This window comes from Barbus barbus (genome assembly GCF_936440315.1).
Source record: "Barbus barbus genome assembly, chromosome: 30".
In the NCBI taxonomy this organism is placed as follows: Eukaryota; Metazoa; Chordata; class Actinopteri; order Cypriniformes; family Cyprinidae; genus Barbus; species Barbus barbus.
The window spans coordinates 12,154,313-12,442,670 of record NC_136758.1 but is presented as its reverse complement, the minus strand read 5'-3'; the positions used below and the strand labels follow the sequence as shown (position 1 = coordinate 12,442,670).

The 288,358-nt window shown below is 37.8% G+C and overlaps 7 protein-coding genes across 16 annotated transcripts in view; 4 read left to right on the top strand and 3 right to left on the bottom strand.

Annotated features, from left to right (window-relative positions):
- Window positions 1-7,638, bottom strand: part of LOC306850318 (tubulin epsilon and delta complex protein 1-like) — a 13,866-nt gene extending 6,228 nt beyond the window's left edge. Inside the window, exons 1-6 of one of the 4 annotated variants that reach the window (XM_079385888.1) lie at window positions 7,384-7,638; window positions 7,152-7,242; window positions 6,861-7,072; window positions 4,688-4,864; window positions 4,111-4,200; window positions 1,569-1,655 (exon numbers count right to left, since the gene is read on the bottom strand). In XM_079385888.1, the coding sequence (XP_079242014.1) occupies window positions 1,569-1,655; window positions 4,111-4,200; window positions 4,688-4,864; window positions 6,861-7,072; window positions 7,152-7,242; window positions 7,384-7,515 (789 nt within the window). In that variant the 5' untranslated portion in view covers window positions 7,516-7,638. Of the gene's footprint in view, window positions 1-1,568; window positions 1,656-4,110; window positions 4,201-4,687; window positions 4,865-6,860; window positions 7,073-7,151; window positions 7,243-7,350 lie in introns of all 4 variants that reach the window. The other 3 variants (XM_079385886.1, XM_079385887.1, XM_079385889.1) reach the window with 3 other exon arrangements.
- Window positions 7,639-8,333: 695 nt separating this feature from the next.
- Window positions 8,334-11,408, bottom strand: LOC306849987 (dynein axonemal light chain 1). Of its 2 annotated transcripts, XM_079385391.1 has the most exons (8): window positions 11,338-11,371; window positions 10,846-10,884; window positions 10,603-10,712; window positions 10,215-10,270; window positions 10,079-10,134; window positions 9,870-9,996; window positions 9,636-9,776; window positions 8,334-9,514 (listed from the first exon to the last, which is right to left on the bottom strand). In XM_079385391.1, the coding sequence occupies exons 1-8, from the start codon at window positions 11,338-11,340 to the stop codon at window positions 9,465-9,467; spliced, it is 582 nt and encodes a 193-aa protein (XP_079241517.1). In that variant the 5' UTR covers window positions 11,341-11,371; the 3' UTR covers window positions 8,334-9,464. The 2 variants fall into 2 exon arrangements, with proteins under 2 accessions (XP_079241517.1, XP_079241518.1); XM_079385392.1 differs by lacking the exon at window positions 10,846-10,884 and having other exon boundaries at window positions 11,338-11,408.
- A 2,264-nt stretch (window positions 11,409-13,672) lies between these two features.
- LOC306850613 (alpha-(1,6)-fucosyltransferase-like) lies at window positions 13,673-99,901 on the top strand. 2 transcript variants are annotated; one of them, XM_079386329.1, is made up of 11 exons: window positions 13,673-13,829; window positions 40,477-40,524; window positions 65,816-66,323; window positions 81,275-81,393; window positions 84,705-84,867; window positions 86,125-86,239; window positions 89,526-89,763; window positions 94,307-94,553; window positions 96,318-96,494; window positions 97,384-97,534; window positions 98,536-99,901. In XM_079386329.1, exons 3-11 carry the CDS (start codon window positions 66,121-66,123, stop codon window positions 98,866-98,868), a joined length of 1,746 nt encoding a protein of 581 aa, XP_079242455.1. In that variant the 5' UTR covers window positions 13,673-13,829; window positions 40,477-40,524; window positions 65,816-66,120; the 3' UTR covers window positions 98,869-99,901. The 2 variants fall into 2 exon arrangements, with proteins under 2 accessions (XP_079242455.1, XP_079242454.1); XM_079386328.1 differs by lacking the exon at window positions 40,477-40,524 and having other exon boundaries at window positions 13,679-13,829.
- Window positions 30,600-35,160, bottom strand: LOC306850049 (E3 SUMO-protein ligase ZBED1-like; the record flags this gene model as incomplete). Its single annotated transcript, XM_079385456.1, has 5 exons — window positions 30,600-30,680; window positions 31,806-31,920; window positions 33,146-33,309; window positions 33,398-34,017; window positions 34,290-35,160. 5 exons carry the CDS (start codon window positions 35,158-35,160, stop codon window positions 30,600-30,602), a joined length of 1,851 nt encoding a protein of 616 aa, XP_079241582.1.
- A 37,243-nt stretch (window positions 99,902-137,144) lies between the features above and the next one.
- On the top strand, window positions 137,145-223,277 carry LOC306850227 (gephyrin). Of its 3 annotated transcripts, XM_079385739.1 has the most exons (25): window positions 137,145-137,247; window positions 168,544-168,622; window positions 177,062-177,119; window positions 177,774-177,866; window positions 179,846-179,940; window positions 180,072-180,138; window positions 185,544-185,816; window positions 186,052-186,168; window positions 188,607-188,738; window positions 197,941-197,982; window positions 200,685-200,759; window positions 205,784-205,826; window positions 205,912-206,049; window positions 211,066-211,158; window positions 211,498-211,553; window positions 212,545-212,664; window positions 213,192-213,250; window positions 213,384-213,537; window positions 213,631-213,752; window positions 216,273-216,360; window positions 216,817-216,890; window positions 218,038-218,102; window positions 220,210-220,313; window positions 221,840-221,936; window positions 222,056-223,277. In XM_079385739.1, the coding sequence occupies exons 1-25, from the start codon at window positions 137,184-137,186 to the stop codon at window positions 222,187-222,189; spliced, it is 2,442 nt and encodes an 813-aa protein (XP_079241865.1). In that variant the 5' UTR covers window positions 137,145-137,183; the 3' UTR covers window positions 222,190-223,277. The 3 variants fall into 3 exon arrangements, with proteins under 3 accessions (XP_079241865.1, XP_079241863.1, XP_079241864.1); XM_079385737.1 differs by lacking the exons at window positions 197,941-197,982; window positions 200,685-200,759 and having other exon boundaries at window positions 137,148-137,247; XM_079385738.1 differs by lacking the exons at window positions 137,145-137,247; window positions 168,544-168,622; window positions 197,941-197,982; window positions 200,685-200,759 and adding an exon at window positions 174,326-174,395.
- Window positions 223,278-224,013: 736 nt separating this feature from the next.
- LOC306850801 (protein PALS1) lies at window positions 224,014-247,274 on the top strand. 2 transcript variants are annotated; one of them, XM_079386676.1, is made up of 15 exons: window positions 224,014-224,152; window positions 232,055-232,171; window positions 235,421-235,946; window positions 237,610-237,818; window positions 241,820-241,897; window positions 242,110-242,259; window positions 242,357-242,518; window positions 242,659-242,736; window positions 242,837-243,020; window positions 243,128-243,199; window positions 243,285-243,356; window positions 244,055-244,222; window positions 244,301-244,503; window positions 244,754-244,864; window positions 245,372-247,274. In XM_079386676.1, the coding sequence occupies exons 3-15, from the start codon at window positions 235,487-235,489 to the stop codon at window positions 245,546-245,548; spliced, it is 2,124 nt and encodes a 707-aa protein (XP_079242802.1). In that variant the 5' UTR covers window positions 224,014-224,152; window positions 232,055-232,171; window positions 235,421-235,486; the 3' UTR covers window positions 245,549-247,274. The 2 variants fall into 2 exon arrangements, with proteins under 2 accessions (XP_079242802.1, XP_079242803.1); XM_079386677.1 differs by lacking the exon at window positions 232,055-232,171 and having other exon boundaries at window positions 224,020-224,152.
- Window positions 247,275-247,847: 573 nt separating this feature from the next.
- On the top strand, window positions 247,848-252,215 carry LOC306850133 (eukaryotic translation initiation factor 2 subunit 1-like). 2 transcript variants are annotated; one of them, XM_079385588.1, is made up of 7 exons: window positions 247,848-248,016; window positions 248,249-248,515; window positions 248,598-248,677; window positions 249,365-249,516; window positions 249,618-249,822; window positions 251,414-251,557; window positions 251,684-252,215. In XM_079385588.1, the coding sequence occupies exons 2-7, from the start codon at window positions 248,275-248,277 to the stop codon at window positions 251,807-251,809; spliced, it is 948 nt and encodes a 315-aa protein (XP_079241714.1). In that variant the 5' UTR covers window positions 247,848-248,016; window positions 248,249-248,274; the 3' UTR covers window positions 251,810-252,215. The 2 variants fall into 2 exon arrangements, with proteins under 2 accessions (XP_079241714.1, XP_079241713.1); XM_079385587.1 differs by having other exon boundaries at window positions 248,229-248,515.
- Window positions 252,216-288,358: the final 36,143 nt, after the last annotated feature.

Here is a 288,358-nt window from a genome sequence, read left to right as displayed (position 1 = left end):
GTCTGGTATAAAGAATGCTTTTGCTCAGGTGCCCGAATTGTCCGCCCAATAGAGAAAAGTTTTGCTGAGCAAGAAAACTAATTAGAGGGAACATTGCTCCCACGGGTCCTTAAATTTGATATAATTAAATTGAAGAGTTTTTAAGGCCTTAGACAGTTTTAAATACGTTAAATGGTATAAGAAATAATTTTTCAAATTGCCTTAAATAGATTTTTAAGAATTCTGCAGATACATTGTAAATAGTAAAATAAAACTCCTTCCTTGATATTCATTGATATTTGATTTGTGTATTGAAAAATGTTTTTGATTGACATTTATGGTTTTTATTTCATTTGGGCTAGTTAAATAAATTTTCGGGCTACCAAAATCTGAAGAGTACCAGGGATTTAGAAATTTTGCGAGCCCTGAATAACCCTACATATGAGCAATAATAACAGCAAGCACCACTGACTGTTTTCTTGTTAAAACAGTTCTGCTACAAAATGTCACAAATAACTCTGTAAAAGTGTTTTGGGTAGATGATCCAGTTTGCTCAAAGTCAGACTTTGTGCGAGCACCCACAAAGAAAATCAATTCTTTAAGAACCTGTGCTAATCAACAGCGCCTCAACCAATAGCTGAAGCTTAAGAGCCACTTCCATCACTCTTGTGTGGACAGTGACAAAACAATCCACTCCATCCACAAAATGTTTGGCTTTCATCAAGGACTATAGATTTCCCATTGATGCGGTGGGCATGCCATTTGATTTCCATTCCCCTTCTTCCTGTTCTTTGGACCGGGGAACTTTTGTCTGCATTTCAAAAGTCTAGATTGAATTTCTCACTAAAAGGCCCCAAAAATTGAATTAACAGGGTTTAAAGTATTTCCACAACTCAATTTGATGGAGCTTAGTGCTATTCTTTGAAACCTCACAATGCGCTTTATTCTGATTGTGCGTCTTATATCGACTTATATCGAGGCTCAACATAAAAGAAACATAAGAAAAAGTAATCATTTCAATAGTATGATGTGCTGGAAGTGGGAAAACGAAAAGCCCTCCTCCATTTGTCCAACTCAAAGACACCCATGAGCTCACCACTCTAACTGAATAGCAGTTAAAACATCCCTTTTTACTTCAAAATGCACACTGTGAGTGAAAAATGAAACCCCTGCCAAGTGCTCAGGACCCACTTCTGCTAGCCAGGGACTTCTTTACAACTTCATTTCAAATTGGAGAGGTGCCAGTGTGAGTGAAGGCTCTTGTCTGCCAGATTCAGAGTCCTGGAGCGCCAGTGCATCACTGTGAGTGACAACTCATAGCTGGGCAAGGTTACTGCAGGCAGACTGGCAGTCTGGCTCTCAAACAAAAGTAGGGTAATATACATATTAGATTTAGCGTCATTGGTAACTTTTCAGAGTAAACTAATTCAGTCGTGCTGAAAATCTCACACATCTGTCTTTATGAACCGGCCATGCATAAATACCTGGGGCTGAACAGTGATGTGACAACGTGAACAAACAGAATATTTGATAAAGGAGCGTGAGTTTGAATCTCAAATTCATTCCTGCGTGGAACACAGCAGACGTACCATCCAGCACCAGAATAAAGGTTCGTGGAGTTTCCAATCCAGATACGCCTCCAGAATTCCATTCAATGCTTGTATCCGCTCCAGCTCCTGAAATAAAAATGACCAAAAAATCCTGATTACACGCGAAGAAGCTCTGTTGTTTTTAAAACAATAAAATCCCCAGTGGCCCTGCAGTGCAAGTACAGTTTTGTGCACGCTTGGCAGCCGATTTGATCTGTACTCATGGGCAATTTTTTCCCTGTAGGATCTCAGCTAATACTTCACATCTTTGCAGTTAGACAGAAGTGCTCCAGGGACTTAGGCTGATAACTCTTCTCAGCATCCCACACAGACTGAAGGGCAATGGGGAGGGAGAGAGATCCTTGAGCTGCCCACTGTAACTTACACGGCTTGAGAGGAGAGATCTATTAGCCTGTGTCTTAACACATCCCACACTGTATACTTCTCACAGTCAGGTCTGACAGACCAAGGTCTGGAGAAAGCTATTAGTTAAGAAGCAGGACACCCCTGATGCATACGATTTCAAATCTGCAATCTTCCCTCATGGGCGCTCGGCCCTGCTGCCAGGTTGTTTTGAGCCAATTACCTGAGCCATACATTTCTAATTACTGTGAAAAAAATGATATCATGACAACACAGATTGGCTGATGACACCATAAGAATGTACACAGCCCCAAACCCTTCACTAGCGACTACAATGAGCAATGAGCCCTACAAAAAGAACTTGACATTGGTTATGTACCTAATATAATATAGTGAAGTCATTAAGTTACCAGATGATGTGTTAGCTGGCCAATTTCATGCCCGCTGCATGTGTTACTATTCATCATGAGTGTGGGAATAAAATGGCATGAGATTTAATCAACTACACAAACCAGTTCTTATAACCATTCCCATTAATCAATTAAAATGCTGATTCAACATGTCGTCTGCATAATCATTTTTTGTTAAATGAGTTTAATTTAAAACTAATTTTTATTAATACACATATAAACTTGGCATTTAACTATTTTAATTGATAAAAATACACTACCATTCAAAGGTTTGGGGTTGGTAGGACTGCATGTATTTGCACAAAACATATGGTAAAACCAGTAATATCAAGAAATATTCTTACATTTTAAAATACCTGGTTTCTAGTTTAATATATTAAAATACAACATTTTCAGCAGCCATCTCCCCTCTACAGTGTACAGTGATTAGGTGCTCAAGAAACATTTATTGTTATTAATGTCAAAAACAATGTTAATTTTTTATTTTTTTTATTCTTAGATGAATATAAAGTTTAAAAGAACAGCATTTATCTGAAATAGAAATTTATTTGAATTATAAATGTTATACATATATTCTTTTTATAATGTTATAAATCTATTGTCATTTTAGATCAATGCAATGCATCCTTGCTGTATTCCTCCTGTTTATGTAGCAAATCACTGGAAAACACCATGACTGGGTTTACTAGATTAGAAGTAGGTATTTTACTTCTTGCATTAAACATTTTGAATGTGAAAGTGAAAGTAACGTGAAAGTGACGTGACATACGGCCAAGTATGGTGACCCATACTCGGAATTCGTGCTCTGCATTTATCCCATCCAACACACACAGCAGTGAACACACACCCGGAGCAGTGGGCAGCCATTTTATGCTGCGGCGCCTGGGGAGCAGTTGGGGGTCAGGTGCCTTGCTCAAGGGCACCTCAGTCGTGGTATTGAGGGTGGAGAGAGCGCTGGACATTCACTCACCCCACCTACAATCCCTGCCGGCCTGAGACTCGAACCCGCAACCTTTGGATTACGAGTACGAATCTCTAACGATTAGGCCACGACTTCTCCCTTTCATGTGCTGACAACTACAACTGTTCGAAATAGTTTCTTTGATGGGAAAAAAGAATCCAGGACTAGGACATAAAAAGCACTCATAATATCTCTTTTTCACTATCTTTCATCCACTTTTTCTATATACCACTTGTTCTTTTTCACACTTTTTTATACACTCATAAAACAGCCCCATCGTTAGATGTCAGGAGGGAGACTTAAAATACTCTTACAAAGCCTCTAAAGAGCAAGGGAAAGAGGAAGGGAACAGGAGAGCATGGGCCTTTTGACTTAAAAGTTTAAGATCCACACTCTTCAAACAAGCAGGATTTCCCACCTTGTCAATCTGTCACACCAAAGCACGAGGCGGCAGGTACATAGAGGTGGATGCTTCATTACAATCTTCTCCAGAATAAGCCAGGGGATGAAAAACACATTGACAGCTGCGTGTAATCATTCACCGATTGAAATTAGCTTGTTACCTAGCTTACGGCAGTTATTATCGAGCGCTGATCACCATATGCTCTGATGACGGATAGAAGCACTTATCATACACTAAAGGAATACAAATCTCTGGAGAGAATGTAAATTAGTAAAGGCCTCACTTGTCATGTAATAACAATGATCAGGGGCTAAACTCATAACACTTGTTTAATGCAGAAATCCTACAGACCTACATGATCTCATGCCAATATTTCATTAAAATGTTCAAGTATTTTCATGTCACCTTGTCAAGAGTAGTTGACGTCGTGTTGCTGTGATGGGAACCAGTGGCATGAGGCTGACAGACAGCAGGGGGGCTGATATTGGAGATAACCTAGAGAAAGAAAACACAGGATATAAATCTGGAGTTTTTATCATTATTTTAGATTATTTGTGACCACAAAACCAGGGTCAATTTTAAGTGTCAATTTTTCAAAATTGAGATTTATATATCATCTGAAAGTTGAATAAATAAGTTTTCCATTGATGTATAGTTTGTTATGATAGGACAATATTTGGCTGAGATACAACTATTTGAAAATCTGGAATCTGAGGGTGCAAAAAAAAAAATCCAAATATTGAGAAAATCCCCTTTAAAGTTGTCCAAATTAAGTTCTTAGTAATGCATATTACTAATCAAAAATTAAGTTTTGATATCTTCATGGAACATGATCTCTACTTAATATCCTAATGATTTTTGGCATAAAAGAAAAATGGATAATTTTGACCCATACAATGTATTTTTGGCTATTGCTACAAATATACACCACTGACATAAGACTGGTTTTGTGGTCCAGGGTCATATATTTTTAGTGACTTGCCCTATGGGTGATTTTGGACCTCTCTTCCTGGGCTGAGAGTAAGCTCTTCCACTGGAGCCTCAGTTTTCCATATTGCCACTGCAGTGCCTGTAGAACCTGGTCCTTCTTCACTGTGGTATCCACTCCTGGTCGATGTGCCGCTATGGCAAGCTGTCCTAGTGTTAGACCCTGGGCGATCTTATATGTTGACAAATGTGACATGAAAAAATCATTACAGTAGCCATCAAGCATCATTCTATTAACACTGAAACAACATCTGGAGGGAAATAGCAAGAATCCTACAATACAAAAGTAAAGATAAAGAAATTCTTCAGTCGATTAAGGTTTTATAATTTAACCCCTGGGGATGCATGAACTCCAAGCTGGTTCCAGGGGAGATTTTGATTTTGCTTTGTTAAACCCCTAAAACAGGAATTGCTACTTAGGACTGTTGCCTTGAACAAATAATAATGTTTTGATCTTTTTTGCATTTAACAGCTTAACACATCATTAATTTATCTATTTAGGGAAAAAGTTTTTTTAAAAATGTTAATTGTTCAGATTGTTTGGATGGTAATCATAGCAGTATATTAAATTACCTTTCAAAAGTTTAGGGTCAGTCAGATTTTTTCATTGTTTTTGATAGAAGTTTCTTATGCTCACCAAGGCTACATTTATTTGATCAACAATACAGATTTTTTTTTACTTTGTAAAATATTATTATAATTACTTTTTTGTTTTCTGTTTTACTATGTAGGCTAATTTATTTCTGTAATGGCAAAGCTGAATTTTCAGCAGTGTCAAATGATCCTTCAGAAATTATTCTAATATACTGAATTGGCGCTCAAGAAACATTGATGCATGGGTTTCCCTGATGAAAAGAAACTTCAAAAGATGAGCATTTATTTGAAATGTCAATTTAATGCATCCTTGCTACATAAACAACGCAATACTCTGTCCTATTAAAAATGTCTAAATGCATGTATTAAACAACAGATTCTGTATTAAACAACCTACTTCAGAGTTTGCTTCTTTTTGTTATAATCTGTGGCCAGTAAGGAGTTTATTAACACTAAAGATAAATATAATAGTATTACTAGAGTCAGAGGCGCCGTGGGCGGGGTGGGGGGTGGGGGTATGTTAGGACGATTTAGTGATTTAGCCCCCCTGCCCAATCCACAATCCCCCCCCCCCTTTAATAAAATCCTTATTAACACTAATGATACTGATATATAGTCTAGAAGGAACACACTTCTTTAATGATAGGTTATGATGGCACATAACACAAAAATATATACATCAAATACATAAGATGAACAGAAGAAGAAACAAGAAATTAAAGTGAGTAGTGCTTGCCAAACCCACCCACACAATGATTGCCAGGATGTTGCTTTTTCATTGCTGTGGTGTTTTATAGCATACTTGCTCCAAACAAAAGAGCCCACCTTGAAGTCTCTGATATTCTGGTTTCTAGATATGACTTGGGTCAGTCCATTAAAGTATGCCTATGGGTATTTTTTTCCCCCCATTCTTTTATCATCAACCAGGCGCAAATTCTAAATTACAATGCTTCAAATCATACTAGCACACTTCTCCTCAACACAAAGCACTTGGGATATTACTCACGACTGTAGCACAAACAGTGTAGGATGAGTTACATGCTGATCTACTGTATATTATAATTATTAATCCTAGGTATGAGTAACAGTGATGCTTGTCTTAGCAAGCACCACTACTGAAACAGATGAAACTGACACTTCGAAAGCCTCCATTAGATTAAAGTTTAAGGATTTATCCAATTAGACTTTCAAAAAGAGTGAAACAGCATTAAAATTGATCCTAAAAGCAAACAGGATTTTACTTATTGTGTTTTGTTCATGATTGCTTTTTATTAGAAAGTCAATTAGATTAGTCAGCCAAGAGCAAACGGAACAATAAGTTAACCATTTCGTATCTAGTGTAATGTTCGCGAGAGGCTGCTGATTGTTTCTTTGTTTTTTGTTTTCTAATAAGAATAGTCCTAAGTAGTAAGAAGTCAATGTTCTGACTGCATAACTGTACAATAAAATAAAATAAAGTTATCCTGCTCTCTGCTGGCCTTGTATAGAATAACACTTGACATCAACAGAGGAAAGCAAGTAATAAAATTAATAATCTGTTCCTTGCTTGGATCACCAAAAACTCAAGGTCTCACCATCGGTGCAGATGAGAGAGTGTCTAATTGATGAACCTTCTCAGCAAGCAGGAAGTCCAGTAGATTCCCTGATGACAGCACCCAGCCGAATGCCAAGAGCAGATCTCGGCTCCCCACCTCTTCTATGTGACCGGGGGGCCGGGGCCCCAAGACCCAAGGGGCCCCGTAGCCACAGTGACAAAGAGCACTCCTCACAAACAGCAGCTGCACATCTGCAAGCACAACACTATGGGTTGTACAAACAATAATGTATTACACATGGACTGCAGTTATGTGCAATGATCAGTTTACCAAAGTCTTGGTCTTTAGAGTTGCAGCACGCACAATCCAGAGCAAAAGCTCTCTGAAGAAGCCTACTTAACAAACTCCACACGTCCACTGCCTGAAAGCAAAACATATTTTGAGCACACCAAGCAGGGTTAATCTAGCTCATGATGACTTATCTATCAAACTAGAGAGGGAGAGAGGGAGGGAGAAGTGGTAACGTTACCATGATTGTAGTAAGATACATTGATCATCTTACCGCATCTTTTCTGTTGAATTTGGCTCTCCTGAATGTCTCAGCTGTCGGTATCGACTCGACGCTTAACGCAGATAGTAACTTACAAAGAGAAGTAATAACTTCTTTAACTTTAACACTCTTTTCGCCCGACATTTTACATGTAGTATGTTTACACTGTCAATGGTCGTTAGGCAACAGAGAACAGACACTTCCTAGTTGAGTGTCATTTGCGCCGTTTTGATTAGTTGTTATTTTGGCGCGCTACATGATTGACGTAAATCCTGACCAATAGGAATTATAGACAGCCCACCTCGATACGTCATACCGACTGGACTTGATTTATTTTGCATATTTTATTTTTGATCTATTTTGTGTATTTAATTTTATTTGTGTTGTATATTTCTCTCCATGATGTTGTTGTTATATATTTAAAATTAAGAAATACATTCACAAATCTCATATTTTGTCAGTATGTACCGTTTATGATAGCCGAATAATGCACTGAAAAATGAATATGCAATAATAATTATGATACGTCATTCACTGCTGGAGGTAAAAAGAAAGGAAGTTTGTGTAGTTTCACTTTGTAAAGAACTTTACTGCCCTCTACTGTTTCCGACTCGTCGCTCACCTCCCCAATTAAAGACACATTTCGTTTACACTTTACAATAGCATTTCTTAACATTTAGCATGAACCAACTATGGACAGTTTGTTAATTTTGGTTAATTTTAATTTCAACATCTACTAATACATTTTTAAGATTAAAAGTTGTATCCGTTAACATTAACCAACGCACTCTGAACATTAACATTAACAAAGGTTAAGCCTAATAATTGTTTTAAAAATATTGGTCATTCTTAGTCCATGTTAGTTAATGCATTAACTAATGTTAACAAATGAGACCTTATTGTTAAGTGTTACCACAAATTCAAAGCAATGGTAATAATAATAATCAATGACAACATAACTTGAGCAGCGGACAAAATAGTTTATTTTTTCTTCTGAAACACAGTAAACAAAAAAATGTAGACGGATCTAAAACAATAAAACATGCTTAAAACCGTAAATATAAAATTTATATCAAACTTAAAAAAACTGGAAACTAATCCAGACAACTTTTTAATTACAGTATTAATTATGGTGCCTTTATTTGGCCACAGTACACTTAAGTTACTTTATGGAGACATGCTACAAAGTGTTAAATTGCTCTCATTGTGCAACTTGTTTTAAGTACCACACACCCAATGTAATGTGTTAAAAATACACTTAGTGAAGAAACTGTAACAATAACTGCAAATAGATTATTATTTTTGCTCATGTCCAAACAAATGTATTACAAAAAGTATGCCATTTACAAAAGGAATTTAATAAAAAATGTAAATCTTGCAGTTATTTAATCAACTTCAGATAATTTTTAAAGTAGCCTCCTAATAGAGACATACTAAAGCATAGCACCACCAATTGAAATAGTTTTAAGGCTATGTCACACACTTGATCAATCATTCCAGTTTTGTAGTTGCTTCAATGTCACTGGCTTATATTTACGGATATAATCTAACATGTTATTGATCTCCCTGAAAAGTTTTTGTTATTAACTTTCTTAACTTTTAATATGTCCTTCATGTGGTAACATGGAAATTTAGTGGTTATTGTAGTCAAATATATTATTTTTACTGAATTTACCTGAAAGTTATGTTAAATTATTAAATATTATTGTGGTGTACATATTAATTCTTCATAGTTATTTTAAGCACAGGTTAGATTAAGTAGAAATAGTTCTTTAAGGTAACAATGGCATTCTTCAAATTTTTTTTTACAGTGTAAGTAATGAGTATCATCCAATCTGTTCTTCTGCATGACCTTTACATTATGATTGTATAGCTCCACTTGTGCTAAGGCTAACAAAATACATCAGATGTGTGCTTTTCAAATCTATTCAAATAGTGTTAAAGCTCAAGAAAATGGATTTAGCTTTTTAGGTTCATTCCATATAAATAAACCTAATTAAAAAATGCAAATATTGCACAGACTTCTAATAGTTACAATGCTGGTGTTTGAAAAATAAAAATGCACCAACTTCAGAATATTTAAAGAAATTGCATTAGCTCTCCCCTTCACCTTCCTCCTCTTCTCGTTTGATAACGGGGTTTCCTAAAAATGAAAATTATGAGGAATCATCAAAGGTAATTTTTGCAACCATGGTCTCATAAACATGCAAACGTTTTTTCATGCTTACCTAATTGTCCAGTTAGTGGAAAATTATGGTACCTACCATCTATCTTTTTAAGCTTGGGAAGCCTCTTAGTAGCTTCCTCTATCCAGTTGCCATCTGCAGAATACTTTTCTTCCAATGGGTTCCCCACAAAGACGAGGTCCACCAATGCTGGAAGATCTGCCAGCTTCTGAAACTCCCCTAAAGGAACAAACAGCCTCATAAAATGCTCATTCTTGACGTACCATGACTAAGCTGCTACTGGTCTCTCAGTAACCTATCTTCCATGCTCACCCCACTCCTTGACCAAGTTGTTAGACATGTACAAGACTTTGAGTTTCTTCATAACGTGAATTCCCTTCAGTTTTTCTATGAGGTTATAAGAGATCCACAGCTCCTCCAGAGTATCACCTACTGCCTCCTGTGGGGGACAGAAGAGGAGTAAGAAAAAAGCAGATGTCCACTTCTTAAAGTTATAATTATTGTTCTGTTTCTTTACTTACAAGTCCATTAAGGTTTTTGATGCTATTCCGCCCCAAGGACAATATCTTAAGGTTTTCTAGGAGAAAAATGTAAATAAACTGTTCAGCAATCATGACAAATGCACTTGACAGGAATGCATTTAAGGAGCGTACTTACTCAGACCATTCAAGTTGGCAATTTTTTCAATACAGTTCGTGGACAAGGATAATCTCCTAGGCAGGACAGAACATAAAATGAAGATATATTAGAGAATTATTATATCTGGCACACACTGATGTTGGTTTATAAGAAAATACAGTAACACTTTATTTTAAGGTGTCCTTGTTACACTTTACATGTACTTACTATTATAATAACAATAAATTGTGCATAATTACATGCAAGTAATCCTAAACCAAACCCCAATCCTAACCATATAGCAAGTACATGTAGTTACTTAATATTACTCAGTACTTAAATGTATAATTACACTGTGACAAGGGCACCTTAAAATAAAGTGTAACCGAAAATGCACTAAAAATTGGATCTGTGTATTTAGACTCACTCGCAGTTGACAAGATTAGAGAGAGATGCGTCCATTTTTTCAATGGGAGGAATTTGACTATAAAGCTTTACTGCTGTTGCCTCGTTCGCTTTTTCGCCTGTTTTCTCCTCCTTAGACAACCAAATGAAATCAATTAAGACAATTTGACTGACAGAGAGCAGAGCTTACATATTTAGCTACAAGGAAATGGGTTAAAACTCGGAAAGGTTAATCGACAAACTAATTTAACAACAAATGTTTTACCCATTTCACCAGGGCCTCTTTAATAGTTGTTGCTTTTGCCTGAAAACACACATAATACACTCGTGATGACGCACAGAAAGGTAAGGTGATGTTTGTATGTATAATAAAATGTATTTTTCTCTATTTCTCTACGAATATGCTACTGTATGTTAGTAAAATCACCCGTTAACTAATAATAGAGTTGCTAAGCTCGCTCTCCTCTTGACATTACGTTGACATCTTCTGTAGTCTCTTTAATACGTAATAGACCTCTGTACATTTAAAACCTAATTTGCTAATGTTTAACAGCTAGCCAGTGGCTAAATGTTTATCTGCTGCAAACTGCCTGACACAAGAGATGAACACCGATGCAGCTTCTATTTCCAGCCAGCGTGATAGCCTCGTTTTATTATAAAACAAACAACTTATTTCCTGATTTTGAACAATGCATTTTTAACTCAATAACACAACATGGTAATGTGCATTAAAAGCAGAAGTAGGATGGGAACTCACCATGTTGTTCTTTACGGTTGCTATGGAACTGCCCAGAAGCAAAGCGCATGCGCAAAGTTCGGATGCTTCCGAGTGCCACGAGCTGCGTATCCGCGTGACCACACAAACATCACGCTGAATGTTTTTTTTTTTTTTCATTGAATGCTTGAAAAAAAACAAAAAAACAATAACAATTGTCATCGTCAAAACATAACAGTACAACAACCGTTCAGGGACGTTCAGTCTTTCAGTCCAAAGGAAGTGCCAAGTCCTTCAACAAAGTCATTGTTCTTATTGCTTTTATGTTCGTAGCACAGGGAAACGATAGATAGATAGATAGATAGATAGATAGATAGATAGATAGATAGATAGATAGATAGATAGATAGATAGATAGATAGATAGATAGATAGATAGATAGATAGATAGATTTTATGTTCTTATTGTTTTGAGAGTATTATAATATTCTCAGTAATTTTGTTACTATTCCACTTAAACTAAACAATATTACATAATATCACAAATATATTTGACTTTATTTATTTTATTATTTTAATTTATTTTTACAGTTGTCTACCTTTGAAGGATACTAAAATCTCTTTAACAAAACCATATCTCACAATGCTATTTTCACTTTTTTATAAGATAAGGGCCTTTATATCTGATACAAAAGTCATTCCGTATTATTTTAAACTTCCGTTTTAATACTTGATGCTAGTGTTTTCTATATGCACTGGTTTAGATTTATAAAACCCAGTGAGACGTTCATGGTGTGATTCCACAGTCAGACCACTGGGTGGGAGTGATGTAACAATGATTACAGTCAAACTGCCCTCGATTTAGTGTGTGTGTGTGTGTGTGTGTGTGTGTGTGTGTGCATGCTTATGTTGTTTATGAGGACACAAATTTGTATAATGACATGGGTATGACAGAGGTATTACAATATGACGGTGGTTTATAAGGACACTGCCTATCTCCCCGTAATTCAAAAGGCTTAAAAAACATACTAAATGGTGTTTTTTTGAAAATCTAAAAATGCACAAAGTCTCCTGTGAGGGCTAAGTTTAGGTGTAGGGTTGGTGTAGGGCAATAGCACACACAGTTTGTTCAGTATAAAAACATTACGCCTATGGAGAGTCCCCATAAACCACAAAAACCAACATGTGTGTGTGTGTGTGTGTGAAAGAGAGAAAGAGGGAGAGAGAGAGACAGACAGACAGAGAGAGAACAAAACAGAGCGTATGACAAATGACTAAAATAAAGTAATAAAATAAAGAATCCTAAACATCAGCTTTCTTCTACATGCCTTTAATGACAGTCCAGTATGGAACCCATATGACCAGAAAAAAAATCATGCTTTAGTAAATTATAATATAATACCCTTTACAAACAAAAAATAAATAAATAAACGTGGTTTTACTTCACTAGCCATAGCATGAACATGGTGTTTTTAGTAAAACTGTGGTCATAGAAAACCATGGTTACTACACTTTTACTGTAATAAAATTGTTCATTTTTGTACGGGGCAAAAAGTCCTAATTAATATTAGAGAAAATTATGAGATAATTGTGACAAAAAAGCAACCTTTTAACTCATAATTATCTTATTACCTCACACTTTCAACCTTTATCTCACAACTGTGACTTTGCATCTCATGACTGCTACGTTTTGTCTCATAATTATGACTTTGTGTCTTATAGATTTTTATGCCATACAGTAATGATGATTTTCAAAGCATGAATGTTTTTTCTTATGTGCTAGAAGTGGGCTTCCATCGAGCAAAGAGGTCTATAACACTGGCCTGCCAGGCTCTAAAACTTTAACTTTTATTTTATATGTTAAAACAATAGTATTCTGCATCAAACGTACAATTGCTATGAAGATCAAAAAACAAGAGTTACAATAAAATATTGAGAGCAAAACACAAATGCAAACATGTATGTGTGTAAAAGTAGGCTATAAAAATGTTATATTCTGCAAACAGGAATTCAGTGCCCAGGAGAATACCTTTAGAATGGAAACACTGAACATTAGATTTTCGAGCCTGATGTTCGACTGGACGTTTATTCGAAATGTAATATGTATTAATATGAACTACCCCGAGAGTATGTTACATTTGCATAATAGTGGATTTTTTTTTTTTTTTTTTTTTTTTAATACAATCCCACAAGATCGGTCGCTTTAAATTGCTTTGTCTGCGGTCTCATTAGTAAAACGACTATTTGTCACATTTGTACGGAGAAAATCAGTCGCATTATGCCGGCAAAACCATGAATAATGAGATCCAAGAAACTGTATTCAGTGCCGAGGAGCACTTGTATCGTGGTGATCTGACACACGCATGCGCAGTGCAGCCCAGTGACAGCCGAGCAGCCTCCTCAAGAGCCCAGCAGAGAGAATTCAGACAGCAGCAGTCAGTCTCCCCAGTTCCTGTTTCCGCCACGACTCGCCAAGCATCCCTTTCGTTAAAACATACGCGCTGTGGAGATACAAGTACGCCAGTGCCAAATCAAGGTAAGTGTGTCGCCCGCCGTTACATACGACCGCATTGTGTTAAGGAAAACGACGTTTTTCTCCCCGGAGAGTTCGCTCCATCCCGGCCTGTTGCTAGCTGCCTCGACCGCTGAACGGGAAAAATAACGGTCAGCTTTGCAGCTCGAGCGCATTGTGTTTTCGTGCCGTGATAGCGAAGTATGCTCTGGTCAGACAGTCATTATGTGGCTATCACGATCACGGCACACTGTGTAATGTGTTTATGTACTAGAAAGAGATGAAGGCGATTGCGAATGAGAATAGCATTGCCAAATATAGGAAGCCTACTTAAAGCGAATCCACACCATATAGCGCAAACGAATCTGTTAACAAATACACCAGACGATATTATTAATAAATGGTTTGTATCAGGACTGTTGAAGTGGTGCAGCGTAAATGCCCTGAATGTTAGTCAGACATTTAGCAGGAATATCAACAGCAGTAGCGTGTCCATGTTTATGTATGTTACTAGAAAGGAGAAAGGCAAGTTAACATGAAGCCGCTGCAGAAATCGGAGTGTTTACTTTTAGACCCTTGTGAAGAAGAAAACTGCGAAATGATGTTTAAAGAAGCAGTTCACCCAAAATAAAATTCAGTTAACTTCATGTTATTGTTGTAAACCTGACAAAAACAGAAATTTCGAACAATGTAGTTTCCATCAAATGACTGAATGGGGATTGAAAATGTCAAGCCTGTGAACTGTAATAAATGTGTCATAAAAGTAGTCTTCAATGTTGGCAGATGGCAATTTTTTGAGGAACAAAATGGAATTTGAGTTATTTACAGAAAATCTTGACACCCGCCTTAGCTCACCATGAGAAATGATTTGTAAATCAGCAATTTGTTTGAGTCATATCTCTTCAATGAATCTGTTGATCCAAACATAACAAATCTGTTTCTCTTAAAAAGCAATTGTATGACTTGAGAATCCTTGGAATATAGTGCAATAAATCAAGTAGACTACTTTTACGGTGTGTTTACATCCCTTTTTAATCACCATTCATTGTAATTAGATGTAAACAAACAGATTCCTTAAAATTTGTCTTTCTGGTTCAGAACAGCATTTTAATTTTGTGGTGAACTATCCCTTTAAAAATGATGAAGGCATGGGAGCCAAAAGCCTTGTGGGCAGTGTGCCAACTTATAGCGATGTTGCGCTTCGGGCTTCTCAAGTTCAAGTCCTGGGCTCGCAGACCTTTCCCGATCCTGTCCCCCTCTCTCTCCCACTTCACTTCCTGTCTACATACTGTCCTATCCTAATAAAGGCAAAAAACGCCAAAACAAAAATCATTTAAAAAATGGTGAAGGCAATAAAGCCTGTTATTGCTGCAATACAAGTCATTATTATGACGATGACTGTTTTTCTAAATGCAGTTCCCACAAGCCTTTTCGCTAGTCTTCTAACTGTCAAAGGTTATGTTTCTCAACTGCACTGGGATCAGTTTGATTTCTTATTAGCTAAAGTGAGTTGCCTACCTAGAAGGCATATATGTGGAAAACACAGCACAGGGATTATTTGTCTCCGCCAGTGCTTTTCCTTACTTAATCCACTACTATCACACCCATTAGATACACTTCAGGATGGGCACCATTAATTATCATCGTATAACAATTTGGCTTCACTCTTTCAAGGCTACTTTGTGGTTTTATCTCCCGTCATGTCATCTACTCTTTTAATCGATGCACTGAAAACATTTGCCTCTCTTAAGAGCCTTGTAAAATCAATGTCTTCTACAGATGTTCGGCCATAATGCCCAGTCCCTGCTCTTCCAAGTGTACACCGATAACGAGCTTTTATAGTCAAGTGTGTTATTACATCTACTTGGACTTGTGTGCTTCTCTCAACATTCATACATCTTTAATAGTGCTTTTTGCATCGAAGCAGCTTATCTCGCTTGACTTGGAATTAATGATATAATTAAATCTGCCGTGATAATTGATACCTCCACAAGCTTAGGTTTCGGGATAGAGATGAGATGTTATTCCTCTAAATTCGGATGGTCATCATCAAAAAATTAAACTGAATCGGTCCCGGGTCAGTTGATTTGCATTGCATTTGGCCTTAGAGCAGCAAAAAATGCAACAATATGAACATTTTATTTCACACCTCTTTGTAAATGCTGTATATTAGCATATACTATAAATGCCAGGTTTCAGACTAGCACTTTTTAGTTGTACACTGGACAATATGTTTGTCAAGTACCTGAAACGTGGTAAACAAATATTGACTGAATCAGCCTGACTATATTAGATTAGACCAACAAAATTCATTTTCATGGGTCAGGTAAAAGTCACTCCTTCACGTTTCATGTTTTAAAGTGTAGTCAGACAAACTGAGAGGATGAATTTGACACTCCTCTGCTCTGTTTACTTGCCAGGGTCCTTAGAGCTGTCTTAGCCATTGGCAGTGCCTGTAACTTCCCTAAGGGGCGGTTCATTTAGCTGGAGGCCTTTTCCTGGGAGTCACTCTAAAACAAATCCACAAATAGAGTTTTAAACATGTTTTGTCAGGTAACATCTGAATTAATTTAATACGACAGAATCAAGTGCATTATGTAACCTAAAATAAAGGTCTGCACTAAGTTACACCAACTTAAGCCATTTTTAAGGGTTGGATCAGGCACAAACAGTGAAGGTGGCCATTTCTGTATATACTTTTTACCTTTTTCAGTGCAGTATCAAATTTCATGCTGATCTCTGAATAGATACCATTTTAAAGAGAGCTGTGAATACATCTGTTCAAGTTTTCATATTTAGACGAAGGAAATTGGTTACAAAGTTCATATGTCAGCCTGGGTGTGATGTGGCCTTATCTTGCTAAAGTTAACCATAAGTGAAGTTTATCTTTACTCCAGTATTTTATTAGCATTTACATTGATGACATTTTTTGATGTTGTATAATCATCTCTTTTGTTGAAAGTTTGCTTTTAATCTCAGTTCTGTTCGGTCAATCAAAACTCTCACAAATGAACCATAAATATGCATTAATTTGTCATAGGCCCCTGGAGTCTCATTGCAGCTCCGTGTTATGCACCGACTCACTCTGCTCACACAATTATGGTTGTGAAACATTAACTTGAAAACTTAATGTGTGGTTATGGGATTTCCATAATGTGTAGCTTCACGTTCCCACGTGATCCAATGCTACCTTTGCTCATAAAGGTTTTGTTTTGTGTTATTTAAATTAATGACACTGATGCGGTGACTGCACATGTTGCCATAGTCACATGATCATGTAACAGCACACTTTGCCTAGTGGAAATCCATTGTAGGCATGTCTGTCTTGTCACATTTGTCATATTTGAGTAATGAACTGAGAAATCTAATAATGCCCTCGATAGATAATTGTCTCCTGGGGTGAATTATGAAGAAGTATTATTAATCCAGGAAAAGACGTGCTGGTTTATGCTCATTTTATTGAGATTGAATGGAGGAGTAACAGAGTGCAGGGCTTTGCTACTTTCTTAACATATATTCGCCCCATGCTGTGAAGTGAAGGTCAGGACGGGGGCTGTAATAAAGCTCAAAATCATGGATCAGACTGGAGCGAAGGGAATCTCATTCCCCTCCCCCGCTCCCTGTGCTCATCTCTTCTATTCTGCCAATATCAGGTGACTACTCTTAGCTGAGTTTCCATAGCAATGTGGGCAGTGGGCGGGGATAAAGAGGTTCTGATCAGTTTTAATGATAGTGTAGTTTGCCTATCTGAGCAGGAGATGGAAAGTCTCTCCCAATAGGTTTTGATTGGAACGGCAGAGAGGTGTGGGATTGGGCAGCAGGGACTAGCGTGTACAAGTGCAGGTGTGTATGTGTGTTTGCATGAGATGGATGATGAAGCGAGTAGCTGCGGTGGGGTGGGATAATCACATGGATTAAATCTCTGGCAGGGATCCTAATGGCAGACCATGTAGCTTTCCACATGATGAACATTTGCACTCACTCTTTGCCCATTCTAGTTCTGCGGCAGTGGGCAGCAAGAAAGAATGACCCAGCCATTGTCTTTACTAACTCTCTCTTTCCCAGGACAAGGAAGACCGTGAGTCATTCTTCAGAGCCCTTTGGAGATTGTAAAATCTGTATGTGTGTGTGCATGCTTCTGTGTTTTGCTAGTAGGTTCTAGGCTGACTGCTTTTGCACCCATCAGACTTGACAGTGGCCAACGACAGGGAGCTGTTTCATCGGCTATAAATACCACAATGCAATGTGGAGCATCGCTCTGGCAGCTGCAGGGGAACTGCTCCACCATCGCCCACACACAAGGAGAGGAAGGGTCAGGATTACACCAAACACAGACCTTGTTTGACCCCTGCAGAAAAATGACACTTTTTTTGCACAAACATATGGTCTGAATGATTAAATGGGAATATTTGCCCTGGAAGCCGTGCATTTGCTTCCACCATAGTCAATGATTACCTACCGCAGGGCTTCATTTAAACCAGGGTAAATTTGTTGCACATGACACTGCTTTTCTCCCAGAGTTCCCCATGCCCTTGCCGTAGCAGACAGATAAACGTGAGCGATTGTGCCAAATGCACATCTGCAAATGAAGTTGGTAGACTCTCACAGAACGTAGGGTAAATAGTCCTCAACAAACTGAACTGAGACCCTTGTTTAGAGTTGAGAACCCAGAGGCATGCAATTTGCACAATAATTGTGTCCTCTGTTTGAGCTACATGCAGACAATAAGGTCAAGGTTACTTTAATTCAGAAGAAGGGGAAAAACTAGCAACAGAAATAGACCGTAACCGCCTCGCATAGTAGCCAGGTACTTTTCCACCAGGTCCTCGCTCTGTGACTGTCCGAATTACAAGAGAGTCTGATGTGTTTGGTTCTTTCTAAACTCCATGATTTACCTTGCTTCGTCATCAGTGCCAGAAAACAAACCTTTCCCGAACAGAGTTGAATTCGACACACCCTCTGGCACATGCATCAGCTCAAGGGAGACAAGGTGTGAAAAACACAGAACAGTAAATCAGAGGTTCAGTAAATAGCTGTTTTTGATGGGATTCATTTTACCAAATCCCAATGATGTTTGAGTTTTCTTGCTCAAAAAAGAAAAATCCATAATGAAGCTGCAGTTGATATTGGAGTGAGAAATTTAGCTTTACTTCAAAGTAAGTGAGGAGAGTCGTTGTGATTGATATGCCACAATCACAGACATTCCTGTATATGTGGCATAAGTTTTCTTAGAGGACCACAAAGTTTGTAGTAAAACATTAGATAATTTGCAAGACAAGTTTTACTTTGGCTGTGTGTGTGTGTGTGGGGGGGTTATAGATAATACATCTGCGAAACACAAATTTACCTGACCTTTTCAGGGAAAACTAGTCCCTTCCAAATAGGCTTTAGGCTGAATACCCAGGGGACTCATGTCTGAGGCAAAGATGATGGAAGCATTTTTGAGGCATCTAGTCCTGTAGTCTGCATTGCTCAGCACTGACCTGAGTGAGACTGCTGTCTCAGCTGTACTGGAGCATGCTCAATAGCATATCTAATGCCTTGTGGATTGCTAACGGCTTCTCTGGGACAATTAAGCATCTTTGCGGTGCTCACAACGATGGATGGAGATCTGCATAATGAGCAACAGAGGTAGGATCAGAGGGCAGACAACATGTCTGTTGGAATGTTATTAAACAAACCCGAATTGCAGGGTTAGGGCATCTCATCCACTAAGTGCCAGCCTTCAGGAGTCTTCAGGTTGAGGTAGGTCAAGCTCAAACAACACTATGGTCTGTACTGGACTGGAGGTGGGGGATTGTCATACTAAGAGGATTCAGGGGGATTTCATGATTGGATTTCAAATTGTGCTGATTGATATCTTCAACCGTTTCAAGCATATAGATTCTCGGAGTGCATGATACAGCCTATCAGTTGCAGAAGGCACACTGGGTAATGCACTTTACTTAGCTTGTAGTAGCAGCATCTGCTTCCATTCCATCATTTGGTTTATGCCATCCCCACTCAACAATCACTTGTCCTTTCTGTCTCCTGCCCTTCGGGTGTGAAGAAAAAAGATGGTCCAAACCTCACGGAACACAGACATATTGAGTGTGCTTTTGTAAGTCCCAATTTGCCCCCACTCTCTTGCTATCTGTTTGCCTCTTTATTGCTTCCCCACTCCTCAGTTGTGAAACCAAAGTGTACTATGGAATATTAGAGGGAATGCTTGATGAGTCCCTACCAGACCTTCCTGTTTGAACCTTAGCACTCGGAGCACTAGTAAAATATTTGCCTCCCTCCATTACTGTTTGCATAAGCTGAATTGAACACTTTAAGTTGTTGCTCGTTGTTGGTTTTGTGTGAAAATCTCAGCTATACCCTTTGGCTAGAAGCCCAGCTGCCCCTCACCCACTGAGTAGAGTTGTTGGCCCGGGGGTTCGGCTCAGGTGGGCTCTGCTGCCTACACAGAACAAAAACTGCAGCAAACCACAACTGGGTTTAAGCCAGACAACTTAACTCAGGTTGTCATCGCAATCGTCCCATTGAACGTTTTCATACTGCTATACTTCACATGAGTCAGTTTGCATGTCAGCATGCTACTTGCAGTTTTGTACATCAGTTATTCCTTAAAAACTATTGCAGGGCAAGGCCAAGAAACCGCTGGCCATTTGAAGTTTAAATCTGTACACTCAGAAGCGCTATGATCACAGTGTTTATCTGCTGCCGGTGGTTTTCAGTAGTGCAGCACAGGGCAGAGGATGAGTCGAATGCTAATTTGGTACAGAGCCAGAGGAGCAAACCTCATGTGACACTGATGACAGAAAGACAGGGTGCTGTGTGGAGATATGTCATATTCTGGGTTCTGTCCTTTTCTTCAGTCTTTTTGAGCAGTGCAGAAAAAGTACAGCCTGGTAAACGGTAAAAGGGTTGAGCAAGTACCCTTTTCCCTTACCGCGCAGGTGACGAATTGTTTGGTAAAAGTGCCCTTTCTTTAACCTCCCTTTCACTCTTTTCATCTCTCTGTTGCAGTGTCTATTTCCTTCTTCCGTCCTTCTTCTTTCATTCACTTTGAAATCGACTGCTTGCAGAGCAGTATCTTTGAGCCAAGATATCGACTACAGTTTAGACACCATGGAGTAGCATTAGCCTGTGCCAACGAGAGGCGTGTAAGGCAGAGAAGATCCTGTTCGGAGAGATAATCTGATCAGTGGATTTGTCGACTTAATTTTTCGCTAATCCTCATAGTGTTGTGGCAAGCCCTTTTGTGTTGAAAAGTCACAGGTTGTCTTAATTGGGATCAAGAGTTGGATTGCTGATCATGCCAACTACAACATGCTGTGGTTTCACAAGCGGAATATGTTATAAGATTTAGTGGACATTGATTTTACTGTATTGTTCAGCAGGACTCTTTATTTCATTAAAGTGTACACTGATAAATGGTTATGTGAAGTTGTATTGCTGGTTATACGCCCTTAATGCATTTGATTGGTATATTCACTTTCCTGGCTAGTCACGAGATTTGTGTAACTGGCCAGAGGAGTACTGACAACAAAACTGGTTAATCCATCTAGATTACAAACACATTAATGATCCAGGCTCAGTAATGCCAGTAGTTCAGCTTTGTCCTCACAAATTTTTTTTTGTTTTCTTTTTTAAAACCCATACAGACTTTGATTTGGCAGACAGTGTTTTGCAAGTGTTTTATATTATTTTAACAGCTACATTATATTTGTAAAACTGTTGTGTGGTTAGCCCACACTGATTTTGATTTGGCAAACAGTGTTGTTAATAATATAATACATAATTAATTCAATATACAAATTTAAATAAATAATTAAAAATGCCAAACTATTTGCCAAAAAAAAAAAAATCCCCAAGAATTTTAGCCTTTGTGACTTTTTCTTATGTACAATCTCCAGACACTTATACCATTTGGCCATTTTTTTTATTTAAGCCCCCCAAAATATTAGACTTCAGTAATTTAATTTTCACTTATAAATATGCTAAATTCAAATTTTAACCAAACATCTTGATGTTGATTTAAGTGGTAAAACAGTACAGTAAAACAGTACAGTAAAGTACTACATTCTGTCAACTACCCAATATCCTTAACAAAACAAATGTTTTTCATGTGCAACAGTAGAGTCAAATTATTCAGCTAGCTATAATTTAACCCCATGACCACTATAAATTCATAAACACATTTACTGGGAAAAAAATTGCATACTGTGATGGGTTGATAATTATAGTTATCAACCCATTCTAACTGATTCTTTCAAGATTCACAGAAATAACAGAAAACCAAACATTTCCATTTTCGAGGCATGAAAACACATGTACATGATCAGCGGTACCTGCCAAAACTTTATTGGTCAACCCTGGACACCCTGACGAGGTGTGTGAGGACTTTGGTCACTGTTCAGTCTTATGACCATGAGATTGTAATACACGAGAACAGAAGAAGGAAGTGGGATCAGGCATAATAATTTTTTGAACTTTGTGAATGTGAGTATGAATGCCTGAACATAAATGATGCAGATAGCAGTACTGTATGTGGTCTGTTTAGCTGAGGACCTGGCACTGGATGAGCTGCCCTCTTTAGTGCTTCACTGACATCCATGCTAATCCGTGTGCCAACTGACAGACTCTGCGTTGCTGCACGCTCGAGTTTGGTGCAAATGGATGTTTCGGTGCTTTAGTGATTTGCACGGTTTATTGGTGTGGTCAGAGTGTCTTTTGTGAGCATTAACAGTCGCGCATAAACAGGCTTTTCGGCATTGGGAAATAGAATTTCAGGGCAGTTGAGATGCCCTTGGGAAGCAATCACAGTGGTGCTCCGCAAAAGCTTCTGAATGCCTGTGGCCTACCGCGTGGCACTACAACATTTATTTGAAATCACTCAACATTATTCATTAGCAGCTTCCTTGGTGTGGTTCATGTGTTGCATTCATACGCTAATGTTTTACCTTGCAAGCTAGCTGGAAACCTGGCATGACATATATGCCGTTCTAGCAGGAGGCAGCTTGTTAGAGAGGTATCATTTGTCTGAATGAATCACCTCATCTCCTTCTCTCGTGCCGCACACCCAGTGATTTTTACAGCACGGTGTAATTGGCCACTCTGTTTTCCATCTGTTGCTTGCTTGCATTCCTTGTCATATTTCCTCTGCTGTCCTGCCCACCCTCGGCACCAGCGGCACAAGGGAGTTGTGTGTTTTTGCCAACAAATGACGACAGAAGCAAGATCAAATAGAATTCATAAACGTCGATAAACATCCGCCTGCCGTTTCATTATCTCTCTGTCTCCTCTCCGTGAGCTGGAGGTGTGGGTGCCATTTATTTCCTCAAACGAAGGCCTCTCCATTCCTGATGAGAACTTTTCCATTTCACATTCTTGCCCTGGGCAATGGATCAGACTGTCAGAGTTACTTGCGTCTCTGAACTCCTCCACGATTCATCACTCCGTTTTTTGTTTGTCTTTTTTTCCTCCAGACAAAGAGTTGTGGCCTGTTACATATGTGCCTTGGAGAATTTTTTTCCCCTTTAGTTCCAATACAGAACCAAAGTTTTTTTGGTTTCTTTTGATTTAGTCAAGGTTAGACTTTAGAATACAGCTCTGTGGCTGAGGGTGTGAAATTAACACCAATCAAATGCAAGTGCTTTCTGTGCAGCGGTGGGTAATTGTGCTCATCTATCAGCCATTGTAGCGGATGACCTGTAAGACACGACAGACTGACATTTGACAAGAAATGCCGTTGCTTAGATGCATAGGCACACGCTTGAAGAAACACATCTTATTATCTTGATAAACAGACAAAACATAAGTCGTCAGTATGCCTGATATGCTGTTTTTGGGTGCTCTGTCACTCATGTCTATCTGTAAGGTAGTAACATTTTATAGAATATAAATGGAATGTAAGTTTAAGTGTCTAACGTTTTAAAAAATATATATATTCCTGTGATGGTAGCTGAATATTCAGCAGCCATTTTTCCAGTCTTCAGTGTCTCATGATCTTTTAGAAATCACTAAATGTTGTGCTACTTGATATTTTTCTGGAAACCATAAATTTGTTCAGGATTCTTTGATGAATAGAGTTCAAACGAACAGCATTTATTTTAAATAGAAATATTTTGTAACATTGTAAATATCTTATACGTCAAAGTATTGATTTTTTTTATATAAAAAAACAATCATATGGACCCCAAAACTTTGAACTGTTTAGTATATTAGTTAATAATAAAACATCAGTTAATTGTTTTCCCGCTTCGTCTGCTGTAGTCTCCTAGTTTGCCGTGTTGTTTTAGGCGTTTTTTTGCAGTGCCAATTTGAGCACGGCACAAGCCAAGACAAAAGCCTATTGTTTTTGGTCTCTGATTAATTGTCTTACCGGGGTTTATGAGTGTCCTAGGGAGGCCTCCTACACACACTAGAGCACAGAGGACTCATTCACTGTATTCTCAGTGTACAGTCATGTTAAATGACTGAGTGTTGGTTTGATATTTAACCTCTTCAATTTAAACTTACTTTTCAAGCTATGGTCTTAGAAAATGCAAACATATTTTTGCATTCTCCTCCCTCTATATAAAGATGTCAAGTGCCATCTTTTCTCTGAAAGCCTCAGCGGGGTGATGTTGACTAGTGGATGCATAATAAAATTGCAGATGACAGGTTTGTTTATCCCGTGCAGTCAGGAAAACAATGTGAAAGATGCCTTCATCTAAAGGGCTGGAAATTGTTGATACCTTTTAAAATGGCATGTTTTTTTTGTTGTTTTTTAAAGGGTTTGAAAAGTAGATTGGGTCAGTTATTCAGTTTGATGTGGTTGTATAACTGTGTTGCATATATATGGCGTGCAACCATGTAGTTTGTATATTTTTGACATTAATACATTTTGTACTGTTGATATTATTATGTACTGTGCCAGTCACGCACGTAGTTTATGAGGCGCTTTTATTGCCCCAGCAATGACATTCTCTTATATCTGCCAAGCGTTTGAGTTTCCAACCACTTGTTTCTTGGTCTGTTACTCTGCTGGAGAGTGATATATCACTACAAATCAATACATTACTTGTATAAGGCTCTAGACTCTAGTTGGACTTAAGTTCCAAAAAAATTTGACTTGATTTTAGGTCTATAAGGTGACATATTTGCTTACCATACAAATTAATCAGTTTTTTTTTTCATTTGACTGTGTCTTTTTATTGCCAAAGTTAATAGAAAAAAAATGTAGAGAGTCTGCAATTAAATCTAAAGTCTTTTGATTCAAGTGAAAACTAACATACTTTCTTAATGACTACATAATTGGCTTGGGCATTGTGGCAGAGATTTGTGAACATGTCTGAATGAATTGCTGACTCATGTGATTGTTTATTTAACCACTTTTTTAATGTAGTAGTCCAGCACTGCCTTATTTAGCTAAAGATATCCTGAGAGACGACTGCCTTATGCCCGGATGAACCTAGAGACCAGTAGTGCTCCTTCAAGGCCAATCTGCCAGTATAGCTCAGTCCAACCAGCCTCGGCCAACAGCCTTCAGATCAATATGACATCTCAAAATCACTTTGAGCCCCAGCCCAGAACCTAGTGGCAACCATCTGTCAGACAGATTCTCCCAAACACACAGGAACACACCCTCAAATCTGTCTCCGTACATTACCAATTGCTGGTTCGCTTCAGTCTTCCTTGATCACTGAATATGCCTAGTTCTCCGCCAGCTAAATTACATTTCAACACACACAGTAATATGGTGCAGAATTGTGAGGGCTTAATGATGCTGAAACTCATCACCCTCATGAAGAAAAGTCGGGAGTGCAGAAGGGAGTGTGAGGATTTGCAAGAACCATCAGGCCTGGCATTGTGAACTTCTGCGGGTCAGATCTGCCATGTTACGCCTTTGCTTGTTAAGGCTAATATTTTAGACCATCCTAAAAATCTGTTAGGTAGGAGGAGGGTTTCCAAACCATAGATTTTCACTTAAGAATATCTGTAAGGATTTTACTGCTTTGTTTTGTGCGGCAATTCATTTTTTTTATTATTTTTTTTAAGGAAGCAGCTTTGTCAAGGTTTAACCAGGCCAGTGTTTTCAGGATTTGCTTCTGTCATCAAATAGGATTTTATGCTAATTGTTTTGTCTGTGGGGTTGAAAGCTGTTTGGGTCTGTGCCAGTGATGTCATTTAATAAATAGGCCATTGGTCTCTTTATTCAAAAACTAGATTATCTCATTATATGAATGATGTTGCTTCTATCAGATAACTGGTGTGTGTATTTTGTTGTTATGGTGGCCTCATGTTTGCAATATAGGCTATACATGTATGTTGTTTTTGGTTGCCCTTCTCTTAGCAAATGAGTAGTTTTGATTTTCCTGCCTTCTCTTGTTTCTCCAGCATTTGAATTGCCTTCTTGTGTGTTATATGCTTAGAGGCCTAATGTTGCTGTCATTTGTCAAACAGGACACTATCGATCTAGTCATTCTATGCTAGAATCCGATGTAACCTGAGGTTAAACACTTTGCTCAAGGGCGCGATAATGATAGAACTGGGATTAAGCCTGCAACATTCGTGTTGACCACGTGTTGTTTACTTTACTGCCACCGCCAAGATAGGTTTACTCCTTATGATCCATAATCAAACAAGAAATCTGATCCTAAAGGCAATTGCACACTTTTCCAAACTTTTTGCACGTTACAAAAAAAAATACAACCTCACGTTGTGTCAATCACGTTTACACACTGCCTCCGAAACTTTCGTCCGTCATAAAAAAATTTGGATCAGTTTCGATTTTCTGCGTCTTCGCATCCTTAGCATGCATTTTGATAGGAAAGGATGACGAATACGGAAAAACGCATGCGAAAATTTCGGACTCAGTGTGCAATGACCTTAAGTGTGATTTTTGACAGAAAGTTCATGAACATTTTCTCAGCAGTGTATAATATAAAATGCTTTATATATAATTTCTTAAAATCTATTTATATTTATATATAATTATGAAGCATTCCAAGCAGTTGCTCTTGTATAGCACCCAGAAACAAACTGCAGTTAGTGTGAACGTCAACCCTATTAGTTACAAGGCCATTGAGAGGGATTTTCCATTTTTTATTAGTTTTTTTTTATTCTTAATGTACCAGTATTAACACTGACCATGCATTATCTGCATCAAACCACAGTCTGCAAGTTCTTTGACAACACAGATGCCGAATCCCCAACAAAAGCAGTTTACCAGCCAGCCCTAACACAAGATGAATATGGAACAAATTGGCGGACATGGCCTGAGGAGAAACCACATTTAGCCGAGTTTATTCTTTAATACTCTTCTCCACAGGTTGCTCTCTTCTGTCACCCTGCATTTTCGCCCTTGGGGCAACTAACAGCACTGTTTTTTGGACGAAACACTCATAAACATATCATTAAAACTGACTGCACAGCCCTAATTCAAGCACGAACATCACTTACTACATAATGTTCACATACCCTACTAGCTATGCGTCCATGAACCGGAGAATAGACATTTGAACATGTGCGTGTGAGTTTATGTGTGTTTCATGCATAAATATTCTGATGCTCCAAATTTACACAGAAGCTTTATTTAGCATGAAGTTAGTCTCATAATTAAAGAAGTGATGTGTAAGGGTACATGTGTGCCCATGCATGTTGTATGTGGTTTTGTGCACTTGCTTAGCTTGGGGCTCCATGCTGTTCTCCTTCCCGTAATTTTTATATTCAAAACCGACAATCTCACTGGCTTCTTGCTTATCCGTATTATCATCCACTATGCAAAAGACCCCCACCTCCATGTTTTAACTCCTGATCTGCACTGCCTGCGGGGCTCTAGGGGATGGAACAGCACCTCTCACACATTGCACTCTAGTTTGAGAGGAAATTTATGCTCTGATTAAAATATTGCACACTTGCTCTATTCAGCATTTGGTTCACAGCCATTAAACATTCATTTGCAAGTCTTAAGATTTTCCTATTTTAAAACCCCATTAAATCGTATTTTATTTTCTGTATTGATGTATTTCCTATTGCAACAGGAAGCTTGTTTTTTTGTTTTGTTTTTGTTTTATAGGTAGCAGGCTTTAATTATGTCAAAAATGATCTATTGGTGCATTCAAGTCCTCCTGGGAAGTTTGTATTTACGATTTAGGATGCCGTAATTAATATTAAATTATAAATAAACAATGCTTTGTTTAAGGATGATGTAAATTGAATCGTCATATATTTTATTGTAATACTGTCATATTTTGTAAATGCATCTAGTTTTAATGTTAATGGGAAACAAATAATAATTTCATTCATTTCAACAAATTTACCATCAGTACAGCCACTGCTTCTGTTGTGTCCCCCATATTTTTTCACTGATGCCTGTAACTCAGAAATAATAGTTTCCCACTCATAATTCTGGCATTGCTGTGGTGTTTAAATATGAACTTTCCAAATTACCATGCAAATCTAATCACAAACAACAGCACAGTAGTGGAGTAGTTGAGAACATTTCTCTGTATTTAAAATGAGAATCATTGAACACAAAGTATTGTACACAAGGTCTTATTCATGTAAAATAAATGCTCGAGGGTTTAGCAACTGTAAAATAATGTGTGAAAATGAATTAGGACAGACATATATAACTATTAGGGTTTGTTTTTCAGTTTTACTACTTGTCTTTTTTAACCACAACATTAATAATGATAATAATTAGCTTGTTTTATTTTAAATGGGAAACTTTTAGGTAACACTTTAGTATAGGGACCAGTTCTTACTATTAACTAGTTGCTTATTAGCATGCCTGTTATTAACATATTGGCTGTTTATTATCACTTATAAAGCACATATTCTGCATGACCACATTCTTATTAACTATTAATAAGAAGCAAATTAGTTTATTGAGGAAAAGTCGTAGTTAATGGTTTGTTAATAGCAAGAATTGGACCTTAAAATAAAATGTGACCATAATAATTTAATTGATTTTGACAAATGTACTATCAATGCAGACCATTGCATCTCTCTGTACATCAGTGGTGTCTCCCCATATTTTCTCACTGACACTCCCAATGTGGAATCTGAAAATTAAAAAAAAAAGAATTTAAGATTTTCCGACTTTTAATTACATGTTCCAGTGTTTCCAATATCATTCAAACACACCATATGATTTGCAGGTGGTTTATAGAGTATTTGATTGGACAAAATTTTGTTTAGTGCAGGAGTCATTAATTTTTTTCCCGGAAGAGAAAGACTGTGACATTTAGACATATGTGTGCTAAAGATTAATTTATCAATTATATCCTAGTGTAGGAGTGGCACATAGTGTCAGTCCACTGTCGTGTGTCATGTGTTCCCGCCTCTTGTTTCCATATTTGGTTTGTTTCTTGTCCTTGTTTAATGTGTTTATTAGTTAATACTGTCCAGCTGTGTTTGTCTAATTATCCTGTATATTTATAGTCCTGTCTATTCAGTTTGATACTCGTTACTCTCCGGTGTTCCTGTCTGTTTCAGCCTTGCCTTGTCTTGTCCTGCCTTGATGTCTTCATTAAAGATTGTTATTTTAAGTTTCATCCTCGTCTTCGTGTTCCTTGCTCCTCCCCGTTGTGTGTCCCCCGTGACAGAAGACCAGACCCAAAACAGTAAGCGGCGCCCACTCACCTCGCTCTTTGTTCATTTTTTGAGAAGGTTTTTTTTTTTGTTCCTGTTTTGTCCCCCACGGCAAGGAAGTCGCTGCTCATCATCCCGCCATAGCTCACGGCAAGTTGGCGTGGGAGTTCGGTGGGATCGCCGCGAGTCCACTGGCTGCGAGCCCTCAAGCCTGCCGATCGCGGGAGATATCCGCCGCCGTCCGCGGCTCCCTCCAGTCCACCATCCGCGGGGAAAGCCAACCCGCCGTCCACGGCTCCCTCCAGTCTGGCGTCCTCGGGGAAAGCCAACCTGCCGTCTGCGGCTCAACCAAGCCCGCTGGTCACGGGAGATCGACGCCGCTGTCCGCGGCTCTCCCTAGCCCGCTTGCAGGTCTTGTGGCAGGCCCGCCGCTGACTCAAGCCCGCCGGCCCACCACTAACTCGGTCTCGTGGATCCAGTCCACATCACTCCTCTTGTTGTGGCCTCCTTGTCACGGAAGTGGAGGCGGTTGCTGAGGGACCCTGTGAGGGCCCCTGACTCCTTGTCATGCCCAGAAGAAGCCTCAGCTTCCGAGCTAGCCCAGGAGGGCTTCCTGTTCCTGTGTGTTTAGCCCTGTGTGGGCTGTCCTGTCATGTCCTGTCCTGTCTGTCTAGCCCCGGAGGGCTCCTGATACCCCCTTGCTTGCCCATGGAAATTTTGTGTGTGTGTGTGGGGGGGGGGGGGGGGGGGGGGGGGGGGGGTTTGCACGGCCACGAATACCACCTGCTATGTCCTCCTGATTTCCCTGCACCGCCATGGCCTCCTGAGCTCCCTGCACCGCCATGGCCTTCAGAGCTCCCAGCTCCGCCATGGCCTCCGTTCTGTCTATTCCTCTCTGGAGGTCCCCGTCCTGTGTTCCTGTCCGTGTGTGTCCTGAGAGGCCTCCAGAGCACCCACCCCCCCTCCCCGGTGGAACTGTTAAGGTGCGGGACGTTATGTCAGTCCTCTGTCATGTGTTCCCGCCTCTTGTTTCCTGTCCTTGTTTAATGTGTTTATTAGTTTATACTGTCCAGCTGTGTTTGTCTAATTATCTAATTATTTATAGTCTTGTCTATTCAGTTTGATTTCGTCTGGTCTACTCGTTACTCCCCGGTGTTCCTGTCTGTGTCAGCCTTGCCTTGTCTTGCCCTGCCTTGATGTCTTCAATAAAGACTGTTATTTTTAGTTTCATCCTCGTCTTCGTGTTCCTTGCTCCTCCCCGTTGTGTGCACTGTGACTCATAGATGGCTTCAAACTAATAGACACTGACTAAAAGAGAAAAGAGAGAAAGAGAGCAGCATTTGGAGAAATGAGACCAAACAAAGATTTGTTTCAGACTATTTCAGTCTACCCTGCGTTTTTCTTTCTCTCTCCACTTCCTTTTTCTTTGGACTCACCAGTTCTTCTGTGAGGGACCTCAGACACACACACACATATGGAAATGCACTCAGGAACTTAGTTCATCTTGAGGCGGGTGTACACTGTTGGAACACTGCCAAGATGTCGCTATCTTAGACAACATCCGCAGATCGTAAAAGATTTCTTTTGTCAGAAAGTCTTTGTTTGCTTGTGTGACTTCCTCACATATTAATTGTCTTTGTGGTGAAGCTTCTGATGCTGCTCAGGCAGTGTCAGAAATGCTGAGCCTTATGCAGCTGGGCCTTATGACCTTAGAGATTTTGGGTTTTCATATGGTTTTGCTTCAAGTCTGCGGAGCAGGTTGGTTATTATGTGCATTGTTAAGCTTATAGTTTCACTTTGTTTTCATATTTGTGTATTTAGTGTATTTTTGGCCTTTTGAGTTTACACTGCTTACACTGTGATATGAAAAAAACTTAATTTATTTCGCAGGAAAATTAGTAATTGCAGCTATATTAAACAGTATTGTATTTATTTTGTTTATTTTAAGATTATTCTTGTGTGATTAACATTAACACTAGAAAATGCTATGAATTAATAAACAGAAATATTTTACCACTGGCATTTTGAAGGTTTTTCCACATGATGTTACAGTGGTCAGGTGGTATAAGTTGTATTTATGAGTTCTACAAGGACAAAAAAAAAATGTACAAGTCAGAATCTTGTAGTAATGGCAATTCTGACATGGCATGAACGCACCTTATGTGTCACCCCGTATAAATGTGCATTGTGAAGTGTGACATAAAAGAATGCTGAGGTCTCACAGTCTGTCAAAGGTCTCTTTGAGGTCACATCATAGCATTATACAATCTGACAAGCAGCTGTCATTAAGGACAGCAAAAATCACACAGCATACAGCCTTGACTAGCTGTCTAAGACTGCAGATCTCTTGTCATTTTCACATACACTTTTCAGTGACAGCATATGTTTGAGAAAGTGTGAGTGTTTTGTGAGGTGCTGGTTTAGCAGCATTACAGGCCTGCCAACACCTCCCCCTGCTTTTGACCCCTCCAGGAGACGCAGCCATCCAGAAATGCCCATCTGTGCTTCTACCTCCTCCAGTGAGATATGTGTGTATATGCGCTTATACCTGGCGCAGATCCACACGCATTTACAGTGTGGATACACTGCAGGACAGTTTGTGGTTTGCTGTTGCTGCCTCATCCCCGCGTGCTTGTAGAGACATTGCTAGCCCGCAGCTGTTGCCCAGCATGAATAGAAACGTTACAGCGGTGCCCATCACATGCCAACTGACACGTCACCTTTCATTCCACCTTTAATCTCGAAGACTGCTGACTTACAGCAAAAGCTCGAGTAAGTCAGTGTTAGTAATGAGCTTGATGACATATACTTTGTTTTGTGCACATGCAGCATGATTCTAAATCTTAATGGACTGAAAGGATACAGAGTAGTACAAAAGTACTAGTGCTTTGGGAGTAAGTCTTTTGGGACAAAGTACAATCACAAACATGTTTGATTTTTGGCATTGTGATTAGGGCTGCACGATATTGGAAAAATATGCGATATGCGATATTGTTGTTGAATATTGCGATGACGATATTTCTTGCGATATAACATTTCCCTAGAGAAATGCTATTTTTATTAGCTTTTTTTTTAATCATTTATATATGTAATGATCATACTAAAATAAACAGGATATTCTTCAGATCTAATTAAATCTAATTCAGGCTAAAAAAAAAAAAACTGTCAAGGAAGGTGCAAACATTTAGACTTTAAAACACTATGAATGACTGAAAACCTGGGCAGATATTCTGATTTCTGGTTTTGTGTTACCATAGACCTGCAAACAAAAATCGCATTACTCTCAAACATTACTTTTTATTCACATGTAACCATGCAATCATCAAGAGCATCTTAAAACAAGAGCATCTTTTAAACAAAATATTTCCTTGCCTTGACTGTTTTTTTAAATAAAAATAAATATTAAACAAATTAAATAAAAAATAAGTGTGAAGGGCTTAAATAAATTGGTATGTAGTGGAAAGACTAACATCTTGTCAACATCCACATGCATAAAATAATTATTAACATGCAAGCATTATTAACATGTAAACATTATTAACATGTAAACATTGTTATAACATGTAAACAATGCAATGCCAAATGTTTATTCCAGGTTTTTTGCCAGGAAAACTAGCATATTGACTTTGGTAGGTTTTAAACATGTGCGTTGGCACGTCACAACATTTCCTGATGTACTAAAAAGTCTCTCTGAAGGTGAACTACTTGCTGGTATACAGAGATACTTCCTGGCTACTTTACTCAGGTTTTGAAAGTCGACCTGATGGACTTGCCACCAAGTAAGAGGGTCCATCTCACTGTCTATGGTGGGAGACATCATGTAGTTGTTTAATTCAACTTCCACAGTGTGCGATGGTTCCATAGATGACGGAGATGGGGATGTCTTGACATCTGATGGACCCATGCCCTGGTGATCTTGATTACTTAGGAACTGCTCCTAAAATAGAGTAATAAAGTAAATATTGTAAACAAATCTAGTTATAGTGCATTACTTTGTCACTTACTACTGTCATATTAACATTTACCTGTGGCACAGTTGCTTCAATTTCAGACATCACCCTGGCTCTGATGTCTGACACCTTGTCAGAGCTAATGTAGTTGGCTTTGAATCTGGGGTCCATAAAGCAGGTCATGTCCAGAAGTTCTTGAGTTGCAGGGATGTCATACTTGGTGTTCATGTACTCTAGAATCTTCCTCTTTATGGACTTTGTTAAGTCACTGTCTTCTTCTTTTGCAGCAAGAATTGAGGTCTTCATCAAGTGAAGTACAGGTTTCACATATGAAACACTTACGTAACTTTCACCTGATAGAGCATCTGTAAATTCTTGCAGAGGCTGCAATGCCTGGTTTATGGACTCAAGTACATCAAGGTCCTGCCAAGTAGGAACTAAATGTCTTGACTTTTTGTCTGCTGACAGAACGTCGCTTATGGCCCGCTGCTGCTCTAGAACTCTCTGAATCATTCTCTGCCTCGAACCCCACCTTGTAGGGCATTCTGTGATGAGGGAGTGCTCCGGGAGGTTGTGCTCTTTTTGTGCTTTTTTCAGTGCCATCTTCCCCTTCCAGGTGTGGGAGAAATGTCCCACTATTTTTTTGCAGAGACCAACAGCTCGAGTAATGCGCTCATCACCTTTAACAGCATTTTCTGAAGAGTTAAGAACAAAACAAGGACATACAGGGTGAAATAACACTGCAATATTATAATTACAATTTTATATAACAGCATTTGAGATAGAAAACTGTCAGCTACAATTTACTAGCCTCTGTGGAATATATTTAATATAATAATGTAAATAAACACATTATCTTAAATATTACAATATCCAAAATCATGTCTAGTCTACATGCAACTATACAAACAAAACAACTGAACATTTTTTTCAGTTATTATTGCAAATATAAACATTCAACACTCACCGATGGCCAGATGCAAGCGGTGTCCAAAGCATTGTAGCCTGACCCAATTATTAAGTTCGGTAGCCTTCACCACATTGGCGCCGTTGTCCGTTGTAATGGACACTTGATTTTCCTCTTTTAATTTCCAGCTGGCTAAAACGTCCCGCAGTCCGTGGGCTATGTTTTCACTGGTGTGGGATTCAGGGAAATACACAACACCCAGACAGCGTGTTTTTAATTCAAAGTCTTGAGTAAGAAAGTGAACGGTATAGCTCATGTAAGGCTCAGTCGTACGACTCGACCACAGGTCAGTGGTGCTAGCGTAGAAGTCCACTTGGTGGAGCTCGGAGCTCACTGTCTTCACACAAGTGTCATACATCTGTGGAATTGCGACGTGAGAAAAAAAAATTCTCGATGGCAGCTGATATCTTCGGTCCAATTTGTTAATTAGACCCACAAAGCCTTCTTTGCTCACAGTGTTAACAGGCATCATGTCTTTAGCTAAAAAGCGTGTGATAGCATCTGTTATTTCCTTGTGGCGTTTCAACGTTTTTCCGTAAGGCGTTGCATTTGTAAAACTTTGATCAATGGTTGTCTGTACGACTCCCTTATTGTTACTTGGCTTTTCGTTAGCCGTTTTGGTAGATTTGGCCTTACATTTTCGGAAGTCTTCATATAGCTCCCTGTGGTTGTGTTCCAGATGACTGTGGAGATTCGTTGTATTTCCTCTCGACGTGACCACAGTTTTTCGGCACGACTTACACAGTACCTGCATTTGTGACACGTCGTCTTTCTTGAAGCCAAAATACTGCCATATTTCAGACGTACAGTTCTTTTTAGGCACAAGTTCTTCGCTGCTGTCACTTTCCTCGCTTGTCTCTACTCCCGCCATATTTTCCACTTTCTGCTCTGAGCCACTAGATTCACCTTTGGGCCCGGTCTAGCCAATAGCATATAGCACCTACTTGGGAGGCGGGTATAAACGTGGTAAAGCCCCTTCTGATTGGTCAAATTTGGACAACCTATGCATGCAACAAATGCTTGGCACATAAAATAAATTTTAATTATCGCAACTCTCTGCGATACGGATATCGCATATACTATTATCGCGATAACGATAATTTTGCGATATATCGTGCAGCCCTAATTGTGATAGCAATGGACAAGACAAAAAAAATATTACTAAGTTTTCATTTGATCTTTTTAACGCAATGTTTTACATAATTTAACAATATTTTAAAGGGTTAGTTCACCCAAGAATGGAAATTTTTGTCATTAATTTCTCACCTTCATGTTGTTGCAAACCCATAAGACCTTTGTTCATCTTTGGAACACAAATTAAGATATTTTTGATCAAATCTGAGGGCTCTCTGACTCTCCGTAGACAGCAATGCAACTGCAATGTTAACAGGTCCAGAAACATAACAAGGACATCGGTAAAATAATCCAAGTGACATCAGTGGTTCAACCGTAATTTTACCAAGGCATCCTAGGTGTATATGACTTTCTTCTTTCAGACGAATCCAATCAGAGTTATATTAAAAATTGTCCTCGCTCTTCCAAGCTTTAAAATTGCACTGTGCAGGTGGTTTTTTTCAACAGTCCAAAAGAAGTGCAATAAAGCGCATCCATCCATAATAAAACGTGCCTCACACGGCTCCGAGGAGTGAATAAAGGCCTCTTGTAGTGAATCGATGCATTTTTGTAAGAAAATATGCATATTTAAAACGTTCTAAACACTTTTCTCTCACTTCTACTAATTGTCGTACGTGCAAGCCGTTCTGGGCGGATGAGGTAGGACGTATGCGCAGCGCATGCATTGGTGAGATATGCTAGTCTCGTGAGTTTGTTAACAGGAGCAAAGGAAGCAAAATTTCCTTACTTTAGCAAAAAAAGTCTTGGCTTAAAAAAAAAGTCTTGGCTTATATCGAACTCCAACTTTTTTTCTTTACATATCCTCATTTTGTGCTTCTAATTTGTGACCAGTGTTTTGTTTTGCTCTCTCTCTTCCATGCTTCCACGTTCGTCACTAATCACCGGCACATGCACTACGCCTCTGTCCTACGTCATCCGCCCGGAACTGCTTCCGTGTACGACAGTTAGTGGAAGTGAGAGAAAAAAAGTGTTTGTAACACATTGATTCGCTACAGGAGGCCTTTATTCACCCCCTGGAGCCGCGTGATGCATGTTTTATTATAGATGAATGCGCTTTATTTGATTACTTTTGGAGAATACAAAAAAAGACACCCGCCCAGTGCAATTATAAAGCTTGGAAGAGCAAGGGCAAATTGTAATATAACTCCGGTATTTGTCATTTGGCAGTAGTGGCCTAATGGATAGAGAGTCGGACTTGTAACCCAAAGGTCACGGGTTCAAGTCTCAGATCTGGCAGGGATTTTAGGTGGGGGGGGTGTGAATGTCCAACGCTATCTCCACCCTCAATACTACGACTGAGGTGAGACCCTTGAGCAAGGCACTGAACCCCAAACTGCTCCCTGGGCGCCGCAGCATTGGCTGGCCAGTGCTGTGTGTGTGTGTGTGTGTTTGTGTGTTTGTGTGTGTGTGTGTGTGTGTGTGTGTGTATGCTTGGATGGGTTAAATGCAGAGCACAAATTCCAAGTATGGGTCGCCTCACGTCCTTTCCTTTTCCTTTCCACATACACCTAGGATGCCTTGAGGGTGAGTAAAATATGAGCTAATTTTATTTTTGGGTGAACTTACCCTTTAATAGTGAGAATTGGTCCCTATACTAAGGTGTTATCATTATTTTATTACAGTTTAATACAATTCAATACAGAATAAAATACAGTTCTATGCATACTTATTTGTCAGTTTGACAAGTGGTGTATTTTAATTACATTTGTAGATTTAGAAGTGTATATCGATATTTTATATACATATAATATATACATATAGATAGATATAGATGTATATCTATCTATATAGATATATAGATAACTGATCTTCCAGTGCAGCAACAGTGCCTGTTTAATCCACAAGGCCATAGGGTGTGCCATTTTGGGTTTTAGAAGGCTGCTTATCAGTGTCCCGTTTGAGCTGTACTGACGCCGGCTTTGTAGCAGACTGCTACCGAACAGTCCCTGCAGCATTACATCACCAACTGTGCACTTGGAGGAGGGACTTCACTTTCAAAACCAAACACATTATTTAAGAGAAAACCCCAGAAAGGAAGAGGAGAAGTAAAACCCAGTATTGCACTTGGTGTGAATCATGTGAAAACTCTATTATTTTTTTCCATCAGACATGGTGTGAGCAGACCCTTAGGGTATGACAGAAATTGCCACTTTTCCTGTGCAAAGAATTTGTCGCCATCCCAAAGTATAAGAACAGACACTGCGGTGGAAACCCTCCCTGCAGCTGACTGGGATGCCAATGACCAAACCGCTCATAAATCATTCCAATTGGACTTTGCGGAGACAGGATCCACACATCTCCCCTTCCTCAGTCAGAATTCCAATGTCTGGCACTAAAATATTAAGCACTGGCATCTCATAGGTGAGGTAGCTCTGGAAGAGAGCATTTAATAAAACATAACTAGCATTGCCTTGTGTGTGCTCTAATACTCAGAGCACAAGATTTGTGATCGACTCTCCCTTCTTCTATACTGAGAGTGCTGGGCTATGAAATATGAATTCCTTTACTTCCCCCTGGGAAATGGTTTTGCTTCACATGAGACCAGGATTGTTATTTTGATCCAAAATTGTATCTTAATTATGCATATTCCTATCTTCCCTAAGTGTTGCCATGTTAAAGTCACTTCCGCAGTTGTCAGTTCACAGAATAAGCGGGTGTTATTTGAACCCAACATAAAACAATTCAAGTTGTTTAATGAAAGCCTGTTTCTGCCTCAGAGTTTAAAATAAATAAATACAATGGTAACTGTGCCTTTATGTTATGTGATTGTGACTTTATATTTCACAATTTCAACTTAATATCACACAATAGGTAAGTTTAGTAAGTTTATGTGCACTAATTTTCGTCAATGCAATCCGTCTGATTTCAGATTCTAAAATTTTTAATCATATGAACCCTAAATTTTGCAACCTGATTTACATTTTAGTTTAGGCTACATGTGCATTTATGTATTTTAAACAAAACTTCATGTCATAGCCCCTTTGTTTTTTGTTTTTTTTGTAAGTATTTAGTAAATTTAGTCTCATTCACTGATCAGTTAAATAAACATATGCATTTTAGTAAACCATGTAAACAGCCAACAACCATGTAAATCTTATTTTGAAAGGGCTCTAATAAACATCTGCATCACAATTCCGATTGAGAAGGAAATCATATTTGAGCGTTTACATGCTTAGTTTATTCCTATTGATCGAATCACACCCCTTTCAGTCTGAACATATTATTTGGATGCATATAAATGTAGCTAATATGACTTTATATCTCACATTTGTGACATAGGGTCAGTTTTACTAAGCAGGGCAAATTAGCGTGAGAGCGCAATTCTAAAACAGGAAGAACAAATTAAAGAACACAACGCAACATCTCATTTACATATCAACCAACTTAATAGCCTACCAAGCGCAGTGCCAATTAGCGTAGTTGCAAATAAAGAAGTCACACTACGTTGAAAAGGGTTGAAGGGTTGCAAGTTTTAATTGACCTGGTATTGCTTGACACCTAGTTGAGGGTTTGTAGCAACTCATGGCTTGGCAAACAATATGTTCGGATAATGTGTTCTTCTGGAATTCCTAATATATTAAAGGGTTACTCCATTCTAAAATGAAAATTTTGTCATTAATCACTTACCCCCATGTCGTTGCAAACCTGTAAAAGCTTTGTTCATCTTCAGAACACAATTTAAGATATTTTGGATGAAAACCAGGAGGCTTTTGACTGTCCCATTGACTGCCAAGTAAATAACACTGTCAAGGCCCAGAAATGTATGAAAGACATCGCCAAAGTAGTCCATCTGCGGTCTCATCTGCGTACTGATCAAACTGCGAACGGTGTTCTGTGTCAGCTGCGCCACACGGATACGTCTTCTACGTTCTCCAAAATGGTGCTATGGTGACGCAGATGAGACGAATTGTTGAATAAATTCATTATTTTTATTCTCGTTGCTTCATATATTTCAGATTGAACCACTGACTGGCGTTAATTGTTTGGCAGTCAATGGGACAGTCACAAGCCTCCCGGTTTTCATCCAAAATATCTTACATTTTGTTCCGAAGACGAACGAAGCTTTTACGGGTTTGGAACGACATGGGGGTAAGTGATTAATAACAAAATTTTTGGGTGGAGTAACCCTTTAATACGTGTGGAAAAAATACTCTCCCTTCTACCTCTCTGTTCTCTGCAGTGCCTCCTCCTACCAACAGTAATTACAGCCATTTCAAGCAGAAAACAGTTTAAGTATTAAATAATAGCACAAATGCCAGTAATTTGATGAACGTAAATGTTAGTAAATCGCATTGCGTGATTCATTTGAATACTCTCCTCCCATAAATTTGAAATATTAAAAGGAAATTCCTACAAATGCATATTCAATAAGGTCAGGCGCAAAAATAACTGTGTCCATGCCTTTTCGGTGCTTATTTGTCACTGCGCGTCTTTAGTGAATCCTGACTGTACTATTTTAACGCCAAAGTTGGTTTGCGCTGGCACAAGCTGTTAGTAAATCTGGCCCTTAAAATGTAATTCTTTAAATTCAAGTTGCAAAACATACAATTGAAATTTATTTATTAAATATGTGATTTTAATTTTTGTCATTATAGATGTTTTATTCTCAAAGTTAATATATTTTATTTTGTGCCCTGAGGCAAAAACGGACTTTCATATCGTTTATAAATGTGTGTGTGTACGGGTATGTCATTCTTGGACTTGAGCCTTGCCTAATGTTTTTCTATTACAACTGATGCCACCATTCATCCTGAGCTCTGTTGCCACGGCAGCAGGGGAGAGTGGGTGTCGCTGGTCAGAGCAGTCCACATCAGCATCAATGATAGGAACAACGGATGCTTCTGGCTCTCAAAACAGCATCTCTCTCACATATAATACTTCAGCTCCAAAGTTTTACTGTTGACACTTGCACGCGCCTTCCAGTCCTTTTCATGAATACCCTTGAGGAGAAGACAAATTACCCCTGTCTGAGAACGCTTTCTTGCTGACTATAAAAAAAGAGGAGAATATTTACTTTGTGTCAGTGACGTGAATATTTTTTCTTATGTTACAGGGGGAGGGAATCATCCGCGCATGTCCCAGCTAAGCTTTTTATAGTTTGGTAAGCTGTCTCTGTTGTATGTGTCGGTCTACATATGTGCTGTTTAACTGTGGTAAACAATTGTGTTACGGCTAGGTGTTGCATTGCAATACACGATTCAATATATCACAATCCATCATCGCAATATAATAATGGGATTGTGATTGAAACTGGGCTGAACAGAAGAGAGACCCTCAGTGCGTCAATGTGAGCGAGTGAATCTGCTGGATAAGTTTCATGCGGCTCACTTCACTGATGTCCACTACAGTAAAATATCAATTCAAGGATCCAAAGCCGGGGTTTTTAAGCCCTAGGGTCCATGGAGGTCCTGCAGGGGTCTGTGGACAGATATATAAACGTCTTTTTTTTTTTTTTTTTTTTTTAAATCTACAATTATTTTATATATGTCCTATTTCTAAATGTGGAACATTTTCTGTTTTATAAGCATTATGTAACATAATAATATTCACTAACATGGCTGAGAGTCTGGATGAGGCCATCTCTAGGAAAGTAAAGTAAATCATTGATGACTGTTGATGTAATATCATGAAAAAAATAACTGAGTGAGTTTTTCAGCCTTTACATCCCAGTTTTTTTTTTTTATCCATTTTGAAAATAACTTTTTTAATTAATTATTACATTTCCATCACAGAATGCTATTAAATGCAGTTCAGCATTTGAGATGTGCTTTTTTCATTGCACTCAGAAAAATGCTTCTGTTCGAAAGTTTATGGTCTGCTTAATTTTTATTAAAAATATTTTTAAAAGAAGTCTCTTATGCTCACCACGGTTGCATATTATTTCAATATTATTGATATTTAAAATTTCATTTATTCCTGTGTGACTGCAAAATTTTCAGCAGCCATTAATCCACTCTTCAGAGTCCTTCAGAAATCACTCTTATGTGCTTCTTGAGCTGATGCTCAAGAAACATGTTTCTTGATATTATGTCTTGATATTATTATCAATTTGAAAAATGGTTATGATGATTTGTGGAAACTGTTCAACATTTTTAATTAAAGAATCCAATCTTTTATAGCATTATAAATGTCTTGACTGTAACCTTTGATAAATGTAATGCATCCTTGCTAAATAAAAGTATTAATTCCTTTTAAACAATAAAACTCTTACTGACCTCAAACCTTTGAACATTATATACACTATTGAATGTTGTTAATAGATAAATTAAGTGAAATATTGAGAGTGCTAATAGAGATTTTAGGCCAAATTTGCGGCATATGTTTGTATTGCTGCAGCTCTAGTCTACAGTACATTCAGATTCAGTGCACATGTGCCTCTCTGAATATGCATCTGATGAATGATTTTTACAGTTTTCACACATGTTCATTCTGCATGCTTCTGAGAGCTTGCAACAGGTCTGGGAGCATTGAGATGAGGCTGTGATACTGTTAGTATTCCTCTCTGGGTGAATAAGCGTTCTCCTGCGTGTGGGCTGAGTGAGTCAGCCCTGTTACCACTGCTATGTCTGTCCAGGCTCGGAGCTGCTGCTCAGCGAAGGAGAATGCCGGCACAAACCCCCCTCCTCCACCCTCTTAAACATGTCTCAACCATCTTTCAACAGGCCAACTAGAGCATGACAGCAGCCTCTCAGCCTCACTCCCCTTAAACCCCCTCAGAACACTCTCCTCTTCTCTCCCTTGCTCTTTCTTTCTCTTTTTCTGTCTTCCCTCCATCAGGCGACACAGTCAGGGGGCAAATGTGCCACATCTCATAGCTCAAGAGTTTCATTATTAGGCCCTTCCTAAAGATAGACACTCAAAATGTGGCTCTCCATTTTCTCAGTGTAAGAAATGATGACAGATGGCACAAAGCCCAACATTTCGCTTCAGAAACACCTGGGTTTCTCTCTAACGTTCTAATGGCTCTTCATTAAGAGCAAAGAAAAGTTCCTAGAAAAGGCCGAACCTGCTAAATGCATTAGAGTCCTGCCATGAGAGCTAATGAGTAGACATTTGAGGCGAGGTATTGACATGTCTTTGTTTTATGTGAAAGAAACTGTCCTGCAGGACTTAATATAGCTTTCAAACCGAATGTTGTTGACTGAATATCTTTTCAAATTGATACATCCTTAAACATGAACACGGTGACTTCTTAGAGTATTGTATTTACAGTCCGAATTTGTTATATCCTTTTTTAAATTTCCTCTTTTGTGGGGATTTGGACTTCCTCAGTTTAAGTTATATTATTTGGCCGCTCATTTGAATATTTTTTCATTTTGGAGAGACTGCCTCCCAAGTTGTGATTTTCAAGACATGCCGGCTTGGCTTCAGATTGAACACTCTTCATGTAAACATACTTCACTCTCAGCAATTCTCTATAGCCCAGTGAAAATGAGTAAAGCATTATATAATTATAATCCAGTGATTCATCATTCATTAAGAATATGGAAAATGGTGATGAAAATAATTAAAGCCCCAAAACTGTATATAGATAGTCCAATTTGCTGGAATCGTGCCTTTCAGCCAGGTTTAACTGATTCAAGTTTTCGATCTTGGAGGGAAGCTGGCATAGTCAAAATGAAAGATTTATATATAGAGGATCGATTGGCATCCTTTCACCATCTTCAGCAGAGATACCAATTTCCAGCCTCTCATTTTTTTCGTTATCTACAAATAAGACATTTTTTGAGAACATACATTGTACACTATGAGCAGAAACCTCAACATGTTGTATTGGATAGGATGGCAGATATTAAGCCTTTTGAGAAGGGATCTGTGTTGAGAGCATATAATGTTATTTTGGAGCAGAGTCCGACATCCTCAGAAGCATTTAAACCAGGGGTGGGCAAACTTTTTGACTCGAGGGCCACATCAAGTTTTCCACATTAAGTGAGGGGCCGCATAATATGAAGCTTTGATTTATTAAAGAAAAATTCTAAATTGACACTCACTTACTACTGTACTATGTATACTTGTACCTACATGGCAGTTCTATTCTTGTACCATCTCTACCTATTTTTATGAGCACTTTATGACACACAGATAAATCAGTGTGCAAATCAATTAATGTATAAGACACATTTGATCATTTCATTCAGAAATAATGTAAAATAAACGAAACGTTTACAAACATTAGAAACATGTATTTATATTCCCTACACTCCACAAATAATCCTATAAATTTAGCAGTGTTCAGAATAGAAAAAAGAACGAAAACATAAGTAAAAAACAAACACAAATTATAGTGGCATTCACTATAAACATATATTATAATCGCCCAGCCTAAATATTTAAAGCGGAACTGAAACTAGCGGCGTGGCTGCTGGAAAATGCACAATACAAACTCAAAACAAACTCACTTGACTTTTCTCATTCATCACCAATCCTAATGTGTGCGCTTTGCACTTGACCTTGATTGCTTTATATAAGTCGCCTTGGAAATAGCAGCACATTTCAGATGAAAAAACGCAATTTATAATCCAGAAAAACAGTACTATATCCATTTTCATATAAATGTGTGTGGAAAACAGAAGAAAGCATATCTTTGCAAGATAAAACGACAAATTTTTTCCATGTTTTCCCCACAAAATGACAGTACCGTGAGCAGGAGGATAACACTGGCATTTGTTCTGATACTGGAAAGTATTTTAAGCATTTTTAAAACAGTTCCAATACAAGGCATTTTTCAAAGCAAATGAACACTTTCACATTTTTAAAACGTAACTTATTTACAATGGTGCCAGTTTTGCAATGTATATAGCTATTTTGACTTTTTATTTAGTATTTTCTGTGCGGCTTGAACGCGGTGTCCGTCAAAAATAGACTAGGGGCCTCTCTTTAGAGAGCCGCTTCTGAAACGTGCCGCGGATTGACTGGAGCGGCGGGATGGTGTAAATCAGGGGTTATATACTGCACTACAGGCTACAGCGCCATCTATTGGATTGTACTGATATTGCATATTGGAACAACTGCCTCACGGGCTGGATGAAAACGCCCGTAGTTTGCCCACCTCTGCAGTATTGTATAATTTTTTTTTTTAAATCCCTCGCGGGCTGCCACAGGAGTGATAGCGGGCCGTAGTTTGGACACCCCTGATTTAAACAGTCCTGGGAGGAGGAACTGGGCACAGATATATCGGTGGAGACATGGAAATCCTGCATTGACAATATTCATAATAGTTCAATAAATGCACGTTTGGGTCTGATTCAATTTAAGGTTGTTCACAGACTTCATTTTTGCCAAAGTAGGTTGTCGAAATTTTCTCCAGAGATATCATCTTTGTGTCCAGAATGTTCGGCTGCAGAAGGGACAACAGTTCCTCACATGTCACAAGCTCAATAATTTCTGGAACTTGCTGTTTGGTCATCTTTCTGAGGTATATAACAGAACTATTATACCGGATCCTATTATGGCATTTATTGGTGTGGTGGCACCAGAAACGGGGCTGGACAAATATGAAGTACAAGCTGTTGCCCTCAGCATGTTACTTGCAAAACGTCTGATTTTACAAAATTGGAAGTCTGAGGCAGTGCTAACGTTTGATATGTGAATCATGGAATTGAGAAAGATATTGCATTTGGAAAGGATTCATTTTATTAAGGAAAAGAAAGAGCGTGTTTTTTGAGCATTTATTAGTTTGATGGGCAAATCTGCAGATTGTGCTGATGCATCATATTTGCTGTAATGTTTTGACTTAGATCTCTTTTTTTTTTTGTCATAATTGTTTGCTTTGCTTTATTTTGTTTGTTTATTGTCTCTCATATATCAGTTTGTAACCACCAAATGTAAGAAATTGTTGTATTATATAATATTTAATTAAAAAAATCCTCTTTTGTGCCAAAGTGTTAAATGACAATACCATGCTGCATACAAAAGAAATTACCCTTTTTATAAGCATAAATTTGTAATCAGTTTTTTTTTTATGTATTCTTTTTTTAAGACTTTTTAAATTTATTTTTTAAACTTGCCTTTTTTGTCAAATAAGGTTTATTCAGTCATCGAATAACCTTGAAATAAACAAGTTTCATTTTATCTGTGAATAAGCAAATACAAGAGAATTGCAGAACTGTCTTTTTCTAGGGTGTTGGGTAAAATGAGACACTCCTGTAAGGAACCCATTTGAAATTTAAGATCTTGCTGGTCACTGCTTGTCTCTTTGAGCATTACTTTTTTATATCATTAGAAAGATCACTACTGATAAAAAGATGTGTGAGCTTTTATTTCCAAAGCTTTGATGACAGGCAGGAATTGTATATGCATGTGATAAGACTGTCATTTACCATTCTGTTGACATCTGACAACCTTTCACAACCTTTTACTCATTTTGAAATTTTCTGATAGATATAAACAGAACAACTAGACAGCATTCAGACTTCCTTTATGTTTCACTTCTAGTTTATAAAAAGAAAGCGCACTCAGGCATATGAGCAGACATAAGCACACATGTTGGTTTCAATCTCCTGGTGAGAACATGTTTTACATGGTGTAGCATCTCCTCTTCTTTTCAAAACAGTTTGAAGATGTCTGGGCATCGAGGTTATTAGTTTCAGGAGTTTTGGTGTTGGAATTTGGTCCCATTCGTACCTGATATAGGTTTCCAGCTGCTCAAGAGTTTGTGGTTGTTTTTGACGTATTTTTCATTTAATGATGCACCAAATGTTCTCTGTAGGTAAAAGATCTGGACTGCAGGCAGGCCAATTCAGCACCCGGACTCTTCTACTACGAAGCCATGCTTTTGTAATAGCTGCAGTATGTGGTTTTGCATTGTCCTGCTGAAATACACAAGGCCTTCCCAGAAATAGACGTAGTCTGGAGGGGAGCATATGTTGCTCTAAAATCTTTATATACCTTTCAGCATTCATAGTGCCTTCCAAAACATGCAAGCTGCCCATACCGTATGCACTTATGCACCCCCATACCATCAGAGATTCTGGCTTTTGAACTGAACAAGGACTCGCAAAATCGCTAGCCCGACGTCCCAGGGCTATTGTGTTTTCCAGTCGGGCTACCAAAATGTATCACTGCCCTGCCCGACGGGCTACCTTAAATACAGGGCTCCCACGCAATGTTCCCTCTAAGCTGACCGCGCAGAAGAAATAATGTGCCTTGCGCACACAAAAATGAGTTGGGAAGACATTTGATTGAATGCCACCAGTAAAAGGGAAAGAATAGCAATGCTCGGGCAAACCGCTATAGAGCTGATGTCACGACAGAGTTAGAGCCGGTGAATGCGGTTTACAGGTTTCATAGAAAGAGAACTATATGCACCAAACGAGTCGCTGTAGAAACTGAAAACTTCAATAGTTGCGGTGCGCTCAACACGAGAGACAACACAAACACACTGACATGTGAAATAAAACGTCCTCATGTATTAAAGAAGAGTGGCTTGATTAAGTGCTGGAAATAATGGAGGATGGGCAAAGAATGGTAAAAAAACTCTGAAACATGTTCAGTCACACACAAGAGTATTGTACAAACTGTACTTCATCATGATGTTTAGACAGCTATAGAAGAATTCATATGTTCACATTTTTTATACTTAACTTACAGATCTCAGCTTAAGTTTTGCTTCAGTTTCTATTCTATTCTATCAGTTTAAATAGTTTGTTTTGATAATATATTATGTTAGGGCTATATTATAAACCTGATAAATAATTGACCTTGTTGCTTTGACTTTGAGTCTCTTGCTCATTAAGGCTGTATTCATTTAAAAAATACAGAAATAAACAGCGATATAGTGAAATATTATTGCAATTTCTAATATTGGTTTCCTATTTTAATACCTATACTATAAAATAGTATTTATTCCTGTGATCAAAGCTGAATTTTCAGCATCATTACTCCAGTCTTCAGTGTCACATGATCCTTCAGAAATCATTCTAATATGCTGATTTATTATCAGTGTTGAAACTGTTGTGCTGCTTCATATTTTTTTGGAACCTGTGTTACTTTTTTCTTTGATTCTTTGATTAATAAAAAGTTTAAAAGAACAGCATTTATTCAAAATAGAAATATTTTCTAACAATAGAAGCCTTTACTATCAATTTTATCCATTTATCACATCCTTGCTGAATAAAGTTTATTTAACTTTCTTTAAACTTTTTTAAGTATCTTTAAAAAAAGAAAGAAAAAAAATTCTGACCCCAAACTTTTGAATAGTTTATATTGTAACACAAAATCTCTATTTTGACTAAACACTGTTCTGTTCTGTTCTTTTTTTAATATCCCAGGTCCCAAAAAATACAATATAAAAAATAAAATAAAATAAAAAAAGCAGTACAACTGTTTACAACATTGAATAAAAATCAGCATATTAGAATGACTTCTAAAGGATCGTGTGACTCTGAAAATACTGCTTTGCTTCACAGGAATTAATAAAATTTTAAAGTCTATTAAAATAGAAAACATTTATTTTAAATTGCAATAATATTTCACAATGTTATTTTGTGAAATAATATTCAGTATTATTTATCAAATAGATACAGCCTTGATGAGCATAAGAAACTTCTTTAAAAAAATTATTGATCCAAACTTTTGAACTGCAGTGTATTGTACAGAAAAAAAAATTCTCAGGTAACCTAAAATGTACATAATTTAGTTACATCAAGGGTCAAATCAAATATAAATAGCACATTGAAGTTAAAAGTTACACACTTTTTTGTGTGCATGCTGTACAGGTCTGGTATAAAGAATGCTTTTGCTCAGGTGCCCGAATTGTCCGCCCAATAGAGAAAAGTTTTGCTCAGCAAGAAAACTAATTAGAGGGAACATTGCTCCCACGGGTCCTTAAATTTGATATAATTAAATTGAAGAGTTTTTAAGGCCTTATACCATTTAACGTATTTAAAACTAAGAAATAATTTTTCAAATTGCCTTAAATAGATTTTAAAGAATTTTGCAGATGCCTTGTAAATAGTAAAAAAAAACTCTTTCCTTAATATTCGTTGATATTTGTGTATTGAAAATGTTTTTGATTGACATTTATGGTCTTTATTTTATTTGGGCTAGTTAAATTAATTTTCGGGCTACCAAAATCTGAAGAGTACCTGCCCGAAGGGCTACCAGAGATTTAGAAATTTTAGTTCACAGAGCCCTGTGAACGCTGATAAGACACTGGAAGGTCTCCCTCCTCTTTAGCCCGGAGGACACAGAGTCTGTGATTTCCAACAAGAATTTCAAATTTGGACTCGTCTGACCATAGAACACTTTTCCACTTTGAAACAGTCCATTTTAAATGAGCGTTGGCCCACAGGACACGACAGCGCTTCTGGACCATGTTCACACATGGCTTCCTTTTTGCAAGATAGAGCTTTAGTTGGCATCTGCAGATGGCACAGTGGATTGTGTTTACCGACAGTGGTTTCTGGAAGTATTCCTGGGCCCATTTAGTAATATCAATGACAGAATCAGTGTCGTCTGAGGGCCCGAAGACCATGGGCATTCAACAAAGGTCTTCGGCCTTGACCCTTATGACCCAATGGGGCAGTCGTGGCCTAATGGATAGCGAGTTGGACTTGTAACCCGAAGGACGTGGGTTCAAGTCTCAGGTCCGGCAGGGATTGAAGGTGGGGGGAGTGAATAACCAACACTCTCTCCACCCTCAATACCACGACTGAGGTGAGACCCTTGAGCAAGGCACCAAACCCCCAACTGCTCCCCGGGCGCCGCATTGGCTGCCCACTGCTCCGGGTGTATGTCCACTACTGTGTGTACACTTGGTTGGGTTAAAATGCAGAGCACAAATTCCGAGTATGGGTCACCATACTTGGCCACACACCACTTCCCCCTTTCCCCCTTATGCACAGAGATTTCTCCAGTTTCTCTGAATCTTTTGATGATGTTATGCAATGTAGATGATGAGATTGGCAAAACCTTTGCAATTTGACGTTAAGGAACGTTGGTTTTAAAGTATTCCACAATCTTTCTACGCACTCTTTCACAGATTGGAGAGCCTCAGCCCATCTTTTCTTCTGAGAGCCTCTGCCTCTGTAAGACATCCCTTTTATAGCTAATCATGTTACAGACCTGATGTCAATTAACTTAATTAGTTGCTAGATGTACTCCCAGCTGAATCTTTTCAAAATTTCTTGCTTTTTCAGCCCTTTGTTGCACCTGTGCCAAATTTTTATGTGACCAGTAGGAGGTATCAAATTTGAAATGATAAATTTAGGTCATTTAGGTGATAAAAGTGTAAAATTTCTCAGTTTAAACGTTTATGTTCTCTATATTCTATTGTGAATTAAATATTGGCTCATTTTAAAAATGTCCCAACATTTCTGGAATATATATATATATATATATATATATATGTATATATATACCTGCATATGAGACAAAATTCGTATTACAAATTCGTAATTAGTCATTTCAAATCAATGAAATGAATTAGCTGAATGTAAACATCAACATGTGTGCAAAAAGTTATTGTAGTGATGCTATTTTTCAGATGTTTGTTTTATTTGCACGTTTTAGTGATCCATTGAAGTGCCTGTGTATTTGACCAGGATTGGCCCTGCTGCAGATGCTCAAGTTGCTTAGCAACAGCTGTTAGTGGTCTTCAGGAAATGTTGGCTGAGGGGCTTGTTTGCTTGACGGTGCTTATAGGAGCTTCCTTCACTAAATACCAATAAAGTCAGCTCATGGCGTCTCTATCGAGAGCACTCACTTGCTCTTATCTATATGGCAAGGGTGATGGGGATTTTCATGGAGTCTGTCATTACTGTGTAATGTGAGCTTACTAAAAATTCTCAAGTCATCGTACATGCCATTTCCTGTCTTATTATTTCAATCGAGCACTGTGGCAGAAAATGTATTGCGTAATGGGTTGATAAGATTAAATAATGATTAAAAATCAGCCCTACTTGATTGACTCTACATACTGTGGACCCATTTATCACTGATATAAATATCCAACTGAAGTGATCTTATCACATTTGGAGAGCACCGAGGTTCAGCAGTAAGATTTTTTTATTTTTTATTTTGCTGGTAGTTCAGATTTTACTGGCCAACACCACATTTATTAATTGAATTTGAGTTTATATAATTTTAAATTTGCATTTCAACTTTTAAATTAAATGAAATTAGAAAAATATATGAATATTATTTAAAAATCTATTATTTCTTATTATTTATTTTGGCCAACATGGAAGCAGCAACAGTTATTTTCTTCTATATTGTAACGTACATCCGTGAGCCATGGGTACGATGGCCCAGTACTGCACAACACAATGAAATCTCCGCAACACAACGGAAACAAGCCACATCACAATGAAATAAGCACAACACAACGAAAATAAGCTGCAACACAACAGAAACAAGCCGCAACACAACATAATCAAGCCACACCACCAAAGAATTAGCACAACATAACAGAAATAAGTCGCAACACAACAAAATAAGCACAGCACAACGGAAACAAGCCACAACACAACAAAATTAGCACAACACAGTGGAAATAAGTCACAACACATCAAAAATTAGTATAACACAACGTAAAAAACCTGCAAAAACAAAATTGGCACAACACAATGGAAAAAAACCGACAACAAAACAGAAACAAGCCACAACACAACACAACGAAAACAAGCCGCAATTCAACAAAATGAGCACATCACAATGGAAACAAGCTGCAACAAAACAGAAATAAGTGCAACACAATGAAATTAGCACAACACAATGAAATTAGTCCTATTCTTTGTGTTGTGGCGATTTTGTTGTGTTCATTCATGAATGAATTGTTCAATACAATTAGAAAATAGAAATATCATGCTGACTTTTACTTATTTAATTTTACAAAAGAAGCTAAGCTTTCTTTAAATTGCAATAATAGCTGCAAAAGCTCTAGCACTTCCTTAATTGAAATACAGCTTTATTATACTCAGAATCAACTAACCCAACAATAAACCTAGGAATGAGAAACTAAAATACATTTTTTATGTATAACCACTAAATAAACAAGACTCTCCCAAGTTCCCTCACTTGCAATCTGATAAGGAACAATGGCAAAGAAAACTGTGTAAATATAATAGACCATGTGATTGAAGTAGACACACCTGGACAAATAAATAGAAACAGGAACATATACGCTTTTAGCATATTTGAGAGAGTTCTATAAGCTGCAGTGGTTAAAACTTGATGAAGTCCCAGATAAAGGCGTAGTTCCATGGAAATGCCTTGACTGTCTTTCCTGTATCGCATATTTGCTTTGAAGCTGCTGCCACAGCAAACGGTTTTCACAGGAGCCCGCATGAGCTGACGGCTGTCCCAGAAGTGCAGGGGAGGAACGGAATGTGTGTTGACCCGCATCACACAGAAGAAAGCTGTGATGTTGACATTCTTGCACACTGTCTGCCACATACTTCATATCATTAAACATACAGATAACCTTCGGAGGATGTATCCATTTAGACGCTATGACCTTTGTGTTGGCACTGGAGCTTGGGTGGTTAAGTGTGTTTGTGTTGTGTGTACTGTAGTCGGTTGCTCTATGGGATGTTAATAGAGTAATGAAGAGCGATCAGCTTCTCTGCAGCATGGGCTGGGAGCAGGTCCAGACTCTGCAGGACTTCTGCTGGTCCACCCCCATCTTCATCCATCCACAGCTAGCACTGTCAGCTTTCGAGAAAGCAAGCATTGAACAAAACATCGCTGTCTTTCATTGTGGCTCTAAGATTAGATGCTTGGACGGAGGTCACCCGTCTCCTTTGTTTCCTTTTAATCAGGCAATGGCCCTGTGGGCCACTGTCAGAGATCACTGCCCTCCATTGTTTAGGGATGTCAGAGGAGGCAGTGCTGCTTAGAAAAGAGTCTTTGGATGCAGTGAGAGCCTCCATTGTGGTTGTAAAGAAGGAGGATGAGGTGCCAGGATCAGCCAGAGCTCCATGACTCTAACTCTATTGTCACTTTAAGATGGTTGGCTTAAACTCTGAAAGTGGCAGCCATGAGTTATAAGGGTATGGAACCAGCTGCAACAAACCCTAAATTTAGAAGATCCCTTAGTTGAAACTTTTAACAATAATATTGGGGACGGTTCTTTTTTTCCCCCCATAATATGAAAGTAATGGCTATATCTTTTTTTGTGTTCAACAAAAGAAAGAAACTCGTACAGATTTAGAATAGCACGAGGTTGAGTAAATGATGAAAAAATTAGGGTTTAATTTTTTTGGTGAAGTAATCTTTTAAGATTAAGAAATAAGAAGTTCAATAGTTTGGGGTTAGTTAACTTTGATTTATTGTATTTATAATTTAATAATGTGCACATTTAAATTAAATTGTGTGAGTGCAGCTTTATATTGGCCATCAACCACCTTGCCCTCTAAATTATTGGCATCAGCATCAGCGTTAGAAACCCATATTGGTGTCACAATTCCCGTGGAACGGGGAAACGAGGAGACGTGGAGTTTCTTCAACATAAACTGATCTTTAATGAAACAATCGACAGGGCATCCAACGAAGTAAGACATTTAACAGCAGACAGGAAACAAGGGGCAGAACACACTATAAATAGACAGAACTGATGAGGGGCAAACGAGACACACCTGAAACATAATCAAAACACGGCTGGGACTAAATGAACAAAATGGGGACCAAACGAGAACAGGAAAAAAAAACAAATAAGGACATGGAAACACATCGGGAACAAGACACACGTGGCAATTGAATGACCACTAGTCCTTAACTAAAAGGGCACATGCTGTCATCATTTACTCTGTATGACTTTCTTTCATGAAGCATCAAAGGACAAGTTTAACAGTCTCTGAGCTGCTCTTCCATTCAGTGAAAATGGAAAGGGACCAGCTCCAAAAAGGACAAAAAAGCACTATAAAAGCATCAAAAAGTGGTCATACGGAAAGTCATTCAAGTTTCGAAAGATGTGGTGAGTAAATGACACAATTTTTATTTTTGGGTGAACTATTCCTTCTTGTTCTTCTCAACACTTATTATAGGGTAGCCTGACAGTCAGATGGTGCCAAAGGCGGAAAGAGAGGTTAGATGAGCTATTACGAACTGTTGAAGTCTGCCAGATCAGTCTAGACAAACATGACGGCTGTGCCTCCTTCCACTGAAGCGGAGAATCGGTACCGACAAGCAAGATAGAGAAAAACCAAGACAGAACAATAGCAGGCGAGAGAGAACTGAGGTGAGACATATGTTCCGCTGATTAAATGATTTATCCTCCACCCATGAAACAACAGGGTGAGACTTTAGCGTGATTGCTCCCACATCAGTGCATTCAGTGTAGCCAGAGGTGGTGAGTGTGAGGCAGGCTGAGTTCTAACATGTCCACTCAAGCACTCATAGCGATTAGCCCTTTCTAGCGAGACCGACTCGTGGAATCATCAGTGCTGCTCATTAACCAGGCAATAATCAGCAGATCAATACTCTACGCAAGCACAAGAAGAGACACTGAGTCTGGTTTTGAACAACCCCCAGACTCACTGCATCGTCTTCTGCTCATAGACCACAGTAAAGAAAATGCTATATCATCTCTCTCACAGCCACAAATATCATGTACTGGATTTGTTATGTTACACAAAATTGGCCTCGCTTTAAAAGTAGCTAGTTCAAATGTTCATACTCATGTTTATCAATAATTACAAACAAACAATTGGTCCAAACTCGTTAATCCTTTATGAGTGATATTTTAATTTAGGTTAAATTTGCAATCTTGTTACCCTTTTCTAAATTTTATATAGATTTGAGAAATTTTTCATAATGATAGATTTTGTTTAGATGTTTATTTAATATATAACTGCATTAAGTATTTATATATTAATATATTATTATTTATACGTATCTTTTCAAAAGATTGGGGATTTTTTTTAATGCTTTTGAAAGAAATCACATGATCATCAAGGCTATATTTATTTATCAAAAACATAGTAAAAACAATAATATTGGGAGCTCTGAATAACCATTTTTGTTTTAATATACATTAACATGTAATTTATTCCTGTAATGGCAAGTGCTATTACTCTAGATTTTACTCCAGATTTTAGTGTCACATGATTCTTCAGATATAATTTTCTTGATTTGGTGCTCAAGGAACATTCCTTATTGTTATCAATGTCGAAAATGTTTTTGTAGAAACCAAAATCAGGATTCTTTGATGAATAGAAAGTTTAAAATATTTTTTAACATTATAACTCTCGCTTTTGATCAATTTAATTCGTCCATGCTAAATAAAAGTATGTTTGGTGTCACTGACACCAAACATTTAAAAAGTATCGTATGTATATTTTATTTTGATGTTTATTTAATGTGCAACTGTATTAAATATATACACTGATGTGTTAACTGTATTTAGACATTTAGAAAAGGTTGCAAAAACAATTTTTGATGTTGACAGTCAACATTCTCTGAAAGTTAAGCATCCCCCATCTCTTGAAAGAAAAAAACATACAATTTTAGGAGTTGTGCCTTATATTGTACCCTATTTGTGGAAAGTGCCATTATCTTTTTCCATGGTTTGAAAAATGTATTTCCCTCCCTCTAAATACTACTCTTTTTGATTGTTGTATGCTTTCTTTTCTTCCTTTTGAGAGTCCTGTGTGATTGTTTCACAGTAAAGGAATGTAATCGCCATGTCAAAAACACATACCACTCTCTCACTCATCAAGACTTAAATGGAGAGTTTGAGACCGTCAGATTTGGCACCGGTATCATGCTCACATTTTGCGTAGCCACAAGTCCCTAAACGCTTCCCACATCTCTCCGCCTCTCACACCTGTGACCCGAGTAACATTTCATAGCGTGTACGGCATTAAATTCACAGCTCGCATGATATCTATGCAATACTTTGCAACAGTGCAACAGATCTTAATGAAAAAGCTGAAAATATCTCAGGTTTTTCTTTTACTTTAAATCCATCTATCAGTTTGCTCGGTGTACAACCATATTTCTTTATATATACCAGCACATATTGCAATTTCTTCACTAATAGCTCAAGGCCAGAATGACAAGCTCATTTTTCCTTTGTCCTCCAAATCTCTTTCTCTTTCTGTCATATTCTCGCATGCATTTCTAGCACACGTGCCAGAGCAAAGGTCATCTATTGTACAGGCTCATAAAAAGAGCAGAATCAAGGCCTACTTTATCCTGCAACTTCAATCAGCTAACCTGACACTAAATACATCTGACAACCTTCCAGGCACCGCCGAATTGCTGCTCGACTTCTAGTGCCTTTTCCATTAAGACAAAATATAGCTCTGTACTTACCTCATGGCCTGAGCAATAATATGTTCTCACTAAACATCCATCCAATGTTCATCTACTGCTATCATGATGCATATAGATTTATCTTAGCTTGCTCTTGATAGCCACTATACCTATATACCATAAAACACACACCCACGTGTACACTCAACCTTTCCACTCTCATAAGAAGTTAAATAAAATTTATACCCAACCTCAGGCATACATCCCCAATCGCACTTGCAGCTCTCCAAGAGTCTATTATAGCTCTTGACTCAACACTCTGAAGTGCCGAGATGATTCAGCATCGCTCTTTCTGGCTGCTCTCTTACTGGAGATCTGTTGACTCCTACAGATGCACCTTGTAAAATTAAATAGAAAGGAATGAGTAGTCATATAATACAAGATCAGAAGTGGTTATGGTCCATTACTGAGGCAAGCATTATTAATACGGGTTTGTTTGAACACCTAAGCCTGAAGTAAGCGCTCATGGTTAATGGAAAGTCTAGAATCTTCAACTGTATGCAGTGCTTAAAAACACAAGCATATCCCATGCATGAGTATTACATTTTATAATGTACCTCGTCTGATAGCTTACCCCATCAGTGGAAAAGTTGTATTAACAATTTCCACTCAGAAATTGCTAGTAAATTTCACTATAATTACTAAGAAATACTAAGTAACGCATTGATTAAACATGATATTTTCGAGTAGAAAGACTGAAATGGTATTTTTGGTCAGGCTTTAGTTTAGGTACCAATTCTTACTATTAACTTATTAACTATGAGTTTTGCCTCGATCAACTTGTAATTTGCTGATTATTAATAGTTAGTAAGATAGTTGTTAAGTTTAGATTTGTGTTTGGATTAAGGGTTCCAAAATATATTCATGCAGAATAAGGCATTAATATGTGCTTTATAAGTGCTAATAAACAGCTAATATGCTAGTAATATGCATGCTAATAAGCAACTGGTTAATAGTAAGAATTGGTTCCTAAACTAAAGTTTTTTCCAGTATCTTTATTTACCACTTAGAAAAATCATTTTTGGCAGTCCAGAGACCAACTCTTAGAGAACTAGAGAGCACCTTAGCAACCACCTGTCAATGCTCTTGAAACCTTGCAGCCGTCCACTCTTATTTTTTTATTTTTTTTAAAAGAAAAAGTAAAAATTTAGTTTTATGCCTATCTTACATCATACAGTATCTATCTGAGATCTGCCTGCCTTAAAGTTGAGTAAGATATGTAATGAAACTGGTGGGTTGCTATTGCTATAGCATTTTCCATTTGGAGGTTTCATGTATTTGAAGACCTTGCTCAAGCAGACGCACACACGCACACATTTTAAACTTATTGCCTGTGTGTTTAGTAATTTATTGCATTTTATGCTAAATTTTGAATTTATATATTATACATATTTGTGTGTGTGATGAATGTAGTGTATCGTTATTGTAGAAGTGCTCATGCACATCTATTGCAGATAATTCATCAGAACGCTTTATATAATTCTACGATAGCTGAAGTGTTCAGTGTGGTTCACACAGCTACAAATACACACAAGCTAATACACCTAGAGAGGGAACACCAGATTGCCTTAACAGGTGTTGCCTGCCTAATGTGACTCTTATTGAATATAAAACTGATGAAAGAGACAAACCAAAGCTTTTCCATCCTAATTGCCCTCCCACCCCCCATTCGAACAGGCTCACTCTTTTGCATAATTGTTTTTATATACACACATGCACAGGTCCCTCTGAGAATGTGTCTGTTCTTTCCGAGCAGGTGTGACCTTTTCTCTGATGATCTGTGATAGCCGCAAGCCACACCTTTTACTTTGTGTCTCAGCATGCTAAAACTCTCTCACACACACAATGAGTGTTGTGTACTCCCTTGCATAGTATCTCACTTAAGTGCAGTTTCTTGCTAAACTTTCACACTTCTGCCACAGGCTAACACTATATGCATTTCTAAACCTCAGTTTACAAGCAAGTATTTTAAGATGTAGGTAGTATGAGAGTCATTTCACCACATTATGACATGCCCCTGAGATAATTTTTTTATTCATTTATATATTTATTCAGCAAGGATGCAATAAATTGTTCAAAAGTGACAATTAAGTAATTTATAATTGTACATAAGAGTTCTATTTCAAATAATTGCTGTTTTTTTTTACTTTTCTATTCATCAAAGAATCATGTGTCACAGTTCCACAAAAATTTGGGGCAGCAGTGATTTCTGAAGGATCATGTGACACTTAAAATTGGAAAGCTTGCACAACTCTAAAGAAAACTGCAGTTATATCAGCAATAATGAAGCACAATACACATCAGGTGTGCCTCATCATGCCCTTCCATTGGTGTTTCAGTGCATTGCCCCGTCCTCCTGGCCACCTGCTCCTGGTGTGAGTTTGGACTTGGGCCGGGAATAAAAGGGCCAGGGGGTGATGATTGGAGGGTAGAGAACTCCAACACAAGGACTTGTGCCACAATTGAGGCCAAATGGAAGTTGTTAACTGTTCTTTCAACACCATAAGAACTCATTTTCCCTCTAATTGTTTGCTGAGCATTACATTTGGCCACCTGAACTAAACCACCTCATGTAACAGACATTCCGCTGGCATTTGTCAACATGTATTGTGGTGTATGTGTTATGTTGAAGAGATAGTTCACCCAAAAATGAAAATTCTGTCATCAATTACTCAATCTTGTGGTGTTTTTTCATTAGCCCGGATGGTAATTGTTTCTCATATGGACGTCTGTAAAAATAAGTTTACATATCACATCAGTGATAAAGCTCATGGATTCGGATGGCGATTTATTCACATCCTACGAACCCAGGAACGCGCTGCTCACGTGGCCAGTCACATGATTGTGTGCTGTAAATAAAATGAATTTTATTTACAAATGTATTCTTATTATTGTGTAAAATGTATTTTAAAATACTTATTATATAAAATGTATTCTTATTATTTAAATATTTAAATCTGCTGTTTAAAACTCGCTATTTGTATATAATTATACGCGATATCTGTTTATAATACAAACTTTAAAATTGTATTGCATATCTGCTGCTGCCATAATAAAGACCCATTTCGAATATGTAGGTGCTTTTCTTCTCTTTCTGCTCCCAGTCGCTGTGGTGGAGCAGTTATGAAGTATTGTTCTTTTGAATACTTTCCAGCATTTCAAAAATAAATATGCAAATTACACCGACGTACAAAACGGTGTTCGGGAGTGCTCAAAAAGAGTTTATACGCTGAATTTTGAATCGATTTCTTCTCATAAACTCAGAGATGTGGATTCGGACGGCAATTAAATTACCTCATGACCTTGTGTTTGTCAAAAAACAGTAGGTAATTCGGCTGAGAGAAAAACACAGACATCCTGGATTCGGATGGCATTAAAATCACCAACTACCCCCTGTAAATGGTGAAAATCACTTGCGTCCCCCTGATAAACAATTAACGTCCAAATAGGGCTATTGACTTCCATTTGTTTGAGAGATTTCTCAATATATCTTCTTTTATGTTTCTCATAAAATGTCATACAGTTTTGAAATGACACACTATAAACTATTTTTAAGTAAATAAAACAAATTATATGTTTTACAAGAAATTCTATTTAGTCTTTCTGCTTCTACTACATTTCACATTTAATTCTACGTGTTACTTGCTGTTTCTTTGTAATTATTTAGTAGCAGTGGAAATTGTTTCAAAGTATATCGTACACCAGATTATTTAAAGTGCATTGCGGGGGTGCAAATATTAACGGAATTGAAATTTGTGGGTGAACTATACCTTTAAAGTCAGTTTAGAAAGGCATCTTGAGACTATAACGGTCTGTTCCATTACACTGTGCTCAGATGTTTTGTATAAAACAATCTGGCAAGTCCAGAAAATAATGCATGGCCACTATACATGATAATGCTTGCTCGGTGCTATACTTTTAGAATGCAGTCTTTATCTCATTCATTTATCTCAGTATTTCCATTCACACGTTTCGTAGTGTACCATAGTGAATATCAGTATCCATTCAGATAGACTCCGTTTGAAATGTTTTTTTGTTCTTTTAACTCTAATTCCATAAATCTATAGCTTTTTTTAGTTTTCCGAACATTTTGGAATCTGACTTTTGCACAGATTTTTTGTCAGAAGTGCATGGCCCTGCAGCTTAGACAGAAGGATGAACAGGATTTAAGAGTTTAAGAGATTCAAGTTTACTCAGACAGAAATGTAAGCCCACATTTTCATGTAATTGATTAGAATTTCACTATGCAAATAAGATAAACGCAGCTTCCTGCATTGCAGTAAAAGTTCATCCTGGGGCAAGCATAGCATTTGACCTGGCCAAGTTCATTCAGAGCCTCCACGAGACATCTACAGAAACTAATGTGAGAGAGCAAAATGTAACAGCCAGGGTTGGTATTTTAAAAGCAGATGAGATGTAGAAACATCTGGTTATGAAGATTGTTGTGAAATGCTCCTACCAGATTTCTGGTCACATTAATTCAAATTGTAAACTGGATAAATGTACATGTTGTCTGTGGGTAGTTCATGGTATGAAACTCTTTAATTTTATGAATGTTGTAGGTTGTTCTAAACAGAAGCACAGTTGTCCCCAGAGATGTTTTTGAGCAGGGACAAATGGTCCATCCCACGGCATCATTCTTGGAGTGGCTCTGAAATTTATGAAGTGTCAAATTTCTAGAGCTGAATCTCCAGATCTATTATGAAAAATCAACGCTTGGATTTGTGGTTTGGTTCTTCTAAACTCTCTATATAAGACTCATATCTTACATTTCACTCGTAACCTTAGTCCAATATGAACACAAAAAGAACGAGAGCAGTTTGTCACCTTTTGTATTTTTGTATTTGTATGTGATGGCCTACTTAACCTGCTCACATTTAAGCCCTGTGGCTTGTACTGCTCTATATAAAGTACAAAACATGATGCATGTGCATCCAGACCACACCTGAACATGACATGCTTGTGTTTCTCATCCTCCTCAATGATTAAAACATTCATCTTCTTCCTGAATGGAGAGCTTACAGGTTATCAGCGATTCCCACAGGACATTGGATCCGTACAGGAGTCAGGCTGCATAATGCAGTGTGAAGCCAGTGGGAGTGGTCCATAGACATGTGGAGCTCCCACAATGCACCTCTACTGGAATGAAAGGAGCTGACAGTTTGCACATCGGTATGGAAAAGGAAATTAGAGAGTCTATTATACTTGCAGTGAGAGAGGAAAAAGAGGATACATCTTTAACAGCAGAAAAGGACCATCTCTATTTACAGCTGCATTAACTGAGAAATATCAATAAAACCTAATTTCAAAAAATCTACTGAAGATGTAGGATGTAGCCAACGGAAGAAATGGAAATATCAATACACTACTGTGTTTTGATAGTCTATCATTACAACATTGAATTGAAGTATTTTAAATTATTGTTATTTCACATTTTAAAGGAATAGTTTGCCCAAATATGAAAAATCTGTGATCATTTGTTTACTCTCATGCTACAAAAGGAATACAAAAGTAGAAATGTTGAAAAATGTATGATTGACGTCACAAAGGAAGAAATCAGTGATACAGCTTTGGAATGGCATGAAGGTAAACTATTCCTTTTTAAAGTCTGTCATTTCTAGCACCTTTAAGAAATGTTTGCAGATATTTTAAAGTTTGTGGACAGTACATCGAACTCTTTTGTGTCATATTGAAAAGCTGAGGTATGAAAATCCTAACGGTGAAAGTCAATGTAGCATGACTGCATGCATGGTTACTCAGCTATATCAAGTGCATGGGCTTACTTTGTTTTTTGCAGTATCAACAAGAACAAGGTGATTTTAGGACTGGGTATCGTTAACAACATCGCAATGTGTTACATACCGATACAGATCAGAACTGGATTGTGATTAAAACTGTGCCAAATCCACATACAGACCCAGTGTGTCCATGAGAGCGTTAAAAAATAATGGTAATATGAATAGAATAATGAAACAATATCGGATTGTCACCACAATGCTACTTGCTATAACAATAAAGCAAGTCAATGCACGTTTTACCATGTGGAAAAAATTACTCACAAGTAATACAATTAATTCTATAATACTGTATATCGGGCCAGAATTACTAATAGCTTGCGCCAGCGCAAACCATCTTTATGCGAGGAGAGTATTAAAATCAATCATGCAACGCAATTTACTAATGTTTGCGCTCCTCAAATTACTGGAGTTTGTGCCATTACAAAGCCTGAAAAGCATGTTTTAAAGCAGGTGGTAATTTGCTCTGCTCTTGGAAATGGAAATGATCATTATGGAAATGATCTGACTGCATCTCTGTTCTTTAATGTGCGCATTGTCAGTAAAACACCCGCTGAATTTTCCGTCCCATCTGTGTTTTTTTTTGGAATTGCGCTCTAACACTAATTTGCCCTGTTTAGTAAATTAGTAAACCTATGTAGAATAGTTGGAAGTATCAATTTCTTGTTTTATTTTCATTTTATGATGACTTTAACAAAAAATATATATTTATATATTTTTTTAACTATATTTTATAAATTATTAATACGATATTTGACTCAGATGTACGTCACAATATAGAAAACAACATCTGTCGCTAATTCTGCTTTTTTTTTAAACCGTTTTCTCACATTTTTTGGTTTTTAGAATAGTTTTTGTTAACAATAACCTTGCCACTAACCATTTTAGTCTAGTTGAGTTTCTCTCTCATCCGCTGTTGAGAAAGAGAAGAGGAAGAAAGATACGTGAAACTGCTGAAATCCACCCTAACCTGAGCAGGCTGTTGTTCAGCCCGGCACGCTTTCATAAATGCAGGCATTAATTATGGATTTATTGCTGTCCTTGTCTGTGCGCTGCTGTGTCACTATGCAGATCTCAATTATTCATGAGCTGTTGGAGCAGGGTAAAGGGGGGTGCACCCAAGCGGGACGGTGCAGTTTACAGATTATTTCTCTTTCAGCACCAAATCGTCCGGTTCGCTTTATTGCAGTATTTTAACGACTTGCTCCCCATTTCTCATTTAAAACTAAGACTAATAGCAGTCAGTGGTGACATTTCTGTAATGAGGATGTTGAGTGTGTACTTACATTGACGCTCTGTGATATACGTTTGTGTATGAAGCTGGGAATCCCCCCCCCAGTGTACTGAGTTAATTACAAGTTTAAATAAGTAGAATGTCATGCTGAAGAGGCACTTTATTTAGTGTAGTAAAGAGATATGTCATCCTGCATTGCACACTTCTGCCCTGGAGAAATGATGTGTCACTCACTGTTTTACACACATCAAATAAACGGACTTCATGTAGATTTCTAACACTGAAAATAATCACAATTTATGTTTTATTTATTTTTTACCCCGCTACACAGTGTCCTAAGTTACCAGGTCCTAACAATGCTGTGTGATGCAACACAATTACAGCCATTTAGAAAATATATTAGATGTTTAATATACAGTTCTGAGGAGCAGGATTTGTACGCTATTAGGTTTTACTGTGGAGCTGCTAGTTTTTTCACTACTGTATCTACAGTAAAACTTAAAAAGATTGATGCATTAAACTGATAAAAAAGTGACAGTAAATACATTTACATTGTTACAAAATATTTCTTTTGAACTTTCTATTCATCAAAGAATCCTGAAAAAGAATGTACAACTTCCATAAATTCCATATTAAGCTATTTTCAACATCAATAATAATAAGAAATGTTACTTTGATGCTCATCAAATCGGCATATTTGAATGATTTCTGAAGGATCATGTGACTCTGAAGACTAGAGTAATGGCTGCTGAAAATTTAGCTTTGCCTTCACAGGAATAAGTACATTTTAAAATATATTAAAAATTAAAAAATGGGTATTTTAAATTGTAATAATATTTCTGTTTTTTTTTTTTTTGTAATTTATTCTTGTGATTTTTTTTTTAACACAATTTATGTATAATATGTTAATGAGCAGTTTTCATAGAAGTGAACTTGGCAGATTGGGTAGTAAGCTTTTTGTTGTAAATATTAGCGTATGTACTGTCAATTTCCAAGTGCAAGGATAATCTTTAATGAGTAAGAAAGCAGCTCATGCATTACATTATGCGCTGATTTCAGTGTATGCCAGCAGGAGTGTGGGTAAATCCTGTGTTTCTGTGTAGTAGTGCCCCGTTGACTGCAGTAGTGATGTGCATAAATAGCTGGTGGTCTGCTGTACTGAGACACTTGCAGAAGGTCACTCTATTGATTCAGTCCCGCACTGCGGCCTTTGATTACTGGGCCTGACACACCACCGCAATCTATAATGCATTGTATATGCTCCGTGCAGAAATCCATAATGACTCTCTATACTCCGCCCTCATTCATAATGAAGGATAAGCGGTGCCCACGTTCCCCAATCTGTCAGATAGTCCCCATCCGTCAGCCTCGTTTTGCATGCACAGTGAGTGGCACATTATTTCAGCTCTGTAAATGGTTCACTTTTAAGATACGACCGTGGCCGCTCGTGGGTGTGCAGCGTGTATTAACTTGAGATTGTAATACAAGTGCAATTTGACTGTGATTGCTCATTTAAGTCAATATATGAATGTACAAGCATTCACAATTTGAGCTAGAATCACTGTGTGTGTGTGTGTGTTGAAGGGGGGGAATTATATTTGACCAGAGTTTGCAGTCTGAATTGAATGCGATGAGATAAACTTTTCGCTGGATGCACATGAAAACGCACATACCCCACCCAGTGCATAGCAAGTGTGGTCAATGTGCATTGAATACTAGACCACTCATCATACAGTGCAGTGTCTACTTACAAATCGCCTGCTATTTTTTTAAATGATGTGAAAATGAATGCATTATGCAAACATTTCAAACACTAACATGCAACATTGTTGTCACATGACATACTTTTGAGTTAGCATGCACATAAAAAAGTTGGCAGTCAAGAAAATGAGTCCAGAAAAACTGTGATACTGTAGATATTACTTCCAGATTACATGTTATTCTTTGTAGGAGATTTCTTTGGAAGTTCACATTCATGCATTTGAAAGATGCTGTTATACAAAGCAGCTTACTTTGCAAAAGTTACACATTTACATTTTTTTTCTTGCTTTCCTATCAAACCCTATGTTTTGCTAATGCCATGCTCTATTATTTGAGAGCATCTACTGTTTACTAAAGCTTGACAAAACCTTTTTAACTGGGACATCATCAAACAGACTACATCTTGAGTCATGCATATGGGGAGTTTTTAGTATGACTTGATGTAATCCATAATGTTAATTAACACAAATATAATATAAATGTAAACATATACATACTTGTGTATTTATATGCATAATATAATTTTTATGAATAAATGTAAGTCGTCAAACCTCTAACCTCTACATTTAGTCATTTAAAATCAAAAATTGTAAATAATAATAAAAAGCCAACAAGCCTTTTGTATTGAGCCTTTTGTATGTGTGTGTGTGTGTGTGTGTGTGTGTGTGTGTGTGTGTGTGTGTATATATATACACACTATATGTGTGAAAATAATTGTATTATATATATTATATATTTTATTGTATTTATGCCATTGTAACAAGTCAAGCATTTTTTTTATTATTTGATTTGGTTTGCAATAGTGCTGTGAAAGTGGAAATTTTCTTATGGAAATTTAGTGGAAATTTTCTTCTCTACTTCCTGTGTGATAAATTGATGTACAGTTGTTCCCTGTGTCATTGGTATTTCCCTTTATATATATGTGCGATTTGGAACCTCAAAAATAGAAAACATATTCAAAAAAACATTCAAATGTGTTACAGAAATAGTATTATTTTCTTTAGATCTGGATCTCTCTTTTCTTCCATATCGCTCGTTATTTCCTTTCTTGTCCTTCCCAGCACATTTTTGTTACTATTTAATTTTGAGGAATTTACTATGTGCTCTTTCACTTTGTGCAACTAACTCACTTGACAACTAACGTCCACCGCTTATTCTTTGAGCTCACTATAATCCTCAGTTACAACTGTATGACTAGAGCATTCTCAGCAGCTGAGCTCAATCCAGTTTTATATTCTGTGGAGTTGATAGATAATCTCAGACCTCACTTATGCCTTTATCTCTCACAGTAAACGCAAGAATGTCCTATCATCTCATTGATCATACACGCTTCTGTGTTTTTACAGGACCAGAATCCTTTGCAGAGGCCCTAGAGGAATAAGAACTCATCAGAGCCATCGGTTCTCTGAAGTGAAGTCTCATAAGTGAAGTCTCAAGGGATCTCGAAACCCTCCGCCCCTTCTCTGCGAGGGGCCGCTGCCATGATATAACCTCCAAGCCTCTAAGTGCACACACAAGCCAGACCCAGCGATCCCCGACGTCCCCCTTCCGCTCTGGAAGAGCCCTGAGGTGGTGCGCTGCCGCTGAGCTGAGTATGCCTCAAACTCCCGTGTTGTGAAAGGAGAGTGTGTGCTGGGCAGCACTAGGCGCCATGCGTCCGTGGACGGGCTCGTGGCGCTGGATTATGCTGGTGCTGCTGGCCTGGGGCACGCTGCTTTTCTACATCGGGGGTCACCTTGTGAGGGACAGCGAGCATCCAGAACGGTCCAGCAGAGAGCTCTCCAAGATCCTGGCCAAGCTGGAAAGGCTGAAACAGCAGAATGAAGATCTGAGACGCATGGCAGAGACTCTAAGGTTGGTGAATTTTTTAAAATTATAAATTTTTCTTTAGGGTTTGTCTTCAAATGTGAGTTATTTGGATTGCCAGTGTAATTTGGGATATCTACTGGAATAGTTAGCCCACAGGCCAACAGGTTTGTGAAGTCTAATATGTGATATGTTAGCTGCATTATGCTCTTCCTCCACAAAAATCAGTAAATGGTAGATTTATGGCATGTTATCCCCTAAATGTATCTAACCACAAGCATTGTTAATTTAGCTATATTTATTATTATATTATTCATTAATATTTTAAATTAACTTATTTTTAGTTTTCATTTTAGTTTGTTTTTCTGATTTGTTGTGTGCTTTTCATAATTTTTATTAAATTTTTCAATATTTTTTTTCACACATTTTTTATTTCATTTCAGCTTTATTTCTATTTATGAATGAAAATGATTTTTAATAGTTTTTAGTTAAACAATAACAACACTGACCATGAGCTATTTTTGTAAAATGGCACTCAGTTCTTCCTTTTCTCTATTTAATCACTACAATTGACTCTAGATCGAATGAGGCAAGATTGTTGACTAGTCCACTAGTTAATTGGTCTACTAGTCTATCGTTGTTGGTTTTTTTTTAAGTAAATTCAAGTCGTTTTTTTATTTGCATAGCACTCTTCACGATATCCATTGTTTCAAATCAGCTTTACAGAAAATGATGGTGTTAATGTTAATAATATCCTAATATCTTATTGCTTTTTCATTTAGCAGATTAGAGCTGGATGATAATATAATCTACATTCTGCAATGAAATAAACAATCAAGCAGTTGAGATTTGCGATGCTTTAAATAGGATGAGGTGCTGTTTTAGCTTGCTAACAGCTTTCCAGTATTTTCAACATGGTAAAATCCTCCCGGAGTAGTTGCGTACTGACAGTAAATCACCAATTTGTAGCAAATTCATCATATATAACAATAAATTTAAGGACAGTTATCGTTGTAATTCTGTTGGTCTTGTATTTACACTTGCTGGGTTACGATTGGTCCTCGTCTTGTATGGTCAGGCTTGCACTAGTCCTGTCATGCACTGTGGCTTTGCTAGTTAAATGATCATTACCCTCCGGGAAACCTTGTATAATCGACAGATGCAAACAGGCTTCTTCACAGTTCACCTGCCTGCTGTTTTCATCTGAATGCATGTGTATATGCATGTGTAAATGTGCTGTGTGTGCAGTATGCAAACTTGTGTGCACCATGTATTTCACTAACCCGTGGTCATGTCCTCTGTCTGCTTTATACATTATGTAAACTCAGTTATCAGTGTTATTGTAAATTATTAAATTGACCCTAGTGACTTTTTCCACAAATGTGCCTATTTGACAGCACACATGGACATTCTTCACAATGTTGCATTTGGTTGTTTATATAGTTATTTTTTGTCAGGTTTTTCTTTAATAAACCGCTCAGTATGCAAGATTTTTCCCCTTTGTCATGTATGTTTCAAACACTAAGTTGTTACTTGTCATGACTTGTAATTTGCCCTCTGAATGTACGTGTTGTGTACGAAACTAATACTTTGCCTAATAATAATAAAAAGTTGAATAATATATGCATGCAAGACATTGCATATTAATTTACTTTACCTGTAAACACTGGTGTTTACTGTTGAACGCATTGTGTAATGCCATTGTCAGATGCTGCTTTTAGAGACCTAGTGTATAGTGCCACAATCAGATATGACTTTCAGAACTAGTTAGTTGCTCATACTACAAAGTAACCAAAACCTTTGTAAATGTCACTGAAAGGTTTTGGACACATCAGCACCATGAGAAAAACTTTTACTCTAAAGATTATATTAAAATCAACCTCACATAAACAAAAAGGGGAAACAGCACATCCTATTTCCAGCACGGATGTAAACAAGCCTAGGAACAACGGATTCGTTAAATGCGTTTTGGCAGAACATAAACACAGACTTACTGTAGTATGATTTTCAAAAAAAGTGTTTTCAAAAAGAGGCCATTTGAAGGCTTTGAAGCAATGCTTTTTTCATTTGCAGTCAGTTTCAGTGAAGTATTTCTCAGCTACTTATTTCATGCTCCAGACAATTATACATGATTAAAACAACTGCGGTATGGACAATGAGAAGCATAAAAATTTTGTTTAGATACAAAGTCTCTAGCAGCTAGCCTTTACCGACATCACATACAGACTTATAGAATATTCATAAAAAGGAATATGATCAAATTAAGCTCAATCGACAACTTGTATTCCTGAAGGCTTTCTTTTTTTTTTCAGTGAGTTTTTTTCTGCAGGTTATATTGCTGCGCCAGTAGGTGGCGACAAGTTGACTCTTTATAAGTGAGTTCGTTCAGTAACAATTCATTCAGTAACATTTAATTTAAGTACAAAAAAAATCCTGTTTCTGAATATGCCTATTTTTCTACTATATAGTAGGTGAAAAACTGTACATGAAATGAGTAGGATGTCCGAATTTGTAATACTCATGAAAAGCAGCCAGATGACCTACTATTTTAAGTGTGCATCCAATGGACAATTTACTATCCAATGACGCCACAGGAAAGTAGTTGTGAATGGCAGTGAAGTGACGCAACTGGCATCATAACTGAAGTCACATGATAAAGCCAATATGGCAAATGTAGTATGTCTAGATTTTATTCATACTACATGGATTTATACTATATACAACATACTTTTTTACCTGTTGCTAAGTTTGTTCCTCATCAAATGTAGTGCGTATATATACAGTGTGCGATTTCAGATGCACCTAATCACTGAGTCATTGAATCATTCACTCGGCAGTCGGCACGATGGTAGATTCTTACTGTGGCTTCGTTAGAAACTTTTTTTTTTTTTTTGGTGGAACAAAAATAGACAAAGTACCTAACAATATTATCTCTAAAATGTATTTTACTCAATATTTACATGTTAATTGAACTATTGTATAAAAACAGCATCACACTCACTGTTGTACTGTTTTGCCGAATATCTTAACAAACTGTCAGGAAAAACTTCACTATTGCTTGTCTGATATTGCTTATAGTATAGTCTCAATGGTATTCCAAAACCAGTGAATCATGATTGGATTTGTCAAGGTTCACATTCCTAGTAACCACCCAAAACTCTTTATTTAGAACTTTTCTTTATAAGAGATGATGTGTTTTCAGTAGCTCTGAACCATCTGGTGTAGTTAACTCCTGATTTTGAATTCTGATGAAGTGTTTACATAGAGATATTTGACTCTTAGGAGTGTGTATGTGTGTGTGCTTTCTACTCAAAGTAGGACAGGATGGAGAAAGTGTTATTTGTAATATATGAGCATGTACAGTCCTAATGAATTGAAACGGTTTGTTCTCCTCCTATCGCTCCGACACGGTACAGTATCAGTGCTGTCGGTCTTTCATTAAGCACTTCCTGAGGGAATTATCAGGTGCTTATACACACACACACACCGCGATTCCCCATTAGAGCCCACTGATGCTTCATCTCGCTTTTATATTGACTCCTGCATAAATGAAAAAGCGGGCAACGCACACATAGAGGCATGTTCAGCAGATATCTGGATGAGTGACAAGGCAGGCCAAAGATGGTGCTATGATTGATCCAGAAGGAGGAGCCTGATGGAAGAGAAAGTGTATGACTCCAGCACTTGCAAACACTTATTATATCTCTCACACACACTCACTTACACACAGCAGTGCTGGGACAGCTTTACTGATGAGTTGTAATGCAGTACAGAGTAGAAGTGGGCCACCACACTGCAATGATGACAGTCCTCCTTCCACATGTACTAAATCTGAGTCCAAATATGCCTGCAAATAGGATTTTGTTCAATTTGGACATTGAGGTTAGCTGAGTTGAGCCACAGAAATCTGTGTGAGCTGTGCTTTATAAATCACTACACTATTTACAAAACACGACTGACCTTAATGTGACCCTACCTTAAGGCAAACTGGCTTATTTGGAAGCCATTTTGGTAAGGCCACCAGGCAGACATATAAATACTATCCACTTGAATGGGAAAATCTCCAAATTGTTGTCTCGATAATATTATTTCTCTCTGCAAAAATATCTGGCAATAATGGTATGATAAATATAGCTTTTTTGCTCAAATCACACTATATTTTTCAGGTTGGTCTAGCTTATGCAGATGCATATTGAAAATATAAATAACAAGTACATAAACTGCTTATACCACTATCAAAAATGCTGAAATTTGTGACTTTGATTCCTTTGTGTATTTGATTACAGTGTAATCGGCAATCGATTTGGCCAAAACAAATCGTTTTAAATTATAAGGTTGCTCCGAAGGGTGAGTAGAATAATGTCACCTCATTGTACCCTGTTTGCATTCACGAGCAAAAGTTTGGCTGATTGTTTACAGTTTAATGGCACAACGCATCATGGGACATTGCAAAGGTATATAGCTCTTGTGTGTCACTCTTTCTTTGTCACGTCTCATTATGGATGTTCCATTGGTGTTCTCAGTTCTGTTCCTTGTGTTCCTATTTTTCAAGTTGCCGAGTTGTTTTGCATTTTAGTTGATGTTGTTATCGTTATTATTTAAATGATCACTCTGCGTCTGGATCCTACTCTCCTCTGTCTCCGGCGTGACAGCAATATTCTGCGTTATGATTTCTCCGATTCATTTTCCAGGAGTGGTTCATCTCCTTCCTCTTTCACTGTCTCTTGATTGTTGTGTTTGTGTGCAGGGGAAAGTAAAAAAGCAAAAAAGAATAAGGGTGGAGATGGACTTTCGCTGATAAAGCTGATATTTTTCATGATAAGAGCAGATATTTACATTTTTATGATGACCCCCCCGACTCTTCTAACCAAGGCATGTGTCAGCATGTGCAAGACCATCTGTTTTTGTCTGAATCTACATTTAAAGGTATAGTTCAACCAAAATGAAATTTCTGTCTTCACTTTAAGTAGTTTCAAACCTGTATGAGTTTCTCTCTTCTGTTGAACACAGAAGAAGATATTTTGATATTTTGGTAACCAGACAGTTGCTGGTAGCCGTTAACTTCCATAGCGCACACACACACACACACACAAAGTTACTATGGAAGTCAATGGCTACCAAAATTCTTCAAAACATCAAACAACAACAAAAAAAGAGAGAAATTCCGGTTTGGAACAACAGGAGTGAGTAAATGATGACAAACTTTTCATTTTGGGGTGAACTATCCCTTTAAGAACATTTTATATTATAAAAAAATATTTCTGATGGATTAACCCTTAAATGCATAAATGTTTTGCCAATCATTATTACATATTCGGGCTTTAGCGACCCTGACTTACATATACAACACAGATGGATCTCTAACTGCTGCAATAGCATAAAACACTCCTGATATTTTAATAAAAATTACTAAAGAATAAAATAAAGCATATTTCGTTACCTTTTGAAACTTAGAAGGGTTCAATTCGAGCAGATGATTTTACCTTCGTCATCGTCTATCAAACAGTGCCACCTCGAGGAATAAAGGTGAATTGCACTTATTGAGTCATCAGATATTTAATTATTATTGCGCTGGAAAAATATACTTAGACTATTACACACCTTGGGTCGTTAATGACCCTATTCACTTTTTACAAAAAATGTATCCGAAAACAGACATTCTTTTACATTTTATTACTTTTTTCTTGTCGTATTGTTTATAATGAATAGATTGAGGAATACTAAGAGAGTTGATATCTAACTATAAAAAATTAAAGAGGAAGAGGGTAGTAAATTACATACCGGGTCACTAAAGACCTGAGGTATGCATTTAAGGGTTAATAGCTTCAAATTTTGATTCTTTATCAGCAGCAAATCTATTCTTTTAGAGCTGGGGTCTGTGTTTTTATGGTGCCCAGAGTTACAGTTTTATTGCTCTTTCATCCCTCAGGAGATTTAATGGAATTTCCAGTTACAGGTCTCAGATATTTCTCATAAAATTCCTTGGGAGAAATAAAAATAGAAACAAGTCTGATGTATATAGGTATACAATGAATATGGATGACATATCACAGATATATTATTGATATATTAGAGTTCATATGAATCGTATCTCTAACTTTTTTTTGCAGATTTTGTGGAATCTTTGCTTAATTTGCTCTCCTTTTATTCTCATTGCTGTCTGGGAAAGACAATTGAGAGATTTCATGTCAGATTTTGATTTGATTTTAATACTTGGCTGTCCAGCCAATAAATTCTGCTTAGAGGCCATGCACGTAATCTAGGAGCCAATCACAGCGTGAGATCCTTACCTCACAATATATCGCCATAGAGACTGTGAACTCTGGATTCAGTGACAGTCAATTAGTCCCTTCTAAATGTGACTAATTACTCTCGGGTTTAGACTTTTATTTGACCTCTCTCTTCGGTGCAGCAGTAATAAAAAACATCAAACTGTAATTACCTCTGATATAGGTTTCCCACACACAACTCAAATTGACAAATGTCCAAAACAAACTATTCTACACCACCATTAGTCACTTGTAAAAGTAAAAACACTTATTTCAGGTCGTACTCACATTTGTATAACAAATGTGCACTTTTAAGAACCACATCATTTGCAAACACAAACACAGGCAGCCATTGACATCACAAACAAACACACACACAGAGGGAGAGATTTAGCAGGACATTGTACCTAAATTATGGTGGCATTGTTATTGTATTGTACAAATAAATACAATTACCAATTACATTGCCTATTTTATTCCATTGAAATGCAGATTTGACAGTATAGCATTGATTTCAAATTTGCTTACAGTATAGTAACAACAATGTTAATTAATTAACGCTAATTAACACCTAATTTAAATAGGGCTGAGTTCAAATTTTTTGACAGGGGGTTGGGACCCCTTAACAGATATTGTTTTCTTTTCATCAGGCCTTTAATTATTGATGTACAGTCACCTGCTGAGATTTCTAAAGGCAAACAAAGGCAGTGGTTTTTTTTCTCCTGCAATCAAAGATCATTAGAACAGAAGAGATTTTACACAAGGAAAACTGACAGCTCCCTCCATAATTCATGAAGGTCCAGCCTTTAAAGCTCTAAATTCCACTTTGTACTTGCCCTTATGAAAATTTAACAAGTTTTTGCCTAGTATCCATAGTTTAACTAGACTAAATAACGTTAAACACATTTAGTACCTATAAATTCTACTGTCATTGTTTTAATACATTTTTTCCTCAATTTTTAAAAGAAAATATTTCTGTCAAAAATGTCATATAGTTAAAATTACAAGGATTGTAATGTGTGGATAAGTAAGACATGGCACAGTGTTTTCTCTGTTTTTGTTCTCAGTTCAGTTTATGTAAGGGCTAATGAAAATTTGATAATTTGATTTCATCTTGCTTAATTGCTCATGTCATTCCCAACCTGTATGAATTCTTGTATAGAACACAAAACAAGATATTTGTTGCTGTGTGTGTGTGTGTGTGTGTGTGTGTGTGTGTGTGTGTGTGTGTGCGTGCTATGTCCATACAATGAAAATCAATAGGGTCCAAGGTTATTTTTTCATCCCATTGACTTTCATTGTATAGAGAAAAAAACATTCTTCAGAATATCTCCATTTATTTTCCACAGAATAAAGAAAGTCATACAGGTTTGGAATGACGTGAGAGTAAGTAAATGATGACAGAGTTTTCTCTTTTGGTTAAACTATCCTTTTAAGCGTTGAGTCAAAGGGCATGTGACAGGAAATTGTGGGGTGAATTCAAATATCACCAAATGAGGATCATCACACTTGCAGTTTGTTCCAAACACAACAAACTTTGCTAGAAGAGACATGACAAATGAGAACCCAATGTGTTTTAAAATCAGCTCAAAATATCAAACATGCTTGATATCCTCCTAATGGATGAAATCGTAGTTTGAAGCTAAAAAAATTCAAGTCTGTGCTCATCACACACTACTCGATTTTCTGTGTAGCATGTCAACTTTAACTGACCAGAATCTATAGCGTGGCTTAGATTTTCAACAACTAACTGACTCATCCAGATTACAGATTCAGGCAAATATCTGTACAGTAGCACATTTCAGCCTTTAGTAATGTTCACAATGATATTTGAGAGCAGGCCAACCAATTTAATTTTTTTTTTTTTTATCTGTTTCTATCTATCTGTATTTATTCACCACACAAGTAGAATCACGCAAATGGGTTTCAGCTATTTTAACACAATGGTGCCGTGGAGCACCACCATGAACTTATTACAGGGACATTCCCTCTGGAGTCACCTAGAGTTAAGTGCTTTACTCAGGGCCCAATGATGATGGCTCTCAGCTCACTCCATACAGGGTTTAAACCAGCAACCTTCCGGATACAAACCCGGAGCTTTCACCACTACATCACATTACTCATTACACTTGACAGCCATTCAGTCACAGTGTAACAGCAGTCATGTGGTGGCATCATCCAGTTCTCGTTCAGCACATCTATATTTGTGTCGCGCACACACCTACACACCAAGTGTCACACAAACGTTGTCCAATTCGTCAGTAATGACTGAAGAGGTTGACTGTCTGTCTGAGTGTTTGCTGGCTCTCTAGCAGTTCTTGTCACTCTGAAATGTTTTCATAGAAGGTCAAAACCGTAGCCCACAGCAAGCTGTTGGTACTTTCACCCCAAGTGTGACAGTTTTCTGCATCTTCCGCTTTCTGTTTTCACACTTATTTTCATCCTGTCTGCATTTGTGTAAGTGTGTGTGTGTCCTACTTCAGTACAAGTGTCTCAGTGGGCTGCTACAACATCTCGCAAGGGTTCAGCGTCAGCAGAAAACACGAGGCCTCGTGGGATTTCCATCACACCTCTCTGACAGCCGTTCCCAAACCCTGGTGTGTTTCTAAATGTTTCTCTGTGAGTGATGTGGCCTCATTAGCTGATGATTGCTAGTTATGTAATGCCACATGATGAAGCTGAGGTTTCTGAGGACAGGTGATGTGTGAGGAGGACAAAAAGAGAAAGACAGAGAAGGGAGGTCAAGTGAAAAGTGTAGCTTCCATTGTTAACTGGCTTCAAGAGAAGACCATTTACTGTTTCTCACAGTTTGTGGACAGTTTGGGAGTTTTGTTTTTTTAAACAGGAGGACTGTGTTTGCCGTGGCAGTCTAATATTTTATCGAAATTTAATCTGCAATTTTTAAATGAAACTTAATTAAACTTGTTTAGTGGCAAATAATTTAGAGTGAGATTTGATTGGATAGTAGAAAGTAGACTGGGTATTGATTACATCAACACAAATGTCATTTTAGACAGGGGTCAAGGTTTTACGCAGTAAGAACAGAGAAATTAATATTTATTCAGCAAAAAATGCATTAATTGATCAAAAAGACACTTAAAAGGGTGTCTTTTAAAAAAATATTACTGACACCAAACATTTAAACAGTAGTATACTATAGTATGTGTCATGAAACAGGTCCATGGACTTTCATTCGCTCGCCACCAGAGGTCACTCTTCCATCCAATCGACTCTCACACCACACAGACTGTCATATATTACCCTGGACTGCATTTACCATCATTCATTGCACTAAGTACACACAGCTGTCTCAATCACACGCTCACACCTGAGAATTACCACACAATCACACACCCTACTTAAACCATGGACTTCCTCTTCCTCTCTGCCGAGTATTGTTCTGCGTATAGCACTTTCCTAGTGTTAGCTGCCTTACCAAGCCATTCTGTGTTTGTTTAGTTCCAGTATTGTTCTGCATTTATTACTTCCCTAGTTTTAGCTGCGATACGGAACCTATTTCTTGTTTTCTAGTCTGTGTTTACTGGATTTACCATTGTCTTGCCGTTCGGACTCTGTTTGTACCTTATCTGGACTATCGCTCATGTTTCTGGATTACCCCTGTTGTCAAGCCTTCTGGATATTGTTCACCGATCATAGACCCATGCTTGCCCTCTGGATTATTCTTGTATCTTGTCTGTGCCATACCTGTGTGCTGATGTTTTGACCCTGCTTGTGTTTTTTTGACCACGTCTTTGTTTAATAAAGTTTGCAAATGGATCCGCACATCTCACGTCTCGTTCGCCCCGTTACAGAATATTCAGCCACACAAGGATCCAGCAAATTTTCAGACGGACATTTGTCAGGTATGGACACAACAAGACTATTGTTTGCCCTTAAATAAGGCCCACGATCACTGGAGAACCATATTAGAGAGTTTTTAGCCATTGCTCATTATTCTGATTTACCGGACATTATCTTGATTGAGATTTTTTCTGATGGCATTAATCAGCCTCTGTGATCTCAGCTTAGACGTGAGGGTCCGCGTTCGTCACTGAATTGTTTTTTGGACATTGCTTTGTTGACTGTTGGCTCACTATTCACTGTGGGTGTCGCAGATGAGGATTGCGACACCGCATCTATGACTGAAATTGTGGCGGCACCAGAGCGCACTCACAAAATGGCCGCCACAACAACCGGTCACGTCATTACTGCCATTCATAAATCACGTCAAGTCACAGCTGCTATTTCTGAGTCAAGTAAAGTCACAGTTGATCGTCATGAATCAAGTCAAGTCACAGTTGATCGTCATGAATCAAGTCAAGTCACAGCTGCTGTTTCTGAGTCAAGTCAAGTCACCACTGATCTTCATGAATCAAGTCAAGTCACAGTTAATCGTTATGAATCAGGACAAGTCACAGCTGCTGTTTCTGAGTTGAGTCAAGTCACCGTTGATCTTCATGAATCAAGTCAAGTCACAGTTGATCGTCATGAATCAGGTCAAGTCACAGCTGCTGTTTCTGAGTCAAGTCACGTCTCCACTGATCTTCCAGAGTCTCTTCACATCACCACTGACCATCTAGAATCTCTTCACGTCACCGCTGACCATCCAGAGTCTCTTCACGTCTCTGCTGGCCTTCCAGAGTTTCTTCACGTCCCTGCTGGCCTTCCAGAGTCTCTTCACGTCTCTGCTGACCTTCCAGAGTCTATTCACGTCACCACTGACCATCCAGAGTCTCTTCACATCACCGCTGATCAGCCAGAGTCTTGTCACGTTCTCTCTGTCACACCCAGATATTCAAGGTCAGTCCTTCAGTATCCTAGTCTGGTATCCAGTGAGAGGGATGCACCACTGGTGCCTGCACGTGCAGCTGGTATCTCCAAACCAGCTCACTTTAACCCTCCTGTTCCTGCAGTAATTCCCTTGTCCGAAGCGCTTCCCATGATGGGGATCGCGTGGTGTTGCATATGGGCTGCGTACACCATTTCGGAACCTCCCCAGGCGATGGCACCCGCTGAAGCTTCTCCAGAGTCCAGAGTGGTGGTGGCGTCCAGCAATGCATGTCCAGCCCATCGTGTCACGGTCGAAGGAACGGTAGATAAGCACTGTATCTGTCCTGTTAATGAACTTTACCTGTTTCCTGATGCTACCACTATAGAACCTCCAGAGGTAGCGGCATCTACTGCAGAACCTTCAGAGGTGTCAGTGGGAACTGTCTGTAAATCCTCGTCCTGTCCTGTCATGGCCACAAAGGCTGTTTGTGAACTGTTGTCCAGCCCTGAATCGGCCACAGAGGTCGCTTATGAATTTTTCTCCTGTCCCGATCCAGCTGAGGAGGCTACCTATGAACTCTCAGTCTTGTCAATCACAGCCAAGGACTCTGTCCGCAAACTTTGACTGTCCCGTTACTAATGAACTTGCTATGTGCCCTAGTAACCTTGTCAAAGTCAAAAAGGTAACCTTTGAACACTTAACTCTGCCTGCTATGAACTCTGAAACCATTAATGAAATCTCTATTTGCTTCATTACTTCTGTCTTTGCCAAAGAGACCACTGGCGAATTGTCTGTCTATCCAGTACCTGCCAATGCTTCTGGTTTTGAACCGGTTCGGTCCTGATTTAGTCATTGAGTCTGTCGTTGAACCATCCATCTGTCCAGTTTCCCTTAATGAGCCTGATTATGAACTGCCTATCTGTCAAGTCTCAGTCAGTGAGCCTGGTTTCTGTCACGAAACAGGTCCATGGACTTTCATTCGCTCGCCACCAGAAGTCACTCTTCCATCAAATCGACTCTCACACCACACCGACTGTCATATATTACCCTGGACAGCATTTCCCATCATTCATTGCACAAAGTACACACCGCTGTCTCAATCACACGCTCACACCTGAGAATTATCACACAATCACACACCCTACTTAAACCATGGACTTCCTCTTCCTCTCTGCTGAGTATTATTCTGCGTATAGCACTTTCCTAGTGTTCGTTTTACGGAACCTGTTTCATACATTCTGTGAACTTCCCTAAACATTTCCTCTCGAGGGAATCCCTGCAGTCATTTTGGAAGTGCGTTCCACTTTGTACACAGAGTCTACTATAGTGGACACTTGCACTATATAAACAGTGATGTACATCCAAGACCCTGAGATGGAGGGAAGTTGACGTGGGAAGGGTATAAAAACTTTGGAAAAAGTGGAATGCAACCCAGAAAATAATGCAATCCACATACTGTATTAAAAATGTTCTTAATCATGTGTTTTTTCAGTTAAAACACTAAACATCCTAAGAATATAATCTTTTTTCATGAGAATCAATTCATTTGTAAAGTTTGTTTCACTTTAGTAATTTTTTGTTGGCATGCTTGCTTTAAGAATGAATCTAATAAAAATACCAATGACATAAACTTAAACTAAAATATATTCTTTCAATACAAGTCGTAATAACATTGTAATGTGATTCTCATTTAAAATTGACTTGTTTTAAGGATGTTTACATTTTTTAAACAAAACAAAAATACTGATTAACAATTTTTTTTTTGCATTTTTTGTATCTGCTCTAATAGCTCAGACATTTGAAGGTAACTGTATCTCCCCTCTTTCAGAACCGATGTTTGTCACTGCCAAAGTAACGTCTGCATTTGTGTAGTTGAGTAGAGCATGTTTGTGGCATAAAAAGAATGCAATTTGGGTTGATTTAACAAAGTTGTCTTTAACGCAGTATGTTTTAGTTGTCTCCTAACAAACCGCATAAACATGAACTAAACTCTTCAAGGCCTTCGTCTTTCTCACAAAAACACAACACTTATTTGCCCACAGATTCTCTCTATTTTTCTCTCTCTCACACACAAACCTCTCACTCTCTTCTCATTTCGTCCTTGACCAGCCAAGAATGACATAAATGTTTGACATCGCAATTTTTCTCCAATTCCAGCATCCCTTCTCATTTTCAGTTTCGCCCATCCTTCTTTTTCCCTCGCTGTCTTTCATTCTGCTCCTTCTGTTGACAGACGTCCATATGACCATTTGCATCCAGGTGAAATGGGAATGCGTTGTTTACCATTTCAAAACCCTAAGCACGCCTTCCCACAAATACATTTCCATCCCTCTCTCCTCAGATAAGACTTCTGCTGCCCTATCCTCATTTTTCCTCCCTCTCTGTCTCTCTATCGCAGTCTCTCTCTCTCTCTTTTAGGTGAGGCGGTTTTTCCACAATGCTTTCCATTCACGTCAAACACATTTCAAATACGGCTCAGATTTCCACTACAAACCCACTGCAAGGACACAAAGCTGTGCATGAGAAAAAGGGGAGAACTGAGCTCTGTGATGCTGTCCCCCCCAGTGTGTGTGTGTGTGTGTGTGTGTGTGTGTGTGTGTCTTTCATAGGGGTTATTTGGAGACATAATAGTTAAAAAAAATAATAATAATTATATACTAAAAATTATACAAATTATTATTATACAAATGCTAATGCCATTTTCTTGTAGGCTTATTTATTTTTATTTATTATTTGCATGGCTTATTATGTGCCTTAAACATAAAGGTTTATATTATAGGCCTAAAATATAAAAGTTTTGTTTTGTTTTGTTTTGTTGGCTTATTATATAAGACATTAAAAAGTTTTATTTTATTTCATTTCATTTTATTTATTTATTTATTGTTTGTGCCTAAAACACAAAAAAGCCTCTTCACTGTATGCATGCAACATGTCAATGCAACAAAACATTTTAATTTCACTTTTCAAAATTGAGGGCCATTAAAAGTCTTGAATAGCATATACTGTGTGTGAGATCAATATTTGTAAAAAAAAAAAAAAAGATCTTAAGATTTCTGTAAAATTTAGTTCTTAAATATTATGTGTATTACTTTTGAGAGTCGTGTCACAGCTTGTGAGGTTTATGGTTTCTTAATGTGACCACTACCTTCCTGATCTGCTAGGAGAATATTGCAGTTCCCTAGGAATGCAATCCAAGGCATCATTAGTCCACTAAACAAGCAGTGCAGTATGCAAGTAAGAGGGAGAGATGAGTCACACAACAATCCTATTCACTATTACCTGTATAAATGTAGCAATAACTGCATATAGTTAAAATTCATGGTTGTAAAACCACTTGTATTTGTTGTACCTGTTCATCTGGCACCTAATGAAGAATAACACTTGGTGGCCCTCAGGTAATGTGTGTGTCTGAGAACCCTGCTGTATTGAAATTAAAATTAGCTTTATATAAAAGCAATATAATTAGTATTTAGATAGCTAAATTAATATTGTGTGTGAGCGAGAGAATATGCAGGATCTGTTGTCTACCAAAGGAAGTCATCTCATAAATTAACTAGATTTCTCTGAAGGAGTGTCAGGGAATGATGGAGGTTCAGGTCTTGGGATGTTCGTCGGTAATGAAGTTTATAAGATGAAAATGTGTGTGTGGTGGATGTCAGGAGCCCACGCTGGGCAGGCTTCGGTCAACTGTTTGTGTGTCTGTGTGTGATGAATAGCCCCTGCCACCAAATGAATTGCCCGCAGTGGCTGCCGCAACTGATCATTGCATTAAATTGGCACTGGAAGCAAGGAGCAAAGACCCCTGGGAAATTAGCTAACCACAATTCACCTTGACCCAGTAGGCCACACGTTCACTCACACAAGCTTGACTGTTCAGAAGCGTTAACGCACAGCGTAAAAACACGTCGATTCCCCAGGCAATGGTCATGCTAACATGCCTCTCTCTCTCTGTCTTCCAGGTTACCTGATGGACAGGCCGATGGTGGTCCCGGAGCCGTGGGTAAATTACGCAACCTTGAAGAACAACTGATCAGAGCTAAGGAGAAAATCAACTCTTACCGCAGCCTCCCTGCTGATGGTGTGTAAATATACGCAATTATCTAAATGAACTACTACTTCTAAATGAAATACTACTACTACTACTACTTATGTTGTTTTTATTTTACATATTCAAATTTACAATTGCCTGCCAAAAAGAAAAATCACAAATTGTATTTTTAGTCAGATTTTTTAAAACAAATTAATATATAATGCCTTTTTGATATTTTTTTAAGTATCAGAAAATACATTTGAAATTAATTTTGTAAGATTTTGTTAACTCCTGCACATTCTGAAGTATAGTTAAGTAAATGCATATACACACACACATTCGTGTGTGAGTGTGTGGCAGTGTGTGAGGGCTGACAGCTCTTTTTCAGATGTGCAGTATTGGCTTGCTGTTAATGCTGAGTGAAGGAAAGATGAAACGTGTCAAATTAATAGGAACCTTTTAATATGGATGAAAAGTGTGTGTGTGTGTGTGTGTGTGTATGAGAGTCTTCACAGTCAAGGACGGTCGTATCACTACAGGGAGTCTGTGTAAATTGTCCTCTAGCCAACCTTTGCCTTCTTTCTACACACACACAAACACACACACACATATATATAATTTTATATAAATGTATATTATGTGGACCAGCAGATGATCCAGGGATACTGGTTAACTTATGATGCTTTGAACCTGTCTCACACACACACACATTCTCTGTGGCTGGTTTCTGGGTCAGCAGCCCTTATAGTATTGCATTAAATGATCTTTTGAGAGGAAGAACAAGTGGAACACTATACACAGAGGATCAGAGCGGTGTGCTGGATTGTCTTGCAGCCACTGATACCCTGATTGGAAGACACCGCTTTTTAATCCCACACACATCTTTGTGCATTCACATTCATTCAGCTCACACAGTCTACAGTACACATACACTCTTTCATATGGTTGTCAACAGCACGTCAATATGTAATTTAGTGATATAGGTGATACCCACTGTATCTTCCATCCACGTGTATAATTCCCAAATGCTAATTGTTGCACCTTTTTCAATTGTGGTGATATGAGTTTATTAATGGGTGATGTCAGTAGAGGTATCTAGACAGCATGGTATATCATGCTGTACACCATCATTTAAAATTTGGTGCCTGTACATTTTTTTATGTTTTATTTATTTATTTATTTATTTTAAAGAAGTCTCAGCAATGCTGCATTAGTAATATTGTGAAATTGTCAAGTTCTGTGTGTTTTCTGACTGACCACAGCTCTGCCCAAACTTGAAAACTGCTTAATCTCTGATGGACGCAAAGGACAACTCAAATCTGTTCACTTTTTGGTTTTTTATTTTCTTAAAGATGGTTTGATAGATTGGGATGGAACAGAATAGGTTGATAACCTTTAAGATATACAAACAAAAGACATGAATTAGTTACAAATCAATCTCAATAACACTTTCTCAAAGTTAGGGATGTAACGATTACCGGTTTGACGATAAATCATGATAAAATTCCCCGCGGTTAGTATTACCGTTTCATATTTTAATTATCATTAAAACCGTATTCGATTACCGTGATTTAAACAACTCGCGATAAATAAATACTGTCCGGCATAAAGCAGAGTTTTCAGTAACAGTCTCACGTGCGCACAGTAGTTTAGTTCTGAGTGAAAACAGGGCGGAAAAGCTGGGAGGTTTTAAAAGACTGCTAAGGGAATTATACAAATTAATATATAAATGAATTAATTATATGAATGTACCTCTGAAGGTTCGGACTGTCTTCAGAAACGATTTGATGGCATTTTGTTCTCATCTTTGCTCCATGTAATACCTACAGGAAGTGTTCGCGGAGTTCACAGGAATCAGCTGTAATTCAGCTTTTCCGTATAAAGCGCCACCTGCTGCCAGAGAGTGGATTTACAGACACTTATTTACATTCAGTCAGTGTGCAGTTTCTGTCTGGCCAAAAAATTGACCAAATTTGCATGACCTGCTGTAAATTTTAACCGGTTGATGAAAAACAAACTTATGTACATTTAAACAATTCAGATATGCTATATAGAATTATTTATGGAGCAGATAAAATACATATAATCATTTATTAATTATCATTTTAATTTAACCCTTTTCTTTAAAGGCTGAAATGTGTGGTCTACCTTTATGTTAAACTTTTTCAAAGCTTTATTTGAACATTTACATTATTTATTTGAACATGCTATTAAACTGTTGTCAGTCAAATTGTCATTTAAAATCCAGACCTCACTGGTAATGTTATTGTTTTAGTGATTATGCAAACAAAAAGTCATTTTATTTGCTGTTTGTTGATTTTTAAGTATGAAACTTGGTGAAGTGATTTATGTTTCGGTACTTTTTGAACATCTCCAGCACATTTTAACAATACCGTGATAATACTGATAACCGTGATAATTTTGGTCACTATAATCGTGATTAGAAATTTTCATACCGTTACATCCCTACTCAAAGTAATAATAAATAAATGTTACTGAATCCTCAAACCAAACAAAGTCATGTAGATTAACCTAGGATCTCTAATAGTTAATAATTAAAATACCAGTCCCACAATTAAACTTATATAATAATTAAACAATACACATGCTTAGAGTAACGTTACTTCTAAGTTCAACGTTCACATAATAAATTCTTCAACTATTTAACTTAAATTGCACGTTACATCCAGCAAAAGTCATATAGAAGCATGACCTCAACACATTCAATCACATTCTGTCCTACCATTGCGTCTTTGGATGATCAGGAGCGGTGGTCATAGTATCTCTTCAGGAACGGGTGAGAGGGCCAACTGAGCTCTTACCAAACATTTCAATGCCATGCACTCCCTGTGGGTGCGAATATTATTACAACTTAATCTGTTCTCTAGTTTAGCATATTTTAAAATGTAATTTATTTCTGTGATGACAAAGTAGAATTTTCATCAGCCATTACTCCAGTCTTCAGTGTCACATGATCCTTCAGAAATCATTGTTGATTTGGTGCTCAAGAAGCATTTCTTATTATCAAGGTTGAAAGTAGTTGTGCTGCTTAATATTTTTATGGAAACGCTGCACATTGTATCATTTTATTAATAGAAATTTCAAAATAACACCATTTATTTGAAAACTTTTGTAACTTAAATGTATTTACTGTCACTTTTGAAGTTGTACTGACTCAAAATTCAAAAATATTGAAACAGACTAGGTTTTGAGTAGGTGCATTATCTGTCTCACGACAGGTGGAAATGGTTATTGGCTGATGGAAATAATCACAAAATGTAGATATAGGCCATTTAGTAGACCTGGCTGATTTATATTGGCCTTCCATCTCAGTAGTTTGTTTGTGTGTGTGTGTGCAGGTCCAGGAAAGGACCAGGAGGAGCTAAGGAGGAAGGTGGAGAACGGCGTGAAGGAACTGTGGTATTTTGTTCGCAGTGAGTTGAAGAAACTAGCACTGGTGGACACTGGAACACTACAGAAGCATGTGGACACACTCCTGCAGGACCTTGGACACCAGCAGAGGTTATACACACACGTCCAGTTTATGTATACATCAGGAATTCACTCATATAGACAGCAGACAAGTCTGCATTATAAAGCTACACTTCCTTTCAAATGTTTGAGGTGGTAAGATCTATTTTAATTTATGTATAAATATTTTAAAAATGAATTCATGTGATGACAAAGCTGCGTTTATTTGAAATACAAATTTATAACATAAAGGTATTTACTGTCAGTTTTTACTGTCCTTGCTGAAGAAAGTATCAATTTCTTAATAAAAAGTATTAATTGTAAAAAATAATGTCTAGTCAAACTTTTGAATGGTAATGTAAATTTATCGTTAAATAAACTGCTCACACCAGTATGAGAAATTAACTTATTTATTCATATTTGCTCTGTGGAATTGATTTTTAGAGACTTTTTAAGGTCATATTTTTGTTTCTAAACATAAAAACACAGCATCCTGTCCATTTATGATAAATACCTCAACTGAATGAATGAATTAAAATAACTTCCCAGTCTGAACCATTATGGCTGTTAATTATGAAAGTAAATCAACATAAAATAAAAAAATATATATATATAATAAAATGGAGATATCATAATATAAACACTTTGCCTGGATACATTTGAAATGATTAGCTGGTCCCTATACAACTCTCATCAAATCTACATTATACCAATAACTGAAATTCACTTCAGGGGCCTCTTCTCCACATTTTAAATATCCAAGGCCTCAAAACATTTTGTTGTACAATAGAAGAGATGAATAACTGTTTAATACTTTTGAATCCCAGCGTTGAGAAGGAATACATATTCATAATGCACATGCACATCCTTTTTTTTGTGCAAGCTCATTTTCACTTGTCCTAATCATGTGCTACATTTTATTAAAGAGGAAAAATTCTCTCCATCTCTAATCTCTTTCTAAACAGCATGTAATCTCATGGGGCAGTAATACCATTACTGGGGTTTAATGGGTGTGTATGTTTAGATCAGCGCGTTTGCTTGCACTTCAGAAAAAAGACGTCCATGTAATGCTGAACAGACGCTAAAAATGAACTCATTACTAGAGCGCTTTTAATTGTATTGTGGATGATTAACAGTGCATTGGCCGAGCTGACTTTAGTTTGTGACTGTAAAACTAATTTAATATGATTTCTTTACAAAATGCTCTGTAATTAGCCATAATCAATTGGTTTAATTGGCAGAAATGGTGTGATGCAGTTGTTTGGAGTTTTGAGCTGTGTTTCACAGTGGTCTTTATGTAATTTTTAGGTCCATCATGACAGACCTGTACCATCTGAGCCAAGCAGATGGTGCTGGAGATTGGAGAGAGAAAGAAGCTAAAGACCTGTCTGACCTAGTACAGAACAGAATCACGTACCTACAGGTATACCACATATAGTACACCCACTTTTGTTTGTTTTTTCCTTTTTTTGGAAGATTTTATGATGACGTTTTCATTCATTTGACCCCTGACTTTAGTCAGAGTAGACGGCACCCCGTAACTCAAATCTTTTGGGTCATAATAACTAAAAAGATTTACTCAGATGTGTGAACTGATTCACTCAGTGTGCCTTATATAATTATGCTTCTTGGCAATTATAAGGAAGTCTTTTTCTGTTATGAATGAGTCACTGAATCATTTACTCAACCAGTTCATTAAAAAACACAGAATTGCACAGAAGACTAAAACAAGCATTACTTTTTGTTAAAACTTGTGTGTTAAAACTCTAATAAGCGGTTGTTGAAAGAGTGTTTAATTTAATGTAATAAAAGTACTACTTTAAAGCTCCAAATGTGATTTGCTTATGGCTTTGAAGGCAGGATAGCCTTATTCTTTAAAACAAAGATGAACAAAAAACACTGACTCATTCACAACCACTGGATGCTATTTTTCATTTGAAATGAACAAATAATGGCTATAAGGGATTGAAGTACTCAACATTACGAAATATGAACTCTACTTCTATGCAAAAATAAAACCAAACTTTCAAGATTGGGCTGGATTAAATGTAAAAATGAGAGAGATTTTCATTGAACAACCTATTTTGCATGGCTCTTGTGGATATTGGGGTACCCCTCCATGTCTAAAGCATTTGGCACTACTTCCAACTCTCAAGCCTCAGTTTTGACTGCATGTTTTGTTTGTTCTTCAAATTAAATATGGCTTCTGTTTTGAATACAGTCTATGGCTGAACAAGATCACATTCACTCACCCTCCTCCTTCCCTCTCCCCATATATCAATGAGAGGGGTGATTATATTGCAGTTGGCGGGACACCAGTATATTGTCCCTCTCTCTGAGATGGGATGGGGCGGTTGTTTTGCGCTGACTCCACACTGGAGACTAAACTGACATCCAGCTGCAACACAATGCAGTGCCACGCACAAGCACACAGGCTGTAATCAGCAGAGCTCAGCTTGATTCTGTGTGTTTAACCCACAGCCTGAACGTCTCCTGCAGAGAGACTTTAAACCGCCGTCACGTCAAGTTACAGTTGGAATGCCAACAGCACATTATGGATTTAGACAACTGATGCTTTTACCTGATAATCTCCATATTTGTAACTATGTATTTGTGATAGATTTATCTTTAAATTTCATAAAGCAGTGGTAGGAACTAAAAAGGGGTTGCACGTATGCAATGCCATGTGCAAATAATAAAATACAGCTATATAATAGGAGAACAAAATAAATAGGCTTATCTTTTTAATTAATAGGCTTAGTTATTAACAGGCTTTCAATATCATTTACTTTAAAGCTCAAGGCCATACGTCCAATCAAACTCTACAGTAGCTGAAAATTCATTTGTCATTCAAGTCATTCAGTAGAAGCTAGCCAAATGAGATAAATGGACACTCCTCATTCACAAAAAAGTTAGAATTCGAATGGCTTGTGCAATTGACTGTTTTTCTTTTTTGCGATAAACTGTTATGAAATAATCAAAATTAATGTGTCTTTTGATTTACTGTCATCTTGATACAGAAAATTCCCATTTTTTCCAGTTATATATCTATTTATACCGTTTCAAGGTCTGGGGTCAAAGTCATGATTCATACACAGTATGGAAAAGTTTGGAATTTGATTTTAGTCATTTCCAGTCCTGGATAAGTATAGAAAAATAAAACAGAGTATGGAAGAATGTTTGTGTTGCCCCGTATTCTGTTTTCTAAATTGAGAATTTCTAAAAAATACATTTATCATACAAGCAGTGTTCATGAAAATATGAAAATATTTCAAACATAATCCTATATTTTTAGTTATATTAAACTGTAAACATATTTCACAATATCACTGTTATTGTGAAATGTGATACAATGTCACTGTTTCAATCAAATAAATGCATCCTTGGTGAGCTTAAGAGCCTTTCAAAAATATAAAAACATATATATGAAGAGTTCAGATGCAAAAGCCTCTAAGTGCCGTCTGAAATTTTCATCTAAAATGAGCATTTTTATCAGGTTCCTATGTTTAGGTTCAGTAATAGAAGAAAATTTCAGATGGCACTTAGAGCCTTTTGCATCTGAACTCTTCATATGTAATTTCATCACTGATTTTTTTTTATCTGTTTTTCATTTTATTGATTTATTTTTTATCTATTTATCATTTTTATCATATTAAAATGTTGAGGCTAATTACAGTAATACATTACTCATATTTATCCCATTAAATGTCTCAAAAGTCATCAAATGTGAATCATTGTTATTCATCATTGCCATTTTTATTAATTTTAATGATGATGCTACATAAAACCAGTGTATTATGAGGCAAAAGAAGCCCATTTCTGATTTTTTGATGTTGATGATCGGTATTTGGCCTTAGTGATGGGTCAGACAAAGATTGGGAAACACCTACTCGTTTGGCCTAGGGGAAAACTTTTGTGCTACTAGTACTGTTAACTTTGACTAATAGCTTTGTGTCAGTGCTCTCCATCAGAGAGACAGGTTAGAGCGGTAATGAGAGCTGGAGTGTGATTAAAGTGATGGAGTGTATTTTACTTTGTGTGTGAGAGACAGACAGGTTGATAACTAAGAAACTGTGTCTCTTATGAGAAATGACAATCCTCTGTCTGTCTCACTACACTGCTGTCATCCATCTCTTATCTACAGTGCTCTCTCTCTTGCTCCTTTCTTTCTCTTTACTCCAGTCATTCGCCTCTCTATTGTCTCAGTACAAGAGAAACAGCGATGGATGGAGGGACCATTTTCCGTCCTGTTTGTTTCATCTTCTTTCATCCAGCCAAGATCATTCAGGCATTATATTCTTCTTCTGTCAGAGCCAAATTTATCATTTCCTTCAGCACATACTAAAATATTTTCATGCGTGAGATGATTGGAGAGTTTCAAAAACCTTGACAAATCTGGTTCTCTCTGTTTTTTTGTATTCTATCATGTTTTTATCTTACTGGTGGTCTGGAAAGATGTATAATACAAATGTCTCCTGTCTGCATGAGCAGCACGGTACAGAAGTCACACTTGAGCTGTCAAATGCAAAATTCATGTGCTGTTTTTGACATCGAGCAGATCAAGGAACTATAAAATGCCATATACAGCAGCCTCAAACTGTATTTCCACTCATGTAATGAAATTCAGATGTAATTTCTTTGTCCAAAAGTGTCCACTGAATGTGTAGAAAGCTCTTCAGTCCTCTCTCTCTACTGATCTGTATCTGCAGAACCCTCAGGACTGCAGCAAGGCTCGCAAGCTGGTGTGCAACATCAATAAGGGTTGTGGTTACGGCTGCCAGCTGCATCATGTGGTCTACTGCTTCATGATTGCCTATGGCACACAGCGCACCCTTATACTGGAGTCGCAGAACTGGCGCTACGCCACCGGCGGATGGGAGACCGTTTTTAAACCCGTCAGCGAAACTTGCACTGACCGCACAGGGGCCTCCACTGGACACTGGTCTGGTCAGTAACACACATGTCCCTCAAAACTATCAAATCTATCCCCCTTTTTCTGACCTTTAGAATTAAACCGGCTGGTTTTATCATTTAGAATCGCACTGCCTTTCAAATGTTTGGGATTATTTTTAAATGGTGTTACAGTTTCTGTTTTTAATATATTTTAAAATGTAATTCATTCCTGTGTTGGCAAAGCTGAATTTTCAGCAGCCATTACTCCTGTGTCATGTGATGCTTCAGAAATGATTCTAATTTGCTGATTTGGTGCTCAAGAAACATTTCTTATTATTATCAACATTGAAAACAGTAGCAGCATTTATTTAAAATAGGCTTGTTTTGTATTTTTTATAAATATATAAATACTGTTACTATTGATCAATTTAATGTGTACTTGCTAAATAAAAGTAATAATTTATTTTAAAAAATCTTTCTGACACCAAAGTTTTGAACTGTGGTTTAATACAGTGTGTGTAAATTAGCTATGAATTATCTCTTCATTCATTACTTATTGAGGAGAAGTTTGCGTTCTCTCATACTTCAATAACAGATACTTTGCAAAGTGTAAAATATTTTGGCATTTTGCTTGTTAATAATGGCAATCTGAGAAATGGTCAGTTGATTGTTTTTCATAAATGCAACAAATTCACAAACATTTATTCAATAATGGACGTTTTTAAAATGTTCATTTGAGAAACATACAGTGGGGATCGAAAGTTTGGGAACCCCTTGCAGAATCTGTGAAAATGTGGATAATTTTACCAAAATAAGAGAGATCATACAAAATGCATGTTATTTTTTATTTAGTACTGTCCTGAGTGAGATCTTTTCCATAAAAGATGTTTACATATAGTCCACAAGACAAAAAAATAGCTGAAATTATTAAAATGTCCACATTCAAAAATTTGGGAACCCTTGGTTCTTAATACTGTGTGTGGTTACCTGGATGATCTACGACTGTTTTTTTGTTTTGTGATGGTTGTTCATGAGTCCCTTGTTTGTTCTGAACCGTTAAACTGAGCACTGTTCTTCAGAAAAATCCTCCAGGTCCTGCAGAATCTTCAGTTTTCCAGCATTTTTTGCATATTTTAACCCTTTCCAGCAGTAACTGTATGATTTTGAGATCCACCTTTTCACGCTGAGGATGATTGAGGGACTCAAACACAACAATTAAAAAAGGTTCAAACATTCACTGATGCTCCAGAAGGAAACACGATGCATTAAGAGCCGGGGGTGAAAACTTTTTGAATTTGAAGATTAAGGTAAATTGTACTTCATTTGTCTTCCAGGAAACATGCAAGTATCTTCTGTCACGTCAGAAGGGCAGTACTAAATGGAAAAATATGATATTTCAACAAAATAAGAAAAATTTGGACATCTTCATCCTGTTCAAAAGTTTTCACCCCCCGGCTCTTAATGCATCGTGTTTCCTTCAGGAACATCAGTGAATGTTTGAACCTTTTTTAATTGTTATGTTTGAGTCCCTCAATCATCCTCAGCGTGAAAAGGTGGATCTCAAAATCATACAGTTACTGCTGGAAAGGGTTAAAATATGCAAAAGATGCTGGAAAACTGAGGAATCTGCAGGACCTGGAGGATTTTTCTGATGAACAGTGCTCAGTTTAACTGTTCAGAACAAACAAGGGACTCATGAACAACCATCACAAAACAAAAAAACAGTCGTAGATCATCCAGGTAACCACACACAGTATTAAGAACCAAGGGTTCCCAAACTTTTGAATGTTGTTATTTTAATAATTTCAGCTATTTTTTTGTCTTGTGGACTATATGGAAACATCTTTTATGGAAAATATCTTACTCAGGACAGTACTAAATAAAAAATAACATGCATTTTGTATGATCTCTCTTATTTTGGTAAAATTATCCACATTTTCACAGATTCTGCAAGGGGTTCCCAAACTTTCGCATGCCACTGTACCAATGGTCATTGTTCTATACACTGGCCCAGTTTAAGAGTCTGTCTAATAGGCTAAACCCAATGTTCAGAGAAATCTCTCTACAGCTGGAGTGAACCTGCTGTGCTCTAAAAGCAAAGCGGAGAGGAAGGAGAGACTGCCTTTTAAACATGAAAGAAATGACCTCAAAACAAAGCAGCGCTTTTCCATCACTCTTTCCTCCCAGAGGACACAATCTCTCTTAGTTCGCCCTAAAGCCTGAGTTTCTGCACTCCATGGACCCGCGAGATTGACAGAGATGGAGACTGAGCAAGCCAGTTATATTAAACATGCTATTCCAACTCATTACGTTACATTTATGCATTTGCCAGGCACTTTTATCCAAAGCGACTTACAATATATTCAAGACTGAGCTCGGAGTGGGCCAGGACTCACTGCTTTTCACATTCCCTGGGAACTGAACCCATAACCTTGGTATTGCTAACGCCATGCCATCAGTTTTCACTCATTAGCATTAACATCTTGGATTCTCATAATATACGCATATACACACGGTGCCCAAATGAATTCAGCCTAATTGTAGTGGAGCTTTCGAGAGACGGTTCTCAATAATGTACATAACATAACCCTGTTAATGCCTCTAGTTATGACACGCATGGGGTCAAAGGGCAGACCAAATCCTTCAGGATAATCCTGCTGGCGTTTACAGAAAATACCCCCAGCAACATGCACACCCAAACACGCGCAGCATTAAAATGAATCAGTGTCGCTGCAGCGGTACACGCGCACAGATAGCATAAATTAAAAATAATAAAGAAGCCTCCTCCCCTGAAGCCCCCCCTTCAATTTATTCATCAGGATGCAAGGACAAGATGTAATTTAGATTCTCTTGCTGCTCTAATGAGGATGTGAGAGAGAGAGAGTTATTTTGTTTATCAGTGCAATGAGGGGTGCTGGGCTGGAAAAACCTCATCCCCATGCAAAGAGCCTAACAGCAAGGTTATATAAGAATGGCTAGGGAGTCTCTCCAACGCTTCTTTGTGTGAAAAATACTTTTTAACATTTAATGCTGCATAAGGCATAATTTAAACCAGTCTCTTTGAAGACATTTTTCCCTGATAACGTTTTATTTCCATTACTTCATGCTAGTGGTTGAACAATATGGATTTTTCAATAGTTAGTGCCTTTTGATCCGGATCTAGAGTGTTTCAGCCACCTGTTAATTGTGGGGACTTTCCATAGACTTCTATTACTTTTATACTGACCAAACAATATTTTCTATCCCCTAAACCTACCCCTTACAGAAAACCTGTTTGCATTGTTACACTTTCAGCTAAACATCATTTACAAATATTCTCTAAAATATGAACGTGTTTTAAATGCATTTTTTCATCAGGCAGACAGACACAAATTAAATTTTTTTGTGTGTTCGCCTGTTCGGGAAGATGCAATGACCGATACAGTGACATTCCAGATAAAGTTTGAAGGGAGTAAAGTGTGTGTTTATGCTATTAAGAAAGTGTTGGCTATCTGGCCAAAGAAGAACTTTTGTTTTATAATTAAATATTCATTTAAAAGCAGTCTATTATCAGTGTATTAGCCTATATTACCGTTACCCCCTTACTTGCTCCGACGATGTTTTATTCCATCCTCCAAATCAGACTACGAGCAAAGCAACTGTATTCGAGAGACCACGAGATTCTGGGACGCTTCAGAAATGTGCGGCGGCATAGCTGGTATAAACACAAGCACTGACTGAGTGGTCACGATCAGCTCTAGTGGCCATGTCAAAGCCGTAACGCACAGCAGACGTATGCAGTGATGTGCAGATCAGCTTTCACATCACTGAATCTGCTGTTAAAAATGAACCATCCATTCATCATATCGTCATGCAAAACTAAGAATTAATCTAATTAGAATAATTGTATTGTGACGATTGGGTGCGGATCGGGTCGGTTATCTAAATCAGAGAAAAATATAGGTGCGGATGGGTGGCGGGCCGATAATTTATTTGAAGCAGCAGATTGGGGTGATCTCTAACACACATATTGGCCAACACCACTATGGCTTTCAGTATATTGTGCATCCCTAAGGGCTGAAACATGCTCTTGTATATGAATGTACGCACATAATAACACATCCAGTGTAATGGCACAGACATTTGAAGGGAACTCCATCATCTCACCCCCTTGAGGTTTGTTGCCGCCACACTAATGCGAGAACATGCTTGAAGAATATGGCGTATATTCACTGGCAAAATGTACACCTTGAAAGCACTGGAAGTCACTTTGGATACAACTGCCTGCCAAAGGCGTTAATGTAATGTAATGTAAAGTGTGCAGATTGCCGCCTGCTTTTAATGTATTCACCAAGCATTTGTATCGGTTTTCATACTTACATGTATCATGTTTCTGGCCTAAGGTTGTCTTTTTTTCCTCTCATGCGCTCGTGTTTTCAGCCCCCGCACTCTATTCTGTGGGAGCAGCTCCTCCGTCAAGCTTTATTGACTTGATAATTGTAAATTAATCTCATATTGGAAAAGTATGTTTGGTCAATTTACAGTCCTTACCGTTATATTTAATTTCTCCAGTGCATTCGTTTATTTTTCTGCTCATTGTGTTGTGCATTGTCTGTAGGTGAAGCAAACGATCGGGATGTTCAGGTTATCGAGTTGCCCATCGTGGACAGCCTGCACCCTCGTCCACCGTACTTGCCCCTGGCTATCCCTGAAGACCTTGCGGACCGGCTTCAGAGGCTTCATGGAGACCCACCTGTGTGGTGGGTGTCTCAGTTTGTCAAGTACCTGATCCGCCCTCAGGATTGGCTGTTGAAGGAAATGCAAGAGGCCACCACCAAGCTGGGCTTCAAGCACCCCATTATAGGGTGAGGACATTACACATCAAAGCATCACATCAGGCCCTAAAAACCACTCAGTTGCCACACGTTTCACTGTACAAACCACACATGTTTCACTGTATTTTATTAGTGGAGCTCTCTGACACAGACTGTACTATACTTACTGTATTATTTAATGTAAAAAAATATATATATTTATTTATTTATAAAAATGGACATACGTTCTGTATAAATACAATATAAGTTAATGGAAATCAGCCAATGTTTTGGTTTAATGCTACACTCTAAAAAATGATGGGTTAAAAACAACCCAACTTGGATTATTTGGCAACCCAGCGCTGGGTAAATATTGGACAGACACATGCTGGGTTATTTTGATCCAGCTGGTTGAGTTAAATGTTTTACCCAGCATGCTGGGTTGTTTTATATAAGTCAACTATTGTTTAAAATTATTATATTGCTGTCTTAAAATGGGCTAGAAATTACAAATCACACACAGTATTAATAGAGGCAACAGCAATAATCAAAAGATGATCATTTATTATTAAACAAAAACACATGGACAAAATACAAGACAAATTGAATTTATATGGGTGAATACAGCATAGTTTACAATATAACGTACATTTAAAGAATTTTAGGCATAAAAAATGTAACATTTAAAAGTAGCATTCCAACAGCATGTTCAACCGTTCTCTGTAATCGCTTTTTTCGAAATTTTTTCGCAAATTTTTGTGCCGGTGTGTCACCGAAAACTGAGCCAGTGATGGGCTGCTGTTCGCCAGGGGAACTGCGAACTTCAAAAGGTGTTTCCATCATGTAAAGCGACCACTGTTGACACAGCTAACTAACATCTTGTCCTTATGTTGCGTTGCATAAAATAATACAATTTACAGCACAGTAAAGACTTTATAAATTAAATAAAATGTCCACAAACCTTTATTGCGCTGAAGAAGTGCACCAAATCAGCAGTGCTGAGAACCACCTGTAAAGGACTCAAAAAGCCCGTGCTCTGACTGTAACTCAGCAGCTGGGTTGTTTCTTTGGAGACAGGCTTAACCTAGCGCTTGGGAAGAAAAAAAATGACCCAGTTATAGAAAAACTACCCAGAACCTGGGTAAAAAATATTAAAAATAATTCAATAAAATGACCCAACAAGCTGAACCCAGCATTTGGGTTAAAAAAAGAAAAAACAGCACCTGGGTAAAAATATTAAAAATATCCCAATAAAATGACCCAACAGGCTGAACCCAGCATTTGGTTAAAAAAATAAAATATAAATAACCCATAATTTTTTTAGAGTGTTTGATGTAAACCTCAAGCTTAGGAAACAATGATAGGTTTGAACACTTGATAGGTTTTGAATGTATTTATGTGTGAGAGAGAGCGGGAGGGAGGGGGAGAAAAGGAGGAGGGAGACCCTTTCACACAAACCACCACTGCTCCAGCAATCAATCTCCACTCACACCCACTTTACTCTCTACTGGGAGCGCAACCACTCACAGCCATCTTTCTGTCTCTATCTCTCTCACACACACCATTCTTACTTTCTGCCATCTCTTTATTCAGCCGCTCATCCTTACACTCACACATAGACACATAATGGTTGGCATTTTCAGAAAATCGGCACCCCAAAGCGCAAAACCTTTAAACATCTGTTTAAAAAAAAAAACATTTTAATAAATTTTATTCTGCTGGTCTGTATTTTTTCCCGTTCTTTGTCGACCTTGAATCCCTTTCTCACACGGATGCACACAATCAGGCTGACCCAGGTATTGCTCTTCTCTCCAGGGTGCATGTGCGCCGGACAGATAAGGTAGGGACAGAGGCAGCATTCCACCCCATAGAAGAGTACATGGTGCATGTTGAGGACCACTACCAGAGTCTGGCCCAGCGCATGCATGTGGACAAGAAACGAGTTTACCTCGCCACTGACGACCCCTCTCTACTGCAGGAGGCCAAGTCTAAGTGAGTACACTTTATACAGTCTATGAAAACAAATCTTGATATCTCATGCTGTGTTGCTTAGGAGTTGAATTTATCTTCTTTTAAGGACCTTTAGGTAATTAACTGGAAAATATTAGACAAAAATAATAAGAAGCTGTCTTAGAATTGTTAATACCCTAAGTTTGAACCAACTTGGAACATCATCAAATGACTGAAATGAAACACTTAACAAGGCAACAACTTTCTAGTTCACACCAAGGACGAGAACTATAACACAAGTTTTAATGTTTATTCTAATTCTGAGAATAATCCACACCACATCTATAACAGTGACAACGACAGAGGAATAATATCATTGGAATCACTTTCAGAATGTTTTTTTTTTTCAGCTGATAAACAATAAAACAGACAATCAGCCAATCAGAATCCACCCGACTTTAAAGAGCTTGAGCATTCAATGGCAGATGACATAATTGCAGTGCGCACTTATAAAAAACAGAACATTATTATGTTAGTGTGAATGCTAATATAGTTATCTGTGTACAGTAGTTATTTTTACAAGTGTTGTTCTTGATGTGAACGGTCACAGTGCATTTCAGAGTCTGACGTTAGCATGTTGCTATGCTAATAGCTGAATACTCTAATAAATAAATACAAAGCACATACATTTTGGGTGATGTTGTTACTTTTTGATTAAATAAACCTATTTTTTATTATTAATTTGTTCATTTCCCATTCTCCTTCCACCAGCTTATAAGAAAATCTGAGCATGTAGTGCATTCTGGGATTCCTTTATTGGCAAATGATGCATTCAGTGCTGCCCTCTGTTTGGAAAAGCTTTGAAACACAGCAAGAGGAGGGCCGTCACTGAGGACCTTTTAACCCATTTTTGTTTTTTGTTTGTGTACAGGTATCCTGATTATGAATTTATTAGTGATAATTCTATTTCATGGTCAGCTGGGCTGCACAACCGCTACACTGAAAACTCTCTGAGAGGAGTCATCCTGGATATCCACTTCCTCTCCAGGGCCAACTACTTAGTGTGCACCTTCTCTTCACAGGTACAGTTTGACCCACTTTTGTAGAAGTTTTTGTCTCCTACACTAACTTTTTGTCCCTTTTTGCACTTGCGTGAGGTTTTTTTTTTTCTTTTTTTTTCGCATCAAGTGCCCAAACCTCCCACAGCATTTCTATGGGGTTAAGACTTGATTGTTCGACCAGCCTTCATTTCTTTTTGTTACTTTTTTTAAACATTCTTTTGGGGATTTGCTTTAGGGATTTTGGTCATTTCTTTCTTCTAGAGTCTACTTTATGTTAAACTTTTGCTTTTTATGGATAGTCTCATATTCTTCACAAGTACTCTGTGGTATAATGCAGTCTTTGTAGTTTGTGATGTAAATTTTCATGCCAGACATGATGTCTGGCAATCAGTAGTCTTGCAGATCCAAATTTTTTACTATTGGCTGAAAGTCTGTCCCATCTATTCTGGCCAGGAATCGCCCACTTCACAGTGTCCAGTTTTGGGCTGTCGATTTTGGCAGGCAAAATCAATTATATTAAATAATATTTGTATATTACAGATCACCAATATTTGATTGTTTAGTGTGACATATTCATTGGCAGAAGACTTTATGGTAAGTCGCAGTTCTAATCTTCTAAGTCGCAGTTTTCAACAGGACGATTGGGACCAAAGTTTTTGCTACAATATATATTGCACTTTGACATAAATGGATGTCACAGTGTACTAAAACTTCTAAACAAGATCTCACTCAAGTCACATTGTAGAGCAAGGGTAGCCAACCTGATCCAAGCAATGAAATCTGAAATCTTGACATTTTTATGTGCCGTATGCTTTAGACTGTTCATGAGCAGTCTGTGGTTACTTTGTTCTAATAGTCCTTAATCTTCACTTTAGCTTTTCATGAGTAACGCTTAACCATTGTAAAGTCCATTCATCTTTGTCAGGTGCACCTGCATATCCTCTCAACTCCACTTTGCTCTGAGGATTCAGCTTGAAAGCAGCTTGTGAATGTGTCTTTGTTTTCATTTCCTTTGTGCGCAGGTGTGTCGAGTGGCCTACGAGATCATGCAGACTCTCCACCCAGACGCCTCCTCCTTCTTCTATTCCCTCGATGACATCTATTACTTCGGTGGGCAGAACGCCCACAATCAGATCGCTATCTACCCGCACCAACCACGCAATAGCGACGATATCCCGCTTGAGCCTGGAGATGTGATCGGCGTTGCGGGCAACCATTGGGATGGATACTCCAAAGGAATCAACCGCCAAACAGGCCGCACCGGCCTCTACCCCTCCTATAAAGTCAAAGAGAAGATTGAGACAGTGAAGTATCCCACGTACCCAGAAGCGGACAAACTTCTTAAAAAGCCGTAGATTGAAACAAAGACAGCGCAAATACTCTTGTTTATGTAATGAGGAAACCCTGGACCACCCAGATGGGGAATGCACTTTGTGTGTGAGTGTGTATGAATGTGTTCGTGTAGGTGTGTCTGTGTGTGTGTGTGTGTGTGTGTTGTCTAGGGGTTCTTCACAGGGTTTTAGGACACCTTCCTAACTCTGGTGCTTGAACTTTGAGTCCCCCTGAAATTGCAATCAGGGTTGTGGAAGACAAAAAACAAAGAGGATGAACTCAAGGCAACAGAAACGGAAGGCACTGTACTGTAGGTACTTTCTAATTAATCTCCGGGTAATGAAGGGAACTGAATATGTTAATTTAAGAACACAACTGGAAGAAGTAACTTTGCAACTCCAAACCGATCATGACAAAGGAATCATAAACCTGGGTTACTCTCGTCCTCCTATGCTCTTATACCTCCTTGTGTACAATGATGGCATCCTTTACTCTAGCCTCACTCAACTCGTTTCTCCCATGCCATCGCTATGTCAACTGACACTCCTCTTCACACCCATGAGCTATTAATTTCCACTGCCATACTGTGCTTTTAAATGTGACTTATGCTGTTTTTATTTTCATTGTAAGGTTTATCATGTGTTTGTGTGTGTGCGGATTGGAAAACGGTGCCTATCAGGGCGATTGACTCACTTTTACGGGACGAGTTTTGACTCTGGAGCCTTATGGACCAGCCTTTCCACGCAGATTTACACTCCTCCCCTCCTTTCAACTTAGTGTCTTATCCACAGCCATGTGTCCATCATGTTTTTTAAGAGATCATTTCATGTTATTACATTTTAAAGTACAAAACAGATAAGAAAATGTCACTTAATATGAATATAAGGATACTAATATTATTATTGATGATGATAAGAGAAAGAATAATTACGGTAACAATGACACTTGCTGTCATTATAAATTTTAGTTAATCATGAAGGAATTGTTTGTTGTCTTATGTTTGCGGGCATTGTCTCTTTGGTAAGCAGATCAAATAAACTTGATCAGCCAAATTGCGTTTCTGTCTGTATTTTAATTTTGTGTGTGCCGGCTATTCTTTAAGGACAATTGAGTTAAATCTTATAAGGCTATATTCAACAGTGTTCAAACTGAGGAGGGGCTGCGGGATACAAATTGGGGAGTCCCATAGTGTTTCATTGAAATTAGAATAGATTAGTAGATTTTAATTATATTTAATTATTGTGCTGACACAGCTTGACATTTTTAGTTTTGGGCCAGTTTTATAATTCCTCTGAAAACCCATTTTTTTTAAGGAATTTGCAGTCAGACACTGAGTAGACTCATTTTCACCTCAGAAAAATGCCACCAAAAGATGGCCTTTTATTAAAACTCGTTTATGCTGTTAAAAACATGTAATATTATAAACATGTGTAATACGGAAATATTCAATTTCTATTAATACACTGTCTCTTTTTACTGAATTTTATCTGTCAGTATAAGTAATTTCACACTCATGTTAGAATGAAGAATACAATGGTAATGAACTTTTACTGTTTGAAAACCCCTGGCCTAGAAGTGCATATAATATGTGACCCTGGACAACAAAACCAGTCATATGTCGGGACTGGACTGTTTTAGCCATGTGTTTCAGTTCCTGTTTTGCCTTATTTGGTCACCTTCCTGTCCTTGTTTAGTTTCATTGATTAATCCTCTGCACCTGCCTTTTGTAATTATCCTGTGTTTATAAGCCCCATTCTGTTCAGTTTGTTGTTTGCTCAACTCCAGTTGTGTTTCTATTCAAAACTGTGACTGCTATGCCGTGTCTCGAACATTCCTCTTAAACAAGCCTTCCTTAAAATTATTCAAATTAAATTCTTAGCTATGCATATTACTAATCAAAAATTGAGTTTTGAGGAAATTTACAAAATGTCTTCATGATCTTTAGGCTACTTAATATCCTAATGATTTTTGGCATAAAAGAAAAATCGATCATTTTGACCCATACAATGTGTTGTTGGCTATTGCTACAAATATACCTGTGCTACTTATGACTGGTTTTGTGGTCCAGGGTCACAAATGTGATATCAGTGTAGGGTTAAGGTATAGATAATGTTAGCACCATATAGGTTAAATACAGTAAAATTCACTGGCCTGTTAACAAAACAAACGTAGGTTTGCATGTGCCACCATATGCAGTTTTAGTACCATAGAGAGATGAGATTTTCAGTCCTGTCAACAATTAATTACAAATCAGATGTATGTGTGTGTGAGTGTGCGTCATAGCCCAAATTACAGCTCTGAAACAGTTCAGTTCCCAGCGGTGGTCTAAACAGACTGTGCGTTTCTCTGAGGTGTTCCTGAACACACAGGTCACACGCTGCTCTCATTAATTAAACCACAGCACACTCTGAACAGTATTTGAACGAAATTGCCATTAATAGATATTTATTAAATTGACCAATGAACTGCATACGCTTACGAAAATATAACAAAAAGGAAAATAAGCTCCCTCTCCAAGCAGGATGTCATGTTGTTCTTGGAGGCTCTCAGAAGAATACTGCTATCAGAAGACTGGATCTGTTGCTTGGTGCCTCTTGGGTTCCTCTGCGTTATGGTCTGATTCCAGCACAGATCAAATTGGGCCTTGCTGTAAACATGTCTTGATTACATGAGTCTGTCAGCGTTTTCCTGTCCTTATGTTAGTCCAAACATGTCTGTGGAAGGAAAAGAAAGTAGTTAGCAAAATGTTTATACTGCTCTTTTCCATATAATGAATAGGGACTCTCAAACTTCCTTCAATGTTTCAGAAAAGTGGACCATATTATTATAGAGATCATGTGATAATTTTGCTTGAGGAACAGACAGAGACTGAATTCTGGTTCGTTTACACCAAGAACAATTATAAAGGTAACTATAACTATATTTTGCTGCTTTGCTCAAGCTCTTAAAGCAGGATGGATTATGATTGTCTAACAATGTTTTTGTCATTCATCACCTGGAAAAAATGAAAGTGATTCCAATGATATCATTCCTCTGTGGCATTATAGTTGTGGTATATAGCAACAGATGGTTTCTTCCATATTGTAACTTACATGAAAAAAAAATATTTAGGGTGGTAACTTGGTCCTGAGGCAGATCTGGATGTGAGCTTGCATTCGACTGGAGGAAAGGGACTGGTTTACACAAAATAAATAATTGGATAGGTCTGGTAGGCCTATACGTCGCCAAAGAGAAGTCATTTAATCAAAAGATCCAATTATGACATTTTGATTAAAAATGAAAAGTATGCTTGGATGAATCATTCACAGTAAAATCAATACATGTCAACAATAAGAGTTAACTATGCCAAAATACTATTTTTGTGTGTTACAGAAGAAAGAACAGCAGGTTTGGAATGACATAACGGTGAAAAAAAAGCGTCAGCTAAATGTAAATGTAAAAAAAGGGCAAAGTTTCAATTTTGGGTAAACTATCCCTTTAACTGAACTGGATATTTACTAAACGGCAGCTGTAATTCTTAAGGAGGCAGGAGATGAAGTGCTCCAATGAAGGGCAACAATTTGTAGAAGCAGGAATTGAAGAATTGCCTCTAGAATAGGTTTTCTAGAATGATTAGCATCCCGTCTGCCTGCAGCCTCAATTAACTGCCAAAGACCCCCACGTCACCCTCTATCTCTCTCTCGTTGGCATTAGTTTGCATGTTGGCTGCAACAGCGTGCTTCTGGTCCTCTAAAGTCTGGGCTTTTAGCGCTGTTAGCAGCTGGGCTGATCTGATAGCTCGGGTGATTAAGAGGTTGTGTCTCTACCACGACGCCGAGAAATTGCAGCACGGCTCTTATCTCTTCACACGTTAAACGTCTTTACTTTTACAGCCGCTCCTCGTCTCTCCCTCTCCATCTGTCTTTTTCAGCTCTAGATGCAGGACTATAGAGCAGAGATTTGAAGGGAAGAGGGTACAGTATAATTCCTTCCTAAATCAATCACGACTCAGTTACTGAATGTCAATGTGTGCTTAAGGTAAGCCTTTCTAGGCCTGAAGGCCTAAGACTAAAAAGTGGGCTTGACTTTTGTCATAGTAATTTGTCAGTGTTTTTTATGTAGAAATTTTCCATCGGAATGTCAAACCGGGGCGGTTGAATTTTTCAAAAAAAGTTATTTATTTGTTTAGTTAGTACCAACAACAAATATTTTTCAGTTCTTTTTACACTGATAAATTGTAGAAAACTCTTCATCCATATTGTCTGTTGACATGTAGCTAAATGTGTGAGTATGTCTGGTAACTGAATTTCAGGATCATAACCACAATCAAGAACCAAGAAGCGTACGTGTTAAACATTTGTAGGGTGACGACCTTCTGTCTTGTAGTGTGGTCTTCTTGACCTAATCAGATTAAAGGAGCGTCCGGGGTTAAATACAAGGTAAACTCTATTCATCTCATCTGTAACATGCTGTCAGTTACCACAGAAATTCATTTTGATTTGTCAATTAATTTTTTTCAATTTACTTTTTACTTGTCGCTCTTTACTGACTGTTGCCTCCTTGCTAAATAACTACATAAGACAAAACAAAACTTTGGTTTGGTCGAAAATAACTATAGAAAAATCACTAGCAAACTAAATCTAAAGCAAACAAGCAGTAAAAATAAAAATAAAAGCCTCTTGTATTTAAGTTTTCATAATTTGGTTGCACCTTAATGAATAAATCTTTATATATTTTATAAAATTAGACTTGTGATTTTATGGCATCAATTACTGCTTTATTTATTCATAAACACAATGTTAATGTTATTCGTGTATTTTACTTAAATTTTTATTATTGCACACTGGACGTGTCATTCTGTTTTTCCATTCTCAAATGCAGCGATCCAAAATAGAGAATCTAATCATCATTTAGGCAAAAGTTCGCTTCAAGGCATATCGGCATAATTTTTCATATCGGGCAGATGCCAGTGTTTACATTTTGAGCCTTTATCGGTCGATTCTGATATTGTTCCGATAATATCATGCATCCCTAATCTAAACTTCATAAAACAAGCAAAAAAACTGTTAGTTTTAATAAATACCGACCCTGCTGGAGCATAAAAGTCCCTAAATTGAAGAAACGCCATGTATTGTGCAATTACAATTCAGTCTTCAAAACAGTACAGCAATGCCTATTTGTTTCACAGCCCACACATGAAAGGCTTCCATGCTTTTTTCAGACACAAACCCTCTCTAAACCAGTCCTAAACTGACCTTCATTATACATATGAAGCAGTTTAGAGATTCTCTGACGTTTCTGGAAATGATGTCAGTGACCCCAGCAGCTTTTAAATGATGAAACTTCCCCTCACGCTTTCTCTCAGCCAACTGGCGACGAGTCGTATGGATGCTTTGAAATGACAAATGACTTCGTCAGCTTCGTAAATAAGAAATCACTGAACCACATCAGACAGCAGATGGAATCCGTTACTTTAAAAGCTTTTTGGAGGATTCTGCATTGAAAAGAAGTAATTGTCTGTCATTTGTGCTGTCATTAAATGGACTGTGTACGCTAGTGTGTGTGCGACATATATCTATGTTTTCTTTTCATTCATTCAAGTGTTCAACCAATATTTCATCTTCATAAGCACTTTTACATCCTAGAAGTGCTGCTTTATAGTCCTCTGAGCATGAGACACTTTAATTCAGGGGTTTTCAAGTGAAGTTGGCACTATAGGGGGTCTGCAGAAAAATTCACAGAAAAAAAGTTAGTAGTATTTTGTTACTTTATTATTATAAATTTATTACATTACATAATTGTTTACAATTTGAATTTTTTTTTTTTTTTTTACATATTTTTAATTTGATATAAAAATAGATGATTTGTCAAAGATATTTGAGGCACAGTTTCAGCTTTTAGTGAAAACCAGAGAATTGTATTATTCTCCCTGCTCTCCCCTAGTTTAAAAAAAGCACTATAAAAGGCTGAGCACTGGCCATGACCTTGTCCAGCAGTTGGTGAATGAGAGAGGAGGAGAGTGTGAAAGAGTGGCCACTCTCTCTGGGACTGCAGGTCATCTGCTGTAATTAAGGTGTCATTCTCTGACACTTGAATAAATATGTGGTGAAAGCAGAGGAATAAAAAGTGTATGGAGAAACTGTGCTGCTTTTGACAGCGGAGAAGGATGAGTTGGATAAAGAGGTAAACAAAGCTGGAAAGGACGATGGGTGAAAGAAAAGACCTCTGGAGGAGATGTAAGACGTTCTTTATTGGATCCCGAGGGGATTATTCCATATTCCTCAATACATAAATGCTACTGGATCAGGCATTCAGGACTTCTGCTGGTTTATTTTTTGACAGTGATGGTTACTAGCTGAAGTGAATTTAGTATGGGGAGCACATATGGTGTTAACTCACTTAGCACAGCAAAAAACATGGCTGATTTGACTGGTGGTGTGTTGTAGTGGTTAATGATCTTAACTAATGATCTTTTGAAAGAGTGTAGGTTAAACCCAGGCAAGGGTTTATTCTGAGCTTTCACACTTGTGCCCTTGAGCAAAGTACTTAACCTCAGTAGACCTGACCCACTAATACATCTACTGTTAGTGGCTTAAGACAAAAGTGTCTGCTACATTATTATTCAATGTTTTTCATACTGTGGTGTCCCTGCTACTTTAAAAAAAATAAATGATTAGGTAGGTAGGTAGGTAGGTAGATGGACAGATAGATAGATAGATAGATAGATAGATAGATAGATAGATAGATAGATAGATAGATAGATAGATAGATAGATAGATAGATAGATAGATAGATAGATAGATAGATAGATAGATAGATTGATTTACTGTTTACTCGCCACCAGAGGTCACTCCTCCATCACACTGACTCTTGCACCACACTACTGTTGCACTTCACCCACGAACTACAATTCCCATCATCCATTGCACTGATGACACATATACAGCTGATTGCACTAATCACGCTCGCCCGCTCAGTGATTATAGCCTTGCCTTTTCTAGTGTTTTGATATCTGCCCGTGTTTCCTGGATTAACCCTTTGCTTTACCGTTCGGACTCTGTTTGCACCTCGTTTGGATTATTGCTTGTGTACCTGGATTATCTCTCTGCCTTGCCCTATTGGATATTGTTCGCCGATCGTCGACCCACGCTTGCCCTAGGATCTCTCTTGTGTCTTGCCCATGCCATATCTGTTTGCCTGTGTCTTGACTATGTTTATAAATAAAAGTTTGCACATGGATCTGCACGTCTCACGTCTTGTTCGCCCCGTTACAGATAGATAGATAGATAGACAGATAGATACATTCATTTTTGGTAACAGGGATGCAAAAAAACAAGCCTCATAAAAAAAATGTATATCAGCCAAAAAAAAAAAAAACAATCCAGTGGAAATATTTGTTTGATAACAGTAACAGGGCTGCAAAAATAAGTAAAAAAAAAAAAAAAAAAGAATATATATATATATATATATATATATATAAACACAATGTCATATGAGGGAAAAGGTTGTACAGAAAGCACTAAAATAAAAATTTGTGGAAAATGAAATGTGTCTGCACTTCAGTGATGATCAGAATTTCTGTATGTCCCTTATAATAAACTCATTGTTTACCGATCATTAGACAGAAAACAAGGTGGAATATATAGTTTTGCTTGTCGAGATTTTGCCTTAAACTCTTTATAAGATCTGATAGCGCAAACCCGGCAGTGTCCAGGTTCTCCAGAGATTTGTTTCCTGGCAGACCGATTAAAAACTTGCACGCTGACTCTTGGAGGTTGTTTAGCAGTCTTCCAGTCTGATTGGAGCATGTGGTTTGTGTAAGAGCTTTCCCGTCTTGTGTGAACTATGCACGAGATGGTCAGAGGACAGACTGTGGGTATGCTGTTTGAGATCTGGCATGTTGCACCATGACACTTCTTTTTCTTCTTCACTATATTGTCACCTCTCCACTCAATAAACTTTTTGTATTTTCAGCTTTGCCTAATTTTAGTCCAGTTTGTTTTCTCTTTTTACCTCTCCCCAAGGTTATATTAATTTTGTATAATAATTATCTGCCACATCTGAAGCCATTCACACCTGTTGTGTGTGTGTGTGTGTGTGTGTGTGTGTGTGTGTGTGTGTGTGTGTGTGTGTGTGTGCGTACTGTAATAATCTGAGACCTGTGCGAAAGCTTTGTCCTTGGATGAAAAGTGAGAATGAGTTGTATGTGACAGAGAATGATGGAGCAGAGGAGAGGGAATAGTCCTTTGAAAGCTTGATTTCCCAGGGTCCTCTCTGGTTCAGCTGCTGCAACTGCCGCCTGGTTAGAGCTGAATAATGAGTCTGTTAAAACGAGAGATCCTGTGTTAAGGTGTGTGAATGGCTTGGTGGGCAGCTGGGTGTTAGCTGCGCTAAATGAGAGGGTTTTATTATCATTTCATTTCCCATTTCTTTTTGAAGAATCCTTTCGCAGCATTATAAACCATTTTGACTCTCCTCCCCTGCGAGAACATCCCATTCCTCCTTTTATATCCTCTCCTGAAAAAGAATGGAAGAGAAATACACCGCGTTCAAGTAGTTTTTGCTTCATTAAATATTGATCCAAAAGTCACAGCACAATCAATCTAAATAGAAACCACTGAGGGATATTACAGACAAAAATATTTTAAAGTTTTGATGGCATCAAGCTACAGGTGTATGATGCTATTGGGACTAGTGGCTGTAGTATTGGAGAGTATCTATTCTGTGCGCTGTGTCTTTAAGAGCCATTCAAGTGAGTACTGCTATTGGTGACCACAGCAGGTGTCATCTCACTGCTGTCACAATGGACTCCTGATGAAGATTTCTATGATTTGAACAGTAAATCAAGTGTTTTTCTCAGGTTTCTCCACTCATTAATGGTTGATAAGCAATAGATATTCTGGCTTGGCTGTGTGTGCGTGTCTGTGCAGGTCTAGGTTAGAGAGGTTAATGAATAAACCAGTAAACCTGTCCACGGGAAAATGCAAACTCTTTCGTTTCTCAACAACTCTGTCTAGATAGCAATGAGATAACATGTTCCTTCAGAAATCATTTTAATATGCTGATTTGGTGCTAAAGAAACATTTCTTATTATTACCAGTATTAAAATCAGTATTTTTTTGGGAAACCATGATTCATTTCTTCAGGATTGTTTGATGAAAGGTAGGTTTAAAAAAATATATTAATTTTAAACAATTTATACATTTCATTTTTTTCCCCAAATTTATACTTATAAATGTATATTAATACTTATACAATACAAATGCAACTGTTATTTTGATATTTATGATATTCCTACCATAAATTATAATTACTTGTTTTATTTCCTTAAAAAGGAATGTAATTAATGAATGTGTTCACTACAAAAAAACAGCCTTATTTTTTCTCCTTTAAGTGAAACATCTGAGATGAAGTTGAAACTTCACTCCATCAAGTCTTCTGAGCTATGAAAATAATAAAACATTCATGTGGGTTTCACAGTGATGCTGTGTATAGGATGACGGTGTCTTTAAAAGGGGCCATTGGCAGTGCTGACAATAATGATGCTTGTAAGTTCATGCACAGGTTCAGTGTTTGTGTGTGTGTGTGTGTGTGTGTGTGTGGAGACTCTTTCGGCACAAGGCAGAGTTTAGCTAAGCTGAAGGAGTCTTTCAGTCTGAATAATTTAGAGGAACAGAGAGGTTCGCTCCAAAAGGTTCTGAAGACTGACACAAGCTTTGAGGAGGTTCTCAGTGAGTATGTGGATTTGTGCGAGCTTCCTGTGTGTGAAGAAGTGTTGAGGAGCAACTAACTAAAAGTAGAGACACTACTAACTTAACAACATTCCTCAGTAGTGTGACAGTAGTTCAGCTGAAAATACTGTCGCTTTTACAATAGCGGGCTACTTTTTTAACAAGCAGCTTTTTCAGTGACAAAAACAGCCTGAAGTCATTCATTTTTAATGAAAGCTGGTGACTTCCGGGGACAGAAACAATAGAGACCGTTGCTGACTAGATGTGTGCATGTCTAGCAAAATGTGTTACAGTGTATGTTCTAGTTTAATTTATACAACCATTCTCATTCTAAAATGGTAATAATGTGAAGGATTAGTTTTCAAATTGAATATATTTTAAAATGTAATACATTCCTGTGATGGCAAAGCTGAATTTTTATCATCATTACGCCAGTCTTCAGTGTCACGTAATCCTAATATGCTGATTTACTGCTCAGGAAACATTTCTCATTATTATCAATGTTAAAGTTGTGCTGCTTAATATTTTTTGTGGAAATTTTATGCATTTCTTTTTTCAGAATTCTTTGATGTATAGAAATTCAAAAGAACAGTATATGAAATATAAAATCGTTTGTAACTTTATAAATGTCTTTACTGTCTCGTTTGATCAGTTTAATATGCTGAATATAAAAAGTAATAATTTCTTAATTAAAAAAGAGAGTAACTTTATTTTAAGGTGTCCTTGTTACACGTTACATGTACTTACTCTTATAATAACAATACAATATACATAATTACATGCAAGTGACCCTAAACCAAACCCTAATCCTAACCCTAACCATATAGTAAGTATACAGTTAATTAATATTACTCAGTACTTAAATGTATAATTACACTGTAACAAGACCACCTTAAAATAAAGTGTAACCAAAAAGTTTCACGGACCCCAAAATTTATATATTAAGTTTGGTATATATTCAGTATTCAGTGATATATTAATTTGTTTATATATATATATATATATATATATATATATATATATGCACACACACATACTGTATATATATATACAGTATAAATCTTGACTGTAGTTAAACCTAACTTTAAATTATGATTAGCTTTCTAGCAAATCGCCATTTTAAAATCGCTTCTTGAACACTGATGTGCAGACAGAAGATATCCAGAACATTCCTCCCTTGCAGATTGTTAAGCAAGGCCATTCTCGAGTATTTTTATGATGGGAGATGCCCTTGAAGAGCTTGAGATGACATGTTTCATTTCTGCTGTCATGCGTGGAAGGACAGGCTTCTTGTTCTTCTCCCTTCTTCTCCTGCTGATCAGAGACAAGAGGGCCTCGTTCTGATGAATATTTGATGAGGCTTGTGTTCTGACAGTCTGCTGGCCCACTATGGACGCTAAAACTCACTCTTTGGGCTCAACTCATAAAGATGTTCTTTGGGTCAGTGCCCAGATCTTCCCGGCCGAACATGGAGCCGTAATAGCTCCTGACTGACAGGATAGAGAGCTGCTGTTGCAGAGCTGTCAGCGGCTGCGGTCCTGTGTGATGGGGTTTTTGAAATAGTGATAAAGGAGATGCGGTCTGCCCTTGTGGTGAAGGCTATGATGAGATGCTGACTCTGCAGTGTTGAGACCCCGCGGGATCCACTGGGGGACCAGCATGAGGGAAGACTCTGCAGACCCCCTGGGGTTTCTGTGTGTGTTTTATTGATCTTTTCAAACTGAAGAGTTTGTACTTGGAAAGATGCTGTACATTCCAGAACTCTCCAGTCCAAAAAGACCATTTTAAAAACAGCTTGGTACTTACGGTACATGATTTTTACTGAGTATTCTCGTAGCTTCATAAATTAAATTTTGAACCACTGATATCACATGGACTATAGTATTTAAACTATGTCATTACCATACTGGGTCCTGAACGTGTCAGTTGTGTTGCTGTCTATGCAGGGAAAGAAAGCTTTCAGATTTCATCAAAAATATCTTAATTTGTGTTTGGAAGATGAACGAAGGTCTTACAGGTTTAGAACGAGTAATTAATGACAGAATTTCCATTTTTGGGTGTACTATCCCTTTACTGTTAATGGAAGCATTTATTAATACAATTTTTAAATGAAAAGTTTTATCTGTTTATATTATTTGATGGACCTGAGATTACATGAACTAACAAATAGCTGTATTTTTATTAACAAACATTAAACAAGGATTAATAAATGCTGTCACAAATGTGTGTGTTTATGAAAAAAAATGGTGTTTATGCAAAACGCAAAGCACCCAGATGTGTCTGAAGGCTTAGAGAGAGGCTAAAAAATGGTCATGTCAAAACTAAATTACAATTTTATGGTTAAGATAACCTTGGCTAACGTTATAACAGCAAGGGGAAAAAATTAAATAATTTGTAAAAAACTAATTTGACCCCTTTAAACTATTCTAAACTAGTCTCAGTACACACTGGCAGACTGTGTGCTGCGTAATGTGGCACGGTGCCTTCCAATTAAACTGTGATGTTAGACAAAGATGTTCAACAAGCACAAAAGCTTAATTTCGCATGATAAAATCATTCGATTTGAGCCCGTCCATTTCTGCTGGGGCAAACGGACAGAGAAAATGGGGTTATAACTCTAATTAACAGAGCTGTACGCTCCTTTTCCAGATTACAGGCTTTCATTTGATTAGCATGGATCTAGTAGAGTACATCCACTCCAACAGAACATAAATAAGGTCACAGATTTCCCATTTTTATACACAGATAGTTCTGTGGGATGCTTTCTACATGTCTTTGTGAAATGCTCCTCAGATAATGTGCAGTGCGGAACTTTGCCTGTTTCAGCGTTCTGGAATGATCGTTTGCAGGCTTAAGGGTGACAGACTGATAGTGAATATTCTCCTTCAGATGATTTATTATATTGGTGATGTGGCACAGTGGCTATGTCTTAAGGCTGGTAATCAGAAGGTTGCTGGTTCAAGATTTGCGAGGAGCGAGATATGAGCTGTGTCCATGAGCAAGTCACTTAACTCCAGATTGATCCAGCTGGGTTCTCATTTTAGATAAAAGCGCCAATGATAAAGCCAATGAAATGTTCAAATAAATGTTGAATTTAATGATTTAATTATATATTATTAAGAAAAATATTTTTTTCCTTTTACCTTGTTTTCCTTAATTATTGTGAATCATTTGAAATTTTAATTATTATTTTTTTTAATTTAATGAATGAATGAATTTATTTTTACAAATATAATGAATTATTAATTTATAAATGTTAAGTTTTAGGCAGTCACAGCACATGACATATCTGATATTCATGGCTTATTGAGTCATATATCTTATCTTCAGGGTCCTTTCTATGACATTATTTCCTGTTTTATTGAGTGAATGAGTGAGTGAGTGAGTGAGTGAGTGAGTGAGTGAGTGAGTGAGTGAGTGAGTGAGTGAGTGAGAGTGAATGAGAGTGAGTGAGTGAGAGTGAGTGAGTGAGTGAGTGAGTGAGTGAGTGAGTGAGTGAGTGAGTGAGTGAGTGAATGAGAGTGAATGAGTGAGTGAGTGAGTGAGTGAGTGAGTGAGTGAGTGAGTGAGTGAGTGAGTGAGAGTGAGTGAGTGAGTGAGTGAGTGAGTGAGTGAATGAGAGTGAATGAGAGTGAGTGAGAGTGAGTGAGTGAGTGAGTGAGTGAGTGAGTGAGTGAGAGTGAGTGAGTGAGTGAGTGAATGAGAGTGAGTGAGTGAGTGAGTGAGTGAGTGAGTGAGTGCGTGAGTGAGTGAGTGAGTGAGTGAGAGTGAGTGAGTGAGTGAGTGAATGAGAGTGAGTGAGAGTGAGTGAGTGAGTGAGTGAGTGAATGAGAGTGAGTGAGTGAGTGAGTGAGTGAGTGAGAGTGAATGAGAGTGAGTGAGTGAGTGAGTGAGTGAGTGAGTGAGTGAGTGAGAGTGAGTGAGAGTGAGTGAGTGAGTGAGTGAGTGAGTGAGTGAGAGTGAGTGAGTGAGTGAATGAGAGTGAATGAGAGTGAGTGAGTGAGTGAGTGAGTGAGTGAATGAGAGTGAGTGAATGAGAGTGAGTGAGTGAGTGAGTGAGTGAGTGAGGGAGTGAGTGAGTGAGAGTGAGTGAGTGAGTGAGTGAATGAGAGTGAGTGAGTGAGTGAGTGAGTGAGTGAATGAGAGTGAGTGAGAGTGAGTGAGTGAGTGAGTGAGTGAGTGAATGAGAGTGAGTGAGTGAGTGAGTGAGTGAGTGAGTGAGTGAGTGAGTGAGTGAGAGTGAGTGAGTGAGTGAGTGAATGAGAGTGAATGAGAGTGAGTGAGAGTGAGTGAGTGAGTGAATGAGAGTGAGTGAGTGAGTGAGTGAGTGAGTGAGTGAGTGAGTGAGTGAGTGAGTGAGTGCTGGCTGGACCATGGCTTTCTTGGATGTACCATATAATTTTGATTTGACACCATTGCCTTATATATGGGTACAGTCATTTTAGACACTTTCAAAACTGTTGCAACAGAGATGGAAATGCAGTTTTTAAATACGTGAATTATGCTTCCATCTTTGTTGCCACAGTTTTGTAAGTGCCTTCTTCTGTTCTAAAGAAGGGGGTTTCCCAATACTTTTGTCCATATAGTGTCTATCCAAGTCATTGGTGTTTGGTGATGAGTTTTCGGCTCAAGGTCTGCATTTAAAGTCACACCAGAGGTGTTCAGCTGAGATTAGGACTTGGCTTTCTGCAGACCAGTCAAGTTCTTCCACACTGACTGAATCAATCATTTCTTTTTGAACCGTGCCTTATACACAGAGGCACTGCCATGTTATAATAGAAAATGGTCCTGTCCAAACTGTTGCTATAAAATTAGAAGCACACAATTCCCTAGAAAATCATTATATGCTTAAACATTAAGATTTGTACTCATAGAAATTACTAAAGTAGTCAGACATGTTCATTAGAAGGGGGTGACCCAATACTTTTGGCAATATAGTGTATCAGCACAGTTAAATCAGACTGTTTCTGACTTTATGCTCTCCAAAAATATCAATAAAAAACATGTTGATCCAAGAAGATGTGTATTCTATATAATTGTATATATGTATTTTACATGCATTTTTATACATTTTTAAATAAATGAATAGCTTCTGACAAAAATTGTCCTATCTATTAAATGATTTTTTTAAATGTGTTGTTATAGTATCTCTTTGTCTTTGTGGTCTGTGTTGTTCCATGGGCTGGACGTGGTTTGTCCAATGTTGATGAAGCAGCTTAAATGGACTTGTTTACTCAGCTGACACAAACACCACGATCCATCACATCCCCAACTGATAGAGAGAAAGGACAAACAAAGTGTCTCTCTCGCCTCCATGGGGGGAACTTCTTTGCCAAGTTGAGACGAAATCCAATCACCAAACCAATGCTGACACTCAGCGTGCAGGAGCTCTCACTTTGATGAATAATTCCTCTGAGTTGACATATGTATGAGGACACACACACACACACTCAATTTCAGCAGCTGTTCCAAGCGTCTCATTCCCGATGTAGTGAACTGAGGTAGTGCTGCTGAACATATGGACAGAGAGACACTGTGAGGAGATGATGAAGCTGTCTTTCTCCCTCTGTCTCCATTACACCACACACAAACACATGCACAGATGGAGTGTCTCAGCCAGCTAAATCTCCAAATGGAATACTAGTGTCGCCAGACGTCCCGCTTTTGGTGGCCTGTCCTCATTTTGTACAGTGCATTGACAGCATCTTGCCAATTGAAAAAACACCTTCTGTGCTAGAAATGGGACATTGTGTTTTTTTATATGATAAAGCAGTATATTATTGCATACAGTGTGTTATTACAATTTAATGTATTTTCAGTTTTAGAAGAAAATAATAAGAATTAGTCACCCTATTGACCAGAGGACAGTTTCAAATGAAAATGACAAAAATTAGACTGGATTATCAGTTTAAATTTTGAACTAAATCCAGACATGAAGCAGAAGTATTCCAGAGAGCCATGTAATAAATATGGTTTTGATGCATTTTAATCCAGTTTTGAGTTATATGTCTGATGAAATACATGACTCAAGAAGGAAATATTATAAATCAACATTGGCATTGCTTCCGAATCTTTCGTCATACTGGGAATGGACATTTGATTGAGATTGAGTGAATATGGGGGATGGTACTTTGCGCAGTGTGCAGTGTTTTATACTGCACATTTTGACTAATATAGTGCGTCCCTCCGCTTGCTGTATTTTTCACAGTGAGTGTTATGACGGATACCCAAATTCACTGTCATTTTAAGTAATACAGTTTTTGTGTCACAAAATGTAGTTTATGAGTTTTATTTACTTGTTTAAACTTCAAATATGTGGTTTGTTTATAAAGATAACGTCTATTTGAAAATTTGCTACAACGTTCTTGGAAATGTGCGATCCAGGGCGGTAGTGGCAGTTCAGCTCTCATGAACTCACCAAGAGTGCTTCACCTCCATCCACCTCCACCTTCATTTACCACTGACTCTGATGTCTCTGTAGTGGTTAAACATTAGATATAATTTGTTTCAGGTAAATCTAACGGGCAGTCTTTGGTGTTAATCCTTTATTTGTTCCAGAGCAAATAGTTTTGGCTGAGGGCAAAATTTTACCACTTTATATTTGATGTAACTTTATTGCTGTAGGTGCTTAATCACACTCGCTCAGTCAGTCATACAATGAGCTTTTAATACAGTAATACAATAAGTTTCCAATGAAGCAACTCCTTCATTACTAGTACAAAGGGACGGCTTGGGCTCAGCTGTTAAACTGTCAAACTGAGATTTGAATCCGTGGTGGATGGAAATAGTTCTGCACAAAAGAGGGTTCATAAAGGCACTCCTTTGTTCTTTCTTATGTATTTACAAACTCATGCCATGAAACTGTTGTATAAACGTAATATCACACTAGTAGCCATGCGATATGGCTGTATATCGACATGCTGTAATAACCTAGCAAGAGACTAAAATATATATATACATATATAGAGTGTTCAAATATTGAGTGGTGTCAAAAGTCATGTTTTGTACCATTCCGATGAGTTCATAAAATTAAAAAATTAACAGATGAGGTTTTGAATTTCTTTAACTTCTTTGTCTTTACATCTTTATCAAGCGATTCTGTAATTTGTCAATGAAAAAAAAAAAAAAATTAATTTGATCCAGTGGCTTTTTTTAAATGTGCATTTTACCCCAAATCCAACACACTCCTTCAGGATACAGGTAGCTTATCAGGAGGATTGGACATAAATTCTCTTGGCTATTAAACTGGGCAGCTCCTCTCTGATTCATCCTTCGTCTCTCTATATCTTGATTAACAAGGCCACCATAATGATGCTCACGTTGGTATTTATTGGGAACGGATGAGGAGTGATACTCTAAATTGAATCTTTTAAAAATTCCTCAGGCCCATTTCACATAACGCTGCCTCTGTAATGTGACCGTGATGATTAATCAGACGGGGCAGGGATGAGAGGCCGTGCCGGAGAGAGTGATGTATGGGACGGCTGGGCGAGCTTTAGTAAGTTTCCTCTCCTGTTGCATGTACCTCATTGCCACATTTAACTCCACATCAACGGTGATTAGTGAAGAGGGATTGATGTGAGACGAGAGTGAGAGAAATAGAGAGCAGAAATGAAAGAAGAGAGAAGATAAAGTGAAGGACAAGGAAAGGGACAGGAGAATTGAGGGCGAGGGAGGGAGGAAGGAAGGTGTAAGGATGATGAAATATAGAGATGCAGAGAAGTTGAAAAGAAACCAGAGAGCGACAAACGTAACAAAACAGGGGTGGAGTCCACAGACGGATAAGAAAGGGTCTTTAAATGTGTGCATGGGTGGGACTGTTTGTAGGGAAGAAAAGAAAAGTAGGACATGAGAATGCAGATGGGAATAATAGGTTAGGGAGGACAGGTGGATACACTGTTGCTTAAAAGAAACAAATCAGTTCCAGTCTCATTACAACTATAGATGCCAAAAGAGAGAACACCTGGAACAATGCAGCGGAAAATAGCCTGGGGAATTTCAACGGCTGAATGAATGGGTGGATGGGTGGATGAATGAGGGAAAAAGAAAGAAAATCCATATCTTAATATTGTAGGCTAATAATAGACTTGTTTTTGTAAATGTGATTAGTAGAGTTGAGAACAGTATAGGGTCACTCTCAGGATACAATGGGATTTGTCTACAATGTGTGTTGTCATGACATACTGCTGAAATAATTAACAGGAAGAACTTTGTCTTTACTTTAAAACTTTAAAACATATTTGAATGTATTTGCCTTTAACATTTGCCAATTTGCATGTCCTCATTTATTACCAATAGATTTTAATATGTTTTATAGACAAAAAAACCCTTAATTCTATAGAAATTGTATTGAAATTAATATATTTTATTATTATTTTTAAGTAATTTTCTTTTCAACACATTTATGCTGACATTTCTCCCTTTTATGGTTCAGACAAAGGTACTTTTTTATTAGTATTGCACTCATGCAGTCTTTATTAGATTCCTTCTTTTGTGGTAAAAAAATCCATGTGAAGACCATAAGGCCATTATTCCTGTATTATTTTTCTATTATTATCTTTGTGTTACGGAAGGATGCCCAGACACAGATGTTAGTTAGCAGATGTATTGAACACACACAGCAGGTGAGCAGGATGGAGCAGGTGAGTAACCAGGACAAAGATACTTCGGTTTCTGGATGTGGTTGGTGAAGTTAAGGTTTGTCTTACAGATGAGGTGAACACTCCAGTGCCTGGTTCTGGGAGGCAGAGATCAAAGAAACAAAGACGAGGAGGAATACTCTGGATAAAACACAGGAGGTAAGTACAGGGGATAACTCAATCAGGATATCGTTTGGCATATTCACTTGTATCAGGTAGGAGTCCACAAGGTTTCTACGAGACCGGGCACTGGAGTGAGGCGCTGTGAGTGCTTAAGTAGTGGCTGGGTGAATGAGCAACAGGTGTGGGTGATCAGTATTCAGGTGATGAGGTGCGCTGGGATTGGCTAGGGTGTGAAACATGCTGTTCTGTGTCACTTTGTCTTTTTTAATGTAGGCTTCTGAATTTTGAAGGTAGCAGGTTTTGAAAGGCATTTTTGAAAGAGAAACAAAATGGCTTCTTTCTTTTTCTTTTTTGGCAATTATATTGATCATAAATGTTATATATTATAAGGCACACTGACACTGTATGTTATCTATGCAAATATTATTCAAACATTAAAAATGCATATACCTATCTATTCAAAGCATATGAATTCCAAATCTATTGTGACAGGGTTGAAATAATCTAGGACCCTTGGTTAGTAACAAATTATGAACTCCATAGAAATCTGTGGAGGTTAGATCTGGTAACTAAAAATGCTGAAATTAAAGTGATACCTGAATTGCTTTCACACTAGGCTCATTTTTTTTTGTTTTCGGTATACTGTATAGGCTTCATAAAGCCCTTTAAAGCAAACCAAAATGAGGCCCTCACAACTAAAATATACCAAAATACTCAAATAGAATCCACTTTTGAGACCAGAGACAGTGTGAATGCAAAGTTACCTGGATACTTTTTCCTGTTTAAGCAGTCTGAGTTCAGTTTGTTTGAGAATATGAACCTACACATCCCTACAAACATACACTCAATTTTAAACTAATGTTATATGATTGCAACAATGTCAAACAAGAGCAAATTTCACCCTGGCTGTTTGGAGACATTATTTCCATTTGCACATGATGTGAGGAGGTGCAGCACAGATTCATTATAAACCCAATGTTCTTTATTTCTCCAGTTTATTCCCATCAGCTACCAAGAGCGATGCCACACGCTCGCACACGCCCTCATCACGCATCTCCACGGCAACTCGCAGCCAGGTTAAATCAGTTGTGAGTCTCACTGGGAGAACACACATTATCTCAAATAATTCCTCCAAACTAAAAAGCTTTTTTTTTTTTGCCGTGACAGGCACAGAATGGGAGGGAAGCGCTCCATTTGCGAGTATCAAATAATGGGAGCAAAATAAAGCTTGTCTTTTTTCATTTGCCTCCTCCGATGAACTGATAAATATGGTTTGGCCTCTGGAGTACCGTCTCCATTTGGATGTTTCCTGGATTTCTCATGTTTGCATATTGACTTGTATGGAAAAATTACATGTAATTTGGCCACAGAGTGTCAGAGCTGGGTTGGTTAAAAGCACAGAGGAAGGAAATGTTAACCCGAAAGGAAGTAGGAAAGAGACTTCACTGGGCTTGTCTAGAATACTTAAACACCTGGGCTGTCAAGCTTTCTTGTTAATGTTTGATGGTATCAAAAGACCAAAACATGCAGAGCAGGTGTGTGTCTGCATTCCATTTACCTGAGTAGGAGAATGAGAGAGCGGGAATGTGATAAAACATGGAGCAGAGGGAAAAGAGCCAGGGGGACGCCTTATGGGGTGTGTTAAAAAAAAAAAAAAGCTCTGGTTTTACTTTGAAGCATAATTGGCCACTTCGCTACAGATGCAACAACTGAGGGTCCCTTTGCTGTTCTGTAAGCCTGCAGAAGGCTGAACATCAAAGAAGATGTGATGGACATCATCCCCATGGAGATGGAGCGTGTGTGTGTGCTGCATGGAAATATATCTGTGGAATATGAAAACACAGAGCATGTGTGCTAATCTACAGATTAGAGAACTTTACTACTAAATCATAAATGGATAAGACATGAACACTTGCTAAATCATTTACAACAATTATAAGCATTTGCTTAATTGAAAATTCTCTATTGGATCTTTTTAAATTGATTGCTTTCGTTTATGTTTATTTATAGGGACACTAGATAATTTGAAGAACATGTTGGAACAGAATCTAGAAAGTTCAAATGCTTGGCAGCTGCTTGACCGCTATGGCTCAGTGTTTTGGAGCTGGTAAGCAACCACTTATCGACCACCTAGGAACATTGTAGTAAGTGTATAACAACGTGCTAAAACACTCAGAGCACCCTAGCAATGCCCATCATATAAATGAGCATATTAATGCAACTGCATATATTTTCTCAAAACCCCTTAGCAACACTGTGGCAACCACCCATAACACCTTAGCAACTGCATAGCAATGCCCTAAAACTCAGAACACTGTAGCAATATCTTGGCAACAACTTTCAAAACCACAACAATTGGATAGCAATGTCTGAAAAACACTGTGAACACCTTAGCAACACCCTGGCAACCACTGAGTAAATTCCTTAGCAACACCCTGGCAACCACATAGCAACACGCTAAAGCATTGAGAACACCTTTAACAAGACCATGTTACCCACATAGCACTAAAATTTAGAACACCATAGAGATGCCCAGAAAGCAATCTACAAAACCCCTAGCAACAACACAGCAATGTGCTAAAAACACTTAGAATACCTCAGCATCACCCTGGAAACTACCCAAAACACCATAGAAACCACATGGAAATGCACTGAAACTTAGAATACCACATAGATGCCCTGAAAACACTCAAAAAACCCTAGCAATGGCATAGCAACATGATAAAACATTCAGAACACCATAGCAAAGCCCTGGAAACAGCATACAACACCCTAGTAATTGCATATAAATGTGCAAAAGGCACTCAAAACCTCTTAGCAACACCCAGGCAATCACTTATAACACTGTAGCAACCAACCGCATGCTAATACACTCAGATAGTGATCGACTGATATTGATTTTTTATAACCGATACCAATTATTTGCATGTTTAAGTGCCTGATCACCGATATGCAGAACCGATATTTATTTATTATAAAGTAGCTAAATAAATGACTGAGTAAATTAAGTCCATTCTTCACTTTGGGTTTTCCTCCTTTCAGTCAAAAAAGGTTGAAAATTAACAGTCTTTCATGTTAAATTTAATCTTCATATTACAACAATAAAAAACATTTATAAAAAGCATCAGCGGCAATGAATGACTAATGTTTTCAAATGGAGAAAATAAATAAAGGACAGAAGTCATATCAACTTCATTTTAAACTACAGTTTTAGTAGGTTCATAAGATGTTTAATAGACTAAAGAGTGAAGAAAAATTCACTAGATAATGTTAATTCACTGAATAATATTCTCTGGAAAATTGAAATATAACAAACAAAATATCTTATTTTATTGCATTTCTCAACTGGTGTGTTATATCAGAATTATTAATATGTTTTTGTCATTCTAGATAGAGATTTGTCATTCCATAGAGATGTATTTATTTAGATGTTTATTAGCGAAATAATGGTTATATAGTAAATGTTAATATCATTTAGTGTGTTTTAAAGAAGTGAATCTTGTTAAAAGTTACAGGCGGTGGCTGTGCTGGAGCATTTCCTGAGCATCAACCACTGAGTGAACAGCAATATGAAATGGCTTCACGAGACTAGTGATGAGCATACAACAGAGAGAGAATTAAATTCAGCGCTTTTTTTCCAACATGTGCTCATTCATAGCTGCATATTATTTAATTCAGGCAAAGTTAGGCTACATCTTTGGGACAGACTGACGGATTATCTTACGTCTCTATTTCTTAGAGCCATAAACTGCATATCAGGCATTTATGTAATACATCTAATTTGTGCATTAATGGCTGTTATGTTAAAGTTTACTAACTACAGCAAATCAAGTACCTGTGCACACCATTGTTGTTGTCTCCCCTCAGGTGCGCTGCAATGGCGATCCTGCGTGCAATTATCAAAACACCCATAAGATGGCGGCGTTTATCGGTGAATCCGATATTACAAAACCGATATCCGATTATGGTAAAATGCTTAAATATCAGGAGAAATATTGGTAAATCGATATATCGGTCGAACTCTACGCCCAGCTTAGCATAACCCAGAAGCCACCAAGACCTAGCAACCGCACAGCAACGCACTCAAACTAAAAACACTCAGAATACCTTAGCAAGGCCCTGACAACTACAGAACACCCTAGAAACCACATAACAATACACTTAAACTCAGAACACTGCAGCAATGTCTTGGAAACAACCGTTAAAACCATAGCAACTGCATACCAATGTCTGAAATACACTATAGCAACATTCTGGCAACCACAGAGATAGATCCCTAACAACACCCTGTCAACCATACAGCAAACTGCTCAACCATTAGAACACCTTAACAATGCCTTGGTAACTGCATAGCAATGCACTAAAACTCAGAACATCATAGAGATGCTCTGTAAAGAATTGACAAAATCCTAGAAAAAACATAGCAACATGTTAAACCACTCAAAACATCTTAATAACACCCTGGAATTAGAGGTCTTCACAGGTCCAAGAATTCATACCCGAACCCGAAGAGACCCGTAAATGTGCTGCACGGAACCGACCCGGACCCATATTTTATTTGAAAGTGGGACCCGAACCCGTGCAGACCCGAGAAATGCCTTTAATGTACTACCCAGACCCGACGTGGACCTGACCATTACTCAAAAGTTGGACTCGAACCTGGCTGGGAAGACACAGACCCAACACCCGATCGCACAGCAAACTGCTATTTCATAAGTCAATAAACAATTTTAATAAAAATAATAAAATTTAATAAAATTTTAACTCCGCCCGCGCTCTGCTTCTGGTGGCTGAGGTAACACGCCTCGAGGGAACTGTGAGCGGAAGCAGCCGCCTTGGGAGGCTCTCTTCGGGAAAGCCTGAAGCGAGCTCCGCTGCCCCGGAGGGAACGTGAGCGGGCACCGCCGTCTCGGGAGCTTTTTGAGCAAACACCGCCCTCTCGGGAGGAATGTGGGAGGGCACCGCTGTCTCGGGAGCTTCGTGAGCAAACACCGCTCTCTCGGGAGGAACGTGAGTGGTCACCATCATCTCGGGAGGATCGTGAGCAGGCACAGCTGTCTTGGGAGCTCCGTGAGCGAACACCGCTCTCTCGGGAGGAATGTGAGTGGTCACCATCGCCTCGGGAGCTTCGTGAGCGGGCACCGCTGTCTCAGGAGGATCGTGAGCGGGCACTGCCGCCTCGAGAGGATCGTGAGCGGGCACCGCCACTTCGGAAGCCTCGTGAGTGGGCACCGCCGCCTCGGGAGGATCGTGAGCAGACACCGCCGCCTCGGGAGGATTGTGAGTGTCCACCGCCACCTCAGAAGCCTTGTGAGCGGACACCGCCGCCTCGGAAGCCTTGTGAGCTGGCACCGCCGCCTCGGAAGCCTTGTGAGCGGGCACCGCCGCCCTGGAAAGACCACACTGCTCGCACCGACATCAGTGGGGGATCCTGCACGTTGTGCATCAGCCCAGGATGCTCTGGAAGCGGGCGCGAGGCACTGGGAGAACTTTGAACGGGCTCCGCAGCTAACTCCACCCTGAATGCTGAGTCGCTCACCTGCAGAGCCAGGTCAATGTAGTCCTCCAGCGACTCCTCGGGGTCCCAGTCTGGCACCAGGGATTTGAAGGGCTCGGCCAGGCCTTCGTAAAAGAAGACAATGAGGCAGGTCTTATCCATAGCCGACCGCCGAGCCACTCCAATGAAGTCCCTAGCATACTCCTCCATGCTCCTATCTCCCTGGCGGATGTTGAGCAACCTCCCTGCTGGACCCATGCTGGCTGATTGCATTCTGTCACGGAACGCTAAGAGGAGCGCTGTGGAAAAGACGAAGTCAGGGTCCAAGTGCAGAAAAAAAACAAAAAAACAGTAATGGACTGGGATACAAAAATGGCAACACAGTGCATGTATCCCAGACCAGAGCAGACACTAGAAACTACAGTTACCATAAACACACAAAATAACAATTAACAAATAATGCAACCAGACAGAGTGGTAGGAGAGGGGAGACTATATAGTCCGTGGCAATGGGGAACAGCTGCGGGTGTAATGAGTGTGACAGGTGTGTGTAATGTGGCAGGTGTATGTGATTACGGGAGATGAGTCCGGGAGGAAGGGAGATGGTGACCTCTGGTGGCGACAGGGAGAAGCGCAGGGCCCGGACTCATGACAGTCCCGGGTCCTCGGGTCTTGGGTCCTCCGTGAAGACCTCTACCTGGAATCCCCCAAAACACCATAGAAACCACATGGCAATGCACGGAAACTCAGAATACCACAGAGATGCCCTGATAACAATCAAACAAAACCCTAGAAATGACATAGCAAAATGCTAAAACATTCAGAACGTCGTAGCATAGCAATGAACACTCAGAATACCTTAGCAATGCCCTGGCAACTACCCAGAACACCCTAGAAACCACATAACAATACAATACAATAAAACTCAGAACACTGTAGCAATGCCTTGGCAACAACCATCAAAACCATAGCAACTGCATAGCAACATCTGAAAAACACTGTGGACACCTTAGTAACACCCTGGCAACCACCCAGAACACCCTAGCTAGCACATAGCAACATGCTAAAACATTCAGAACACCTTAACAATGCCCAGCAGCCACAAAGACCATCCTAATAACCACATACTTAGAACCTTAGCAACACCTTGCCAGTCAACAGCAACAAAACCCCTAGCAACACCCTGGCAACCATGTAGCAGCGTGCTTAAATTACTCAGAACAACTTAGTAACACTCTGACACCCCACCACCGTAGAACACATAGCTGCATGCTAAAAACACTCCGAACATCTTAGCAACACATTGTGGCGAATTACATGGCAAGCAGCACATTTTCTTCATCTACTTATCTTTCACCCACTCCCTTTGCTCATCCTTCTCATAAGTCTGAGACTCTCATAACTTGTGTGAGTGAGTGAGTGAGTGAGTGAGTGAGAGGGAGGGAAGGAGAGAGATTACATGTTGAGGGATAATTGGAGTCACACAGAGATACAGTGTTCATAATTACAGTGCTTACCTCAGTACAGCAAGTTGCTCTCACACTTTCTCAGTAATACAATAATAAAGATCAGAGGGGTGTTTTCACAGGCCGAGGCTCATCGTGCGTTTTGAGACCTCCACTTGTAACCCAACTATATCTCATGACCGCACAAGAATATTGCACTTTAAATTGAGGCGCAGCTGTAAATCTGGACATAAGAGCAAGCAATCAGACTAGTAAGGTTAGGTGCTTTTCACAGCTCACAGATCACAACACGAGTCTTACTCTGATCTGTCACCCTGTTCACTTATGTTTTCTCAATCCTTCAAGTAGTTCCTGTACCTCACAAACATTGTTACTAGATAAGCCGCCTCCTCTTCTCCCCCGTTTTTTCTCTCAAAATTCAATCTCCTGTTCAGGGTTGTTATAGTTAAAGGAAAATGCCATCGTTTTTCCATATTCCAATATGTTCTTCCCTCAGTTTAGACGAGTTGATACTTACCTCTCCCATCTCAGTGCGTGCACTCAATCGCTCTAGCGCGCGGCACCACTATGCTAGCGTTTAGCTTAGCACCATTCATTCCTTAGGATCCAAACAGGGATGAATTTAGGAGCTAGCAAACACTTCCATGTTTTCCCTATTTAAAGATGGTTACATGTGTAGTTCTAATGGTCATGTGTAGTTCTAATGGTCATTTAGTTTAACTTGATGTACTAAAATAACTAAAACTGAAATAAAAACTTAAGTATACATATATTTATTATAATTAATTATATATAGAATAATGTATATATATATATATATATATATAAAATGTATAAAAAAAATATATATATATTAGGGCTGTCAGTTTAACCTGTTAACTTACTTAATAAGTTATGAAAAATAACGCAATTAAAATATTTTAAGGCAGTTAAAGTGATAGTTCACCCAAAAATGAAAATTTGATGTTTATCTGCTTACCCCCAGGGCATCCAAGACGTAGATGATTTTGTTTGTTCAGTAGAACACAAACAATGATTTTTAACTCAAACCGTTGCAGTCTGTCAGTCATATAATGGCAGTCAATGGGACCCACGGCTTTGAGAGAAAAAAAAAACTTACACAGACAAAACCAAATTAAACCCTGCGCTCGTGACGATACATTGAGGTCTTAAGACACGAAACAATTGGTCTGTGCAAGAAACTGAACAGTATTTATATCAGTTTTTACCTCTGATCCACTGTCCCAACTGTCCTGAGTCCTGAGTTCACAACATCCAGCGAATGACGCGTCAGCGTGCTCTGGCAAAGTAGATGCATGTGCGGAAGTGATCTAAACTGGCCCTGCGTCCCAATGTGCATACTATGCACCCTATCTGCCCTAAATAGTATTGAAAATTACTACTATCACATAGAATTTAGGATGGATAGTATGCACATTGGGACAGGCAATGAGAGATGTACACGTGTGACAGATCGCTTCCGCGCATGCGTCTTAAGCGATATCACACCAGCAGCGAGAGCAACACACAAGTGCTGTTTGTCCCGAGTGCAGATGTGATTTTATAGAACAGTACAGTAAATGAGAAGTTAATATTGTGTTATGTTTTAAACACAATATTGTCTGTTTTTGCTCAGTTTTGCCAACAAAAATATTATCTAGAGTCACAGCATAGCAGAAATGTTGCGAGTCTCAGAGCAAGCGGTTTAGTTACTGAATGAATCTGCGTTTTGAACGAATCGTGTGAATCAATGATTCAAAGCCCCATTCATAAAGAGAGAGAGCCCTTTACTTAATTCCTGAAGGAATCAGCCATTCGAATATACGAATGACTCATAAAGACATTTACTGCCATCTGCTGGCATTTCAAGTTTCTTATTTAGAGTACTATTTCAGTTAAAAAAAAGGGGGGAAATGAAATAAATAAATAAATAAAACTTTCAAGGAATAGCCCAAAAAATGTCAATTATGACATCATTTAGTCTCAAACCTGAAAAACATGTTCTTTTGTGGAACATAAAATAAGGTATTTTGAAGACTGTTGGTAACAAAGCTGTTTTGGTTACCAATTACTTTCCTTGCATAAAAAAATAGAAAAAAATGACGTTTCTCAAATTATCTTCATTTATGTTCCATAGTTTATGTTAGTCTAAACGTTTATGTTTAATGAACGTTTTAATAAATTTTATGTTGAATCAAAAAAAAAATTGTTTTTCTAAAGCTACTATTTATAATGTCTACTTAATACTTTCTCATTTAACACAAAAATAGCATTAAATAATCTTTTGGGGTATTTTCACAGCCAAATGTAATTAATTAATTAATTAGATTAATTAATCAACACATTGTGTAATTAATTAGATTAAAAATTGTAATCAACACCCCTAATATATATATATATTTATACATATATGTATGTGTGTGTTTGTATAGTACGTTTAAAAACAACTAACACTTTTAAATAAAATGAAAACAGGAAACACAAAAATATAAATTAATTCAAAATATTATTTTTTATTATAGTGATGCTACAATAAATGTTTAAATATCGGATTATGCACATTTTGAGCTCAACAGGTTTAGATGGGTGTTTGATCCCTGTTATGAAGCGCTAGATGTTTCTTAAAGATATAGTCCACCCTTAAAATTAAAATCCTGTCATCAATTATTTACCCTCATGTCATTACAAACCTGTATGTATTTCTTTCTTCTGTGGAAAAGAAAAGAATGTTTTTGAAAAATGTTGGTTGCCAAATAGTTTCACCCACTGACTTCCAAAATTTGGACACAAAATTCTATGGAAGTCAATGTGACCTGAAATTATTTGGTATTTTGAACAGAAGATTGAAGTCAGAACTGTTGGATTACCAACATTCTTCAAAATATCTTCAACAGAAGAAGGAAATTCATACTGGTTTGGAACAACATTGATATAGCTGATATACGGATGCCACTAATTTGACATAAAACCATTAGAGAGCTGAATTAATCTTAATGTACTTGAGTCATTCAAGGATGGTTAGTCATCTCGCTTATATCTGGCACTGATTGTTTTACCATTATAGTCTGTGAAATAATGCCAGTTATGCCCCATTTGCCTTTACGACTGACATTTTTAAATATATTTTCAAGAGCTTATTTAAAAATTAGGTCATGAATTTTTTGTTTTATGATTGTGGCACCGTTTCCACTGCTATATGCCAAAATGGTGGCCAAAGCAGCACAAATAAGTGAAGATGTAACCGGCTGGCATGAACAGGTATTCTGGAGTCATAACCTTCCAGCCCAACACCTTTCATCAGCACGCTGCTGCCATCTATTGGCTAATTATATTGTTCATATCAGTGTGTCACTGCAAAAATGAGCCTGAAGGAGTGTGATGGTGAGCACAATTCAGTGATGTGTGAACCTTCTGTGTAAACAGTATTTCAGTAAACAAATCTCGTAAAGAGAGAAAAAAATCAGTGTATCAGTTAAGCCTTCACTATGGATCATATATTGTTCTTGTGCCAATAACAAAATTTATCTTCTCTCAGCACTTCCTTATATAACACTAGTTGCTGTTTTTCACAGTTGCACGCCTAATAGTTTCATTTTGTTCTGTTGTGACAAGAGTCACTGTCTAAACAGACCTCAACACTATGTTATAAAGCCTCAATTAGTCATGATAATAGGATGACAGTTTTGCAGTCTAGAAGGGTAATGGCTTGTTTTAATTGTGCATTTGCATGAGTGCGCTCTGGGTGGAGGTGAAAGGTGGGCCTCATATGAGAAACATTTACTCAGCGCTTGATTACAAAGAACAGACACACTTAATTTTTGAGAATTGAATAATGAGCCTTTATTCTATTTATTGGATTATGGAGCCTTTTAGCTGTCCCCTGCTGATCGTTTCAAAGGACACTCTGGTCACACAGTATTGTCTGGTTGGGAGGCGTCAGAGGTGAGCAGGTCTGTGGAGACGTGGAATATTAAAGAGCTGAAGCTTCATTGATCAGCCTGCCCATGTAGCCATATGATCAGTCATACACAGAATCAGTTTGTCAACTGGAAATGGGGATCTCTGTGAGGATCAGTGTTATTATGTTTAACAAAATAAAATAAAAAAAATCTGAAAAAAAACTGTCTTGTACTGTTAATTAAAAATAAAAATAAATAAAATACAATAAAATTATTATTAAAATTATAAATTATTAAATAAATAAGTGCTGTAACATAGTTTTAAAATGAAATTAAATTTTTAGTTTTGAAATTAAATGCTAGTGAACTGCATGGCAAGGCATGTATCTGAGTATAATAAAACCTAATTTAATAAATGAACAATGACACCTACAAAAAAAACTGAACTGAAACGGGCAAAAATAGTTGTTTTTTTAAAACATGGCATATTATAAAACTTTACCACCAGCCTGCATTAAGCATGAAAATGCCACAAAATAAACAACAATAACAACAGACTGTAACACCATTAAACACATTTTTAATGATACCGGTTAACACATTAACTTTGGAAGCCTTAAAATGCTAAATTACAAATTAAATAAGCAGAAACTGAACCAAGACTAACAATTATAGAGTAAAAAAATAAGAACAAAAACTAAACTGAAAACACAACAATTAAAAATCCATACCTATAATAAAGTAATTTATGTCAAGTTTATGAATCAGAAAATACCATTTGATTTTTTTCCACTCAATACCAAAAAATTCCATTTGATTTGGGCGCTGGTTTTTTATCAAATCTTTAATTCTCCAGAAACATAAATATAAAACTCAAAGGGAATTTTTAAGTTAAATGCCAGTGGATTGCATGGCGAGGCATTTATCTGAGCATTTTCACTGGTTATGTTGTTTTCCTTGTGGCTTGATTAAAATGACTATCATTGTGTCAAAGCGTGTACAGTATGAAAATGGTGTATTGTTAGTGTGAAGATGTGTGATGACAGCCACCGGCTCCATCTAAAGCCCTCTCCCCCCTTTATCTTCTGCTGCTCAGACAAATCAATGGCGAAATGAATTCTGATTAAACTAAAGCTCACTTTTTTGCGGTCAGAGCAATGTCCAGCGATGGATGTTTGTCTCGCTGGCTGTAATTCATCTGAAATCCAATTACAACGAAACCGTAGTGGAAAGACGCTAAGCTGAAACACTCTGAAAAACAAATCTGGAGAAGGTTATGTTTGCTAGAGCTGTTTGGTGAGGCAGGCCGTCCAATACTCGAGCGCAACCTCGGTTTGGTCATACTCGCTGGAAACACACATTACGCTGACATTAGCATAAATGGGTTATCGATTCTCATTGAAGTTAACCTTCAGTTCTGTCCAGTGGAATTAGGACCGGACAGCTTGTGTAGGTGTGCGCATGCGAGCGAGTGGCATTAATGAAGATGTGACCTTTCGGGTTGATCCCTCCTGCCCCCGACAACCCTCCAACGAGCCGCTCACCTCTACATGTGCGCCCCTGTGTCACAGTTCCATCCGCTCCATTTCCAGACATGTAGTTTTCTTTCACGAGCTGTCAGCGAACACATCTCTCAGCTTCAAGCTTCTCAAGTTCTTGACAGGAATTTTTGAAAGCCTGTCTTAAAGGCATAAGTCGATGTCCTTCCCATCACGGAGCGATGGGAGACGGAAAAAGGCGAGGGATGGGTTGGGGAGGGGGACATGCAGTGGAGACTGACCAACGAGGAGAGGAGATCAGTAAATAACAGTCACCCCAGGGGCTGTGTCTGGGGTGCCTCCTCATCTGGCCCCCAGTCAATTTAATTTAAATGTAAATTTCAGGGATGCGTGGCGTTAAAAGACTTATATTAGCAAAAAGGGAAAAGTTAATGAATGTATTTCAATCTCTGTAACCACACAGCCTTGCTCATTTACCTCCCGGAATATTTGAGCTGTACTGCTCGAAATTGGGACCGAGGTAATATACGTGCTCTCCAACAACCCACTTAAACCAGCCTTCACAATCCCCTATCAAGTCCATCATCTCTGGTTATGCGGAGACCGTGTTTGAGTTTGACTGTATATTAAAGTGATTATGGTATTACTGCTGCATTTTTTAAATGAAAACCTTAAAGAAATGTCCAGGTCAAAAACCAAAAGATAAAATAATTTAATCTACTATTATGACCCTTGTTTGTTTGTTTGTTTGTTCATTTATTTTAGTGCTGGGCAACAATTAAACGTGATTAATCGCATCCAAAATAAATGTTTTTGTTTATATAATATATGTGTGTGTACTGTATATATTTATTTTGTATATATAATTACACACACATATTTAAGAAAAATATCTTATGTTTATATATTAAATATATTTATATCTAATATAAATTATATGAATATAAATTGTAACGTAATAAAAACGTAATATTAATATGTAATTTAAAGAAATAGTTTAATTTAGCTCAAAGGGAATCATTTATGATTTTATAGGGATTTGAACAGAGTCACTGTTACGGAGATTCACTGAACGAGCCGTATAACAAACTCTGTACTGGATATTAAAATCCAAAATTTAGTGAAAACACTATTAAATAGCATAGTAACAAGATCGGCAGATTAAGACATTAACTTGTGAGCACAAAACACAAGATACTTCTCTTTTCAATATAAATCAGATTTTATTTATATAAACCTAAGATATAAACTAATCTAACACATGAACACAAGCATTCACACATTCACACGTTGCAGAAAGAGAGAAAGTGAGGAAAGGATGAGTTTAAGAGAATGAAAATGTGAAATCCCAAGTTTACAGCAATATGTTCAATTGCATAGACCTTAACAACCATCAATCACTTATTTAACCCTCTCTTTGAGTTTCTCAATGAGGCTAAAATTTATATTAAAGACACCAGTTCAGTTAGAACCTGGAGGTGTTACTTGCTTGCATTGCCTGTGTTAAGGGGTTTCCTTTGTGTCGTCGTTGCAGACAGGGGGTTCCCCGAAGTTGCTGATTGGCTGGAAGTTCAATAGTCTTTGAAGTGAAGGCTTGGGCGTTGGCTGAGGATGCAGAGTTGGTCTGGTTGAAGTTTGAAGCGAGTACAGTCGGAGCTGAACTTTGCAGCAAACTTACATTAGAACACAAAACTCCACAGAAAGAAACTAAAGTAAAAGAATAAAAATAAAAGGAGGTAATGAGACTAGGTGGTTTTCTTCTCATTGTGGTAGCAGCTGGCACGTGGGCCAGAGCACGCTCAAAGAGCAGCGTCAAAACGCGGTGGCAAAAGAGAAGAAGAGGAGAGAGAGTGACTAAGAGGACCAAGAGAGCATTTTTAAGAAGAAGAGGACCAAGAGGTTGTAAAAGAGCATTTTTAAGAAGATGAGAGAGTTTGATGGTGTCCTGAGTTTTTAAACTCGGCTTTTAGACCGTCCCATCTGGACGTCTTGGCCAATTAGATACTGTCCTTGCTCGGGGTATTGCTTTGTTTCTCCACCCCACAAATAAATCAACATGTTATCTGTTCAGTCAGAGGTCCGAACTTTACAGGCTCTTGTAAAGTATACTTTTGAACATGATTTCTATAACAAGACTATGATGCATTTGACAAAGAATTGATTGGAAGAAACATTTAAAGCATGATTTTTCAAACTCATACATACCAAACACGCATATGAATCCTTCAGCTATTCAATAATGATTAAAAAGACATACATAATATTTGATTAAAACATGATAGTCTAATATGTGGGTTACAAACATAATATGGGGTTCTGCATAGAAATGTCCTTTTAAGATGATTTTATGTGCATATGAAAAAGAAAGTCTTTGTATAGTTCTATGGAGAACGAAGGCATGTTCTTTAGACAAATGAATTTTGGTTTGGTCTGTCTTCTATGGGGGAGAAGTCAGTCTAAGGAAGCTCGTGAATTCAATCGTGGAACACGTGATGGCCATCTCTTTGACCATCAGTTTTGATTATTTGCAACAAATTTGACGGTCTCCTTCCTGAATTGGAATTATCAATAAGTGTTCTTTTGTTTCAAGGTTGTAAGCTGTTTTGTGAAAGAGGCTTGCTGGTTAGTTTGCTTGCTTCAGACTAGTTGGAGCTAGGAATCTGATTTACGACGTTGTCCTGTTTCCTTGGGCCTCTCTGTGGGATTCCAGCTCCTCATGTTTCAATGTTCGGATCACATCTTAAATTTGTCTGATTCAGTCGCTGATATTCTACAAAATATATACATGTAAGTACATGTAAATATTTTCAAAATATATACTGTACGTGTGTGTCTTTTATATATATATAATAAATATACACAGGACACACACATTATAAACAAAAACATTTATTTAAAAGTTTGTGAATAATTGTGATTGATCATTGCCCAGCACTTATTTATTTATGCATTGTGACAATGTTTTAATAGTAATTGTTTGACCAAATTGTGGTACTTTTTATTTAGTTTATTTTAATAAATTTTTAAAGTACAGACTAACAAACTAAATGTACAAATACGTATTGTATTATATATAATATGTCATATTTAAATCTATAAATTGTTATACGTATACTATACATTATATAAGTTATTTACAACTCACATAATATTCATATGCAGTTATATGCAGTCAAAAGTTCATGAAGAATCATGTGACTGTGAGGACAGGATTAATGGCTACTGAAAATTCAGCTTTGCCATCACTGGAATAAATTGCATTTTAAAATATATTAAAATAAATAAAAGTTATTTTAAAATGTAATAATATTTCACAATATTACTGTTTTTACTGCATTTTTATAAAATAAATGCAGCCTTGTTTTTTTTTATTGTTATATATATATATATATATATATATATATATATATATTGAAATTATTTATTACTGTATATGTTACAGTAAAGAGAATAAGATGATTTTGCATTACAGTAATGAGAACTGAGATGTGCTGTAAAACTTAACAACTAAGTAGCTAACTAAATAAATAAGATGAATTTAAAATACATAAGATTTAAATGAGACCATATAATTTGAAAATATAACAAATAAGTTTATTAAAAAAAAAATTGCTCAGATTTTTACAGTATAATGTAACCTGGACACCTGTTCATGAAATTCACCCAACTAGCCTGACTAAGCATATTTTCAGCTTTGGATGCTGGTGTCTCCACCAGGGTTCTTAATTAGCGAAACCAGCCAAATGTCATTGCTTGTCCTCCATCTGTAGGTTTAGCTGTTGAACAGTAGCTTTACTGCTGCACCAGCTAAACCAGCACTAACCAGCCTGCACCAGCAAGGAAATTCATGCAAGAGAGAAAGAGGGGGATGCTGAAAAGACATTGGTGAGGAAGACAGCGAGATTGAGAGGATGGGGAGGTGAGAGAACGGACAAGCGGAGCAGTCTTAGGAAGAGGGTTCACAGGCTAGTGCCTACTTGGAATTCAGGTTGGTTAAAATTCTGTCTGCATACAGTATGTGTGAATTGGAGAGCAGTCTCATCTAAGAGTGCTAAGGCTTTCCTCACAGAGTGCCAACAGCAGGATATGTTCATGTCAGCTCTAGTGAGAGGCATTCCTGTGTTATTGCAATACACACACATTCAGTAAAGCAGAGGAGGGGCATACACCGAAAGATACTGTCAAAGAGTTATGGAGTAATAGCTATGGAGTAAAATCTGTCCAACGCTGATTATTCTGCACTTCTCTGGCTTCTACTTGAACTAAAACCCCCCTTTTATTTATTTTTAATGAAGGTCACTTTAAAACTTTCTTGGAAAGGTTTTACCCTAACTTCATCATTACTTTTGCTACTTTTAAATGCCTTTTATCTATAGATTTATTGTTTTATACTGTACTTGTCCCATACTTTGTATCTTTAACAATGAAAATTATACAGGAACTTAGTACAAGGTTAAATTATGATAGTTAAACAAGAGTAAGAGAAATAAACAAAAACTATTCCAATATTTATTGTGTGAAAATTATTTATACCAGAATTTCTCCAACAGTAGTGTTGTATTACTGTTATAGTTTTTATTCATATTTTGAATGCATTTTTATCTTTATATTTCTGTTTTCATTTGAATTTTAGTTAAAGGTTTATTAATTTAGTTGTGTGTGTCTGTATAGTTTTTATTCATGTTTATTTCAGTTTTAGTTATTTTAGCACATCAACATAGACTAAATTAAAATGAGAAATGTTGCCTTGGCAACTAACTGAAATGAAAAGTTTTGTTTATTTATTTTTTTTGGTTTTATTTCAGTTAACGTTTATTTTGTTTCAAGTAATTCTTATTTTTTATGTTTCCATTTTAGTTCTAGTTAACTATAATAACCCTATTTCACACTAAACATTTTTGTACCTGATAATTTCTTTTGAAGAGCCTGAGGTGAAATATGGGACATGTTATGTATAAAGAAAACAAGGAAATATCAATTGTAAACAGATTTGTTTTCTTAAGTGTAATTTCCAGCCAAGCTGTAACTGTCAAATTATCCAAAAAGTGTATTTTTTAGCATATGAAAAAACTGCTAGTTGTGAATTAGCAACTAGAAAGACAAATGACCAATTTTGAATTCAAAAAATGTTGTCATTTCAATCAGTGTCATTTTCACCACAGAATGCTCCTGAGCACAGTTCATTTGGGAGTGTGCCAGCCCCTATATAGCCAATAGTGTTTGCATTTCATTTATGTATTTTAGAGATGTAAGGATAGATTGTGATTTCTGTGCTGGGTATTTTTGTGCTCTGCCAGCAGAAAACAGCCGCTCATTTTGTTGGCTTGAGCTTGTTGCCAATTAAGAATGCTTAAATAATGACCTGCAGAGAGCTGTTGTCCTCTTAGGAGGCCTGTGCTGATGTGCTGACTTTTCACTCAACTCCAGTAAAGTCTGACGTCCTGTACGAGTTTACATGGTGAGCGCTGATCTAGATTTAGCTGTGCTTGGCTGAAAATCTCTGGATGATCCTTGCAACAGCAGAAAATGGTTACTTCTAATAACACCACAGCAAACATTCATGTCTATTAATGGACAAGACCCAAGCCTACCTACAGCCTTCACTGGTATTTCCCATAATGCTCTTGTGCACATGTTAATAAAGCTGAAGTGCTTCTACCGGGGCTGTGCACCTCAGTGCCAGATCTAAGCTTGTGATTCTGTGATGCAATAAAGTGTGTAATTAATTTCTGATACAGGTACCAACTCCCCTGGATCCGTCCCGCACTGACACTCCAATAATATCATCACTAAACATCAACCTTAAAGGAATATTCCAGGCTCAATACAAGTTAAGCACAATCGACAGCATATGTGAAATGATATTACCACAAAAAATAATTTTGACTTGTCTCTTTTTTTCTCTGCGCTTACAATGGAAGTGAATTGGGAAGTTTTTGAATTTAAATGCATAAATGTGAAGCTTATAGTTTCATAAAATCATTTACATTATTTATTTTCCTAAAATGTTTGTATTATCTAAGCTGTAAATCTGTTTATGAAATACTTTTTACATTCATTTTGGAGTTGTAAAAAGTGACCTTTATGTCATTCACTGCTAAAGCTGTACACTATAAAACAAAACAACTCATAAAAAAACATTGTGTTAAATTTACAGTAAAAAAAAACTGGCAGCTGGTTGAAAGAAATTCACCATAAAAATACTTTCACAAATTATAATCAAGTGTTTCATTAAGTGACATATTGTTAAAACATCTATTACTTGAGCTAAAATCTCCCTTTTACCTTGACTTTTTGTTTGACCATTTGCAGTAATGCTGAATATGTCTGTGATATATTCATATTCCTAAATTAATAGGCGGGCTAAACGGGAGACTCATGGTGAAATATGTGAGCTATTACTGAAACTTTCAAATGCCAAAGGCAACGGAAAAATTTATTATTTTGTAAATACATTCAAACTACTTTACAAAATAAAGAAATAATAAAAAATAAATAAATGTGAAATGTAATAACTGATATAATCTGAATAAGAGCTCTCTTGTTAAATGTGACACATCCATATACAGTATATTATATAATTTTATTCCCTATGTTAGAATTAAAATATCTTTAATATAAAATATTAAACACGACCTGTCACATACATTTCACTGCTGGTTATACCCTGTATAATTGTGCATGTGACAAATAAAAATCTTGAATCTTGAATCTGGTAACACTTAATAATAAAATCTCATGTGTTGGCATTAGTTAATGTGTTAATCATTTTCAATTAATGTAAACCACGCAGGGTTAACCTTACAGTAGTATTCAACACTGATTACTCTCTCAGACTTTCAAATTTCATCACTTTAATTAAGATTATAATAATATAAATTAAAAGCATAGCCACCACAAAATGAAACTTTAGCACCTCTTTTTACTTTGAGATCGTTCGAGGTAAGTACAGATTTTAAATTATAACAAGATAGTTTAATAGCTATGATACTGTTTTTGAAATCAAATGCAGAGTTGACAGAAAACACTGGCATCTAACAATGCTTTGGAAAAAAACTGTTAATCTTAAAAAAATAAAGCATATACATAAAACCAAGTAGGAAATAAAACAGTTATCAAATAAGCATGTGTCCTAAACTCCTGAAACATTGGTGTCTCATATTTTAGAGCAGTCACTGCAATTTATGAAAGAAATCAATTAAATCTTTATGTGGGTGTGAGTGATGTGTTTTTTTTGTCATCGTTCAAATGTATTTAATTGCCTGTATTTAAAATTCTTAGTTACTGTAACTGATCACAATTATATTTATTTTGTCATTTATTTACACGTAACTAGTTGCCACCAAACTCTGATTATTGCCCATCAACATAATGACCAAGCTTGCCATATCTCCGGTGTTGTGGTCAGAGTTCGGCTGCTCTCGCCTGACTCCTCCCCCGAGTTCGATGCGCTCGTCTCTCGGCTCTGCTCAGGCTTGTCAGTGCGGGCGAGAGCGCTGCTAAACATGGCGTCGGACGGGATGATTTTAACCAACCACGACCACCAAATCCGAGTTGGAATATTGACAGGTAAATACGAAATGACACTAGCTCCTTTTACACCTCGTCGCTCGTGCTGGTCTGTGCGTTCATGCTGTTTGTCGTGCCGGTGGAGATTCCTATCTGAGTTCTGCACATCTATCGCTCGCGTTCCTCGACTCATTCGCAAAAGCTGTGCCTTTATTTATCGATATGTCCTGGTATTCATTTATACATCTATGCGAGAATGAATCTGGTTCTATGAGATCTGCCTTTGGTCTGTCATGCAGCACAGCTCAGTGTCAAGACAACAGTTTGTGTGATGAATTATTCATAGCTTGCACGCAAGACATCCACATAACATACAGCAGATCCTTGGAAACCCCTCTTATATCTGTGAATGAACTCTCTGATCGCTCGCAGATGTCTGTTTATGGTCATATGAACATGTGTGGTGGTTGAATAGTGCTGCTATGTAAATTCGAGTTGGTCACGCAGTGTATTTTTCTGCACAGCAGCATCTCAGCATCGGGTTTGCTTTGAGGCTGTATTTGTACACATGCACGGTGATATATTAATATATACAGCGTCTCGTGCAGTAGACACCTCCACTCAGGAATGCACATTAAACACGACTTGCAGGGTTACCGATAATGCTTTCACTATGCACGCGGTTAAGTGGTATTCTCGTGCATACGTTTGAATCGTCTTCATTGATCGCCACCCCAATTTGGGCTAAAAACGGGAATGAAGCAGCCGCCTTCCTGTTAAATATCGCTGCCGTAGCTTCCCTTCGGGAGCAGCGGGGAATGAGTGATGAATAGCGATGTCCGATTCGTGAACGGATCGTTCTTTTGAGTCAGATCTTTCTAATGGATCCGTTCTCGATCGGAGGACGAAACTCGTTCGTTTATGAGTCGGATTGATCGAATGTCAGTCTGAGTGATTCTGAGTCATTAACTCATTGATTCGAGAATCGGTTTTCCAACTTGTCTTACTTGTAAATAATATGCAGAGTTCCATAAATAGGTTTACAACTTAATTATGTGACAGTTGTATCAACATGCTCAGTCGCATTAGCAACAATTCAGTAAAACTTGTAATTTGCCAATAATTTAGCAATGTGTTGGCCATCGCTGATAACTTGAACCTGCTGCCAAATCGGTGTAGGGAAATCTTTCGCTGAATTTACTCAATTTATTGAAATTTGCCCAGGAAAATTTGGCAATTAATAAATAAAACAGCCTTTATAAAAACATGAAACAACTTTTTCATTGGTTTTGTAAATTTAAAGGTCCGTTCACCCCAAGGACGATAACGATAAAGATGTAGTTCTAAAAATCGTTCTCAGTATTCAAGAATAGCAGAGTCCACACCACAACTATAACGATAAAGACACAGAGAAACGATATTGTTGGAATCACTTCCAGAACGATTTTTTCCAGCTGATGAACAATACAAACATTGACATCCAATCAGAATCCATCCTGCTATAACAAGCTGGAGAATTTAAAGCGGCAGACGCGTGTGCGCTTAGAACAAACAGACGATATCGTTCGCTGGTGTAGACGCTAATATCGTTATCTTTAGCTATATTTATAGTTATCGTTCTTGGTGTGAACGGGGCTTAAGCGATCATGTATGATCTGAATAATAACTACAACAAACTGAAGGAATTACAATAATAACCTTTATTAACAAAATTTACTTCGAAAAGCTTCATAAACAGCATTATATGCCTACAAATGGTTTTAATGGAAGGGTTTTAAAGCATGTGATATACCACAACTGGATGTCAGAGATCACACGATGATGTAAAAAGAATCACTGAATCGTTTTTTTAATCGGTTCTTTGCTGATGGAAATGAATCAGACTTGCCATCACAAGTGATGAAATGCACACACTGACTGAATGCAAATGTCAGTGACTTTGCAGTGTGTCACATATTCATGATATTCCTCTCGGCGTGTTTCCACGAGCCTATTCCGCGAGCACGAGCCTCCGAGATGCTTGTTGCGAGGGGCAATGGCATAAAACATTGTGGGAATCCCCCCCCCCCTCCCACACACATACACACCCCTGTATGATCATGACTGCTGGCCAAGGGTGCTGTCCACAGTTTTTGGTGCTGAAACGCCAACAGCCTCATATTTGTGCTTGTCGCAACATTTTCCTCAGCTGTGTGGAGCCGTAACGGAAATATATTTGAGAAGGTGAGAGGGATTTTCCCGAGGACATTATACGCACCCATCCTTTCCTTTTCTCTTATACTAACATCAGCTGATCTAGTCCATCATTAGTCGCAGTCACGCCTAGCCCTTCTAGGAGATTGGTTAGCATGCCTGCTCTGTGTAGGGGCATTTCGTGGAAGCGCACGCTTATTGATGAGGAACTCTGTGTGTGTGTGTGTGTAATGGAGGCAGGGGAGGGAGTGAGAGCGAGTATGGATGCCTTGGAGTGAGACAAAAATGGGACCAAGCACACAGAACTACGGAACGTGCATATTTAATAGTGAGCAAGCAACACATCGTCGTTTCTAGACAGTTGTGCATTGACAAGCAAAAACCTTTTGACCTCTTGTTTGAGATGTTGTAAAGTGGTGAAATAGAAACATAGCATGGGCTTCCAAATGTGGCTTAGTCTAAAAATAGGTCTCCAAAATGTTTAGACTATGCATTAAAATTGCATGCAAATAGAATTGAAATTAGAAAGGATTGATTTTGTGCTATTCAAAGTTGATTTGTTTTGGTGTGTATTTTTAGGGTAGCAGACGAGACCAAGTCTGCATGCTCTGTAGATTGCCGAGTGCTTTCCAGGCAAGTGTTATCATTGTTCCGAGTGCTGTCTGGTATTACAAATGTTTAACATATAACATTCATAGCCTGGAACATTTTAGGGGGCAATATTGAATGAATATATAGGATGAATCCAGGAATGTCTGGAGTCTCAAGGTTGTGGTTGAATACTGAGCTTAGAGGCTTTAATTTTTGGAAGGGTGTTGCTTTTGGTTTTTCATAGAACAGTAAAATATTTGTGTATCCTACAAACCGCCTCCTGAAGGGGATTGTGATATTGGACTGAATTTGTTGTGCTGTAAATGCCATATATTTTCTGCATTCATCAGGTTTGCTCAACCATAATTTTTTTCATTCTGATTGCTTGAGCTGTAGTTGCATGCTATAGAGGGTCAGACACCTCTATCACTAAGTCATTGGTTCCTCTTTGATATCTGATACATGAAATGACACACAGAGAAAAAGTGTAAGCTTTTAGATCGTTTCCTCTCCAGCTCTCATCTTTCCATTCAAAGGTGCCAGCATCAGAGTTACATTCACGGCTGTGGATGCTGTCAGGGCTTGTCTCTGAGGTGTTCAGAGTGATTCTCCCGTGTGGGCAGGGATCCTCCTTCTGAACAGCTGTCGTGCTTCAACAAATAAACTGAAGTCAGGTACATGCCCATCATTGATGGGCTTTATTTCCTCTAACACAGGAAATGATTGAGTGCTGGAATTTTTTTATATTGTCCAAAAGGCTTTTTTTCTTTCTCTATGGAGTCCCGTACGTGACATGCACACATGAGATGTGGCCAAGAATAAAGAATTTGTTATTCTCGTTTAAATTTAGTTCAATTGTCACCACAATTTGACTAAAATGAGGAAATAAATTAACAATGTGGCCATGATTTACCCAAAACGAAAGAACAAATTAACACAATTTTTTCGCCTCATGTCATATGCAGGGATACGTAGCTTTGGTTTACTGAAGGGTTCATCCCTATGCCCTAATTTCTTCGAGAAATTAAGTATGTAGGGGACCAAAAAACTGTAACTTGAAGCACATTTTTGTGTCATCTTCCCAAGCCAATTAAGGAGGTGCCATCATTGCACAATTAAACCTGTGCAAAGAATCATGGGAGCGAAGTCTCCATCCGTTGAACCCTTTGACATTATTCTGAAGGAAGCTTTGAAGTGGCCAGTTTTGAGCGCTTAGGTTTGGAATGAACCTTCAAAATGGCGGCCGGCCATGATTGTTTTCACTCCGAAGTACCCTTTCCAAGGGTTTCCATTTGGAACACAGTGATCAGGTTCAGGTCCTACAACCCGAAATCAAGTCAGAGTTTTTGAACTTTTGGTTCTATCGTCTATCGTCCGTTAGTGAGTTTTTGGTTAAATGGCTGACATGAGGACATGATTTATTTGAGCTTTTACATGTTTTGAAAAAGCTGGTTGCTGACAAGTGGCTAAATGGGACTACAAAGGCTGTCTGGGACATTAAATGACACCACGACAAACAGATAAAACTCATCTACTCGCTAGTCTGCTTTTACAGCTCTTTGTATTTATACTTGTGCTCTTGCAAATTATTAACTCGAACTTTCCTGCTTGTATATTTTAAATAAAGATTGAAAGCGTTGTCAGAAGCTTAGTGGTGGTGATGTTTAAGTCTAATTTTAATGGTTAGCTATGTCTTCTGGTTGCATTTAGGCTTCAAAATTCAGAAGTTGTGTTCATTTGTGAAGATTATCTTGATGAGCACAATGTGTAAATTTCATAAACTTCTGGTGGATGCAGAGCTTATTTTCTGCTGTTGTCCAAATTCCAATAGAACAAATCCTTTTGGCTTTTGAGGGAACCAAGGTGATGCTAATTTCCAGGTTGGCCTACAAAAATACATCATCCCTGCATAACAATCTATTATAACAAACACTCTATTATAGCAATCCATTAAATTCTCTTATCGTTGATTTAATTTTTACATCCTAGTCACCTGTGAGCTACTCTGCCTACTTGAGATCCACCTTCAGATGTAGTTCCTCATGGCCATTGTGGTGTCAAAGCATGTTAGCACCCTTGTGAAGGGTGTCTTTGTGCTAACACTCAAACAGCTCTCCAAAAGTTTACACTTCAAGTCCCTTTAACACCTCCTGAAACCCTCCAGTGGTGAAGGAGCAGACACTTGAATAGCAATTGGGAACTCATGTGCCAGACTTAAAGGCAATAGAGGACCTTGTATTTGAAAGACATGGGCCTCTGCCAAGATCTAATCTCAGTTGAACGTCAACAGTTGCCATTAATAAGCCTTAATGAAAGATAGTTCAGATGTCAGTCCCCAGGTATCGTTTCGAAGCCATCAGTATTGAATTACAGGGACATAATTTCACAGGTGTTGGAAATTCAGACAAGATCAGCCCCGGAGAACGCAGATAACGCAGCATTCTGGTCAGTGTTCTCAGAACGGCTCATCAAATCAAAGCAAAAGGTAAATGTGCGGCTTTTATGTAGTGGTTTATGCGAATACTCCTTTCCATGTAGACACAGATGACATTTATGTGGATTTATGCTTCTTGTTCTGTGACTGTAGTTACCCTTTGGGTATGTAGAGGACAAATGACTTCAGCATGATGTATATATACATTTATGGTATTCCAAGGCTCTTCGTCCCCTAGTTTTCACCACAGAAGCATAAGGGTGTATTTGTGTGTATTTTTGAAGACCACTGTCATTTTTCAATGTTAATAATAATAATAATAATAATAATTCGTTACATTTATATAGCGCTTTTTCTAGGCACTTAAAGCGCTTTACATAGTAAGGGGGGTATCTCCTCGTCCACCACCAATGTGCAGCATCCACCTGGATGATGCGACGGCAGCCATAGTGCGCCAGAACGCCCACCACACACCAGCTTATTGGTGGAGAGGAGACAGTGATGAAGCCAATCAGTAGATATGGGGATGGTTAGGAGACCATGATGGTCAGAGGCCAATGGGCAAATTTGGCCAGGATGCCGGGGTTACACCCCTACTCTTTTTCGAAGGACATCCTGGGATTTTTTATGACCACAGAGAGTCAGGACCTCGGTTTAACGTCTCATCCGAAGGACGGTGCTTTTTACAGTATAGTGTCCCCATCACTATACTGGGGCGCTAGGACCCACCCAGACCGCAGGGTGAGCACCCCCTGCTGGCCTCACTAACACCTCTTCCAGCAGCAACCTAGTTTTCCCAGGAGGTCTCCCATCCAGGTACTGACCAGGCTCAACCCTACTTAGCTTCAGTAGGCAACCAGTCTTGGGCTACAGGGTGATATGGCTGCTGACAATGGCTATGTTGAAAGATTTTGCCTCTACATTCACTTAATACTATATCATTCCTGAGTTGTTTTGCTCTAAGAATCGCTAAGCATCTTGCTCACGCACAACGTTTTACGTCAATCCGGTTGCGTAGCCGTCATACGGAGCAACCATAGAGACCAATCGAATGGCATGATGCAGAAGGTATCTTCAGTTTAGCGGATTATTAATCTAAATTCCATCGAGGGATTTCTGTCCAGATGTGGGCGAGATGAAATTGCATGCTCATGATAAATCCACTGCAGTTGTTATCTGCATATGTTTAGAGCTCAGACCTCTCAGCATGGACAATAATTTATTTTTGAAGCAGATTATCTTTGAAGCATCTCTCTGCCGTTTAGAGAGCCATAGTTCGTAGTGAGATGTACTTCTACTGTAAGTCTCGGTTATAGTGTAACCCCATGGCAACGATGTATTCTTTGAAACGCCTAAGGGGCCCACTTAGTCCAGCTAGAACAGACAGAATTGAAATGGAAGCTTCTGTATGCAAGTACTACACAGATTTACAGTTTAGGTAGCTGAGTATTAAGAAAATTATTCTTTATTATAGCTATTATTTTACATTCTTTCATGCAGAGTTATTTTGGATATTATTTTACATATATGCTTGCATGCTTACATATTACAAAATGCTTAGTTATTCATTTTTTTTTTTTTTTTAATATTTTACGTAAAAAAATTCTGACTTGCAAACTTTTTTTTGGCTCTTACATTACAAAGATGTGTATTTGATAAAAAAATTTTTTTCACATAATTATGCAAACAAGTGTGTTTTTATGACAAAAATTGCATAGTCAAAATAATATTATTTTGACACTTATTTTACATAAAATCCATATTTTATATTTTACATGCTTAAGTGCCAATTTTTATATTCACGTCTGTTTTATGTTATATAAGAGCCATAATAAAGAATAATTATAATTGTATCTAATCTAATTATTTTACATGAAGTGGAGTGGATTGAATGCTGCAGCAATAAATTAATCCTATATGAAATAAATCCTAACAAGAAGAAGATTCAAATCTAGGCACGATTGAGTTGTTTACTAAGTGCCTAAGGTCATTAAATATTTACACTTGGTTATTTATTGAAAAATTAATCATGTCTTCTTTGTCAATCTGCCATGACTGTTAAACATATTTTACTGGATAACAGTTCTTAATGTAAATACAAAACATTTTTCTCAGAGATATGTTTAACTGATGCGTTTGAAAAAAGTGTCACCAACATTTATTTTAAATTTTTTGTCTTGTATTAATCTTAAAATTTTGTGAATTGTATGACTTCTGTTATTCTTTTTGTTATCGCCAAGATACCTTTGCCGCAGACATAGCATTAAAAATTTTTATCATTGTTTAATTAAACATTTATTTTCTCAAGAATGTCACCTGGCTAAGATCTCCCACTCTCCCGCTCTGCTATTGGTTGCCCTGCTGACTGACAGTTCTCCTGTCCTCTTGCAGTTTTCCAGCAGGGTTGGCTCCAAGGCCTGCCTCTATTACCACACCACAAGCTCCATTCATAAATGCGTAATGGCTCATGAACGTGTTGGCTCTGTGTCTGTGTCCTGCTGGGGATTTGGAGCAGTGGGAAATATGATCCAGCAGGACATTTATACCATGCCGTCTAGCCTATGCTTCACTTCCCACTTGCACTCAGAGTGTGTGAACTCATTGCAGTAGGTGTGTTGTGTGCTTTACACAAACAGTGTGTATGACCTTCGCACAGCCAGACAGACACCCAAGTTTTATTTGTTTTTTTTAAGGAATAGTTCTCCCCAAAATGAAAATTTTCTCAGGCCAACTAAGTGTTTGCTCACCAGTGGTTGACCAATGGGTGCCGTCCAAACAGCTGATAAAAACATCACAATAATCCTCAACTAATCCACATCCAGTCCATCAGTTAATGTCATGAGAAGTGAAAAGCTGCATGTTTTTGCAGACACAAATCCATCATTAAGGCATTTTAAATTTAAAGTTAACTTCTGGCCAAAATATGAGTCCATGAAATAATAACACTTTATGCATTGAAAAAAATCTTTCCCCTGTTGTCCCCTCACATCAAATATTTGTTTAGAACTGTTTTGGACTCTTTTTGCTTGTAAACACAGAAGTGCAGATTTCTCTCCTGATTCAGACGAGACAACATTTTCACTGGACGAAGTTTTATTCTTGACTCAATATTATTGATTATTGACTCGTATTTTGGCCAGAAGCAGTTTGTTTCTTATAAACACACAGCTTTTCACTTCACAAGATGTTAATTGATGGAGTCATGTGGATTACTTGTTGTGATGTTTTTATCAGCTGTTTAGACTCTAATTCTGACGGCACCCATTCATTGCAAAGGACCCATTGGTGAGCAAGTGATGTAATGCTACATTTCCAGGCTTCAGGGTGATTACATTTTCAGCAAATTTTCATTTTTGGGTGAACTATTCCTTAAGTAAAATAGTGTTTTTAATGTTTGCATGATTTTAATTCATATTCTTATATTATTATTTAAAGTTATTTTCAGCATAATGTCTAATCTTACCTAATGTTATTTGTAGAAGGCTGTCCCTCAGTGTGTAAACACTTAATAAAGTGTGTAATACTCTTAGTCTATAATAAAAGCTTAGCAGGCAGAAATATTAAGCTGAAAATGTTGTTGAATACTTTTAAGTTGTCAATTTAGTGTGGGCCTGCTTTTCTAGGCATAGAAACGTATGCATTACTGACATAATTCCCAGGGATTGTGTTTGAAATGCTTTTTAGATACGTCACATTTTTTCCAAGTGTGGTTCAAGTGAGGTATCCACATTCACCAAATGAAAGTCAGCGTGTTTACTTGTTTAGCTGGGTTTGACATGCGTTTTGCACAGATTGGGTTAGTAAGCAATTTCACTCCACCAGTCTCATGTCACCACGTGTACTGCGTTACGGTTACGCTGTTGAAACAGTGCAGTAGTTAAATGTGTGCATAGAAACCTACATGCCTCCTAGGCTTCAATTGCGAGTGTATTTACTGTTAACACATTTCTTGTTCAGCCATTGAGGGACAAGTCAGAGTCATTGTCTGTAGTAATCAATTTGGTAATGATACACATGCTGAACATAGACATTAGGCCAGCAATTGTGATTTAAACATTAGTAGCCGAAGTGCTGTAGACATTGATTTATATTTTGGTGTGGCATTTTTCAATGTGTGTGTGCTTTAATTTAATAGAATTCTGTTTAATTAAATATAAACACATCTTGATTTGCACTGTATTTTGCTGCAGGCATTAAACATTTTACATATATTAGGGATGCATGATACTGGATTTTTGCCGATATCCGATATGCCAATATATTAGTTTTTATTCAGTTTTTTCTTTCTTTCTTTTGTTGCTTTTAATATTGCTCGGCCCTGATGATTCAATCATTAATTTTGTAAAGTAATTATTTTTACTTTAAATTATTTTTACCCCCTCCTCCCTTTCTCCTTAATAATGCTTTTGTACGTTATTGTTAGTTGCTTCAATATGAGCGCTAAAAATAGATTTTCTTCTATAAACATCTATGTTAATGAGAACAGATTTTGCTTATTCATAAGAAATTGATATGCTCAAATTCTCCTGAGATCCATTCCAGTATAGTAACATATCAGTCTAACAATATATAATTCACGTCCGATTATGACTTTTATTCAGAGACCTCGTGCCTTTTTTTTTTTGACTCTTAATGATCAAGAAATGACCTTTGGCCTCCTCTGTTCCATGACGCCCCGAGAGCTAGCCTTGAAATGGTGTATTTTTCACGCTGGCCTCCTGACTGCTGATTAAATGGACCTCTGAAGGGGTTCATGGCTGGTCATATATTTATCACATGCTCAACCAGTGGAGTTCACAGAGCAGCCCAGATCACGAGATGCATGCAAATTACACACACAGCAGTGTTTTGTATCCTTCAGAATTGAATTGAGAATGCTTTTAAAATTCCAGTTCAGTTGCTGAATTTAGAATATTTTAATCAGTGATGTAAAAGCTACATATATAAGAAATTGTAAATGAATGCATACACACAGAGACACTAGCGCAGTGGCTAAAATGCAGCAGTGTTTGATAGTTAGCAGAGCAGAGGCTGAAAATGAGCACGATAATCCTCATGCAGTTTTAATCGGCCTTTAATCATTACTCTCATTACACCCCTCCACTGTCAACGGCACTCAAAACACACATCCATACAACGCTAGACACATACATCTCTGAATACATAAGAGAAGGCCTGTGTGTTCTTGGAATAGATTTAAGAACGTGGTTATGGTTTTTTGATTGTGTGAGCAAATGTGGTACTATTGTATAGTTTTTGGAATTCCTCAGTAATGCTGGGTGATATATGTTTATTCTTATAATTTTTTTTCATGATTATTGAGCATGTCACTGCTGCTGATGTGAACATGTTCATGTCATATGTGTTTGGATTCAGGGATGTATTATCTCCGCACCAGCCTTGTGGAGCAAGGCCTGATACAGCTTGTATTGTTTTCCGTTTAATCGCCATAAAAAAGCACATCAAAATTTTTAGCTCCAGCTCTCTAAGCGGTTTATTATGCGTTTCTATTTACATATCTTATATCACAGTCATACATGCCCATATTATTTGTTAGACTGAAACAAGCTATCTGTTTATCAGCTTGTTAAAGGGATAGTTCACCCAAAAATGAAAATTACCACATGGTTTACTAAACCTCAAGCCATCCTAGGTGTATACGACTTTTTTCTTTCAGAATGCCTCCAGGATCTCGGCTGTTTTCAGAGAGAATCGTAAGGCTTTCCTTTATAAATATGATAAAACTTAAGACTTTTTGGAGATATGAAGGATGCAATACTACTCCATAGTTACTCAAGATTAATATGAGATTGAGTGAAACTGTGTGTTATGTCCCCTTTAACCCCTTGGAGCCGTGTGGAGTACTTTTTATAATGGATGGACACACTTTCTTTTGCTTCAAAATCTCGAACGCCATTCGCTGCCATTATAAAAAGCCAGAACATTTTTTAAAATAACTCCGTCTGAAAGAAGAAAATCATATCTGCAATAGAATGGCTTAAGGGTGGGTAAATCATGGGGTACGTTTCATTTTTTTTGAAGAACTATCCTTTTATGGACCTGGACTGAGTATTGGTCTCAGCAAACAAGAAATTGGTTCCAGTTAAAAAGTCCATCTTTATCCAGAGTCAAGATGTACAGATTAGGGCTGGATTATTTTGTACGACATATCGATATGTTTTTTTATAAGCGATACGGTATGAGGCAATGCCGTTTATATCGATTTACAGTAGTTGAAACGAGCGCATCTGAAAAAATATCTAGCGATGGACTCAACTGCTGCGGAGAAAGTGCTTAATACAGTTTGTTATAAACATGTGACAAGATTTATATTAAGAGCTTTAAAAAACTCGTAAGATATAGTAGCCTATAGTTTATAGTTTCAGTTTAAAGCGGCTCGAGCTCGCCCCGTCAGATGCTCTGACAGAGATGCTGCTCGCTCTGTTTAATGTGTTTGCTGTTTTCCTTAATGCATAACTTACATTTCACAGGTATATTCTCCATCTGTAAATGTTAGAAAGCCATGGAAATATTTATATTTTGCTGTCAGAAGTGCATGAGCCTTTTGCTTTGCGATTCTTCGCTAAACTTTTAAACTTTTAGAACAAGTGCCGCCGTGTGCATGCGCGCCAAACAGACCGAACACGATGAAAAAGGAGCGCAATAACTCTGACTAAAATATGCATTTTGCTTAAATATTTGTAGTTGGACAATAAATGTGACATGTAAAATTTTAAACCTACAACTAAGTGTATTTGTATGATAGCACTAAATATAATGGGGTAATCAAAATAGTATTTTTACTCAATTAGTCTGCTTTTTTATTATTTAAATTTTTAGTTTAGTAAATTTAACTTCTGCTTTAAAAACATTTTTGTTTTTAGATTGCAATGTTACAGTGTTAAAATGTAATGTGATTTTAACCCTTTTTTGCACATAATATATGCCTACATGCTTACATTCACTTTATTCGTTTAATCCAAATACAAAATCGTAGAAAATACAGAGATATATACCGTATACCGCAAATCAGCCACAAAATACAGAGATATGAATTTTTGCTCATATCGCCCAGCCCTAGTACAGATACTCTTTCTGGATAAGCCTTTCTAAAAGGAATAGCCTAGTTCACACCGAAATGAAAATTCTGTCATCATTTCCTCACCCTCATGTTGTTCCAAACCTGTACGAGTTTGTTTCTTCTGTTGAAAAGACAAAAGCAAATATTTTGAAGATTGTTGGTAACCAAAAGTTGACTCTGGCCCTTGACTTTCATAGTTTTTTTTTTTTCTTTCCATTCAAATGGAAGTCAATGGCTACCGTCAACTGACAGAATTTTCATTTTTGTAGCAGTACTGGCCAGAGATTTCAGTACTCAACAGTTAGAATTAAACACAACATGAACTGCATTCACAATTTATCATTAATACTACTACTACTACTTTTATTTACTTTTTATTTAAATATTAACTTTTTAAAATAATTAAAATTAAATTTATATTATTTATAGTATAAAGTACTTTCAGATAAAAAGTCTTTACCTTTCTATTTCTTTACCTTTTTATAAATTATATATATATATAATTAATTTTTTATTATTTTCTTTTTTTATGTAAGTGACAAATTGACTGGGCAGGCAAAAAGAAAAAAAAATCCTTATTGTTGATTCCTGTACAGCTCGGTTATATTCCGGGAACACTTCTCTGAGGTAGAAACTGTATCAGTAACAGAACAAGAGGCCCATATGGTGGAAACAGACTGTGTGAGAGAGAGAATCTGCCAAAGTGTCTCAGTAATGATCTCTTCTCTTAAACATGCCTTCCCATCTGAATGCGCCTGTGTTCTGTTGGCCCGTGTCTGGATGAATAATTTAACTCAAGCCTTATCTGGACACAGTGTGACTGCAGCGTCTTAGATAATAGAATACAGACATTAATCACAGACCCCCCCCCCCTCACCCACGGCTAAAGGAACCCCCTGGAATCAAATGGACATGCTGCTCTTTACGTTTATGTAACCTGTTGGAGTGTGTGTTTCAGAGCGTATGTGGTTTGTTGATGTTTTCTATGCTTGGCATTATTTCAGATTTCTGTGAGTGCAACATTTGGAGGTGGGTAGTGCCCATCCTGAGAAAGGAGGGTGGTAAGTGTCTCTCTCAATCAGATAGACATGCAAATTCATTTGATCCAAGAAAGAAGGCTTGTTCTTGCAAAAAAGACAAGGACGTGGCTAGGTGTTTGGCAGGCAAGCTTCTCTGTGCCAAACAAGAGACGTTATTAAGAGGTCATTTAACCAATGCTATTATACAAGATTCAAGATTTTTATTTGTCACATACAAACAACTAACCAGGTATGATGCAACAACAGCTCTCTCCATGTAATTTTCATTTTTTTTGTCCCAAGCAGCTGCAACCACTAAAGAGAGTTTTGTACAATTTTTTTTGTACAATTTTGACGCAAAGCTGAATTTTCAGCTTCATTACTCCAGTCTTCACTGTCACGTGATCCTTCAGAAATCATTCTAATTTGCTGAAAACATTTCTTATTATCAATGCTGAAAACAGTTGAGTTGCTTATTTATCTATTTATGTGGAAACTGGTTCAGTTTTTGTTTTCAAGATTCTTTGATGAATAAATTATAAATGTTTTTACTGTTGAATAAAAGTCATTGCTGAATAATAGTATTAATTTGTAAAAAACTTACTGCCCTGGCATGCAAGTAATAATAATAGTATAGTTGCAGTAATAGTAATACAAGTAATAATAACTTATTGTTGTTGTTATCATCATTGTAACTTCACAGTAACATATATGCACATTAAAAAATAGTCTTTACAATCTTGAAAATGTATCAATTTATTTCTGCTCTGGAATGGTCTTCCTTCTCTGATGTTACTTTGGCTTGGAACTTAACGTTCTTAACAATCCCCTCTAACCGTCAGTCTGCTGCAAACTGAAAATCCTAAAGAGGTGCGCTAAAATTAAACCCCCACCCTGTATTTAACTTTCTGTTTCATTCAGAAATACATCACAGCACTGAAATAATGTCAGTCACAACTTCCCAGTTCACACAGACTTGAAATCTTTCCAAAACAATCCAAAAACCACTGAGTGCGAATAAATTCTAGGTCACACGTAAAACCGAATAATGAAATTAATGAAAAGAAATGAGTTAAATTTCACTCAAATAATAATGAAAGTTCATTGGACTTAATTGAAATAAACTCAATGTCGTTGTATAAGGTTAACTACTACTAATGATTGGGTTTTTTATTTCCCAGCATGCTTTGCATCAGACAATAAGGAAAATACATGTAGAAATTAAGTGTTATTTTGTGTGTTTTTGCACAAGATTAACACAGAGAGACTTAAGTTAGTACTTAAATGTTGTGTTATGTCAGGATTTACATAGGTTTCTGTTATGTTGGTTTTGTAGTGTTACTGTTGTGGTGAAGAGTAGAGCCTGTGGTTAGGTTAAGGATGGACAGCAAGACGTCAAGAATATATATTGCATGTTTTTTAACTGTTTACCTGCAAGTGTTGACTTGAGTTTTTAGATAGGTACATTAGCATGTGCCAGTGTGCTGTTGCTAACTAGTATTAAACTATAAAGATCTGAATGAATGTGCTGTTTATGGAAGCAAGTTGTATATAATTATTGTTGTGATAAGTGGGGTGGGACAATAGAAGCGAGGCTTGGCTTGGCTCCCATTGCTCTCAGCCCCGCCCTACGTGTCATAAAAATTTTAAGCTCTACTAACTTAAAAGAATTGAGTTTGTTTACTCAAATGTCTTGAGGCAATACGTTTCCTCAAATGTTTTGAGTTTTCTTAACTTCTCAGGTTTTACTTGGGACTGAACCTGTACCACCACCCTATATCATTAATTTCGGGGATGTGAATATTCAGGGATCCCACAATATTGTCATAATCTTCATATTACTTGGGTCATATTACAATACAGTTGCGGCTCTCTTTATATGCAGAAATACAAAAAGTGTTATTGGACATCAATACTTATTAAACTGCAATAAGGCTTTCATACATTATCTCTTGCAAATTGCGTGTTTCATATCAGGCTTTTGTTTCTCTTTAATGCTATTAAAAGTGAAATAAATCCAATCCGGTGCGCCTGAGTTTACGCAACCCATATTAAAATAACTTCTGGCCGCTCTCAAATAACCCTTCCTATCTCAATGAAAAATTTTTTTTATTTTAACAAATTTTCAAAGCAGTGCTATTTGTTTTGAATTAACAATAACCCTTTATAATGCTAATTAAAGCACTGATGCTTGGCTTCAGAGTGGAGATTCTATATTGCGAATTGAAAGATGAGTGTAAGATAATTGTAATATTGTATTGATTTAATTATTTTTCTAATAATGGAATAATTCTAACTGGGCTAAAGTGTCAGTTTGTGCATTTGTGTTGGCTGGTGTGGACCTACTTTGAAAAAAAGAGAGAAACATCACAACTGGGTAATATAAGATGTTGGCGTAATGAGATATGTGATATGATCTGAGCGCTGTGGCCATACAGATGCGTTTGGTGAGAGTGACTCACAGAAATGAGTGACTCCTGCAGGAGTGGAGGTGAGTCCGCAGACATCTGTCTGGAAAACACAGCTTCTGTCAACTCAAACTTCTTAATTCATTCTCTATCTCTGTGTCTCTCATCATTTTCGGTGATTCACCGAACACACAGAGACACAAAGGGAATGAACAGAGCACCTTTAAATCAGCGTGGTGTTTGAGACCCAGGGAGTCGTTCCGCAGCAGATTAAGCTTCCGATTCGGATGCAGAGCTGGATTGTGGGATTACAGCTCTCACACATTGAAGCTCAACTGAGCCTTCATCCACAGAGTCTGTCTAGTGAAGGACAGTGCTGCTGTTACAGTCCCCAGAAACCATTTTCACAAATTGGTCTGCAACTTGAGGTCTACAGGAAGTTCTCTTGTCTTTATGTGCATATTGGCACATTTGAGACTGAGCTGTGTTTGTGAATGTTTTAAGGGATAGTTTTTTCATCATTTATTCAGTCTTATTATTTCAAACTTGTAAAAGTTTGAAATAAATTAAAGGGAGATGCTGTGTGATGCTGCCTTGCATGCGTTGTGGCTCTCATGAACACCCATATAGCTTCGTAACATTTCGGTTGAACATGTCACATGGACTATTTTAACAATGTCCTTGAAGGTGGTAGTTGCATTGTCTATGCAGGGTCAGAAAGCTCTCGGATTCCATCAGAAATACCGTAATTTGTGTTCTGAAGATGAATGAAGGTTTTACAGGATTGGAACAACATGAGGGTGAGTAATTAATGATAGAATTTTTATTTTTGGGTGAACTATTCCTTTAAGATATTTGAATAAAACCTGAGAGATGTGTCCCTCCATTTAAACTCCATTACATTACATTAAAACATTGATGAAAGTAAATGTAATCCTTATGAATCAAGGGGTTTAATCCAAGTCTTCTGAAGAGACATGACCACTTTATATGATGAACAGATTTAATTTAGGCTTTTATTTGCATTTTAACATTTAACACGTATACATGCTTGACATAGAGCACATCAAACCACTCATAATCATATTTATAATGTCTTCCTGAACTTTTTAAATTGTCAGTTTTTATTCCGTGGACTCTGTAATGGAGCAAAATAAATCTCTTTTAGGTTTCATTAAAAATATCTTCATTTGTGTTTTGAAGTTGAACGAAAGTCTTATGACTTTAGAATGACACGAGGGTCAGAAAATGATGACTGGATTGTTCTTTTTTTTTTTTTTTTTAGTCCACAATGCCTTTAATCCAGAAAACATCTTAATAGGGAGTAGGATCACATCACTCTTGAGGGTAAGACGAGGCTGGCGTCTTTATATTTTTGGGCTTATACCACTTTTATTTTTAGAGGTAGTCATGAGGGCATAGAAAGTCATGCGATATCCTGAGTTAGCACATCAACATGTCTGGCTAGGCCACGACTCCAACACTTTTCTCTGTTCAAAGGCCCAGTTTTATTTTCTGTTATGCTTACCTATTTAAAAAGGAAAATGTGTTGGGAGATATTAAAGTAGATTTTAGTTTGTCACAGTCTAACACCATGATTTGCTGTCTGCTATTGCTAGTCAAAGTAAGATGATATTAGGAGGAGGGACGTTTTCATTCTAGAGACTGAGACTGGAAAAAAAACATGGGCATGCCCCGGTTTGGATTCATCAAGCAATGGTTCACCCAAAAATGAAAATATTGTCACCCTCATGTTGTTCCAAACCTGTATGACTGCCTTTCTTCTGTGATACACAAAAAATTTTTTTTTGAGAAAAGACGGGTTGATTTCTCCATATAATGGGGTTTTATGTTCACCAATACAGTTTTTCTTTGCAGTATGTTCATTTCTTTCCTGTAGAAGAAGATAGGAAAGCATATAGGTTTGAACAGATGTGAGGGTGATGACATGACAACAGAATATTCATGTTTGGATGAAATATCCCTAGTCTTTGTTCCAGAAGAGAAAAGCTGTTTTCAAATGTGCATATCTGCTGAAAGTATTTTTTTTTTCTTTTATGAGTACAGTTAGTTTTAAAGCTGACAGACCTTGACCACAAAACCTTTTTGTGGGGTCAAATTTAAAAATTTTAATCAATCTTTATGTATTTGAAGTTGATTTTCAGTAGTATTTGAGCAAAACGCAGTCACTTTGGTCAACTGAAATATATACTTTTTCAATAGAGTTTTATACAGTAGGTCTGTTGGTGTATTCATCCCATAGACTTCTATTGCAGGTCCATAATCCTGTGCGTTTTATACTTTTTCTGTGATTTTTCTGTCAAAATTGATAACCGATGCTTTCAATGCTCCTTAACTCAAATAAACCCATACTATCCCTTTAAGAGGAATCCCAAAATCTTGTTTTCACACGTGTTACAATTGACAGCTCTGCTCTTAATGAATGTCTTGTAGGAGAGTAAACAGGTTAGTTTCTGTGTATGTGTGTGTGCTTGTATGTGCAGAAATGAGGCAAAAGTGCTAATGAAAGCACAGGGGTCATCAGCAGTGGGCTTTAAGATAATTACCAGCGTTCACAAGGGGAATAGCTCTCTCTCTCTGTGTGTGTGTGTGTGTGTATGTGTGTTTTGGCTGTTAGGGTTTGCGTCATTCCTCTTTAAATCTAAATCTCCTATTCCTTCCTGTGTGTTCTTTCTCTTTCAGGATGTATGTTACTTTCTATTCATCATTTATCTACTCTTCCCCAGTCCAGCTCATCCTCATTCGCTCTTCTACACCTCCCCCATTCTCTTCTTCTGTTTTCAGATCCCTTCATCATTCCCCATTGTTCTTCCTGACTGACCATCTGTCTTTCTCCATCTCTGTTTGTCATTCTGTCTTTCTCTGTGTCTCTTTGCTGTTTTTTTCTCTTTATGTAGCCTATAATTTGTATTATCTCTGTCTTTTGATTTTTAGACGTGGTAAAAAATGTAGAAGAGTGAAAGAGCTCAAGATGACTGGAGTGGCTTGGATGGAGGGATGCGAAGAGATGAGTGCTGAGATTCCTCTCCGTTGTGTCTGCAGCGGCTTCCTGAACAAATCTCTTCTCAATATTTATCAGCGTGGTAATAAAATATTAATAATGGCGGACAACCCAATCTCACAGATGTAAAAAAAAGAAAAGAAAGACCATTGAGGGGAAAAATGTGGAATTATTTAATCGTAATTAAAATGGAAAGACTCGCGTTTGAGACTTATTCCTCTTGTTTTTTTTATGTAATTGTATAGTTGTGATTTCCAGGTCTGGGAAAATAAAAATAACATTTCTCTTAACGAATAGGCTATACTTTTTTCTTCTAGTAAAAAGACGTCTTGTCTCTAAACTATATTATCAGCTGTTGATCCTTCTGAATGTTTTAGAAATCTTCATCCAGAAATCATGAACAACTGGAAAAGTCGTGGAGATTTTTCATGTTCATGTTCTCATATTTTTGAAACTGCAAGGTGCTGCTTATATTTTAAGGATATACGTTACATTATGTATTATATATATACTTTTCAAATATAGATAATTATGGTAACAGGATTTGCATCATCCCCTACTGACAATCGTAAGATGTAAGACAAAATGAGGAAAAAAAAAAGAGAAGTTTATTTATTTACTTTTTAAAATGTCGTCGTTTTTAATTTTTTTTATTTATGGATTTGTTACTTGTAAAAGTTAAAAATATGATGATAACAGAGTTGATGCATAGCCTGGTGTAACTTTTTAAATAACACGTTTTATCTAGATAGATTAAATGCAACATTTTATGTATTTTCATCAAAATGTGTTAATTAGCATTGAAAAGTTAGAAAAGGCATTCTCATGATGAAGAAATAATTGTGGAAGTTGGCATCAGCTATTTATTGTTATAAGTTACACTTATATGTGATATATATATATATATATATATATATATATATATATATATATATATATATATATATATATATATATATATATATATATATATATATGAGGGATAATAGCCCCTGTTTTGTGGAATCACCCATGTCATAATTCATATCATTTATTAAATGTGAGTGTGGTCTTTCCTATACTGTGAATATTTATTTGACATTGATCTCCTGTGTGAACTTTCAACATTTCAAAAGACAGACTGAAAGTACTTACATCTCAGTGTTTCTTTGTGTGTGCGCTTGCTTTGTTATTGTGTGGTCTTGTCGTTGTTTTGCATGTGTATGTGTGTTCAGTATTGAGAGATGAGATATATTTTGCTGACTAAGTAAGTTAGCAGTGGAGCTGCTGTGTATGATGTTTTATTAATCTGCTCTGGAAAGAGAGAGAAGACGAGGACAACTTTCAACTCATGGTTTTTAAGTCATTTTTTTCACTCCGACTTAGATCAGGGTGCGTTCTTTAGATTGACTTCACAGAATATCATGATGAGATGTTTAGAGTGGATTCTGTTGATGCAGAAGCCCAGTGAGATCAGATGATCTTCAATTTGAAGTGCCTAGTGTTTACAGAACTTTTTTTTTTTTTTTACAAAAAAGGCTTTAGTGATTTAAATTTATTTACTTTTTATGGGGAAAGTAGAAATGTGTGGCTTATTTTGTTAAATCTTCTATCTATTTTTATGCTATTTAAGTTGTCTTTTTAGTAGTGAGATTAAACTATGTTTGCAATATGCACTTACAGCACATGTGTTCAGGGCATGTGTTTTACTAGTTCAAGTTCAAGTTCATTTGTATAGCGCTTTTTACGATACAAATCGTTGAAAAGCAGCTCTACAGGAAATTAAGTTTCCACAATATATTTATGTATTGCAGAACCTTAATATATTTAACTTATGGCAAAATTTGGTAATTCTGTATGTTGTCTGAGCTTTGGCATCCTCTGAGGTCCTCTGAGGGGTTGGCATTATCTTTTCTCAGGTGTTCGGTCATCTCAGATCATTTAAGGGTTGGATCCAGACTGAAGCTTCTGTAATTCCTAGAAACAGAGAAACAAATAGAGACATAATTAGTGTAGCTGCTGTTCCATCTAAGCAAAAATGATCTGTTCAACCCAAGCTAAAGAATAATAATCATGTACATTTGATCAGATATAACTGCAGTACAAGATTATAAGATGCATTATGTGAATGCTTGGCTAAAGAGATGTATATTTAATCTAGATTTAAACAGATAGAGTGTGTTTGAACCCCAAACGTTATCAGGAAGGCTATTCCAGAGTTTGGGAGCCAAATGTGAAAAAGCTCTACCTCCTTTAGTGGACTTTGCTATCCTAGGTACTACCAAAAGTCCAGAGTTTTGCGACCTTAGAACAGAAACACTCTGTATAGATTGGACAACGCAAGTACTTCTATCTTTTAAGTGGGTAGAACAAAAGTCATCATAGCAGTTATTTGAGAATTGGCTTACTAGTCAGATGGAGCGTAGCGACCTGAAGATGTTGTCCGACAGGAGTTCCGCTCCGACTCTGCTGGGGTGCAGGCCATCAGCACGGAAAAGCCTAGGACGCTCCCAGAAAAGATTCCAATTATTAACAAAGAGCAGTTTCTGTTCTTTACACCATGACAATAACCATTCGTTTAAAGCAAAAAGTCTACTGAACCTTTCGTGTCCTCGTCGATACGTGGGAAGCGGTCCCGACACGATGATCGACGTTGCGGGTGATGTGCTGAATACCGTCTCGATCAGGCTCCTGAAGTCCCTCTTCAGTGTTTCCGTCTGCTGCAGCTTGGTGTCGTTAACCCCCGCGTGCAGCACGACAGCACCGATGCTCTCAGCGCCCTTCAGGATATCTGCGCAGAAACATCGAGAACATGAGCAGTGGAGCAGTGAGTGTGCACTTCACCTTCAGCTAACGTAGCACGGACGTGCCGGATGATGGAGTCTCCGACGATCACAGCATCGTGCGGGGAGCGAAGCGGTTCCGGGTGGAGATCTTGAAGACCGGAGGCAGCAGAGGGGGAGAGGTCGTCGCCCAGGGCCTGGCTCGCGTCTTCCGCTGCTGGTGCACCCAGGGTCCGTGGAGTCCCGGCGCCGGAGTGAAGGACAGCTGGGAAGATCGCGTCCTGGGTGCACAGGGTCTGTGCAGAGAAACACACGGAGTAGAGGTGGTGGGGTTAGCAGCGTGCTGTATACTTACGCCGGACTTGTGAGCATCAGCCCGGGATGTTTCCAGCGCAGCTCTCCGCTCTCTCAGCTGGGCCTGCTTCTCCTCGGCCTCTAGCTCCAGCTCCAGCTGCACCGAATGCAGCTCGAATGTGTCCTCACCTGCACTCAAAGGTAGACACAAACCCGCCATTTAAGCAAGTAACAGTGAAACAATGGTAATGTGTGTGAATAGAGTATTAGCAATGTAAGCGAGATTAGCGGCAGCAACGCTGCCAATGCTAACGGGCTATAAGCTAATAGCAGACTCGAGAAATCAAAATAAAACTAGTGATAACAAGGCGCTCTGATTGGTTTTGTTTTAGAATGCTATAGGGGATATATTCACACGTATAGAAACGAAAATGATAGTGTATAAAAAAAATTTAAGATAGAAAATAGACGATAAAGAATCAACTTGATGGAGCTCAAACTCAAAACACGCAGTCACAAATCAGCGCATGCGTATCACCCACAAATTTTACTACTTTCTTTTAAATCACAGTAATTTATCATCAGCTTTATACATTTTTATTTACATGTTGATTATTCAATCTTTCATGACATATAAAGCTAGTAACATTCGCTAACTAGCCACAAAGATTCAATATTTAATGTGCAAATTCACAACCAGTGTTGTTTTCGTATTATTTTTATACTATTGTAGTACTTATTAATATTTTGAATTAGATTTTTTGTAGTTTGTTTATTTTCATTTTACTTTGTTGTAGTAATTTTATGTGGCGTTGTCATTTTTGTTAGCTATTAAATATTTATATTAACTTTAGGAAATTTAGTACTTAATTTCTAATGTTTGGTCTTTCAAGTTTTATTCTATTAATTTTTTTTTTCAGTTAACTAAAATAGTTGTAGTTCAAATAAGCTCAAATAATAAAGGCGTTTTACTAAACAATTGCAATGTTTTTTTTGTTTCTTTTTTGCAAAGACCGATAAAATTAGCAAAAACCGATAAACGCCACTTTAAAAAAAAAATGATTGCCATGCATTATTCTCCACATATAGCCCGATCTGAACCCTGAACACGTTTTGTCAAAAAAGACGTTATTGTCCACTCTCAAGGCATCACGAGTTCACATTTTACTGCAAAAGCCGACAAGTACCCTTGTTTGTTTTGAGCAGAAGCGGATAAGTCCATTTTAGCGAATCAGCACGCTGTATTCAGGTCAGGTGACAAGGCTACTTTCACTTGGAAAAGGCGTGCTTGCTGAGAGGAGTTTTATCAAAGCTGACTAAAAGTGATCGAGGATGGATAATTTTGTTGAACTTGATGAACCTGTGATGTCTTCTTCAGGGCGAAAAATAAAAATAAAAGCTGAAACGTTTCCACAGAGCCTTGCAAAAGCAGCGCGTTACGATGGTGAGGGAAAAGCTCCGTGTATTGCATGTAATCACATCCATACAGCCTATGATCACAACAACAACAACAACCTTTGTCAGGCATCTACATTGTTATCTGAGGAGATTACAAAGATTAAACGAGTGTTTTTTTAAAACTCTTAACTCATGAAATATGGAGTTATCAGGTTTTGCCAAAAACCGACTGTTGCAGTTATCTGCTTTTGCTATAAAACAAACTTTTAATGTGTAAAAAAAACATACTTTCAATTAACTTTAATTTTGTAAATTGCCTGTATTTGTTTAAGTTATTATTACTTAATCAAAACAACCCAACTGCAGTTTGATTGATATTACTTGGAATGCGCAATTTAAAAAAAACGTGATTTCTAAAAAATAAAAATGGAGTTATCGGTTTTTGCAAATTAACTCTTTATATGTTATTCAGAGATTCTTATTACAGTATGAAGTAAAAAATGTAGCTGGCCACATAAAACAACAACAGCTTTAAAACCGAGCAGAAATCTTTGCCAGTTGGATGCAATGAAAAATGCAATTGGTGAGTGGTTTATCGGTTACAGATCGGTTAAATGTCTGTGGAATTTTAAGTCACGTAATTCATATTCATGAGCACTGTTCACAATTGGGGATCATTTCTGTTCTCATATATGTGGAATGACAAGTCTGAATGGCTAAAGGTTCTGCAAAAGACACAGCCCTGACTGAATCGAGATGTTGCAGCAGTGACTTGGAGCCAGCGATCATTCAAAACAACCAAAATCCCAGTGAATTGAAGCAGTCCTGTGCAGAGAAGTGGGCCAGAATACCTTCAAGTTGATGTGCTGGAGTGATGGAGTAGCCTGCAGGAAATGTTTGGAAGTCATGACTGCTAAATGAAGTGCTACCCAGTACTTCCTATCACCAATGTATAAATGTGTATGGCTGTGTGTGTGTGTGTTTATAGGAAAGATGATGTTGGTATTTTCTCAATGATTTAATTAGACACCCCTCATTCCTCTCTAGAACGCGTCCACTATTCTTTCACATTCCCTTCGGCACCCTCCCCCCTAAATAAATTATTTTTCTTTTCTCTGTTCCCTCCTTTGCCTTTGTGAAACGCTTATCTAGAAACTGAGCTTTTGTAGACTCTATACGATACATTTTGTATAAGGGTGCTTTGAAATGCAGCTCACAGATTTAAGTTCCATTGTGACTTTCTCTCTTCTCTCCTTAACATCATCCCCTATCTCACACACACACACACACACACACACACACACACACACACACACGTGTCAGAACTGTTTACTACGTGCCTGGGGATGAGTGTGTTCCTGTCACTGATCTAATGGAGTTCACCTGAAACCTGCACAGATCAGCTCCCTCTCTTCTTTAAAAACTTTTCCTTTCAGTTTTTTTTCCATTTTCTTTCCATATCTCTCATGTTTCCAGAGCAGTCTTGCATAGTCATGAAGGTGGAGGCAGGGGGCAGTAGAGATGTTCATTGATTAGATCTAAAGCAAGGAGTGAGTAATAAATAACATTGCTCTTGGGGAGTTGGTCCAGCGGGCTTCTCTGATTGGTCAGCAGGATGTTTCGCATGCATGACTCTGATTGGATACACATCTGAACACAGCAAAGGCGTCTAAATCATTTTGATAGTAGTGCTTGAGAAGGCTACTATTACTTATATTTGGGAAAAAAAAAAACACACACTGACCTTATGTATTGAACTTTGGAACATAGCTTGTCCTGCATCATTTATGCTAAGAATGTGAATGATTTCAAATTATGCACCTGGTTTGGAGAGTTGAGCCTCCAAGGACGATTTGTACACTTATGGATAAAAGCAGACAATTTTACATAAATCGATTTACATTCATGGTATTTCTTGGGAAATGAACCCATGACCTTGGCAATTTTAGCACCACAGCTACCGAAACACAACTAGAATATCATAGAGACATGGTGGTAGGCTTTTGTTATTTTTAGATTTTAAACGACATGAAATGAAATGTCACCCAAACTATTTCCTAAATGCATGTTATTGATTTTCTATATACCTAAATATACATGGGAACAATTATATGTGCATGCTTCATTTTTCCATTTTTTAATGTTTAATCAAAAGACTTCTGTTTGGTGACATATAGCAGACTTTTCCAGTTATTATGGGCCAGTTTCACTAAACAGGGAAAATTAGCGCAAGAGCGCAATTTCAAAACGGTGTTGATGGGAGGGGAAATTTCTGCGGGTGATTTACTAACAATGTGAAAATTAAAGAACACAGATGCAACATCTCATTTACATATCGACCACCACAATATAGGCTACCAAGTGCAGCGCAAATTAGCATAGTCGCAAATAAAGAAATAAAGACGCCAAAGTACGTTGAATATAGCCAAAAATGAATGTGTTTCCATCACCCTGTTTTTATGCACAGTTTGAAGTGTTGCATCAGAAACGAGTGATGGAAAAGCCAAATTTTGGGGGAAAAATTCTTTTATTCACAAGAGACTTTTTACGCTTGCTTGAGGTGGTTTTTGACTTGTGCGAAAAAGGGTTCATGAGAATAATGGGAGATGGAAATGCATTTGCCAAATAAATTCCTTCGTATACATCAAAAAGTTATGTGACTTGGTGTGATGGGGACGACATAACCTGATTAACCAGTGGACCGATCTTGTTGCACAGCATCTGAAATGTTATGGTCATTCTTAAATGCATGAGCAAAGTCTGTCATCAAAGTATTTCTCTATAATTACCTAACTGGACTGTCTATGCAAGCATCCACCTCCAGAAGCAATGAACAACACATTTATTTTGTTTAGTCTGCTCGCTCTGAGGTGAAAGTAAATTTATTATAAATGGAAATTATTGCATTCAGTGGCTTCTTCTACATTTCTTAGTGATATTTACTGCCAGTTCATCAGGAAGTGACGATTTTGTTCTCTTTGACTCGTTGGATGGAAACTGTGCTTATTTGCAAATATGCAATTTATGCGATATTCCGATTTTGCACATAAGTTAAATTCTCAGCTTTGCATGAAACCCCAGCTAATATGTAAGAAAAGATGTCGCTACTTCTGTTTCATTGCGACTTTAAGGGATCGTTCACATTGAAAAGAATTTTCCAAATGATAAAGTTTTAGTAGTCATTTTAAGTCTACACCACAACTGTAACATTAACAACAACATAGTTTCAGAACGATTTTCTTCCAGCTGATGAACGATAAAAACATTGACAGCCAATTACAATCCACACGACTTTAAAGAACGTGAACATTTCAAGCAACAGATGATGTAATTGCAGCATGCACTTACAATAAACAGAACATTGTCATCTGGTGCTGACAATAGTTTATTTTCATTATTATGGCACTTTTTACAGTATATGCACTGTACTTACCTAAGAAACTACTGGATAATATAAGGTAACTACATGGGTTAGGTTTAGGTTTAGTATCTAGCTATTATCCAGTTATTGTAATCACTATAACAAGTACATAGTATGTACATGTGGAACCGGACTGTAAAATAAAGTGCTACCATTATTACTATATCTATCTTTCTTGGTGTTAATGGGCATTTGAACCCAGAAGAACTTAGCTACTGTGTAGCAATGCCCTGGAAAATACCGACTAGGGCTGGGTTTTGACACAAATTTCACAAATCAATTCTATTCTCATTCACAAGCTTGCTATTCGATTCGATTACCAATTCGATTCAATGCAATATAGATTATTTTGGATATATATCAGGTACAGTACATGCCAAATTTTCTCAAGGGAACAAGAAAAAATCTCTCAACTAATGCTGAAAAATATACATGAGAGTTAGTTGTGGTAATAATTTATTAGAGTAGTGAAGGTTAAAATGAACTGATTTGTATACAACCACTTAAATTACACTCAATTAAGTAAGTAAATCTGACGTTAAGCGACATTGTTTACAAGCTGTTATATTGACATCTTTGTGTGGTTGAAACACTGATTGAGTGATTACACGAGACAGGATACGGGTTTCGGTAAATTGTACTCTTTCTTTTAACTTGCCTTCGGATGTTTATTCATGTTTATTTTGTGCTGAAACTGGTATTATTATTAAAAGGATAGTTCACCCAAAAACAAAAATTCTGACATTAATTACTCACCCTCATATCGTTCCAAACCCGCAAGACCTTCGTTCATCTGCGAAACACAAATTAAGTTATTTTTACGAAGCTACGAGAATACTTTTCGTGTGCAAAGAAAACTAAAATAACGGCTTTATTCAACAATTCTTCTCCTCCTCATCCCGTCTGCAGCAGTGTGCCGCCATTGTGGAAATAGTATCAGGATGCTTGCTTCAGCTTCATGTAAACCATGCATCGTTTACCACATGCGTATGAATGAACCCCTGATTTCACATGGACTATTTTACCGTTGGCCTTGCTATGTTTCTAGGCCTGGGATCATTTCAGTTGTAGTCGAAGATGAATGAAGGTCTTATGGGTTTGGAACGATATGAGGGTGCGTAATTAATGGCAGAATTTAAATTTTTGGGTGAACTAACCCTTTAAAGCGGAGGACATGATCAGTACATATCCCGCTGCTGCTTCTCTTGAACTGTGGCGCTCCAGCGATCTGTCACTTCACATTAAACAGCACCAAAACAGTATTTATTCTTGGAATACTGTGATAAAATTGACAGAATTTAAATCACAAATCTTATCGCACTTTATTGGATGGGAGCTGTGCTACAATATTGGCTGAAAACAGGCTAGACTAATCAATTCTTGGAATTTAAGAATTGATATTCTTTCGTAAAAATTAAAACCGATTTAAACCGATAAATATATTTTTTTTTTTTTACCCAGCCCTATTACCGACAGCAACTTAGAGGGCAGTTTGGAAACACTCTCATTTGCCTCAGAAAATCTCATTTTAAAGTTAAGATGCTAAATAGTTTTTAAATGGAAGTTTCAACCTTATTTGCTACTTAGTGTCAGAATAAACCTTGAAAAACCTGAAGGGGGATGAAACAAGACAAAGTAAATTGAACCAGCTGGATTAGCTGATCGTCCAATTGGAGACATACTCGTCCTTGTTCCGTGAGGTTTAGTACCGAATGTTTCTATATGCAGTCTTTTATAGCAGGAGGGTTTTTTTTTTTTTTTTTTTTTAAGGGAATGCTGTTCCACCGAGGTTTGCGGCTCAAAGCTGGGCTTATCTGCTCCCAGGTGATAGACCTGTGGTGTTTGAGGAACAGAGTGAGGTCCACAGGTCTTCTCTGGATGTAGGCAGGGGTTAACGAGACAGGGTTTTACACCAGCTCAGCTCACGCAAATCTAACTCCTACTCACAGCCGCAGGCAACACACACTTGCGCACACACACTCACAGTCTCACACTGAGAGGGAAACTCTCACCTCAACAAAGTGTCCATGCAGGCAGACTTTTCCGTCTGCAGAGCTGTGAGTCACAGACATGAGGTAGAAAGAAAGAGTGTGTGTGTGTGTCTGTGTGTGTGCGTACCTTTCTACAGAGCTTGAAGGATGATGTTTCTTTAACTTGAGAACTGAAGATAGAGAGTTGGCGATGTTTAATAATTCATTTACACTAATATTACTTAATATAACACTATTTTCTTTTAACAACTAAAAATGTAACATGATAATTTCATGCTCTTTTGAACATGTATCATACTATTGCCATGTTTTTTCCTCTGAGTACTATGGTATACAACAGATTACTGTGGTATTACCATTCATTACATCACTGTACCATGGTATTCTCTGAAGTACATTCATTGTACTATAATACTGTTTTATGTAAATAGTACTTATTGTGTTAATACTATATAATTCTTTCAAGTACCTTTGAGTACTATATAAATGCCATTGTGGACTATTATAGTATTACCATCTGATGAGTACCATCACAGTACCATGGTGTTTGAATCAAAGTCATCATTAATATCAAAGAACTATGGTATTACTGTTGGTTACTCAGTGTACAATCACAGTAGTTGTTGTGAGGTTTGAAAGGAACAATGACAATGGGTTTGACAATTAACTGATGTGCTTAACAACACTTTGCTAGAGAGGTGAAGCTCTTTAGCAGGTCTGAAAAATAGAGAACTCTTCTCTCATGCAGGGCAGAGCTATGGTGACATTAACATTCTGATGCCTTAACGACTCTGATGAATGTTCCAACTGCTGAGTCTTTCCCCCTCTCTCTCTCTCTTGCGCACACACATACATACACACACACACACACACACACACACACGGTCACTTATATACAATACGCATTGGCAGAAAAATCCTCCTCCTTCACCCTCATTCATACGCACACAGGCGTTGCATTTGCGTGCCTGTGACAAGAAGTTTTTTTCCGCCTCTCTGAGGAGAGCTCACTTCTCCTGCCTCCTGCAGGGAACACCAGCCTATTTATAGATCAAGGGTTAGCAGGGTGGAGAGAGAGAACAGAGAGAGCAAGAGATGAGGAGAAATGAGAGAAGGGTGAGAAAATGCTGCAATTATGAAGCAAGTGTTGCACCGAGCCCTTGTGATGTGGGGAATGTGATGGTGAACGGCAGCACTTTATCATTTATTGACACAGCACAGGTCACTCACTCTCTTCTCTCGTCACAGATTTTGACCTATTTTGAGCTGCACTAGACCCTTTGATATCCACATCACAATGCTGTTGAAATGACTATTAGAAGCATTTACAAGTAATTTTTAATTCAGTAATGCAGCATATTTCTAGTCGAAGCATATTCAATGAGGAAAAAAATGTAGGATAAGACTTCATTTAACCAACGAGAATTGATCATGAACAATTGCCTACATGTGGCTGGTGGTTGACTATTTATACACTATTTATACACTGTGGCGGCTTGCGTGACACTGACTTAAAACCAGGCTTCATTCACCCCTATGGAAAGCATATTTACACTGTCTGAATCATTCAGACTCTGAGTCAACCCTCTTCTGGTCTTAATTTTGACTCGGACTCAACCTACAGCCTGGACTCAGATTCAGATGAGCTGGCTTCGACTACAACACTGATGTAGTCCATTCTTTTTTATTTTCCTCCCCAAAGTATAGTCATATACATTTAGTCAAGTTTTCTTGCACCACAAATGGCAATCATGTAGTTTATGTCTATTTTCCACCTCTTTTGGTGCTTCGTGTTAAACTGTTGTTTCTGTCATCATTTACTCACTCTCATTTTGCTTTGAACTGATATGACTTCCTTTCTTCTGTGGAACACACAATAAACTACATTTTTAAGAATATTTAAACTCTCTTGCCTATACAAAGTCAGTGGAGTCTTTAACATCACTGAATTTTTTAATTATTTGGATGAACTATTTCTTTAAGAATTCTATATGCAAATGACCTCTGTTATAATTGGCTAATCTCTTACTAACTCAGTGTTATTCATCAGGGCTTGTAATGTCAGTGAATTCGAAATAGTCATTGATATGTGAACGTGGTCGGTTATATGCTAATGAGCTTACTGTTTTGGCATTGATATCATGATGATTTCTGAATGATTTTACAGCTTAGTTTCAGTAGATGTTCATGTTGAATGTGTGTTCAAAAAAACAAGGAAATGAGCAAGGGAAATCCTGTTTTCAGTGATACATCCCCTTTAACTACTGTTGTCTTTTAAACTTTTGGTATCACTTCTGCATGGCTATCTTGCAGAATACGTCAATACGTATTATATACGTCAATACAATACGTCACGACTTTACTTTTTATCTGTGGTGCTGATTCTGCTCACCATCATACAGGTTGTACAATCCCAGAGGAAGTTGACACAATGCAGAGGAGGACAGTAATGTTAATCCTCTGTGGTGCGTAACAGTGTGGCCTCTGTTACATAGTATACACTAGGACCTTAGAGTATGATTCTCCATGCTTGTAGCTGTGTGCTTTTGTTGAATAATGTGTTTTGACATAACTCATATTCTCTCAAACCTCAGGACTAACATGACGTTTAAGGAATCAGACATGTATGGTTTACGAAGGGGCATTCTGTTATTTCCATGCAATGATGTGCCTTTTTCTTCTCTTTTCTCTTCCCTTTTCCATCTCTCACATCCTTTCTCCTCCTCACTCTTCTGTCTGCAGTGAGTGACAGCTGCTTCAGAAACCTTGCTGAGGACCGCAGTGGAATCAACCTCAAAGATCTTGTCCATGACCCGTCCTTGTAAGTGACTCACACACAATACATTTGCTATTTACAATACTTCAGTGCTCATGCATCAGGTCCTGTTAAACATAGAACATTGCCAGACAGTCACTGTGTCCCATTCCAAGTCTGAATGAATGGTTGTCCTTCATGAAGATCAAGGCATGAATTTCAAGGACCTGTCCCAGATCAAGACATGTTTGTAAAGTCCAAAAAGCCACAGGGCAGCAGCGTTCAGTCTTGGTTCTGGAGGGCCAGTGTCCTGCAGAGTCCTCTAACCTGCCTCAAGAAGAGGGGCGGCGTTTCCGTATGGCAGAGTATGGCAGTTGCCATACCCTAGCCTAGTCAGGTGTGCTGTGAAAAATTGTCCAAACTTCATATCTTTAGTATATTTCGTTATTATTATTTTAAATCAGAGGGTTTTAAAAATGTTTAGCGAACTATAAGCATAAAAAAGAGATTGTCAGTAAAAATTTGTAACGCCATTGGATCATCTCTTACCGAAACCTCATAACTTCACCCCACCTCCATTCAGATTGCCGTGCCGTGCACAGCCTGGAGGAGATCTCCGCTTTTTCGCAATGAAAGGGTAAATAAATAATTGATGTTTGAATAGTACAGCGTTTTCTTTACTCAAACACTATATCTGTAAAGGTTAATGTTTTTGTATGCTTGAAGAGCAGAGAAGTAGGTTATTTGCCGTCTAGACAATATAATTTTGTACGTTTTAAATATCCTGTGCATAAGCGCTTAATTTTAGATTTTGGCCAAGTGTATTAAACAACAAGAAAAACTAAGTGCCCATATAGCTACAATAAACGTTAGATGACCTGTAAAATTTGATGAAAACAATACATGTGGGGACATACAGTGGAACGAAATGTGCCTCGCAGGACCACGGTGCTACATAAATACAGACAGACAACAATGAAGTAAAAAAACACTTTAAACCTATAAACCTATAAAAAACACTATAAACCTATACACAACTAACCTACTGACAGATTTAACTATAAGTATGCTATATATATATAAGTATTTACCCTATACAAACTAAGAGAATAAAGGATAAAAAATACAAACTATACGAATGCTTCACATAAATATTTATCCTATACAAACTAAAAAATAGAAGATAAAAAATATTAACTATACGAATGCTTCACAAATACTGTACATGTGCAAAGAGAGACATTTTGAGTCAAGCAGCTGGTTGGGGAACAATGGAGGATGATTTTTAGTGCATGAGCATGTAAACATACATATATTGCTGAGTCTTTTGTGGGATTGTGTACACGCAGCAGTGTGTGTAAAGTGTCTAGTGCACATAGAGGAGAGTGTGTTACTACAGGTGGTTTGTACAGGCCCACTCACCTGTGTGTAGCACACTTCGAATTGCACAAAAAAAATACAGTTTTTTTTCTTTGGTGTGGTAAGGTTGGGTGGGGAGGGGGGGACGGGGGGGTCCATGTTTCAGGGTGTTGGGGTTTGCATGGGGTTTCAGAGGGGGGCGGGGTGATTTGAGTTCAGGGCTCTCACAGCCTGGGGGAAAAAGCTGTTGAGCAGTCTGGCGGAGCGGGCTCTGATGCTCCGATACCGTCTTCCTGATGGTAGGAGCTGGAAGAGACTGTGGGAGGGATGGGTGGAGTCTTTCACGATGCTGTTGGTTTTGCTGGAGCATCGTGTAAGGAAAATGTCCAGGATGGAGGGGAGAGGGGCACTGATGATCTTTGCAGCTGTGTTGACTGTCCGCTGGAGGGTCTTGCGGTCAGCAGCACAGCAGTTCCCGTACCAGACAGTGATGCAGCTGGTCATCAGATAACAATTACAGCCGTTCTAATGACAGACAAAACATTCTATCTCCTGCATTCGCTGGTCAAAAACCTTGTTAACTCCATTTGAACTTGAATTTCATATAATGAAAAGTGCATTAAGTCCACACTGATCAGTAAAGTCTGATACAATACACTCCCCCCACCCCCGCCATACCCTATGGTTTTGTGAAATGCCGCCACTGCTCAAGAAACTTGCCTGAAAGTTGCTAGCAATCCTGAAGCTGGTTCAATAAGGATTGGAGCTAAACTCTTCAGGATAATGGCCCTCCAAGAGCAGGATTGGACATCCCTGCCATAGCTTAACCCTCTTTACCATCCCTATGTGCCTCTGAATGCTACCTTAAGCCGATCCCACACTGATGTGAACTACTACCCAACGAACCAGACTAATATGTGGACTTGGTGGAGGACTGCAAGCGATTAGGTCGGCATTTGGGACAAGACCCAAGAGTCCAGCAGATACAATTTCTCACTCAGTCTGTGTGCATTACCTTTCATGTATTGTTGCAAACATTATTAATTCTGTGAATCGACAGAATTTGAAACAAAGCTTCTATACAATTTCCAAAAATTGAGGTGCATAGGCTTTTGTCAGTTTCCGAGGAAGCAAGGTTTTCTTTACAGGGTATCAAGCTGATATAAAAAATGCTTCTGAGTAACAGCTTGTTGCTGGGTTTACTAAAGTTTGCAAGGGTTATGGCATCAGATCTTTGAAAGATATTTAATGGTTGAATTTTAGATTAGCAAGTAAACGAGTTTCTTAAGCAACCCTAAATGGTTAGTAAAAAAGCAACTCTGTTTGGCTGATGATGATCCCTTTTCACAATGAAACTGAATAATGGGGTCTCCAAATTAGCAAGGACTTTTTCTTTCTGAATGGCCCCTATATGGTGGTTTTTGGCTGGAATATTCATCAAAGTTGACCAGACTAAAAGCCAGTAGTCAACATCTTAGTCCATAAGACCAGACAATATATAAACAATTAAGGAACCTCTTTGACGTCATTTAATTTGTATAGATGGTAAGAAGTTTAAGTGAAAGTATCAATTACATGAAAGGTGGATCTACTTTTGACTAGGTGCATAAGATAAGATGCTAAACTAGCATATTTACTTTCCTCAATCATGCATAAAAGGTCTTGAAACAATTAACACATACAGGACTGAACTGTGGGAGACTACACTTAGGAGTGCTTGTGTGCAGAGTATGTCAGCATGCACTCTTGCAAATAGGCATAGTTAGCACTCTTCACATAATGCAGGCCTCTCGTATGGCAGCTACTTCTCATATACTTCAGCAGAGACCTCTCGTGCTTTGAGGAACCTTTAGCAGTCTTTCAGCTCTTTGTCTTTCCACCTCTCTGTTTAAATGCTGGCTTATAGGTATAATCTGAAGTAGTTTTGTCAAAAGACCTGGTACTTCGGTACTAAAAAAATGAAACCGTCACGGTACCAGGTTTTTTCAAGTACCGGTGGTACCGAGTACCTGGTCAACCCGGTTCTAGACACGTACGGCCGTGTGATGACGGAATCTCGGAATCCAGTCATAAAAACTGAATTTACAGTTTAGCACGGAATGTCACGGAATTTGACAAGGTTTGAATGAATTAATCAAAAGTTAGGTCATTACACTTCAATCAAATTGCGACATGGACTAGTATCTGTAAATATTAAGCCACAGAAGTCGATTCAAATATGAATCCTGCATGTTTTGCGAGTCTCTGTGTGAATGAATGAATGAAGCAGATGCACGGTTTTGTTTACTATATACACTTAAGTGCGCCTGACGCTCGCGGTGATTTCATCATCTGCGTCTCAATGAGGACATAAAGACATAAACAACATCTCCAGAACTGTTCTGCGAGTCACTTGACGAGCATTTTACCGTTTCATTTGAGTAAAACCATCGTCATATCATATAGCTACGCACATAAATTTAAAGGGATTCACGGCAAATAGAAATAGAAGTGTATCTTAAAGATATTATGCCAGAAATATATTACTGTTATTTAGTAGAATGTATGTGATACTATTACTACTGTTGAAAAAATTTATAAATCTTTATTTTTAAGAAATAATCACACAATATTTCTTTCATATTTTAATTTGAATAGAAATCCCCTTTATTTACCAAAAAAGTAAAATGTTTAAATTTCATTAATTAAAAGACCAATTAAATTTGGGTGAAACTTGTTTACTGTTTTTCATACTTTTATTGCTTGCAGAAAAACTTGAAACACAATTTTAAATAAGTATAAAGTATGGCATTGATTTTTGTACATTTTATTTTTGTTTGAATTTATTTATAAAAATAGTGTGTTTTTTAAGTAGCATGTTTTTGTGTTTTGCTTTGGTACCGAAATTGGTACAGAGAACCCTGGATTTTCACTGGTATCGGTACCGGCTACTGAAATTTTGGTACCATGACAACACTAATCTGAAGTTTGGAAGGCCTCAAGGTACATTCAAATCAAATGTTCACTAACAACCTGTCTAAAAAGATGCACCAATCTAGTTGCTTTCTGAAGTGCCTTGGAAGACCTGTTTCCTTGGGAAGGAAGTTGATACAGAAAACACTACCTACTAAGCTATTGGTACTTGAAACTCAGCAACGGTGCAATGCTCCATCCTAATAATTGAATTATCTGGGGTTTTTGGTGTTGTGGCATAATGGGTAAAGCAGTAGGGACATGATGGATTAGGATTTGCTAATCTATCTAATCTAATCTAATCTAAATTCTAAAACTGCATCTGTTTCTACTGTAGTATCAAAAACCAAAGCTTTGTTCAGAGCAATTCTACCTACCTGGACCAAGGTCAGAGGAGTGACAGAGACAGCAGGATGTAGGTCTATGAAAGATGTCAGAGAGGAAGAGAAGCATGGGGCGCAGCCAGAAGGTAGAGATAGTTCAGAGTATTGATGGATAAGGTATGTGTGTGTTGTCTTGTTGACTGGTGAGCTCCATCTCCAGTGCTCTGTCAGCTCAGGTGAATTGATTCATTGGATGAGCTGTCAGTTTTACTAACGAGGTGTGGTAAAAATAGAGCTGAATTAATCATAGTGGGGACACTCACGGCTCATCGTCCTCTGGATAGAGACGATTCCGACGTCTTCACCTACAGAGAGGTGAACATGCAGATGTTTGAGAGAGGGACAACTGAGCACTCACCTGAGAAACAGAGATGGACGTGTCTTCACCCCAGAGCAGAAAAGTGTCACCAAGGTCATAGTTCCTTATGAGAGCAACTTTTATTTGCTGTGGGCCTGCAGACAGTTTTTTTTTTTTATTAACTCGCCAAAGCTTTTTAAAGGGATAGTTCACCCAAAAATGAAAATTCTGTCATTAATTAGTCGCCTTCATGTCGTTCCAAACCCGTAAGACCTTCATTCATCTTCAGAACACAAATTAAGATATTTTTAATGAAATCTGAGAGCTTTATGACCCTCCATAGACAGCAACACAACTACTGTGTTCAAGGCCCAGAAAGGTAGTAAGGACATCGTTAAAATAGTCCATGTGACATCAGCGGTTCAACCAGTGGTTCAACTATCCCTTTAAGTGACAGTAGAGAGGAGACATGAAATCGGGAGAGATTGAGATGGGACCATAACTGAACCTGCATTGCCTGCATAAGCACCACAGCTCAACGTATGTTAAAGTCAACATTAAATCAAAATTGACAATTCTTCTTCTTCTTTTTTTTTTTTTTTTTTATCAAATATTACTGTATTTATTCTAAATGTCTTATCTGTGCACATCATTATTTTTGTAAATTTGATGCACACTTGTAATCTTTAATCAAAGTAATTCCCCTTCTTCTTGCAATGACATCTCTTTTCTGATGGTGTTTGCAGGGCAGGACAACCTGTCACTCATATGAGATCACAACAATAGCAAACGACACCGATCAATCAATCAATTCTTGATGAAAGTGGCTGCCTTTTCTGTATTTACAGTGAGTACAAGTTAGACACCTAATTCACTACAGGACATACTGTATCAGGTAACTGCGTGGACACGTTCATAACATCTGTGCTAAACGCAGTTTGCATGATTCTCAGTGCTCTAATATAGAGGATGCTTTACTTAGTCTCTTTTAACTGAAACTTTTTTTAACTTCCTGTTTACAATTGCTAGTTGCACTAGGAAAGCAGTGCTCTATTAACACTAAAAAGTATTACTTAATATTATTTAATACTTTAAATAATGGCAATTATTTGAAGTACTTACTATGATTTCATCACCCTGTTTTATGCGCATTTTGAAGTATCACATCAGAGTGATAGAAACACCCAGCCCGACCTCACGGCAATTCATACATATTTTACGAGGTGGCTAATTCGTACAAATTCGTACAACCTCACTCGTACAAATTCATACGATTTTTGCTAAATCGTAGGCTACGAAATTTACGAGTTGCCAATTCGTATGAATTTGTACGAATTACCTACACCTAACCCCGCCCCTAAACCAACCCATCACTAGGGTTTAGACAAATCGTACAAAAACGAATTCGTACGAATTAGCCACCTCATAAAATACGTACAAATTGGTTGTGAGATAGCATAAAAAAAAAAAAAAAGCTAATTTACGCTTACTTGAGGTGGTTTTTGACTGAGGGTTAATGCGAATAACAAGAGATGGAAATGCATTTTGCAAATAAATTCCTCTACGTGCATCAAAAAATCATGTTGCTTTGCGCTATGGGATGGCATAACTTGACTAACTGGACCGATCTTGTTGCGCATTCTGAAATGTTGTTATGGTCATTCTTAAATGCCTGAGAAAAGTCTATTGTCAAAGTATTTATGATCAGTGGCTTCTCCTACTTTTCTTAGTGATATTGCCAGTTTACCAGGAAGTGACGATTTTGTTCTCTTTGACTCATCGGATGGAAACGGTGCTTATTCGCAAATGTTTTATGCGATATTCCAATTTTGTGCACAAGTTAAATTCGCAACTTTGGATGGAAACCCAGCTACTGTTTTAGCAGATTTAGTGCCTCCCTAAGGCAGCATGTGGTAAACGAACAACTATATAAAATACTATATAAAATTGGTGTAACATGGTTAATAAATTCATCCCTTTATATTCCAAAGCCTTGTCTGCTTAGGTGAGCATGGTTGGCTATTATTTGCGTCCATGCACTACACCACAGAGTTTTGAAGATTTCAACCTCTTTTCAGGTTGAAACCTTTAATAATGCTGTAAACACAGACACGTTAACATACTTGTTTGGGTTTGAAAAAAAGACTGTGCAGCCCAACCCACATACACACTCATTAATAAAGCCATAATCGATCACAGATTCAGAAGACTCTCCAGTCAGATTCAGCGTTCTTCCTTCACTTTCCTTTGTTCGTGTGTACTCACTTACACAAACAAAATACCCAGGTTGAAATCCCAAACTCATCTCCGTCTTAAAGCGCCTCTCCCCAAACCCCCAATCTTCACACACCAGCGGTTTCCCTGGCAACCGGATTAAAGAGCTCTGCATCTTTGTGTTCAGCATATTCTTCTTTTAGTCTCTGCTCTCCGTGTCTCTCTCTCTCTCCCTCTCTCTTTCTTTCTGTTTCTCTATTTCTTGCATTTTTGTGGGTATTACACCATAGTAGTTAGATGGACAGATACATCAAGAGAAGATAGATCATATAGATAGACCAGTACTTCATGAGTAGATGCAAAACATCAGCATAATCAACACAGAATATACAAATAAGCTCCAGAAAGCCAAATTGAAAAAAGGGATTTTGCTAAATCATTTCAGGTTCCTGACACATGAGATTGTCCTTGTTAAAAAAAAATCTTTAGTTAAACCCATAGTGCTGTGGTTGGCCTATACTCTCTGGACATGCTGAAACATGGTGCTCACGCAGGTGATACAAGTTCAAGTCTGGCTTGCATCATCTCCTGATCCCATTTGTTGTAACAGACAACTGATTTCTGACTTTGCTGTGCTTAGTTTGTGTCTTGTATCACCTGTCTTCTCACATAATAACAATTTAGACTTAAATGAGCATGAAACATTAATTTCGTATGTAAACATGCCATAATTTTTTGTCAAAAATCAAAAATGTGCCCACATCTGTCCGAGCTGCTCTCCATTTATCGCTAGTTGCAGTACTAGAAGCATCCACTAGTGTGTGCTGCACTTCAAACTTTAAATATGGTTTACTCAAAAGTTTTGTGCATGTCTGTTCAAATTTCCTCTCTCTCCAGAGAATTTACATCATATAGGAGTACAAATATACGTTTATATAGGAAACTGGTACTTGAAACCTAGCCATTGAGCTAATCCACCTGTTTTGTTGCCTAAAAACAGGGCTGTCAAAGTTGAATCCTCTGTTTGCCGTCACCCCTGGGAATGCAGAAGCGAATAAAACAGCAAGAGCCCTGTGAAAGAAGAGAAAATTCTTCTTTAACTGTCATTCCTATTGTGGGTGGAGTGTGTGGGGATGTATTTTGACAGCTCTCTGGTACCTCTGGCATTGTGTTGCTCTTTCTCTTTCCTGCACTCTGTCACATTGTGTTTTTTTTCCCTCTCTCGCTCCCCATTTCTCCCCTGCTGTTGGGACTGAACATACACTAACGGTTGTTGTCGTTTGTGTGTTTCACCCACAGGCTCGGAGGCATAATCTCTGCATACAAAATAGTCCCTGATGAGATTGACGAGATCAAGGTAACACTTCCTCTCACCCCTTCAGTGAGGCCATGAGGCACTTCCATACACACCTTTGCACACTGCTGCCCCCTAGAGGCCAGTAATTGTGCTGCACTCATAGTCATAACATGCTCACATATGGAAAAATGCAAGGAAATTATCTAAAATGGATTTGGACACTTGAGCTGCATTTAAAAAGTAGAAATATCATTGCACTAGAAAACAAAAGCACACTTTTTTAACCAAAATATTTCATCTCATCTCAACCAAAACAATACTGTGAGGTTTTAAAATGATAAAACAAATATTTGTGGATCATGTTCATAGGTAATGTGATGAACTTCACCACTTTATACATCCACTAAAAATCACCTGGTGGACTAGTTGGTTAAAAGTATGCTGCTGCAATGATGCAATGACTTGCATGTGCAAATACTTTTTGGAGCCATATGATATTTTTTGCTGGTAACAGTAGTTTAAAACTTAATATTTAATTTATCAGGCCAGACTATATGCCTGAAATAGCTGATGTGATGTTGCACCACTAAATTGAGGGCGACTGTTCATATGGTGCACAAATGCACACACACACGCAAATGTACTTTTGTGCACTGTACAAAATTACTGCTGAACATTTTGTGTTGATATTCCGTGTGTTTGTGTGCATTAAAGGAAATGCTGGTGGACTGGTGCGACGAGAAGGAACTCAACTTGATCCTGACCACCGGTGGAACGGGTTTTGCACCCCGTGATGTCACGCCTGAGGTACATGGGGAGCCCACCTGTTTGTGTTTATGTCCATGTGAGTGTGTGTTTCTGCTCCCACCCCCATGTGTCCTTGTTTTTCTGAGTCTGACTGTGAGTGAGAGAGAGAAATTGTGTTGTTTGAATATTTGTGCAATGTGTTTGTGTACAATTTATTTTTCCATTCACATGCATGCTGTTTGGTTGATGATTTCTTGTGAAACAAACAGTTCTTGGAAAATGTGATTTTTTTTTTTTTCAAAAAGGCTTTTCACAGACTTTTTAGAAACTTTTTACCTGTGTATATATATAAATGGACCAGCTCATGTCCAGCCCAAGTGGAAAAATGCGCTGTTGCTGCCAGATCTTGATTGCCAAAAATTACATTGTGTTTGATGCAAAACTCGACTAAATTAAATGAAGAAAAAAAAAAAAATCTGTAACTGTATCTTTTCATGCTTTCTCAAGTAAAGCAAATTTTGAGAACATTTTGAAAAAAAAAATAGTTTTCAATATGCTTGTGTCGCTTAGTTAAATTCCTTCTCTGATATTATTCTTGTTTGAACGTTACATTATTTTAAAGATATTATTGTTTGTGGTTTTTGCATGGTCTGTTTATTGGAGTAGTGAAGGAGTTTTAACTCCTACTCACTGGGAAAAAAAAACAAAACATTCATTTATAACGTAACGTAACTGTGTGTAAATGTTATATGGCAGTTTTTACTTGGAAAAGCAGCTATATGTTTTCTAGCATTCGAATAACTATGGATAAACCATAATCATAATCTTAGCACTCAGCATACCCGGTTAAAAAGTCACCGCTCGCCACTGGTGTGTATGTGTGTGTGTGTGTTTGTGTACCTGTAGACCTTTACACAAAAGTGCTGTAATTGATGAGTGAAAAACAGTGTATCTATATGAGAGTCTAGTGGGGATTGTGCCTGGTGGAGCGACGCTGTGTAGCTTTCTTTGATGTACCCTGCACTCTTTCTCCTTTTTACTAATGTGAGTGTTTGAAGTGTCATTCAATTCAAGGGCACAGTGCGTCACATCGGAGAGAAATTCTCTCCTTCTTTTAGCCTGAGATCCCTTTAGTTTTTTTCTCCTCCCCTCCCTGCTGCACACTTTTCTTCTGACTTTGCGTGTGTTCTTGAATGTGTTTGTTTGAATATGACTGTGTGCGTGTGTGTGTGTGTGTGTGTTCCACCGGGATGGGACAGCGGAGGTGGAGGGACTCGTGTCCCAGGGGATGCTGGGAAGGGTTCAGTAAACGGGAAGAGTAGAGACATCAAAGGCCCACTAGAAATGTGTTTGTAATGAAAAATCTCAGCGATGGGGCTGTGCTTGTCATGAGTATTGTGCTAATGCCACTGCTCTGAAGAACAATTGACTCTAAACGATGAATTGGCTTAGCCTGTTAGCATGCATGACTGCAAATCTTAAAAAAATGATGTTAAGCAGGGTCCTCATGTTTTTTTTGGCTTTTACATTTTTTTTTCATATACTGAACAAAATTGGCACCACTTACCCAGACAAAACTGGAAGTTCATTCACTGTCTAACAAATATGAGAAAACCCTCCATTTTACCTGGAAATGATAATTGTCATGTCTTTCCAAATAATAAAGACTGAAATAGTATTTCCTAGTAAAGCCTACTCCAATAACTGTTTTATATACATCAAGTGACATCAAGTCAGTACTAAAATTTTGTTATTATACTAATTTTACAGTCAGTTATCCTTTGATTAATATTAATGACATAATGAACAGGAGGAAGATGTGAGACTCGAGAGCTCTATAAATAATATGAAAAAACAAAGACAAGTGAAGCAGAATCCTGCAAGTCAGACAACACTCATGTACTAAATCTGTACTGTAGAAAGACTGCTTTTCCTTCCTTATTATCGACTTGTGCTGATACTTTTGACATCCCTAAAAGATAAGATTGATGGTTTATGCACCTGTTGTTGCTTACAGATGTGTGTTCTCTCGTCTGCAGGCCACCAGAGAGGTGATCGAGCGTGAAGCTCCAGGGATGGCTCTAGCAATGCTCATGGGCTCCCTAAATGTCACGCCACTCGGCATGCTGTCCAGGTGAATGCACATGCACAGACATGTCCTCTCATCTCACTCCTTCGCTCTGCCTGTCACTCTCAAACACACAAGAGTAAAAGATGTGTTTGGAATACTAATTGGATTAAATACTAATCATCTCCTTCCTGTAGACCCGTATGTGGAATCAGGGGCAAAACCCTCATCATTAATTTACCTGGGAGCAAGAAGGGCTCACAGGTAAGCTGTTTGTCTGTGTGTGTGTGTGTGTGTGTGTGGCTGTCTAAAGATGCATATATATTCTGATAATTTCCTCGTCTTCAATTATTCTGAACATACCACAAAGTATATCATATGTCTGTCTGTCTGGATGTCTCTCTATCTATGTATAAATATATATGTGTGTGTGTGTGTGTGTACAGAAAAATAGATTTTTATTGCACATAAATTACAGCACAAATACATACATCAGAATTGCTTTGATTGAAAAAAAAAACATTTTTTTTTAAAACACATTTTATGTATAAGGATGAATAAACAATGACTAAAAGTTTAAGGAAGTCATGGCTTAATGGTTAGAGAGTCGGACTCGTAATCCAAAGGTTGCGGGTTCGAGTCTCAGGTCCGGCAGGGATTGTAGGTGGGGGGAGTGAATGTACAGCGCTCTGTCCACCCTCAATACCACGGTGGTCTGAGGTGCCCTTGAGCAAGGCCCCGAACCTCCAACTGCTCCCCGGGCACCGCAGCATAAATGGCTGCCCTCTGCTCCAGGTGTGTGTTCACGGTGTGTGTGTGTTCACTGCTGTGTGTGTGCACTCTGGATGGGTTAAATGCAGAGCACAAATTCCGAGTATGGGTCACCATACTTGGCCACATGTCACGTCACTTTAAAATGAGGATATGCCCCTCCCCTTCCTTTGCCTCTCACATATACGTTTACCCTCGTTTACCGTGTTAACATTGTGGCCAATCCTATTACAGCTCCTTCCCATGAAGCTCCGCTGATAGGGCCGTGGTATTAATCTCCATTACCCATCAGCCCCAGCCACGGAGCACTCCGCTGTCACTGCCGCTTTGAAGTCCAGAAGCCGAGCCGATAAGGGGATTAAACTTTGAAGAACCCCTTTATGTTCGGTCTAGCTCAGCTACAGCACTCCCCCTCTCCCTTCCTAAATAAAATCATCCCTCCATCCCATGTCCACGACCTATAAAAGCAGCCTCCTCACAGCCCCGGCTCCTCCTCTATGACAGCGATTCTCTTCTGGACTCAGTTTGACCTTCTTACTTTTAAAAAGGAGACAGACCCAGGCCACAACTCCACAGGTTTAGAAAGACTCTGATCCATAGAGAGATTCTGCAAAAGCTTTAGATTGCAGCGAGAGTTTCGATGCAGGCAAATTGTTAACATTTAAGTAAACTGAGTGAGTACGAAACATGACTTCAGACCTCAGCTCATCTGAAAAAATGGGATGTGTGATCCCATTGTTTCAGTTTGCACTAGAATGTCACCTGGAAACACACAACCACAATCCTCAAAGGGCCATAAATTGTTAAATAAATACAATGAGTGTTTCTTCAACATTGGGCACTTTTTTAAAGTCCTGAATGTTTCCACCACATCTACAATGGCCCTGTCCCAAATTGAACACTTCATGTGCACTTGTGGTCTTACGGACTCACAATGGCCGCAGCGTGCGCGTGTCTGTTAAGTCCATGAGACCGTAGGGTGTCCCATTCCAATCATTTTAGCGTTCAGAAGGGTGCTTGCTTTGCGGCCTATGCGCCCTTGATCCGAACTTCTGCCGAGCCTGCACTGGGTGAGCTCCGCAGCAGACTTCACGAAAGTGCACAGGGTTTAAGGTGCGATTTGGGACAGGGCCAATGATGCACAGGGTTTAGCAGAATAATGTGATAAATAAAAAAATTTGCAAGACAAAATTCATTTGTCTTGCTAATGTAGCTAGCATTTTATGTATTCTAAATACACCTGATTAATCACATTTTCCCACTTTAATTTGACATACAATATGGGTTTGTTAGAAATTGCATAATATTTACTTATCATATGCCTCAAATGTCTCAAAGTAAAAACCCCATTTATTTATATAAGAAATTGAAACTTAGAAACCTTTAAAAACAGGCCTACTGTCCTAACTTAGTTGTTAACAATTTTATATGCTTTTGTTAAAGCCGTCAGTTCACATTGTTTCAACTTATTTGATAAATAAATGTTTAACAGCAGAATTCGAGATGAAAAATTAAATTACCAATGATTACAAAAAAGATCTCCACCAATAAACTGTGTGTCCACCAAAGCATTTTTAGCCAACTGAAAATGCCAGGTGCTCTACTGAAAATGCCCAGCTGTGAGTGCTTGAGAGCAATTCTAATACGCAGAGATTTTTTTTTCTCAGTTGTGATGCTTTGGCTGTTATTACACGGAATATCTGTGGTGTGAAACTGATTCTGGATCTGATTTCTGAAATTTATTTATGAATTAGTGCTGTCAAACGATTAATCGTGATCACAATCAAAATAAAGGTTTTGTTTACTTAATATTATTGTTTACTTATTATACATTACTGACACTCCATCCTCCAATTTGATACTGTTAAGTACTTTGACACAATCTGTATTGTTAAAAGCGCTATATAAATAAAGGTGACTTGACTTGACTAATATATGTGTGTATACTGTGTATATTTATTATATATATATATATATATATATATATATAAATACATAAATACAAACACATGCATGTATATAAGAAAAATATGTTTATATATTAAATGTATTTATATATAATTTAAAATATAAGAATATAAATATATAACTGTATATACATGTAAATATTTTCAAAATATATACTGTATGTGTGTGTATTTATATATACATTAATAAATTTACACAGTCCACATACATATATTATGTAAACAAAAACTTTTATTTTGGATGCAATTAATCGTTTGACATGCACTATTATGAATATAAAAATGTTGAAACATTTTAAGTACTTGCTCTGGCCCTTGTTTTAAATGTTTTTGTTCCGTTGTTGTGCTTCTTGTCATCAACTTTTGCTGTTGTACAAGGAGGATGTGGCGGTTGGTCGGTGTGGAATTTGTCCCGCCTGTCCTCCACTGTGATTGGACGGCTGACTAAAAAGTGACAATGATGAATGCTGCACTGTACCCTTCAACTCTTGATGCCAAAAAACCCCAAAAACGCTCCGTGGGAAGAAAATGCTCAGCGCCTCGTCACATTCATGTCATTTTAAAAAACGTGGCGCTCCCATTGAAAATAATTGAAAAAATATGCTAGCCTTGGGAAAAAATGCTTTGGTGGACACGCGGCCTAAAAGAATTGTGGTGAGAAAATAATAGCAAAATAACACTTTAGTGCCCACTTCCATGAAACACTGTGAATGATGTAAAAGTCAGTCTCTCAACGCTCTGTTATATACAATATGCATATTTTGAAATTTTTGTAATTCGATTGTCATTCACAGTGCTTTTTGGGATTTTAGATCTTTTTCTGTAGCAATCTTTGATAAAGTCAATATAAATAATGTTCATGCTAAATTTAAAAGTGTAAGATTATTTTCACTCTTTGTTTAGAATGTTATAATTATTTGTATTTTTTCATAATGTACTTTCTTTCTTTCTTTCTTTCTTTCTTTCTTTCTTTCTTTCTTTCTTTCTTTCTTTCTTTCGTACATAATGTGCTTCGTACCAATTGATTAATTTAAATGTAAGTACATAGTAGTTAAGGTCACTAAGGACCTTTTTTTTGTTGTAAAAATGTAAGACGTTTCCAAAACAGCTTTTCATTTTTTTTTTTTTTTTAATGTAAGATGTTTTCAAAACAGCTTGAATGTGACAAAAAGCCAAAAAGTTTGAAGTTGAAGAAACACCTGTGTTTTAGATTTGAACACACATCAATGATACCTCTTAAGTTATATTCATTAGATGCATTGAACTTTGATCTGTTGAACACAACAAAATAGAAACCCAAGAAACTGAAGAAAAAAAAAATATATATTTTGCTTTGCTTTGTGAAGTCAAGCACAGTTAGGACACAGTGTTGCTGTCCAAGTGATTTGTAATGCCTTATCTCTGAAAAAGGGGTACATTGTATATTCTACTGATTTCTCGAGGAAACTGGACATATGTCCATCTGCTTTTACGGTGATGGGTTGACATCACACATCAAGTATTGACAGGTTACTGTCTGGTCAGCATGTCTGAGTTGCCCATCACTCTTTCTTTGAGCTCAGGTGCCATTATTTCTCTGATCTGGAGCGTCAGCGCACACACATGTGCCTCACCTTGCACAAAAGAAGACAAAAATAGACCAACCCTACATGCACCAAGAGGACATGAAGTAGCCTATGGACTTCTGATGTCTCCACACATTAATCTTCGTTTTAACTCTGAGTCACCAAAACGGAGAGATGCAACCACATCAGACCTGCGGGGGGGAACACTCCACTGCATCAACCCTCCCTGGAGCTGCCCTCCATCCCCGCTGCCATCCTTTCCTTCATTATTATTAATGTCTCTTGTCAGAAGTACTTAAGAAATGCAGTTTAAGAGCAATCGAGTTTGGTCACCTGTGTTAAGTTCACACGCTGTGTCCTTATTGGACTTTAGCCCCTCAAAATGGAGGATGTCCAACTGTATTAGAAATTCCATTAAGTTCGTGTCAATAGGTTGGCCTGTATGTCATCCTATTAGGGGATTCGGCTAGATAGTGGCCTGTTACGTTGGAGGAGAACAAGAGGGATTTATGCTGTAAAGACCTCACATTACTTCTAAACTGTACACTCGAAGCTTGAGGAGCTAGAGAGTGTTGAACTCTGAGGAGGTACAACAGATTAATTCGTTTTTTTTTTTGTAATTCTACTGTTCAAATCTTGAAGGAATAGCTCAGATTAGACATTATTTAAGCACCAGAATGTGTCAAATCAAATGTTTTAGAAAATAAATAAAAAAATACTACTACAGTCAGGAGTTTTGTTAGCATGTGTGTTGATTTTTTAAATAATAATATTTAATAAAGTTTTCAGCAAACCACACTATAACGTTTATATAATTTACCAGTATGTAATTTCATTATGCCACACATGCAACATGCAAGTGTTATTTTTGCAATTGTTAAAATTATATTTTGTTCATTATACTGAATGTTACACAAAATGATTTTACATCACACAATATAACAGAATGAGAATTTATTTTATTTAAAATGAGCCTTTTAATCTTAATTTTATTCATATAAATGTTATATTCTATTTCATTTATGTAAGTGTACATATTTTTGAAAATTATTAATATGTTGTTTGCTTATTTGTTTTGGTGTGTTATTGTATTTTGTTGTGTTTAGTTTAGTTTTGTCGTTTCGTTTTGAGTTACCAGCTCTTTTCCAGAAATGAGAAATCTTCCTACTGTCTAGTAGTAACTACCATTTAAGGCTGCATGTTACAAAGCTAACAATGTAAAACTCATAATAAATATAAATAAAAATATAATTTTCTCTGAGCTTGTCATGATTTTGTCTCTGTAGAATTGAGTTTGAGCATATCTAAAAGATCTTTTTGCTGTTTCATTCTTTCACTTGTTTCATCTGCATCTGTCTTTTCTCAGGAGTGCTTCCAGTTCATCCTGCCTGCTCTGCCGCACGCCATAGACCTGCTGCGGGACGCCATAGTGAAGGTGAAGGAGGTACACGACGCTCTAGAGGACCTGCCGTCCCCTCCACCGCCCCTCTCCCCTCCACCCACCACCAGCCCACACAAGCAGACAGAAGACAAGGGTGTGCAATGTGAGGAAGAGGACGAGGAAAAGAAGGACAGTGGTGTGGCATCCACAGAGGACAGCGGCTCCTCTCACATCACAGCAGCTGCTATTGCTGCTAAGGTGGGTGTCACTATTAATAATAATTATTATTATGTAATTTCTTCATATTTCATGTTTCCCTAACAAAACTGGAATAGGAGAAAGTATTTTGAAATTGTACAGATGACACTCTGCCCTTTTAAGGCTCTCTTTCATTGTCTTTTGCTCTTGGTGTTCCATTATATCATCTTTTGTGTTTTGTGTGTGCACGTGTCAAGTCTCTTGTCATGTTTATGCATTTCATGTTCACCATCAGAGCATGAAGTCTCATCCCAGCCATGCTGTTGTCATGGCGAAAGGTGGACAGCCCTTGAGTGGCTTCATCCCGTCCACCTCCATTCCCTCCCATTTCACCTGCTCCTGCAGCAATACGGTAAGTCACACCCACTTTACCCATCTACATTCACCTCTCCTACTATTCCATTGGCCGTTTTGAACATCCAGTGTCAAAACCAACCAGTCAGAGAAATGAAATGCCATTGGAAGTTACTATTGTTTTATTTGCTGCACTACTACTATTGCTCAACAATAAAACAGGAAAAAAACATAAGATGGATCGCACAGGTTTTAAAACAAGCTCAGCTTGGAAAACCTCCTCTACCATGTTACCATCAAATAAAACAGTTGCCATGCTAATTTGCTACTGTAAACTAAAGCTCGCAATGCTTGCCCTGCCTCCGGTGTCTTCTGATTGGTCCACGGTTCTGAAACAGACTTTGATGAGCGGCACTGTGTAAAAGCTGAAATTTAGTTAACTTTACACAATGTCTTAAAAACTCTGTGCTCATGCAAAAGACGTGAGCACAACTGTGTCTAGTGTGTGTTTACATAGAAAAACAATGGAAATTTGCGCATAGGAATGAAAAAAATGCATTCTGTGTGAACAGCCCCTTAGACTTGCATTTAATTTTTAGAGACCAAATACTGTAACATAAAACTGACACCTCCAGGTCTAGCTTTTTGACTTTATACTACTAATCTACTATGCATTTGTTAACGCTTGTGGTAATTCTTTAATATCAACATGTGTATAAAGCTGTAGCATCTCATAATATTATTTAATAATAATTTAATGTTCAGCAAATCAGAATGTAACATTCATATAATTTAAGATTGTCATTTTGTTATACCATAAAATGTTTTTCCATATTTATTTCATTTAAAGAAAAATAAAATTGGATTCTTTATATGTTCAATGTTACACAAAATGAGTATACATTAAAGCCATATCTAGTGACCAAAACATGATAGACTTGGCACCTCCAGAGCTAGCTTTTGTGACTTTGCCAATAAATAACACCCTGGCAACCACCCACAACATGGACAAGCAGGACTTACTTGCTTTCTTTAGCTTTCTTTTGTGCGTTGTATCAGTTTATACTCAAGCAAGCAATATTTGTCTTGTTGTTCAGCCTTGCCAGGTCTTGTAAAGTTTTTTATTTTTTTCTCTGATAACAGAGGATTGAGTATATATGCCGCATTAGCTGTCTTTATATAGTAATTATAATGGGGTCATGCAGGTTGGCATTACTGTGTTCTCCACAGGGAGCGCTCGTAGCTCGAGTCTCATGGGAAGGCAGAGGTTGAGTCGAGTGCTATTATTAGCACAGGGTTAGCTTCTGCGCTGGGTAATTAAAGCGCTCGTGGAGCTGCTCTTTCCTGTGAGGCCTTGATTTAGCCCCAGTGTTAATTAGTGCTCCGTTAAGCCCCAGCGTTCCTATGGAAGATCCCTGCGCTCTTCGCCCTTCTGCCCATCAGACTCCCGCTTAATCCCAGCACAGTTCTCCCAGACAGCATAGATGCAGTTTGTTACTGCACGAAGACTCGCCTGCTGGATCAAAGGCATCGAGTCTCAGTCTGAATACAGTAACAAATATCACTCTGTTTAGATAATGGCGTTTCAAATATTTGTCTGTGGAGGTTCATTAATACTTTCTGTCAAGATTGTGTGGGCTATATTGCTTCTGCAGTAGTCAAAAGTCCATGTTAGTCGAGGTTTAATGTAGTGTTACATGATTATTTACCACACTTCTCTCTGATGCTCTTGTACCTTTGAGAGTTCTGCATGTAAATATGATTGTTATGTTTGTGATAGTAAATCAACATATTAGAATGATTTCTGAAGGATACTGAAGAACACTGAAGACTGGAGTAATGGCTGATGAAAATTCAGAGCTGCGTCACAGAAATAAATCATATTTTAAAGTATATTAAAATAGGAAACCAATATTACAAATTGCAATAATATTTCACAATATTACTGTTATTTTTAATCAAATAAATACAGACTTGATGAACATAAGAGACTCCAATGAAAAAAAACATAAAAATTCTTACTGACCCCAAACTTTTGAACAGCAGTGTATGCCTCTTATGCTCACCTAGGGTGCATTTATTTGATAAAAATACAATAAAAACAGTAATATTGTAAAATAGAAAAGCTGAATTTTCAGCAGTCATTACATAAGTCTTCAGTTTCACATGATCCTTCAGAAATCATTCTAATAAAATATTGACAGTTGTGCTGCTTAATATTTTTTGTGGAAACCGTGATGCACTTTTGAGGATTCTTTGATGAATACAAAGTTTAAAAAAACAGCATTTATTTGAAATACAAATCTTTTGTAAAATTACAAATGTATTTACTGTTAATTTTGAACTTTCAACGTATTCTTGCTGAATAAAAGTATTAATTTCTTAGAATAAAACACTCTTACTCTCTCCACAGCGCTATAAGTGTAAATACTGATTATTGCCAGCTCTTAACTTTGAACTTTTTTGAATTTGACTGTCCTTGTCTTCTGTTTACAGATACCAGAGTCCATCATTTCACGAGGCGTGCAGGTTTTGCCACGGGACACCGCCTCTCTCAGCACCACGCCCTCGGAGTCTCCTTGTGCTCAGCAGTCCCGCCTCTCCACTGCCTCTTGCCCCACCCCCAAAGTAAGACTCCGCCCCTTCTCCCTTTATTCACACCATTCCTTCTCCCCTCAGCTTTTTTTTCTGTCATGCACTCCGTATCCTCCATGGCTGGATCCTCATCTGCTGCCACCTCATTGGCTGCTTTACACACTGCTTTGCATTCCAGACAGCAGTGACTCTGCTCATTGGGCCGTGTGAGAGGAGAGGCGGGAACTCTTCACTGGCTGAATTTTAAGTTTGGTCAATTTGATTTTCCTCCTGTAGCAGTTAACAGTTTGTTGTTTTAGATCCAACAGTGTGATTAGACGAACGCTATGAGGGTCTATTAATTCATAACTATTTTCTTTAAGAAGTTCAGGAGCCGTTGGATGTTCTTTTTACAACGGTTAAGTCTCTCTAACTCACATTGTGTCAGCCATTTAGTATTTAGTCATACATTGTCATACATACTCTTCCATCTCAATTTTTGACTGAAAAGTGCTATCGGTGTAGCTGACGGAGTCGTTTACTGAATGGAGTCATTCTTTTGTGCTGTTTATATTTTGTTGTGGAATGTGTGATAGAAAGATACTTCAGTTTCAGCTCTTTCTCAACTGTTTCCTCAGTTTTTAGTGGAAGTGTTATGGCATAAATGTGTGCTTTGTGTTGTGACCCTGATGATGCTGGCCCTGTTGTGACCCTGGTAACAATACTGTTTAATAGTACAGTTTGAATCACAAAATGACAGACACGACACCCTACAGTTTTGTGGACACCATTGACAGACAAAAACATAATCAAAAAACACATTAAGTGTGCATTTGGGTCTGGACCAATCGAGTGTCTGTTTAGTTCATGAGACTGCCATGTGTGTGTGAAATCGGTCAACAAGCTGTGAAAAAGTGATTAATGGCTTTTTTGTCTCCCTCTAGTGAACACAGTGTGTATTATAACTGTGTTTTCTTTTAGCAGATCCGAGTATTTGTGTGTCTCAGTGTCAGACTTTGGAAAGTTGATGCCACAGAGTACTTGAAGTGTATAATGGAAATGTTTAGACCTCTTTTTATCGTTTCTTTTTTAGGATGTATGTGAAATGCCTGTGATAAGCAGAATTCCAGCAAAGTGCTCTAAGCTTCAGCTTTGACCTCAGGTTGAGTTTTAATTCTGCTGACTGCTGTTTTTTTGACAAGTGTCTGGCAGTTTGGCTTTAGTTGCTAAACAAGGGTGTCAGGTGGCACTTAACAGTTTGAGGCTACATACAGTGAAGAACATGCTGAGGTGTGTTTGTGTGTGTGTGTGTGTGTGTGTGTGTATGTGTGTGCTGTTGAACGTGCACCTATCACATTGAGCATCTGGGAATTCACAGACCTGATAAAATAGTCATTACAAGTTCACAAATGTGTGGAGAATTTATATGCAGTAATAATATATTGTGTGTGTGTGTGTGTGTGAGAGTGAGATAGAGAGAGAGAGAGAGAGCGAGAGAGAGAGAGACACACATTATGGTGAGCCAAATTTATGTTCTTGAAAACTGAATTTTAAAGTTGAAATATAATGAGAACCTGTTTTCTTAATGCATGTTATTGGCCTTCATGCACATTTTTTTCGTTTTTTAATACAATTAACTTTGTAATTTAAAAAAAAAGAAAAAAAAAGTCATACCTCAATCCTAGAAAAGATCGGTCACTACCTTGTTTAAAAAAAAAAAAAAAAAAACTTAAAGGGCATATTGCAGGTTAGAGACTCCGGTGAGTCGATGTATAGAAAAATACTGTAGGAACTAGATTTTCTTTAAAATATACTTTAAAATACGCTATTAAGGCTTCTGGAGTCGTTTTTGTGAGAGAATTTTACTTCCACATCTGAAACGCGCCAAAACCGGAAGTGACGCATGAAAAGGGAGAGCGGTCCATTTAAACCACAGGAAAACAATGGATCGCAATGACAGTTCGGACGCTGAGGAAATTTTAAATGTGTATTTACACTCGTATGACGGACCACAGATAAAATGATGAGCCTGCTATGCAGCCAAGAGAGCAGGACAGGCCAGGATTAGACAGAACCACGGTCAGAGAAGACAAATTGAGTTGATGTGAGGAGAACAGGGCAGGTGTTTGGTGAGAGATCAGTGTTAGCTTACAGATATACACACGTTAGCTAATGTAATCAGGCAATAGCAATGCTAGTATTGGTCATCTGAGTATTGATACTACCAGTAATATAAACTAATAAGCGTTGATCAGGCGTGTCACACTCGTTAATATCCGACACTAACGTTACGTGATAGTGGTTTCTTATCACCGCAGGAGAGAGAGATAAACACGTTTTTGATTCATAGGTGCTTGTGTGGGAAATGCGAGGAAAGCATAGACCTCTCCAGGCCAGCAGACACATGTTTTATGGCAGAAATCATTTATTACTCTAAGCTAAATACATGTATAAATACATTGCTAAAGATTTTAATATTAAAACAGTCTGAATAATTTTGATTCTCAATTACAAGTTAACTCTATTTAGGTCATGACTACCTATAAGTAACACTTTTTGATGCCATTGGTATAACACAATCAATAATGATAGCATACAGACAAGTTGTCCGCTGGGCCTATGGTGCATGTGTTGTGTGAGCCATTAGAAGATAGTTTACAGAGGAAGGAGGACTTTATAAAGGTTTTGAATGGCCCCATTTTGTTGGCAATCAATAAAAAATAAAATCACAATCAAGCAGATCTGCATTTATGGTTAATTCAATTCAGTTTTATTTATGCAGCACTAAATCATAAATATTATTTCATAGCACTGTTAATACCCAACTCAAAACACAACATTTCAACTGTTAATATATATCTATGTAGATGTACCAAACATATACTACCAAAAGAAATACCATCTGACCCATTTAAAAACATTTAACAATCTTTCAGTCTGGGTATCACACTAATGTGTTGTTAAAGTGTGTTAAATGCTGAAGGCTGTGGTAGATATACACCAACAGCCTCATCATGTTGATCCTCCGACTGGAGGGATCTGGAGAGAGGAGCAGGTGTAGTGGACATGACAGTGCTGTGTTCTCCTGGAACATGTGGTGACCTGCAGTATTCCTCTCTCAGACGGCATATGCTGGGAGAAGCAAACACAAGTTTGGATCACATTCACTGCTGACTATGCTTTTCCACTTGGCCTCCATCACATCTGTTAAGTTACACACCACCGCGGTGTTTGAAGCAGATGCATTGGTCTCGTCTCTTCAGCTGCACTAACGCACCGAGGCCCGGAAGATACCGTCCTGTTTCTTGTTAGGAAACCTGCGGACTCCATGTCCTGACAGGCTGGAGTTTGTGCAACCTCCACAAACACAATAATTTACCATGACAATGATACATTGAAATAAAAATAACTACTGAAAACACACTGACTCGCACGCGCTCAAAGCAGAGTGCGGCACACGACTCCCTTATGTGAAGTAATATGACGCGATGTTTTTGAGAAAGCGTTTTTTGAGAAATGTCAAGGAAAGCCGCACTTTTTCATCTAAATTTGTGCCCTCGCGTCTTGTAAAACATTTTCAAATCCTGCATTAACGGTTCATGTGGTATTTTCATACAAGGTTATATATTCATTTGAAAAAAAATTTAACCTGCAAATGCACTTTAAAACTTTTTGAAATCTTGCAGTTACACTGTATAGGAAATGCACATACTGTGTTTACATTACATATGGACTTTAGTGGATTGGACTTTCTATAGCTAGTCATTTTCCAATATAGGCACTTGAGGTGTGGAAGTCAATGTGGGGAAGTCGTGGCCTAATGGAGAGTCGGACTCGTAATCCAAAGGTTGCGGGTTCGAGTCTCAGGCCGGCAGGGGTTGTAGGTGGGGGGAGTGAATGTCCAGCACTCTCTCCACCCTCAATACCACGACTGAGGTGCCCTTGAGCAAGGCCCCGAACCTCCAACTGCTCCCCGGGCGCCGCAGCATAAATGGCTGCCCACTGCTCCGGGTGTGTGTTCACGGTGTGTGTGTGCACTTTGGATGGGATAAATGCAGAGCATGAATTCCGAGTATGGGTCACCATACTTGGCTGTATGTCACGTCACTTTCACTTTCAATCAAGGGTTAGTTAGTGGCTTAGGGGCCAATGCTTCACCTGCGAACACCAGTGGAAATGGAAGAAGAGAAAGAGTAAGTAAATGAACATAAAGGAGAAATAGTAGACAGTTCTTAGGCTTTGTTGCAATTAGTTTTCTAGTTTTCTGAATGGGAAAAAAATAAATAAATCCAAAGTCTGAACTGTTAGATTGGATCAGTTGGATTTAGTTTTTTAGTTTTTTTAATGTGAGAAAAGATTTCTATTTCAAATAACTGCTGCTTCCAATGTTCATCAACAAATCCTGAAAGAAAAAGTTTTCCACAAAAAATATCTTTTGAACTTTGTATTCATCAAGGAAACCTCAAAAATGTATCACTGTTTCCACAAAAATATTAAGCAGTACATCTGTTTTCTACATTAATATTAATAATAATAAGATATGTTTCTTGAGCACCAAATCAGTATATTAGAATGATTTCTAAAGGCTCATGTGACACACTGAAGACTGGAGTAAATTAATACAAATAGATAAATTACATTTTAAAATATAGTAAAACAGAACAACTTTTAAATTGTAACAATATTTCACAATATTACAGTTTTTACTGTAGTTTGGCACCTTGGTGAGGATAAGAGACATAAAAAAAAAAATAAAAAAAAACATGAAATATTTTTCCAACCCCAAATATTTTTATGTGTAACGTCATACATGGGCACAATATTGTCTGAAACGGTGTCTGAATACCTTTCTTTTTGTTCTCTCTTTTCTTACATAATAAACTGTGTGATATTCACTATTTAGTGACCGAATCAGCAGTTCTGGACAAATATATGCATGAATGTGTAAAATGTCGCTTATGTTCTGGTCAGCAAAATGGCGTGGCAGACAGCAGAGGCTAAATTCCAGTTTTCCCGTCTTCGCTTTCCTCACCGACAGCTTGTTGTATGAGAAAGACTTTTAAAATCCTGCTTACACTAATATGATGCTAAATGCTGAATCTTGACTGACTGAATCACATTTCTTCAAAATAACAATCAGGCCCAAATATCGCACGTGAAACGAAATTGGATTTGTGTGCAGTGTGAAAAGAGCGTGTGATTAAAAACCTTTCCCTAGCATACATCATCCAAGACGACCAAAGGCAACACACACACATATATGCTCACTGCATTCCCTCAGCACAACGTCCAGCTGTTACATAAGACCCTGTTTGGCTGTGAACTCTCCATGCACGCTAAACGCAGAGGTAATAATTCATAATAAGTTTTTACACTCTCTCTCTTTCCCTCTCTTAACCCACTCAGATGCTTCACCTGAGCCGATCTGATTTCAGAAAACACACTCTGTACCCGCACACACAGCCGTCAACCCTGTTACTCCGTCTATCCCTAAAATCTGTGGTTGCACTTCCTCCAAATTTAGATCCCAGTGGTTTTTACTCATCCTCTGCTTTGCATGCTGTCTCACTCCACCTCTTCTCTCCCTCCTACACTCTCTCTGGCTTCATGCGTGTCGTGTGTGTGTGTGTGTGTGCGTGCGTGTCAGTGTGTGCACGGGAGACGTGCGGCATTCTTCTGTGTGTCAGGATAAAGCATGGTAAGCACAGTCTTTCTCCGCTCAAATGCGTCACTCTGTTTTGTTCTACTCGTGTCTGTTTTGGATGTGCGTGTGTGAGGGGTGTAGGTTGGTAGGGCTCCACATAGACTCCAGGGGGGATCGGTGGGGCAGGAGGATTTGAGGGTGCATGATCTACAGCGTACAGAGCAGCCACTTGGTTTCATAACAGCTGCAGTGGTCTGATGTAGTAATACTGTGGCTTTTCTGAATGGAGTCTCCATTAGGTGCTAGTGTTTGGAGATGTGATTGATGTAGTTACAGTGCTGTTCCACATCTCCAGGTGCAGGTGCTTACAGGGAGAATCATGTTGTTTTGTTTATGACTTGTGAATTCATGTTTGTCTCATTTTGTAGCTTATTTTGCGTGTTGCATGTTGTGCAAGTGCATGTCTGTATGGTGGTGGTGCATGTGCACTCCTCTCCATAGTGTGTGTTTGTGTATAGAGGGGGAAATAGTTCATTTAATTTGACCTGTTGATAAAAGACAATGTGGCTGTATTAAATGACAGTGATCGGTTGTTCTCTACAGTTCTCTATTCTATTCTATTCTATTCTATTCTATTCTATTCTATTCTATTCTATTATTGTTTGCAACACTTATTGTAGAGTGAACCACTGTGTGTGACATATGATAAGAACAGCAGTATATAGAGCTTTGTGACACTGGTATCATGATAGGATCATTTGACTTGATCACTGGTGATTCCCACCGTGTGTGATGAATAATACGAGATAACAGCAGTATGAGATATAGTCAGAGAAGTTCATACTGAAGCTCCCCCTGTGCTTCAGTTGCTGGAGTTGTGTGGATGCTCGGAGGGACAGTGTGTGTGTGTGTGTTGTGTGTTCACTGAGGCGAGTGTGTGGTGTGTTCACTGGTGTGTGCTTGCGGGGTAGGGTTGGCTAAGGATACCGCCTGGAGGGGCTTTCAGCAATGGACAGATATGGAGGAGACAAACAAAGAAAAAAGAAACTGCAATTGAACAGTGGCACTTATACTGAATTACAGTCACATCTTTCACCTACATGTACATATTTTTATATTTCGAAAATATTTACATGTATTTACGTGTATATATTTATATTAATATAATTTATATCATATATAAATATATTTACTATATAAAACATAACATATTTTTCTTAAATATATACATGCATATGTGTGTATTCATAATAAATATATACAGTACACACACATATTATGTAAACCAAAACTTTTATTTTGGATGTGATTAATCGTTTGACAGCACTAATACAAACATATTGGGTGGGGGGGTTGTTTTGTTTTCTGTTTTGTTTTGCGATCTAGTTAATAATGTTTTATGGCTTTTTTTCTGTTTCTGTTTTTTCCCAGATGTTTTTCAATTTAAAAAATTGGCATTGTTTTGATGTGGAAAAGGTTTGGTGAATATTGTATGCTTTTATGTTACTTACGTCATACTAAGTGTAAGCAGGGCAGACCTACTTTATGAATAATCAGAAAGAAAAAGTGTATCCCAGACATTTTTTAATATGCTACTACCGGGATACTGGTGTAACAGAAAGCAAGCACTGCAAACATGTTTACATTGCATGTGTTGGTTTGAGGGACATACCCAGGCTTACTCTGTCTGGAAGTGCAATAAATGGACATTGACGGTCCAATGACCCTTTACCCCTGAGCCCACTCCACCCACTCCTCCTCTTTCTGTTCGATTGATGAATGGAGAGGAGATTGAAGATCAGGTGAAGGGGAGAACAGGCCCTTAGGCTTGCTGTGACGATTACTACACAGCTCTGTCATTGAATCTGACAGCTGTGTGACAGTTGTGGAAGAGATACATATTGTATCTGGCAGTGCCTCTGCATTTAATTTTTTCATTAATGTGTGTGTGTTTGTGTCTGTGAGGTTAAAGGCTGGTGCAAGACATCAAGGACAAATAGTGGTGTATTATAGTCTTGACCAGTTCTGTTTATTTCAAAATGTGTGTTTGTCCAGTTGTGTGTTTCCATTTACATGGTCTCAGATATTCATATTCCCACATCAGTCCATCATGTACGGTCATTCTTTAGGTTATCACATTTATATTTTTAATCACATATACAAATTCTGTCACATACAACTACATTAGCAGTCTATTAAAGCCACCATATTCTAATTTTGTATGCAATCTTACACTAAAGTTTACTTATATATATATATATATATATATATATATATATATATATATATATATATATATATATATATATATATATATATATACATGATTATACAGGCTGTTTTTGTTACTGTAATAAATATTAAAAGAGTTAATTATTTGACTTGTGTTATGAATAGCTAACTGTATGTGAGAAATACTAGCCGAATTCACACTGTTGTTCATCAGAGAGGGCTGAGTTGCAGAATACTGAATGGGCGTTGATATGTAAATGTTGGCAGTCATATGTTAATGTGCTCATGGTTGTGATGTCATTACCGTGGTGATTTCTGAATAACCTTTTTGTAGCAGTTTAGTTGCTATAAATGGAGGGAGGAAGCTGTCAGTGGGGTAGATTAAACAAGGAAACTGCATTTCCATTGTTTGTCCTATTTCAAAGTGGAAATGTAGGTGTTAAAGGGATAGTTCACATAAAAATATCTACCATTCTACTAAAATATTCTACAATCATTTATTCACCCTCATATTGTTTAAAACCCACATGACTTTCTTATTTCAATGTGCCACAACAGGAGAAATGCTGCAGAATGTACTGCCCATTTTCCATGTGGTAAATTGTATAGTAATAGTAAGTAAATTGGGATCTGGGTTGTCATGCTGTAAAATGACCAAAAGCACAGTAAATGTATCATTTAAGTGGTCCGTATGATTTGTGCCATGTTCCAAATCTTCTAAAAAAAAACAATGCAGTAGTTTAGACCAAATGTGTTGGTATTTACTGGAATTCTTACCCTCCACTCCACCTTCATTAAATGAAAACATGTCAAGCTTTTCTTTTTTTGTTCGAAACTCTGCACATGACCTTCAGAGAATTAATGTGGTCTAGTCGTGGGAACTAGAACATGGAACATGGCTTTTTTTTTTAGTCATGTCTCGGACCCCATTGTAATGTGTTGTTTTGTCGGGGGGTTTTTTTCCTGTTCATTCTCTTTAATTATATGGAAAAGAGTAGCCACTCATCCTTCAACAGTTCTCATTTTGTCATCCACGGAAGAAGGAAAGTCATACAAGTTTGGAATGACATGCAATTTGAGTAAAGACAGCATATTGATTTTTTTGGAGTGAGCTATCACTGTAAATAATTTGTTGCATGTTTTTGTTTGAAGAGACTCTCTCTCTCTCTGGAGGTCTTGACAAACTTGTACAGTTGTGTCCTGTCAAATTGGCAGTGGGGTTGCTGCGTTCTGGTGTCCTGAATGTGTTCTCTCCCTGTTTTGGCAACACTTGCCCATGATCCGCTGTAATGACGGGAATGCTGTTTGTTTGTGTTTCCCTTGCTTTTGTGGCTGCAGTGTTAACTGTCCTCTTCCCTGTTCCCTCTCTCCCTGCACCAGGCCCAGCTCACCTCCTGTTCATTCACTTATAGTGTCACAGAGGTACAGCATGTTTTACACAGCGCCGCCATCACCCTGTGACTAACCACACCCCTCTCAGAGACTCGGCCAATCATTGCTCACACACCTCACACGTGCACAACTCATTCCTGTAAAGCAAGTGTCTCATCGGTTCATTTATTTAACCCCAAAAAAGCCTTGTTGTTTGTTTTGTGTGTTTGTGTGTGTCCTTCAATTCATTAGTTTCTCATTAATTCTGAACTTTTCTGTCCTAAATAAGGATTAAGTGACACAGAATCATTAATTTGATAAATGCATAACATCATATGTGTAATATTTTTCATAATTGATGTAAACATTTAAAGCTGCTGTAAGCAATATATTGAAATACTGCATCAGCCCAAAATCAAATAGAAATAGTGTGAATAATAATATACAGTGCCCTCCAAAAGTATTGGAACAGTAAAGACAAAATTGCTCTGTTGGCTGTGGAGTCAAGACATTTACAAATATTATTAAAAGATGAATATGAGACAAAACTACAGAATGTCACATTTTATTATTGAGTGATTCAACACATAGATGTTTTACCAGCTAAGAAGTTCAGCACTTTTAGAGTTCCCTCCCTCTATCTGATGTGAGCATAAGTATTGGAACAGTTGCCTCACAGGTCTTTCTAAGTGATCAGCTGTGTCCTGTTGCATTAATTCTTCAGATATTAAATGCAGGGAATGTGTCGTATCAGTTATATCCATTACTTCTGTATTCTGAATCTTGCATTCGATGATGACACACACAAACCAGGATGAAGATGAGGGAGGTGACTTTGAGAGAAAAGCAAGCAATTTGGATGCTAAACGCAAAGAGGAAGTCAATTAGAGCTCTAGCAAAAAAAAAAGGGCATGGAAAAATCAAGAGTTTGGAAACCACCAGCGACACCAGCAACCAACAACGACCTGATCGGCTAAGAAAACAACAGTAGTTGATGGCAGACAAATCATAAAAGCTGTGAAAATTAACCCTAAAAGACGTGTCTGCAAAATCACCAACAACTTCCAGAAAACTGGGGTGATGCTCTGACAATCTACTGTCCTCAGGAGACTTTGACACAGAATTACAGATGCTACACAGCAAGATGCAAACCTCTGACCAGCACCAAAAATAGAAAGGCAAGATTAGAGTTTACAAAAAAGCACAAAGGTGAGCCAGAAGAGTTTAGGAACTGTGTTTATGGACCGATGAGACAAAGATGAACCTTTATCTAAGTGATGGGAAAGCAAAAATGTGGAGAAAAAAAGGGAACTGCAAATGATCCCAAGTATACCGCCTCATCTGTAAAGCATGGTGGAGGTGGTGTCATGGCATGGGCATGCATGGGTGTCTCTGGAACAGGCCCTCTCAAATTTACTGATGACTTAATGTATGATGACAGCAGCAGAATGAATTTGGAAGGGTACAAAACCATCTTGCCTACCAATATTCAAGAAAAGGCCACCAGATTCATTGGGAAGTGTTTCATATTGCATCAGGACAATGACCCAAAACACCCTGCCAGTTCAGTCAAGGAATTTATAAGGGCAAAGAAATGGAAAGTCTTAGATTGCTCAAGTCAATCTCCAGATTTAAATCTGATTGAACATGAATTTCACCAGCTGAAGAGAGTAAAGGCAGAAACTCCCTGCTGTGATTGTGTGCAAGGGATCTGCAACTAAATAATAGCTTTTGATCTTTTATATCTGCCTTATGTTCAACTGTCCCAATACTTATGCTCACATCAATGAGTGGGATGAACTCTAAAAAGTGCTGTTCTTTTTATTTGGTAAAACATGTATGTGTTGAAACGGCTAATAATAAAATGTGACATTCTGTAGTTTTGTCTCATATTCATCTTTTTATCATATTTGCAAATGTCTTGACTCCACAGCCAACAGAGCAATTTTGTCTTTACTATTCCAATACTTATGGAGGGCACTGTATATTGTATAATTATAAATTAGAATTATAAAATTAATTATATTAAAATTAATTAAAAGTTTTCTTATTATTCTAAAAGTTGTTTGTCATTATTGCAATAGTCTTTAAAACATTAGTTTTATTTCATATAGCTAGCAAATGCTATCATGATTTAAATACTGTTCATTTTACAACTTTTATAGATAATATAATACCATTTAAATTATACGTCATCATTTTTCGAATTACAGTAACGAAAATTAAAAAATTTTTATATTGGGGTAATTTTTGAGTGAACTTGGGTGGGTTTTTGGAACGAGTGTTTGAAGGGATGGACGATGGTGGCAGAAGTTAGCACGATGGCTAAATTGTTTAGAGCAGCTTTAAAGACCACCTAACACACTCTAGTTCCTCAAGACTTTTATTTCTCATAAAATGGTACTTTTTGCAACACTTCCAGTTTCACAAAGTTGGAGGGGTTACAGAAATGAGCTTTAATACAATCCCAAGTGCTCATTATCCACGGAAGCCTCCTTTGTTCTTGGAAAACAGGTGAAAGATCAGCGTAACACACAGATACACGCTGAAGCTGCTTTGCTCCTCTTTGGTTGCGTAGTAGTAGTGGGATTATTTTGCTGTTATGACTTCGCTTGATTCCCCCTCATATTTTTCATATCAGTGTTAGATGATCCTTAGAGTGTGTGTTTGTGACAGTGTATATTGTGAAGTGTGTGTGTTTGTTGACGGGGAAGGCTGTATCAGGTGAGTTACTGTCCTGTGGCTTCCTCCAGGCCTCACGGAGAGAGTTCAGGGCTCACCTGGATGAGGTCATCACGCTCAAGTCAAGGTACTCTACCTTGGACCAGGTAAACAGATACCCTTTTTCCCCTAATCTTCACATAAACCAACACTGTCAATCACACATACAAACATGCACTAAAACCTTCCCTCAGAGTGTTGCACGCGGCCCACAGCCTATTGATGTAGCATCAGGGCAGTTTGTTTTGTTATAGCTTTATCTTCTTGTCTTAAACCATCTCTGTCTTTCTCTCTAGCTCTGTTCCAAAACCTAGTCAGCTGCCTTGTTGCATATCAACTACACAAGTGACTAACTTCTTAGCGCTTTGACTCAAATCAAAATTTTTGATTAGATAAAATTTGTATCAATACATTTTTGTATCATTTAGAATCTAAATGTTTCTTGACTTTTCAGCAATCTTGAATGGATTTTCCCCAAAGATAATTATCAACATAATTATTAAACTCTTTTAGCTAATTTTATATGTAAAGTTTAATTAATTCGTGTTTTCTTTCCTTAACATCAGTGAACCCATAAAGCTTATATAATATAATATAATATAATATAATTAGTGCTGTCAAATGAGTAATTGCGATTAATCGCATCCAAAATAAAAGTTCTTGTTTGCATAATATATGTATGTGTATATTTGTGTATATAAATACATACACATGAATGTATATATTTCAGAAAAATATATTTATATATTAAATATATTTATTTATAATATAAATTATATGAATATAAATAGAGACATGTAAATATTTTCAAAATATATACTGTATGTGTGTGTATTTATATATAAATAATAAATATACACAGAACACTCACATATATTATGCAAACAAAATGTTTTTATTTTGTATGCGATTAATCGCAATTAATCGTTTGACGGCACTAAATATATTTAAATTTTAATTGGTGCTGTCAAACAATTAATCACGATTAATCGCATCCAAAATAATGAATATTTCATTAATCTTAATATATAAACCATTCATGATATTTTAAGATGCATTTTAACTTTAAAATAATATAATACATTTCAGATTTAAGCAAGTTCAACATTTGATATTAATCATGTTATCTACAAGATTTATTGCAATTAATTATTTTAATTAACTAATATGATAGTTCTATCTTTATAATCATTCAACCTATTTTTTTGGAGCAGCTTTCGTGTTGAAAGTGACCTGGTTTTGAAAAAGAGCCTCTCTTTCCCCCTCTTTTTTCTCTTCATCCCTCTTTCTGAGCTAATAAAATGGCTCACCAGCATTACAGCTGTTAGTTCCCATACTGTCTTATCTATCATTTCTGATTGGTTAATCACAGAGCGGAGTTCCTCTTATTGGGCCTGACACTCACTTGTTAATAATTAATTCCCCATTGCTGTTCCCCAATTACTCCATCTTCATTTCAGTGGTCAGGGATTAACTCTCATCTGCCTGTATGCTGACACACGGTTCCCCACCCCTTGTGTGTGTGAGGATGTGTCGGTTTGTGAGCGTGTGTTTTCAGTCCACTGAGTTCTTTGGTCCGGCTCTGATTTAAAGAGACCTGACGTCTATGCATTGCTTTCATTGCCTCCGTCCATTCCTTCAACCCCTCCTGTGATCGCTGGTTACCTCTCATCTCCACTCTGAGCTCATTCTGTCTGTTGTTTGATGAAAGGAGGTTAGATGTACAAATAGGAGGAGGGGAAGAATAAAAAGTGCCAAGGATGTACAATTTTCCTTGCCTGTATTTAACTGGCTGGTTAACAGCACACTACCAGTCTTAGATCTGCGTGTCTGTGTTGTTGTGTTAAATCTAATGACAATGGTCTTTTTTTTTGGGTTACACGCAATACTGGGTTTGATAAAACAAGGTTTATTTTATTTTAATAAAGTGTGTTCAGTTTTACTGCATTCATTACTTATTGTAAGGAAAGAAAGAAAACAAATGAAACTGATTGAAACAGTTTTAAAACAGTATCTAAAACATGGGCTATGGACTGATATTTTAATATGCCTTTTAGCAGCAGTGTTTGTTTTCATTATTATTCATTTATTTACTATGGTAAATCTAAATCTGTGATTCTCTAGAATCACCATTATTATAATCAAAATATATAAACAGGACTATTTTTAGATCAAATTTAATCATGGTTAATCTTATGGCATTTTGTTAGTTAACATGAATAACCACACATTTTTGGAACACCTCCACATTATTTAAATAGTACATTACAGTTTTAATGCACTCGTTGCTTTTCTTATGGAAACAGCTTTAAAGTACATTTGGGTAAATGCATTAATTGTCTTAAATTATTCATATTTGTTGCCTGATATTTTAATATGCATTTTAGCAGTAATTTATTTTCTTCATAATTAATTAATTTACTATGAAGAACCTATAGGTTTGTGGTTTAAATGATCTGGATGGATTTAAATAATAGCTTTTAATCTAATAAAAAATTATCATAATGTGTAATTATACGTAAAATATATACAGGGCTTTCAATAAATGAAATGCATCTTGAGTTATAAATTGTCTTACATTTTTACACGATTTTATTTCATTCAGTACTGTATTCAGAACAGTTTAAAGAAAGAAAACAAGTGCAACTAACTGAAACCCAAATTATGCCATTAATGTTTCTACGGCATTAAATTAAGAATAATCGGTATGGTGACCCAGATATTTGAATGTGTATCTGTCCATGTGTTTTCTATGTCATTCATTCATTCATTTATTTACCCATATGTACCATTCCACGCGTGCACTTCATTCAGTCCCCTCAGACTTCAAATTCAATAATGTAACATACAAACTCTTCCCTGCTGTGGTGGCCATTAGCACACTGACACTCAGTATCACCAACACTGTCTTTTTCCGGTGTCTTCTAAAACCTTACTGGAACAGAAGTGCAGTATGTGTCGTGCGATTTCGCTAAATGTGCCGAGTGACATTGTGCCTCACCGCACCCCTCTTCCTCGCTAACCTGTGCTACCTTCCTGGCTGACCGGCATAACCCCCCCCCCCAATCATTAGCAACTGGACCGAATGACGCCCAGTCAGATCTCTCTGCACCTCTCTGTGCTCATTCGTTGTCATCTCAGCTTGTTGTGTGTAAACCGAGCGAGCGCTGTCTCAGAAAGCCTTTAAAACTCATTTGGTTTTCTTTTTTTGGTCTCCCAAAGCTTCTCCTTTGCTCTGTCTGTTGTAAACCCTTTTGTTTCTGTTCATTGCCAAAGCTCCACTCTAGGCTGGAGGGGCTCAACGATGATCGCAGGAACCATAGGACCTTCGACTCGCGAGTAACTATTCCCAACCCACGCAAAAAAAAGGAGCTGCTTCCATCCGCAAACTCTGCTTTGCGTCAGGAGTCCAAACTCCTTGCTTTACACTCTTCTTCTCTCTCCTCGTCTCTGTTACTTTCGTTCTCTCTCATTATCTTGTCTGTAGACGTCGCTCTTTCTAATGCTCTCTTTGTTTTATTAGCCGTTTGGTGTGTTGGAGTCTCTTGTGGACATTGAGTTCTGTTTCTTAGATCTTTTTTTCCTCCTGTTTTTCTGTTCCTTTTAAGTTTTATCTCCATTTAGATGCAGTGTTTTATTGCTGTTTGCTGTATGTGAGCTGCGCCTCATCGTTTTCTTCCTCTTCCTGTCCTTTCCTAACTCTGTCTCTTTCTTTGCTCTGTGTCGATCATTGATTTGTCGTGTTGGTGCTAGTCTGTTGTAACTGGATCGTGAGTAGAAAGGATTTGGGACTTGCTTGTGTGTCTCCCCCTATAGGCCAGGGGCATTGCGTCTCAGCACAAAGGACACATAAAGGGCTGTTTTTAATGCTTTCGTGCAGTAAATCAAAGACTTAATATCTATAAACTTGTGTCACTACAGCCTCAAGTCAATGTGTATTTTTGCATGGAATTTGATTGCCCTCTCATACCATTACTCTTGGCCTAAGGGAACTCCATACTTTATGATACTTTGTATTGGTAGATTCCACAGTTACAGCTGAATGTAAAATCAAATTTGCTATTATTATTATTATTATTATCTTAAAACATGGCTCATTTGGAAAGAAATTCAGCTTAAAAGGGGTCACAATGAAACTGGATGGGAGGGAGTGCTTGAATTGTGTTCCATTGTATGGAGCTTCTAGCTGTTAAAGTCAACATGAAATCAGAATTTTCTATTTTTTTTCAATAATTTTTATAGGCATCTATTTTTTTTTTCAATAATTAATGTGAATTTTTTTTTTATTTCCTCTGAACTGATTTATCCTGATGTCTATTTTGACATTGTTTTAAGCTACTGTTTTAGATAAAGAAACTTCAATAAGATTACATTAACAATATCAAATACATTTGAAAAACAATACATTTAAACAAGAAAAAGAATTGTCATTGCGATAAGTCAAGACGCTTTTGAGGCTGAACTTGACCTTTGACCTCCAAGTTTCAGTCAAAAAGCAGAAAGAAACCCCATTTTTGTATATAATACTCACTTTTCATGATACAGTCAATTCATGATGGATAAAAGCAAGTTTTAAACTAAATTTTTACATTATTTAAGCAGTAAAATGGCAACAAAAAAAACACTATAAAAGTGGTATTTCAAGTTTTCACTAGCTAAACAATATCGTTTTGGGAGGAACATTATTTTGATATGAAACGCCTACATTTTTCTTTCTAAGTGAATATTCACTGTGAGATACATCACATTACAGCATTAAAATGTTTCATGTTGACTTTATATCTGGAATCGGGTTGTTTTGGTTGCTAGAATGCTCCCAAGAACCAACACTTTCCAGATTGCTACAGCATTTTATCAAGACCATGATGATAATGCTAATAATGGCAGTAGGACTGAAAATGTTGTTTTCAGTTTGTTTGTTTTCAAGCTAGTTTCTTTTGGTTGTTTTGTCTGAATGTGTAGATGATCATCCTGATCTTTATGAATCCTGTCAGTGGAATGCTAACTCTCCTGGACGGAGGATGGGCTCCTTTTGTGCTCTAACTCATGTTTTTCTGTCTTTCTTTTCCCAATTCCTTTCTCTCTCTTCCTCATTCCCTCTCATTCTGTCTCTCTCTATATATATCTGTAGGTGCAGTCACGATGCAGCAGCAAGGAGAACATCCTGAGAGCAAGTGGGTGACCTATTGTGCATTATCATGATGATTGTGTGTGTGTGTGAGTTTAAGAGCGCGTTTAAATTCTCACTCTTTGTCTCAGGTCACAGTGCAGTGGATATCACCAAGGTAGCTCGGAGACACCGCATGTCCCCGTTTCCACTCACTTCTATGGACAAGGCCTTCATCACTGTGCTGGAGATGACTCCTGTCCTGGGTACCGAAATCATCAACTACAGAGGTAAGACCCTTGTTTGCTCATGCCAGTTAAACTAGACCGATGTCCAGTAAAAATTAGTAAGTAGCAGAATTTAAAAAATGCAAAACAAAACCATATATTGCAATGCGGTATTTGATGCTCTGAATGGAAGAGTTCACAGAATTTAATCATGCATGTATTTAGTATTAAAAATGCAGACTCATTCACCCAAAAATCAGCATTACTGTCATCGTTTATTCACCCTTATGTTATTACAAATCCATATGACTTTCTTTCTTCCTTCTCCCTGCTTCTTTCCATACCAACAAAAAAAAAGAACAAGAAAAGCCATAAAACACCATAAAAATACTCCATATGACTACTTGTGAAGAACATGGTGAAGAATATACTGATATAGAGACATATAAGACACATGCTATCATGAATAACTCCTTTTGTTCTACACAGAAGGAACGTCATATGGGTTTTGAAAGACACAAGGATGAGTGAATGAGGATTTTTTTGTGAACTATCCATTTAACATGAAGTACTGTCCTTCTGATGGTACCAAAATGAGTTTTCATTGGCTGTTGGATTGTGGTATATATAGGCCAGTAAGTGCTGAAGGCATATAGTCACCAAGCTCTTTGCTTTGCAGGCTTTCAGCTTTTGCTTTTTTCATCTTCCATGCCTGTAGCTCCTCATCTGTCACACATCTGTTCGTTGTTTCTTTCACCCCATCGTCTTTCCATCTTTCTAGCTTTAATCTTGTTGCTCGTTCCATCCGGCCATCTTCTGTTGTTTTTTAACTCGCTGACATCTCTGAAGCTTTGATGCCATTGTGATCATCTGAAGACAGATCTTGTGGTCAGTGTCCATGCTAATCCAACCTTAAAGGCCGCCTTTCTGAATTTCGGGAAAAGCTCTGGAAGATTTTCAGCTACTCATAGTTGCTCAGTCCACATGAACATCAGGAGCGGTCCAATTCCACGGGCTAGATTACATCTCATAGTCTTTTATTTCCTTTATAGTCGGCACTCTGACACAGCCCATGCTATTCTTTTTGATGGCTCTTCTTTGATTTTTCATGGCCATCACTAACACAGGGCAGCCACCCTTGCATGTGGATGTGAATTGTGCCACCAAGACGCAGGCTGTGAGCTAGGCGTTAATTTCGGTCCATGTGGTGGGGGATAGCGGGATTGCCCATGTGCTAGTTAAATGTGCCCAATGCGTCTGGCAGGGCCCAATGCAGGTGACTTGGCCCCTCCAGCACGAAAAGGCATCTGGCGCCAGAATGGCTCAAGTTGGCGGAAAATTCCTGTTTGCACTGGCGCCGAAGCAAAGGCAGAGAGTAGAGCCCTGGCCAGTGCCGCCCACACCCCAAAGTATAACACAGGTCAGTGTGCACCATTACCCAGCACCTTCATGTCCGGCGCACATCTTCGAGCATGCCCGATGCTCATCCGGCCCCAGTTATGTGTGGAATAGTCATCCATGCCACAGTGCCATTTCACCTCCAGACCAGTAGGGGGCGATTGAGAGTTGTTTGCAACCGTTGACGAGAGGGTGGAAAAATAACCTCATGTTAAGGCCTGAAATAAGTATGGCTGAATCACAGTCTACATACTTGTATGCAAAGTCAAGTGCGAAAAATTGAAAAAATGTAGGTGTTGATTGTAGGCGGGTACGAAATTGTGACGAAAATTTAATCTTGATATGGCATCAGTGAACCATCGTAAACAAATACACTTGCATTACATTCAATGATCTATCTAATTATATATAGTATACCATTCGAGTATCTTTTGACACTATATATATATAATTTTTTTATTTATTTTTCTTTTTTTTTTTTTTTTTTACGCAACAGGCTATTACGGATAGTATGTTGAATTGTGTTTCAGCTTGTAAGAGGCGAGTGATTCACTGGAATCTTTTGTTTTCGTTGAGCTTGTTCCACTGATTTGAACATGTCATGGTTTTCATTAATAGTCAAAGAACAGAGTCATGTTCCATGTTTGGCTGTATCCATTTGGTTTATCCATGGAGAATGGCCTAGTTTGGAAGAGCTTTGTTGTCATTTTGCGTTCCAGATCATTTGCCCTCAACTGCTGCTATGGAAGCCAGTGAACTCATCAATCGTGATGCGTGACGCAATGGTTAGAGATGTCAAGTGAGCTAGTGAACAAAAACCAACAAAAACTCCCAACTTAAAGCAAACATTCAATACGCAAGCTTTTCCGACATCACGTCTTTTCACAGAACCCACCAGCACCTCAAACAGTGTGCCTTTAATCTATCAGTAACCATGTGTAGAGCTTCACTGTTTCCTGACAGATAAAAATGATGGATTTTCAGCTCAGCGCGAGCAAAAGGAGGGCAGGTCCAGATCAGCGTAAATAGAGGAAATATCCAAACCCAGCCAAGTAATGTCACTCATAAATTTTTGAAATGCGTTGTTCATACAACAAGATGGGTGTAAGTTATGAGCGGCTGTCTGTTTTAAAACCTCTCTCTGTCACCTCGGTTAATAAAATGAATTTAAAATGTACAAATGGTCTCAGCCTTGGAGAAGATTGGCCATTTAGAGTATGCTGAGGTGGAACTCTCTGTTCTGCTGGATGTTGATATACAAGTAAGAGTTCCGATGCACCAATATAAATTACCAATAACCAATACTGTAGGTTTGCAGATATTGCCGTTGAAATTAATTACCATTCAAAAGTTTTTGATAGAAGTGTCTTATGCTCATGGATTCAAAAATACATTAAAATCTGTAATACTGTAAAATATTATTATAATGTAAAATTTCTATTGTAAACTAATTAAAATGTATTTATTCTTACGATGGTAAAATTAATTTCCAGCAGCCATTACTCCAGTCTTTAGATCCTTCAGTAATCATTCTAATATGTTGATTTAGTGATCAAGAATCATTTCTTAGTAATATCAACATGAAAACATTTGCTGACTGTGGTATATATATATATATATATATATATATATATATATATATATATATATATATATATATATATATATATATATATATATATATATATATGTATAATTGGCAGATATAATGGCTTATTCTTCAGTTACAGAAATATTTCTCTCCCTTTTATAGAGGCTTAAAAAGCAATTAATTGTTCTAATTTTAAAATATATATTATAATATCTGTCTTTTTAACATGTTTAGAGATTTATAAACAATATTTAAAAAATTGTAAATCATTTTTTTTTGTGTGTACTTTTTTTTTTTTTGGGTTCCAGAGTGTTAAAATCTGGAAATATTTACATAATTTTTATAATACGTGGTATTTATATGTACAATTTTTCACTGTCCTCAGCACTGCTGTAATTACTAAGCTCGTTAGAAACAAGCAAGTTTTTCCCCAAAATGTTTCTTTAAACAATTGTTTAACCCTTCATAGTTATAATATAAGTTTAGAATGAATCGAGTGCTAGGTAAGGTGAAATCTCCTTTAGAATTAGTTTTAGGAGCCCTGTTTTAGCGTTCATTTCAGACGACAGCTTTTGGTATGGACTTCAGGCTTACATGTGGTCTCTTTACGGGCCTGTGCTCGGCTGTGTTGAGTAGATCTGGGCTTGTTGTATAGTAGCTGCAGGGAATCGTTGCAGTTTGACGGTGACTGGGTTGTCAGCGCTCTGTGATGCGCGCTTGTGTACTCATCTCTGTGTGTAGATAACACCGTACCCATCTGTTTGATCTCCCAATCCAGACACGCGCTATATTTAGAGCCTCGTCAGATGTGCTGTTTTAGAGAAATAAGTCTTTTCTAATCAGCCTCCAACCGAGGAGAGGCCTCATTAGCATCAGCTCATTCTCTCTCTCTCATTCGTGTGCTTTATCTCTACAAGAGCGCCTTTGCACTCTCGTTCTTTTCTTTTTCTGTGTCTCTTTATTCTCTCTCTCGCTTTCCTTCTGGCTCTCCCTGATTCTTTATTCCTTCCCCTCTATCTCTCTGTCTGTCATCTCTCTTTTCTCCTCTTCTTTTCATGTGTGGGAGGGCGCTTGTTGCTCCCCCAAGAGATCTCAGGCTTTGTGTGCGAGTATAAGTGTGTGTTCACGTTACACTGTGTGTTTGGTGCTCAGAGGAAATGGCACATCTGTGTTTCAGGGTACATTCTTATCCACCTTTCCTACCCCTTTATTTAGACTATGTGCGAAAGTATGAAATGTTTGAAATTCTACCACTGACTGCGCTTTATAAATAATATTAATACATTCCTGGACATACTGCATTGTTCAAAACGGATTGGATCGTCTAGATAATGAAAATAACGTTTGATAAACAAAACAAATAATCAAAGATATTCTTAGATCAAAATTATAAGATCTTTTTATGGGTTGTCTTTTCGTACCAGTGCTAGCTACATAGCACAAAGCAAATAATTTTGTAGTAACTTGCATGTATACAAGGTTAACAGGTTTGTCAGTTAGCAGCATGCTAAACTAGCCAGCTAAATGACTGCTGTATGCAAAGTTTGAGCTTCAAATGAGTTTTCTGCAAAGCCTCTAGTTGTAAAAACCACTAAGATTTAAAGGAAATAGGATAACCTTTGACAAGTGAGAATGTTGTTTTTTTATGTTTTGTGTTTCAATATGACAGGTTTTTATACTATGGTAACTTTTAAACGTTGTGTTAGCTAATGCTCTTGCGCCTGTGTAGTAACTTGAATGCAAGGTTAGCAGGCTTGTTAGTTAGCGGTATGCTAAGATACTTTACAAACATAGAACATGAAATAGCTTTTGATTGTATAATATATGTGATTAACATTCTTTGTGATATTTTAGTTAAGATCATCTTCGTCTGCGTTATCTTCTCCCTCACTTCTCTCGTTTTTACATTCCTCTTTTCATGCTGTATGGCTGCATGTGTGCATTTGCTTTCTCATATAGCTTTTGCTGGCCTCTGATTTAGGCACATGTCCCCTTTTTGACTTTTACACAGAAGTTAACTTGTTTACTTTTTTATTGTATTGATGATTGTGTTTATCTGACTTTTTTTCCTGTCCTTTTTCTGTTTGTAGATGGAATGGGTCGAGTTCTGGCTCAGGACGTCTACGCCAAAGACAACCTGCCTCCTTTCCCTGCATCGGTTAAAGATGGCTACGCTGTTCGAGGTGAATACCCATTACTGCAAAATTACTCAACCTGCGTGGTCTCGTTTACCACTTTTTCCACCAAAATAAGGCAGTGTTCTTGCTGGAAATTTTGTTCTGCATTTAAGAGCAGAGCAATCACATTTTATATAACAGTATATCCTGCCCATAAACATACATTTGCACATTACAATTCTTGTTTACAAGTCTTAAGGCTAGTTCACACTGCCCCAACAAATACTTGCTCATTTTGAGCTTAACAAGATACACATTTTTAACTATAACTATTGTGATCACATTCATCAAACCTGTTAACCCTTTGAAAATGACTAAATTAGTTTATCTTTTTACTGTTTTCAGCTGCTGATGGTCCTGGTGATCGCTTCATCATTGGAGAGTCTCAGGCTGGGGAACAGGTGAGTTAAACGAACAAAAACTGGAACTAGTCTTCTTACACTGTTGAAAACCTGACATGAACATAGTCTCTCTCCCTCACACATAACACAGGAAATGCCTGCTATTGCACTGGCACCTTGTGTCTGCAGGAGGCTTGTGTGTGCATATGGCAAGAAAACTCAGGCTCAGTGAGCGTGTTTAATGAGTGCATTACACACACACACACACACATAGACAGAGAGAGAAAGAGGGGGAGATCCCCGTGGGCTGTATGCAGCAGAGTGCAGGCCAGCACTCCAGTGCTCATGGCTGATGTCCATACAGTGCTCTGTCTGGAGAGTGTATTTGCATTCGAGTCATGGGTCATTCTGTTGTTTTCTCAGCTAATGCCATATGACTCTGGTACGAATAATAATGTATATCTCTGCACCCCTTTACGTAAATTCATTACTTCAGACGTATGTGCCCTCTACAAGCTTGCGTTCTTCAAGTGAACGACGCATTATTGTGCCATCCCAAAGACGCACAAAAACACTTTCACAGACTTTTTCATTAACTGTTCCCATCTGGTGGAACGACCTGCCCAACTCAATCCGAGCAGCTGAATCCTTACCCATCTTCAAGAAACGGCTAAAAACTCATCTGTTCCATCTTTACTTGACCCTCTAACTCTAGCACTCTCTATTCTAATTTTATTTTATCTATGTCTTTTTATTTAAAAAAAATAAAGATAATAATAATTATCTGTACTGCGTTAGGCTAACCAAGACTTGTAATAGTACTTGCACGTTGTTGCTCTTTTGTTGGTTTTGATTGCTTCTTATGTCCTCATTTGTAAGTCGCTTTGGAGAAAAGCGTCTGCTAAATGACCAAATAAATAAAATAAATATGACGTTTTGTTTGTAAAGTAGCAATTTAAACTAGTATCAGAAGGATGTAATATTAGTGTAGTTTTGCTTTCACACCACAGATTTCCGTTACAGTGGTTAAAGACTTTTTTTCTCTCTGTAGCCCACTCTCACAGTTATGCCAGGCCAAGTGATGAGGGTGACGACAGGTGCTCCTATCCCATGTGGTGCAGACGCTGTAGTGCAAGTAGAAGACACAGAACTGCTACGAGAGTCTGAAGACGTAAGTGTATCACATTCTTAACCGAACCATTTTAAACTATTTTAATTAATGTATGTAAAAAAACAAAACAAACTTAGATTTCTAATAAATAACTTTAACTAACTTGAAATCAACCACATCCCTAAAAGAACAAAGTATGTTTCATAAAGAATTGCTACCTTTGAGGATTAGCAATTTTGTTAGTTGTAGCTAGCTTTCTGGGGAAATTTTTCATGTATTTTGTCCCAAAAGTGAAACATGCATAGTTCAAAGTATAAGACAATTAAAAAGAAAAACAATCAAATATATTTAAGATTTAGAGAACAACACAAGGATTTTATGAATGCATAATTACAATAAATTATACAGCAGTATTTTTTGCAGTAGTATTTTTGTATTATCTTAATTTAATATGGAGGAAAACAAGAAACACACCACACAGACATACTTCTAAACCGTGTCTAGCAACTTCTCATATAAATGAAAGTCCAGTGTTGTTGATACATGTTGTTTGTACATGTCTCAATCTGGCTGGTTATGGATGACAGGGTACAGAGGAGCTGGAGGTGAGGATCCTGGTCCAGGCTCGTCCAGGACAGGATATCAGGTGAGTGGGACTGAAGTTTATTTCCTCAAAAAACGCCAGAGAAGCATTATTAAGCATTATTCCACATTTCACCTTTTTCATGAGGAATTAATCAGTCTCTTTGAGTAATAAAAACTGGTATTATTATACACAGGCCTATAGGACATGATATCAAGCGTGGAGAGTGCGTACTGGCCAAGGGCACTCACATGGGTCCATCTGAGATCGGCCTCCTGGCCACTGTAGGAGTCACAGAGGTGGAGGTGCAGAAATTCCCAGTTGTAGCAGTCATGTCCACTGGCAATGAGGTAGGACTTGTTTGTGTATTGCTTTGTTACTTTCTTTTGCCCATGGTAATTTAAAACGTGTTTGACCGTGTTTATGTATGTTTATGTATGCAGTTGTTAAACCCTGAGGATGACCTTCACCCAGGCAAGATCAGGGACAGTAACCGATCCACACTGTTGGCCACCATTCAGGAACACGGCTATCCCACCATCAACCTCGGCATCGTCGGAGACAAGTCAGCATCCCTTCTATACCACCCACACAGACACTAGGGCTGCTCAATTAATCGAATTTCTAATCGCGATTACGATTATGGATGCCGCGATTACATAATCGTTCAAAGCCACGATTACAAAAATAAATAAACAATTAAAAATGCCCACTTGCATTATTCTGTGTGCTTAAGATGTGTTTGCAGCGCGAGGTTTAACAAACTCAAACACACTGGATAAAAGACTTTGTCTAAGTCGATGTCACTCTGTTGTGCATGATAGATATAAACGCCAAACGTGTCAAAAGCAGAACAAAATAGCGGTACACGTTTGAACTGCACGCCACACTGACCTTTTATCTGCTCGTCTCAAAAGAAAACAGTGCAGCACGAGCTTAGAGCGTATGCGTTTATTACAGTGACCAGTCGGGATCACGCACTAAACAACACTGTGAAATCCAGTAAGAAGCACTCGAGTTCAGCGCAGAGTTCTCCAGGACAAATCACGTCTCTTTAATTTAAACTAGTTTAATGCCAAATAAATCGGAGCTGTTATTCTCATCAACACTGATGCAGAAACAGTGCAACAACGATCCAGTTAGAAGACGTTTCAATCCATAAATCACCCACATTTACCATAGTTTTACTGTAGTAACACTAACGGTAACAATGGTACGGTGGCAGAAAAGTAGGATATTCATATTGAGTATTATTATATTATTAATATAATAAATATGTTAAAGGAGTAATGGAATATAATTACATTATTTTGTTAATTATTCTATCAGTTGATGTGGATTTGTAATTGACAATGTCTTTAGGCTACTGTTTTTCAATGCAAACACCATAGAAACCATATAGTTAGGCTACTTTTTTACCATGATAATGAGGTGCTGTACTTTTGGTTGTGTATAAAAGATGAGGCTGTTACAGTTTTCACAATGGTACTGTCAAATGTACATCTGCATCCCAACTCAAGCTCCTGTTCTAATGTGCATTTCTAAGAGACAAAACTTGTACTATTGCATGTTCAGTGCTACCAAATCAGGTGCTGGTGCCACTGCTCTTGAATGTTAGTCTGGAGCCCTGATAATATAAATTGTATTGTAAAATGTTACTGTAATTTGAAATTTCGTCTGTTTAATTGTAAATGAAATATATAGCTTTAATAAACCATTTTTTCTTTTCTTTTTTCTTTTAGTTTTAGTATAACATTATTATACCATGCATAATTTTACCTTTTTTTGTTTAAAGAAGAAACCAAACCAATGTATAGTTGACATTTGAGGCTTAATGCTATAGAAATCAATAAAAGTTCAGAAAGAGTGTTTTCAGCCTTTTTTTTATATATATATTTTATATAAAAATATGGCATGCAGCTTCAAACAATGACATAAATCTGTTCAAAATAATCGTTATTAATAATCACAGTTACAATCTAAAGGGAATAATCGACAATTATGATTTTTGTCATAATTGTGCATCCCTAACAGACACACACACACACACACACACACACAGAGTCAGCGCTGCACATGTCTAAATCTTTCCAACCTCAGCACTCTGAAACTCCAGCTCATATATTAGAATCGATACAAGACCATACAGCCTCTCAGCACAATTTACTGAAAGACAGCAGTTCCTGCAGAGCTCTCAAGTATTTTTTCACCTTTATTTGTATGTGCATACATATACTGTAGGGACGTATAGATGTATAATATTTATAAGGAGCATGTATAAAACATGTATAAGAAGCAAATACAAATAGGTTAACAATAAGAAGTCAGTGATAAGTAATTAAAAAGAAATTCTGCATTCATATGAAAGAACTTTAGTGTTTTTCTTGAAGTCAGTAATGCTTTTTTGTGCTGTCCTCATTTTGTGCATATGAAATATTGAGTAAAGTATTTAATACATTTAGTATTAAATAAAATATAACAATATATTGTGTATTTTGAAATAATTATTTATATGATTTAATGATAATATAATAATATAATATCACGTTCAAAAGTTTGAGGTTAGTAAAATTTGTTAACGTTTTTAAAACGATGTCTCTTGCGCTCACCAAAGCTGCATTTATTTGATTAAAAATACAATAAAAACAGAAATATTGGGATATATTATTGTAAATTAACATAACCATTTTCTCTTTTAATATATTTTAAAATGTATTTATTCCTGTGATAGCAAAGCTGAATTTTCAATAGGCATTACCCCATTTTTCCCCCTCAGGATAAATAGAAGGTTTAAAAGAACAGCATTTATTTGAAATAGACATATTTTGTAAAAATGTAAAGGCCTTTACATTTAATCAATTGAATGTGTCTGTAATGAATAAAAATATGAAATTCCGGTTATTCCCTACATTACATTTGTAATAGAAATAGTCTAAGCAAACATTTAGCATTTTTTACTTTACCAATATGCGAGTAACAAAACAAAAAATTTAACAGATTTAACAAAAAACAGATTTAACAGATTTAACAAAAAAACAAATTGGAAGTAATTTTGCCATGATCATGTTTTTGTAACCCCCTGCAGCCCAGACGACCTGCTGAACGCCCTGAACGAAGGCATTAGTCGTGCTGACGTCATCATCACCTCCGGGGGCGTGTCCATGGGTGAGAAGGTCAGTTGATTGGAGTTGTCTGGAAGTGCTGTTGTCTAATGAAAGGTCACATGCTTGAAATGTCCGAGCTTCTCAATACAGGAATGTGGCCTCACAGATCGGTCTGCTTCATGTCAAGAAGAGGATTCCATTGGTTTACCCAGAGAGCACGAGATCTCAGAGCAAAACTCTTTTAAGAGCTTATGCCACAGGTCACTGTATGTTTTACTGCCATCTAGTGTTTCTGCTTGTTTCTTGTCACAAAGCAGCATTTGTTAACCTGACCTTTTATTTTGGGTCTTTGCCCAGGCAGCAGTGCACTGACTGCCTCTTGCTCTTGATTTTCCGCCCTATTAATTAAAGCTCTTTAATTACCCGATGTTTCACTTCACCAGGTGCGGATAGATGGTGCTGTCCTACACGAGAGGAGAAATGCAAACACTCACGTTAACGTTTGTTTGTTTTTTGTTTTTTCAGGACTATCTGAAGCAAGTCCTGGATATAGACCTCCATGCCCAGATCCACTTTGGTCGAGTGTTTATGAAGCCAGGGTGAGTGAGAGAAGCAGTCTTAGTCATGCACAGCCAGACTTGCGTAAAGCCTGGATGGGGCGGCACTGGCGTGAGATGGGGCATTTGGTTGTTGGATTGAGGATATCTTGTTTTCTTGAGAACAAACTGCCTTAAAACTCTTTCAAGGATGTAATGCCATGACCTAAAAAATGTTGGCAACGCCAAAATATTGATAAGAACCAGTGCACCCTGACTCCCAAAAGTTGCAAAGTACCACACCAATGATTTTTCTTGCCTTTTTTGTGTGCAATATGCATCAGAGGGGTTTGTGAACATAGGCATCTGATTCAACTAAGACAAAGAAATATAGAGAGCAAAAGACCTAATTATTATTATATTTCAATGCTAATTTAGTATTATTTATTTACTGTTATACTATTTATGAATATGAATACATTGCTTCCGTTAATTTTAGTCATTTTGTTATGTGCTTTTCCAGTTTTATTATAATTTTTTTTATATTTCCATTTAGCTACATTTTTCAGTTTTTGTTTTAGTAATTTCATTTAATACTTACATTTTATTCCAGCTTTATTTCAATCAACAAAAATATTTTTTAGTTAACGATTACAGCACCGTTTTAAATTAGATACAGTGTAACATTTTAACTTTTATTTTGACATGTCTCTCTGGAATTCTTGATTCTGATTGGTCGGTTGATCTGTCATTTTTGAATAATCACCGCTCATTTGGATAATTCTGTATAAATGACCACTCATACAAGCAATCAATGACTTTATATATATCTTGTATGTATCAATACTTCTGCAACAATATTACAGTATTAAAACTGAAGTCCTCCGAGATGTTTATTCTTGTATAAAACAAGAGAGCACGAGTCTGCAGTGACACAATAGACGTGAAAATGGCACCAGGTTGACTTACCCAGATGAGCGGTTTGATATTAAGCATTGCCCAGACGACAGAAAATATTTGGAAACATCTGACTGCTTAATTCTGTGATTGACCAATCAGAATCAAGTATTCATAGAGCCTTATAATAATTTGCGATAACAACTGACTGACTGTATATTACATATTAGTCTGGTTAGGGCATCTGTTTAAAAAATATTTTGGTTGTTGCTGGGATGTAGAATATTGATGCTTTATTCTATATCTTTTTCAGTTTGCCTACTACGTTTGCCACCTTAGACATTGACGGTGCAAGAAAGCTGATCTTTGCCCTTCCAGGTACAATATGCTGTGTATTTGACAAAGTTATTGTGTATGTAAACAAATGGAGAAGTTTTGACAGGAAGAGTGTCTCAGAGTTGGAACTGTTTAGAATTTACACAAATGAAATCACATACATACACAAAGCCATGTGACTGAGTTTCCTCTTTCTCCCACATACTGTATGTATTGTACTACTTGCAGTACAGCAACTTCTTTTATTCTAGCTATTTACATAAACTCACATATCTATACAATACTATCTCCAAACTAAATGGTCCCTTCTCCATAAAATTGAATCAGCCCACGGTTGCCCACCTGTGTACCTTTCTGCAAACCTGCATCTCCCTGCTTGCCCAGCAGTCCGATCAGCTTTCCCAGGCTTGCCCCCACCCCGAGCCAACTGTACTCCCACCTTGTGCCTTCAGAAACCAGGTGGTCGAGGCAGTGGTGACAGTGGCGATTTCTATATTCCCCTTCAAAGGTAATTTCACCTACAGAGACACAGGGGCGACTCTTCTGGAGACTGTGCCCCTGAGTGACAGCGAGGCCAGCAGACTGCCTGTGCCTCCTCCCCCACGAGGAAGTAGGTGCTCTTAATTCAGGAAATAAGCCCTGTCTTCAGCCCGAGCTCAGAAAACGGAAATGGACTTGAAATTTTGACACCAAACCCTAATTAACTGGTTTTCGAAACCATGTAACACGAAATCTCTTTTTAGTGCACTTGGGCTCATTTGGGACCAGTATGTTATAATTATTACAGACATTACAAGATGAAAACCTGAAAAGGCCTTGTCTAATCTACAGTAACAACCACAATGAAATGAAACATAGGAATAATATTTTTGTTCTGATTTTCCAATGTGACGCTTTCTGTTCTGTTTTCTGAGAGAAGCCTTGTGTTTTTGCTTTTTTGCATCTGTGGCGCTCCTTGTAGCTGTTAGTTCTGTTGCAACCTCCCAAAGCCCTTCTGTTTTGTGTACCGTGATGTGGCTTAATGTCTTGAAACTGCTATTTGTCTGATGTAGTGCTGTCCTCCTTTTGCTTTCAATGCTCTTCTTCCCTTCCCGTTGATGTGGTGGAGGGCACCTCTGCATTTGATACACTCTTCTTTCTTAGCTGGTTTCAGTAGTTGGTACACATTTGTCTTATCAGAGAGTGTTGGGTTGTTTTCACACTTTATTTGATTGCTTTGGTACGAACCAGAGTTCAATTCCATCCCTAGTATTATTGGGCTTAGAAATGTACATGGACACAAATGTACATTTGCATCATCAATGTGAGTGCAACTTTCACACCAACCAGACAAACTGAACTCTGATGTCAAAAAGACTCCTTAAAGGGGCAGTTGACCTAGAAATGAAAAATTTGTCACTATTTAATCACCCTTGTGTTGCTACAAACCTTGTTTAACTTTCCTTTTTCCGTAGAACACAAGCAAAATGTTAATGCTGCTATTTGTAATTTAATGATAATAAGGTATACGGAGAGAAAGTAATTAGTAGCTTAATTCATCAAGGACACATTACATTGATCAAAAGTGGCCATAAAGACATTTATAATGTTGCAAAAGCTTTCTATTTCAAATAAATGTCTCTTTTGAACTTTCTATTCATCAAAGAATCCTTAAATGTATCACAGTTTCCACAAAAAGTATTATGCAGCACATTTATTTTCAACATTGATAATAAATGTTACTTGAATTTTACAAATCAGTATTAGAATGATTTCTGAAGGATCATGTGACACTGAAGACTGGAGTGATTTTAAATTGTAATAATTTTTCACACTATTACTGTTTCAGGAGTTTTGTTGTTCTTGTAGCCACTGATGTGTACTTGAATTGTATATAAAAGAGCAGCGTAAACATATTCTGCTAAATGTCTTCTTTTGCGTTCTCTGAAACACAAGATCGGACAATTTTGGAACAACATGAGGGTGAACAAATTACAGAATTCACATTTGGAAGTGAACTGTTGCTTTAAAGACATCAAGAAACAAACTGAATTCCTATCTACTACAGATGATCCACAGTTCTGAGAGTTTCTGCCCCAGACCTCCACCCCGAACCCAAAGCGTAAGCCATAGTCTTCACCTCAACACTCGTCTCTTCTTTCTGTCTCAGGTAACCCAGTGTCAGCTGTTGTAACCTGTAACCTCTTTGTTATCCCTGCATTAAGAAAGATGCAGGGGATCCTGGACCCACGGCCCACCATCATCAAAGCCAGGGTGAGTATAGCCAATAACGCTCACGTTCTTGCAGTGGTGGATAGTAACTGAGTATTTTTACTTAAAGTGAATTTTTCAAGTATCTTTTTTTTTTTTTTTTTTTTTTGAGTATTTTATTGTGGAAACCTTTCCAAAGCATTACATTTCATAAAAACCTATCATTCCTTGTTAATTTGAACGGAAGAAATCATCACCTGCTCTGAGACGTGATAGCGATGCCAGATTTGTGAACAAGCTGATTCTTTTCAATGAACATGTTGAATAGGATCGCATATCGCAATTCATTCACAAATTGGCCTGATCTGATAGAAGCTGTTCTTAAGTCAACAACTCACTGATTCCAGTCAAAATGAGTCTTCATGTCTAACTTAAAATGAGCCAAGAACCAGAAGATCCTTTGAGCTTGAGTGTGTGCATCTTCCCTGCTGCCGTAGCAGTTTCATGTTTGCATAGCATTCTTCTCAAAATACCAAAGGTTTTATATTGAATGTTTATACTATTTGTCAACACACATTTTTAAACACCGTATGCATTTTATTTTCACTTGTTTGCACATTTGAATTCGGTATCCTAAATTGATATATTGAGATATTTAATGTTTGATGCTGTATGACAAGTTTTGTAAATGAAATTTAAGAACTTTTTCTTACTTACAAATCAATAGTCTGCATACATCATATAGAGTGGAGTATATAAAATTGCAAAATGTATCAATCAGTACTTTTTTAAATACTTAAGTGCATTAAAGAAAAATTATTTTGCACTTTTACTTAAAGGGTTACTCCACCCCAAAATAAACATTTTGTCATTAATCACTTACCCCCCATGTCGTTCCAAACCCGTAAAAGCTTTGTTCGTCTTCGGAACACAATTTAAAATATTTTGGATGAAAACCGGGAGGCTTGTGACTGTCCCATTGACTGCCAAGTAATTGCCACTGTCAAGGCCCAGAAAAGTATGAAAGACATCGCCAAAATAGTCCATCTCGCCATCAGTGGTTCAATCTGAATTTAATGAAGCGACGAGAACACTTTTTCTGCGCAAAGAACACAGAGGAGAAGAATTGTTGAATAAAGTAGTTTTTTTTTTTTCTTTGCATACAAAAAGTATTCTCGTAGCTTCATAACTTTACGGTTGAACCACTGATGGCGAGATGGACTATTTTGGCGATGTCTTTCATACTTTTCTGGGCCTTGACAGTGTTATTTACTTGGCAGTCAATGGGACAGTCACAAGCCTCTCAGTTTTCATCTAAAATATCTTAAATTGTGTTCCAAAGACGAACAAAGCTTTTACGGGTTTGGAGCGACATGGGAGTAAGTGATTAACGACAAAATTTACATTTTTGTGTGGAGTAACCCTTTACTTTTCGAAAACCCTTATACTTTTACTGGAGTAATGTATTATTATGGTATCTGTACTTTCACTCCAGTACTTGAGTTGTGTACTTCATCCACCACTGCTTTCTTGTGACTTGCATTGTGTTTCTGCTGCGATGTCAACAGTATGTATGTTTTTCTTGGCAGCTGTCCTGTGATGTAAAGTTGGATCCACGTCCAGAATATCATCGCTGTATACTGACATGGCACCACCAGGAACCACTTCCCTGGGCACAGAGCACAGGTATACATAATTAGTTATGTATATGTATTTATACGGCATACAGCATATAGATATAGCTTACAAATAACTAACTTATTTGTATGCAAAAAAAGCAAGTAACACCCTGCTCTGCTCCACAGGAAACCAAATGAGTAGTCGGCTAATGAGCATGCGCAGTGCCAACGGCCTTCTGATGTTGCCTCCGAAAACAGAGCAATACGTGGAGTTGCACAAGGGTGAAGTCGTGGACGTCATGGTCATAGGACGGCTATGATGTCATCTTAAGGGGACAGACCAAGTACAGAGCAAGAAAGTGGTGCATGTCCACATATCATTACTATTCTGTAATATGCAACGGCACAGCTAGTTTTTATTGATTTGGGAGAAGTTGATCCAGTATAATCAACATTTCGAACAAAGACGAATATGTGACATTTCGGAAACTATGACTTCGAAGACATAGTATTTCAAAGACAGAAAATATTATACCTTTTAAAGTGAGAATATATATATGAATTATAAGAGATTTATTCTGTAATATATTGTTATAATTATTATGATTATTAATATAATGATGAATATTATCATATTAAGCAACTCTGTTCTCTTTCATTGCAATTGCTTTGTGTGTTCAATGCTAGAACTTATAGATAGCCGTAGCATTTTAATAGACAGCTGTTGGCGCCTGTCATACATCCATCAGAAAGCTTATTTTCTCATCGGTAGAAAATGTGTCACTGAGGAATGAAAAGCTCTTCAAAATGACAGGAGCTGGATCTTTTCATCTCTCCTCAAAGTGCACCAAGGTGACCCAGCTATCTTTCCCTTTAGTAGTATATGCTCCATAAAGACTTCATTATGCTTCATAAAGGGTTTACAAAACTGCTTTGCTTGTCGTTTCTCTCGTGAGTCGTGTTTATGTGCGCAGTGCCAAAAGCCAGGGCTGTGGGGGAGGGTCTTGTGGTGGCGATGCTGAGAAGCAGCACGCGCTGCCGGGTGGCACAGACTTTGTGCGGAAACGATGACCGGTGGGGGTCTGTGTAAATTCTGTGCTACTTTAGCGTGCCCCGAGGCATGTCCTGTGCTACAGGCTATACCTCAGTCTGGAACATACTTCATAGTAAACTGGCCCTCATAGCTCTGCCCTTATTACCCTCTATTTTACCCGCTACCCTTACATTTAAACTTGCCCAGCCCAATCCTAGAGGCTGAGCTCCCTGGAAACTTTTGTTTAACTTCCAAGATGAAGACACAGCTTATTTAAGTGCTGACAGCCTTTTTAAAATGAATTACATAAAATGTACAGTCCAAAAAAATGCAAGAGTGATATTGTACAGACAAGTGACCAGCACTCCTGAGGAATACACTATGGTACTGAAAAGATATTGAAAAACTCTGTACTATAATATCATTTTCTGTAATACTGATCTAATGCGAGAATTAAAATTCTTGATCATTATGTAAAGACGTGGTTCAGTTTCATTTTTTTAAATAAACACTGAAAGCTGATTGACTTGGGTTCTCCATATCTATTTATTTCCATGAATATATTATTTAATATACAATATTCACATTTTTATTAAATCAAATATAAAAAAAATATTTAATATATAGTAAGTAATAAACAAAGAAAATAAGAAAAATGCTTGCACATTGAATTTACAGCTTCAAAAAAAAAAATTTCCAAACAATGATTCAAGCACTCAGGCCTTCAACAGACACAATACCTGATAATATTTGGAAAATGTTTTTTGGAAAATAAATTTTTATTTATTTTATTTTTTTATTATTGAGAGCACACCTTTCTTTGTTTCTTTCTGCACCTGAATCGAAATTTAATTGGGTAGTCTGGCCATTCACAACTTTTATTTATTTTATTTATTTATTTTTGTATTGATAATGAAAGTGGCTAAAATTTTTAAACTACTCAAGCCTCAAAAATCCCAAGCCGAAACTGACCGGCTTCTCGTCCGCTCGACATTCTGAAGGAAAACCACACCTGATTGGACGACGGAGTTTAATCGTGGTGGATCTGTCCAATCAGAAGCGTCGTCTCATGCGGTTACCGGAGGCGCTGTTGAGCCGCTCTCCCTCAGTCAGTTCCGAGACTCTGGAGCAGCGGTGACCCATCACACAACATGACAACAATCTCATGCGCTATTCTGTGAACAAAACCGCTTGTTTGGGAGTATTTATACACTAACTGAACTAAAGGGACGGCATATCTAACTGAAGAGGTAAGCTAGGCGACACTTTAAAGTTGTTTGGTCGTTTAAACGTGGTGTAAGTGTTGTTTGCAACAGGTTGCCTGGGGAAGAAAGCAGCGCTGCACTTCGGGAAGTGGCCAGCTAGCAGTGTTAGCAATGCAAATATATTTAGCAAAACACTAAAGCAAACTCTAATTTCTCTGATTTAAAGCTATATAAACATTGAAGAGATGGTTTATAGGATTTATACGTTCTGTGTTTCACTATTTTTTGGAGTTTTTAGGGCATACCAGCCAAGCTCATACAACGGCTGTCTCTCAAAACCCAAAGAGCTGCCTAAGTTAACGTTACCTAGGCAGCATTTTTAGGCATCATAGACGCGTTCATTGCTCAAAAAGTGGCAGCTCACTAGGTCGTGAGACAGTTACCCTGCTGCTTTAGATTAAGTTACTATAATGTGAAGATACAAGTTAAAAATGGCCAAACTAAAGCTCCTCAAACAACCTGTTGAAAACTGCGTGGAAGTTTCTTTGATCGATACACGGACTGCCATTGTTCATCTACCTTCATTACAGCCATTAGGACACAAATGTCGCATTGTTTCCTTCGGGATCGTTCAGAAATCTGATATCACTGACTCTTCATATTCTCTCTGGAGTGATTACTGGGATACTATGGGTCAAAGCTGACATGGAAAGGGCGTTATCGTTTTATTTTATGGCTGAAATGCCTTGGGGAAGTAGAGGGGAATGTATTTCACCAGTCAGACAGATATCTACCGTTTAAAAGTTGATAAGTTTTGCATTATTATTAAATCGAAGAACGTGTGTCATTCATTCAAATGGTCTTATATTCTAGACACACTGGCCTGTGTTTACTAGGCATGTTAAAAGTGTTTATGTGCTTATAAAATTGAGTGTTAAGTGATCTGGTTTATTTTATCAACCTTTGTATATTCAAAGGACTCTGACAGTTTGATGTGCTAGTAAAAGAGAGGAAAATAAAGCTTGATCTATTCTTGAGTTACTAGTTCACGCTCAGTGACTATAGTACATATAACATATAACTTTTAGACGTTAGTTAATTGTGGAGTAATTAAAAATTATAATTAAATAAATAAAAAAATTTTTTAATTTTATTTAAATGTAAATTCTTGATTAAATACAAATTAAGTTATGGTCACTATTATGCTGTTAATTACCACAGTAAATAATTTTAACAACAAAAATAATATTTCCTCAGTTTCAGGGTTCCCACATTCCTGGAAAGCCTTTTTAACATTAAATGTTTGTTTATTTTTTTTTAAATGTTTTCATTTTTATTTATTTTTATTTTTTAGTTATGCTCAATCTAAAGTATTTATTTGCATAGAAAAAGTCAAATAATAATGCTATCAAAAATAAACAACTGAAGAAGGCCTAGAAAATCTTGCGGGAACCCAACAGTATTTAAAAAGTAAACAATTACACATTTTGACACAAACCTTTTGTGAACATCTGTGAGAGTGACAGTTGACCCATAGACTTTAATTGTAAGTGCTTCACTGTCAACAATTTTGGCTTGTTTGTTTGTCGTATGACGTTCCTTTTTATACCAAGTCACCAAAAAGTCTGTTCCCAGCAGGGTCTGGCTGTGATCCATGTCTTCATTCCATTATTAGGAACACAAAGCAATCTTATCATTTCCTCAGATCACAAGCTGCGAGTCAGCTGGCTACTCTGTGTTGTTTAAAGATAAGTCTTCACTGCATGCTGTGATATAATTCAGCTTCAGAGGTGGCCGAAGGTAACCTGTATCAGCACCATCCGTCACTGAGACAACCTTCCCTGCTTTTTATGCGCAAGTCAAAGATCATTTGTTCCATAAAATGATTCAGGGCTGTTGATGAAGATTATGATGATGGTAATGGGTTATTTATGGCAGTTTTGTTAGTTTGCTGCAGGTGTGGCGTTACTGCACAAATAAATGATGCTATGACAGATGATAGAGGTTTTTGGCTCTGAATCAGATGGGCTTTCTTTCAAGGAGACGGTATCTGTTTTCAGAGTAGAGCGAGAGGTGTTAATGCCAGCACGTTCTCGAATCATGTTACCTCACTGCCACGTTCCTTCAGTGAGCCTGGCCTGTCAGACTGATGAAATCTGATGGCCTGGTGGAAATATCTTAGGATACAGCATACAGGGGGAGTCCCTTCATCATCAGCGGATTTAAATATAATTAATGACAATTTATATCTCAATATTTATATTCATGTAATAATTAAATATAATACCTTTTTTTTATAGTAATTTTAGTGATTGTGTAAAAAAACAACTTTACTTGTATGCACTACCAAAAATAGTTTTTTTTTTTCTGGTTTAATTTCTTTTATGCAGCATTTAGGCTATGTAATCAAAAATACTGTAAAACAGTAATATTTTTTAAATATTATTATACTTAAAAAAAAAAAGATTTTCTATATGAATATATTTTAAAATTAAATTTAGTATGTAATGGCAGAGGTGAATTTTTTTATTCAGTGTCAAATTATCTTTCAGAGATCTAGTAGGAAAAATTCTAATATGCTGATTTTGTGCTTACCCAACACTCATTATAATTATAAATGTTGAAAGCAGTTGTGCTGCTTAATATTTTTGTGGAAACATGGTATGTATTTTTTTTCTCTTTTTTTTATTAATTGAAAGTTCAAAAAACTATTTATTTGAAATAATCTTTTACAACATTATAAATGATTTTACGGTCACGTGATAAATTTAATGCATTTAAAAAAAAATTACTGACTTAAAATATAAACGGTTTTGTATATTTAGCCACCCCTTCTTTAGATATTGTTTTGTTGCTTTGCATTAATTATTGAAATGCCTACCTGTATTTGTCAAGCACTAGTTCATATCCACTATAGTGACAAACACCAGCATTAAATGCTATCAGCAAGTTATGTGTGGCACTAGCAAGTAGGCTGATAGTCTCAAGTGTTTCATCCTCATTCTCAGGTGTGTGTGATGCAGGCAAGAGGGTTATGAAGGTGTAGACAGGACTTTTCTATCACATGGGGGGGGCGCGGGAAGGGACTGAGACCAGTGCCAGCAATGTACAGAACCGCTGTGACCCATCTGTGTCCCCTGAGGAATTCTCAATATGCACTGACCATGCTTTTCTTACGCTCATGCCATTCCAAACCTGTATGACTTTATTTCTTCTTTGGAACAAAAAGAAGATATTTTTAAGAAAGTTAGTAACGATACTGTTTTGGTTCCCCTTGACTTTCGTTGTATGGACAAAAATACAGTGGAAGGCAGTGGAAAATGAAACCGTTTGATTATCAGCATTCTTCAAAATATTGTGTTTCACAGAAGAAAGTAAGTCATGCAGGTTTTAATGACATGGTGGTGAGTAAATGATGATAGAATTAATTTTTTTTGGGTGGACTATCCCTGTAAGACCTGTTAACACCAAGATTAATTTTTGGTGCAATTTTTTCAATTTTTTGATTCAAATTTTAATTTAATGAACAGCTGTTAATTCATCTGTTCAGAATAACACAAACAAGTGCTACAGTACAGAACAAATGTTGGCACTTTTGGTAAAATGCCCAGAGAAACTGCTTTTAAGTAAAACTATAGCTGTTACAAACATTTTGTAAGTATTTTGCTAAGTATCAGTGAATAGCAAAGTTTTTAGAACTGGAATTTGTTTGTTGTTTTTGACAAAGTGGTCTACGAATGCATATAGTCGACCTTTAGGCTTTATAGGTGGAGCCTCATGGTGTTGTTTTCACACCTGCCGGTCTCTTGGGTAATTTATTTTCCAAATATATTTGCATGCATATGACTTTCTGAATGTCTTCTATGAAGGTTGTAAGTAAAGGAAAAGCAAGTAAAATGGTTTACTTATAGCTTTGAAGGTCATTTGTTGGTTTTATTTTCTGTTCTGCACTGCAAAGGCCAAAAGTGATTCATCTCTGCATGCTAGTGTAGTCTATACCATGCTCTTTCCACATATTTTCCCTCTGTCTGTCTTTTTCGCTTTCTTTTCTACTCTCTCTTCAGCATTGCTCTCCCTCCTGGTACTAAGTGGTACGTGCCTGGTTCTTAGGAGCCTGGAATCTGGATTTTTTTTTGGTACACAAACACTGGGTGTTGGAATGTTGAGCTGGAGCTTTGGGGAAGATAACGATCCTGGTCTGTTTCTCCTCTACAGTGACATCCATGGAAGTGTCGGCCTGGATCCTCTGTATCCCTCTATCCTTCTGGATGTCTTTCCACATTGCGTTTTGTTTTTGTGTATTTTCCAGTTCTCTGATGAGAGAGATTCATATCTGGGAGGTATCATTGCATAGTGTCCTTTTCACTCTAAAGGTGTGGTAGACCCCAGAGCTTTGATATATTGTCATATAGGTACGAAACTTATTGAAGGCTGATGATGGGAAAAGAGCTTCGTTCCCACCCTGTCACAGCATTCAGGTACTGTTTTCCATACTAGCCACTCCTCAGGACGAGCTGTTTCATGTCTGTCAGCGTAACAGGTTCATCCTGTGCAGGGCTGAGGCTGCCAGGCCAAGGAAGAAAACATCCTTCCTGTGAATAATGCATGTTATTCAGTGTGTTAAGTGGAGTTCTTTGTTGTTTGTTTAAGGTAACAGGCCATAAGAGCTGTGTTATTGTTATGAATATTGATTGAGATTATTTAAATAATTGGTTGACTGATTCATGTGCATGTTTATTTTTAGAACTACATTGTCATTTTTTTTTTTTTTTTGCATTGCGTAAAACACAGGGCCAATCTTTTATGAATATGTGCCCGATAATCCTAAATTATAGCCAACAGAACTAGTGAAAATAACTGCTCATGCATAGAGTGGAATATGAATATGTTTGGACTTGTTCATTTTCACACTTGATCACTTTGACAACCCTTGTTTACTTTCTCATTTCGTTTGCATTAGCGAAACTACATTATTACAAAAGCTTGCCAGGAATGTGACCGTTGAGAGTCCATTGTGTGTGTTCACAGCCACAGTATCTGTGAGGACCATTTCCCAGGTGGAATGAAAAACAACAGGGTTGTTGACACAGTGCCCACTATTGCTCACGTCCTATTGGCTGGCACAGTGAGGACACACCCACAGCCTCTGGGCCAGCCGTGCTGCACCTGCTCTTGCTAAAAACACCTGCATGTACCATGAATGTGCTCTTCCTAATTTACCTCGCCTCCTCCCTGCCTGGTCTTCCACACTGGGAAATATTAGCCTTCCCATTAGCATTTATCATAGATCAGCCTAATTATTTATTTAATACAGGCTAAGATTCGGATTTGAGTTGATAGAGCTGATCCTACACCAGTGTAAAGGGACGATTCTATTAGTAAGCACCCAGATGTCCCTATTCCTTGTGTAAGAGGCCAGAGGCTTAGTGTGCTGGGCCGAGCTGTAGTTGAGTTGTGGCCAGCTGAATGGAACAGGAGGGTTTGAAGTAGGTTACTTAAGCTCTTGAGCAGCAGATGGTTCGAGGCTCTATTTATATGTTTTTCAATCTTGGGGCTCTCCACTGCGTGTTGTGTCATCCAGTAGGGGGGAAGGGGAAATATCCTGAAGACGGTTCATATTTGTGTGAACATGCTTGTGTTTATATGTGTGCACAATCTGTAAAATGACATTAACTAAAGTCTCGTTACACAGCACCAGGGTACAGAATGACCTTATTGGCTCACCTGTTATTGCCTGGAAAAGTATTGAATTTTCATATCCTGATATTTGCTGAGTCTGTTATTATAGCTTAAACAGGTTTAGAGATAAACAAACTTTGTTTATTGTTGTGTGTTTTAAACATATTTTAAATAAAAATATTTCAAATAAAATATTAAATATGTGCTTGTAAGAAGTGTGGTTTGGAACAGAGCTGGGACAGCGATGGAAGAGCGCCTCCCCTCTCCTGACACTGCACACTTACAGTATGAAGAACCTGTTACGATACGTATTCAAAAATGATATAGAATAAGACGATTCTGTCTTATTCTGTTCAATTATATTGATATGTAGTTTGTTGCAGGCGCATCTGAAAATTAGTGAACGTAGTGAGCTGCTGTGGGGAAAGTGCAAGATCCAGATTGTCCTAAACATTAGACATGCTTTAAACTAGCTCGTAAACATAAAAATGACCTCAGTCGTCCGTCTGAGCTGCTCTCTTGAAAGATAGATGGCTGTTATGTAAATGTAAGGGTCTTTTTGGCATTGTCAGTCGAGGGATTGTTTGATTTAGCTCAATATTGCATATTGTCTTTGGTGTGTTGTAGTGGGTGGCCGTAAGATTGTTCTTATCTGCGGCCAACAGGGTGAAAACCACCTTAGTAATGACATCAGCATGACTACCTGAATAATGTAGTGAGTGTGTGGAGCTCACATGGATGTTGGCTACGCTCAAGCTACATCTGTGTGTAGGTGTAAGGCTACAATCCTCTTACCTTTTTATAGGAAAGATTAATTGGATTTTATCCTGTCGATATCAGCACAGCTGCATCCCAAGAAACAACAGTGGCATACAGGTCTTAATGAAATAAATCTCTGTTTACTGCAGACCTGTTTTTTTTAGCACTTGTTCTTTTGTCTTAATGTAACCTTGACTTTGGTTTACAGTAGTAATCAGGTATTGAGGTTGCATGAGAAAGCGTTCGCATGTAGGCGCTCACAATAGAGCCCTTATGTTGGTCTGGTCTGCCGAGGAATGTCGTTCCCAGGCTATTTTGCATTCCTGCCTTGTGCATTATGGGATTGTTGCTCTGTCACTACACAATGATGACCTCAGAGATGGCGTGTGAATTATAATGCAGGAAAAACACTTTAGTATGTATACAGTTTACATAAATCGGCTAAAAATTTGCATATATATATTTATTTATTTATATTATATTATATTATATTAGGGGTGGGAATCTTCAGGCACTTCACTATCTGATCTGATCCGATTTCGATTCTGGGAGTCATGATCCGATTCCAAAACGATTCTTGATCTACTTTTTTTCCCCCAATTAATTCTTCTGCTGTGCAAATACATCTTTACAACTTTACATCTTTAAACAAAAAGCATAGAAACTGCAATTTTGGTTTAGTAGGAATCTCTGTATATTAGTACTGCCATCTTAAAAGTAGGGGTGTGAATTTTGGTTTCACGATTCAATTCAATTACGATTATCATTATCAACTCAATATCACAATGCATTATATTCTGTTTTCAATATTACTGCACATGGCTACATTTCCATATACATTTTAAATCAAATTTATTATTACAAATTTAGTATCCGAAAGTTTACAGACAATAGTTATGGGTTTTTCTTTTTTCCTCAGCCTTATTGCCATTTGATTATTACTGATGAGATCATAGACAGTGGCAGCTGGCTGCATTCAGACTAATGCACAGATCTATTTCGATATATCAGATGTTTTGTCCTGCTCTGAAAACATAACTGACTGTGTGTACAATTTCGTATAAAATAAATATTGTATAAAAGTATTCAAAAATGCAAGTGCAGCCACAATCGAGCTTCAGGACAAACAAACACAAAGCGCACATGAAAGTCTGTCAGACTTTCATATTTTCAGACTTTCAATATTCAGAATCGTTGAAGAGAGAATCGCGATGCATTGGAGAATTTATTTTATATATATATATATATATATATATATATATATATATATATATATATATATATAATAGCGAGAGAGAAAAGCTAATACTAAATATAAATTACATACATTATATTATCCTTGTCCTTTATTCTTGTCTGTCAAATCAGGACAGATTGACGTTTACTCTTACAAATGCAGTGTGTGTGTGTGTGTTCACCTGCACTTGGTGTCATCCGCTTGTGATCTGATGAGGTGTAAATAAGGTCATGTTGTCACCTGCACTCACGTTTTCTCTCTGTTTATTTCAGGAAGATCAAGATTTTTAGCATTCAGGGGAAGAGAGGAGGCAGGTGGGTCAGCACTGACGAGAGAGGAGATTCTGCTACAGTCTGGAGGGCTTATCCTGGGCTGACTGGCAAACTCCGGTGAGGACCCCCATATAGCTTCTCCTCTGTGTGTGTGTGTGTGTCTTTGTGTTTTCCCCCTCGTTTGGTTCTCAGGCCTTGGGACCTCCCACCCACAGACAAAGCTGTTGTCACAGCAACACGTTAGGCAGTCGTGCGGCACAGTAATCTCAGAGCAGTCTTAAGGGGGGAGGGGAAACTGATGGAGGGCATGGCAGAAGTGAGGGGAGCAGTGCATTAGTGAGGAGTGAAACTAGACTAAATGGGGGATAGTGTTAAAGATAAGAGAGGTTCTGTATCAGACAGAAGGCTCCGCTGAGGTCAGACGAAGAGGCAGAGCGAATCAAGAGTTTACAGGAAACTACAGTGATTTTAATCTCAGCCATCACTTGTGCTGCAACAACTTCTGTAATCAGCACAGCTTTACTTCCTGACTCCAACAATATGGAAGCTTAGATGATGCATTTGGGCAGGCTGGATTTTGAAAGGTTATTAATTTCCCTTTAACACTCCCAAAATTATCTTACGGCTTTTTTTTTTTTCAGACTCATGTGAGGTGGGTGGGCCTTTAAGATATAGTTAACATAAAATACAGTATTAATGCTTTGCCATCATTCACTCATATGTATGTTGATCCGAAACTCATGATTTTGTCTAGGGAGTAGACAAGGATAAATATGGATTTTTAATTTTAATTTAATTTGATTTAATTTGCACTCCAAAAAGAACAAAAATGCACTTTAAAAATAATTCAAAAAGTAGCCTCTGAAACCATGTGATGGCATTGTCACTTCAGTTCTGAGATTGTCATACCCCTATAGAATTGTACATTCATTTTGTTATATTTATGATCACAGCTTGGGCAGGTTCTCATAGTTTGAGAGAAGTGAAGAATGAGGAAAGTGGAATGGAGGAGGGGTAGATGGAGGGACTAGGGTTATCCATTATCCTCATTGTGTGGTCACATGTCTTTTCTTTATCCTGTGGGATGGGTTTTCCTGGAAGGAGACGCCCATTTGACGTGGTATCACTGTCTAATGCATTATTCAGTGGTAGACCATTGGCATCTCAAGTCAACAGCAAACACTTCAATCTGAAATCCTTTTTCTCATTACAAGAGCTTCCTCCAGCGTCTCCCTCAAATGCACGCCTCATCATCTGACTTACTGAGTGACAGAGCTGTGACTCAGGGCTGTTTGTTACCAAAAACTGTCTGAGAAGATTTAAGGAAAGGCTTGTGGGGTCAAGGGTCAGGGCTGCTCACATCTGCAAGGTTTTGTTGGGGGATGAGAAAGCGAGTTGGGTTTTCTGAAAGTGTCAGCTGTCAGAAATGGGGATGATAAAGTGGCAGATAACAGTGATCTGGCCTGTCTCTGACAGCTGACACAGCTCACACTCATAGCACAAGGCCGCTGCAGTGGAGAAGAGCACTTGTGTGGCTGTTTGTTTGTCTCACTGAGCCTTTGGCATGAGGATGACTTGTTTGTTTTATCTTCATTTTGAGCAGTTTTTGACACGGCTCTTTGAATAACTACGAATGAATGCCATAGCACTGTAATTAATCAGCAGTACACAACCCTCTACGGACACCTTGCCATTGGCTAGTAAATATTTTAGTTTACTTGCCAGCCTGATATACTATATGGATATGCATGTTATATATATATATATATATATATATATATATATATATATATATATATATATATATATATATATATATATTATTTTACACATACATACATATATGCATGCATGCAATACATACATATGTGTGTGTGTTTGTAAAATGGCACAGCTTTTTAAATATCTGAAAGTACACTCTTAACATCAGTCAGTCAAGCATTATAATATGATATTATGATAATCAAGTATCATTTAATGATAGAACTTCAGTAATTTGAATTGAAATTTGGTAAACATATATGAATGTGTATTAGTCATTTTAACTAAACTTAGGACTGGTGGTGGTGCTTTTTTCGGTCATTCTGTGTTTCTGTAAAAAAAATGGGGGAAAAACTAACAATGATACTGGTAAGATAATAAAATGAATTCTACTAATAAGAACAATATAAAACGCAGTAAGGACAGGGCTCGCAAAATCGCTAGCCTGACGTCCCGGAGCTATTGTGTTTTCCAGTCGGGCAACCAAAATGTATCACCACCCTGCCCAACGGGCTACCTTAAAATACAGGGCAAGGAATTTAAGGCCTTAAAAAGTTTTAAATATGTTAAATGGTATAAGAAAAGTCTTAATTGTAATTTCAAGAGGTCTTGCAGTTGGGGGTGGAAAGGCAAGAATCGCGATTTGGCTGGAAACTTCAAAAGGCAATTATGTAATTATATACGTATAACGACACGTGAATAATCACGCCCACTTTAAAGCGATACTAAACTGCAGTGGAAACGCAAACCGAGCCGAACTGAGCCGTGCCGTTCTCAACCGTGCTGAGCCGAGTCGTACCACGCAGTGGAAAAGCGCCATAAGGTGTTCTAAGTGCTTTATAGCATGATGCTATGAGGTTTTTAATATTTTGGATGGTTGCTGGCCCAAGTCTAAAGAATGTAAGTCGGTCTGCATGATAGGGGGAAATGTTTCAGATTTTCCCAAAAATTTGTAAAAGTTTTTCAAATTTTTCTGGCAAGTTATTATTTTGGCGACAGGGTCTAAATGCTTCTCATTACAAATCTGATGAAATGGGCTGTGCATGTTCCATTCCCAAATGCACGTATAAGCAACCCAAACCCAGAGCAGATGCAGAGATAGAGTTTGTGTAAAACAGCATTAATTGTGAACCGCTCGTGAGACACTGAAATGCAGACCCAAGATCATAAGCTGCCTGCAATGAAAATGAAACTCGCTACACATTTATTTCATTGAGTCACACATTGGTTTTCAATGTGATAATTGTATTAAGAAGAATTTCAGTTTTATTTCAGTTAACCATTCAGCTCTGTCTCTCTGGTCTCCTTAAAGTGCAAGGGATTTTTGCCTGATTCAGTGCATGCCAAAAGAAAATCATAAATCTGGTCCCTTAGTAATAGCCCCTAACTCATCAAGCCACATGATTTCATGATTTCACATAATGAAGTTTAATACTTAAGGTTAGGGTTACATCATTAGATCAAGCCTGTGAATAAAAATGTTTTATATGGGTGAGATTTTAAATAAAAATATAATGTGTATAAATTTCATATGAATGAAAGTATTTTATTTAAATATAAAACTTTCCTGGAACACTCCTCTAACCGCTGCTCTCACTTTTCCAGGTGTGGCTCTCTGTCTGGAGCTGCTACTGACCTCAGCCCTGCTGTCATGGCCTCAGCCCTCACACCATGCAGAAAGCACCCCTCCTAACCCTCATACCTCACACACACTCACACCACACATCACTACACACACGCCCAGCCATGATGACCACCTCCCACATGAACGGATATGTGACCGAGTCGGACGGTGGGGGAGGGAGCGTCGGAGGAACTGACTTTCTGGAGGAGGTGGTGCAGAGGCACAGGGAGATGGCGGTGGACTGCCCCAGTGACCTGGGTGCCCGCACTCTGCCAGTCAGACGCAGCGCTCAGCTGGAAAGGATCCGTCAGCAGCAGGAGGACCGCAGGAGACGGGAGGAAGAAGGCCGCAACCGACAGGAACTCGACCTCAACTCATCCATGCGCCTCAAGAAACTCTCACAGAATCCCAAAGTGGGCATCGATAACCCCACCTTTGAGCAAATGGAAGGTCCAGGAGGCTCCATAGGTGGTCTGCAAATTCTCACTGCACCACCAACTCTACTAGGTGGGTGTCATAAACTGCTAATGGGCATTGTTTCCAAAGAATGCTGCAATAAACCCGCCCCTGACGTGTGCAGAGCAAACAGCAGTATTGTGGGTGTCAAAGCCATGGTGTTTAGTGTGTTAAGCCTACATATTGAGTCATAGTGCTCATAGGGCATGTATGAGTTTGAATCTGGCTTGCAACATATTCTGTTTTCGTTCTCACTTTCTTCTTCACATTGTTTCTGTCCTCAGTCCAATAGTGGTAGACTGATAAATCAGATACAATCAGTATTGTTGTTAACTAAATCTATAAAAAATAATTTAAATAAAATATGTTTGACAGAAATCAAATAAAAAAAAGCTAATTTTAAAACTCTATAGTCTAAAATGTTATACAAATAACAGTGCATGATTACAAAGTGACCAGATAGTGTCCAAAAAAACTTAACAATTAACCATTACTTTCCACAACTGTATGACACAAAATGACAAAATAGCACAAATGGTTATGGAGATGTGAGATTGAAACTGATTCAGAGAAACTGAAGGGCACTTGACTGCTAAAATCAGCATGCATGAGTGAAGTCATTCTTAGAGGAGGCAAAGAGCCGTGTTACTGATGACTAAGAGTGTTCAAGAGCCACTGGACTTGAAACTAAATGAGGACAAAAGTCCATTTATATGCCACATTATTTTAATATCTTTTTAGCTTATTTTTTTTAATCTGTTTTTCACTTTTCTTTGCTTTCCTCACACCACTACCTCTTACTCTTTCTCTTTAGTTACGCTCAACAGGAAGCCTTTCACTAGAGTTTAATCCATTAGATTGGACAGACACACATGCTCAGCTCTTCCAGTGAATTCTTGGTTTTGAAAAGATCTCCATTAAGGGGAAATCAAAATGCATGGCAAGGATGAACAAACTTACTGTGAGTTACTGTGCAAATGAGAGGGGCTCTTGGAGTTGCTGCTGAAAGTCATGGCCGAGGGATGTGTGTGAGTGGAATTCCTCAGGGAGGGAGAAGAGGACCCTCTGAGGGGGAGGTTAATTAAAAAGCCTTTTATGAAACATTCTGACCCAGACCACTTTTGCTGCACTGTGTTTTCCTCGGTTTTCCTTCTTTGTTTGTGCTTCAGTTCATCTCTGCATTATTTGTCATGCTCTCCCTATGCTGTTTTTTTACAGTCTAAAACTCTTTGTAGCACTAAAGTGCGCGTAAAATATATCCAGTCAAGAACAAAGCAAAAGCAACACTTAAGATATTTTATTTGCCCACTAATACCTCTATTAGCCACCCACTTAGACATTACACACCACACAAGGAAAACACACCCACATGTCTAACTCCTATTGTGTCTCGCTGTTCTCTTGTGTAGTTAGACACTATAAAGGAGAATTACAACATAGTTGAAACTTGGTTAGTCGAGGACAACGCTAGAATAGCTGAATTACATCTGTGATTGACGCAAACGTTGTGCGATGTGGATAACGAACAATAAAAATGCTCAGTGGGGGAATCTTTGTGAGAGGCTATGTCATCAGTTTTCCGGGTGAATGATTCAGAAGTATGTACTGTTGTTCCTCTGTGAAGTTACTGTTTCTTCTGTTTTTACAGGCAGGGTGTTTTTGAGATACACGAGTGATCTGCAAGCATACTTATGGTTTGTGTTTGTGCTTTCAGAGCTGGAGGACCTGTTGATGTCCCTCAAGCAGGTGCAGCATAGTTTGAATGACTCTCAGAGTCAAGAGGACATAGAGCTGGTTCTACAGCTGGTCCAGAAGCCTGACTTCCAGAAAGCCTTCAACATTCACAACACTGTGGCCCACTATATGAACCGGCCCAGCCCTCCCTACCCCCTGACGGACCACGCGCAGAGCCTCGCACAAGAGGTGAGCGGCACTTGTTACATATGTGGAAGTTTGCGTAAAGATGAGCAGGAAGTATGGATATAGAAGAAATGCTCTGACACATATAGTATCAAAATAGGCTTATTAATGGTAAAAAGCAACCAGACATAGAAAACTGGAGGGTTTTCCCCTCTGAAGGCCAAGAGGGATAGGTGCTTGAAAAAATTTTAAATAAAGAAAAGGCTCGCATCTGCCTCGTCAAATTACTCATGGTTGAATTAAGCAGTCTGTTGGCATAATGTCAGCATATGTGCAAAGAGTCACATGACTGTGAAGACACCCTCCACCTGGTGAAGGAGTTTTTGAAAAAGTGTGTTTGTGGATTAATTGATTCATCATCACAAAACCACTCCACTTTATCTGTCATCTGGAGACATCATAGGGCCTTTCCACACTGAGCGCGATGCGAAAAAGCGAGGCGAATCGCCCGCGAATGTTGCTTTCACACCGACCGCGAAACGAATGTTCGCCTTCTGCTAATTCACGCCTGCACGCTAGGGGCGCCGACCAACAATACATTTTTCCTCAGATATGTATCGCGTATATGGATTTAACATCTAAATGATGATAATAAATAAATTATAATAAAGTTTGGTTCTACACCAGAAACATAAGCTATCTATAATGCTTACAAGAATAGGCTACATCCTAAAATATAATTAGAAGTACAATTAGCATACACATGAAATTGTATTTAATTAATATATTTGCTTACCCACTTTAAACCATCATCGAGTGCTTGTAATGACTTCCGATTGTGATTTATAGTTGTTTTTGATTCTATAATAATAAGCAGACACATGCACTCTTTGTATATTTAATAACGCTACACTGCTAATATTAGTCATAAACATCCTTTATTGCTATAAAAACAAATGAGCTGCATACAAAGCACATACAGAAAATATATCGTCATAATCATGTCTATTTGCTTTCATATTTCATGTGTAGAAAAATGTTTCACTCAATATTTATTTATAATAAATAATAAATATTGGAAGCCATTATAGTCCTTTAAATGCTAATGCACTCTGCTGACCCCGCCCCTCTCTTCCTTGGAGTGACGAGCAGACTGTAAACTTCAGCTGTGAAACTGCCAACTAGCACTTTATTAGGAAAGGCGATTTGCAAAGATTCATAAAAACTCTTATACTCACTTCTGTGGATGAAGCTGGATTATGAATAATTAGCGCGAACATAGACGCATTTAGGCAGATTGGGGATCGCCGCATTCCCTTCAAAGCGGAAGTAACATTAATCCTCTGCGTCTTCAGCGGCTAGACTTCAGACTTTTCATTAAAACCCTAAAGAATCATATCAACTTGTGTAAAATGGGCATCCGATGACCCCTTTAATGCTTTTGCTTTAATTTTAATTATGAATCCATGTTTAATGAAGGTCTTATGTGTTGACTGAGATGAACAGGATAGATGAAGAGGTACACTGTTGTTCAGCAAGATTTTTTTAAAAGAAAGTAACAATTTTATTTAGGATTTAATGCATTTAATTGATCAAACATGATAAATACATTTTGAATGTTACAAAATATTTTTATTTCAAATAAATGCTGTTCTTTTGAACTTGCTATTAATCAAAGAATCCTGAAAAAAATGTATTGTGGTTTTCTCAAGAAGCACAACTGCTTTCAACATTGATAATAATAAGAAATTATTCTGGCGCACCAGTGATCATGTGACTCTGAACACTGGAGTAATGGCTGCTTATAAATTCAGCTTTGCTTTTTAATGGCACTAATAGCATTGGACTGTTGAAACTGGAAGAGAGTGTTTGCATAGAAATAATACTTTGTTTTCTTTTGAATAATTCTGTCAAAAACACAGTCAAATTAATTTCAATATTATAGTCATAAAGTCATTCGACAGTCACAAGCTGGCAGTGCATTTCTGCATGTAGGTGCTTGTCTGTTGTGTGTATGAACAAGTGGTTGGTGAAGTTGACATTACTGAAGTAATTATAGTTAACACACCCCACCCAGCTCTTTTCTCTGAAGAAAAAAAAAAATCTGATGGGAAAAAAAATTCACTTCTGATGTTCCATCGTACAAATATTTAGAAAAGGTGCATTAACAACTTTAGTTTTAGTTTGTTTATTAAGATATAATCAAGTTTTGTCAATGCCATTTGACTAATCACAGGAAAATTACATCTTGACTTTGCTGGTTGGCTGATGGCACCACACATTTATAATCGTCCTGAGTAAAGGTAGTTCAGAAGATCTGACATTTTATAGCTGTCCAAATGATTGGCTGAATGAGTATGTGCACAAATGAAGCTGATATTTGTTAAAAAAGGCTCTTTAGTTGGAGTCAGTGTTGTGTGAAGTGCTAATGAGAGCCTGATAAACTCATGGTTGTTGTTTTTAGTTCTCTCACTCGGTGCAGGACAATACAAGACAGAGAGTTGCTCTGTCCTCCGCATTCATTAAGACCCAGATCTACTGACCTGTGCTGTGCTCTCACAGTAATACACTCTCTCATGGGACAGGTTACCAGAGCCAGTGTGGACTGTCTTTTCAAATGTGGGCACATCCCATCTAAAATATTATCCCCTTACTTTCTCATAAATGCTCTGTTTGCCAAAGTTCTCCAAAAATGTCCCTTTATACTGTATGTAAATCTAAATGATCTATCTAAATAATGTTCCCCATCTGTAACTGATTTAAACATGGTGGAATGCAACGACTTGTAACTGTAAGATCATTTCCAAAACCTCTCCAAGTCCCCCATTGTTCTGACCCATTGATACAAAGCTGTACTTTGTGTTTACAAAAACCTAAAGGAATTTTGCTGAAATACAGAGTCCTACTTTCTGTGTTGTAACTTCACTGTGGTACAATCTGAAAGTAAACAACATCATTCTCTTTTAGTGTTGTGCAGGAGTCATATAGTAGATTTCTCATTCCTTTGCCACAATGTGATTTTGTATGACTGTTATCATCCAAGATTGTGTGCATGGTTAGCACAGTTTAATTTCCGTAATGAGACCTTTCTAATTAAAACTTATACGGAAATAATGTAAAGCTGGGCTTGATTTCATCCATGAGGATTTCTTTAGATCTTAAAAGTAGGCTGTGATATTTTTGGTTAATATTTTTCCACATTTGTCAGCAGAAAAAAGGCATTTCAGGGGTAGAGGAAGTTGTTACGTTTTGATGACACTGAAATCTTACATTTTTTTTCTTTAGACTATGCCCTGATGATTCATGCATAATAAGACCAGGGACATTTATTAAGAAAATTAAGCTCCTAATACAGCAGTGAAATCACAAATATGAACTACCGTTCAAAAGTTTGTGGTCAGCGTTTGTTTTTTGGGGGGGGAGAAATTAATACTTTCATTCAGAATGGATAAATTAAATTAATCAGAAGTGTCAGTAAACACATGTAATGTTACAAATATTTGCTATTTCAAATAAATACTGTTCTTTTGAACTTTCTATTCATTCCAAATTCCTGAAAAATCACAGTATCACAGTGTTCACTAAAATATTAAGCAACACAACTGTTTTAAACATTGATAATAATAAGATAATGTTTCTTGTTCACCGAATCAGCATATCAGGATCATGTGGCACGGCAGAAATTTCAGCTATGCCGTCACATGAATAACTTCCATTTTAAAATGTTAAAATAGAAAAGCATTTTTTTATTGTATTAGTTTATATTTATTTTAGTATATTAGTACTTTATATTTATTTCAATAATAATGTTTCACAATATTACTGTTTTACTATATTTTGAATCAAATAAATGCAGCCTTGATAAGCATATAAGACTTTTTTCAAAAACCTGAAAAAACTTCCTAGCCCTAAACATTTGATTGGTAGAAAAATTGAAATGCATTTTGTCAACGGTATTCAAGTCAAATCTAGCACTTTCTACTACTATACTTTAAAGTATGATAAATGTAGTAGTGTTGTTGTATTGCAATAATGACCTTATGTTGTTGAATCTGTCCTCACAGGTGGAGGTCATGATGCACAACAGCTCACAGAAGGAAGGACTTGAGCTAAGCGCCCTACTCAAAACTCCTCACATGCAGGTCTGTTTACATCACATGCACACACATCCCCCATGTCTCCTCTATGTTGCTGTGCCGATGCTCACAGCTGTGAACACAATCTCTGTCTCAGAGCCTGAGCTCTTTTGAACTCTATAACATGACGTTGAGGTCAGACTCATGTCTACTCTGTAGAACTCAATGGCTTTCATCCTGAATATAACCCATCATCTCTGGCTGTCTATATCCTCCAGGCACTTATGATGGCCCATGACAGTGTGGCTGAACAGGAGATGCAGCTGGAGCCTCTTGGTCCTTCTGTCAATCAAAGTGAGACTCTCACCCAGTGGGGTGGGGAGACTGTCAAAATCGTCCGGATTGAGAAAGCAAAGGACATCCCATTGGTGAGGACGTTCTTTCATTGCTTTTCCCCAGAATATTATACACTTCTTGACATTTGACCTATATTTTAACTTAATGTGCACATGTGTATTTATGCAGGGAGCGACTGTTAGAAACGATATGGATAGCGTGGTCATCAGCCGCATTGTGAAAGGAGGAGCAGCAGAACAGAGTGGCCTTCTGCATGAAGGAGATGAGATCCTGGAGATCAACGGTGTGGAAATCCGTGGCAAAGATGTCAACGAGGTCTTCGACATCCTGGTAATTAATTTTAAAGAAAGATGAGAGGAAGAAGTCTGTTAGGTTTTTGCTTATAAAACACTTAAGCGTTTGTAGTATCCAAAAACATTCTTCGGCCACTGAACACTTAATGTTGTTGTGTTTTGTTTTTTTGTTCACAGGCGGATATGCATGGCGTACTGACTTTTGTTCTCATTCCCAGCGCGCAGATCAAACCACTTCCTATTAAAGAGACTGTGGTGAGGCCTTCAGTCAGAACTAAATTAATTACTGCTCGAATAAAACAATGCATACATAGAAGTAATCAATGATTAAACCCATATCCTTGTATTGACCCAGATGCATGTGAAGGCACATTTTGACTACGACCCCTCAGATGACCCCTACGTTCCGTGTCGAGAGCTCGGCCTGTGCTTTCAGAAGGGAGATATCCTCCATATAATCAGTCAAGATGACCCTAACTGGTGGCAGGCCTACAGAGATGGGGATGAAGACAACCAGCCACTTGCTGGCCTGGTCCCTGGTACTGTATCTCACATGCTATTGTGTGGATCCAGATTTGTGTTTAAATATTTCTGCCTAGTTTTTTTTTACATTGACTTACATGTCTTTTTATTACTGATTGTCCAGGCAAAAGTTTCCAGCAGCAGAGAGAGGCAATGAAGCAAACCATAGAGGAGGATAAAGAGCCTGAGAAATCAGGTTAGAGTTGCAAAACTCGTGCACACTCTTAAGCGCATACATGCACAGTTCTTAGTTCTCATTAACACTCATCTTCTTTTGACAGGAAAACTTTGGTGTGCTAAAAAGAACAAGAAGAAGCGAAAGAAGATGCAATACAACACTAATAAAAATGATGGTGAGTCTCTTCAGATAAACACTAGAATGAAAATGTACATGCTGAGGGGTCTCTACACACCTGTGAAGACTCCGATGAAACTTTTTATCATGTGCTTCATGTACAGAATTTAAGAGTAACAGCAATATTTTACACCGCAAATCCTAAAGTACTTCAGTTCTGATGAACAGTATAGCACATAGCCTTTCAAATGATGTACTATTTGATCGTGTGAACACAGGTGCTTTATATATGGGCCCTGGAAAGTTTCATCCTCGTCCACTATCTGTGTGATTTCTCTTCATAAGTTATGACAGAAAAAATGTTTGTGTACTTAAACTAAAACTTTGTACTGAACCTAAGCCTTGTGTCTCTTTCCACCATATGAGCACTTGTCAACATGGGCATCTATTGTTGTTGCAGTCTCCAGTATGTGTTCCATTTCATCGGTTTCTTTTTCGACTTTAAAAACAGTGGCCTATGTCGACAAATGTGCAGTTACTCCAAAAAATTAAGGCATGTGCGAGCTGAATTTACAGAGTACAGAGAGTATACGCGGTTAGAAAAATCAGGCGATACAATTGTATTTGTATTAATACAATACACACTTGTTGTACTGATGTTGAAATTTACATCACATACACTTGACCGCATACCTTAGTATACGCATGAATGCCAAAGTATACTTTGGGCTTAAAGTGTTTCCTCTTGCTCTGTAGACTTTGATAACGAGGAGATTCTCACGTATGAAGAAATGGCACTATATCACCAGCCAGCCAATCGCAAGCGACCCATCGCTCTCATTGGCCCACCAAACTGTGGTCAAAATGAGCTCCGACAAAGACTCCTCTCCAGTGAGCCGGACAGGTTTGCTGGTGCTGTTCCTCGTAAGTATCAGAAAACATACTGTTTATCAGCCTGTGTTACTGAGTAATGTCCTAAGCAACAAACTCTCTTTGCCACAGACACTACACGAAGCCGTCGCGATATCGAGGTGAATGGCCGCGATTATCACTTCGTGTCCCGTCAGGCCTTTGAGATGGACTCTGCGGCAGGGAAGTTCATGGAGTCTGGAGAGTTTGAAAAGAACCTCTACGGCACCAGCACAGACTCAGTCCGACAAGTCATCAACACGGGCAAAATCTGCCTCCTCTGTGTACACACTCAGGTGAGATAGACCACTTTACTGCAGAGTTTAGCTTCAACACACCTGCCTGGAAGCTTCTAGTGATCTTTAAGACCTTGATTATCTGGTTCAGGTGTGTTTAATTAGGTTTGGAGCTAAACTCTGCTGGAAGGTGGCCCTCCAGGAACAGAATTGGACACCTGTGCCTTAGCATTTCAGTGGCAAATTTTGAAAATCAAGTACCACATGCTTGTTGGATTGTTATTATTCACTGTTTCTTCTACCTTTTTAGTCTTTGAAGGTATTGCGCAGCTCAGACCTCAAGCCCTACATTATCTTCATTGCTCCTCCATCCCAGGAGCGATTGAGAGCCCTCTTAGCTAAAGACAACAAAAACCCAAAGGTAAACATCAGCCCTGAAAAATCAACTCTTAGGAGCCATTCACAAAGAACGTTTTCACATTCCACTGTGCTGATTTCCATTGTTTTTCTATGTAAATATTAGGGCTGGGACGATAAATCGATGCCAAATAATAGCATGGCACTCTAATCTAGTTTTTATCCACACACTCAAATGCTCATGAAGAAGAGTGCTGAAGAACGCTTGTGCGTTCGGCTGAGTAATGTAATTTTACCTCGGCTCAGAATGCTTTTATGATGCAAGATTAATGTAAAAACAAATCGCAATGCAACAATTTATTTTCCCAGCCCTAGTAAACATGTATTAGACAGACGTCTTACACCTGTGTGCCTGAGTATGAAATGGCACTCAAACTTTTAAAGAACGCATCTTGAGCCCTCACATTTTTTCCATTCCCCTGCCTTCTATCTCTGTGAACCGGCCCTTTGGACTACTACTCCCGTTCTCATGGTTTCACACCCATTTGTTTTGTTTTTTTTGTTTTTTCAGCCTGAGGAGCTGAGAGACATTATCGAGAAGGCCCGTGAGATGGAGCAGAACTACGGCCACCTGTTTGATGCCGCCATCGTGAACACCGACCAGGACAAGGCTTACCAGGAGCTGCTGCGCCTCATCAATAAACTAGACACTGAACCTCAGTGGGTCCCCTCATCCTGGCTGCGCTGAGATGAAGCCCACTCACAGCGACCCCTCCACAGCCGGGTGTAAATGAAGAGTAGACTGTTTGTGAATCGCACACCATAAAGTTGACTGAAAGCCGCTGTTTTTACACTACAGGATTCAACAGTAGATAAGGACACTATGCCCCCTCAGACCTCGCCAGAAGTGTCTGTCTGCACTGTGATGGCAGCAGGCTGAGGGAATGAGAGTTTTCATGTCAGAATTCGTTTGATCATGGTGTGTTTTTGAGTCCGGTTACCCACATTCCAGTGAGAGAGTTACCAGCACTTGGTGCAGCGGTAGAATTAGGGCTTCAATACTGCTTTTGATAACTATTTATGATTTGTAAATATTCTATATGTATTTTTAAAGAAGTTTTTGGACAAATGTGGAGGGTTTACGTTGTGGGAAAGCAACTGTCACTGTCAAAAGTCACTGTTTTAGAAGACCACATCTGAACACAGCTGCAAGATAGAAGTGGCTAAACGTAAGTCTATGCTCTCTGTCTCAGTATTCACATGCACTTCCAGCACTCAGAAGTGTAACCAGTATTGTAAACAGTATTTGACAGCAATACAGTGAGGTTCACCATCTGAGCGTCAGCACAGCCTAGTCTTAGTGCTTCTGCACAATTTAAAATGTTTCATTTGTGATTTGTTTTTGATTGGATTTGAAGGTTCTGTGTTGTTTTTACCCATTTCAACATGAGCAAAGGGATTGTGTTTTAACTTGTGGTATTGCTCTACATTATTAGGATCTCATGAAACCTGCCAAGAACATGTCCTGGTCTTATTTCGCCCTAAATCAGAAAGTTTTTTTTGTGTGTTTTTTAAATTACAGTATGCAATATGAAAAGGATGAGCATCATAAAATATTTGACCTTAATTTGTGCTTATAAAATCATATAATGTATAGGTTATATTATAATAAAGTCAAAATGCTGTTCAATCATTAGAATCTAATCTGAATCACTTTTGAGAATAAATACAATAATGCTTAATTTTTGTGAAAAAATGTGGTCCAAGCACAGGCTTAATTTTCTTTGTACAAAACATAAGTTTTTCTGTTTGGTTTTGGGCTGTAGTTTTACCTGGACATGTTTCATGAGATCTTCCCATTGGTTTGAAACATCAGCTCCATGTTGAGGTGAGATGTGTGTGCTGAGCGTATGTTTATGAATGCATGATTTTTGGGGAATGTTTAGCCCATGAGTGCAAATGCTGGAAGTGAAGAACACTTGATCTTGATGTACAGAAAAGCTGTGTGTGTGCGCGCGTGTATGTGTGTGTGCGCACATGATTGGTAACAACTCTTTTAAAAGAAGGACTGTCAGTTTTTGCAGACGAGCATTATCTCCATAGCTGATTCAAGCACACACTGGAAACAGCTTTACGGAGATTTGTTCTGCAGAAGGTTTTTACTGTTTTTTTTTTCTTTCCTTAAGATAATCAATATGTATTTAGAATACAACCTAAATATTTTTTTTAATGTACAGAATAGCTCAGCCACTAGGAAACGCACCGATAAGGTTTTTACTCGTGCACTACACTTTGGTTTGTGTTGAGTGTGGACGGAGCCAGTAACCCGCTGTGCAACACCTCAGTCTCATGTGATCTAGTTGCATGCCAGTCAACTGGAAGTAGAATTAATGAATGTAAAAGAAGAATCACCTTTCCTTCTCAACTGTTTTTGTATGAATTATACAAATGAATTAAAGCCCAGATTAATAGTGTTTTGTCTCTTTTTCTTTGTAGATGAGATGTATATAATGTGAGAATTACAAACAAAACTAAATCATTACAGTTATGAGGCTGCTCAGGAAACTGTGCTTAATTACTGACATGACAATAAACAAAACAATCTTAGTAAATATCTTGGCAAGATTTTTTAAATTAAAATTAATACATTTATTCAGCAAGGATGCATTAAATGTGTTAAAAGTGCAGTAAAAACTTACATTGTGATAAATTCAAACAAATGCAGTTCTTTTGAACTTTATTCTGCAAAACAGTTAAGCAGCACAATTGTTTTCAATATAAGAAATATTTCTTTAGCACCAAATCAGCATTTTAGAATAATTTCTGAAGGATAATTTGACGCTGAAGACTGGAGTAAAGGCTGCTGAAAAATCAGCTTTGCCACCACAGGAATAAACTAAATATCAAAATATAAAATTGTATATCTATATATATATATTAATGCAGCCTTGGTGTTTTTTAGAGAGTAAAAAGATGCACGAGCATGTCGCTTCCATTCGCTAGTGCGCCTCCGAATCACCAGATGGCGGTAAAGAGCATCTCAACACGCCTCGAACAAAACTATGACTTCCTCTTCCGCCAGACTTTCAGCATGCGGATGAAATAGACAGCATGTTCAGTTTTCCTTACTTCTTATTTTGTATATATACACTTGGATTCTCATCATCAAATAAAGGACATTAAGTAAACTCCAGTACACATTTCTCCTACATATCGGTAAGTTAAGTGAAAGAGAGTAAGTTAGTGGCAGAAAGTGGTGTTGCATTGTTGAACTGTATGTTTATCAATTATAGTTTACTGTATGTTTGATTGACATTTTTTTTGTCCCCATTCTTAACACTTTGCATAAGTTTTCTATAAAAAAATAACAGTTTAACGTTACCTGACAACAAGCTTTTCTCATGCTTTGGCTGTGTCTCAAACCCTAGTGCGCTTTCTACACCGACAGCATTAGTTTCCTCTGCCAGGATCAAGATGCCAGGACTCGGCTGTAGATTCTACCAGCACAGGTTCCCAGAGGTGGAAGATGTGGTGATGGTCAATGTCAGGTCGATAGCAGAGATGGGCGCCTATGTGAGTCTGCTGGAGTACAACAACATCGAGGGGATGATCCTCCTCAGCGAGCTCTCCAGACGACGAATCCGATCCATCAACAAACTCATCCGGATCGGCCGCAACGAGTGTGTGGTGGTGATTCGTGTGGATAAAGAAAAAGGCAGGGCTGTGTTTGAAACTGATGTTTCTTGCTTTTTTCGATCCGTTCCTCCTTTTAACCCGTGATATCCATATTTCCACAGGCTACATTGATTTATCCAAAAGAAGAGTATCTCCTGAAGAGGCCGTTAAATGCGAAGACAAGTTCACCAAATCTAAAACTGTGAGTGTGCCTCGTCTGTTTAACACACTTTGACCACCTGATGATCACACAGCAAAATCCATGCATTTCAGCTTGACTTCAGTTGTCAAAAATTAGTATGTAAGAGTAAGCAGCGAAACATTTGACAGCTGTGTTATAACAGAAATGGTCATGCTATTTTCAACATATTAGGCATAAGTTAATGTGTGCATATTGTGAATGAATTTAATGAACTTGGTTACACCTTCCTTATTATCTTTCAATTATCATCAGACCTACATTAGAACATGGTAACATGTCTGTTAATATTATTTAAGGGGATCTGAGCTAATATGAACTAACAATGAACAGTTGTATTTTTCTTAACTAATGTAAATAATGATTAATAGGCTTATATACTGTAACATATGTATTGCTCATTGGTAGTTTATGTATTTGCTAATGTTAACTAATAGGCCCTTATTGAGGTGTTACTCATTTTTTTCATTTTAAACCCAAATGCCATTTTTCATGACTATGTTTTTGCCTTTTTTTCAATGACAGATGAAAATGAAGTCAGTGTTTTAAAACTATTGCTATCCTATCTTTGCCCTCCAGTCAATCCCACTTCGCAAGCTCAGTTCAGCCTCTCTATTTCTAAAACCCTGTATACGGTCATGGTCTCATAGATTGTCAATAGTTGATAGTTGTATATGTATGTTGTTATAGGTTTACAGCATTTTGAGGCATGTAGCTGAAGTCCTAGAGTACACCAAAGATGAGCAGCTCGAGAGTCTGTACCAGAGAACTGCCTGGGTGTTCGATGAGAAGTACAAGCGGCCTGGATACGGTGCCTATGACATCTTTAAGCAGGTTGTGTCGTAAGTATGCATTCATCAGTGAAGTATTGACTATGAAATGACTTGACTCAAATGACTATAATGTTTTTATATCACAATTGCATAAATTGCTTTCTGGGCAGAGACCCGTCCATTTTAGATGATCTGGATTTGACGGAGGAGGAAAGGGCTGTTCTGATTGATAACATCAACAGACGACTCACTCCACAGGCTGTTAAAATAAGAGCGGACATTGAGGTGGCCTGCTATGGCTATGAGGGCATCGATGCAGTGAAAGAATCTTTGAGGGCTGGACTGAAGTGTTCAACAGAGTGTATGCCAATCAAGGTAAGAACCCAATTTTTTTGCTCTGGTTATATAAATTGACTCGGCATTAAAAATGCAATTCATACACACAACAACTTGAATACACTTTATAATGAACGTGTGTTTTTTTTTGTTTTTTTTAAATCCTGAATTAAATCGTGAATTAAAAAGCCTTATTAAAAAAATTCAATTCTTGAAAAGAAAACATTAAGTGGCATAAAATGTATTTAAAAAAGTGAGGCAGTTATTTATTTTTTAATATTTTTAGTAACTGAAAATGTTTGTCAGTCACGTGTTCAAGGTTAAAAAAATCTAATAATTTGACAGCTGTTGAAATACAAAGTTAGTTCAAGTTGTAAAATGACATGTTGTGCAACTCCCCAAAAATGTAATGAGATATTTATAAATGAATTGTACAATTTTTAAACTAATTTGAAGTCAAATTATTAAAAGCAATTAAAATGTTTGAAATTTAATTAAACTTTTAAAATAATTTAGATTCATACTAAACGAAAGATCAGAGAATCTGTTTTATTACAATTTATATTCTTTTTAAATAAAGAAATACAAATTTGTGAACCATTTAAGAACTGAACCTTGAAAGTATAGGTAAAAACATTAAGATGTGTGTGCTTGCATGTCTTCAAGATGTAAGGATGTATGTAGCTACTTTTTACTTGTTACACCACACATTTTTAGAATGATTAAATATGAACTTTATGGGGAAGTCGTGGCCTAATGGTTAGAGATTTGGACTCGTAATCGAAAGGTTGTGGGTTCGAGTCTCGGGCCGGCAGGGATTGTAGGTGGGGGGAGTGAATGTCCAGCGCTCTCTCCACCCTCAATACCACGACTGAGGTGCCCTTGAGCAAGACACCGAACCCCCAACTGCTCCCCGGGCGCCGCAGCATAAATGGCTGCCCACTGCTCCGGGTGTGTGTTCACGGTGTGTGTGTGTTCACGGTGTGTGTGTGCACTTGGATGGGTTAAACGCAGAGCACCAATTTAGAGTATGGGTCACCATACTTGACAATACGTCATGACTTTACTTTACTTTTTATTAAATATTAAAATGGTTCCCAAAAACTTTTTCTTAAAACAAATGAAACCATCTAGTAGTCTCTTCAGACTGAAGGTCTGGAATCCATGGCAGCTTTCATTGGCCAAGGCCCACCCATGAGGCCATTTGACAGACATGTCAAACAACCAATCACAGTTTGTTTCGTTCAGAATCACGTTTCGTCGCCACAATAAAAGACCGGTGTTTAAATCTCTCAGACGTATTTTAAAGATTCAGTGCCACAAACTTGGAATATTGCGCACACTCTTGAAAATCCAGCGTTTAGTTGATCCTGACAAGCGCTTGTCGTCACAGGTGTAAACATGACTGCTTTCTTTTGTGAGGGGGTTTGGCGTCACGACATCTTTGTTTCCAGGCTGAACGTTAAAGAACGCGACACACACGTCTCCCGGAGATCCTGTGTAATTCAACCAATCCGATGAAGACTTTGAAACTCCTGAAACGTTTCCACTTTTGTGTTCCATATGCATCAGACGTTTAGCCGAAGGTCCGTGGCTAGATTTGTTCACTATTTCATTGCTTTTGTTGCAGATCAACTTGATTTCCCCCCCGCGCTATGTTATGACCACAACCACGCTAGAGCGCACAGAGGGCCTTTCTGTGCTCAATCAGGCCATGGCTGTCATTAAAGAGAAGATCGAAGAGAAGAGAGGCGTCTTCAACATTCAGATGGAGGTGAGAAATGATCATGATTTCCCATTTTTCTGGCATGGAGACATTGCTAACTGAAATTTCAGTTCAGTATGTTACTATAAATCTTCTCGTATTGAATGGCATTGACCTTATTTGATATCCCTGCAGCCAAAAGTGGTAACGGACACAGATGAGACAGAACTGGCTCGACAGTTAGAGCGGCTGGAGAGAGAGAATGCAGAGGTGGATGGAGACGATGATGCAGAGGAGATGGAGGCCAAGACTGATGACTAGCTTAAAGAAACACAATAAACCAGCACTGCCATAATCGTTCAGGAGACTTGAGAGTTAGTCAATTGTTTATCATACCACACAGACTGAAAAGCACTGCTTCCATAGTACCAAGCAGATTATGGGTGAATTGTGGCAGGCAGTGAAAGTGGAGCGTACATTCGTGGACGTTTGCTTATCAGATAAGTTGTAGGAGGAATGCCTTCCATGAACAGAGTTTGGGGGGGTACGAATAATACAGATACCATTTCAACAGTGTGGTTGTTTTAAGTGACCTTCTGTCTCCAGCCTCATTCAAGAAAGATGCAATTTGTGGTGAAAAGACTTTTTTTTTTATCAGAGTTTACTTCTCTTTATCAAAGTCCTCTGTTGTGGATGCAGAACTAATAAAAACAAAACAAAATTCCCAAAACATTTGTCATGTATTTTTGTATTTATTGCTGCCTGTTTTGTGTAAGATGTTCGATATGTTATGGAATATAACTGCCTTCACTAAATTAATAGTATTTTAGCAGATACACTACCGGTCAAAATTTTGGGATCAGTGATGTATTAAATTTATCAGAAGTGACAGCAATGACACTTATACTATTACAAAAGATTTCTGTTTCAAATAAATTACTTTTATATTCTTTATATATTATACTATATTCAAAGAGTCCTGAAAAATGCAGCTTTGCCATTGCAAGCATAAATTAGATTTGAAAATATCGTCACTTTGGAATTATAAGGTTCTATCTGACATTTCTGACAAAATTGAGTTATTCACATATTCTGTAAACAAATTTTGATTTTATTTAGATTTTTTTTAATGTGTAGGTTTTGGGACTTTTTATTTTAAAAAAAGAAAAAAACAAAAAGGTCCTACCTACAAAGTATGTGGAATGCGAAAAACTGAATCTCAATATCTCAAAACCGCTCTGAATGCAGATAGAACCATATAGTTCTAAAAATATTGGTATAACATATTGGTAACAATATTGGTGTATTTTTTTATCTAATAAATGCAGCCTAGCATAAGAGACTGACCCTAAACTTCATATTAAATAATATATTAGGAAATCTGTTTTTGTGCAGTTATGCCAATTATAAATATAAACTAAAAGTTTATATTTATCCATGCTATTATCCATGGTTACTGCCATAACTAAAATAAAGCAGTTACTAAACTCAAAACAGTTTGCCATGGTAACTATAGTTTTCATCTAAACACTTGTTTATTGTTACTGGGATCTCACAATTACAGATAATTTCAGATTCTTTTTTTTTAATCCAGAGATATATTTTTTAAATAGTAAAAATGGTGATTAATCTGTGGCCCATAATCCTAGTAATAATTTCTTCTATAACATTGTTACAACCAGATCACACATTTTTCCTCTTCTTGATGTGTGCTAATTCACTGGTTAATGTTCCACTGCAGAGCAAAGTGGCATGTTTCAACAACAACAAAAAGTGGAAACAGATGTTTAAATGTAGCAATGTATCAAATGTAAATGTGTCAAATATCACAACAAAAAAAAAGAAAAGAAAAAAAAGAAGTGGCGTTCTACATGCAATGTGTAATTCAGTATCGTCTCACAGGTTGGTTGTTTAACGCTCATTTGTAAAATTACACTGTTTTATTCAGGTCGTCAGCATTATTAAACCCGGAATATGAATAGCACGAAGCGACCTCAGATGCTTCCGACTCCAGAGGAGGAGGTGGCGTGCGACATGCGACGGGAGCGTAGACCACCTTGTCGGTTGATGTACACAACGGTCGCAGTGTTGTCCGTACGGACCAGTACATGCTTGCCCCGTAAGCGCCTCCTGAGATGGATCAAGGCCAGGCGTTCTGCTAGTAACTCTAGGCAATTGATGTGCCAGCGCAGTTGGGGGCCCGTCCAAACCCCTGACACTGCAAGCCCGTCGAACGTGGCACCCCAGCCGGTGGTGGAGGCACCTGTGTAAACAGCAGCATGCCTGGAGACCTGTTCCAGGGGCACTCCAGCCCGCAGAAATGAGAGGTCTGACCACGGGGTGAGGGTTTGGCGGCAGGCCGGTGTGACTTGGACCCGGTGAGTGCCGCTCTGCCACGCCCACCTCATGACTCGGCCATGGAGCCAGTGCTGAAGCGGTCGCATATGAAGCAGCCCCAGCGGCGTGACATATGCTCCAGGAGCCTCTGAAATTGTTTCAGTGGGACCGCTGTCCTGCTCTTGAATGTATTCAAGCAGTTCAACACCGACTGAGCACGTTCCTGCGTGAGGCGTGTTGTCTGACTGACCGAATCCAACTCCATACCGAGAAAAGAGATCCTCTGCGTCGGGGAGAGTTTGCTCTTTTCCCAGTTGACCCGAACGCCCAACTGGCTGAGGTGTGAGAGCACTGAGTCCCTGTGTTCGCACAACTGGTCCTGAGACTGAGCCAGTATGAGCCAGTCATCGAGGTAGTTGAGAATGCGAACGCCCTGTTCTCTCATGGGAACAAGGGCTGTTTCCGCCACTTTCGTGAAGACACGGGGCGACAGGGACAGCCCGAAGGGCAGGACCATGTACTAATATGCCCATCCTTCGAACGCAAACCGCCGGAATGGCCTGTGGTGCGGAAGGATCGACACATGGAAGTATGCGTCCTTCAGGTCGATCGCTGCAAACCAATCTCGGGGACGGATGCACCCGAAGATGCGTTTCTGTGTGAGCATCTTGAAGGGACGCCTGTGAAGGGCCCGGTTTAAGATGCGCAGATCCAAGATTGGTCGTAACCCACCGCTTTCTTGGGCACGATGAAGTAAGGGTTGTAAACCTTGTCTTCATATCGGCTGGAGGGACCGGCTCCATCGCGTCCTTCGCCAGCAGGACAGCGATCTCCCACACGAGACATGAGCATCACTACTGTGAGGTGGATGCCCCTGAACTTGGGAGGGAACTGAACCGCATTTTTGTGAGGATGTTGTCAGATAGTGTACCACCATCAAGCAGCTGCACGTGTGGAAGATTCCACATGTATCTTACAACTCAGGTCAGTCTGAATGTTTGAGTCATTTTTGCTTAGCATTTGTAAGGCATTATGTTTATGCATATATAAACTGGTTTAATGCATTTGCAGTAAATAAGGACTCAGGAGTCCTATGTCCACAAATACATTGTATTAGTGCAGGTGGGCACAGGTTTGTCTGGCTAAATGAGACACTGGACCCTGAGAGCAGCCGGAAGTTTCTTGGTTTCCACAAAAATATTAAGCAGCACAACTGTTTTCAACGTTGATAATAATATGAAATGCTAATGAATGATTTCTGAAGGATCATGTGACACTGAAAACTGGAGTAACGATGCTAAAATTCAGCTTTTCATCACAAAAATTAATTACATCCTAAAATATATTTAAAATGACAAACATTTCCTTTAAATTGTAATAATATTTCACAGAATTACTGTTTTTACTGTATTTTTTCCATCAAACAAATGCAGTCTTGGTGAGGACACTTTCTTTTTTTGAAATAAACCCCAAACTTTGAATGTTGGTGTATATTTCTATGAGTTTTATGAGAACCTTTCTCCTTTGATTATCTTATATTTTTGTATCTGCTTTGTGCTAAGCTCTGATGAACATCTAAAAGTGAAACTTTACTTTAAACTTCCTGCTTTAGTTTCTCATGTGCTTTAATTAGTGTCAGACAGTCACCAAAAAAAGTTCACATCTGATTGGTTCACATTTTTATTTTTAGAAAATGTGAAAAGAATGAAAACGTGGCAATTTAGTGAAGTCTGTTTGAAATAAACTTGAGAGATTGTTCCGAACTCCTAATTTTGAAACTCTACATGTGTCGCACCTGCTCATTTAATTGTAAGAAATCAATCTCTTGTTGCAAAATCGAGTTAGCTCCCCATCACTGCACACTCAGTCAGGTTAACATGATTAACTGCTAATGAGGGGTTATTTCTGTCACTGCTGCGTAAAGTGAGGAGAGAGAGAGCACCTGTAATTAAGAGCCATTTGCTTATCGTCTTGGAAAAATAATCCCTTCATTATCACCTTTAATATTAATTAGCCAGCAGTGTTCCTCCATTTTATAAGATTATGCACTTCTCAGGATAAAACATTGTTTTGGGTAATCTCGTATGTTTAATGTGGATTCTGCCTTTTTTTTTTTTTTAAGGAATTGTCTTATTTTGAGATGGCTTTGGAAAATATAAAGCATAAATATGACACAGTAATGTTTCCTGTTCATGGGATGTTTGCATTTCACAAGTCGACCAAGTGAGGGAACCAAAGTATCAGTAACCATGATATTTCCTTAGCATATTTATACTGATAGAGCCTCTCAAAACAATAACAATATACACACATGTAACTTTTAAGCAAATAAATAATGAAATTATCCAGATCTACACTGCACAAATTAATACACTCATTGAGAAAATAGATGTTCTTGATATGTCAGAGAACCTCAAGCAGTTTCAGAAGCGGTTTGGCTACAAAATGAACTAAGCTGTTGATATGAAACAAGTTTTCCATCCTTGTGTTTGACTATCATTCTGTGTGAAAAATAAAACGAGCAAAAAATATAAATTAATGTTTTATAGTAGTGATTTTATACTTTAAATCTTAATATTTGACATTATAAATAAAAACTAAATTACATTTTAAATCATAATAAATATTACCATTACGTGTTGAAAGTTTGTTTTAGGGGCCTAATCTGTTTAATGTATATGATTGTCAAATATTTTATTTAATCTAATGTATAATTTTGTGAAATCATGACTGATATATCATGACTAGATGTATAAAACTGGGTGACCATTGTTCAAATAAGAACTTTACTATTTTTCTAAAGTAAATATATAAAAAAAAAAAAAAAACATTTGTTTGATTGTGTTCATTTCTGCAGTTGCCCTTTGTTGTGGGAAATTCATTCTCTTTGTTTAGCAAAATAGTGGTGAAGTAAAGAAGACTTGGCAGATAATTTCTGAAGTCTAAAACGTTTTTTAAAAAGTGAAACTCAAAACAGTTATGATGTTTAAGCTTAATACGAAAAATTCACAAAAATACTATTTTCCAATTTTACATAAAATATATTATCCCAAACATGATTTACTTGAAAATTGTCGAAAATCAAAACCATAAAATTAAACAAGTTGTGTTCCAAATTTGAGGTTATTTCAAAAAGTGAGCTTTCAGTAAGATTTTGTTTGGGCGCAGTACCAAACGTTTCCACTAGATGAAATTAATTTCTCATTCGTTTCCAATGTGGTCTTTTTTTTCAGGACTGTTTAACCTTTTATGTTATTCAGTGTTTTGTTTGTGTGTGTGTGTGTGTGCTCACATAGCAAGTGCCAAAACTTTACCACATTTCATACTGTTCTGATGAAGTTTGAACAAAAAATTCTAAAAATCCAAAATGAAAAATTCTCAAAAAGACGGTTACAAGAACCCTTGTAGATTCACGTTCCCCCGTAGTACAAACAAAACATTTGGCTGCCTCACAGAACCACTTTTATAAATGCATTGAACACAACCAATATGTCCAGCAAGGCCTCAACAGTCTCTTTGACACCTTCATTCATACCTGTGTGAAGCATAGATCACTGTGGGTTTGTCTATGATTGGATTGATTGGATGAGGGCATGTTGCAGCTGGGTTGTCTCCACAGGGGAGTAAGGTTAATTAGGAGAAGATGATGAGATTGATGATGGATTGAGGTCTATAGTGCAATGTAGATGCATTCGGACCTACAGATGACACAACACATTCCCCTGACCTGCCCCGTCAGCCTTTAGCTTACGCAAGCAAACGTGCTGAAGGCGCTAATGCTGTTGGCCCGATTCAGCGGCACTAAACCTCAATCCAGGTTTGAGTCGTTGTGCTCATGTTGCTTATAGTTGAGCGTTCCAAATGTAGCTTTCACTCACTTGTTTGTACAAAGCTGCCAACACATCAAGCCCTCTTGTATGTTATCTACAACAGCTGCAGCTAGATTATATTCATTATGAAGAGGAACTGTCACGTCCGTCAATAGTAAAGGTCCGCTTCCAGGACCCCGGCGCACATGCGCTGCTGATGCCTGGAGTGTTTCACCTGAGTTTATGAGCTTTCTCAGCTGCGCACATGACATTTCTATTGGACTCGTGGGTGTTTCAGGTTAGAAATGTTTCAGGCGTATCCATATAAATCAATGGACACACCCTGGGACTAGAGCGTAGGTGAGGAATTTATTGCACATGCTATAGTGCTGGATCTTTTTTAAGAAGAAAAATAATCAGTATGAGCTCATCTTTATCTTTGAGCCTTCACACTTGTGACCTGAGCCTCTGCTAAGCCCCGCCTTCACATCATACTGACCAATCCAATGGCTATTGCCGTTCTGCCATTTTTGAGCTTTCCCTAAAAAACATCTAAACTAGCTAGTCTGTTCAATGGTTTTCTTTCACTTAGCCAAGCTGAAAGACCAGCTAAGACCACTTCAAGCTGGTTTAAACGGGTTCTATTAATATGTGCTCTTTTCATTTGCATTTGCTCACAATTTTTTGGAATTATCAAAATATATGTCATCATGTTGTTAGGTCATTTAGAAAAGGTACCTAGAGAAAATACAAGTGGTTCTTTTCCTTTCTTCTTAAACAAGTCTTGAGAAGTTCATGTTGTAGGCTAAACTACATTATGTGTTGCTTTCCATTCCTAAACGTACATGCAGAACATTATCTCATACATTTGATCTAAAGTCAATTAATGTTACTTATTTAATTCTATATTATGATTCAGGTCACCGTAGTGTGATAGTAACAAGTGTTCGCAGTACCATTTTTTTTCAAAATAAATTTCACTTGAATGTATCATTCATAATACAGGAAATAACATCCGTCCATGCTTCCGTTTTATTGCAACTTCAACAAGCTCTTCAAAGAAAAGCAGCAGATAAAAACGCTTTGCCAAAACACAAATCAATCAAGTCAGTGTTGCCAAGTCTTTGGTTTTACCATGGAATTGGGCTTCTCTTACGCTGTTGCCGTGAATTGTTTTTAGTCCGCGTGTTAAAATAACACAATTGTTTTGGGGACCCCCGACAGAGGAAAAAACACACGATTGGGCTAGTTTTGAGTTGAGCTGGTTTTGTTTCGCAGACCTGGCAACCCTGACTCCAGCCCATGTAAGGATTGATTTTAATCACTTCGAGTATGTTTCATCACGGCTGTTAATGAAAACCTCCACTTCTCATTCCTATGGGATGCTCTGTAAAGCTAGTCTGCATTAACAACAGTAACCAGAGAAGGCAGAGCTTAGCAAAGGGTTAATTGTCGCTGTTTGGCTTTATCAGCTAGCCTGCATCAACTAAAAGCATCACTTGATCTAAATGGTTCCTTCGAAGCAGAAAGGCTGTTTCTCTTTAAAGCAATCAACATTTCTCTGGTGTAATATTTCCTTTTTTGTATCACAGCTTTGATGAACTGCTTCATATCAAATAATGTACCGCTGCTGGATTTTTGCATGGCACAGCGAGCATCCCGAGCAATAAAACAGCGCGAGCTTTTGTGAAACGTGTCAAACGGGCTCCCCCATAACCCTCAGCCGCACACCTGTGTTGATGTTGCTTCATTTCTCTGATGATGTGTGGCAATAATCAGAGGAGATCTTGAACACATATGTTCTCTCTTGGCTATTGAGCCATCCACCGCTTCCAGCCATGCACCTGTACCCCTCCTCGCTCCTGCAGCAGCGTGCCGTGTTTTGCTTGGCATTTCTCATTAAAAACTTGCTCAGCTTGACACCGTGGTTTCCTAAGTGAGGCTTTCACAAAGAATCTGTCAGTACAAACACCCGATAGCTTGTTAATAACAGATTTCCACCACAACAATATGCCGCTGTTGTTGGCGCTCGGGTCAGACTCTATTTTAGAGACAGAGCAATAAAGTCAAGGCTCTCTGAAATCAACATTTATTCCGCACATTTGTGCCTAACTGAACATAAGGTGGATAAGGTCAGACTGACTTTGGAAAGACAGCGTATGCCAGCGCGATCTGGACCGGATCGCGCTAACATGACCTCGATGTTCAAAAACACATTGAATTTATTACGTTTTTCGGACTTTTGGGCCTATTTTGGGGCGGCGTGACATACTGCTCTGAGCCATAAGTAGTCTATCCTCTTTAGCATAGGATTTAATGATGCTTGAATGTGCACTCTCTTACATGTGTGGCCCCTGCCACCAGAAAAGTTTTTGAGAGGCAAGTTAACAGACCGTGAAAAGGCGGCACAGATGGCAACATCCTAGGTGGTAATTATCCAGCACCTCCACTAGAAAAAAGGCAAGAAAGTAGAAAGTAAAAACACAAGATGGGTGTTGCCATCAGGTCAGACTCTGACACCTCTTGCAAGTCAAATCAAATCAACGGGGTCCTGTGGGGACAGAGGCGGGACTGATGTCACAGGTCACATCATCCAATAAGAGGATGATTTCTAGCTTCACTGCTTTGCATGCTTGAGAGGAATCGGCATTCGATACCAAGTTTTTTCTCTAGTTTTATGTATTCGATGAGCTGGGTAAGCTGACCATAATAGGAGCATTTATGCAACATTAAAGCTGTTGTGAAGAGCTTAAACGTTTATTTTGGTGCAGATCTATTAAAATTAGAGGTGACGGTTCATTTGAATCCTGTTTGATTTTTGGGGTGGGGGGATTGGATGCACTACAAGGTGATGGCTGTTCCAATGTACAAGCGCCCATGCAAAAATATGTAAATGCTGCCCATATTAGAATCTTTGTCTGGTTGTCATTCTCACATGGGGCACATCAAAGCCATATGACCTGATTTTGCACCTGCTGTTTAATTAAATTTACAAGACAGACACACTCTCCACTCCTGGTGATATACAAATCAGTTTTTATTACCCCGGCCCTGTAATTTACAAGGCAATTGACTGCTGTGTGGAGATGGTGCCTGCCAAAGTGTTCCCTCAGAAAAGATATAGAAACTCTCGACACTGCTTCAGCTCTGCTTCTTACGAGGAAGCTTGAGTGGCGTAGATAATGAACTGTTGGGATATATCTGCCTTACTTTAGAGATGTAGTCTTTCCATGTAATGATGCAATATTCTTGGCACTAACAATAATTTTTTTTTTCTGAAAATGTACTTTGGTTTTATCATAGTTGAACTGATTCTGCCAGTTGCACTGATTTTATGAAGTATCTTGAGGTTCCACATACTGTAAATACAAGCGTATTCATTTAGCACCATGGTATATTGTAAATTCATTCATTGACTCTTCCATAATGAGCATGTTTTTAATTTCCGTATTAAAATATAAGGTTTTAAGTTGAACTATTATATTTTCACACCTCAAAAATGTCATAGTTCAACTTAAAATCTTATTACATAAAAAGAAAACCTATAGTTTGGCATAATGTTTTATTATTGTGTCATTATTAAAAAAAAAAGAAATCTGCCAAATCAAAACCATGTGGTGCAACTAACATGCAGAACAAAACAATATAGGAAATTATATCATATTAAGGAGCCCTGCAGACTCTCATGACTGTGGGTGGGTCAATATCAGTAAGTATATATATATATATATATAGAGTTCAGATGCATCTAAATGCCGTTTGAAATTTTCTTCTAAAATGAGCATTTTTATCAGACTACTATGTGTAAGTTCAGAAATGTCACATTAATGGCAATGAATAGGTTCTTTTCATTGCTATTAAAGTGAAATAACTGAACAGAAACATTCTCACTTCTTTCTTTCTTTCTTTCTTTGTTTGAGAAGGCATGTCATATTGCTGTGACTCCCCAAAAACGTGTTTACCTTGGGAAAAAAATATAAAAATCTTATTTTTATTCTTAATGTGTGTTCAAGGTGGGAACACACATTACATGACATTTTTAGAGTCATTAACTTCATATTATTTCTTAAAAATTAAATATCATTAAAAAAAAATTATATTTTGAATTCAGGTAAAACGGAGTACCTTTCCAAGAACGTAGCAAATGTTTTAAACTTTTTTTATTTGTCATTGATCATATATCTGTCATGTATATAAAGGTACCATGACTCATTATCTTCTGACATTACCAGTACATTTTCTAAGGGTGCAAAGGACAGGCAGATTTCTTTCACGATTATAAAACAAAAAAGAAAGAATCTACATTGTGTATCATAAATTCTGCTTTGTATCTTTTCAAAGGGCTCAGAGCACAAATGTGTGGACTCTTGTCATTTTGGATTTGCTCTGATGCTTTTTATTATACTTTATAGTTTAATAAATTGATCAGATTTATCCTCTACTTATCATTCTAAGCAAACAGGCAATAAATCTCTCAGTAAATCTGTGTTATATCTGATTTGAAATTGCAGGGGTATTTCAATACAACATATCTCAACCATCTAAATCCTTTAATTCTGTAGTAACATGTTAAATTCCATAAAGCCAGACAGGCTCAGAGCACCTCTCCAATATCTGTGCACTTGGTGCAGATTTGCGATTGCATGCGATTCAGACATGCCCCCGGTCGCAGTGGAGTACGCTTCTCAGGCAATCCATAATAGATGATGAAATTTGGCAAGCGGTCGAGCCTTATGGTCCATTCTTCCTCTCGCAGCTGCTTGTTTTCCCACAACTCAACTGTGCTGACCAAGTTGTGTGCCGGAGTACGTGTCTGGGTCCGTATGGCACCGGCTCTGCCTGCGAGCGCTCCTCCTGCAACCTTCCATTATTCAACACGTCAGAGGAGAGGAAAGACAGACAGACGTTTAGAGGGTTCCCTCTTTTAGCACACTCACACGGAGAACAGAAAGTACAAAGTAAAGCACACGCAGATGGCACAGCATGACTAGGAGTTAGTGACTGACTGCATCCCAATTCACATACCTAGACTACACACAAAGTATGAACTTTTTTTTGTGACATACTATTTGTATTTACATGAAAGTATTAGCATGCTGAATTCTTGGCTTTGTGTTTGTGGACTATATCAGCCCATTTAGCATGAAGCTAGCCCACTAGCATGCTTGCTTCCACTAGAAAAATTCACTAGAAATAATACACCATCCTTTTGACATTATTTTTGACACACCATGATTTGAGATGCACTCTCTGCATCTCATATACTTTTTAATGTTGAGTGTTTTGATAAAGTATTGATTAAAAAACAATTTAGTATAATACAAAATTGGCGGTTTTCCAGTTATTAAACTAAAACTGTAAATTGAAAAAAAAATCTGGAATAAAATAAATTATAAATATTACATGAAAATAAATTCAAACTAAAAGTAGAAATGTTGCCTTGGCAACTAACTGAAACTAGCCACTTGCTTTGAGGCGGGAGCGACCAGCCGTCAGAGGATTCCACTGGTCCCACCAAACACATCAACACGAGAGAACTGTACATCAAATGATTTCAAGGGGTCTTCAATATCAGTCATAAACTGAAACCAATCAAAACTGACGTGCGACTCATGTGAAAGTATACCAAGCACCTATGCCAAAACGGTATGAGGTATTGCTCATTGCTCACTCTTTCTCTCTCTTTCACCCAGGAGGTGTTGGCTGATTGATGGCCTGGGTTGAGCCAGTATGGTAAAATGGCTGTGAGATGCTGATCAGCAGCTGTTTTCTTAGAGCGAGGGAAAGGGGGAAGAAGTTTTCCGCTTGCCCTTCAGGCGGACCAGGTGTCTCTAACTCCTCGCTGTGTCATCCCCAATCTTGGCACCGCGTTCCCAAACAGGTCCACTTCATTGTTGCGCTTCCTCAGGGACGGGCCCAAATTAATGCACGCACAGTACACTGAGCAGAAGAAACTCCCCAAAAATGTCGCCCAGAACCTGGGTGTAGGACAGAACGAGAGTTTTTGCTGAATAGAAATGAGAGATCGAGTCAGAGAAAGCCAGAGAAGCACACAGGAGAGCTCAATTTGTTAAGGTGCAGGTGCAAAATTTGAGTGAATGCCAGGTTGCGCTCCTCTTTTTGGTTCCATATTAACACTGTCAGCTTTTTTGTTCATATCTAAATCTTTTTTTGACAATGCTGCCTGTTTTCAGTGCCTGCTGTGATTTGCTCATTTGCTGTGTCGTAAAAAGTTCATATTTGTCTAGAAACTAGAAAATTAGCCAGTCATTATGGAAGTCAACTCTGAAAGCTTTTAGGAAGTCATGGTTGGTGCTTGTGCTCAACCATAGATTAGTGCATCAGTAAGTGCATTTGAATTGATTCTAAAAGTTCGAATTGAGATGGACTGAAGCAATAAGTTATGCTATTTTAGTTTAGTCCAAATGCAATCGTACCAGTTAGGGATGCATTTCCCAGAAGCATCATAAACCTAAATTGTTCGTAGAGACCGTCGATGCCAATGGTTCTACCATTTACTTAGGCGTACAATGCTTTTGGCAAATGTAGCCCAGATCCAGACTAGACAGATTGCGATTGTGTCATCTATGAAACTTTGCAAGAAGAATACTCAAAAACAGCCTTTGCAAGAAGATTCAGTTTTTTTTTTTTTATAAAGTAGTGCATCTATCTAATATATTGCGAGAACACAACAGAAGTTAACCGAGAGTCTCCAAAAAGTCTAATTGCTTTGGACTTTTGCAATTTTGATGATGACAGTTGGTATGGGAGGCGTATGGGCCGCAGTCAAAATTGAATAAAACACAAGGCGGGAGTTGGATGACAGCTTTAAACAGGGCAAGGCCATGAGTCTTCTCTTCTGTCTGTGGGAACAAATGCAGTCCTGCACCAAACATTGGCAACCGCAGACCACAGCTTGGAGGCAACGGGAGAAAAATAACTTCTGTCAAAAGCAAGAACAAAGGAGAAAACACTCATGCCTGCACTTTACTCCTCATTATTTTGTGATTTCATAATCAAGACAACAGATCTGATCTGCAAAACCGTGGACAGCTGGTCCGTTTCCACCACCGAGCCTGTTGGGACTTGTAGTTCTTTCTCAAAGACATGTGCGAATCCCCACCGTCCCTCCCCTCGTTCTCGATAACGGCCGACTTTTTCAGGAAACAGAAGGGGTACTCTGTTGTGCCGGGCTCTTTATTTCCTTCCTCCGTCAGATAAATAAAACATTGGGCACACTTTGAAGGGCCAGGCAGGGGGAAGTGGGGATTCAAAGGGATTGTTAAGAATCTGGGCTGTGCCCTTGCATCGATTCCCTGTTTCGTTTGCGCGGCTCCGCTGATGCTGCATTGTGGGTCGCAGATTGCGCTGTTTTTTCCATCCCTCAAGTGAGATGTAAAAGCAAGGCACCCATCTGCCGTGCCAACTCCTGCAGTCCCTGAAAGCTCTGGCGTGTGGAAAGATAAGGAGAAAGTAGAGAGGAAAATGGAGTGGAAGATCACTGCTCTGAACCGCCACCAGACCTCCACGTCGGTAAAGGCCAAGAACCGCATAAAGCAGCTTGTGAAAGTTAGACAATACAATGCTATGTTAAACCTGTGATATTTTACACATTGCAATCATACTAGGCCCATCCGACCAGAGAACCCTCTCCCCCAAAAAAACCATAATCCGATTTCATCCGTAGCTATATGAAAATAATTTCACCACTAAGTGTTCTTCAGCAAGACATGAAGTGGCTTAAGCTGGAAAAACACATTTTTTAAAAACTGCAACAACAATACAATTAAAGATACCAAACTTCAACAAATAGTTACATTTACTAAAAAACGATAATCAAAATGAACAGTTGTTATGCCAAGTAATTTGTTCATTAGCACAACTGTGTGTCGCATTGTAAATATAGTTGCAGTTATGATTTATAAACTGCCATTTGTAACAAAGTTGAACTTCTGAGAAATAGTCTTAGGCCGTGTTCACACTTGGCGTCTTTTTCGAAGCTGCCGGCGTCTGTTTTACATTATAATCCTATGGAGTAAACCGTGTTTTCAAAAAAGTCCTGAGCGCTTTTTAAAACGCCACCGCCGGCTTCTTTTTCTGCAGCTCAGAGCGTTTTTTCGAGTTGAAAAAATTTCAACTTTTCTGAAAAAAACGCCCTACGTCAAGCGCCTTTTTGACAGCTGACCAATGACAAGCGAGTAGCGAGATCTGTCGTTTCCATAACAAGAAGAAAAATGGAGAAGGTGCCGGTAGATAGACTGCTCGTACTAGTTTCGGAGCACAAGGAGCTGTATGATATGAGCACAAAACTCTATCATAATATTGGTTCCTTCCCCGTATAATGTCGTGCACCCACAAACGTCGTTGTGAATCGACATTTTCTTTCCCGTTAACTTCAAAACCCAACGCAAGAGCCAACTTTTTACTCTTTCTTGACATTTCTGCAGTACACAGCGCTAGGCTACTGTTACAGCTGTTGCTATGACAACAAAAGACGCTCTCAGCTGCTATTTGTAACAGACGCTGCCAGCTTTGTTTTTCATTAAAAAAACGCTCGTCAACTTTTTCTAGTCAAAAAAGACACCAAGTGTGAACACGGCCTTAATTGTGAGATATAAAGTTGCAATTATGCAAAAAAGTTGCAATTATTAAATATAGTCGCATTGTCTTAATTGTAAGATGTAAAGTCATAATTGCGAGGAACAAATTAAAAAAATTGCAATTTTAATTTGCAGTAGTTGAAGTTATAAGAAATTATATAGCCAGGGTTTGAAATTAACACTTGCCAACCCGCCAAATGCGGGTCAAAATCAGCTGTGGTGGGTAACGCTGTCAAATCACTAGACAATTTGACGGGTTACTTTTCGTAAGTCATGTTCACTCATTAATGTCTTGGGGAAGTTCATGCAAGCCAAGTCTGCACAGGTTTAGCGCAAATACCGAACTCGTGAGACATCATGACATTAGAGTATATTGGAAAAACCAAACAAAACACACCTACAGAGTGCACTCATATGCGATGAAGTCTGGTTAGACTTACTAGTGTGCATGCACATTTAGAGTGCCACGATTCAGTCTATTACAGTTTTTTACGATTGTTTACACACTAAAATAAAAAATTCCACACAATTTGCAAAATTCTACTCCAATGAGCAAAACACCTCCACAGATTTGCACAACATTACACACAATGTCTGCTTCACCCTTTTTGCAAAACATTACACACAGTGATTTGTAAAACTCTACACACATTTTCACACCTTAGATACAGATAAGGATTGTGAGGTTACTTCCTTGTCATTACAAAGCCCCGGATTGCCAATGACCACACTAATGAACGAATTGGATAATCACATCCACCAGGTGTGGAAGCACACGTGCTAATTTGAAAACGCAGCACTCAGGTGTGCTATAAAAGGCAGCAGGTGAGTTCACCTGTCTACACCTTCAACAAAAATGGAAGGAGCTAGAAGAAGAAGAGTGAGAATGAGAGGGGGAGCTCAAAGAGGAGATGAAGGAGGTAGAGGAAGAGGCCTAGGTAGAGGAAGATGAGAAGGAGATAGAGGAAGAGGTAGAGAAGGACTTGAAGAGTTGAACAAAGAAGACAAGGACCAAATTTGACTCAAGAAATCCATGCAACACTTATTGACCATGTTATCAACCATGGACTGACACTGATGGAAGCTGGACAAAGAGTTCAACCAAATCTCAGCAGAAATACTGTTGCGTCAGTAATTCGGACATTTCATCGAGAAAACAGGTAAGCTAACCACACAGTACATTGAAACGGAAGCTTTCTGTACTTACATCAATATTGTTTACTGTGACATTTGACAGTAGGCTGCATGTGTATTTTTTTAATATTTTTTTTTTACATAGGATTGAGGGTCGAGGACACCAAGGTGGAAGGGGCCCTATGTTCACTCGTGCACAAGAGGCCACCATTGTGAACATGGTTTTGACCAATAATTGAATCAGGCTGCGAGAAATCCAAGCCAATATCATCAATGATGACCATATTTTCAATAACATCCAACGAGTCTCTCTGTCAACATTAGGGTGAATCCTCAAGAAAAATCAAATATACATGAAGCAACTGTATCGGGTACCATTTGACAGAAATTCAGAGAGAGTGAAACATCTACTCAATGAGTATGTGGAGGTATGTATAGTTCATCTTACTATGGTGTGGTATTGTGCACTACATAATGTTCTGGCACAAAAAAATACTGTGCAATAGATATTGAATAGCATCTTATTGTCGTTTACTGTGTTTCAGAGAGTCTTGCAAATGGATGCGGCAAAAATTCAACATTAATTTATATATGTGGATGAGGCTGGATTTAACCTTGCGAAAACAAGAAGAAGAGGGAGAAATGTAATTGGACACAGGGCAATCACCAATATGACCGTTTGCCCCTCATTCAGGCCATGGAGCAGGCCTGTGATCATATCGAAGCAGCTTCTGTGCAGGGGTGGATTCGTCACACGAGGCGATTCTTCTAAAGGTGCCTTGCCAATGAAGACATAGCCTGTGATGTGGATGAAATCTTATGGCCTGATCCAGCCAGACGGAGAGATTATGAATAGTTACAGTATTCTTGTTGCTTTTAAAGTAGTTTTTCTTCAGCGTCAAAGTGTATGTACTTCATGCAGTAATTTTTATTTGTCTACAGATTTAATTTGTTTCATTGTTGGTTGATTGAAGAAATACTGTAAGTATTGAAATAAATACTTGAAATATTCAGTCTGCAGCATCAGTGTTGTGCAGTGCTTGGTAAGTTTATAGTAGGCCTATGTGTGTACATTCTCCCTATATCTCAAACTAATCATGAAGAATGTTGTGTCTGCAAATAGGTTTGTCACTATTTTTTCATCTAAATTATCCCTTACATAACAATGTCTGGCCAAAAACCTAGCACATGCTATTTCCTAAAATTAGTTTTATTTACAAATGTGTTTTTTTAATTATCACAGCAGTGTGAAACTGGCTGCAATAGTGTCTGATCATTGAGGACTGTGTTGGTTAAATGAAAACTAATAGCATTTTCACAAATATGTGTATATGTTTTGACTGAAGTGTGTCGTTTTGCAAACAATCTAGAAATTATGCAAATTGAGCGTGGTGTTTGGATAATTGTGATTATATTTTGAAAAAATGAACCCGGTTTTCAAAATTGCGTGTAAACAATTGAAAAACAATTGCCGTTTTGTTTCTTTAAAAGTCAGGTTACAAATGTGATATTGATTTTATTCAACAGTTCAATAAACAATACGAAAATATCAAGAGACTTACATTTAGCCACCATATTTCCTGTTTTTGTGCTATTTCGATAACAAAAAATATTCAAAATACAGCCACTGCGCTGTTTTGCGTCTCTGAGCAACATGACAGGGTTTCGTTCCTGAATGAATTAATCAACCGTTTAAATGATTCGGTTCAATCTTCTGTAAAGATGAATTTTATTGATACTGATTTCATTTGTTTATTAACAGCCTAAATGTATTATTATAATTGACTGATTAAATGTAAGAATTTGACTCAAAAGATGATGCACACTTTTAGAAAAATCATTTTATAAAAAGGTAAAAATGCCCATAAAAGGTCAAATCAATTTAAACTTATTGGAAAAGATGAATTTCTATCACTGCTGTGAACTGACCACACAGAATATGAAGAATATCAAAAACTTTAGGAGCCAGCTGTCCACGGCAGTCCTTAAGATACCAGCACAATAACACACTCAGCAAAATATTGTCTAATTATCTTTATTGATAAAATCCCAGAAAATGTTGGGATTATTTTTGTTAGTATTGCACATCCCTAGTACTGACGCAAAATTATTTGCAACGGTCGCTTTGTCACATCCAGTGTATAAAGCCTCAGGCTGTTGGTTTATTTCTGTTGGGTTATTTAAAAAAAAAAATTTGGCTAGTAGAAGTTATGAATGGCCGGTAACTTAAAAATTTAGTAGTCAAATTGGCTGGTGAGTGAAAAAGTTAATTTCAATCCCTGGATATAGCGATAGCGAAATTGTTATAGTTACAGTTACAAGAAATATAGTGATAGTCAGATGTAAAGTCATAACTAAGATATAGTCGCAATTATGAGACGTAAAGCCACATTTGTGAGACGGTTCATTCTAAGAAAAAGTTGCAATTGTAAGAAATAGTCACAGTTATTAAATAGTCAGGTACTTAAATAGTTAAATTCGTAAGGTACAAAGTCACAACTGTGTGAAATAGTCACAATTATTGCATTTGTGAGACAAAGTTGCAGTTCAGAGAAATAGTTGCAATTGTGAGATATAGAGTCACTATTATGAGAAATACAGTGACAATTATTAGTCACATTGTGAGCAATAAAGTTGTAATTGTTAAATATAAAGTCAGTCACAATTACTTAAAATAAAATCACAGTGGTGATATACCAAGACTAATAAACACTATCTTTGCCAATGATAATAAAAATGTCAGAAAGGGAGGTTTCGCCAGCGTTGTTGATTTCAGTAATAAATTATGTTATCTTTGAGGCTTCTTCTATAAGCTGTCCTCACTTGAACCTGAAGTTTAGACAAAACTGGTACCTTGCCGATGAAACTGTCTCTCCCCCATGGTATCCAGTTTGGGATGTGAGGGGGTGGGACTGCTGGGCGGAGAGCAGGTTGGGCGGTACTTCCTGTTCACACCTCCCACTCTGCTGTGAATGAGCTCAGGAGTGTCAGCACCCCCTCCCCCCACTCACAGCTGTCTAAACACACACACAGGTGCTCAACTTACACCTCAAATATTCAATGACAGACAGAGACTGATATTCTTGCAAAGGCTTTAAACCTGTATTCTCAGCACAGACTGCAAGGTGAATACATAATATTTTTCATGTAGATGTATGTGTGAAGAAGCTATGTAGGGCAGATAATATATCAAATGTGTTAACATCATGAGGTCTATCGGGCCATTTAAAACGGATTCATTATTTACAGTATATGCTAACCAGAAACCAGTCCTACTGGTACTTCATTATTATGACCTAAAGAAAAAAAAAATTGGTAGATTTTTCCTTTAATGTAATCATGATTACATGTTTATATTACACTATTTTGTTTGGGGCTACTACATGTCATATTCTTTATGTAGTCTACACATCTAAAATCATTCATTTATTGCTATATTTTACAGTAAATCAAGATGCTGACAAAATTATATAGTAAACAAATACATGTAGTAATAATAAATTTATACAGTAAATGTCACTGGATGAAGGCATCCACTAAATTCATACATTTTTTCTTCATCATTATTCTAAATGTAGGAAATTATTGTAATAGACAAAGTGTTTCATTGATTCCATATCATTTCTTTAATTATTATACACCACAAAATTCTGCCCATTCAGATACAAATATATTAGAAATATTAATGCACATTGATGATAACAATCCTAGTTCAAATCCTATTTCAATACGAAGAATGCAGTTTTGCACCTATTTGTGCAGCTAATATTTTAACAGACAAAATAAATTAAACCACTTAATCCAAGCATTTGATATTAGTCTAATTCCCAAAATGTCATCTTCCCATTGTCCATTATTCAAATCAAGCAGTTTATTTTGTTCCATGTCCAAATTATTTATTGTCTTGTATCGCATTGAATACACCAAGATAACTTTCTAAAATATTTTTTTATTCCAAACAATATTCCTCAACAAATTAATTTGCTTAAATGTACACAATTAATGCCTCTTAACAATAATAATAGTAATACTTATCATTAAAAATTATGTGTTTGCTGATCTTTTAGATTTGAGACTTTAAATAGCGCCCCCTACAGAGTTCACTGTGTAAATGACAGAATGGACATTGAAGAACAAACCGTTCCTCTTCCAAGATCAGATCTTCCTTCAGGCAACGAGGACCTACTTTACAGCTAACTATAAAATCTAAAACTTGAGAATGTGGGATAAGAATTAAAAACTCTTTCCCAAAGGGAATTGTCTTCATCCATTCTGAAACTGGGAACATCCCACAAGGTCAGATCCATAGACTGAAACGGATCTGAGATATAGAGACTGACTTTGACAAGAGGGCAAAAGAAATAGAGCGAAAAATCTGTCTCAAACAACTAAGAACAGTAAGAAGTGCATATCGTTGAGCCAAAAGAGACCTACTGCCGAATTAAAAAAAAAACCACTTACGGCCCCTTCCAACTGGACATGTTTTGTTGTGTGATACAGTAGACAAGCAATAAAAAGAAAAAATTTAAGAAAATCAGGAAATCAACAGAAGCATGACACCTCCAGGGACATCTTCCCAAATCCCTATAGGCTTGAACAGAGCTTCCAATATCTGAGACAAAGCGGTCCAGAGATATTTCTCATTAACATAAAAGAAGACCTGGATGAGCCAACTGTAGTAGTATAAAATATGCTCAAACTAATTCTTTAATTCAGGCAACATTAATAAACAGCAACAGTATCCATTTGTTCTACACTTGAATGCCCATGTGGATGGTATTACATTGGGAAAAGAAAAGTAAAGAAGAAGATAAAACGACAACTGAAAGACCTTTCTATTTGTCTGATTAAAAAAAGGCTCACTACATCTTCAGTATTCTTAGATACTTTATTCTGTGATAATGCTGTGAGGGTTTTTTTTTTTTTTTGGATGTATTCCCAATAAAGGACTCATGTAACTTGTGACACAATAATGATGGAAGGATTGTTTTTAGGAGATGAATGCCATTCACAATGTCATAATTATCAAATTCAAAGTTTTCTTTGAGTTGGGGGCATGCCAATTAAAAAATCATTTCAGAAGCCAATTGGCATGGACCATAATTACGTTTTAATTGTGAAAGTTAACTATACGGTTTAGTCTGTACTCATTTTTGAGTATTGTTAATGTAGAAAATCTATTAAACTAGCCATAAAATTATTATCATTTAGCAGATTTATGAGGTTACAAGTTTGTGCGCCAAAACCATATTTCCCATCACTGTCTGAGAATGGAAATCAGTCAAAAATACCTACACTACCATTCAAAAGTCTGTGTTGGTAAGATTTTTATATCCAAGTATACTTTTATTCAGCAAGAATACACTAAATTGATCAAAAACAGCTGCTCTTTTAAAACTTTATACTCAAAGCAGTCATGCTTTCCCCAAAAATATGTTTGTTGTGTTTTCAACATTAATAATAAAAAGACATGTTTCCTGAGCACCAGAGCAACATATTAGAATGATTTCTGAAGCATCAGTTGACACTGAAGACCAGAGTAATGATGAAGAAAATTCAGCTTTGCCATCACAGGAATAAATTACTTTTAAAATTATATATATATAAAAAAAATGCTATTATAAATTGCTTTTAAATATAATTTTTTTTAAATAATAATAATAATAATAATAATAATAATAATAATATTTCAAATAATATTTGATTTGTAATAATTTTGCCAGTATTTTTTATGAATAATTGCAAAAGAGGGTCTCTAATGTTCAAAAACATAAAAAAATAGAATTTAGCATTATATAGTTACAGATTAAATGTTTATTATTTGCACTTCAATTTGGTTTATTGGTGTCAAAAAGCACAAACTTCCTGTCTTTGTCAGTAATTGACAAGGGGAAAAGAATATTAAATTATTTTTTCTGACTGAAAAATATAAATATAATATAATATTGTACTAAATATGGTGATTGCAAAACATGTTATAAATCAGCTTTATAATAATGTATGCATTTGCACTTTCATTTGTAGTCAGCTCTGTAAAGACCCTTTAAACACTTTAAGAAGACTGCGTAGCCACAACATTTAGATTCTAGCAAGGCCTTTAACTTTATATCCATCAAAAGTGCTTTGAAAAAAAACTAAATATAGTTCAGAAAGACAATGAAAAGTTGTCTGGTGAAATAACACTAGTGCTCACGGGAAAGAAAGAAAATGGAAGTTCTGCGAATATTACACTGCCTATCTGAGCTCAGCAGGATCCCAGACTGGGCCTGCGGGGAGCGAAAAAGAAACCTTGTAGTTATTGAAAGTAATAATAAAAAGAAAAAAAATGCAGTGTGGCTCAGAGCCGGTTCCCTTTATACGGGCATACAGGGGAGGGCCAGGCCTCACTGTGAAGATAAATGTCATTTTCAGCACACACACACAGGCCTGCAGTGAGAGTGTGTCATGTCTACTCTTATCACTGCTTACACACACACACACGGCTTTCTCTTTCAGGAACAATTAGCTTTATTCTAGGACTGAGCTTCTGAAATGTGAGGTGAACTGGTTATTATATCACAAAGACTGCAGCTGAGTCAATTTTTCTATTGGAATAGAAGAGTGGGCAAAGAAAGAGAAGAAATAGAGAATGAGTATTGTTTTTTAAATTGATCAAAGTACTTTTAGAGGGATCCGTGTAGCTCAGGTTTTGAAAGAGAGAGCTTGAGATTTGTTTTAACAACATATTTTATCTTGCAGTGTTGCATTGGAGCTGCAGTGATGCCTTCCTACATTTCACTTCTGGTTATACTCTGTATAATTGTGTATGTGACGAATAAAAATCTCGTATCAGTAAGTAAAAATTATCCCAAAAGAAAGTAGTAAAACTGCATGCATTGTATCTGACATGACAATAGCAGCAGCATGGCTTGTAAAGGAATCCCTGCATACGAAGGGAGGATCTCAGCCTCATTTAGATTACACGCAGGGATGTAAAGTAAAACACTGGCATAAAGTCTGGTCTAGTCCACAAAACAGCTAAGAACTGCATACTTAGGCAGGAAGAGATCATCTGACTAACATGTAAAACGAACAGTTACAACTAAAATGAAGTTCACTTTTTATGCACGATTAAATCTGAAATTAATAATATCATAATGAAGATGAATACAGTAATAATTTCAATGTTTGTACGGATTAAACCGAAGAAACGGATTAAAATCTTTTATTCCCCCCCCCCCCCCCCCCCCCCCCACACAGATAGCATTGTAATAATATTTGACAATACTACTATTTTTACTGTATTTTTGATCAGTTAAATGCAGCCTTGTTGAGCATGGAAACTTCTTTTAAAACCATTAGATAATCTTACCGCCCTTTTGAATGTTAGTATATTAATTGTACTGTACCGATATCGTATATCTCCTAATCCAGGGGTGTCCAAACTACGGCCCGCGGGCCATCTGCGGCCCGCTTTCACTCCTGTGGCGGCCCGCGAGGGATTTTTACAAACATGATACGAATCTGCAGAGGTGGGCAAACTACGGCGCTGTAGCCTGTAGTGCAGTATATAACCCCTGATTTACACCATCCCGCCGCTCCAGTCGATCCGCGGCACGTTTCAGAAGCGGCTCTCCGCACGGCTTCACTAAAGAGAGGTGCATAGTCTATTTTTGACGGACACCGCGTTCAAGCCGCACAGCAAATACAAAATAAAAAGTCAAAATAGCTATATACACTGCAAAACTGACACCATTGTAAAGAAGTTACATGTTTTAAAAATGTGAAAGTGTTCATTTGTTTTGAAAAATGCCTTGTACTGGAACTGTTTTAAAAATGCTTTAAATACTTTCCAGTATCAGAACAAATGCCAGTGTTATCCTCCTGCTCACGGTACTGTCATTTTGTGGGGAAAACATGGAAATAATTTGTCGTTTTATCTTGCAAAGATATGCTTTCTTCTGTTTTCCACACACATTTATATGAAAATGGATATAGTACTGTTTTTCTGGATTATAAATTGCGTTTTTTCATCTGAAATGTGCTGCGATTTCCAAGGCGACTTATATAAAGCAATCAAGGTCAAGTGCAAAGCGCACACATTAGGATTGGTGATGAATGAGAAAAGTCAAGTGAGTTTGTATTGTGCATTTTCCAGCAGCCACGCCGCTAGTTTCAGTTCCGCTTTAAATATTTAGGCTGGGCGATTATAATATATGTTTATAGTGAATGCCACTATAATTTGTGTTTGTTTTTTACTTATATTTCCGTTCTTTTTTCTATTCTGAACACTGCTAAATTTACAGGACTTTTTGTGGAGTGTAGGGAATATAAAAACATGTTTCTAATGTTTGTAAACGTTTCGTTTATTTTACATTATTTCTGAATGAAATGATCAAATGTGTCTTATACATCAATCGACTTGTACACCAATGCAACTTATCTGTGTCATAAAAGTGCTCATAAAAATAGGTAGAGATGGTACAATAAAAGAACTGCCATGTAGGTACAAGTATACATAGTACAGTTGTAAGTGAGTGTCAATTTAGAATAAAAAAAATAAATAAATCAAAGCTTCATTTGTCATGAACATTATGCGACCCCCCACTTAATGTGGAAAACTTGATGTGGCCCTCGAGTCAAAAAGTTTGCCCACCCCTGTCCTAATCAGAGCCGTCCTTTGGCAGTGCAACTGGTGCTGTCACACTGGGCCCCAAGCTTTGAGGGGGCCCTGCGGCAAATGGACCAAGGGAGCCCGGCTCCCTACCTTGCACTGGGCCCTGCTCCTAATTCTCTAAAATAATTTCTAAGGATTATCTGAGAATCTTTATAGTTACAATAGTTGATGATGGCCAACTTGATGGTGATATCTCAGCAACAATAATAATGATATCTTCGAAAACCAAGACATTACATTAAACTTTAAAACATAAAAACTGTGTTTCTGGGTCAAAATGATGAAACGGGTCACATATCCTAGCTACTAAACACTTTAAACAAAACTCTTTCATAGATTCAGGGAAATGTTATGTTGAAATATGAAACCAGATGTAAGTTCCTCAACAGAAGTGCAATTACCGATGGGCGAAACAAAGCTTTTTAAAATTTTAAATCAGTTGAACCAGTTGTTTCACAAAATGATACATGAAATACAAGCTGATGATGCCTGCTGGTCAAAACAGTAAAAAAAAAAATCAGTCCAAACTTAAATAATATGTTATTTCATTAAATTGTATGGCTTGTTTTATTTATTTTATTTTAATGTCAATAAAAATGTATAAAAGTGATGCATGATCACCTAACAGTTCTGGCATAATGAAGCCTTGTTTACTGAAATCATGTGACTTTAGTTTGATACATGCTCTGAATCATGGTTGAAAACAAATGATTAGAAAAGTTTTCAAAGCACCACAAAGCAGTGTTTCGAAAGTTCCAATCAATACCGATTACATCAGCTCAGCATTTTTTCTGCCGTATAAACCTGACTGTCAGAAACGCATAAACTGGATTGTTTGTTGTGAGATACACAACTGACCGTCAGTGAAAGGATTGCCAGGCATCCAAAGTTGAGACTTTCTGTAAAACAGAAATACCTATAAAGTAATCCGGATGCTTATTAAACCCGGAGTGGCTCATTGCACACTTTTCTGTTCCAGACAGAAGAGCCAGATGGAGCTCTGTACACACTGTACAAATGCTACACCCTTTGGGACTACTGCCCAAACACATACACCTTTTTTGGGCAGGTGATGGAGGAGTTGCTGCCCCTGTACTCTCTCCTGCTGGGGGTCTCTACACCCCTCCCTCTCAGGAGCCGGTCAAAATGCCAGCGCGGTCCCACCTGGGAGAAGCCAACCCTGTGGCACCTAATGGGCCAGCGTCAGTGTCATGCCAGGCCCGAGGCGCTCACCCCTGACGAGAACACAATGGCATGTAGCCTGCCGGCAGACGCGGGCAGGTACAGATAATATTGTTAATCGTGCACAATGGCAAACAGGCCTCTCAGGACAAAGAGGGATGGCAGCGCAGCGATTGGAGAATATCCCCTCTTCTATTTTTTCCTCCTTTCTCGCCGTTTAAGCACAGAAAATTTCATTTCGCTATTTTCCACCTCACAGCGTCTATCAGCCAAGGTGTTTGGTTCTGATATACTGGAATTGAGAGTTTTGCCTTTTACAGCGGGGCATGAATCACAGAAAAATACGCACGTCCCCCTTCCCCCCCGTCGGTTCTCATCCCCCTCTCATTTTTAATCTAACTTAGGCAACAATGAGTGCACATTGCTCCAAAATCTCGACATTGTTTCACTTCTGTTTCCATTCGTCTGGATACTAGGAGATATTCTACAGGAGTGCTTTGTAAAATGAGATAAGCACATTTCTTTCCCCTACAAGCATGTTTAATTTCTCATATATTTTAAAGAGGCTAAATGGCCCCATCTGGGTTTGCAGAGCATCATCTACTTGTGTTTCATATTTTGTGTCACATCCCATTAACATCGCATTAAAAAGAGAAAAGAAAGCTTCTTTTTCTAATCTTTTTATACACACAATAAATAGACGTCCGTATCCTCGGCGATGATTCACAAAGCAATGTAGAAAAAAAACCCCAAAGGGATTATGGGTGAGATCAACTTCTGTAAACTGTGTTAAAATGGCTTTTCGAACTTTCGAGAGAGACATAAATTAGACGGTTAACTTATTCCAGAATAAGTGAAGGATGTTAGGAGGGGGGGGGAAACATCTTTAAGCAGAGAAGTTGCTTTCATAAGACCACAAATATTCAAGGTCATGATAAGGTGACTGTGGAGTCAAAGTATTATTACTTGCGCACAAAAGAAAGGTGTTTTTGAGATCTCTCTGGCCAAAGTGAAATATCTTGAATTCATAAATTGGATTTGATGAAAAGAGTCACAGCAGAGGTGTTTAAATGTTAAAGGGTTAGCGGTAAAAAAAAAAAAAAAAAAAAAAGAAGTGTACATTTGATAGACCATGTGTCGCATTGAGAAGTTTTCATAAGATTAAATAATGAAGGTCATGATAAGGGGACTTTTGCACATGTAGAGAGAAAATGTTATTACTTGTGCACAAAGCAGAAGGGCATCTTTTGAGATCCCTGCACTCAAAAGTGAAAAAACTTCAAAAGTTCATAAATAGTTTTTGTTGCAAGGGTCACAGCAGGGTCGTTTAGATGTTAATGGGTTGGCAGTTTAAGAAAAGTGTACATTGAAGTACTGAAGCCCATATCCACAACAGAGTAAAAATAAATTAAGTTATTGTGAAATAAAGTTTAAAATAAGAAATAAAAAGTCACACTGGGAGATTCACACTTATCAGAAACGGTAAAAAGTTAAAAGTTTGAGATAAAATTGCAATTGTTTTTCTACGAATTTCTGAGAACTTTGTCACAATTGGGATTTTACATTTTGCAACTTTATATTTTTCCAATGTGACTTTATATATCTCACATTATGGCTTCATATCTCAGATTTGCGACTTAATTGCAAGAACATTATATACAAATATGAGATATAATGTAGTAATGTGAGATATAAAGTTGCACTGCGAGAGACAAAATTGCAATTGTGACATGTAAAGTAGTAATTACAAGAAACAATGTCACATAGTGGGATATAAAATCACCCCTGAGAGATATAAAATCGCAAATGTTATTAAACAAAGTCCCAATTATGAGATATAAAGTCATGGTTACAAGGAAGCAAAGTGCTTGTAAAATTGGAAATGGGATTAAATAAAGTCGCAATTATGGAATTTAATCATAATGTGAGGTAGAAAGTCACACTGCAAGATATAAGGTCATAATTGGGAGTTATAAAGTTGCAATTATGTTCTACCTTATTTTCTTTACTCTGAGACATAAACAGGCTTCTATACTTCATTCATATGTACATTATTCATACATATGAAGCTAACATTGGGATAATTCATGTCCTAACCACAAAATACAGCAATATGATCTTCCATGTTTAATGCTTTTTTTTCATAATGACTGAAGCTTAATTTTATCAACATCCCCCACTAGTTCATTTAAAAGGGGACCCCTGTAGCTCTTGGAAACCCAAACTGAGGACGGCTCTTTTGTGCCTTATTCTGTCAGAGCTGGGCGGTATGGGCCGAGGTTCCTGCTGCTGGCAGACACCATGGGCCGCAGATTGAGTGACAGCAGCAGCAGTCCTGGTACATCTGGGGTGTGATTGGAGCAGGGAGCTGAGCAGAGGATGTGTCACAGACAGCACTGCATCACAGAGCCCCACTCTTTTACACCTGACAGCATCCATATTCATGCACCCGGACTCCATCTTTTGCCAGACGTGGCGAGTGTAGCCTGCACTCCCCAATCAGAGATAAAGGCATGCTCGCTAAAAGGCTGGAATGCGTTCTGCAGATGGCTGTTTTGCTGTGATATTTTAGGTGTGAGGAGGAGAAACACTGACAAGAAAGGTTTTCTTTTCATGACAGACTCAATGTTTTAAAGGTATTTTCCTCCACTGAGTTATGAATAGATGGATGAGCTGCAAAGATCTTGCATTTTAAAGCTGCTGTGTATAATGTTTTTTATGTTAAAATGCTTTCTCCTGTTTAAGCTTAAAGGGATATTTCACCCAAAAATTAACATTCTGTCATTAATTTCTCACTCTCGTGTCGTTCCAAACCCGTAAGACCTTCGTTTATCTTCATAACACAAATTAAGATATTTTTGATGAAATCCGAGAGCTTTCTGACCCTGCATAGACAGCAAGGTAACTACCACGTTCAAGGCCCAGAAAGGTAGTAAGGACATCGTTAAAATAGTCCATGTGACATCAGTGGTTCAACTGTAATAACTGCGTTGCTATATATGGAGGGTCAGAAAGCTCTCGGATTTCATCAAAATATCTGAATTTGTGTTCTGAATATGAACGGTGGCCTTACGGGTTTGGAACGACATGAGGGTGAGTAATTAATGACATAATTTAGATTTTTGGGTGAACTAAGGCCCAGGTATACCTCTTTTTCCACGTTCTGCTCTGTCTCGCACACAATCATGTCTGCACAGCTTTTAATGTACAGGTGCATCTCAATAAATTAGAATGTCATGGAAAAGTTCATTTCAGTAATTCAACTCAAATTGAGAAACTTTGGTTCTTTTAATTGTGATGATTTAGGCTCACATTTAACAAAAACCCACCAATTCACTCAACAAATTAGAATACTTCATAAGACCTATAATAAAAAAACATTTTTAGTGAATTGTTTGCCTTCTGGAAAGTATGTTCATTTACTGTATATGTACTCAATACTTGGTAGGGGCTCCTTTTGCTTTAATTACTGCCTCAACACTGCCTACATTTCACTGCTGGTTATACTCTGTATAATTGTGTATGTGACAAATAAAAAAACTCTTGAATCAATTTGGCGTGGCATGGAATTTATCAGTTTGTGGCACTGCTGAGGTGGTATGGAAGCCCAGGTTGCTTTGATAGCAGCCTTCAGGTCATCTGCATTGTTGGGTCTGGTGTCTCTCATCTTTCTCTTGACAATACCCCATAGATTCTCTATGGGGTTCAGGTCAGGCGAATTTGCTGGCCAATCAAGCACAGTAACACCATGGTCATTGAACCAGCTTTTGGTACCTTTGGCAGTGTGGGCAGGTGCCAAGTCCTGCTGGAAAATGAAATCAGCATCTCCATAAACCTTGTCAGCAGAAGGAAGCATGAAGTGCTCTAAAATTTCCTGGTAGATGGCTGCGTTGACTGTGGACTTCAGAAAACACAGTGCACCAACACCAGCAGATGACATGGCAGCCCAAATCATCACTGACTGTGGAAACTTCACACTGGACTTCAAGCAACATGGATTCTGTGCCTCTCCACTCTTCCTCCAGACTCTGGGACCTTGATTTCCAAATGAAATGCAAAATTTACTTTCATCTGAAAAGAGGACTTTGGACCACTGAGCAACAGTTCTTTTTCTCCTTAGCCCAGGTAAGATGCTTCTGACGTTGTCTCTGGTTCAGAAGTGGCTTGGTAGCCCTTTTTCTGAAGACGTCTGAGCGTGGTGACTCTTGATGCATTGACTCCAGCTTCAGACCACTCCTTGTGAAGCTCTCACAAGTGTTTGAATCAGCTTACATTTACATTTATTCATTTAGCTGACGCTTTTATCCAAAGCGACTTACAATTGCTATATATGTCAGAGTTCGCACGCCTCTGGAGCAACTAGGGGTTAAGTGTCTTGCTCAGGGACACATTGGTGTCTCACAGTGGATTCGAACCCGGGTCTCTCACACCAAAGGCATGTGTCTTATCCACTGCGCCATCACCACCCCTAGCTTGACAGCTTAGCTTGACAGTATTCTCAAGCTTGCGGTCATCCCTGTTGCTTGTGCACCTTTTCCTACCCAAATTCTTCCTTCCAGTCAACTTTGCATTTAATATGCTTTGATACAGCACTCTGTAAACAGCCACTCCTTTCAGTAATGACCCTCTGTGACTTATCCTCTTTGTGGAGGACGTCAATGTTCATCTTCTGGATCATTGCCAAGTCAGCAGTCCTTCCCCATTATTGTGATTTCAAAGAACAAGAGATACCCGGAATTTATACTGTAGGGATGGTCATTAATTGAAACTGAAATGTAAATATTCTAATATTTTGATACTGATTTTTTACTTTTATCAGCTGTAAGCTCTAATCATCAAAATTAAAACAAAAAAACTTTTGAAATGTTTTACTTTACATTAGTGCTGTCAATCGATTAAAAAACTTAATCGAGTTAATCACAGTCGTGGACTGATTAATCGCAAATTTAAAATACTAGAATTTACCTGTAAATGTGTTAAATAAAGGAATGCATGACAAACTAGTTTAAGGAAACATAACCTTTCACATCTCCACTAGGTATGAGACTTATTATTCTTTTGTTTTAATTCAGCCATTTTCAGCCTTTATACTGGCAATAAAACGTTTACCAAGCCACATCGCTTCAATCCCAGTACACATTTACCCAACTATTATCAAACGTATTTCTAAATAAATAAAACAGAACATTTTCTTGCGACCTTACATGAAGTATTATGATAAAATGCATAATGAAGAAGAATTGGACCTGTTCTGCAGGTGCATTAGCGCTAACATTAGCATCATGCTACATAAGACAATTTATAAGATTAATAGTACACTTTTACTCAGAACTCGGGAATGTGTATATAGGCTACACTTTGGGCGGCCACGGTACATTATAAAAGTAGCCCCAAAAACCACAACCCACGGCTCTGTAATTTTTCCCACGACTGTATTTTCAAAATAGCCCAATTGTGCGGGAAAACCGTGACGCTGGCAACACTGGTTCGCTGTATCCGTATCATACGAGTAGACATCTCTCTCTCTCGGACACTCGCTCTCTCTCTCTCGCTTCATTTGTCTAGCCCGGCACCTCATAATGCATACTATACACCCTATCTGCCCTAAATAGTATTGAAAATGACTAATATCACATAGAATTTAGGATGGATAGTGTGCACATTGGGACGCAGGCAATGGGGTCAGTTGGGGTCTAACCTTATCAAACAATTAATTTGCGTCAAAAAAATATTGACGCATAAAGGCCTGGTTTCACAGACGGGGCTTAGACTAAACCAGGATTAGATCATAGATCAATTAGGACATTTAAGCAATTTTTATAAACATGCTTAGAAAAAAAATAATTACTGGTGTGCATTTTGAGACAAAACAAAGGAACTGATTAACACTGATAAAGGCACTGTAAGTTTCTTTCAGTTGAAACAGCTCAGAATTATATTTTAGTCTAGGACTAGGCTTAAGCCTTGTCTGTGAAACTGGGGGAAAAATTGTTAGATTAAATCACATGCGTTAACGTTGACAGCCCTACTTTACATGCAATGAATCTAAAATATATGAACGTTTCACTTTTTGAAATAACTTAAAAAAATGAACTTTTTCACGACATTCTAATTTATTGAGATGCACCTGCATACACAATCATGGATGAAAGCAAATGGACAAGTTTGACACATATGCAGTACCAAATAATGGACTTGTTCTGTCCACAGACACTCCTGATAATGAATATTACTTCAAATGGACAGTATGCGGATGCCAAAGAATATTTTGGGATTTAATGCAAGAAAGCCATTGATAAGTTAAACACTGTGACACTATTAACATTGGTTATTGCAAAAATATTTGTAGTCAAAATCAACAGTTAGCACACAAGCTATGACATTGTACTCGCATGGTTCACCTGTTTCCTCCTCTTCTCTCCATCATTTCCGCTTCATTTCCATTCCAGTAAACAAACAAACAAAATAAATGTCAAATCTTAATTAACCTAGCCTAAAAAAGGTCATGTAACGAAGAATCAAAAAGTTCCTGATTTTTACACAAACGAGGTTACTCTACAATAAAAGCATAGGCCTACTTTAAGTTTCAAAACTCAAAACTAACTCCCCAATTTAAAAATATGCTATTTTTTTCTACCTGTCTAAAACACCTGGATTTGAAATCGGGAGAAACATGACATCATGTTTAGTTGTGACAAAAACTATGTGAGATTGCAGAAATTGTGCTACATTGTGTACACAGTACACATGATTATGTTTGGCTGAAGTGTAGCGTTGAAACCTTTGACGCAACTGGAGTAGTTCTAAATATAATGATATAATCAACAGAAATTAGTTCTTGACCGCTGTTACAGTAAAAATACAGTAAAAGGTTTCTAGAGAGTTCAACATGCTATGCTTATTTCATATGCAAAGATGATAGCCATCATAGTAATGGGCATTTACATTGAAGTCTCACAGCAAATCAAAGGACTAAATTCAGAGTAGAAAATGACCATTTCTAAAATTGTGTTTTTGATGACAACACCATACCAAGGTTATAAGCGCACCTCTAAAATTCTACAATCATTTTAAAAATGCATTTCATGACCCCTTTAAAAAAGCTTCTGACTAATAGCTCAGGATTGCATATGGTATAAATGCATTTCAAATGTGTAGGCATGACAACTGTTTCTATGATCAAGAGCAATTAATGACAGACATTGATGGGATGATGGGTTTGCATACTCTAATATGCACTATAGTTTCACATCTTCTAGAATAGACATCAGATGGCTCTTCAATCTCGACTCTTTTGAATTGAAACGTTACCCATCTCTGACAAATACACGAGGCTAACAAGCCTACCAAACAAAGCAAGATGAGGAGTAAGGACCGCCATAGCACGTCTGCGTTGACCTTAAAATGAAGAGCTCGATGCAACATCTGGTTCATCAGCTGGATCCTATGCATCAGCGGGCAGAGGGACACACTGGGACAGGTTTGGCGGCTGCCTTTGACAGCAACAGTTAATTTCCAACATAATCAATTTATGTGGAGCTCCATAATAACCATCTGTGTGCTGCAGTGGAGACTGAATTTCTGAGGAACGACGTGTTTCTTTTCAAATGTCTCGGCCAGAAGACAGACAAGTCCAGCTTCACCATATGGAACTATACGCTCTCTGTGTGGGCTTTTCTATATGAGAAACTATGCCTGTGTCAACGGCTTGTGTTTTCATACAACAAATTTAACAGATGCAGCCAGAAATTTAAGTCCTCAAAATATTCTTGTTTTATAGTGCTACGCAATTCGAAGGCAAAAATAGAAACACCTCACCAGTGTGGCTGTGGCCTCTAACAAGGTTACTCCTTATGGCAACTTGTGACATTCACCCTCTCCCTCACCTCTAATGTCAAAATGTAGCGAGGAACGTGCCACTCACACGATTATGGATTCACCTCCCTGAGCCAATTACACCAGGCCTGTCATGGCTGAATGCGAAGAGCAGCTCACGTACAGACACGGACAGAGCCGGCTGTGCGATACGGGGTATGAAAACTGAATCCCGCTCGCTGCCCTCTGACCCCAGCACATGCTATTAAAATGGCAGGCGTAGCAGGGTAATGGCTAACATCCATGCACACTTCGACCTTTACCAGATATCCAAAGGTGAATAGGAACTTGGCTTGTATGGACTTTGGGAAACGTAGCCACTAAAATGAGTTTAATGCTGTAAGAATGTAACCAGGATCCAGTGCAATTTTCCCACCACCTCCTGTGCATGAATTTAAAGTGCAATGAAGAAAGAAATTAAATTTTATCTACATAAGGTAAAAAAAACGCAGTGTAGATTGGTTCACAAACACTCACATTCTTTCTGCATTAAACTTATTTCTTGGCTTGGTTTCCCTAAGTTGTACAGCCAGGTCTGTTAGCATCTACACCCCCTGACAAAAGTCTTGTCGCCTATCCAAGTTGTAGGAACAACAAATAATAACTTGACTTCTAGTTGATCATTTGGAATCAGAAGTGGCTTATATGAAAGGCAAAGGCCTCTAGATTACGCTTATTTTACCAAAATAAAATCTTATGCCTTGATGTTTAATTATTTAATTAGAAAGGTCAGACTTTGCTTAGACAAAAGTCTTGTCACATCTTTAAAGGATTCAACCAATCACAGATTAGAGCATCACCTGTGACAAACTGTAATTAACACTTTCCCAGGTGTGTAGAAGAACCCCAGCACACCCAACCTTCATTTGAAATGCATCCTGATCTCTGACAGCATGCCAAAGATTCTACCACAGACCAAAGTGCGGATCATCAAGAGCCTGAAGACCAAGTCTCCTACTGAGGTGGCAGACATCTTTAATGTATCTAAACGTCAAGTGGAGAGGATAAGAAAAAGATTTGAAGAAACTGGTGAAGTTCATGACAGGCCCAGGTCAGGCAGACCCCGTAAGACAACTGTTTGAGGGGACCATTTGTTGGTTCGACAGTCCAGGGCCAGCCCTATTTCAACTGCTGCAGAGCTACATAACAACTGGTCACCAGAAACCCCTGTATCTACAAGAACAGTTTGTCGAATTCTCTCACGCAGTGGTCTCAATGGCCGAATTAGTGCTCAGAAACCAGCATTAAACAGAAGACAACTAAAAAATTGTGTTGCATTTGTCAAGGCCCACAGCTTGCAGGAAGGATGGACTGTGGAAAAGTGACAGAAGGTTGATTTTTACGATGAATCATCTATTGAACTGCATCCCAATCGTCGCATATACTGCAAAAGACCTATTGGAACCCGCATGGACCCAAGATTCACACAGAAAACAGTCAAGTTCGGTGGAGGAAAAATCATGGTTTGGGGTTATATTCAGTATGGGGGCGTGCGAGAGATCTGCAGAGTGGATGGCAACATCAACAGCCTGAGATATCAAGACATTCTTGCTGCCCATTACATTCCAAACCACAGGAGAGGGCAAATTCTTCAGCAGGATGGCGCTCCTTCTCATACTTCAGCCTCCACGTCAAAGTTCCTGAAAGCAAAGAAGGTCAAGGTGCTCCAGGATTGGCCAGGCCAGTCACCAGACATGAACATTATTGACATGTCTGGGGTAAGATGAAGGAGGAGGCATTTAAGATGAAACCAAAGAATCTTGATGAACTCTGGGAGTCCTGCAAGAATGCTTTCTTTGCCATTCCAGAGGACTTTATTAATAAGTTATTTGAGTCATTGCCGAGACGTATGGATGCAGTCCTCCAAGCTCATGGGAGTCATACACAATATTAATTATTTTTTTCACTGCACCATGACTTTATGTTCTGTACATTATTTCGGTTAAGTGACAAGACTTTTGTCTAAGCAAAGTCTGACCTTTCTGTCCTAATTAAATAATTAAACATCAAGGCATGATAAGATTTTATTTTGGTAAAATAAGCGTAATCTAGAGGCCTTTGCCTTTCATATAAGCCACTTCTGATTCCAAATGATCAACTAGAAGTCAAGTTATTATTTGTTGTTCCTACAACTTGGATAGGCGACAAGACTTTTGTCAGGGGGTGTATATGTGGGAAAATGTATGATTTTTATAAAGAAATTGTCACAAAAGTTTAAAATAAATGAAGGTCAGTGTCATAAAGAACAAAAAGTCTGAACCAAAGCCTGCATTTTTTGAGTCTGATTTCTGGAACGAAGCAAACAGAACTCCAGTAGCTATCCACTCTGGATGCCTAGTATTTGAATTAAATTTGCCAAACACCTTTATTAACATAGTTAAAGGAAATTCGTCAGACGAAAGGAGGTTTCTGTGTGCCCAGATGTTCAGTAAGGTTTAAAGCTTGACTGACAAAATGGCAGATAGCAGAAAGGCTTCTCAGCACAGTTATGTGATTTGCTATTTGGGCTGTTAGTTATCTGTTGAAAGGTCAAATGCAACTTTGTTTCTCATAATTGTGACTTCGTTTCTCACAATTGACACTTAAGTGTTTTCTCATAACCACAACTTTATATCTCATCTTGCAATTTTGTATCTTATATCTTCTTGTGTCTTAGATCATTAAGTGAATCACTCAAAGACACAAGAGTTGCCATTTCACCATTTTTTTTGCTTTTTAAAATGTAATTCTGTGGAGGATTTGTATTTTTAAGCTTTATTTTATAGAAATTATGCAAAAATGTTTAATGTAATAATTCAGATGTTGTAGAAATTTTAGGAACAGCTCCTTTACGCTATTAACATGTATAATATCATTATTTTGTTAAAGAATAACAGTGGGTAAAAATATCACAATTAATTTAAGCCCCAATAAGAATAGTCTCCAATTTTTACAACGCTATTCATAAAAATAGATTTCTATAGAATATCCTGTAAAAGTCAGCAACAGTAACTAAGGAGTGCGGAGCTTAGTGAATTGACCCTTCGCAAAGAGCTTGACTGACAGGCGATCCGTCAAGTTGATTCTGTGCTTACTTGATCTAATATATCAAGGGTAAAGTCGTGGCCTAATGGTTAGAGATTAGGACTTGTAATCCAAAAGTTGCGGGTTCGAGTCTCCGGCCGGCAGGGATTGTAGGTGGGGGGAGTGAATGTCCAGCGCTCTCTCCACCCTCAATACCACGACTGAGGTGCCCTTGAGCAAGGCACCGAACCCCCAACTGCTCCCCGGGCGCTGC

Excerpts from the sequence above, each read along its gene's own strand:
- LOC306849987 (XM_079385391.1), bottom strand. Across the intron at positions 10,713-10,845 it reads AAGAGGCCCTGGTGAAATGG|GAGGAGAAAACAGGCGAAAA; the intron begins GTAAAACATTTG and ends TGGTTGTCTAAG. Across the intron at positions 9,515-9,635 it reads CAAGCTTAAAAAGATAGATG|GAAACCCCGTTATCAAACGA; the intron begins GTAGGTACCATA and ends TTTCATTTTTAG.
- LOC306850613 (XM_079386329.1), top strand. The coding sequence starts at position 66,121 with ATGCGTCCGTGGACGGGCTCGTGGCGCTGGATTATGCTGGTGCTGCTG. Across the intron at positions 86,240-89,525 it reads ACAGAATCACGTACCTACAG|AACCCTCAGGACTGCAGCAA; the intron begins GTATACCACATA and ends CTGTATCTGCAG. Across the intron at positions 89,764-94,306 it reads CTCCACTGGACACTGGTCTG|GTGAAGCAAACGATCGGGAT; the intron begins GTCAGTAACACA and ends CATTGTCTGTAG.
- LOC306850227 (XM_079385739.1), top strand. The coding sequence starts at position 137,184 with ATGGCGTCGGACGGGATGATTTTAACCAACCACGACCACCAAATCCGA. Across the intron at positions 188,739-197,940 it reads CCTCTTGCCCCACCCCCAAA|GCCCAGCTCACCTCCTGTTC; the intron begins GTAAGACTCCGC and ends TCCCTGCACCAG. Across the intron at positions 216,361-216,816 it reads GCGTGTCCATGGGTGAGAAG|GACTATCTGAAGCAAGTCCT; the intron begins GTCAGTTGATTG and ends TTGTTTTTTCAG.
- LOC306850801 (XM_079386676.1), top strand. The coding sequence starts at position 235,487 with ATGCAGAAAGCACCCCTCCTAACCCTCATACCTCACACACACTCACAC. Across the intron at positions 237,819-241,819 it reads CGCAGAGCCTCGCACAAGAG|GTGGAGGTCATGATGCACAA; the intron begins GTGAGCGGCACT and ends CTGTCCTCACAG. Across the intron at positions 243,357-244,054 it reads CAACACTAATAAAAATGATG|ACTTTGATAACGAGGAGATT; the intron begins GTGAGTCTCTTC and ends CTTGCTCTGTAG.
- LOC306850133 (XM_079385588.1), top strand. The coding sequence starts at position 248,275 with ATGCCAGGACTCGGCTGTAGATTCTACCAGCACAGGTTCCCAGAGGTG. Across the intron at positions 248,516-248,597 it reads TCGTGTGGATAAAGAAAAAG|GCTACATTGATTTATCCAAA; the intron begins GCAGGGCTGTGT and ends ATATTTCCACAG. Across the intron at positions 249,823-251,413 it reads CAGAGTGTATGCCAATCAAG|ATCAACTTGATTTCCCCCCC; the intron begins GTAAGAACCCAA and ends CTTTTGTTGCAG.